Genomic DNA, 288,358 nt, shown 5'->3' with positions numbered 1-288,358 from the left:
CAGTGGTAGTGGTGGCAGTTGTCGTGGTAGTTGGTTCAGCTGAAGTGGTGGCAGCTGTGGTGGTGGTACTTTCAGTAGACATGGGAGCGGCAGTGGTGGTGATTGTGGTTGTAGCCTCAGTGGTAGTGGTGGCAGTTGTTGTGGTAGTTGGTTCAGCTGAAGTTGTCACAACTGTGGTGGTGGTACTTTCAGTAGATGTGGGAGCGGCAGTGGTGGTTGCTGTGGTTGTAGCCTCAGTGGTAGTGGTGTCAGTTGCTGTGGTAGTTGGTTCATCTGAAGGGGTGGCAACTGTGGTGGTGGTACTTTCAGGAGAAGTGGGAGCGGCAGTGGTGGTTGCTGTAGTTGTAGCCTCAGTGGTAGGGGTGTCAGTTGCTGTGGTAGTTGGTTCATCTGAAGGGGTGGCAACTGTGGTGGTGGTACTTTCAGTAGATGTGGGAGCGGCAGTGGTGGTTGCTGTGGTTGTAGCCTCAGTGGTAGGGGTGTCAGTTACTGTGGTAGTTGGTTCATCTGAAGGGGTGGCAACTGTGGTGGTGGTACTTTCAGTAGATGTGGGAGCGGCAGTGGTGGTGATTGTGGTTGTAGCCTCAGTGGTAGTGGTGGCAGTTGTTGTGGTAGTTGGTTCAGCTGAAGTTGTCACAACTGTGGTGGTGGTACTTTCAGTAGATGTGGGAGCGGCAGTGGTGGTGATTGTGGTTGTAGCCTCAGTGGTAGGGGTGTCAGTTGCTGTGGTAGTTGGTTCATCTGAAGGGGTGGCAACTGTGGTGGTGGTACTTTCAGGAGAAGTGGGAGCGGCAGTGGTGGTTGCTGTGGTTGTAGCCTCAGTGGTAGGGGTGTCAGTTGCTGTGGTAGTTGGTTCATCTGAAGGGGTGGCAACTGTGGTGGTGGTACTTTCAGGAGAAGTGGGAGCGGCAGTGTTGGTTGCTGATGTTGTAGCCTCAGTGGTAGTGGTGGCAGTTGTTGTGGTAGTTGGTTCAGCTGAAGTGGTGGCAACTGTGGTGGTGGTACTTTCAGTAGATGTGGGAGCAGCAGTGGTAGTGGTTGTGGTTGTAGCCTCAGTGGTAGTGGTGGCAGTTGTTGTGGTAGTTGGTTCAGTTGAAGTGGTGGCAACTGTGGTGGTGGTACTTTCAGGAGAAGTGGGAGCGGCAGTGGTGGTTGCTGTGGTTGTAGCCTCAGTGGTAGGGGTGTCAGTTGCTGTGGTAGTTGGTTCATCTGAGGTGGTGGCAACTGTGGTGGTGGTACTTTCAGTAGATGTGGGAGCAGCAGTGGTGGTTGCTGTGGTTGTAGCCTCAGTGGTAATCGTGGCAGTTGTGGTAGTTGGTTCAGCTGAAGTGGTGGCAACTGTGGTGGTGGTACTTTCAGTAGATGTGGGAGCAACAGTGGTGGTGATTGTGGTTGTATCCTCAGTGGTAGTGGTGGCAGTTATTGTGGTAGTTGGTTCAGCTGAAGTTGTCGCAACTGTGGTGGTGGTACTTTCAGTAGACGTGGGAGTGGCAGTGGTGGTGATTGTGGTTGTAGCCTCAGTGGTAGTGGTGGCAGTTGTTGTGGTAGTTGGTTCAGCTGAAGTGGTGGCAACTGTGGTGGTGGTAGTTTGAGTAGATGTGGGAGCAGTAGTAGTGGTGGTTGTGGTTGTAGCCTCAGTGGTAGTGGTGGCAGTTGTTGTGGTAGTTGGTTCAGCTGAAGTTGTCACAACTGTGGTGGTGGTACTTTCAGTAGATGTGGGAGCGGCAGTGGTGGTTGCTGTGGTTGTAGCCTCAGTGGTAGTGGTGTCAGTTGCTGTGGTAGTTGGTTCATCTGAAGTGGTGGCAACTGTTGTGGTTGTACCTTCTGTAGATGTGGGAGGAACAGTGGTGGTGGTTGTGGTTGTAGCCTCGGTGGTAGTGGTTTCAGTTGTTGTAGATGGTTCAGATGAAGTGGTGGCAACTGTGGTGGTCGTACTTTCAGTAGATGTGGGAGCAACAGTGGTAGTGGTTGTGGTTGTAGCCTCAGTGGTAGTGGTGGCAGTTGTTGTGGTAGTTGGTTCAGCTGAAGTGGTGGCAACTGTGGTGGTTGTAGTTTCAGTAGATGTGGGAGCAGCAGTGGTGGTGGTTGTGGTTGTAGCCTCAGTGGTAATCCTGGCAGTTGTGGTAGTTGGTTCAGCTGAAGTGGTGGCAACTGTGGTGGTTGTACCTTGTGTAGATGTGGGAGGAACAGTGGTGGTGGTTGTGGTTGTAGCCTCGGTGGTAGTGGTTTCAGTTGTTGTAGTTGGTTCAGCTGAAGTGGTGGCAACTGTGGTGGTCGTACTTTCAGTAGATGTGGGATCAGCAGTGGTGGTGGTTGTGGTTGTAGCAGCAGTAGTCGTGGTGGTGGTTGTTGCGGTAGTTGGTTCCGCTGAAGTGGTGGCAACTGTGCTTGTTGTAGCTTCAGTTGATGTGGGAGCAGCAGTGGAGGTTGTTGTGGTTGTAGTCTCAGTGGTTGTGGTGGGACTAGTTGTGGTAGTTGGTTCAGCTGTTGTAGTTACAACTGTTACGGTTGTTGTTTCAGTAGATGCGGCCGATGCAGTGGTGGTTGTGGTTGGAGCCTCAGTGGTAATACTAGCAGTCACTGTTGTGACTGGTTCAGAGGAAGTGGTGGCTGTCGCTATTGTGCTGTCTGTTGAGTCAGTGGCTGTCATACTGGTAGTTTCTGTTGATGTGGGCACAGTGGTTGTTGTCACAGTAGTGGAAGTGGATGTTGTGGCAGAATCTACTGTACTAGTGCCAACAGTAGTGTCAGAACTCGTAGATGAGGTTGAGTCAGTTGTCGTTGACACTGTCCCCTGGTTTTGAGGTAGTTGTATAATAATTTGGGGATTATTATTTTTCCCATTATATACCAGACTCACTATCAATACTCCAATTGCTGTTGTTATCACAGAAGCTAAGAGAGAAGCCAGGAATATTTTCCACAGAGACCAATCACTGAAGAAATTCCTTGTCATCTGGAAAGAATTTAAATAACATTACTGAAGTTGAAACCAAATGTTGCAAGATAAATTTATGCCATTGATAATCTTTTCATATATAGATTACTTCAGTGGAAGAATGTATAAACAAAAAAAATACCTTTGTAGCCTGTAATATTATAAATATTGGCTCAAGCTTAAGGTTTCACTTAGGAAAGGCTTGGTCTTTGTAATAGGAATAAAGGAATATCCACTGATCTCTCTGCTTCCTTTTCATCATCTATACTTAAAACTAAAAGAAATAATGAATGTCATCTTAGAAACACTTTATTCCTCCCTCTAGCAAGAGAAGTATCTACAGTTATGTAGCTGACTGCTCAGTAATCTGAAGGACCCAAAAGAGCACCTGATAAAAATTTCTCCCATCTTTGGCCAATCAGATGTCAGAAACAGGTCTGCTTTGCAGCCTTCCATTTTAAAGGAATTAATTAATTGCTTTTCAAATATTCTAGCTAACTTCATACAGGTTAGTAATAGCAACATGAAATTCAGAGTTGAAAACATTTCTTGAAATCCAGCTTGTGCTGACATCAGCTATTTTCATTGGGTAAGACGCTTACCTCTTTGACATTCTTTCATCCATAAAAATCTATGTAATAACATTAGAATTGGGATTAATGTCTGTAAAATACTTTGTAATCACTCTCTCTCTTTGTTATTGTAGAGAAAATACTGCATAGAATACAATATGTAAGCCTTGAGATAAGGAGGTCTTAATTTTGAATTCCATGCTATTAATATTCTGAGCAAATTTCTTAACTTGCCTAATTTTCAATTTGCCTTATATCAAAAGTGGGGATAACAATATCTACCTCCAAATGTTATTGAGAAAATTAAAATAAGAAACATCCTCCAAATAAGATTTTTGCACAAGGCAGTGTATTATAATAATTAAGGGCATAGCCATTGGTCTCTAACAGATTTAGTTGTATATTATATTAATAAATCTTTTACTGGATAGATGGTGGTATTTGGAAATTTCCCTTTACATGTAAAGCCTCATTCCCTTTAATAGGGTTGTTGTAAATAGTAAATAAAAAACAGTATGAGTAACATTTTCCTAACACTCTCTTAAGTACTTAAATACTTCTGGTTTCACTAATGAACTCATTCTGATCCATTTCCTTTTGACTGAAAACGATCACTAAAGGAAACAGAGTGCATACGTCTTTGGCGCATGTAGGGTAGCCCTTCAGTGTCCCAAAATATGAGACACTGTGTCAAGCAATAAACCACAATTTGAGTGTTGAGAGTGACACCCACTAGGCAGTCAGAAACAGCTCAAGGGCACTGGGTACCAAGGCTAAGGAAATCTGGGGCACCAACTAAGAGAGTCCAATGACTAAAAGAACCTCCTGCCCCATGTCATCTAGGCCTTAGAAGGAAATCAAAAGGGAAAGAGAGGAAGGACAATATTTATATTTCAGAGGCAAAATTATCCTCATTTTTTGCTCGAATTTTTAAAAAGAGGAGCAAGATTAATCGAAACTCAATCCCAGACCTATGTTCAAGTGCTCTTACTGCTACTGTCTGGCTGGGTGAATTCTTACAAACAATCTCAACTGCCTAGACTACAGTGTTTTTCCATCTGTGGTTAAGAAAAGGCATCTAAAATAATTTTCAGCTCTCTGATTGGACTGCTTTGTTTGAGGTCATCAGAGATATATTCTCTAAATGAGTGTTTAGTCGTTCAGTCATAGCCACCTCTTTGCAGCCCCATGGACTGTAGCCTGCCAGGCTCCTCTGTCCATGGGACTTCCAGGCAAGAATACTGGAGTATGTTGCCATTTCCTCCAGGGAATCTTCTAGCCCAGGGATTGAACCCCTATCTCCTGTGTTGCCTGCATTGCAGGCTGATTCTTTACCCTTGAGCCATCAGGGAAGCCCATTCTCTAAATAATTCCTATCAGAAACTTTCTTCCACAATGTCTCTTGTCATCAAGAGTTTACCCTCTTATTTTATCAAAGTCTTTCTAAACTGTTTCTAAAGCGGGGTTAATTAGAGGAGTGGTATAATCCAGAGTCAGAAGAATTGAGCCAAACTGCCAGGCGGCGTTATCAATCAGTCAAAAATCAAGTTTTCACCTGGAGTCAGGGGTAGAATCAAGGAAGACTTGGGCCATCAGATTTTAGGTGAAGAAAATAGAATCATGAGAAACAGTGTGAAGAATACAGGAAATCCACCTCTGGGCACCAAACCAAGGTGGTACTAAATAGTTTCTAAGTCAAAGTTGGTAATACATGAGGTCAGAGTCAGGAGGCTGACAGAAGGACCACAGTTAGGCCCAGAAGCAGGACGGGAAGGAGAGTAAGGCAGATCACCCACAGACTAGGCCCCCAGGGCCTCAGCACATGCCTTCACTTTCTGCCGAGCAAGGGTTGCGACATCATTCACTGTCAGTGCCCTGCTGTCATCACCCAGTCAGTCCTCCAAACAAAGGAACCCGAAACTTCGCTTTTTTTTTTTTTTTGACACATATGTTTTCCCTAAAGGTGAAATGAACGTGTTAGTCACTCAGTTAGTGTCCAACTCTTTGTGACCCCGTGGACTGTACAGCCTACCAGGCTCCTCTGTCCATGAGATTCTCCAGGCAAGAATACTGGAGTGGGTAGTCATTGCCTGCTCCAGGGGGTCTCCCCCACCCAGGGATCAAACCGAGTCTCCTGCACTGCAGGCAGATTCTTTACTGTCAGAATCACCATGGAAGCCCCATATATTTTCCCTAAATTCTATATATGTTTTTTCTTTCCATTAAGATCATTAGCTCTTTAAATTAAGAGCCCCATAAATCTACCTCTATTTCATTTCTTCTCAGTGAAGACACGTTCAGAGGACGTTGTAGATTTGCAAAAGAACAATGTTAATTGACTGAATTTTTTTCTCTAATATTTAATCAAGAGCACTTCTATGTGGATTATATCATAACCCAGAGAAACAGTGTCACCCCAAACATTACCTGACAATATGGAGATACTCTGTTTGGAAATTCTGAATATCCAAGGGTCGCTGTGTTGGTGCAGACATCAGTTAAACCGGGACCAGCATCACCAGTTACATCAATTGATGTTGTAAGCCCACATGCTGAACTGTGAGCTTCGTAGTTTGTAAGGTTCGGTAATGGCTGTATACAGAAAAGAATGGGGAGAAATAAGATGCTACTATATCTTATGTCCAAAGTAATACAATTCTGACAAACGTAAGTTAGGTTGTGACATATTATGACATATGTGGTCAAAGAAGATCATTTGAAAGCTGACTGAGGAATAAATAAATATATTATACCTCTCAAAACAAGATTTCATTCAATTATTTTATACAATCTTTGACATTAATTACAAAATATCTGAGCAAACTAGTAATAGAAGAGACTTTTCCATAATTAACAAAGGGTAGCTCCATAAAACCCAAGTTAACATCATAATTAATTGTGAAATATTTCAAGCTTTCCCCCTGAGTTTGGGAATAACACAAGATATTCACTTTCACCACTTCCATTCAATGTAACATTGGCGGTCTTAGCCAGTGGATTGTTGGCAAAACAAAAATAAAGTTATAAATTTGAAAAAATAATAATGATATGATTGTGTTTATAGAAAATCCAAAAGAATCTACAGGCAGAGTGTTAGAATAAGTGAATTAATGAGGTCAGTAAATACAAGATAAGTATACAAAAATAAAAAAAGTTGGAGCTATCAGTATAAACTCATGTTCATAAAATACAAATATAGATGATTACATAGAGAAGTATTTATAGATATGTCTGTATACACAGGTTACTATATACGCATACATTTCCTTCCTTTGTCAGCTGAGGGGACCTAGAAGCAACAACACACTTGCAGGAACAAGCGCCCAGATCTTGGTTTCGATCCCATACTCTTACCTAGTAAAAGAAATGAGGAATCTCTGGAGAAATGGCTAATGATAGGGCTGGGGTGGAAATTTACAAGATGAGCCTGGAGCATCTTTTAATACCAGAGATTAAGGAAATCCTCCCATGCTTCACCAAAAAATAATAATGATGGTGATGACAGGTGTATGTCAGTATGTCAAAGTAACACAGGAATCAACAGAAAGAGCTCTCAATGGCCAAAGCTATTTGGAGCAAAAAAATGTACAGTAGTACTGGATTATAACCCAAAGTAGAAAATAAACCTCTGAGAGTCCATACTGATATAAATGATTGAACAAATAAATAATGCAGAAGAACAGAAAGGGGGCAGTAAATAAAAACTAAAAAGTCTGAATAAAATATGGACTTTAAAAAATAACAGTGTATCAACATTGGTTCACTAATTGTAACCAATGTATCATATTAATGTAAGATATTAATAATAGGAGACACTGTTGAAGGCAACAGGGGAGGGGGATGACGAGGTACAAACTTCCAGGTGCAAAATAAATGAGTCACAGGTATGAAAAGTGCAGTATAGGGAATAGAGTCATTAAATACACAGTATATAGAGTAACATCGTCAGGGGTGGTCACTTTGAAATGTATAGAAATACCAAATCACTATGTTGTATAACAGGAAATAATATAGTAATGTAGGTCAATTATACTTCAAAAACAAACAGAAAAACTCATAATAAAAAGAGGTCAGATTTATGGTTATCAGAGGTGGGGTCCATGGAGAGAAGGGAGAATTGGATGAAGGCAGTAAAAAGGAACAAACTTCTAGTTGTAAGATAAATAAGTACTAGGGATGCAACATACAATATGATTAATATAGTTAACTCTGCTCTATGTTATATATGAAAGTTAAAAAGCAAATCCTAAGAGATCTCATCACAAAAAAATATAATTGTCTATATGAGATGATGGATAATCACTAAACAAATTGTAATAATCATTTAATCACGCATGTAGGTCAAATCATTATGCCATACAACTTAAACTTCTGTGGTGCTGTATGTCAATTGTATCTGAATAAAGCTGGAAGAAAAAACAGAGGAAATTGGGTCCTAGGTATGTGGGAATTCTCTCTGCGGTTTTCTGTGTTTAGAAAACTGCTCTATTCATTTGCTTTAAAACTGTGCTATGCTTGCAGTTTTCTGTAAAGCTATAACTATTTTCTAAAATGAAATTTTCATTTTAATAATAATGTAACAATATCACAGCTACATTATTCAGTTTCTAGCACCCAAGATTTCTAAGTCTAGTAAGACCAGTACCCATCTATCCACAACCTACTAACTAAAATTCCTCATACCAGAATGGGTCCTATAGCCTTAACATTACTAATGCCATCCTCTTTTTTGAACAGAACTAGGCAGTCCATGAAAGACAAATCATTTAGGAATCTCTCAATATGCATTTTTTAGTTTCTATATGATTGTTTTACTCTTACCAGATCTTATGCTTCTTTGATGAAGCACAATAGACTTGAATTTGAGAAATATATATGCAGATAAATATGATAAGGATTAGAAGCTGGAAAATGCTTGGTACAAGCATATTCACCTGAGTCTTCATGGGGCAGGTAGTACAAAGGAGGAAGGGAAGGGTGTTGGGAAGACATAAACAGAAGATTTCACAAGCCTTCAACAAGTAGTGATCTAAAACCCACAATAATGCGTACGAACAATATGCTTGTACTATAATTACGTAATGTGATAAATATTACTTTAGTGATAACTATAGTTGATCATATACAGCATAGTATCAAAGTAGCACACTGCTCAGCTTAAACTTACAATGCTATGTGTCAAATACATTCAAAGACTATAAAAACAAAAGACTTCAACTGTATCTGTAATGGCTTATTTCTTAAATTTGGTGTTTGGTACATGCATGCTTATTATATCATTCTTTAAGTCTTTTAAATACATGTTGAATTATTTTAAATAAATGAATTAAAAGGATGGGTTCAAATAAGAAAGGTTTTGGTGGTTAGGTTTTTCTTGAAGTGAGTTTAAGAGAAAAATAACTCCAGATACGGTTTTAAGAAAAAGAAGGAGAGCAATCTGTGTTACATTCTTATAGGAGTATAAATTGTTTGTATAAATTTGTAATAGCTAGAAAATATTATAGAATTATTTAATTTTTTCTCACAGGATAACAAGAGTATTATTTAAATGTGCTCTCTAATTATATTGATTACCTAATCAATCCTAAATTGTTATTTAAAATGTTACTGATGTTGCTAGTTCAATCAATCTCTAATTTCCATTAAAACAATCAAGATATGTATGTGTGCAGACACTGGCCATTGAGCAGCTATAAGAATAAAATGGGGTATTATTATGATTAGCTAGAGTCAAGAAGGAATACACTTGAACATAAAAAAAATTAGTCAAGTTCTGTTTTTCTAAAGGTACAACATTGTGCCAAAGAAATAAAGAGAATAGCAATGCAGTGACACAGAGTAAGAGAAGATATGATATACACAAGCACCTTAACAAATTCCTATCTGCTTTTAAATATGCAATTTTGAGAAAATCACAAGATTTATATTATGTAAAAGTTTGTGTTTCTCTATACTATTACTATCACTATTCTGCAGATATTCAGTTTGTGACTGATGAATTTGAATATTTTTGGAACTATTATAATTAAATAAAAATTCATTGGCCAGACCAGTTTATCAGAATTGAAAATATTTAAGAGAAGGAAATTGAGGGGTAAGTGCACTGACAGCAGAGTAAAGTGAAAATTTTGAGCAGTTGGGAAGCTATAAATTAGCTCCTGGTAGAAGTCAATAATCTCCAGTACACATACCTAAAATGCATTAGCTATGTTCATGGAAAAAAATTTTAAATTCTATGCTCAAAACTTAAAAGAGGTCACCATTTCATGTTCCCTAAGAGGGAAAAACAAACTCCTAAATTTCTCTTTTTTTATGTAGATATCAGTTGCTCCTTTGATCCACTGGTGAAAATGGACCTCAATTGAAAAAAATTTCTCTACCATTATGTACAAATATCCAGATGTAATGTGAGATACTCAGTGGTGAAAATGTGTTCTCTTTATTCAAAAATTTCATCACTGTCTAGAGAAATCTTCAAGATGATTAATTCCTTAGGAAAGGGAAATTTTTATCTGAGTATCTTGACACTGGTAAGACCTAATAACATAGTTGCAAGGCTCAAAAAGCCATGAAGAACATCTTTAGGGGAAAAGAGTGCTGATCTAGAATCAAGAGAACAATTTCCCTGCCTTGTAACTTCCTTGTTAGTGCAGGTGGACAAAGATATTTTTCCTCAAAGAATAAAATTGTCCATTCAAACTTATATTGATTTCATTCAACACATTGCCATATGTCTCCAGTATCAAGGGCTCTCTGCTGCTGCTGCTGCTAAGTCGCTTCAGTCATGTCCGACTCTGTGCATCCCCATAGATGGCAGCCCACCAGGCTCCCCCATCCCTGGGATTCTCCAGGCAAGAACACTGGAGTCTAGTCAGAGGCAAAGTTTCATAAAAGGCAATCCCAAAACATACAGTCCTAAGTTATTTCTCTAAAAACATAAGCAATAGTCAAATAATATTGTATATAATTGAATTCTACTATTTCCCTCGAATATAATTCTCTACTAAAAAATAAATTCACAAGTCTTTAACTAAAGGACTTGCTAGATGATTTGCTTCCTGCACCAAGACTTCACTTAAAGAATCATGTTCTAACTTTCAAAGGATCATGTTCTAATATATGAAATTTTTGAGCTCTGACAAATCTACATATTACACTAAAAGTCCAGGCAATTAATACAAAAATAATCTATATATCACATTTTAAAAACATAATTTGTTAATGCAATCAACCACAGATTCATCATCTTATATTTGAGTTACAATAACTATAGAGAATTATTTGAACAGTTTAATAAATTGTTACCCCCCAAGTTGCTAATACCTTAGATTAGTGAGAATTAAAATAAATTTCTTAATAATTCATATATTGATATACAGAAAAAATTCAGGTTTCCTAATTAACAAGTAGTAATAGAATAGCTAAAAACTGTTTTTCATGTAGGATTTTGATTAAGAATTCCTTTGGGGGAAGAACTAGGTTGTAATAAAAAAAATTAGAGTTGTATTATTGTTGGCAACAAGACTGTGAACTATCAGAACACACAGTGGTGCCACCGATACTCACTGGCTGGTTTCCAGAGTCTTCAATATTCACTACGTATTTCCCACGTTTTCTGTCCATTCCTGAAGTGTCAAAATCACAAGCTTATCTCCAGAAACATTTTGCAGCCTGTTCATTGCTCTTTATACCTGGACCTGAAGAGATAATTGAGTTGATTAATATCCACTATGAGACATCGGTGCTAATGTGGATTAAACCAATAATAATTATTCTTTACGTGGAATCCACCTTACAGGAAGAAGTAGGGTGTCAGGCAATTATATGAGGATACAGGAAAATCAATCCCACCTCTGTGATGTCACCTTCAACACTATGCCACCAGAAAGCTCGTCTGGTATAAAGAAACTGCAATTATACAATTCTTCCTTCTTTCTCCTATCACATTATTTCACAGAACTCTTCCATCTGACTTCTGGAACAGCCCAAGATAGAATTCTGAAATAAGTGAATGTCACTGTTGCTTCTTTACCAACCAGACACGAACATCTTTCCACTTTTACTGGCAACAACCTTTAGGTATTCGGAACCTTCTGCTCATCAAGTCTTGACCTTCTCGGGTTTCTTCCCAGCTTTAAAACTTTCCCAATCTATTCTCTTCCTCTGATTCTAGACAAAGTTAATCTAATCTGATTTATACTCCTGGAAAAAAAAATACAATTTGGCTTATATCGGTCTGACATATATGGCTAATTTGATGAACAAATCTCTGTGAGTATATTCACCAGAGTCTCCTTCTCTCCCCTTTTTGTGAAATCTATTCAATATTTGGCATAGTTACCAAAAAGATTAATTCTGATTTTGCTTACAATTCAGTAATAGGGACACTTGGGTAGGGAGGCTTTTCTAACTTCTGCAAATTTACTCAAATGCAATGGACTTTTTCTTATCTGTAGAGGTCTCTATACAATTATCAAGAGTTAAGAAATCATTTTTAACCTCAAATAAAAAGTTATCAATCAGTTTCCAAACCATGTTTTTAGGGAATCCCAAATAAACTAGTAAAGAAGTTTGTTTATGAAGAATGGTGCTTAAATAACCTAAAAGTTTAAAAATATCTCTTCAGTTTGTAATTAGTCCATAGTTAATTTCTTATAAATGAAGCAACAAAGACAAAGTACTTACACTTTTTTGTTGAAAATGTCTCATGGAGCACTTTTTACCTGGCCAGATATCTATCAGGTTTCAAAGACAAGAATTACCTGATAATAGAGCTGAAAGAGGGCTAGGGGATCTTGTCATTCAGCCTTGTCACTCTAAGGTTGAGAAAACTTATATCCAAAGAGAGGAAGTGATAAGACCAGTTATGCGGTGGAACCCAGTTTCTTTTCAGTCTAATACTCTCTATATAATTAGTTTATTAATAGAGACTTTGTAGAAAGATGGACAGCCTAGTAGGAATTCAAGCAAATGTCCTTTTGACAATAAAATGAAACAAAGATCTCAAAGACGTGGACTTGGAAAGGATTCTAGATATGATGCCTGTTGTATACCTGAAGCCACCTGAGACTTACTGAACCAGACTTTCAGGGGCAGAGGCTGGGAGCCTGAGTTTTTGGCCAAAGGTCAAGTAATCTTTATTTGAACAATGTTTGAGAAATATTTTCCTAACCAATGATTCCAAGCAGGTGCATGGAGTGTCTTCATATCTTTATGGAAGAAAATTGTATATATGAAGAAACTTCAGTTTTCTCAAATTAAAAAATGGGTAAGTTTTAAATTGCATATTCCTTCAATAGCACTACTGAATCTCTGTTATAAGCAAGCACTGTGCAAGAGGCTGAATATTCAACGGTGAACAAGAGTCAAGATTCCTGCTCCACTGGAATAGAGTAAAATATATACTGACTATGTCTTAAAATATTTTTGATCATCTCTATAAAGTTCTCTTATAAATGCATTCTTTAGATACAAGCTTCCATTGGAATCCACAGTAACAAAGTAAAATGGCCTTTGGATGTAGAGAATGTAAAAGGTGTGAAAAAAAACTATGAAAGGGATTTATTCTAGGGAGGAGAGAAAGACAATGCTTTACCCCTCCCCAATGAAATTAAGGCAATGAAACTATGGCTTCTATGACAGTATAAGTAGAGTGATCATGTAGTTTATCACTTCAAACCAAAATACTTCTGAAAGCAAAAGGAGGCAGTGTTAATAATTTAATTTTACAAAGACAGTACTATCCCCTATAAGCCAGAATATATGGTCACTTAGCAATATGGAATCCATGCAAGTTGAGAGATTCACTAGTACTAATCATGACCACTGGATAAGTCGATGAATTTAAAAATCGATTTAATACATTTAGTGAATCGATTTAATACATCTAGTGAACAAACAATAAATTGATTAGAATACACAGTTTACTTGAACTTAAAAAAAGTCTAGTATGGCCTTGCAGTACTAACACATACATGCATGTGTGCTCAGTCTTATCTGACTCGTTGCAACACCACAGACTGTAGCCCACCAGCCTCCTCTGTCCACGGGATTTCCCAGGCAAGAATACTGGAGTGGTTGGCCACTCATCCTGGAAGGGATCTTCCCAACCCAGAGATCAAACTCAGGTTTCCTATATTACAAGCAGATTCTTTATCATATGAGCCACTTGGGAAGCCCCCACTAACACATTTACACATATTTAAGTTCTCCAGAATGACCGAGAAGGTAAAATTCCAGAGTGTATGTCACCAATAAAATAATATCAAAATTCCACCCGGATTGTCATTAGCTGATGAACTGTTACATGAGCCCAAAGAAATCGCTATGAACTTAAAGTTTCAGCATAAAATTAGAACTTTATTTTTCCAAAGAATACTTTCTGTGCTTTTTTCACATCACAGACCAACAGCTAAAGTGGAACACACCTGGATTACCACGACATGCAATACAGGTAACTCTCATTGGTATGCCAAATATCTCCTAGAAAATCTCTCTAATATCTGTAGCATTTTAAGCCAAAAAATTTTTTGAAAGTCTATATTAATTGAGAGCAGTTGACAGTCCTCTAGCAACTGGTAATTTTTTTAGCCCAAAGAATGCAGAGCCTATTAAAATGTCATCTGTTATAAAATGAACCACACTGTAGTCTTAAAGATTACAACAAAATTAATTTATTGATCAGGTCACTCATGTCAAATACTTCCATGACTGAAATTTCACCATGATCAGATACTAATCAAAACGCCTTTGTATTTCTGCTTTGGTCTTTCAGTATGATGACAACTAATTTAACAGATCCAACTCTGTCATCTTTAGCAATTTTTTTTTTAGACCAGGACATTGGTATAGTTCATTTTGCTGTGTTGAGTGACTAAAATAATAACAGAGAACAGATTTCAAATGCTTCAGTAGAATATTTTATTTAGATTTGTATTTCCTATTAATTTAAACTTGATAAGGAAATCATTCAAACACACACAAAAAAAGTTGTAAAAGGAGTTTTTGGGTATTAAGTCAAAATCAAACCAATGCAATTATTAGGGAAAATGCTGACTGAAACCACCCAACCTGGCCAGGCACCACAGTAACCATTTGCATGAGTTATCTTACAATAGAAGGTCCTGGTAAGGAACATGGAACTAACAAGCCACCAGCAACTGGAAGAATCTGGGAAAGGTCAAAAGGAGAAACCATGTGTCCTACCACCTCCCAGAATCCTTCTCACTGGAATCCATCTTGGCTGAGGACTGTGTGTGCCACAAGGATTAACTGTGACTCAGAATGATTGGCCAGAAACAACCGAGAAACTAACCCCATCATCATAAAAAAGCAGTGCAACAAAGCAGTTCTCCTGGGTTCCCTTATCCTGCTGCTCTCCACCTGGGTTCCTCTTCCCAATAAAGCCTCTTGCTTTGTCAGCACATGCGTCTCCTTGGACAATTCATTTCTGAGCCTTAGACAAGAGACCACTCTAGGGCCCTGGAAAGGGTTCCCCTTCCCGCCATACAATGACTATGTGAAAAAAGTGATCAAAGTGGGAAAGTGAAAAAATTAAAACTATCTGCACATTTGTTCGAGAAGCTACCTCTCTTGCCCCTCCCAACAAAAAACAAAAGCTTAAATAAATTAAGAGATTATTTTTCCTTCCATAAATAGAAAACTACAGGAGGGCAGTTCAAGTGTAGATGAGAGATAAGCAAACAAAAGTTTCATCCCTTGTTGAAGAATGTCACTAGGGCACACTAAATGAGTGCTGCTCTACACCTAGGTGGTTTCTGACTCAACCACATCTTGTTATTAATATTATTGACATTTCTTGTGAAGGGGTGCCTCTTCCAGTACATACCTCACTGATCATATCTAATCCTCCTAATACCTTCCTGAATTAAATATCATTACCCCATTTTCATGATGAAATACCAAAGCATTTAGTGATATTTAATAAGGTTCAAGATAGGTCTGTGGCTCTGCATTCATTCAACCCAAGAAGTAGTTATTAAATACTTACCGCACTCACTGAGTCACTTTAGATGCTGAGAAAATCTGGGAGATGGAGGAAAGGGAAAAGTATTTATAAGCTTAATCGCTTATGGATAGAAAGAAAAATTTAAAAACAATGAGAGAGTCTTGTGACAGGCCTCAGATATATGGAGGCAGCACGGTTGTTTACTAGCAGAAGGAAGGGAGTGTCATTAATGCTTGGAGCATACTTGCCTTCTAGGGAGAGGATGCTGGAATTTAGACCTCGTTTATAGTACAGGCTTAGAAATTCCTGAGCAGAAGGTAAGACTTACAAGTTTTGCAGACTGGATCTCTGTCTGGGGTTCAAGAAAATGATCAGCATGAGAGAAATCAAAGAAAAATATTAAGATTTTTCAACATGTTCAATTCAATTGGAGAATGATCCTGAGTTTGAGTATTCATTGCCATCTATGTCATGATTTGCCTACAGGTATCAGTGCAGTAGCACCTACATAGATGAGACTCCAGTCCTAAGGGATGGAGATGAGGCTTCCAGTCCTGTTGGTGAAATCCTGGAAAATAAGCTGATTGCTAGAACAGGACTTCAGAAAGGAGATCCAGGAGAATCTGAGGCCTACAGAATGAGTCATAGAGATAGGACTCGGACTTGTAAATTCCAATAGCATACTTAGTTCTCAGGAGGGCCTAAAGGAGCTATCCCACGTTGACGGTCAGGAAGGGCGGCAGTGAGGAGATACCCCTCGTCCAAGGTAAGGAGCAATGGCTGCGCTTTGCTGGAACAGCCATGAAGAGATACCCCATGCCCAAGGTAAGAGAAACCCGAGTAAGATGGTAGGTGTTGCAACAGGGCATCAGAGGGCAGACACACTGAAACCATACTCACAGAAAACTAGTCAATCTAATCACACTAGGACCACAGCCTTGTCTAACTCAATGAAACTAAGCCATGCCCGTGGGGCAACCCAAGATGGGCGGGTCATGGTGGAGAGATTTGACAGAATGTGGTCCACTGGAGAAGGGAATGGCAAACCACTTCAGTATTCTTGCCTTGAGAACCCCATGAACAGTATGAAAAGGCAAAATGATAGGATACTGAAAGAGGAACTCCCCAGGTCAGTAGGTGCCCAATATGCTACTGGAGATCAGTGGAGAAATAACTCCAGAAAGAATGAAGGGATGGAGCAAAAACAATACCCAGCTGTGGATGTGACTGGTGATAAAAGCAAGGTCCGATGCTGTAAAGAGCAATATTGCATAGGAACCTGGAATGTCAGGTCCATGAATCAAGGCAAATTGGAAGTGGTCAAACAAGAGATGGCAAGAGTGAACGTCGACATTCTAGGAATCAGTGAACTGAAATGGACTGGAATGGGTGAATTTAACTCAGATGACCATTATATCTACTACTGCGGGCAGGAATCCCTCAGAAGAAATGGAGTAGCCATGATGGTCAACAAAAGAGTCCAAAATGCAGTACTTGGATGCAATCTCAAAAACGACAGAATGATCTCTGTTCGTTTCCAAGGCAAACCATTCAATATTACAGTAATCCAAGTCTATGCCCCAACCAGTAACACTGAAGAAGCTGAAGTTGAACGGTTCTATGAAGACCTACAAGACCTTTTTAGAACTAACACCCAAAAAAGATGTCCTTTTCATTATAGTGGACTGGAATGCAAAAATCGGAAGTCAAGAAACACCTGGAGTAACAGGCAAATTTGGCCTTGGAATACAGAATGAAGGAGGGTAAAGACTAATAGAGTTTTGCCAAGAAAATGCACTGGTCATAACAAATACCCTCTTACAACAACACAAGAGAAGACTCTATACATGGACATCACCAGATGGTCAACACTGAAATCAGATTGATTATATTCTTTGCAAATATAGGTCATAACAAACACCCTCTTCCAACAACACAAGAGAAGACTTTACACATGGACATCACCAGATGGTCAACATCGAAATCACATTAATTATATTCTTTGCAGCCAAAGATGGAGAAACTCTATACAGTCAGCAAAAACAAGACCAGGAGCTGACTGTGGCTCAGACCATGAACTCCTTATTGCCAAATTCAGACTTAAATTGAAGAAAGTAGGGAAAACCACTAGACCATTCAGGTATGACCTAAATCAAATCCCTTATGATTATACAGTGGAAGTGAGAAATAGATTTAAGGGCCTAGATCTGATAGATAGAGTTCCTGATGAACTCTGGAATGAGGTTCGTGACATTGTGCAGGAGACAGGGATCAAGACCATCCCCATGGAAAAGAAATGCAAAAAAGCAAAATGGCTGTCTTAAGAGGCCTTACAAATAGCTGTGAAAAGAAGAGAAGCGAAAAGCAAAGGAGAAAAGGAAAGATATAAACATCTGAATGTAGAGTTCCAAAGAATAGCAAGGAGAGATAAGAAAGCCTTCTTCAGCGATCAATGCAAAGAAATAGAGGAAAACAACAGAATGGGAAAGACTAGGGATCTCTTCAAGAAAATCAGAGATACCAAAGGAACATTTCATGCAAAGATGGGCTCGATAAAGGACAGAAATGGTATGGACCTAACAGAAGCAGAAGATATTAAGAAGAGATGGCAAGAATACACAGAAGAACTGTACAAAAAAGATCTTCACGACCCAGATAATCACAATGGTGTGATCACTGACCTAGAGCCAGACATCCTGGAATGTGAAGTCAAGTGGGCCTTAGAAACCATCACTATGAACAAAGCTAGTGGAGGTGATGGAATTCCAGTTGAGCTATTCCAAATCCTGAAAGATGATGCTGTGAAAGTGCTGCACTCAATATGCCAGCAAATTTGGAAAACTCAGCAGTGGCCACAGGACTGGAAAAGGTCAGTTTTCATTCCAATCCCAAAGAAAGGCAATGCCAAAGAATGCTCAAACTACCACACAATTGCACTCATCTCACATGCTAGTAAAGTAATGCTCAAAATTCTCCAAGCCAGGCTTCAGCAATACATGAACCGTGAACTTCCTGATGTTCAAGCTGGTTTTAGAAAAGGCAGAGGAACCAGAGATCAAATTGCCAACATCTGCTGGATCATCAAAAAAGCAAGAGAGTTCCAGAAAAGCATCTATTTCTGCTTTATTGACTATGCCAAAGCCTTTGACTGTGTGGATCACAATAAACTGCGGAAAATTCTGAAAGAGATGGGAATACCAGACCACCTGATCTGCCTCTTGAGAAATTTGTATGCAGGTCAGGAAGCAACGGTTAGAACTGGACATGGAACAACAGACTGGTTCCAAATAGGAAAAGGAGTTCATCAAGACTGTATATTGTCACCCTGTTTATTTAACTGATATGCAGAGTACATTATGAGAAACGCTGGACTGGAAGAAACACAAGCTGGAATCAAGATTGCTGGTAGAAATATCAATAACCTCAGATATGCAGATGACACCACCCTTATGGCAGAAAGTGAAGAGGAACTAAAAAGCCTCTTGATGAAAGTGAAAGTGGACAGTGAAAAAGTTGGCTTAAAGCTCAACATTCAGAAAACGAAGATCATGGCATCTGGTCCCATCACTTCATGGGAAATAGATGGGGAAACAGTGGAAACAGTGTCAGACTTTATTTTTCTGGGCTCCAAAATCACTACAGATGGTGACTGCAGCCATGAAATTAAAAGACGCTTACTCCTTAGAAAGAAAGTTATGACCAACCTAGATAGCATATTCAAAAGCAGAGACATTACTTTGCCAACAAAGGTTCCTCTAATCAAGGCTATGGTTTTTCCTGTGTTCATGTATGGATGTGAGAGCTGGACTGTGAAGAAGGCTGAGCACCGAAGAATTGATGCTTTTGAACTGTGGTGTTAGAGAAGACTCTTGAGAGTCCCTTGACTGCAAGGAGATCCAACCAGTCCATTCTGAAGGAGATCAGCCCTGGCATTTCTTTGGAAGGAATGATGCTAAAGCTGAAACTCCAGTACTTTGGCCACCTCATGCGAAGAGTTGACTCATTGGAAAAGACTCTGATGCTGGGAGGGACTGGGGGCAAGAGGAGAAGGGGTTGACAGAGGATGAGATGGCTGGATGGCATCACTGACTCAATGGACATGGGTTTGGGTGGACTCCGGGAGTTGGTGATGGACAGGGAGGCCTGGCGTGCTGCGATTCATGGGGTCGCAAAGAGTCGGACACAACTGAGTGACTGATCTGATCTGATCTAAATACTGGAATGAGCACTGATCCCCAATCACAATGGAAGTTGTACTAGTCATTCAAGTCTTTCCAATATACGATAGAATTGTACTTTTTACCCTCCTCGATTTCTCCTCAGACTCCTTGAGGTCAGGCTTATTCTGGCCAGAGTTGTCAGTAGTAGAGAGGTGTATTACTCTGAGGCTAGAGCATTTAATGTTGAGACAAGTCAAAAGTTATGGTCAATGGCAATGTTCCACAAAGAGCCAGGTTCCATTAGTTTGAGTTTCAGAAAATGACATTGGAGCAAAGCCCATAGATGACCAGTAATAGGTAAGTAGTGTGACCAATAAATAAACTTTTGTTGTCAGAAGCCACTACAATATATGTGCTGTTTGTTACTGCAGCAAAACCTAATCTATCCTGACTAAAACATGGCTCCAAGTGCTCAGCAATGGGCTGTTATACCTCATCTCTAAACTAAACATTATATATCAGGGCATTGTTGTTGTTGTTCAATCGCTAAGTCATATCCAACTCTTTGCGACCCCATGGACTGCAACACACCAGGCTTCCCTGTCTTTTGCTATCTCCCAGAGCTTGCTCAAACTCATGTCCATTGAGTCAGTGATGCCATCCAACCATCTCATCCTCTGTCTCTGGGGCACAGCAGATGATTTGAACCCTAATGAGATGGGGAAACAGTGGCTGACTTTATTTTTTTGTGCTCCAAAATCACTGAGGATGGTGATCACAGCCATGAAATTAAAAGACGTTTATTCCTTGGAAGGAAAGTTATGACCAACCTAGACAGCATATTAAAAAGCAGAGACATTACTTTGCCCACAAAGGTCTGTCTAGTCAAGGCTATGGTTTTTCCAGTGGTCACGTATGGATATGAGAGTTGGACTATAAAGAAAGCTGAGCACTGAAGAATTGATGCTTTTGAACTGTGGTGTTGGAGAAGACTCTTGAGAGTCCCTTGGACTGCAAGGAGATCCAACCAGTCCATCTTAAAGGAGACCAGTCCTGGGTGTTCACTGGAAGGACTGATGTTGAAGCTGAAACTCCAATACTTTGGCCACCTGATGCGAAGAGCTGACTCGTTTGAAAAGTCCTTGATGCTGGGAAAGATTGAAGGCAGGAGGAGACAGGGATGACAGAGGATGAGATGGCTGGATGGCATCACTGACTCAATGGACATGGGTTTGGGTGGACTCCGAGAGTTGGTGATGGACAGGGAGGCCTGGCGTGCTGCAGTTCATGGGGTCACAAAGAGTCGGACATGACTGAGTAACTGAACTGAATGTTTAAAATTGGGCTTTAACAATCTGGTCTGTCTCAGTCTTAGTGGCACTGGAATTCGGGCAGGACAAAAGCTACTGTGAGATGCTGGAAGAAACATGTATAATATCATATAAGAAACGAATCACCAGTCCGGTTTGATACAGGATCCTTGGGGCTGGTGCACTGGGATGACCCAGAGGGATGGTACGGGGAGGGAGGTGGGAAGGGGGTTCAGGATGGGGAACACGTGTACGCCTGTGGTGGATTCATATTGATGTGTGGTGGAACCAATACAATATTGTAAAGTAATTAGCCTCCAATTAAAATAAGTAAATTTAAATTTAAAAAAATAGATGCTTGAGCAGATGCAACAAAAGCAATGTGGTGAAACTTAACAGTAAATACACAGAGAGTAATGTTGTTCAAAATACAACATAAAGCAAACGTGGTGAGTAATACAGAACAAAGCAGTCACTGAAGGCTTCTTGGAGAATCTTGAGCCAGATCTTAAAGGATACTGGAGGTTGGCCAAAAGAAGTGAATGTGGGCACCATGAATAAAGAGAAGAAGTAGAGTAGGGGAAAGGAATATGTGCTGTCAGGAAGATGCCAGAGAGCAGCCTGGGACGTGAGACTCCTTACTGATTGGTAGGCTCGGTTTTAAAGACTCTCATAAATCTCTTCTTCTGGTAAATACAGTAGCCTCATCACTAGCCTCCCCAGTCTACTCTCCTCCAAGGACAGAATGATCTTTAAACGCCAATCACATCAAACATACCCCACCCAGTACTTTTAAGGATTTCCATTGCATGCAGGAAAAAAAATCACAAATCTTGACCAAAGTAAAAATGGCCCTGCAAAGTCTAGCTCCATATACTCCAGAACATCACCTTCACCACTATTTCCTACTTTCTCCACCGTTCAAACATGTTCTTCTTTTCCACTAATTTAATAGAAGCCTGTCTCAAAGTCTTTGTCCACCTGTGTTCTTCTCCTTGGAAAGGCATCCCCCGACTCCAGAACCCCTTCCCCAGGCTCATTTCTACCCATTTGTGGCAGATGAAATAAAGACCCACCAGAGAGGTCCACACCCTCATCTCCATGAATATGTTAGTTTACACGAGCAAAGGGGAAATAAGGTCATAGATGCAACTGAGACAGCTAGTCGGCTAAACTTAAAATCGAGAGATTATCCAAGTGGGTCCAGTGTAATCACAGGGTCTCTAAAAGCAGAAGAAAAATACAGAAGTGAGTCAGAGAAAGGGACGTGACAATGGAAATAATGGTCAGAGAAAGTAAATTTTGGTGGCTTTGAGGAGGAGGGGGAGCAGCCACAAGCCAAGGAATGTAGGTGGACTCCAGAAGCTGGATAAAGAAAGAAAGTAGTCTTTTTAATGGCTGAGTAATACTCCATTGTGTATATGTACCATAGCTTTCTTATCCATTCATCTGCTGATGGACATCTAGACTGCTTCCATGTCCTGGCTATTATAAACAGTGCTGCGATGAACATTGGGGTACACGTGTCTCTTTCCCTTCTGGTTTCCTCAGTGTGTATGCCCAGCAATGGGATTGCTGGATCATAAGGCAGTTCTATTTCCAGTTTTTAAAGGAATCTCCACACTGTTCTCCATAGTGGCTGTACTAGTTTGCATTCCCACCAACAGTGTAAGAGGGTTCCATTTTCTCCACACCCTCTCCAGCATTTATTGCTTGTAGACTTCTGGATTGCAGCCATTCTGACTGGCGTGAAATGGTACCTCATAGTGGTTTTGATTTGCATTTCTCTGATGAGTGATGTTGAGCATCTTTTCATGTGTTTGTTAGCCATCTGTATGTCTTCTTTGGAGAAATGTCTGTTTAGTTCTTTGGCCCAATTTTTGATTGGGTCATTTATTTTTCTGGAGTTGAGCTGTAGGAGTTGCTTCTATATTTTTGAGATTAGTTGTTTGTCAGTTGCTTAATTTGCTATTATTTTCTCCCATTCTGAAGGCTGCCTTTTCACCTTGTTAATAGTTTCCTTTGTTGTGCAGAAGCTTTTAAGTTTAATTAGGTCCCATTTGTTTATTTTTGCTTTTATTTCCAATATTCTGGGAGGTGGGTCATAGAGGATCCTGTTGTGATGTATGTCGGAGAGTGTTTTGCCTATGTTCTCCTCTAGGAGTTTTACAGTTTCTGGTCTTAGGTTGAGATCTTTAATCCATTTTGAGTTTATTTTTGTGTATGGTGTTAGAAAGTGTTCTAGTTGCTTTCTTTTACAAGTGGTTGACCAGTTTTCCCAGCACCACTTGTTAAAGAGATTGTCTTTAATCCATTGTATATTCTTGCCCCCTTTGTCAAAGATAAGGTGTCCATATGTGCGTGGATTTATCTCTGGGCTTTCTATTTTGTTCCATTGATCAACATTTCTGTCTTTGTGCCAGTACCATACTGTCTTGATAACTGTGGCTTTGTAGTAGAGCCTGAAGTCAGGTAGGCTGATTCCTCCAGTTCCATTCTTCTTTCTTAAGATAGCTTTGGCTATTCGAGGTTTTTTGTATTTCCATACAAATTGTGAAATTACTTGTTCTAGCTCTGTGAAGAATACCGTTGGTAGCTTGATAGGGATTGTATTGAATCTATAAATTGCTTTGGGTAGTATACTCATTTTCACTATATTGATTCTTCCAATCCATGAACATGGTATATTTCTCCATTTATTAGTGTCCTCTTTGATTTCTTTCACCAGTGTTTTATAGTTTTCTATATATAGGTCTTTAGTTTCTTTAGGTAGATATATTCCTAAGTATTTTATTCTTTCCATTGCAATGGTGAATGGAATTGTTTCCTTAATTTCTCTTTCTGTTTTCACATTATTAGTGTATAGGAATGCAAGGGATTTCTGTGTGTTGATTTTATATCCTGCAACTTTACTATAATCATTGATTAGTTCTAGTAATTTTCTGGTGGAGTCTTTAGGGTTTTCTATGTAGAGGATCATGTCATCTGCAAACAGTAAGAGTTTTACTTCTTCTTTTCCAATTTGGATTCCTTTGATTTCTTTTTCTGCTCTGATTGCTGTGGCCAAAACTTCCAAAACTATGTTGAATAGTAATGGTGAAAGTGGGCACCCTTGTGTGCCCACTTTAGAGGAAATGCTTTCAATTTTTCACCATTGAGGATAATGTTTGCTGTGGGTTTGTCATATATAGCTTTTATTATGTTGAGGTATGTTCCTTCTATTCCTGCTTTCTGGAGAGTTTTTATCATAAATGGATGTTGAATTTTGTCAAAGGCTTTCTCTGCATCTATTGAGAGAATCATACGGTTTTTATTTTTCAATTTGTTAATGTGGTGTATTACATTGATTGATTTGCGGATATTGAAGAATTCTTGCATCCCTGGGATAAAGCCCACTTGGTCATGGTGTATGATCTTTTTAATGTGTTGTTGGATTCAGATTGCTAGAATTTTGTTAGGGATTTTTGCATCTATGTTCATCAGTGATATTGGCCTGTAGTTTTCTTTTTTTGTGGGATCTTTGTCAGGTTTTGGTATTAGGGTGATGGTGGCCTCATAGAATGAGTTTGGAAGTTTACCTTCTTCTGCAATTTTCTGGAAGAGTTTGAGCAGGATAGGTGTTAGCTCTTCTCTAAATTTTTGGTAGAATTCGGCTGTGAAGCCGTCTGGACCTGGGCTTTTGTTTGCTGGAAGATTTTTGATTACAGTTTCAATTTCCGTGCTTGTGATGGGTCTGTTAAGATTTTCTATTTCTTCCTGGTCGAGTTTTGGAAAGTTGTACTTTTCTAAGAATTTGTCCATTTCTTCCACGTTGTCCATTTTATTGGCATATAATTGTTGATAGTAGTCTCTTATGATCCTTTGTATTTCTGTGTTGTCTGTTGTGATCTCTCCATTTTCATTTCTAATTTTATTGATTTGATTTTTCTCCCTTTGTTTCTTGATGAGTCTGGCTAATGGTTTGTCAATTTTATTTATCCTTTCAAAGAACCAGCTTTTGGCTTTGTTGATTTTTGCTATGGTCTCTTTTGTTTCTTTTGCATTTATTTCTGCCCTAATTTTTAAGATTTCTTTCCTTCTACTAACCCTGGGGTTCTTCATTTCTTCCTTTTCTAGTTGCTTTAGGTGTAGAGTTAGGTTATTTATTTGACTTTTTTCTTGTTTCTTGAGGTATGCCTGTACTGCTATGAACTTTCCCCTTAGGACTGCTTTTACAGTGTCCCATAGGTTTTGGGTTGTTGTGTTTTCATTTTCATTAGTTTCTATGCAAATTTTGATTTCTTTTTTGATTGCTTCTGTGATTTGTTGATTATTCAGCAGCATGTTGTTCAGCCTCCATATGTTGGAATTTTTAATAGTTTTTCTCCTGTAATTGAGATCTAATCTTACTGCTTTGTGGTCAGAAAAGATGCTTGGAATGATTTCTATTTTTTTGAATTTACCAAGGCTAGATTTATGGCCCAGGATGTGATCTATCCTGGAGAAGGTTCCATGTGCGCTTGAGAAAAAGGTGAAATTCATTGTTTTGGGATGAAATGTCCTATAGATATCAATTAGGTCTAACTGGTGTATTGTATAGTTTAGAGTTTGTGTTTCCTTGTTAATTTTCTGTTTAGTTGATCTATCCATAGGTGTGAGTAGGGTATTAAAGTCTCCCACTATTACTGTGTTATTGTTAATTTCTCCTTTCATACTTGTTAGCAGTTGTCTTACATATTGCGGCGCTCCCATGTTGGGTGCATATATATTTATAATTGTTATATCTTCTTCTTGGATTGATCCTTTGATCATTATGTAGTGACCATCTTTGTCTCTTTTCACAGCCTTTGTTTTAAAGTCTATTTTATCTGATATAAGTATTGCTACTCCTGCTTTCTTTTGGTCCCTATTTGCATGGAAAATCTTTTTCCAGCCCTTCAATGAATAATGCAATAAATGAAATTAAAAACACTCTGGAGGCAACAAATAGTAGAATAACAGAGGCAGAAGATAGGATTAGTGAATTAGAAGATAGAATGGTAGAAATAAATGAATCAGAGAGGATAAAAGAAAAACGAATTAAAAGAAATGAGGACAATCTCAGAGACCTCCAGGACAATATTAAACGCTACAACATTCGAATCATAGGGGTTCCAGAAGAAGAAGACAAAAAGAAAGACCATGAGAAAATACTTGAGGATATAATAGTTGAAAACTTCCCTAACATGGGGAAGGAAATAATCACCCAAGTCCAAGAAACCCAGAGAGTCCCAAACAGGATAAACCCAAGGCGAAACACCCCAAGACACATATTAACCAAACTAACAAAGATCAAACACAAAGAACAAATATTAAAAGCAGCAAGGGAAAAACAACAAATAACACACAAGGAAATTCCCATAAGGATAACAGCTGATCTTTCAATAGAAACTCTTCAAGCCAGGAGGGAATGGCAAGACATACTTAAAACGATGAAAGAAAATAACCTACAGCCCAGATTATTGTACCCAGCAAGGATCTCATTCAAATATGAAGGAGAAATCAAAAGCTTTTCAGACAAGCAAAAGCTGAGAGAATTCAGCATCACCAGACCAGCTCTCCAACAAATACTAAAGGATATTCTCTAGACAGGAAACACAAAAACGGTGTATTCACTTTATAACTTAAAGTTTTTTCCCTTTGAGCAACTACTCCCCATTTTTCCATCCTCAGGCCCTGACAACCATCATTCTATTTTCTGTTTCTATGAGCCTGAAATTTTTAGATTCTACATATAAGTGAAATCAGACAGTATTTGTCTCTGACTTATTTTACTTAGCGTAACGTCCTCAAGGTCTGCCCATGCTGTTACAAACAGCAGGATTTACCCGGGTTCGATACCTAGGTCAGGAAGATCCTCTGGAGAAGGGAATGGCAACCCACTCCAGTATTCTTGCCTGGAGAATTCCACAGACAGGAGCCTGGAGGGCTACAGTCCATGGAGTAGCAAGAGTAGGACACAACTGAGCAACTAACACTTTCACTTTCCCACCTTTCATACACACCCCCCATTTTCTTTATTGATGAGCTCTTAATTTGCTTTCATATCTGAGCTATAGTGAGCAAGGCTGCAATGCATATAGAACTACAAATATCTCTTCAAGACAGTGATTTCATTTCCTTTGGGCATATACCTAGACGTGGAACTGCTGGATCATGTGGTAGTTCTATTTTTAATTTTATTTTGAGGAACTGTTTTCAATAATGGCTGTACCAATTTACATTCCTATAACAGTGCATCAGGGTTCCCTTTCCTCCACATCCTTCCCAGCACTTTACTATTGCTTTGTCTTTTTGATAGTATTCATTCTAACAGGTACGAGGTGATATTTCACTGTGGTTCATTTGTATTTCCTTGATAATTAGTTTTCATGTACTTGAGCATCTGTATGTCTTCTTCAGAGAAACATCCATTCAAGTCTTTTGCTCATTTTTTTAAATCTGCATTTCTTTGCAAATCAAAATTACAATGAGATATCACCTCACACCAGTGAGAAAGGCCATCATCAAAAAGTCTACAAATAATAAATGCTGGAGAGGGTCTGCAGAAAAGGGAAACTTTCTACACTGTTGGTGGGAATGTAAATTGGTACAACTACTATGGAGAATAGTATAGAGGTTACTTAAAAAGCTGAAAATAGGGCTACCATACAATCCAGCAATTCCACTCCTGGGCATATATCCAGAGAAAACCATCATCTGAACAGACACACGCACTCCAGTGTTCATTGCAGCACCGTTTACAACAGCCGAGACAAGGAAGCATTCTAAATGTACATTGACAGGGGAATGGATAAAGAAGATGCAGCACTTATATACAATGGAGTATTACTCAGCCATCAAAAAGAACGAAATAATGCTAGTGGCAGCAACATAGATGGGCCTAGAGATTATCATATTAAGTGAAGTAATTCAAACAGAGAAAAAACAAATATATGACACCACTTATACGTGGGATCTTAAAAAAAAACAGTACAAATGAATTTACAAGACAGAAACAGACTCACAGACAAATTAATGGTTACCAATGAGAACAGATGGGGGAGGGATAAATTAGGAGTTTGGGATTAACATGTATACACTACTACACGTAAGTAGTGTATACTACAACACAGACCTACTATATAGCACAAGGAACTCTACTCAAATTCTGTAATAACCTAAATTGAAAAAGAATTTGAAAGAGAATCTATATATATATGTACGTATGGATATACACATATATATGTATAAATGAGTCACTTTTCTGTATACCTGAAACTAATACATTGTAAATCAACTATAGTTCAATATAAAATAATCTTTTAAATAGAAAAAAATCTAAAAGAAAATAAAATTTGTATTTTTCTTTTTTCTTCCAGTTTTATTAAGACATAATTGACATACAACACTGTATAAGTTTAAGGTATACAGCATAATGACTTGAGTTACATATGTCCTTAAATCATCATTTCTATTTTTAAATTAAGGGTTTTGGGTAAGAATCAATCAACTAGACAACAATTAGGCAGTGATGTCTTATTACCAGCTTCGCCATGACCTTTCAGGACTGTACCAATGCATGCTAATCCATTCATTCATTCATGCATCCAGTAAGCATTGACTGAGCTTTATTCTGTGCCAAGCCTGTGTTAAGCACTTCATAAACATTCTACATTTAATCCTCATGACTACATTTACTAGCAGGCAGTACTTAGCGACCCCTTTTCACCCACAAGAAAACAGCTTCTGAAGTGCAAGTAACTTGCCCAAAGTCACACAACCAGTAACTGAGCTTTCTGAAAACTATCCTTCTTTCAAAACCCAGGTAGACGGCCACCCCTGAGACGTAGCCTCTTCACATGGCCTCTGCTTGCTCCAGCCCCTCAGTCTCGCCTCTAAGTGACTCTCAAATAAGAGATTTGTAACTGTCTTCCTATTTCTCTTTCTAACATTTGAGCTCCTCAAAGAAAAGATTGATGCAGAAATGTTTTTTTCCCACCATTATCTCTTAGCTAAGAAACTAGGAAGTTAAAGATGAATGTATAAACGCTTGACCTCCACAAGGCCAGAAAGTATAATGGAGGATTTTTTCCTCTCTTTCCTTCTTGATAATAACAATTTAAATGGCATGTGAAAACTAATAGTTAAAATTAGATAGCAAATGTTCCTCACCTGGCTCGTGCTGAATGACCCCAGGTCAGGCCTTCCCTTTGCTGGGAGTCAGCCCCTGTGCAGGTGCTGCCTGGCTCCACGTCCACGCCACCCAAGGGCCAGGCCATCCAGCGCCTCCCAGTCCAGGCCCCACTGGCAAGAGATGCCTTCTGTCTTCACACTATCTTCAGGTAAGTGCACTTGCCATAAAATTCAGGTAAGCCACACAAAAAGGCTTGTTCCAGGGATTAAGGGAGCAGCTGTGGAGAGATGAAAATCCAGGACATAAGAAGCCCCACAGGTTTGGATATTCAGGTTGTCAGTGCCTTCCGGGCCCTAGATCCAAAATGCAGACCACAAAACCATCCCTGTCACAGGATGATTGCAGACTAACATCTTTCCATCAAGGAAGCCCTTCGGTACCATTCCTTAAGCAGGAAGAAAAGGCATCATCAATCTCCCAAACCTAGGAAGAGAGTCATTTATTTGTATTTATTTAACAAACACCTAAATAATACTTAAGGAATCCCACACAAATATTCTATGCACTTTATGAACATTAGCTCATTTCATTCTCAGAATAATTCTAGCAGACATTTTCCTGATTTTACAGACAAGGCACCATTTTTGAGGCATACAGAGGTCACAACAGGTGGTCGAGATCACAACTAGGAATCAGTGAAGCCAAAATATATACCTAAGCAATCTGGTTTTAGAGTTGATTCTTTTAATCACCACAGTATGCTACCTTGTATTTTAAAATCGTATTTGTTTATGTTCTTTTTTGAAATTGTATTGGAATAGGGCTAGTTTACAATGTTGTGCTAGATGCAGGTGTGCAGCAAAGTTACACATACATTGGATTGTCCGAAAAGTTCACTTGGGTTTTTCCATAACATCTTACAAAAAACCTGAACAAACTTTTGGCTGACCCAATACCTATATTCACTCTCTTTTTAGATTCTTTTCCCGATTCAGAGTATTGAGTAGAGTTTCCTGTGCTATACAACACGTTATTTTTAGTTATCTATTTTATATAGATAACAGTTCTGACTCCTCCTGTCCAGCTTTCAAAGCCCAGTGGTCCCATCTCTCATCTGTTCCTCATGACCTTTTAGCCAAGTCAAGCCCATCTCTCAGTGTGTAGAGCCCACCCCATGGGAACTTCCCCAGAAGCCACAGCTCTTCGAGTTTTCCTTGCAGCCAGATTACTCCTCCGAACTGGGTTGGTTTTCAATTAAGCACAAACGAACTCTGACTTGGATGCTCACTCCACTTCTTGTCTCCATACATCTACACGTCCTGAGACAGATTGTCCGGAGGCCCTTCTCCTGTGTGCTCCTTCTCAGTCCCTTTGCTCTCTTTACTCCTCCGTGCTGTCCCCACGTGCGTCCTTTCCTTCTCTTCTAACGCAGCTGCGGAGGATCAGGTCAGCCTTACTCATCAGTTCATATCACGTCATCACTGGTCCTCTCACGGCTCTCATTTTATTCACCTTTATCTCTGCATCTCCATCTCATTCTCCTCCATCTTATACAGTAATGGTTGGGCAAAATGAGTATGGTTGTTTTAGATTCTCCCTGCTTTCACTATGCTTTTAAGACCCAGGGATAGTGCACTCGGTACATCAATTTAACTGCTGTGTGTGCAGCCTCCCCACTGAAACATCCACTCTCCCAGGTGGATACTCAGGTTCTCTCCAGCTTCTGGTCATTACAAATAATGCCACAATCAATACCTTGTACCTTGACGGAGCTGAGGAAAATTTTCTTGGAACACATACACTTAGGAGCAGAACTGCTGAGGCAGAGATGTGCAAGCCCTTAACGCAAACAAACAGTGCCCAGTTCTCTCTAGAATCTCTGCCACCCCTGCCAGCACTTCCCCAGCTTTGTACTTACTGCCAGTGCAATAGGCCTTTAATTCCAAAGAAACACCTCGAGAAACTTTGAAATAATACAAAAACAAAACAAAAATGTCCAAGCCCCACCCAGAACATGTGGATCCAAATCTCTTAGGGTAGGGCCTGGGTGGTGTCTCTGTTTTTGTTTTAGATCTTTCCAGGTGATTCTAAAGTAGTCAGGATTGGGAATCTCTGGTATAAAGGGCTCTTGTATTATTTTAATTTACCTTTTTCTCTGCTTACTCATGATTTTGAGTATCTTTTCATATACTTGTTTACCTTTGCAGGTTCTTCTTTAGGAAATTGCTCTCTGGCACATTTGCATGGTTCAAAGTAGATTTAACTGATGTTCAGGTACAGGCTTGGACAGGTGGTACCCTCCGATGGGGCTTTCTTGGCCAGCAGTCTACCCTCACTGACCGACCAGGGCCAGCTGCTGGGAGATGCACTTCATGGCAGTTATGGTAGAAGCTCTGACTGGTGTCATCACTGACTGGCAGTTGATGTAAAACAGTTACTGTCCACGCCCAGGCATGCTCTGTGAGTAGCTGCTGGGCCAGCTTGGCGGCAAAGGACTCAAGTGAGCTGGTAAAGTTATTATCTTCACCCATGCTGCCAGCAGCTAAGCCAGATAGCCTGGGGCTTTGAATGCACGCAACACCTGAGACTGGGCTGGGGACATGCGCAAAGACTCAGACTCAGGATGCAGAGTCACTGTGCAGCATGGAGGCAGTGCAGGTAGGTGAGATTCAGTGTTCTTCATCTGGACTCTTAGGGAGGAAATATACTAAGGGCTCTGGGTCTGTAACCCCTCAAAGCCAAGAAACTGCAAGGGTCTAAGGTAATGTCTGAGACCTGGCCCCCAAATGACTCTAACATCTTTTAAAGTAACAATTCAAACTACAGTAGGACTCATGTAATTCTGTATCAATTACAATGAATGTGGGGTGTGACTATATTTTAATGTAATATGAGGTTGGGTGGGAACGTCAAGAGCATGAATGCCTCTGGGATATAAAGGTCTGAAAATGGTCCTAGAAACCTAAGAAGGTATCAGAGTGACACTTGCTGCTGCTGCTAAGTCGCTTCAGTCATGTCCAACTCTGTGCGACCTCATAGACAGCAGCCCACCAGGCTCCCCCTTCCCTGGGATTCTCCAAGGAAGAACACTGGAGTGGGTTGCCATTTCCTTCTCCAATGCATAAAAGTTAAAAGTGAAAGTGAAAAGTCGTGTCTGACTCGTAGCGACCCCATGGACTGCAGCCTACCAGGCTCCTCTGTCCATGGGATTTTCCAGGCAAGAGTACTGGAGTAGGGTGCCATTGCCTTCTCCAAGAGTGACACTTAGGCACCAACTTTTCTATGTCTCCGGAACGCAATATGTCAACTAAACAGATGGTGTAAAATGTATTTTAATAGCACCTGTCCTGTAAGCCAGCATGGGTCTCAGCCGGGCTGCACATCTGAAGCACCTGGAGAGCTTCTAAAAGCCCGCTGCTGGTGCTCCCTGCCACCCCAGTTATGTGAGTATCTCTGGAGGTGGCTCAGAGAATCAGTATATGACGAACAGTGAGAAGTGCTAATTTTGAGAACACCTTCCTTGTTCTCTCTTTGCATGTTCTTAACTTCACCTTACCAGTCTCCTGAGAAGCCTGTATGCAGGACAAGAAGCACCAGTTAGAACTGGACATGGAACAACACACTTGTTCAAAATCGGGAAAGGAGTCCATCAAGGCTGTATATTGTCACTCTGCTTATTTAACTTATATGCAGAGTACATCACACAAAATGCCGGGCAGGATGAAGCGCAAGCTGGAATCAAGACTGCCAGGAGAAATATCAACAACCTCAAATATGCAAATGATACCACTTTAATGGCAGAAAGTGAAGAGGAACTAAAGAGTCTCTTGATGAGGGTGAAATAGGAGAGTGAAAAAGCTGGCTTAAAACTTGACGTTCAAAAAGCCAAGATCATGGCATCCAGTCCCATCACTTCATGGCAAACAGATGGAGAAAAAGTGGACACGGTGACAGATTCTATTTTCTTGGGCTCCAAAATTACTGGGGATGATGACTGCAGCCATGATATTAAAAGACACTTGATCCTTGGGAAAAAAGTTATGACAGACCTAGTTGTTGTTGCTGCTGTTGCTGTTTTTCAGTTGCCCAGTTGTGTCTGACTCTTTGCAACCCCAAGGACTGCTGGACACCAGCCTAGACAGTGCATTATAAAACAGAGACATCACTTTGCTGATAAAGGCTCATATAGTCAAAGCTATGGTTTTTCTGGTAGTCATGTACAGATGTGAGAGTTGGACCATAAAGAAGCCTGAGTGCCAAAAAATTGATGCTTTCAAACTGCGGTGCTGGAGAAGACTCGAGAGTCCCTTGGACAGCAAGGAGGTCAAACCAGTCAATCCTAAAGGAAATCAACCCTGAATATTCACTGGAAGGACTGATCCTGAAGCTCAAGCTCCAAAGGGCCACCTTATGTGAAGAGCCAATTCAATGGAAAAGACCCTGATGCTGGGGAAAATTGAGAGCAGGAGAAGGGGATGACAGAGGATGACATGGTTGGATGAAATCACTGCCTCAATGGACATGAGTTGAGCAAACTTTGGGAGATAATGAAGGACAGGGAAGTCTGGCGTGCTGCAGTCCCTCGGGTGGCAGAGACGGATACAACTCAGCGACTGAACAACAATAACAAACCATAAGTTTATATTTTACATCTGCGACTCTATTTCTGTTTTTTAAATGAGTTCATTTATACCATATTTTTATATTTCACATATAAGCAATATCATATGGTATTACTCTTTGACTGACTTATTTTACTCACTATGATAATCTCTAGTAGGTCTGTCCATGTTGCTGCAAATAGCATTATTCATTTTTATGGCTAAGTAGTATTCCATTGTATATCTCTGTACTGCATCTTCTCTATCTGTTCTTCAGCAGATGGACATTTAGGTTGCTTCCCTGTCTCAGCTGCGGTAAACAATGCTGAAACAGTGCTGCAACGAGCACTAGGGTGCGTGTATCCTTTCAGACCTGCCTCTTGAGAAATCTGTATGCAGGTCAGGAAGCAACAGTTAGAACTGGACATGGAACAACACACTGGTTCCAAATAGGAAAAGGAGTTCATCAAGGCTGTATATTGTCACCCTGTTTATTTAACTTCTATGCAGAGTACATCATGAGAAACGCTGGACTGGAAGAAACACAAGCTGGAATTAAGATTGCTGGGAGAAATATCAATCACCTCAGATATGCAGATGACACCACCCTTATGGCAGAAAGTGAAGAGGAACTAAAAAGCCTCTTGATGAAAGTGAAAGAGGAGAGTGAAAAAGTTGGCTTAAAGCTCAACACTCAGAAAGCTAAGATCATGGCATCTGGTCCCATCACTTCATGGGAAATAGATGGGGAAACAGTGGAAACAGTGTCAGACTTGATTTTTCTGGTCTCCAAAATCAGTGCAGATGGTGACTGCAGCCATGAAATTAAAAGACTCTTACTCCTTGGAAGGAAAGTTATGACCAATCTAGATAGCATATTCAAAAGCAGAGACATTACTTTGCCAACAAAGGTTCATCTAGTCAAGGCTATGGTTTTTCCTGTGGTCATGTATGGATGTGAGAGTTGGACTGTGAAGAAGGCTGAGTGCCGAAGAATTGATGCTTTTGAACCGTGGTGTTGGAGAAGACTCTTGAGAGTCCCTCGGACTGCAAGGAGATCCAACCAGTCCATTCTGAAGGAGATCAGCCCTGGGATTTCTATGGAAGGAATGATGCTAAAGCTGAAACTCCAGTACTTTAGCCACCTCATGTGAAGGGCTGACTCATTGGAAAAGACTCTGATGCTGGGAGGGATTGGGGACAAGAGGAGAAGGGGACAACAGAGGATGAGATGGCTGGATGGCATCACCGACTCGATGGATGTGAGTCTCAGTGAACTCCTGGAGTTGGTGATGGACAGGGAGGCCTGGCGTGCTGCGATTCATGGGGTCACAAAGAGTCGGACACGACTGAGCGACTGATCTGATCTGATCTGTGTATTCTTGCCACCTCTTCTTAATATCTTCTGCTTCTTTTAGGTCCATACCATTTCTGTCCTTTATTGACCTCATCTTTGCATGAAATATTCCCTTGGTATCTCTAATTTTCTTGAAGAAATTTCTTGTCTTTCCTAGTCTATTGTTTTCCTCTATTTCTTTGCACTGATCACTGAGGAATGCTTTCTTACCTCTCCTTGCTATTCTTTGGAACTCTGCATTCAAATGGGTATATGTTTCCTTTCCTTCTTTGATTTTCACTTCTCTTCTTGTCACAGCTATTTGTAAGGCCTCCTCAGACAGCCATTTTGCTTTTTTGCATTTCTTTTTCTTGGGGATGCTTTTGATCCGTGTCTCCTATACAATGTAATGAACCTCCGTCCATAGTTCATCAGGAACTCTGTCTATCAGATCTAGTCCCTTAAATCTCTGTTACTTCTACTGTATAATCATAAGGGAAATGATTTAGGTCATACCTGAATGGTCTAGTGGTTTTCCCTACTTTCTTCCATTTAAGTCTGAATTTGGCAATAATGAGTTCATGATCTGAGCCATAGTCAGCTCACAATCTTATTTTTGCTGATTGTATAGAGGTTCTCCATATTTGGCTGCAAAGAATATTATCAATCTGATTTTGGTATTGACCATCTGGTGATGTCCATGTGTAGAGTCTTCTCTTGTGTTGTTGGAAGAAGGTGTTTGTTATGATCAGTGGGTTCTCTTGGCAAAACTCTATTAGCCTTTGCCCTGCTTCATTCTGTACTCCAAGGCCAAATTTGCCTGTTACTTCAGGTGTTTCTTGACTTCCTACTTTTGTATTCCAGTCCCCTATAATGAAAAGGACATCTTTTTTGGGTGTTAGTTCTAGAAGATCTTGTAGGTCTTCATGAAACCATTCAACTTCAGCTTCTTCAGCATTACTGGTCGGGGCATAGATTTGGATTACCGTGATACTGAATGGTTTGCCTTGGGAACGAACAGAGATCATTCTGTCGTTTTCAAGATTGCTTCCAAGTACTGCATTTCAGACTCTTTTGTTGACTATGATGGCTACTCCATTTCTTCTAAGGGATTCTTGCCCACAGTAGTAGATATAATGGTCATCTGAGTTAAATTCATCCATTCCAGTCCATTTTAGTTCGCTGATTCCTAAAATGTCAACGTTCACTCTTGCCATCTTCTGTTTGACCACTTCCAATTTGCCTTGATTCATGGACCTGACATTCCAGGTTCCTATGCAATATTGCTCTTTACAGCATTCGGACCTTGCTTCTATCACAAGTCACATCCACAACTGGGCGTTGTTTTTGCTTTGGCTCTGTCTCTTCATTGTTTCTGGAGTTATTTCTCCACTGATCTCCAATAGCATATTGGTCACCTACTGACCTGGGGAGTTCATCTTTCAGTGTCCTTTCTTTTTGCCTTTTCATACTGTTCATGGGGTTCTCAAGGCAAGAATACTGGAGTGGTTTGCCATTCCCTTCTCCAGTGGACCACATTTTGTCAGAAGTCTCCATCGTGACCCATCTGTCTTGGGTGGCCCTACACAGCATGGCTTAGTTTCACTGAGTTAGACAAGGCTATGGTTCATGTGATAAGACTGGTTAGCCTTCTGTGATCATGGTTTCAGTCTGTCTGCCCTCTGATGCCCTCTCTCAGCGCCTACCGTCTTACTGGGATTTCTCTTATGTTGGACGTAGAGTACCTCCTCTCGGCCACTCGCCACTCACCGCTCCAGTGGTGAGGTGTATACACTGTTGGGACTTCCCAGGTGGCTCAGTGATAAAGAATCTGCCTGTCAATGCAGGAGATGCAGACTCGAGCCCTGGGTTGGGAAGATCCCCTGCAGAAGGAAATGGCAACCCATTCCAGCACTCTGGCCTGTAAAAGCCCATGAACAGGGGAACCTGGCAGGTATAGTTCATGGGGTCAGAGTCAGATGCAACTGAGTACACACTATGCACTAATCAGTTTGTGAATAGTGAATAATTTTGGCATCCCTGGGAATAATCCCACTCGATCCTAGTGTATGATCCTTTTAATGTATTGTTGGATTTTGTTTGCTAGTGTTTTGCTGAATCTTCTTGCAACTATGTTCCTCAGTGATCAGTTCTGTTCAGTTCAGTCGCTCAGTCACATCTGACTCTGCAACCCCATGGACTGCAGCACACTAGGCTTCCCTGTCCATCACCAACTCCTGGAGCTTACTCAAACTCATGTCCATCAAGTTGGTGATGCCATCCAACCACCTCATCCTCTGTTGTCCCCTTCTCCTCCTGCCTTCAAACTTTCCCAGCATCAGGGTCTTCTCCAATGACTCAGTTCTTCACATCAGGTGGCCAAAGGATTGGAGTTTCAGCTTCATCATCAGTCCTTCCAATGAATATTCAGGACTGATTTCCTTTAGGATTGACTTTTAGGATTGACTGATGATTGACAGTATCATCAGTGATATTGGCCTGTAATTCTCTTTTTTGATATCTTTGTCTGGTTTTAGTATCAGCGTGATGGTCCCGCATTCTCATTTTTATAGTAACCATTTCCCTGCTTTTCTTTGTAGCTTTATACATGCATGCTGCTGCTGCTGCTAAATAACTTGTCATGTCTGACTCTGTGTGACCCCATAGACGGCACCCCACCAGTCTCCTCTGTCCCTAGGATTCTCCAGGCAAGAACACTGGAGAGGGTTGCCATTTCCTTCTCCAATGCATGAAAGTGAAAAGTGAAAGTGAAGTCGCTCAGTCGTGTCTGACTCTTCGCAACCCCATGGACTGTAGCCTACCAGGCCCCTCTGTCCATGGGATTTTCCAGGCAAGAGTACTGGAGTGGGGTGACATTGCCTTCTCCGTATACATGCATATGCAAGTCTAAACAACTTTATCCCTCCAATTTTTCTTTCCACAAGTTTGAAATTTTAATATTTATCCTGGAATTTACAACTTTTCAAAACCTAAGCTTATTCAAACACTTACCATTCTCTAAGAAAAGGCAAGAATGTTGAACCCATTAATTCCATTTCACCTCCTCTTGGCATGTGTTCTATTGTTTCCCAGTATTTTCATTCTTTTCTGTTGAGGTGTTTCTTAATCTCACTGTATATTACTGTCACTGGTTTTACACAATTAATATTTATTTACATTTGCTTCTCTGTTTACCACTTTCTTTCTTATTCATTCTTGTACCTCAAACTTTCCCTGTAGAATCACATTCCTTCTGCCTGAAGAATATCCTTCAGAGTTTGCTTTTATGAGGTTCTGTGAGTGATCGATTCTTTTAGTTTTAGTCTCTCTTCAGTGTTGTTATTTTGCCATATTTTTCCCTCTGACTGCTTTTAAGATTCTCACCTCACCTTTGAATTTTGATAGTTTCACTATAATGTGTGTAGGTATGGATTTGTCTTTATTTAAATGGCCTACACACTTCTGGGTGTCCTAAAGCTCTGGATTTATCAGTAAAATTTGTTGTTGTTCAGTCGCTAAGTCATGTCCAGCTCTTTGCAACACCATTGACTGCAGCACACGAGGCTCCTCTGTCCTCCACTATGTACCAGAGTTTGCTCAGATTCATGTCCATTGAGTTGGTGATGCCATCCAACCATCTCATCCTCTGCCACCCCCTTCTCCTCCTGCCTTCAATCTATCCCAGCATCAGGGTCTTTTCCAATGAATCAGCTCTTCACATTAAATGGCCAAAGTATTGGAGCCTCAGGTTTAGTGAATAGGGAGTATTCTGTTTATTTTTATCTGTGTCATAGTTTTCAAGTATCGAATAAGGCAACACATGAAAAGTATTCAGTAAATGCTTGATGATAGAAAGTAATTAATAGGAACTTCCCTGGCAGTCTAGAGGTAAGGATTCCACATTTCAATGCAGGGGGCAGGGGTTCGATCCCTGGTTGGGGAACTAGGATTCCTCATGCAACATGGTGCAAACAAAGAAATTTTTTAAAAAGAAAGAAATGAATAAATGTTCAGCCATTATATTATTATTATTTTCCTACTATTACTCCTTGTCAATTCACTTGTCCTGCTTCATCTAATTCTAGGACTTTGGGGGTAATTCTGTTTAATTTCCTAGCAATTAATATATTCCTTTATTATTTCCTCTCCCAAATCTTCTTTAACTTTTTTCTTTTTTATTTGTTCTTCAGTTATAAAAGAAAAATGTGCTGGGTGTGAAGATGTCACACAGAAGGTGAAAATCTTGCTCTGATCCCAACTGTGGCAATAGCATATTTCAGTTCAGTTCAGTTCAGTTCAGTCGCTCAGTCGTGTGCGACTCTTTGCAACCCCATGAATCACAGCACACCAGGCCTCCCTGTCCATCACCAACTCCCAGAGTTCACTCAGACTCACATCCATCGAGTCAGTGATGCCATCCAGCCATCTCATCCTCTCTCGTCCCCTTCTCCTCCTGCCCCCAATCCCTCCCAGCATCAGAGTCTTTTCCAATGAGTCAACACTTCGCATCAGGTGGCCAAAGTACTGGAGTTTCAGCTTTAGCATCATTCCTTCCAAAGAAATCCCAGGGCTGATCTCCTTCACAATGGACTGGTTGGATCTCCTTGCAGTCCAAGGGACTCTCAAGAGTCTTCTCCAACACCACAGTTCAAAAGCATCGATTCTTCAGCACTCAGCTTTCTTCACAGTCCAACTCTCACATCCATACATGACCACAGGAAAAACCATAGCCTTGACTAGACGAACCTTTGTTGGCAAAGTAATGTCTCTGCTTTTGGATATGCTATCTAGGTTGGTCATAACTTTCCTTCCAAGGAGTAAGAGTCTTTTAATTTCATGGCTGCAGTCACCATCTGCAGTGATTTTGGAGTCCCAAAAAATAAAGTCTGACACTGTTTCCACTGTTTCCCCATCTATTTCCCATGAAGTGATGGGACCAGATGCCATGATCTTCGTCTTCTGAATGTTGAGCTTTAAGACAACTCTCCTCTTTCACCTTCATCAAGAGGCTTTGTAGTTCCTCTTCACTTTCTGCCATAAGGGTGGTGTCATCTGCATATCTGAGGTGATTGATATTTCTCCCGGCAATCTTGATTCCAGCTTGTGTTTCTTCCAGACCAGTGTTTCTCATGATGTACTCTGCATATAAGTTAAATAAGCAGGGTGACAATATACAGCCTTGACGTACTCCTTTTCCTATTGGAACCAGTCTGTTATTCCATGTCCAGTTCTAATTGTTGCTTCCTGATCTGCTTATCAAATATGCCATTGGAGATTTTTGCACAATTATAATAATACAACCTCAGTATCAGGAATCCCTCAGAAGAAATGGAATAGCCATCATGGTCAACAAAAGAGTCTGAAATGCAGTACTTGGATGCAATCTCAAAAACGACAGAATGATCTCTGTTCGTTTCCAAGGCAAACCATTCAATATCACAGTAATCCAAGTCTATGCCCCAACCAGTAACACTGAAGAAGCTGAAGTTGAAGGTTCTATGAAGACCTACAAGACCTTTTAGAACTAACACCCAAAAAGATGTCCTTTTCATTATAGGGGACTGGAATGCAAAAGTAGGAAGTCAAGAAACACCTGGAGTAACAGGCAAATTTGGCCTTGGAGTACGGAATGAAGCAGAGCAAAGACTAATAGAGCTTTGCCAAGAAAACACACTGGTCATAACAAACACCCTCTTCCAACAACACAAGAGAAGACTCTACACTTGGACATCACCAGATGGTCAACACCGAAATCTGATTATATTCTTTGCAACCAAAGATGGAGAAGCTCCATACAGTCAACAAAAACAAGACCAGGAGCTCACTGTGGCTCAGATCATGAACTCCTTATTGCCAAATTCAGACTTAAATTGAAGAAAGTAGGGAAAACCACTAGACCATTCAGGTATGACCTAAATCAAATCTCTTATGATTATACAGTGGAAGTGAGAAATAGATTTAAGGGCCTACATCTGATAGATAGAGTACCTGATGAACTACAGAATGAGGTTTGTGACACTGTACAGGAGACAGGGATCGAGACCATCCCCATGGAAAAGAAATGCAAAAAAGCAAAATGGCTGTCTGGGGAGGCCTTACAAATAGCTGTGAAAAGGAGAGAAGCAAAAAGCAAAGGAGAAAAGGAAAGATATAAGCATGTGAATGCAGAGTTCCAAAGAATGGCAAGGAGAGATATGAAAGCCTTCCTCAGCGATCAATGCAAAGAAATAGAGGAAAACAACAGAATGGGAAAGACTAGAGATCTCTTCAAGAAATTAGAGATATCAAGGGAACATTTCATGCAAAGATGGGCTCGATAAAGGACAGAAATGGTATGGACCTAACAGAAACAGAAGATATTAAGAAGAGGTGGCAAGAATACACAGAAGAACTGTACAAAAAAGACCTTCACAACCCAGATAATCATGATGGTGTGATCACTGACCTAGAGCCAGACATCCTAGAATGTGAAGTCAAGTGGGCCTTAGAAAGCATCACTACAAACAAAGCTAGTGGAGGTGATGGAATTCCAGGTGAGCTATTTCAAGTCCTGAAAGATGATGCTGTGAAAGTGCTGCACTTAATATGCCAGCAAATCTGGAAAACTCAGCAATGGCCACAGGACTGGAAAAGGTCAGTTTTCATTCCAATCCCAAAGAAAGACAATGCCAAGGAATGCTCAAACTACCGCACAATTGCACTCATCTCACATGCTAGTAAAGTAATGCTCAAAATTCTCCAAGCCAGGCTTCAGCAATATGTGAACTGTGAACTTCCTGATGTTCAAGCTGGTTTTAGAAAAAGTAGAGGAACCAGAGATCAAATTGCCAACATCTGCTGGATCATGGAAACAGCAAGAGAGTTCCAGAAAAAACATCTACTTCTGCTTTATTGACTATGCCAAAGCCTTTTACTGTGTGGATCACAATAAATTGTGGAAAATTTTGAAAGAGATGGGAATACCAGACCACCTGACCTGCCTCTTGAGAAATTTGTATGCAGGTCAGGAAGCAACAGTTAGAACTGGACATGGAACAACACACTGGTTCCAAATAGGAAAAGGAGTTCGTCAAGGCTGTATATTGTCACCCTGCTTATTTAACTTCTATGCAGTGTACATCATGAGAAATGCTGGACTGGAAGAAACACAAGCTGGAATCAAGATTGCTGGGAGAAATATCAATCACCTCAGATATGCAGATGACACCATCCTTATGGCAGAAAGTGAAGAGGAACTCAAAAGCCTCTTGATGAAAGTGAAAGTGGAGAGTGAAAAAGTTGGCTTAAAGCTCAACATTCAGAAAACTAAGATCATGGCATCTGGTCCCATCACTTCATGGGAATTAGGTGGGGAAACAGTGGAAACAGTGTCAGACTTTATTTTTTCGGACTCCAAAATCACTAGAGATGGTGACTGCAGCCATGAAATTAAAAGACTCTTACTCCTTGGAAGGAAAGTTATGACCAACCTAGATAGCATATTCAAAAGCAGAGACATTACTTTGCCAACAAAGGTTCATCTAGTCAAGGCTATAGTTTTTCCTGTGGTCATGTATGGATGTGAGAGTTGGACTGTGAAGAAGGCTGAGCGCTGAAGAATTGATGCTTTTGAACTGTGGTGTTGGAGAGAAGACTCTTGAGAGTCCCTTGGACTGCAAGGAGATCCAACCAGTCCATTCTGAAGGAGATCAGCCCTGGGATTTCTATGGAAGGAATGATGCTAAAGCTGAAATTCCAGTACTTTAGCCACCTCATGTGAAGGGTTGACTCATTGGAAAAGACCCTGATGCTGGGAGGGATTGGGGGCAGGAGGAGAAGGGGACGAGAGAGGATGAGATGGCTGGATGGCATCACCGACTCGATGGACGTAAGCCTGAGTGAACTCTGGGAGTTGGTGATGGACAGGGAGGCCTGGTGTGCTGTGATTCATGGGGTCGCAAAGAGTCGGACACGACTGAGCGACTGAACTGAACTGAATCTCAGTATGCTACTGCTGCTAAGTCGCTTCAGTCGTGTCTGACTCTGCGGGACCCCATAGACAGCAGCCCACCAGGCTCCCCCGTCCTTGGGATTCTCCAGGCAAGAACACTGGAGTGGGTTGCCATTTCCTTCTCTGAATCTCAGTATACTGATGCTATTTACCCAGAAGCATCTTACCTCAAAAGGCCATTACCTCAATTATGTCTCTTAATAGAGCTAGAACAATTCCCTGTAATAGAATATATGTCTACTTCATTCTCTCTAGTAGTTCATGCTGCTAAGTCACTTTAGTCGTGTCCAACTCTGTGCGACCCCATAGACGGCAGCCCACCAGGCTTCCCCATCCCTGGGATTCTCCAGGCAAGAGTACTGGAATGGGTTGCCATTTCCTTCTCCAATGCATGAAAGTGGAAAGTGAAAGTGAAGTCACTCAGTCATGTCCGACCCTCAGCGACCCCATGGACTGCAGCCTTCCAGGCTCCTCCGTCCATGGGATTTTCCAGGCAAGAGTACTGGAGTGGGGTGCCATTGCCTTCTCAACATATCAAAACTGCTAAGGACAACCAACCAACAGCCGTCAGCTAGGCTTCCAGCTGTAGCCAATCAAATGATTTCTTCTTTTGTTTCTGCACTTTTTCTACCACAGTCTACCCTGCCTCCTGTCTGCAGAGGGCTCCTAACTACTTCTGCTTTGGTGCTGCCCAGTTGGAATTGGTTTTTGTTTTTTGTTTTTGTTTAATGTGTTTTGTTCTTTTTTTTTTTTAATTTTATTTTATTTTTAAACTTTATGTAATTGTACTAGTTTTGCCAAATATCAAAATGAATCCGCCACAGATAACTTTTAAAAATTATAATATGCTTCAGTTTATCACCTAACTGTTCTGATGTGTGGGTTGTTATTTCAATAAATGGTCATAGTACGTCAGATCATAGTGCTTTAAATTAAGAATCTGGCTGGAACTGACATAAACTGTGATTTATAAGTCGGAGAACCAGCCTAAGTTTTTCTTTGCCCCACAGGCTGGTTTGTGGGGTTTTAGCTCAAACTGACTCCAGTATTCTTGCTTGGAAAATCCCACGGACAGAGGAACCTGGAGATCTACAGTCCATGGGGTTGCAGGAGTCGCACACAACTTAGTGACTAAACCACAACCCCAAGTTCCCTAAGTAGGGATTGAAACCGGACCACTGCAGGAAAAAAAGTGGATCCTAACCTCTAGATCGCCAGGGAGCTCTCACAGCATAAATCTTGTATTTGTTGGAGCAAAAGAGAAGCATGGGCAAGCCTTGAATCCTAGTAGTTCATAGGATTTCATTATTGGAATAGTATATAGTTGAGTCTTTCTAGATTTTTGCTGTTATAAGAAAGCAGTAGTATAATGAAAATTAGTTAAGCATGTATCTTTGGAAGCACGCATGAGATATTAGGTTAACTGTCTATAAAATGGATTTTCTGGGTTCAAAGGTGACATACTATTTTCATTTCAAAAGCAATGCCAAACTGCCCTCAAGAAGGTATCACATATTATACGTATCCTAAGTGCACTTAAAATACAAAAGCATTGATCTCAGTAGTGATATTAGCTCTGTTTCTTTTTATCCTTTATTATGAAAAGAATATGTTTGTTATATAAAATTGGGAAATGAGAAAAAAGACAACAACCAAAATGATTCTTCTAAATCTGCTTTATTTTCTTTTCATTTGTTTACTGAAGAATATAGAAATTGAAAGTCACTCTTTTTTTTACTTATTTTTTTCCTCCTTTTAATAACCACTGATAATAGTTTCAGAGATATCTTTCCAAACATCTCTGTATGCTCATGAGGTCACAGAGAGAAAGGTAAGGAGACTTCGCAAATAGCTTATTTGCTGCTGCTGCTGCTGCTAAGTCACTTCAGTTGTGTCCGACTCTGTGCGACCCCATAGACGGCAGCCCACCAGGCTTCCACATCCCTGGGATTCTCCAGGCAAGGACACTGGAATGGGTTGCCATTTCCTTCTCCAATGCATGAAAGTGAAAAGTGAAAGTGAAGTCGCTCAGTCTTGTCTGACTCTAGCAACCCCATGGACTGCAGCCCACCAGGCTCCTCCGTCCATGGGATTTTCCAGGCAAAAGTACTGGAGTGGGGTGCCATTGCCTTCTCCGAGCTTATTTATTTCACCTTAAATAATATAACAGACAACTTTCTAATACTGTCCATAAAAATACTTACTAAACTATTTCTATGCTGATGAATATTTAGATTGACCTGCATACAAATTTACAAAACATTGATGACGCTTTAATTTTCTCAAGGAGATATTCCAGAAGGGTGTTAGGACTGGCTCTAGGCATTGTTGACAAGATGTTAAATCCTGAGTCATTCGAGAATGTCCTCGCATCCAACATCTTGTCTCGTAGCCTGCTCTCCCTGGTCCAGCACCCTCAGGTTCCGTTCCCAAACATGTTCTCCCAGTTCTGCTGACACCTGTTAGCCAGGCCCTGCAGCTCGTTGAGTGAATAATCCCTTCTATCCAATACAGGGACACGAGTTACTCAACTGGGCCATGCTGAGACTTGACCGTGGTTATTGACCCATAAGTAGTGACAGATGGTTAGAACTGACCTTGCGGAGGAAAAGTATCGCTTTACGAGGCCATTACCTCAACAAGGCCTTTGCACAGTCTTTGGGAAATGGAAGGCTGCTTCCTCTAGCAAGCCAGCCCTTGAAATTCAGTGAAATCTGGAGTTTGATGTTTCTAAGTACATCCTCAGATTGCTGCTGCTGCTACTGCTGCTAAGTCGCTTCAGTCGTGTCCGACTCTGTGCAACCCCATAGACGGCAGCCCACCAGGCTCCCCCGTCCCTGGGATTCTCCAGGCAAAAATACTGGAGTGGGTCCCTTCCAAATCTAAGAGTCCTTGTGTCTCAGATCCCTGACTTTCAATAGGAGATTGTTTCAGCCTCCTTTATAACTCTACCCCTCTCATAATGAAATCTGACTGACATCAGATCACTAACTGAAGGCTACTGTTGGAACCAAATATTCAGCAAAATCTATTGTGTTCAGGAGATGAATGTCTGTTAAAACAGAGCCATGGAGGCCTTCTGGTTTTCACAGAGTATCCCAAATTGATATGTGGCTTTCCCAACTCTGTCATTTTCTTTCTTTAAGGCTACTGTGGCTTTTCATAACAACTAACCATCTTCATATGCTTTAGAGTTATCATTGTCTTAATATATTTCAAGCATAAGAGCTTATATAAATGAGCGCATCCCATTCCACCTACATCCCATTACAATTCACTGGAGGTGAGACTCCTAGTACTTATGACGCTACAGAGTGCTGGGGGTGTCACTGCCAGCACATCCCATCCCACCTACATCCCATTACAATTCACTGGAGGTGAGACTCCTAGTACTTATGACGCTACAGAGTGCTGGGGGATGTCACTGCCAGCACATCCCATCCCACCTACATCCCATTACAATTCACTGGAGGTGAGACTCCTAGTACTTATGACGCTACAGAGTGCTGGGGGTGTCACTGCCAGCACATCCCATCCCACCTACATCCCATTACAATTCACTGGAGGTGAGACTCCTAGTACTTATGACGCTACAGAGTGCTGGGGGATGTCACTGCCAGCACATCCCATCCCACCTACATCCCATTACAATTCACTGGAGGTGAGACTCCTAGTACTTATGACGCTACAGAGTGCTGGGGGTGTCACTGCCAGCACATCCCATCCCACCTACATCCCATTACAATTCACTGGAGGTGAGACTCCTAGTACTTATGACGCTACAGAGTGCTGGGGGATGTCACTGCCAGCACATCCCATCCCACCTACATCCCATTACAATTCACTGGAGGTGAGACTCCTAGTACTTATGACGCCACAGAGTGCTGGGGGTGTCACTGCCAGCACATCCCATCCCACCTACATCCCATTACAATTCACTGGAGGTGAGACTCCTAGTACTTATGACGCTACAGAGTGCTGGGGGATGTCACTGCCAGCACATCCCATCCCACCTACATCCCATTACAATTCACTGGAGGTGAGACTCCTAGTACTTATGACGCTACAGAGTGCTGGGGGTGTCACTGCCAGCACATCCCATCCCACCTACATCCCATTACAATTCACTGGAGGTGAGACTCCTAGTACTTATGACGCTACAGAGTGCTGGGGGTGTCACTGCCAGCACATCCCATCCCACCTACATCCCATTACAATTCACTGGAGGTGAGACTCCTAGTACTTATGACGCTACAGAGTGCTGGGGGATGTCACTGCCAGCACATCCCATCCCACCTACATCCCATTACAATTCACTGGAGGTGAGACTCCTAGTACTTCTGACGCTACAGAGTGCTGGGGGTGTCACTGCCAGCACATCCCATCCCACCTACATCCATTACAATTCACTGGAGGTGAGACTCCTAGTACTTCTGACGCTACAGAGTGCTGGGGGTGTCACCGCCAGCACATCCCATCCCACCTACATCCCATTACAATTCACTGGAGGTGAGACTCCTAGTACTTCTGACGCTACAGAGTGCTGGGGGTGTCACTGCCAGCACATCCCATCCCACCTACATCCCATTACAATTCACTGGAGGTGAGACTCCTAGTACTTCTGACGCTACAGAGTGCTGGGGGTGTCACTGCCAGCACATCCCATCCCACCTACATCCCATTACAATTCACTGGAGGTGAGACTCCTAGTACTTCTGACGCTACAGAGTGCTGGGGGTGTCACTGCCAGCACATCCCATCCCACCTACATCCCATTACAATTCACTGGAGGTGAGACTCCTAGTACTTATGACGCTACAGAGTGCTGGGGGTGTCACTGCCAGCACATCCCATCCCACCTACATCCCATTACAATTCACTGGAGGTGAGACTCCTAGTACTTATGACGCTACAGAGTGCTGGGGGTGTCACTGCCAGCACATCCCATCCCACCTACATCCCATTACAATTCACTGGAGGTGAGACTCCTAGTACTTATGACGCTACAGAGTGCTGGGGGTGTCACTGCCAGCACATCCCATCCCACCTACATCCCATTACAACTCACTGGAGGTGAGACTCCTAGTACTTATGACGCTACAGAGTGCTGGGGGATGTCACCGCCAGCACATCCCATCCCACCTACATCCCATTACAATTCACTGGAGGTGAGACTCCTAGTACTTCTGACGCTACAGAGTGCTGGGGGTGTCACTGCCAGCACATCCCATCCCACCTACATCCCATTACAATTCACTGGAGGTGAGACTCCTAGTACTTCTGACGCTACAGAGTGCTGGGGGTGTCACTGCCAGCACATCCCATCCCACCTACATCCCATTACAATTCACTGGAGGTGAGACTCCTAGTACTTATGACGCTACAGAGTGCTGGGGATGTCACTGCCAGCACATCCCATCCCACCTACATCCCATTACAACTCACTGGAGGTGAGACTCCTAGTACTTCTGACGCTACAGAGTGCTGGGGGATGTCACTGCCAGCACATCCCATCCCACCTACATCCCATTACAATTCACTGGAGGTGAGACTCCTAGTACTTCTGACGCTACAGAGTGCTGGGGGTGTCACTGCCAGCACATCCCATCCCACCTACATCCCATTACAATTCACTGGAGGTGAGACTCCTAGTACTTCTGACGCTACAGAGTGCTGGGGGTGTCACTGCCAGCACATCCCATCCCACCTACATCCCATTACAATTCACTGGAGGTGAGACTCCTAGTACTTATGACGCTACAGAGTGCTGGGGGTGTCACTGCCAGCACATCCCATCCCACCTACATCCCATTACAATTCACTGGAGGTGAGACTCCTAGTACTTATGACGCTACAGAGTGCTGGGGTGTCACTGCCAGCACATCCCATCCCACCTACATCCCATTACAATTCACTGGAGGTGAGACTCCTAGTACTTATGACGCTACAGAGTGCTGGGGTGTCACTGCCAGCACATCCCATCCCACCTACATCCCATTACAATTCACTGGAGGTGAGACTCCTAGTACTTATGACGCTACAGAGTGCTGGGGGATGTCACTGCCAGCACATCCCATCCCACCTACATCCCATTACAATTCACTGGAGGTGAGACTCCTAGTACTTATGACGCCACAGAGTGCTGGGGGTGTCACTGCCAGCACATCCCATCCCACCTACATCCCATTACAATTCACTGGAGGTGAGACTCCTAGTACTTCTGACGCCACAGAGTGCTGGGGGTGTCACCGCCACACGGACAGCGATGAGGTCCTCGTGGCCTTCTAGGTCCTTGCTGTTGGCCTTCTTTTCAGAATCCCATCCTGAGGTTCCGCTTGATAGAATCACTTCTGATATCAACTATCCTAGCTTGGGTTTCCGCAGAAGTAGACACTGAGATAAGAATTTCACAAGCAGCCTGTGTAGGAAGCTATTGCAAGTAGCACCAATAGAGTGTGAGAGAGTGAAGTTAGAAAGGGGAAAAAAAATATATGATGCATAAAGTGAGCAAGTTACCGTATATTGTGGGCTTCTTCTTGTTCGGTGGCTAAGTTGTGTCCAACACTTTTGCGATATCATGGGCTATAGCCAAGCTCCTCTGTCCGGGAGATTTCCCAGGCAAGAATACTGGAGTGGGTTGCCATTTTCTTCTCCAGGGGATCTTCACGACCCAAGCATTAAACCCACGTATCCTGCATTGTAGGCAGATTCTGTACCGCTGAGTCACCAGGACAGCCTATATTGTGGGCACCTGGGTCCTAATACTGTCAAAAATTTCTGGGGAACTATGTAGAAAGAGCTCTACAAACTACAGCTAAGGGCCAAAATCAACCACAGTTTATTTTTATAAATAAGTTTTATTGGAATACGGATGCACTTATCTTTTAGGTGCCATCTATGGCTATATTTGCACTGCAACAGCAGAGTTGAGTAGTTGCAACAGAGACCACATTGAACATAAAACCTAAGCTATTTACTATCGCCCTCTTACCAAAAAAGTTTACCTACCTCTTGTATAAGACTGCCCTCTGCCAAAACAAGGACTGAGGAAGCTGGGATATTACTCATCAAAGCTTGTCCATCCTTTACTGGGAGCTATTATTGAAACCATACTCTCCCCAGCACTTCCAGTCTGCCCCACACATATTCCAGGAACCAGAGGTAGCCCTCAGGTAGAGCCTCGTTGCATATACTAAGAAACTATTGAAATGTAGGGGAACAGTTAATACTGTAGAGGTTTAGATAGGACACAAAAGCGCCTCCCTACACCTTATATTTCTGATTTTATGAGAGCTACTTTTCAATCAAAATAGATGGTGAATTCCATCCAGTGCTTTGTGTACATCTATTGTTACAACTATAGGTTATTTTTCCCTTTAGCCCAATAATATAAATTAATATAATGTTGGATGCTAAAGCATCATTGGAAAAAGCAAGAGTTCCAGAAAAACATCTATTTCTGCTTTATTGACTATGCCAAAGCCTTTGACTGTGTGGATCACAATAAACTGCGGAAAATTCTGAAAGAGATGGGAATACCAGACCACCTGACCTGCCTCTTGAGAAATTTGTATTCAGGTCAGGAAGCAAAAGTTAGAACTGGACATGGAACAACAGACTAGTTCCAAATAGGAAAAGGAGTACGTCAAGGCTGTGTATTGTCACCCTGCTTATTTAACTTATATGCAGAGTACATCATGAGAAACGCTGGACTGGAAGAAACACAAGCTGGAATCAAGATTGCTGGGAGAAATATCAATCACCTCAGATATGCAGATGACACCACCCTTATGGCAGAAAGTGAAGAGGAACTAAAAAGCCTCTTGATGAAAGTGAAAGTGGACAGTGAAAAAGTTGGCTTAAAGCTCAACATTCAGAAAACGAAGATCATGGCATCTGGTCCCATCACTTCATGGGAAATAGATGGGAAACAGTGGAAACAGTGTCAGACTTGATTTTTCTGGTCTCCAAAATCAGTGCAGATGGTGACTGCAGCCATGAAATTAAAAGACACTTACTCCTTGGAAGGAAAGTTATGACCAACCTAGATAGCATATTCAAAAGCAGAGACATTACTTTGCCAACAAAGGTTCGTCTAGTCAAGGCTATGGTTTTTCCTGTGGTCATGTATGGACGTGAGAGCTGGACTGTGAAGAAGGCTGAGCACCGAAGAATTGATGCTTTTGAACTGTGGTGTTGGAGAAGACTCTTGAGAGTCCCTTGGACTGCAAGGAGATCCAACCAGTCCATTCTGAAGGAGATCAGCCCTGGCATTTCTTTGGAAGGAATGATGCTAAAGCTGAAACTCCAGTACTTTGGCCACCTCATGTGAAGAGTTGACTCATTGGAAAAGACCCTGATGCTGGGAGGGATTGGGGGCAGGAGGAGAAGGGGACAACAGAGGATGAGATGGCTGGATGGCATCACCGACTCGATGGACATGAGTCTTAGTGAACTCCGGGAGTTGGTGATGGACAGGGAGGCCTGGTGTGCTGTGATTCATGGGGTTGCAAAGAGTCGGACACGACTGAGCGACTGATCTGATCTATCTAATTGTGTTGGTTTCTAACAAACATCAAGGTTTTAGCATCTATGTTTGTAAGTGAGATTGTCAAATAATTTATCTTGCAGATATCATCTTTACTTGGTTTCAAATTTAAGGTTCCAATAAAATTAGTTGGGCAGGTTTCTTCATTTACTATTTATTGGAATAAACTTACAATAAAGTTTATTTTATTGTCTCTTCTCCTTCCTGACAAGTTGTAACATATAACTCTCTAGGAAACCTAATTATATGTAATTATACGCAGTATATGGAAAAACAGGACCCATGTTCAATAATGCTGTTATCCTAGAGGGTGAAGTAGTGGAGAAGACAACTCTGGAGTCAAACAGAGCTTGAACTAAATTATACTTCTGCCATTTATGAGCTCTGTAACTTTGGCATAGTTCTTACTTTCCATTTTAGTTTTACATTATACTTTTACTTTATTATGTACATTATTATGGGATGTGATCATTATTTTATATAAGTGATGTGAAAGTTGGACCATAAAGAAGGCTGAGTGCCAAAGAACTGAGGCTTTCCAATTCTGGCACTGGAGAAGACTCTTTAGAGTCCCTTGGGCAGCAAGGAGAACAAACCATTCACTCCTAAAGGAAATCAACCCTGAATATTCATTGGAAGGACTGTTGCTAAAGCTGAAGCTCCAATACTTTGGCCACCTGATGCGAAGAACTGACTCACTGGAAAAGACCCTGATGCTGGGAAAGACTAAAGGCAAAAGGAGAAGGGTACGGCAGAGGATAAGATGGTTAGATAGCATCACTGACTCAATGGACATGAATTTGAGCAAACTCCAGGAGACAACTGAGGACAGAGGAGCCTGGTGTGCTGCAGTCCACGGGGTCACAAAGAGTTGGACATGACTTAGCAACTGAACAACATAAATATTATATCATTCTATATTAAATAATATCAAGGTGTTATTAAGTAGAATCAAAATTTTTCTCGTTATAAATTTCTATCCATGAATACTCCTAAAAATAACTGTTAATAATTTATGTATTTCTTTCCTGTCTTTTTTCTATAAATACACAAATACAAAAGGTAAATAAATGTATTTTTACCAAAAAAATTCTACCAAATACATAATATAATGCAACTTGATTTTCACCATGAACAGACTTCTCTATATAACGTGTTATAAAGATCTACTTCATTCCTGTATTTCAAGTGTTACAAAATATTCAACAGCATTAAAAATCTATAATTTATCAAAAACATTCCTCTTTTTTGGTTGTTTTCAATTTTTCACTTTTGTACAAATAATGATACAATGAACATCTCTGCACAAATATATATGTATACATATATATTTGTGTGAATAATTCTGTAAAATATATTTCTATAAGCTCAATTGCTAGACCAAAGGGTATGTGCATTTCTCATCTTTAATAGGTACCACTGAATTGACTTCTATAGAGGTTATATCAACAGCAGTATCAATCTTTTCATATTTTTCAAATCTGATAGGTAAAAAATTATACATCATTGTAATGTTAATTTGTGTATCTTTTTTAGGAAACTGGCAACAGGAATATCATATGGATATATTGGCCATTTGTTATTTCTTCCACTGTAAATTCTCTGTTTATATATTTCGCCTACATGTCTGTCACTTATTTCTTTCATTACTTATTATAAGTAACCTTTTTACATGGCTGTGAATCCCTTGTTTTCTTTCAGCATAGTACTTGAGAACAAGGATCCTGGAATTAAACTGATGGAATAAACCCTGACTTCTGACACTTTTTAATGACGCACTCTTATACAAGTTACTTAATCTTCGTGTACCTATGTTCCTTCCTATGCAAATACTGATAGGAAGACTACCCACCTCCTAGAATGTTGTGAGAACTGAGAGACTACAGTTTACAATGATTGAACAGTGGGCACACAACCATCAATAAGCACTAGTTATCATTTTGTTTTAAAGGGCATGATTGTGAGTCTCAATTAAATCTGTTTCCTCATCTATAAAATGAGATGATGAAATCTACATTCCTGCTTTACTGTAGAAATTACATAAAATAATGGGTTTAGGACAGTAATAGACCCTCATAATATAAAACAGTTCTTTTAATCATCTTGCCTAAAATTGTTAAATAACAAGAGAATGTCACAACACAGTGTCTGGCTGGATGTATTTGCAGCTGCTGCTTAAATAATGGTGGCAGAAAGTGAAGAGGAACCAAAGAGAATCTTGATGAAAGTGAAAGAGGAGAATGAAAAAGCTGACTTAAAACTCAACATTCAAAAAACTAAGATCATGCCATCCAGTCCCATCATTTCATGGTAAATAGATGGGGAAAATGTGGAAATAGTGACAGATTTTATTTTGGGAGGCTCCAAAATCACTGCATCAGTGACTGCAGCCACAAAATTAAAATATGCTTGCTCCTTGGAAGAAAAGCTATGATGAACGCAGACAGAATATTAAAAAGAAGAGACATCACTTTGCCAACAAAAGTCTGTCTAGTCAAAGCTATGGTTTTTCCACTAGTCATTTATGGACGTGAGAGTTGGACTACAAAAAAGTTGAGTGCCAAAGAACTGATGCTTTTGAACTGTGGTGTTGGAGAAGACTCCTGAGAGTCCCTTGGACTACAAGGAGATCAAACCAGTCAATCCTAAAGGAGATCAAACGTGAATATTCATTGGAAGGACTGACACTGAAGTTGAAGCTCCAATACTTTGGCCACCTGATGCGAAGAGCCGACTCATCAGAAAAGACCCTGATGCTGGGAAAGACTGAGGGCAGGAGGAGAAAGGGACAACAGAGGATGAGGCAGTTGGATGGCATCACCAACTCAATGAACTTGAGTTTGAGCAAACTTTGGGAGATGGTGAAGGACAGGGAAGCCTGGCATGCTGGGTTCATCAAGTCAAAAGAGTCAGACATGACTTAGAGACTGAACAACAACTTAAATAATGGTGTGGACTTATACTTCTTGAACATTTCATATGTCCCAGAGATCAAATTAACTGCTTCAGGCATATGGTCTCATGTAATTCTCAACACATATTAGGCAAGTACTGATATTATGTCTATTTTATAGAGGAAGATACTGAGACATGTATAAATGTAAAACTTGCCTAAGGTCACATGTTGGTAAGTGGCAGAAAAGAAATACTGGATAATCTGATTCCAGAGTTCATGACCTTTACCACTATACTGTGTTGACTACTTGGCAGTGATAGAACCCAGGACAGTTTTTTACCTTTGCTTTTAGAATAATTGGGAAATAATTGTGTTGGGAAGATCCCCTGGAGAAGGGAAAGGTTATCAACTCTACTATTCTGGCCTGGAGAATTCCAAGGACTGTATAGTCCAAGGGGTCGCAAAGAGTCTACAACTGAGCGACTTTCACTTAGAATAATAGATGAGGTCTCCAATTTTATATGTAATTTAAAAAGAGGAGTAAAACATGTGACATATTACTAGGTTTAAGTTTTCTGTGGTGATTGGTTTCCAATACAGAAATATAACAACCGTATTTTCTATTTCTATTTCCATTAATTTGAGGCCCATTATAAAATCTTACATGGCTATCAATTATCTTTCCCATGATGACTAGTCTACCAAAAAACAAAAATGGAAAATAGGAAATCAAAAAATTTCATATAATTCGTATTTATTTATAAATCAATTTTTACAAGTAAATTCTGCATTTGAAATGAATTATCAAAATAATCCGCCTGTGTGTAGGATCTGAGGAGTCTTATGTTGTGTTAAAGTGCCATCTGCAGCAAACATTGAAATATCTACACAAAACGTGTCTGCGGAACGTTCCTCTCCATGTTGATTTCAATAGCAGCTAAGACCTTAACGTTAAGTCTCCCTCCATCAGTCATAGTGCATTTGTACTCTGCAGTTGTTTCCATTCATTATTAACAGCTTTTGGGATGCAGGGACTATTTTTGAAAGGAAATGAGCCAGTCAGACATATCTGGAGGCTTCACAGATGGCATTTTTTAGAATAGTTTTGTTTTCATTTTGCTATTGAAAAGTCCTTTTAGACCCCTTTGCAACATGCAATAATGCACTCACATTAACTGATACATGATGTGTGCTTCTGCTGTTTTTCCTGTGCTTCACTTGGCAATTAAACACATGATTTCCCTGCAAATGACTATAATTTTTTGCTTCCATAATATTTATGTCAACTCCAGAGGAGCTGGGAGTTGGCATCCTGAAAACCTGACCATCTGAGGCAATGGCAGCAGCTTGTAATTTCAACTGTATCCACTAATTACTGGATGATCAGAACACCAGAAATAAAAAAATCATATGCTGAAAAACCGTAATACATGCCCTCAGCTGGCTAACTCAGTAATTTGAAGCATGTGCAAATGAGCACATAACTTTCTGAGTGATTTATTGCTGTTTGGGGAATACATATTGAGCCTTGAAAATACTTCATTTGACCTGAACTCCAAGCTTCAAGTTGAATATGACTGAAAGCAGCACGCAGATCTTGTCAAGAGGTCTGAAGAAGCGATTCTTCCTGTGTCAGAAGGTGCGATCGGAACTCATGTTCTACAGAACTTGTCAACCGGATTGTCAGAACAAGTGCATTTGGTTGAAGGCAGAATTCAGACGCTGAAACATCTGTGATTATCTGTATTTCTGCATTTGGGCATTATGGAAAGACCATGAGGTGGGGTTTAAGCTTTCATTGCATTCCAGTGCCATCTCCCTCTCTTCATATTCCAAATCCACTGGACATGAAACAGTAACCTAGCCCAACGACCTCACTTTACTTTTAAGAAAACTGAGATAGAATGATAACTTATTCTGAGTTACACACTTCAAGCAGTACAACCCAGCCAAGAGCCCCACCTCTTCATTCCTGACCCATTTCCACCTGAGTACCCAGAGTACCTTCCCTGAGTAGCCAGGCAAGGCTTGGCTCCTTGCCTCACCAGGGAGGAGTCACCCGGCTAGTGGCACAGGGCCACCCTGACATGCAGTGATTGCTCCAACTAACAAATGGATCCCCAGGCTGTGGCCAAACAGGGCTCTTCCCTGTTCTGTGCCTTGTCCCATATCCCTAGATTTCAGTGACTTGGCAAATATTTGGAAACTACTGACTATTCCAATAATCTCAGATAGGTAGATGACATCACCTTTATGGCAGAAAGCAAAGAGGAATTAAAGAGCCTCTTGATGAAAGTGAAAGAGGAGAGTGAAAAAGCTGGCTTAAAACTGAACATTCAAAAAACAAAGATCATGGCATCTGGTCCCATCACTTTATGGTAAATAGATGGGGAAACAGTGGAAACAGTGACAGACTTTATTTTCTTGGGCTCCAAAATCACTGTGGACGGTGACTGCAGCCATAAAATTAAAATGCACTTGCTCCTCGGAAGAAAAGCTATGACAAACCTAGACAGCATATTAAAAAGCAGAGACATCACTTTGCCAACAAAGGTCCAACTCGTCAAAGCTATGGTTTTTCCAGTAGTCATGTACAGATGTGAAAGTTGGGCCATATAGAAAGCTAAGCACTGAAGAAATGATGCTCTGAACTGTGGTGTTAGAGAAGACTCTTGAGAGTCCCTTGGACAGCAAGGAGATCAAAGCAGTCCATCCTAAAGAAAATCAGTCCTCAATATTCATTGGAAGGACTGATGCTAAAGCTGAAGCTCCAATACTTTTGGCCACCTGATGCGAAGAACTGAAACTCATTGGAACTCATTGGAAAAGACCCTGACACTGGGAAAGATTGAAGGCAGGAGGAGAGGGAGACAACAGAGGATGAGATGGTTGGATGTCATCACCCATTCAATGGACGTGAGTCTGAGCAAGCTCCAGGAGTTGGAGATGAACAGGGAAGCCTGGCATGCTGCAGTCCATGAGGTCACAAAGAGTCAGACACAACTGAGCGACTGAACTGACTGATTGACTATTCCACTAAATAAGCATACATTGAGATTTACATTCTTCAGGTCCCGGAAAAACAATAATATACAGTTAATTATTGTTATTCACAGTAATAATGGCCTATAAAGTCACTGCGGAAAAGGCAATGGCACCCCACTCCAGTACTCTTGCCTGGAAAATCCCATGGACAGAGGAGACTGGTGGGCTGCAGTCCTTGGGGTCGCTAAGAGTCAGGCACAACTGAGCAACTTCACTTTCACTTTTCACTTTCATGCATTGGAGAAGGAAATGGCAACCTGCTCCAGTGTTCTTTCCTGGAGAATCCCAGGGACGGGGGAGCCTGGTGGGCTGCCGTCTATGGGGTCACACAGAGTCGGACACAACTGAAGCGACTTAGCAGCAGTAGCAGCATAAAGTCACTGCAATCACGGAATTAGAAAATACTGAACCACTGCTCCTAGAAGAAATAAAGGGTTAGGTTTCTACAAGTCTCTGGCCACAACATTTTCATCAACCTATCAATACGTAACTTTGTTTTATGTGTATTTCTGTTTAAAGATATCTTCAGTTCAGTTCAGTTCAGTCACTCAGTCGTGTCCGACTCTTTGCAACCCCATGAATCGCAGCACGCCAGGCCTCCCTGTCCATCACCAACTCCCGGAGTTCACCCAGACTCACGTCCATCGAGTCAGTGATGCCACCCAGCCATCTCATCCTCTGTCGTCCCCTTCTCCTCCTGCCCTCAATCCCTCCCAGCATCGGAGTCTTTTCCAGTGAGTCAGCTCTTCACATGAGGTGGCCAAAGTATTGGAGTTTCAGCTTCAGCATCAGTCCCTCCAAAGAACACCCAGGACTGATCTCCTTTAGGATGGACTAGTTGGATCTCCTTGCAGTCCAAGGGACTCTCAAGAGTCTTCTCCAACACCACAGTTCAAAAGCATCAATTCTTCGGCACTCAGCCTTCTTCACAGTCCAACTCTCACATCCATACATGACCACTGGAAAAACCATAGCCTTAACTAGATGGACCTTTGTTGGCAAAGTAATGTCTCTGCTTTTGAATATGCTATCTAGATTGGTCATAACTTTCCTTCCAAGGAGTAAGCGTCTTTTAATTTCATGGCTGCAGTCACCATCTGCAGTGATTTTGGAGACCAGAAAAATAAAGTCTGACACTGTTTCCACTGTTTCCCCATCTATTTCCCATGAAGTGATGGGACCGGATGCCATGATCTTCGTTTTCTGAATGTTGAGCTTTAAACCAACTTTTTCACTCTCCACTTTCACTTTCATCAAGAGGCTTTTTAGTTCCTCTTCACTTTCTGCCATAAGGGCGGTGTCATCTGCATATCTTACATAATATATATTGTAGATTCATTAACATTGAATTTGCAGCCAATGGCACCCATGCCTAAACAAAGCATATCTAACACATGTATTTTCTCCATAAAGCACATCACAGCCTTCTTGAGCTTAAGAACACTAGATAGCACTTCAGCACTGTACTGGGGGTTATTTTAAACACTGTAAACCAAAGTGCGAAAAAAGCACAAAAGTGCAAAAAAAGAGCATGGCACTAAATAGACTATGAAAAGCACAGAAAGTATGAGAGATGAAACAGGAAGGAGAGGTGTCTCTTTGTCCAATCTCAGCTACAAATATGCATGATGACAGACTCAACTAGCTCAGTCGGTAAAGAATCTGCCTGCAATGCAGGAGACCCAGGTTCAATCCCTGGGTCAGGAAGATCCCCTGGAGAAGGAAAAGGCAACCCACTCCAGTATCCTTGCCTAGAAAATCTCATGGACAGAGGAGCCTGGTGGGCTGTAGTCCATGGGGTCACAAAGAGTCGGGCACCACTGAGTGACTAACACTTACTTACCATTCTGCTCATGTTCACAGATGACTGCAAGAAATGCTGCCGGTACTGACACTGCTGAGTAGGTAAGTTTGAAAATATAGAGCCCAGGAAAAATGAGGATCTACTGTGGCCCCTATGCCTGATGAATCCCTGGAACTGAATGCTGTGAGTGTCAGAGGAGAGGAGACACACCTGAGTGGGGAAGCCAAGGAAAACGCCAGCGGGGTGGGGGAGACGACGGCAAACAGGTTCTAAAGAACTGACGAGATCTAAAAGAGCAAAGAAAGGATCTTCAACTTGATCCTTCCACTTTCCTTCATTCTCCAGTACAGTAAGAGGATAATGTTTTTTTTCTCCCGAAAATCTTTCTGTTTTAAGCGTCTTGCCACCTTCTTATGAATAAGTAAGAGTAACTAAGGTGGGGTCAGTGGAGGATGAAGTTTAAACACTTTGCATTTCTCTTATACAAGGGACAGAACAATAATATTCCCTTTAATGTCAAACACAATGTAGGACCATAGAATAACCTTCAACGGAACAACAGACACGTTCCCCATCAGCAGCTGCACTTCTGGGATGGAGTGAAGGAGCATAGCCTCGTGGTTATTGTCTGAGAGTAAAACAACAAAAGGGTGAGTATTTGGTACTTCAGAACACTCCTGGACAGCCTGGGGCATGTCATAAGCTGCCGCAGAGGGGCCCTACAAGCCTCATTCATGAGTTAAAAATCAGTCACACACACAATCATTTCCAAAAAAACAACTTCTATCATATTAACTACCAGAAGGCCTCCATTGGTTATCAACATCAAATCTATAATTGAATCATTTGACCAAAAGCCTATTCTCTTATGAAGATGGCTGTCACTGGTGCACTACTAAAGAACAGTCACAAGCTCATCACCCTAGATACTAAAACCCTGGCAATAGTGAATTCTTTATAATTCCGGGGTCAGCTGCCCAGACTGATGACTGCTCAGACACTTCCACAGTTCCCCTTCTCCCCCACGAAAAAGAGAGGGAAAAGAAGAGACTGCAATATTAGTATCAGTCACATATATTATTTAAAAGCTGCTTTGGTGGGCTGCAGTCCATGCGGTCACTAAGAGTCAGACACGACTGAGCGACTTCACTTTTACTTTTCGCTTTCCTGCACTGGAGAAGGAAATGGCAACCCACTCCAGCGTTCTTGCCTGGAGAATCCCAGGGACGGGGCAGCCTGGTGGGCTGCCGTCTATGGGGTCACACAGAGTCAGACACGACTGAAGTGACTTGGCAGCAGCAGCAGCAGGACTAAAATTAGATAGTGAAAGTTGGATTTAGAAGCCACATCAACCAAAGGTGATATTTCCTTCCCTGCCATGCCCTTCCCTCCTCCTCTATTCCTTCTAATCTTTACACTAAACAAAACCAACACTTTACAATTAAACAGAAGGTGCAGAAAACCCATTTTACATCCTTGCAAAACTTCTCTACTACCTGGTGACTCTGGGTTAAGCTAACTAAAAAGTATTATCTGTAAAATAATCACTTAGCTTATATGTTCCAGTGGGTGTGGGCACGCTCAGTCACCCAATTGTGTCTGACTCTTTGCAGCCCCATGGACTGTATAGCCAGCCAGGCTCCTTTGACCAGGGAATTTTCCAGGCGAGAATACTGGAGTGGGTTGCCATTTCCTCCTGCCGGGGATCTTTCCTTCATCTCTTGACTCTCCTGTTTTGGCAGGTGGATTCTTTACTACTGAGCCACCTGGGAATCCTGGCTCAGAGAGTAAAGAATCTGCCTGCAATGCAGGAGACACAGGAGACATGGGTTCGATCCCTGGGTTAGAAGATCCCCTAGAGCAGGAAATAGCAACCCACTCCAGTATTCTTGCCTGGAAAATCTCACAGACAGAGAAGCCTGGCAGGCTACAGTCCACAGGGTTGCAAAGAATCAGACATGACTAAGTGACGAACACACCTGGGAAACCCAGACTAGTCATTTACATCCCTCCTTTTGTGATCCAGTGATAGAGCCAAGGATGTTATTATCTTTATAAGGATAGGTGAAGAGACAGAATTAAAATTTATCAAAAGGCCACCAGAGTTAACAAGGAGCACTGACTTTCTTTTCTTCCTCTTCTTTTCTTTCATTTAGATTCCCACAAAGAATAAGGCCTTAGGCCAGACCTTTAATCAAAAATGCAGCCCTGAAGCAGTTTCCTCCTGAGAGCCTTCTGTTCATTTCATTCTTGAAGGCAATTTTTAAAATGATTTGGAAGCATATGAAGAGTTAGATCTTAATATCATGTACTATGCTTTGATTTATGCTTCTTTATTTAAAGTAAGCATAAAGAAACTTCTTTATGGTTTCTTCTACTCCTGTTAGAATCTATATAAGCTAAAAATTATTTTGTGGGTCCCCAAATTGCTCTATTCTCAGCACTTTCATTTTAACCTAAATGGTCATAATTGTTTCTAATGATAACTATAATTATCCTTCATACTTATATTTCACATATATTCACATATATTCTCTTGCTTGATCCTCAGAGCAATCTCATAAAGTAAATCCAGTTTATGGGGGAGGAGATTGTGACACCCATAAGGTTCAGGGGCTTAACAAGGTCGCACAGCACGTAAGTGGGAAAAAAATCAGAACTGAAATGTGACACTAAGATCTTCTTAAGGCGAATTTTCAGATATTTTTGGTGCTGGTTTTACTTTTTGTAGAGACGTGATTCATTATTAATACATCTCTGAGACTTAGGCCGCAAGAGGATTTTCCCATGAAATTTTCTCAGGTTTAAGTAGTTTTGTATGCTTACCAAACAAACCACCTTTTAAGTCTGTCTGTCTATAAGTTGGCAAAGGCAAGGATTGGGGATTATTCAGGAGTGTCTAGTTTAATTTCTGGGACACAGTAAATATATGGCATACTTTGATGAATGAATAAATGAATGCAAATTTGTTTCCAGCCTTTTATAATACCTTTATGTGGAGGCAATATAAAAGGGACATGCTATAGAAATTATTTGTCTTATTTTATTGAAGAGGAAATTTATGCACTAAAGGAGTCACCTTGGGTCAGCACCGTTCAACAGAGATATAACCCAAGCCCAATAAACAATCTTAGATGTTTTAGTAACCACATTTTAAAAAAGATAATTAAAAACCATGAAATTAAACAATATATTTATCTGACCAGAGATCAAACTGCCAACATCCATTGGATTATAGAAAAAGGAAGGGAATTCCAAAAAACATCTATTTCTGCTTCATTGACTACGCTAAAGCCTTTGGCTATGTGTATCACAACAATCTATGGAAAACTCTTAAAGAGATGGGAATACCAGACCACCTTACCTGAGAAACCTGTATGCAAGTCAAGAAGTAACAGTTAGAACCAGACATGGAAAAACAGAATAGTTCCAAATTGGGAAAGGAGTCCATCAAGGCTGTATATTATCACCCTGCTTATTTAACTTATATGCTGGGCTGGATGAATCACAAGCTGGAATCAAGATTACCAGGAGAAATATCAACAACCTCAGATATACAGATGATACCACTGTATAATGACAAAAAGTAAAGAGTAACTAAACAGCCACTTGATGAGTGTGAAAAAGGAGAGTAAAAAAAGCTAGCTTAAAACTCAATAGTCAAAAAACAAAGATCATGGCATCTGATCCCATCACTTCATGGCAAATACATGGGGGAACAATGGAAACAGTGACAGACTTTATTTTCTTGGGCTCCAAAATCACTGCAGATGATTATTAATACATCTGTATTAATGACTGTAGCCATGAAACTAAAATGCACTTGCTCCGTGGAAGAAAAGCAATGACAAACCTAGACAGTGTATTAAAAAACAGAGATAATTCTTTGCCTACAAAGGTCCATATAGTCAAAGCTATGGTTTTTCCGACAGTCATGTACAGATGTTAAAGCTGGACAATAAAAAAGGCTGAGTGCTGAAAAACTGATGCCTTCAAACTGTGGTGCTGGAGAAGACTCTTGAGAATCCCTGGACTGCAAAGAGATGAAAACAGTCAACCCTAAAGGAAATCAGTCCTGAATATTCATTGGAAGGACTGAAGCTGAAGCTGAAGCTCCAAAATTTCGGCCACCTGATGCAAAGAGCCATCTCACTGGAAAAACACAGATGCTGGGAAAGACTGAGGGCAGGAGAAGTAGGGAGCAACAGAGGATGAGAGGGTTGGATGGCATCATGGACTCAATGAACATGTGTTTGAGCAAAGTCCAAGAGATGGTGAAGAACAGGGAAGCCTGGCGTACTATAGCCCATGGGATCACAAAGAGTTGGACACAACTGAGCGACTGAACAACAACATTTTATTTCAAATAAACACTCCCAAATGGTTTCCAGCACTCTTTCAGCAAAGAGATAAAAGAAAGGAAACAAAAACGTCTTCTATGAAATAAAATAACTGTGGCTCAATCAAGGGTAGTTTAAATAACTGTTCTCCAATTTTATGTTTATTAATAACCATTTCATCCAGGCAAACAACTTTACCAAGTTTTCATTGAATTAAATCTGAATTAACTTGCATTCACTGCTGAATTTAAGATAGTTCAAAAGCCGGAATCCAGAGTGTTTTCTTCTCTCTACTTGGGTACCTACTAAAATTTCACTAAGATCATTTTGTAAATCTTGGAAAACTACATCAACTTACATTTTACACTTATTTGAGTGCTGTGTGTTTTTAAACTGTTCTCTCATTAAAGTACTTCAATTTGTATGGATTTTCTTCAGCTAAGAAAAATAGGTAATTAGCTGGACTATTTGGTAAAATAATATATGAAGTATTCTGAGATCTGGATCCTATAACTAGATGTATCCAACTTAATTCACCTTCATAACAGGTTAAGCAATTTACTTGAGAAATTACTTCAAACATTTCTCAATTATTAATGACATATATGCTCTTATTATCTTTTTGTTGCTTGCATCCTTGGAATTCTGATATCTTACTCACCTAACATCATAAAATCCAGGATCATCCAGCCAATTTGAAGTGATGGTATAACAGCATGTCTACTGATTTCACTTAATGATACAAAGTCAAGTTGACCTTTGAAGACCCTTATTTAAATAGTGCAGATATTTTAATTGCATATTTTATAAAATTCTAATGTGCATTATCAAATAAAATAAATATTCTAAAACTGTATATTTATCAAAATAAAGCTGAAAAATAAAAGTCTTTGAATTCTTTAAACTGAAGTAACATCGAACACCAAGATGTTATTATTTTTCTGAATTTCTGGATAACTGCAATAGAAGTTACACTCTAAGCAATAGCTATCTGAAGAGTCAGTATTCTTTTATATTATACGATGCAAAAAGTAAATTTTCATTCAGAGTTTGGCTACAAATCAGATACTTCTTTGTCCCTGTGGGTTCAGATAATTTTATAGTCCTTGAAAATCATTCCATTTTTCTAAAGTAACATAACCCATCACCGATGAACAGGAAACAATAATCCTTTCTTAGTTTACTGGTTCAGAGAACAATTCACACCACACCTGTGTAAATCACCGTTCTAAGTGCAAGGGCTTACCAGAATAAAAAGAACATCTTTCCTGATTGTCTGGCTGACTGGGTCTCGCACAATCTAAAAAGGCTTTCCTCAACTGGGCCTGAAGAGCAAATTCCTGGAGATCTGGGATAAGAGAGCACAGAGGACAGACACCAAGTATAGCTGTTCATCCAGGGAACAGCTACGGAAGGAACCCGAGCGCTCTCAAAGGGCTGCCCACAGGGTCTGCACACAGCGGCCCACACAGCCCTGTCCAGGCTCCCTGTTTTCTTGCTCTTCTCATGAAGTTTTCTCAAGGATGCCTCTTCCTGGAGTTTGGATCATAAATTCAGGAGACACTCATCCTCTCCATCAGTATGGAGTTCAGTTATTCCTTCCTCCCACTCATTTACTAGTCCTCAGTCAGGCTCTTACCGAGACCTTCAATCTGTAAGTCTCTTTGCTCTTCTCCCCTCTCAGTGTCTATCATCACACATGTATCTTACCTTTTTTTGCACTTTTTTCTGTGTTTTGTCTCCCATGTTGGCCCAGGAACAGGGACAACCGCTGTACATTTAGCTGTTACACACAAGAAACCAAAAATACTTGAGGTGGTAAAAGTCATCCAAAAGAATGTCTCCTAAAGCCAGGAAGGGGGAATATTTTGCATGGGTTTACAATGTAGAATTTAAACTATTAATTCTACTATGCGTGAGTGCATGCTAAGTCGCTTCAGTTGTGTCCAACTCTTTGTGACACTATGAACTGTAGCCCACCAGGCTCCTCTGTCCAAGGGATTTCCCAGGCAAGAACACTGGAGTGGGTTGCCATTTCCTTCTCCAGGGAATCTTCCCAACCCAGGGATCAAACCCACATCTCTTAAGTCTCCTGAATTGGCAGGTGGGTTCTTTACCACTAGCGCCACTTGTGAAGCCCAAATTCTACTATATAAATTAACTAAATTATAAAAAAACTTTATCATAAAGATGTGTAATGGATTAATTAGCCACAAAGCTCTAATCCTCTAAACAGCACCTTGTTCATGAAAAAAATGTATTACCTGGAGTTCTAATACATGTATTAGTTGATAGTTCTATTCTAAATCATATAAAAAACTCGGTCATTTGGACTATTTGAAACTTTCAAGAGGCAATGCAACAAGTTCAAGATCTTATATCAATATTTGCCTCTTAAATATGTTGAGCTCTTCTTAACTAGGAGTTGTAGCTCTCTACTAATGTTTGATCAAAGTGAGAGGAACAGTCTTTAATCTCTTTTCAAACTGTGAAGTACACTATGAAGTCTCAGCAAACATCAAGGATTTACACAGTCCAATCAGAGAAAAAGACAGTTTAAAACACTCGAAAATACTTCCAAATATATAAGGTAGACCAAGAGTTAATATCCTAAAGTATAAAAAGGAAGACTAAGGTTTCCTTGAGGGTAGACACATAGATGGTATTAGTGTGAATACAAATTGATACAAATTTTCTGGAAAGTCACTTGAAATAATAGATCAAAAGTCTCTTTTAAAGGTGTGTAATCTTTGACCCAGCAATTCAACTTCTAGGTATTTCTCCTATGGAAATATCTGACAAGTAACCAAAGATATATGTATGAGACAACATTTATGTTAGCAAACATCTGAAAAACATTCCAATCACTCACAAATGGTTAAGTAAGTTACAACATATCCATTAATATAAGTATTAGTAGTCAGCCATTAAATATAAAGTTATGAGTCTGTATTTATTAAGCTGAAAAGCTATCACAGCTGTATTTACTGAAAAACAAATGAGTTTTTTTAATCCCAATCTTACTTTTTTATTTTTTAATACCTATATATTTATGTGTATGTGTGTGTGTGCATGAGTGCTCAGTCATGTCTGACTCTTCGTGACACCATGGGCTGTAGCCCACAAGGGTCCTCTGTCCATGGAATTTTCCAGGCAAGAATACTGGAGTGGGTTGCCATTTCCTTCTCCAGGGGATCTTCCTGACTCAGGGATCAAACCCATGTCTCCTGCACTGGCAGGTGGATTCTTTACCCCTGGAAACCCCATTTATGTGTATAGTTATATATGTATATGTCTACATATATGTGTGTGTATGAGTAGTATACTCACATACAAACCTATATGCTCAATTTTCTGATATTCATCTTCCCGTCTTGCTTCCGGATGACACACAGCTGACCACCCTGTGGTCCCACTCCAGTCTGCATCCCAGAGTCTGCTTCCATCCCACCTTCAGAGGAAGACAAACACAGATATTCTCCTCGGAGTCTGGGGCTGACCTGACATGTTTCACAAACCCCCGAGAAGGCAATGAAAGCAGCAACGATAACCCAAACATCTCCCAAAGAAACATAACTGGTTCACCCAACACATGCTGCACGGGAGGATGAGCAAGCCAGATAGAGAAGACAAGGCTTCCGCTGTTATCCTGTAATTGACTTTACCTAAATGTATACTTCTTCCAAAATTATTGCAAATCAATGAGAAATTTTGGTAACATATTATAATTTATTGATAGTTGGGGGAAAACAGGTTGAATTTACTCTGCACTGTCATACACATACAGGCATTTGAGCCTCACAAGCCAGTGAGGTAGGGAGGAAAAGGATACCCTTTTTTCATTTGAGGAAACTGAGGTTCCTAGAAGTTATGCTGCTCACACAGTACCTCTCAATGAGTGAGCACTGAAGCCCTGATTCAGACTGAGACTTTCTCATTTCCAGCTGTGAGCCCTTCGAGGCACAACAGGGCATCCTAAGCTGGACTGATTTTAAGAATCCCCAGAGAAGCTTAGAAAAAAAATTCTAAACTTCAGATCAGCCTTTTCCCTGATGATTCTGATCCTGCAGGCCTGTCTGAGATGTAGCCTGGAAATTTGGATCTTTATAGAAACCTCCCCTGGTCAGGTTGAGGAATGCTACACTATTGCACACATCCCTTACAGAGAGAAATATTTATTCTCAGTCACTACTCAGATACTAAGATGAACCAAGGGCAGGGCTTCTGCCTGGGGAGTGGTCTATTCTACTCCAAACGTGGGTTTCCTTGGACATTTTTTTGGTGTACATTTGACTACCTCTATTCGACTGTCCTCACCAAAAGCAGCAGAAATCACATCTTTGTCCTGACAGCGTCCCTTTCTCAGCGGATCTCCCCTCCCCTGTGGTTGAGTCTGCTTTATGCACTGGCCTCATTTTCTGGTCTCTTCCGTCTCTCCTGGGACTCTAGTGTATGAATGACTCCCTCACCACCTTTTCCTCAGAGGCTAATCCACAAGCTGACTCAGCTTCCTGTCCAGATCGCAACAGTTTAGCCACTGAGCAGTGTCTCCTTGCCAGGAGAGCAGCTTTCTTACAACTGAGGTTTCATGACCTGAGCCCCACCTCACCACACACTGAGTTACTACTTCCTTTCTTCTAAAGAAATGAGGCTGCACCAGGACATGGAAGCACCCTAAATGTCCATCAACAGAGGAATGGATAAAGAAGATGTGGTACGCATGTACAGTGGAATATTACTCAGCCAGAAAAAGGAAAGAAACTGTGCCATTTGCAAAAACATGGAAGAACCTAGAGACTGTCACACAGAGTGAAGTCAGAAAGAGAAAAACAAATATCATATATTAATACATATATGTGGAATCTAGAAAAATGGTAGAGATGAACTTATCTGCAAAGCAGAAATAGAGACGCAGAAAGTTAAAGTGAAATCACTCAGTCGTGCCGGACTCATTGCGACCCCACTGTAGCCCACCAGGCTTCTCTGTCCACGGGGTTTTCCAGGCAAGAATACTGGAGTGGGTTGCCATTTCCTTCTCCAGGAGATCTTCCTGACCCGGGGATTGAACCTGGGTCTCCCGCATAGAGACACAGATGTAGAGAACAAATGTATGGACACCAGCGGGTGGGGGATGGCTTGGGAGACTGGGATTGACATGTATACTCTGCTGCTGCTGCTGCTGCTGCTAAGTCTACGTACAAAATAACTAATGAGAACCAAGTGTACAGCACAGGGAACTCTACTCAGTGCTCTGTGGTGAGCTAAACGGGAAGGAAATCCAAAAAGAGGGAGTATGTGTATACAAAGGCTTCCCAGGTGGCGCTAGTAGTGAAGAACCTGCCTGCCAAGGCAGGAAACGTAAGAGACCCTGGTTCAATCCCTGGGTCGGGAAGATCCCCAGGAGAAGGAAATGGCAACCCACTCCAATATTCTTGCCTGGAGAATCCCATGGACAGAGGAGCCTGGTGGGTTACGGTCCATGGGGCCACAAAGAGTCGGACACGACTGAAGTGACTTAGCACTCACTCATGCACACATATAACTCATTCACTATGCTGTTCAGCAGAAACTAACACAACATGATAAAGCAAAACTATATTCCAGTTTGAAAAAAAAATACCAATGAAGCTGTTGACAGGATTGCGCACTGTGCGTGACTGGCTGAAAGGGCTAATGGGAGGCCAGTAATCCGCGGAAGGAAAGACCCCCTCAGGGCTCTGATGCAGCCTACTCACTGGAGTGTCAAGGGGCCTCGCCGTGACTGCCTGGCGGGGCAGGTCGTCTGAAGTCGTTTCCCAGCAGTCCTTGACCAGCTGTGTTGTGGGAAAGCTGTCCGGGCCCATCCTCAAGGCTCCACCATGGTGTCAGTCATACCCAGCTGCTTCACAAATCTGAGGAGCTCGCGAGAGGCACAGACTAAGTGCCTTGGACGTTACAAGAGGGAGCGATTCACTCTACTCAAGACTTTACAAAAGCTACCTTGGTTGCATTTGATCTGGACCTTACATTCTTTTTTTTTTTTTTTTTAAACTTTACATAATTGTATTAGTTTTGCCAAATATCAAAATGAATCCACCACAGGTATACATGTGTTCCCCATCCTGAACCCTCCTCCCTCCTCCCTCCCCATACCATCCCTCTGGGTCGTCCCAGTGCACTAGCCCCAAGCATCCAGTATCGTGCATCAAACCTGGACTGGCAACTCGTTTCATATATGATATTTTACATGTTTCAATTCCATTCTCCCAAATCTTCCCACCCTCTCCCTCTCCCACAGAGTCCATAAGACTGTTCTATACATCAGTGTCTCTTTTGCTGTCTCGTACACAGGGTTATAGTTACCATCTTTCTAAATTCCATATATATGCATTAGTATACTGTATTGGTGTTTTTCTTTCTGGCTTACTTCACTCTGTATAATAGGCTCCAGTTTCATCCACCTCATTAGAACTGATTCAAATGTTTTCTTTTTAACGGCTGTGTAATACTCCATTGTGTATATGTACCACAGCTTTCTTATCCATTCCTCTGCTGATGGGCATCTAGGTTGCTTCCATGTCCTGGCTATTATAAACAGTGCTGCGATGAACATTGGGGTACACGTGTCTCTTTCCCTTCTGGTTTCCTCAGTGTGTATGCCCAGCAATGGGATTGCTGGATCATAAGGCAGTTCTATTTCCAGTTTTTTAAGGAATCTCCACACTGTTCTCCATAGTGGCTGTACTAGTTTGCATTCCCACCAACAGTGTAAGAGGGTTCCCTTTTCTCCACACCCTCTCCAGCATTTATTATTTGTAGACTTTTGGATCGCAGCCATTCTGACTGGTGTGAAATGGTACCTCATAGTGGTTTTGATTTGCATTTCTCTGATAATGAGTGATGTTGAGCATCTTTTCATGTGTTTGTTAGCCATCTGTATGTCTTCTTTGGAGAAATGTCTATTTAGTTCTTTGGCCCATTTTTTGATTGGGTCATTTATTTTTCTGGAGTTGAGCTGTAGGAGTTGCTTCTATATTTTTGAGATTAGTTGTTTGTCAGTTGCTTCATTTGCTATTATTTTCTCCCGTTCTGAAGGCTGTCTTTTCACCTTGCTAATAGTTTCCTTTGATGTGCAGAAGCTTTTAAGGTTAATTAGGTCCCATTTGATTATTTTTGCTTTTATTTCCAATATTCTGGGAGGTGGGTCATAGAGGATCCTGCTGTGATGTATGTCAGAGAGTGTTTTGCCTATGTTCTTCTCTAGGAGTTTTATAGTTTCTGGTCTTACGTTGAGATCTTTAATCCATTTTGAGTTTATTTTTGTGTATGGTGTTAGAAAGTGTTCTAGTTTCATTCTTTTACAAGTGGTTGGCCAGATTTCCCAGCACCACTTGTTAAAGAGATTGTCTTTAATCCATTGTATATTCTTGCCCCCTTTGTCAAAGATAAGGTGTCCATATGTGCGTGGATTTATCTCTGGGCTTTCTATTTTGTTCCATTGATCAATATTTCTGTCTTTGTGCCAGTACCATACTGTCTTGATAACTGTGGCTTTGTAGTAGAGCCTGAAGTCAGGTAGGTTGATTCCTCCAGTTCCATTCTTCTTTCTCAAGATTGCTTTGGCTATTCGAGGTTTTTTGTATTTCCATACAAATTGTGAAATTATTTGTTCTAGCTCTGTGAAGAATACTGTTGGTAGCTTGATAGGGATTGCATTGAATCTATAAATTGCTTTGGGTAGTATACTCATTTTCACTATATTGATTCTTCCAATCCATGAACATGGTATATTTCTCCATCTATTAGTGTCCTCTTTTATTTCTTTCACTAGTGTTATCTTCCAGCAAACAAAAGCCCAGGTCCAGACGGCTTCACAGCTGAATTCTACCAAAAATTTAGAGAAGAGCTAACACCTATCCTGCTCAAACTCTTCCAGAAAATTGCAGAGGAAGGTAAACTTCCAAACTCATTCTATGAGGCCACCATCACCCTAATACCAAAACCTGACAAAGATCCCACAAAAAAAGAAAACTACAGGCCAATATCACTGATGAACATAGATGCAAAAATCCTTAACAAAATTCTAGCAATCCGAATCCAACAACACATTAAAAAGATCATACACCATGACCAAGTGGGCTTTATCCCAGGGATACAAGGATTCTTCAATATCCACAAATCAATCAATGTAATACACCACATTAACAAATTGAAAAATAAAAACCATATGATTATCTCAATAGATGCAGAGAAGGCCTTTGACAAAATTCAACATCCATTTATGATAAAAACTCTCCAGAAAGCAGGAATAGAAGGAACATACCTCAACATAATAAAAGCTATATATGACAAACCCACAGCAAACATTATCCTCAATGGTGAAAAATTGAAAGCATTTCCTCTAAAGACAGGAACAAGACAAGGGTGCCCACTTTCACCATTACTATTCAACATGGTTTTGGAAGTTTTGGCCACAGCAATCAGAGCAGAAAAAGAAATCAAAGGAATCCAAATTGGAAAAGAAGAAGTAAAACTCTCACTGTTTGCAGATGACATGATCCTCTACATAGAAAACCCTAAAGACTCCACCAGAAAATTACTAGAACTAATCAATGACTATAGTAAAGTTGCAGGATATAAAATCAACACACAGAAATCCCTTGCATTCCTGGACCTTACATTCTGAGTTCAATTTGGACATGTGATAATGTCTAGAACATATGGATGGAGGAAGAAAGCATAAGGAACCACAGTGGGAAAAAAAAGTAGGGGGTGGTGATGAGCTTTTATTATTCTGTGACTCCAAATTAAGTCTGAGCTAGTTGGTTTTTAGTATAGTCTGATAGCTGCAGTTCTTTTTGGAAATCCAAGATTGTGAGTAACTTTACCAAAAAAACTAGGTTAATGAGGGAGAGGGAAGGAACTAATAGTTATAGAATACCTTCTATGTGCCAGGTATCCTAAATGATCTCACTAATCCTCAAAACATCTGGGAGGGTGGTATTACCCACCTACCCATTTTACAGATGAGAAAAATAAGGCTTAAAAAATTAACTTGTCTAAGGTCACAGTGCTTACAGGGCAAAAAAAAAAATCAGAGCAGGTATTTAGACTGAGGTTTGATTGCCCCTAAATCCCACATGGTATCCACTAGACCACACTCCTCCTTAGGATGACATACAGAGGGTCACAGCATTATTGTAGAGCATTCCTCAGCCAAGATCTATGCACCCGGGGTTGAAAGTTCCTGTTGCAAGAGGCAATTTAATTTCAGTAATACATTATCCACTACATGAAATCAATCATGCTAATTTGGATTTTGTTGGTTTTAAAGTACTGGTTTTATTTAATTTGTAAATCTCTTTTGGTTTTATACTTGTTTTAATAGCTAAGAGTATAAAGAGAATATAATAGTGTCATACTTATACATTTTTATAAAGTTTTTAAAGGATACACTTCCCTTTTCACTTTTCACTTTCATGCATTGGAGAAGGAAATGGCACCCCACTCCAGTACTCTTGCCTGGAAAATCCCATGGATGGAGGAGCCTGGTGGGCTACAGTCCATGGGGTCACTAAGAGTCGGACATGACTGAGCGACTTCACTTTCACTTTTCACTTTCATGCACTGGAGAAGGAAACGGCAACCCACTCCAGTATTCTTGCCTGAAGAATCTCAGGGATGGGGGGGAGCCTTGTGGGCTGCAGTTTATGGGGTCCCACAGAGTCGGACATGACTGAAGTGACTTAGCAGCAGCAGCAGCATTTAGAGTTATTACAAAATACTGGCTATATTCCCCATATTGTATAATAATCCTTACATATCTATACATTTCAAGTAACATTATAATAAAAATATTTTTTCAACATTCAAAGGATTGGGATTTTTTTCCACTAAAAAGACTCCATGTATGTCTCAGTTCTGAGAAAAGACTGTATTAATACATGGCTCAAACATAACCATCAGCCATAACATAGACTCTTCATGTTGACAAGTCTGTGGAGGAACAATATGATGGTGTGGTACAAGAGCTGAGGCTTTCCTATAGCTTCACCTTAGTCTTTGCAGAAAACAAAGCCCAGGATGGTGTGTCATGTGAAACTGTGAGTATTCCACTCATGTCCTGATGAACTGAAATCAAAACTAATTGGGGAAGAAATTCCTTTTTTATATTTATCACCTATACATTTCAAAATTTTACAGATGCTGAAAGACACTGAATTTTTTCTAGTTCTTCATCCCGATTAAAGTAGTAGAAATTTAATTCCTGTCTTTTAAGTACCACAAACACTATAAATGTAAGATACTTAAGTCACTTTAGTTATCTGGGGGATATTCTCCCAATACATGTTTTATATTTTTGTGACACATTTTATAATGCACATATTTTAATATTTGTCATTTATATCCCCCCTTTTCTTCTTATACTCTTTCTCATTTCCAGTCTGTTTCATCTATTATGATAAATGGAACTGAATATTTAAGAGAAGATTCCTTTTTTAAAAAAGAAGTCATATCCTGACTGGCAAATTTTCAAAAGTAGAAGACACAGAAGGAACTGACTTCATCACTAGATTAGGATGAATAGCTTTAATTACTCAGCAGGTATAAAATTTGACACATACTTTAAATCCCTTGTGTGCAGGTGCTAAGTTGCTTCAGTGGTGACCGACTCTTTGCAACCCTATGGACTATAGCCCATCAGGCTCCTCTGCACATGGGATTCTCCAGGCAAGAATACTGGAGTGGGTTGCCATGCCCTCCTCCAGGGGATCTTCCTGACCAGGGATCAAAACCAAGGTTCTTATGCCTCCTGCACTGGCAGATGTTTTCTTACCACTAGTGCCACCTGGGAAGCCCCTTAAATCCCTTATTCAGGTCCTTAAACAATGCACCTCCTTTTTATTATTTTTTACTCATTTTTTATTCAACTATAGTTAATTTACAACGTTGTATTAGTTTCAGGTGTACAGCAAAGTGATTCAGTTACATGTGTGTGTGAGTGTGTGTGTGTGTGTGTGTGTGTGTGTGTGTGTTCAGTAGCTAAGTCATGTCCGACTCTGCAATCCACGGACTGCAGCATGCCAGATTTCCCTGTTCTTCACGATCTCCAGAGTTTGCTCAAATTCACGTCCATTGAGTCAGAGATAACTACCTCATCCTCTGCTGCCCCTTGTCTCCTGTTGCCTTCAATCTTTCCCAGCATCAGGGTCTCTTCCAATGAGTTGGCTCTTTGCATCAGTGGCCAAAGTGTACATATGTATATATATATATATTAGGCTTCCCTGGTGGCTCAGTGGTAAAGGATATGCGAGGAAATGGCAACCCACTCAAGTATTCTTGCTTGGAAAATTCCATGGACAGAGGAGTCAGGAGGGCAACAGTTCATGGGGTAGCATGAGTCAGACACAACTAAACAACTAAACCATCACCACCGTGTGTGTGGGGGTGTGTGTGTGTGTGTGCACGCGTATGTGTGTATACTCTTTCAGATTCTTTTCCATTAAAGGTTATTACAAGATATTAAATAGTTTCCTGCGTTCTACAGTAGGTCCTGTTTACCCATTTCATATACAGTAGTGTGTACATGTTAATACCAAACTAACCCTGTGCCTTCTGACCCAAATGACACACACATACATCACGCGGTCAACACCCAACTCTACTTATGATCCATGTCTTGACCTGTCATCTCATTTCTGTTTTATGTTTTTCTTCTAGTTACAGAACTCTAGAAAGTTCCCCACATTTGTCCCCCTCTCCACCATCCCACTCCTCTGACAACCAAATTGGCAAATCTAGTTTCGATACTAGATGTCTTCTTCAAATATGGTTTTGTCTTTTGGCTCCATCTTTCTGGCTGTTGGGGATGACTTGTAGCCAAAGTGCTGCCCACGTCCCTGTGTGACCCCAACAAGAGCAGCAGCCTAGCTTCCTTTGACGAGAGATCACAAACATTCATGCTTGAAATCTGAAGTAAAAAAAAAAAAAGTGTTTAAACATGAGCCAGCATAAAATACCACCTTAACATTTGATAGGGCAGAAATAACAGGATGTGTGTAGAACAGACACTGCCAGACAGGCCTTTATGTTATTAAGTCTGAACATAAAAGAATGACGGGCAGAGGGGGCATCTGCTGCCACTTGCACGGGCCCCACAAAAAATACCCCAGCCCAAAACCAGAGCAGTGACGTGACTGCCTCACTTACCGCTGTTTTCCTAGTGCCTAGAAGCCTTCTCTGAACAATCAAAAAGGAAGTTATGGAAATTTCCGTCTTGACCAATTCCACTGTATTTAAACATTCTGGAGGACGTTATTATGACCTAAATCAAATCCCTTATGATTATACAGTGGAAGGGACAAATAGATTCAACAGATTAGATCTGATAGATAGAGTGCCTGAAAAACTATGGATGGAGGTTCACAACATTGTACAGAATGCAGTGATCAAAACCATCCCCAAGAAGAAGAAATGCGAAAAGGCAAAATGGTTGTCCGAGGAGGCCTCACAAATAGCTGAGAAAAGAAGAGAGGTTAAAGGCAAAGGAGAAAAGGAAAGATATACTCATCTGAATGCAGAGTTCCAAAGAATAGCAAGGAGCAATAAGAAAGTCTTCCTCAGTGATCAATGCAAAGAAATAAAGGAAAACAATAGAATGGGAAAGACTAGAGATCTCTTCAAGAAAATTAGAGATACCAAGGGACCATTTCATCCCTTGGTATGAACATTTCATCTTGTGCCCCAAAATGGGTACAATAAGGGCAGAAATGACATGGATCAAACAGAAGTAGAAGATATTAAGAAGAGGTGGCAAGAATACACAGAAGAATTATACAAAAAAGATCTTAATGACCCAGATAACCACAATGGTGTGATCACTCACCTAGAGCCAGACATCCTGGAGTGTAAAGTCAAGTGGGCCTTAGGAAGCATCACTATGAACACAGCTAGTGGAGGTGATGGAATTCCAGTTGAGCTATTTCAAATTCTCAAAGATGATCCTGTGAAAGTGCTGCCCTCAATATGCCAGCAAATTTGGAAAACTCATCAGTGGCCACAGACTGGAAAAGGTCAGTTTTCATTCCAATCCCAAAGAAAGGCAATACCAAAGAATGTTCAAACTACCACACAATTGCACTCATCTTACACGCTAGCAAAGTAATGCTCAAAATTCTCCAAGCTAGGCTTTAACAGTACGTGAACCGAGAACTTCCAGATGTTCAAGTTAGATTTAGAAAAGGCAGAGGAATCAGAGATCAAATTGCCAACATCTGTTGGATCAAAGAAAAAGCAAGAGAGTTCCACAAAAACATCTACTTCTGCTTCATTGGCTACAGTAAAGCCTTTGACTGTATGGATCACAACAAACTGTGGAAAATTCTTAAAGAGATAGGAATACCAGACCACCTGATCTGCCTCCTGAGAAATTTATATGCAGGTCAAGAAGCAACAATTAGAACCGGACATGGAACAATGGACTAGTTCCAAATTGGGAAAGGAGTACATCAAGGCTGTGTATTTTCACCCTACTTATTTAACTTATATCCAGAGTACATCATGCGAAATGCCAGGCTGGATGAAGCACAAGCTGGAATCAAGATTGCAGGAAGAAATATCAATAAGCTCAGATACGCAGATGACACTACCCTTATGTCAGAAAGCAAAAAGAAACTAAAGAGTCTCTTGATGAAAGTGAAAGAGGAGTGTGAAAAACCTGGCTTAAAACTCAACATTTATAAAATGAAGATCATGGCATCTGGTCCCATCACTTCATGGCAAATAGATTGGGAAACAATGGAAACAGTGATAGACTTTATTTTCTTGGGCTCCAAAATCACTGCAGATGGTGACTGCAGCCATGAAATTAAAAGATGCTTGCTCTTTGGAAGGAAAGCTGTGACAAACCTAGACAGCATATTAAAAGGCAGAGACATTACTTTACTGACAAAGGTCCATATAGTCAAAGCTATGGTTTTTCCAGTAGTCATGTATGGGTGTGAGAGTTGGACCATGAAGAGAGCTGAGCGCCCAAGAATTGATGCTTTTGAACAGTTCAGTTCAGTTCAGTTCAGTCACTCGGTTGTGTCCGACTCTTCGCGACCCCATGAATCGCAGCATGCCAGGCCTCCCTATCCATCACCAACTCCCGGAGTTCACCCAGACTCACGTCCATTGAGTCAGTGATGCCATCCAGCCATCTTGTCCTCTGTCGTCCCCTTCTCCTCCCGCCCCCAATCCCTCCCAGCATCAGAGTCTTTTCCAATGAGTCAACTCTTCTCATGAGGTGGCCAAAGTACTGGAGTTTCAGCTTTAGCGTCATTCCTTCCAAAGACACTTGCGAGTCCCTTGAACTGCAAAAAAATCAAACCAGTCAACCCTAAAGGAAATCAGTCCTGGATATTCATTGGAAGGACTGATGTTGAAGCTGAAGCTCTAATACTTTGGCTACCTGATGCAAAGAACTGACTCACTGGAAAAGACCCTGATGATGAGAAAGATTGAAGGTGGGAGGAGAAGGGGACAACAGAGGATGAGATGGTTGGATGGCTCACCGACTCTATGGACATGAGCTTGAGTAAACTCCAGGAGATGGTGATGGACAAGGAAGCCTGGCGTGCTGCAGTCTATGTGGTCACAAAGAGTCAGACACAACTGAGCGACGGAACTGAACTGAGAGGATGTTATTCTCCAAGAACTTTTACTTGCGTTCCGCCTCCTATAGAATTAATATGTTTCTTCTCATGGAGAAGACAGAAAATAAGGAATCATTATTCTTCATACAGTGTCTACTGCTTTTTGTGAAGGAAGTTATTTCCTTCTTCAGATTTCAATCTGAATCTATGTAACAAACTTTGCTAACTAGTTCTTGTCTTCCATTAGTTTCTCATGTATTTGCTGTTCCACAATATGCTGTCCCTAGAAACTCAAGGCCCTTTTCCTTTGTCTTGTCACTTCTCTAAAAATGTTTAGTTCCTCTGCTAAAATACTACCAAAACCTGCAAGTTCTTCATCTCTAGTACTCCATGTGATACATGCATGGCACCCATGTTAATAAACATAGTGTGTCTTTCCCTGGCTAATCTGCCTTTGGTCAGTGTAATTGTAAGTCTTAGCTGGAGAACCCGAGATGGGTAGAAGAAGAGATTTTTCCTTCTCTATTTACATCAACTATGTAGAAATTAAAATGGAATTTGTGGCAAACCCCCAGTGTTTTTGTGTCAGTTACAACTGATATTTTGCATTCTTATTAGGTTTATGCATAAAATAATTATTCACAAGTTTTTTTTTGTTTGGTTTGTATGTTTTCAATTTAATCCTCACTTTCAATCATTAAGACAGTATGGCTGGGGACTTCCCTGGTGGTCCAGTGGTAAAGAATCTGCCTGTCAATGCAGGAGACATGGGTTGGATCCCTGGTCCCAGAAGATTTCATGTGCTGCAGAGCAACTGGCCCATGAGCCACAACTACTGCAGCCCGCTCATCTTAGAACCCATTCTCTGTAAGAAAATCCATTGCAATGAGAGGCCAGTGCGCTGCAACTAGAGAGCAGCCCCTCGCACAGCAACGAAGACCCAGCACAGTCAATAAATAAATATTGTTTTAAATAAAGAAAGTACAGCTAAGAGTAATATGCTCGGGAAGAACAGAGTATGTGGGAAGGTAAGAAAATAACAATAAGAAGACTACTCTGGACAAAAACAGTGACAGTCCACCATCCACTGTTAGATTTTTCCACCATCCACTGTTGATTTTTGGGATCAAGTCATGGAACAGCCATTAAAATGCTTGAATTGTTATAGCTAGATAACTCTTCAAAAACACACACAAAATTGAAGGACTCCTTGAAAGGGTATTGGAATTTTATAGTAAAATAAGTTTGCTATAAAAACAGGATACAACTGAATTTTTTCTATCCACTCCATATCAACGTATTGGTGAGCTGAACAGTGTTCCCTGTACAAATAAATAGTATGGCCTGTCTTATACGAATTGCTTTAGAAGGAGTAATTCCAAGGATTATCCTTCTCATAAGGCCCTGTGCTGTAGAGATAGGCATGCCACTTAAATTCTGTCATTTTCTTTGTCAGTTCTAATGATGTGTCTAGACATGCAGAAGGAAGTAAAAAAAAAATGGAAGCAATCAACTACATAATTTGGATGGAAAATCACATACAGCTGAAATATTGAGTTGACTGGGTAAAATAAAATAAACTTCCTGCCAGTCCTCACTTTTTACTGCCTGCTCAGACACAATTCTTATCTGGAATGCAATAACTGGGCTCAAAATTGGCATAAACAGATATTTGAAAATGTATGCAATCCATCTAAATTGTTGGTAATCAGTTCATCCTCACTATAGAAGTAGTACCACTAGTCATAACAAAATAAACCAGCAGTTCTCTGTAGTCACAATACTTAGCCATAACCTAAATTTGCAAGTACATGACCCCCAAATAATTGGAGAGGAATCAATGTTTTGACTAAATATGCAGATTTGATGAACGTGAAGATACACTATCTGATCTTCGGATTTTCAGTTTCTCTATACATTTACAACATATCTACTAACTAAATCTTTTTCTACAAATACAGAAGCAAGACTGTAACTACAACTTTTCCAGTGTGTTTGATGGGGGAGACAGGAAGTAAAGAAGGTTCCTAGAATCCAACATGTAAGTTGTTTCACATAATCCTCACAAAAATCCTTCACTCTTCCATTCAACAGAAAATGACTGAATGCCCACTATGGCAATGCAGTTAAAATAAAAAGAGAGATGGCCCCTCCTCTCGTAGAGCTCACAGGGAGATTGGCACAGCAGATAATCACCATTAAGCTCCGTGCTCTCATGAAGAGAAATTTAATTCACTGAGAGTGTATGACAAAGGAAAATGATTTCGACTAAACATCTCTCATTTCAGAGGTGAGACCATAGAGATTAAGCAACTTGATCGAGGTTACACAGCCAAGGATTCCTTCCCAGTCCTGTCTGACTCCAGAATCCTGACTCTTTGCCCTGTTTCTCTCGCACTCATTAAGACAACTGCACAAGAAACAAGAGGCAGTCACAAAACCAGGAAGATGCTTTGCAGTAGATTATACTTCCTTTTCTTCCAGCCTTTTCTAGTTTAATATTTCCTTAAAACGTCCCTCTAAGTTTGAGGAAAAGGTTTACAAATCCTTGCAGTATTAATTAACTGCTTTTGCTTAGATGTTGCACCTTTCTGGCTCCATGCTGGAATCTGATGTGGCAGCAGAGGTGGCCCACAAAGTCTTGCTTAGCACTCACTGTTGTATGTTATAAATACCAGGCAGACTTGCTTAGCACTCACTGTTGTATGTTATAAATACCAGGCAGACTTGGTTAGCACTCACTGTTGTATGTTATAAATACCAGGCAGACTTGGTTAGCACTCACTGTTGTATGTTATAAACACCAGGCAGACTTGGTTAGCACTCACTGTTGTATGTTATAAACACCAGGCAGACTTGGTTAGCACTCACTGTTGTATGTTATTAATACCAGGCAGACTTGGTTAGCACTCACTGTTGTATGTTATAAATACCAGGCAGAGGATAATAATGAAAATAGTCCTGAGACCTAGGGCAACCACAGGTTATGGTAGAGAGCATAGCTACTGTTCTTTTGTTTAAATTAACATTAGTATTTAACATTCAGTTGATTTCACACTTCCCATACTAGTATTGAAGGTGGAACATACTCACCAACTTTTTCACATCTCGTTATGTCACCAGTAAGATGGCCGACTCGTCGAGCTTTTCTGGAACTTTCTTGATCTTAAGACTTGAAGTCCAGGGTGGGATGATTCGGGAGAATGGCATTGAAACATGTATAATATCATATAAAAAAATACAAACAAATATTTAATCATTATACTATTAAAACAAACAAAAAAAAGACTGGAAGTCCTGATCTTGGGAAACTACTTAGGCTCGGGCAAACAAGGATGGTTGGTCACCCAAGTCACTGTGCTGTTCAGGGATCAGAGAGCTATACAGGGTGACCATTTATTTTGAAAACACAGCCAAATATATATTTATTTGATGATACGGCATAGAAGCACATGAGGTGCTTAATGCATACATGAAAGTTTAATGCATATTTCACTACAGTAGGGAAAACAGCAGCAAAAGTAGTACATTAAATTCAGCATTTCCATCGATCCCTGCAGACAAAAACACACATCTGTAATGCACTGCCTCAGGTGATCTGTACCTCTAGTGTTCTCTATATAAAGCTGTGCTTTTAGCCTACCTGGGAAGAAATAAGCATGGGCTTCCTGTCTGAGAAGCATTTATCACACTCCACAGTCACACAGTCCAGTACAGTTTGATAGACTTCGTCTCACCAGTCCCTTAAACACTCCAGGGAACTTCCCCCAGCAGGTCAATGCAGTCATTACTGGGTGTCTTGCCAGAGTCCATGAAGTGTTTCTAAACTTCATAGCTACACTAAAAAGTTTACGATTGGCAGGTAAAGTTTTTGTTTGTTTTTATATTAAGAGCCAACTCATTGGAAAAGAACCTGATGCTGGGAAAGATTGAAGGCAGGAGGAGAAGGGGATGACAGAGGATAAGATGGTTGGATGGCATCACTGACTTGATAGACAGGAGTCTGAGCAAGTTCCAGGAGTTGGTGATGGAGGCCTGGCGTGCTGCAGTCCACGGGGTCATGAACAGTGGGACACAACTGAGTGACCGAACAACAACAAGAGAGAACAAAGTTAAAGGTTCAAACCTGATATACATTTAATTCATGATTCTCTGCTTAGTTCAATTTTGCCAATAGAAAAAGCTGCAAAAATGTTAAATACCAAAGCCAAATTGTTATATTAGTGGACCTCTACAGCTTTGACAAATTGATAATCATATAATCAGTTTCTTCCAGAGCAAAAAAATGTGTTTAATTATGGGATCAGGAGCTCTAGATGACAAAATGACTGCCTGTAGTTGTGTTATAGTTCACCATCTGAGTCAGCATCTATTTTCCAACAGGTACAATTTCCAGATTCAGCTGGGATATTATGTTATGGGGAAAATTCAGCCTTTTGGAATCTAAGCACACCTCTAACGTAATCAACAGAAATTGTATGCAATTAACCAAAAACAGATTTGGGGCAAAAGTAAGTAATTAATTCAGGGTGTTACAGGAAACAAGCCTATGGCCTGAAAAACATGTTCATCACGATTATTATAAGTGATTAAGATATTTTTTTCTCTTCCTTATACAATGTTATTTTCTTAATGTTAACTTACTTTTGATGCTTGATATAAGCAAAAAACAATAGTTAATAACTCTTGCTATTAAAAATAGAGTTCAGTTCAGTTCAGTTGCTCAGTCGTGTCCAACTCTTTGCGACCCCATGAATCGCAGCATGCCAGGCCTCCCTTTCTATCACCAGCTCCCAGAGTTCACTGAGACTCACGTCCATCAAGTCAGTGATGCCATCCAGCCATCTCATCCTCTGTCGTCCCCTTCTACTCCTGCCCCCAAACCCTCCCAGCATCAGAGTCTTTTCCAATGAGTCAACTCATCGCATGAGGTGGCCAAAGTACCGGAGTTTCAGCTTTAGCATCACACCTTCCAAAGAAATCCCAGGGCTGATCTCCTTCAGAATGGATAAATACATCCAACTTCATCAAGAAGAGAAAAAGTCAGTCAACCAAGAATCACCTTAGAAGAAAGAGCCAGCCTGGTTTGCTGTCAGTATTACTCTGCTTGCTCAGTGCAGTTTACCAAAGGTCCTTTGAGGATTCATGTTCTGCACACTTTTAGGCTAGCAGAGGCATATATTATTGGTTTTGCTATTAATACAACAGCCACCATTTACAGAATATTTAATGGGTCCCAGATTTTGTCTCAGGCTAGCTGCATACTGTCATAAATCTTACAACTATGTATGGTAGGTTTTTTTTTTTTTAATTTTACAGACAGGAAAGAGGCACAGAGGGTTGATTAACTCTGCAAAGATCACCCAGCAGGAAGCAGCAGCAACTGGATGAGAGCACAAATGTGTGGAATCCTATCCATATATCCATGATGCTTTAAAGCGTTATAACACAGAATAAATTAATATTTTGCTTCTCTCAGAATTCTCTTTAGAAAATAGACAAGTTCTAAATTTTATAAAACACCAGTTTAAGTGGGGCATGAATTAGTCATCTAGGCTATTTTTCCTGTGATATTTTAAATACTCAACACTACAATAAAAAACAGAAAGTATACCTATTATTGGCATCTCGTCTGATTTTATTTTTATGACATAAAAATAAAGTCACTTTGTTTGGAAGCATTCTAATCTCAGGAGTTGAAGGCTTACAGCATTCTTTCTTGTTTTGTTTTCATTATCCTCATCTCCTTCTAAAAACCACTTGAAGGTGATCAGAATGCTAAAACCCAAATAAAGCAAGACATCTAATTTTTTACCATTGTACAATGACTGGAAATAGGTGTGTTAAGTATCTAGAATAAGATGATTACTGAAGCTAAGCACTAAATTTATCTTTGAGTTTCTATCAGTTATATACAACAAGTAAACAACTGAGAATATGTAATTCTCATCATTCATTTTATTAAAAAGGAACAAGTTTCCTAGAAGAGTCAAATATTTTTTTGACAATAAATCTTAGAAGAGATTGTTTTAATTACTACCATTTAGTTAGTGTTCACTCTATGCTAGGCCCTGAACTTGGCAGAATACGTATATTTCCTTTTAAGAAGAACAAACATTATTTCAACCCTTAATAGGCTTACGGCATAAAATAAAATATCTTTGACTAAAGTTTTGTAATTCTGAGTCATTCTTCAAATGAGTATTTTTTATCTGCCTTCCTTTTAAAAAAAATAAAAGAGAGAGAGACAATATTGCATTAACTATTTATTAATGCAGGAACAGCGTTTCTGGAAATTGAGACAAAAGGTTCTGATTTTTTATTTGAGAGGAGCTGGCCTAGTGCAGGAATAGAGGGAAGGAAATGAAAGAAAGGAAGAAAGCTCATCCTTTCTCCAGCTCTGTGAAATATCAAACACCTTAAGTTAGTGTTTGACATTTGCAAGACTACAGTCAGTTTATAAATGAATTCCTTAATATGTTCCTATCTCATGGTGCTCTTTGTTGCCAAAAAAATCTTTGATATGCAAAAAGTAGTGTTAGAATTCTGTGGTATTGCTAAAAATTCTCATGAGTAGAATCTGTCATCCTGCTTTTGTTTTAAATAAGTTGATGCATATTTTATAACTTCAAATAGGTAACATTCGCTTTAGAAATTGAAAATATATACTGACTGACCTAAAATGGGAGATCGCATTACTTAGGATGCAATTTACATCATTGCTATAGATAAACTTGAAATTTGCTTTTATATTTTATACTCCCCTTCAGTTTTCTGCTTTCAGTATTTAAAAAGCCTACTTTAGGCGATAACTTTTCCTCTGTGCTTTTAAAAATAAAGTGAAGTAATTATTAATAAGGCATTTTTACTTTTGTATTTTTTGTATCGGAGAAGGCGATGGCACCCCACTCCATTTTTATGTTGACTCACTCAATCCTTCAAATACTTGAAGGAACTCAAACTCAAAGCTTCTGAGGACCACAAATGATTATATAGAAATAATTAGAAAATATACTATTCTAGAATACTAAATACACACATTTACAAAGTAGTACACATAATAGACATACGTATATTATTAAAGTGATTCAGAGTGTCAAGTTTCTGGTGAGAACTAAGACATCTTTGCTTCTGGGCCTCTGGCTCCCCCCTTTCCTTGGTTCTGTAAATGTTTTCCTGCTGTGTGGCTCAGTTCTGAACATGGGCATTTTGATCTTGTATTGGAACGCTTCTTACAACAGGCAAAAACCACTTAGCTTTTCATGAATTTGCTCAAGGCTCATTTGGAGGCACTATTTGTAGTTGATCTGGGGGAAAGTTTACATCCTCCAGGAATCACACTCAGATACCTCCCACTGCTTATTCAGAGCCAAGGTGGACCGTTCTCTCTTTAAACAGAAAACAATGAATCCTCCCTGTGTGGGCGTCTTTTGTGGACTGGGGAAAGAGTCCCTCCCAGATCTCCTGCAGGTGAGATCTGAGTTGATACTGGGTTCTCTCTTGGCAGGAACGCGGAATCCTAACATATCTAGGTAACCTAGTTAAGTCTACTTCTCAACTGCTCTTCAGCTCAGGACACTCTTTTATAATCATTTCAAGCCCTCTCTATTGTGAGCTATCCCTTATCTGCCCATTTGAGAAGTGAGTTCTTCACTTGGCAATGAACTCCTCTTGGTGAGGCCCACAACTGATTTCTATACACACATATGTGAGTATACACACTCACATATCCTATTAGTTCTGTATCTCTGGAGAATCCTGACAAGTACAGAGGCCTTAAGTAACAAGCCAGGTCACAGAACTTTTCTTTTGTAGGTGACAGGAAAACTTTGAAGAATTCTGAGCCAGGTGTGGCGTGACCAGGGCCAAACTGAACTGTAGGAATCTGAGAGCAGAAAACAGGATCCTTTAGAAAGAAGAGACCAGAAAAGAATGATCAGTTAGGAAGTTACTATGAGAGTTTGAGTGGTGACATTAAGAGATAGATGGAAATTTTCAAAAATAGAGTCAACAGAATGTTGGTCGCTCAGTTGTGTCTGCCTCTTTGTGACCTCATGGACTGTAGCCTACCAGGCTCCTCTGTCCATAGGATTCTCTAGGCAAGAATACTGGAGTGGGTTGCCATTTCCTTCTCCAGGGGATGTTACCAATCCAGGATCGAACCCAGGTCTCCTGCATTGCAGGCAGACTCTTTATCATCTGAGCCACTAGAGAAGCCTCTCAGAACTTGGTGGCTAATTAGAGGTGACATCTGAGCAAGAGTGAGGGCATAGATTTGACATGGATCTTGAAAAATGGTGACGCCAGACTTCCCTGGTGGTGCTGCGGATAAGAGTCTACCTGTCAACGCAGGGGACACAGGTTCGATCCCTGGTCCAGGAAGAATCCACGTGACAAGAAGCATTTAAGCCTCTATGCCTCAAGTGCTGAACTTGCGCGCTGCAGCTACTGAAGGCCGCCCACCCTAGCGCCCGTGCTCCCCAACAAGAGACGCCACTGCAATGAGAAGCCTGAGCATCGCAACAAAGATTGCCCCTGCTCACAGGAACTAGAGAAAAGCCCACACAACAAGGAAAACCCAGGGCAGCCAAAAATAAATAAAGGGTTACTACTTGGGGAGGGAAATAGATTATCCTCCCACTGGGGTTTTTAAAAAACAGAAAACTGGTGATGTCCTTCACCTGAGTAGGAGTGCCAAGAAAAATAAGTGGTTTGTTGGTAAGCATTTATGAGTTCAGATTGGAAATACCAAATTCAATCTGCCAGGGAGACATGAAGGACATGTGGAGAATTGAGAGTAGTAATAAGAGACAAACAATGTTAAAAAAATTAATGAATTGCTATAGGCTAGGCACAAGGCACAATACAAGCCTTAATCCATTATAATCTCCGCAAGCAATGTGAGACAGAAACTCTCAACTACACAAATATCCCCTTCAAACAATGGAACCAAAGCAGCTCCAGGAGGTTAAGTTGCTTGGGAGACAGTGAGTCAGAGGGGCAGTAAGAAGGCCAGCGTGCTAGAGAGTTGTGAGCAAGAGGTGACAGGGTAGAAAATGAGGCTAAACACACGCCAGGAGCCGGGGCAGGGAGGGGCCCCTGCAAGGTGTTTGCCTTGATTCTAAAGAAGATAGATCACTGGAGAAGCCAAGGACTTAGGTTCTTAATGTCACTTAATGTTTCAGAAGAATCACTCTGCTGTGTGGAAATCGACTATAGCAGGCAAGAGAAGCAAAATGTCAGGGAACAAGGCTCCTGGGGGAAACCCCGGCCACAGAAGGTGATGTTCGGACCAGAGATTAGGAGAGATAGGTGTGACAGGAATACGTTTTGAAATGAGAGCCCCTGGGCTTTATTTAGGAACTCAGTATGGGTAACAGCGAAAGAAAGAAGTCAAGGACGATGCCAAGGTCTCTAAACTCCGCTAGCAGGTGCCTGGCAGTGTCATTTACCAGTGGGGGTGAGGGGAGACAATAGGGAGGAGAAATCATAAGTTGTTTTTAGGCAGGTAAAGTTAGCATGCAATTTAGTAAAAAGAACAATATCCTGCGTTGCTGTTTGGTTTCTCCCTGTTAAGTTGTTTGGAACAATATCCTATATTGTTATAAAGGGTGAGCACTGGCTAACAGTAGAATTTGAAATACTCAAAGGTGATCTGGACAAAGATTTTCTTCCTATTGTTACGCCAGTGATCATCACTTTGGGAACTGAATCACTTTTTAGTGTGTGTCACAAAACTAACCTGACCCTCACTATCCCACAAACTGTGAACCAAACAGACCTGCCTAATGTGTTATATGTCAGACTCTAAACAAAATCTTGAAGGCGTGCAATTGATGGATGAGAAACTAACTTTTTCCTCATGGATAGGGAGAAGCCAGTGGAGGCGCTAGAATAACAGCAGGATCCAATATTTAATGGGAACTTAACCAACATTGAACAGGAACTTACTGTGCTAAGTCTTTACCTGCGTTTAACCATATTATCATATTCTGCTCTTCACTCTGTGAAAAAAATTCAAATAAGCAACATACTATTAATACAAAGATTTATTTGTTTGCAATTTGCCAAACAGAATAAGGAAAGAAAGTTGAAACTAGGAAATACATCTGGCTACAATAGCCCGCATTTATTAATGAGGGATGGCAGTGAAAATGAAAAAAATGCGAACAGCATGGAAGAGATACTGTAAGTCCCAGGAGGGCAGGAACCTCATCTCTCCTGATCACATCTGTCTTGCTGCACTCTGAGTGGGAACAACGTCTGGAATATAGTAGCTATTGTTGTTTAATCGCTAAGTCATGTTCAACTTAATTTTGAGATGCTATGCACTGTAGCCTGACAGGCTCCTCTGTCCGTGGGATTTACCAGGCAAGAATACCGGAGTGGGAACAAAGTCTGAAACACTCTGAGCAGGAAAAATGACTGGAATACAGTAGACACCCAATAAATATGTGAGAAAGAATTAAAGAAGAAAAAAAGGGAGGCCTTTGAAGGAAAGGAGGAGAAAGGAAAGGAGATAAAATCTTTTTTACATGTGTGTTTACAAAGTAATATTACAAAGCAATAATTTTGGGAATTCTGGGAATTTTTACTGCCTGATTTCTCAAATTTTCTGAATGTCCGTCTCATTCTTCTTAAGTTCCAGTTTCTCCATTTAATCTTGCCACCTAGTATCATGTGTGTTTTTTTCAGTACTACAATCAAATAGGTGTTGGTGATTTAATGCAATTATCATTAATTGTATTAAATTGTTTCCTGATTTCTTCCTCATTCCTCAGAAGTGCCCTAAGTGTCTGAAGGTATGTAAGGCTTAATGTGGAAATAAAACACCCAAACCAATTTTCCATCACAATTGTAAAGTCTTATTATTGTTTCTCATATAATAGCTTTACTATAGCTGTCCGTATTTTTAAAAGATGATTTATATAATTTTACATGTGCATTTGTTAATAAATATTAAGCATGAACAGACCCCTCTGTCTGGAGACCTAATATTTTTATTCAACAACATTTGCAATACAAATGATTTCTTAAGGACACACGTAACTAATTTGGTCCTAAAGGTAAGCATCTGGACATGCAGATACATAGTTTTAAATTAAAATTAAAGGATGTACCAAAATATTCTCTGGGAATTCAAAAATCCCAATCAAAACTGTTCACAATATGCACTGAATTCAAGTGAGTCGTATTAAAATAAATCTGACATATGTTGTTTTTCCACTCTGTCTTTTCAAGACCTCATTCTGTTTCCCTCTTTGTCTCCGTTTTTTGTTTTTTTTTTTTTTCTTTTTATCTTCTGCCACTTTTGTGTGAGTGTAGGACTCACAGTTCCAGTATCATCACTCTATAGAATCCCTAGCACAAAGGAAAGTATTGATCTTCCTGGGATATTGTCTTCACCGATGGCGCCAACAATGAACAAACTGACCGTCACAGATACTCTCACTTTAAATGAAATAAGACAATGTTTCCCGAAAAACTCTCTTTGAGAACTTTCGGTATTCCACACTCTACTGGATACAAATTTCATTGTTAGCAAAAAAGTTTAGAAATCAGAGATGTTTCTGTTTCAGCAGCAGCATAGAATACTGGTTAATACAGAATACTGGCCCTGGAATCAGGCTGTCCAGGTTCACAGGTTCAGGCTCAACTGTTTCGAATTGCTCTGTGCCTCAGCCTCCTCTCTACAGAGCAGGGATACTGGTGGTCCTGATGGGGCCTAACTCACCGGACTGCTGTGAGGCTTAAATAGGCTGATTTATGCCAAGAATGATGACTTCTAGCGTTTACTATTATTCCTTTCAGAAACACTCACTTTCAAGAAATCAAAAAGCTAAGAATCCTAACTGATCAAGGATTTAACACACGTGGAGATTCTCACTCAGAGAAGTTATATGCGTTTTCTGACTAGGATGGGAACTGTTTCCTGCTATGATGATATATAAAGTTCCAGGGGAAAAAAAAAATAAAATTTTTAAAAATGGAAGATCATCTGGGTTTATTGTGGCAGATTTTAGAAGGCTTGGCAAATAATTTATTTAATGTCATAATTTTTTAATACTACGCCCCAGCTCTTTTTTTTTCTGTCCTGCCCCAGTAAGACTTGTTGTTTGAAAGTTCTCTTTTGCTCAGTGTTTGCTGATCGCTTTTTGTCCTCAACTGAACAAAAAGTCCACTGAGACCCAGAATCATCTTTGGCTCCTCTCATCTCTCTTCTAGATCCAAGCACCATATTTCAGGCCTCAAAAATCTATATTGATTGATTGCTAACAAGGCAATTTGCACAATACTTTACAATTTACAAAGCACTCCAGCATACACTATTTCATTTCATCCTCTCTCTCCGTATCTCTCTCTCTCTCTCCGTATCTCTCTCTCTCTCTCTCTCTCTCACACACACACACACACTGAGAAAAATCAAATAATTTGCCAAAAGTCATAGAAACTAGTAAGTATTAAAAGTCAAACTTTGAGTTTTGGTCCTCAGAGAAAGTCTGTTGTTCCTCACTCCACACATTTCCCCACAAGCAACTCCCCGTCCTCGACCATCGCAACTGGGGACTCTTGTGTACGCCAAGCCCCTTGGTTTCACTATTTAGGAGTAAAATGGCTCACCCAAGGTCAAGCTTTGGAATTCAGGGTCCTGGTTCCCAGTCCAGCGTTCTTTTCACAGATGAGAAAGTGCATTAGTTGGACAGGAAAAGGAAAGGACAACCACCTGAGAAATAAGTCAATGACTCCCTCTCCAGTCACACCTAAAACTTGCCCCAAATGACTGCAAAGTCCTAGAATTTAAAATGTATATATTCTGTAAAAGAAACTCTGACTAGGGTTTTTGAACCTGAGTTTTTATAGAAAAACAAACCCTATACACTTATGCATTTTCCTTCTCCCTTAATACGTGAAATTAACGCAGTTCCTACTTTTGTGGGGCTTACTCAAATGTTTGCCTTTGGTGTGAAAGATCAATATTTTCCCCTCGAATCAATTAGCCATGTACTAATTCTAGTGTAGCAGATATGAATCTCAGTCCACAAGCTCAGGTGTTCAAGAAATATTGCAGTTTTATTGCCTTTTAATCAACTTAATATGGCACTAAGCCCACATTTCATCCCAGTCATGATGAGCATCCCCTTCGTTCCCAGGTGGCACAGATCAGTGGGGTCACTGGGAATGCAGCAAAGGCAGGAGGCGCTCTGGGTGAACACCCTCCCAGCCCAGAGAGGTTCTGTAAGGGCAGGAGACTTGGCCCCTTGTTATGCACGGGCTGCAGGGATCTCCCCCTGAACTGGCAACCCTCACGTTCAGTCTCTTCTCCCCTAAGTGCCACTTTCCTGGGGTCTTCTCAACTCCTCAGCTATTGCCCCTAAGCAATGTGTTTATTCTCCCCATGATACCTCAAACCTCTTACTTACGAATTTGGGGAGAATCTTCAGCCTCAATTTCCCCAAGCCATTAAAGGCTTTTATTTATCTCCCTTTTCCTCAGAGGACATTACCATTAGCTCTTTCTTTTTTAACTGAAATATAGTTGATTTATAATATTATATTAGTTTCAGGTATACAACATAACGATTCAGTATTTTTATAGATTATACTCCATTTGGCACTACTACAAAATAATGGCCATACTTCCCTGTTCTGGCAATTAGCTAAAAAGAAAAGAAGGAAGGGGAAAGGAAAGAAGGAAGGATTGCTTCTCCTTTCCATCCAACAAAAATCTCTGAACCAATTAAAAAGAAAAAAAACTAGACCAGGCTATATTCCTCAAGTAGAGAAAAATGGAAAATAACCAGAGAAAATCATCAACTCATATTTCACTAATCTATCCCATCACACTTTTTTGCTCCTGGGTCTTTGACATAAAGAAGGGATGGATGCTAAACTATTTCTCATGAAACAAGATTTAACAAGACTGGTTCCTCAAAAGTATGAAGGTGAGCTCTGTTGAAAGCACTCATTAAGAAGCATTATGCAAATACAAACTTCCAACAGGCCCTGCAGACATGGTGCAAAGCTGCTAGGTCTCTGTTGGGAAGGAGGCAGGTTGCAGGTGGTGCTGGCTGAAGCCTTGCTTAACAAAATCCCTGACACACCTACCGCCTTCTTCTCCCAGATCCTCTCCTGATCCCTTTCACGCCTTCAAATACACTCATCTCTTCTAGGGCTGTCCGAAAGGGAAACAGACACAAACTCTGGAGAATAGGTAACACATACTTTTCATTTTTCCAAAAAGATTTTCTTTAGCTACAGGAAGAGTTGATGAATAGCCATAAAATAATATTCTGGCTGGGCAGGAGAGGGTGGGGGATGGAGAGAAAGGGGAGGGATGACGTTGTCAAAGTCTACTCTCTTTGACATCAGAAAACAGAACTACTCCAGCCTCATTTTTCTAAATGAAAAGGAAAAATAAAGACTCTAAAGGATTAGCCAACACTGTATTACAGGAATGCAAATTTAAAAGTCACTTAAACGTGAAAAATTTCGGGTTTTGTAAGAAATCACTCTAACGTGGAAAAAACTTTGGGTCTTGCAAAACATAAAATTATCGACATTGTTTTTATAGTATTTGAAGAGAGAATGTTTCCCCTCCAACATTCCTGACTTTTCCGTGTTTAACTTGTTTTCATTAGGTGTTAAGATTTCTGGAGGCCATTCCAAGGTTTGTTTGTCTTTCAAATGAATGTTTGTTTTGTTTACCATCAGACACTTCAGACCTGGGGCTGAAAAATGCATTGGCCTTGGGAATTATTTGCAATTCTTCTGCACAGATTTGCTTAGTCTCCCTCCATTTATTAACAAATCATGTATCAATATTTATGTCAGTATTGATATTTTACTTATTTTATACTTTGAGTTTTAGTGCAGTATTATTTTATATGTTGTTGCCCAAATTGTTCCAGCATTGTAAAACAGGTTTTTGTAAAAACCAAATAATATTAGTAATTTTTAAAGCAGCAATAAAGAAGGCAACCCTATAAAATAAAGACTATTATTATCCCCACTTCACAAAACAGAAACTGAGGCTCAGAAATCTTAACTAATTTATCAAAGAGTTAACCCCTAACTCTTTGATAAATTTGACAGTTAACCCCTAACTCTTTGATAAACTCTTTGATGATTTGAACCCCTAATTACAGGGATCCAAGACAAGAATAAATTTTACACACTGTTTCCTCTAGTGTCCACCAGAAAAAACTGGAGAAAAGCCAAACTCAATGCTTGTACTGCACTTAAATGAAAAATCTAATGTCCTAGGAAAGCAGACTATTATAACACAGAAATATGATATGAGGCAAAACATAGTCACTTAATATTATCCTCCTATCTGGCCATAATCAGATCTTACCCTCTATTGAAGAGCAACTAGATGCAGAAAAACACCAAGCAAATGTCTACAAAGAGCAAAAATGACGTTGGGGAGTAAAGTGAAGCCAGGCTATTACTGTTCATCCAGGCATTACCAGCTAGCTCCAGGTCTTCAAACGTTAACATGTGAAAAGTGACCAATTTGAATTTTCTCTCCTATTCCTCAACTTCTTCTACCTGTCCCATTTTTAAAAGCTCCCTTTAAAACTCCTGGATTGCAGAGATGAATGACTGGGCAAAACAGTAAATAGGGATTTAGGAGATTTTCCAATTCCAAGTCAAAGCTTGTCTGAGTAGGAACTGTCCGTTACCTCCTGCTCTCAGTAGGAATTGCCCACGGTCCCCTGGCGGAAAAGCCTGGAGAGAAGGGACGGGAGAGGTGGGTGTGTCCAACCTTCATTTTCTCAGCCCCTCAGTGCACACAGGACCAGCCCAGCAGCTCTGAAAGAGGGGTGCTTGACAGAGGGGAACTCTAATTCCACTCTCGCCCCTGGGATTCCTGCTTGCCTCTGCACTGTTCCCAAGTCCAGAGTCAATCTAAATCCTCCAGTTTAGAATTCATCTCCGAAGGCTGGAGAAGCGGAACCCAGCCCTTCACCCTTTCCCTCCTGTGTCTGCCTCCCTGACGTGTGTCCTCGCTCTTATCTTGCCAGGGTCAGCCACCTTGCCTCCCACCCAGAGCACACCTGTGTCACACTTCACTCTGGATCCAGAGGACTCGGCATCTCAACTTTATTTCTAATTCTACCCAATCCTCAATGCTGCTCACCAGTTTGTTCTCTCTACCAGCCAAGTCTAAGTGCTCTTAGAACCATTTTAAAATAAGTCACTAACTCCGAATTGCATCCTCTGGGAAATATCCCTGTGAAAAGATGGAGAGCAGATTTCCAACAGCAGCTCTGCACTAAAACCACCTATTAAATCCTGGGGCCCAGGCCATGATCAGGACCAATTAACTTAGAAGCCTTGGAAGAGACACTCAGGCACTGACATCGCTAAACATCCCCCTGGGGTTCCCAATCAATGACTTCTGTGTGGAGACTCAGAACCTGCCGGCAGAAGTTGAGCAAGGTAGACATTCACTTCTACTTTGTTTCTGGGGAAAAAACAAACAAAACAAAACACCAATGATGTGAAGCAAAAAGCTACACGTGGCTGCATTTGCAACACTCTTCTAGAACATCTGGGGTGTTCTGCTTATGCGGCATATGGGTAACTCTAGATAGAAAAACCCAGAATTTGGCAAAGGTATGGCTGCAGGTTGTCGTGTCTAAGGATGATGGTGGCGGAGGTGCAAGGGTGAGATCTACTTCTTGGAAGGAGGAGCACCCAGAATCCTTAAAGGAACGAAGGTGCGTTAGGACCTCTCTCTCTCTGTCTCTATCTAAATAAGGCACAGCTGAGAGCCAAGAGTGTCCCTAGACAACATCTATTAGAGGACTGCCTCCCTTTCCAAGCCAAGGATTTTAACAGTTTGGTCTTCTCACACTTTGTCTCCTTTTTTAATCATTCCCTCTGTGGCAGAGATTGCTAACTCTTCCTCAATATTCATTCTCCTCTTCTCATAGGAATAGAACCTTTGAGTTTCAGCTGGCCATATGATAGATTAAATTAAATGATGTCTCTTAAAAAAAAAAAACACTCCAGGAAAAAAAAAAATCATTACATTACCTCAAAAAACAGATATCATTAGTTCCTGCTTTGGGTCACAAAATATCTCCACTCCTGAAGGAATCTCTTCTTCCCCTCCCTGCAGTTCAAGCCCAAACAGAATCCCATCTTCCTCATCAGGCCTTAGTTGATCATCCTCTCCTTTCTCTGAACTCTGTAGACGTACCATCTCGTCTATATCACTCCCTGCCACTTAGTCCCACACTATTTTTCATTATAACACAAGACTTCCAAGTTTATCAGGCCTGCCTTCCATTAGAGTCTAAATACCAGAGTTCTTTTCTTTTAGTTCACACATCCTATTTGGCCCAACATGGTGTGCTCCTAAAATACTCATTAAAGGGATAAATGATACCCTTCAAATAAGTGTGCATGTGCAGCTTACAGAAAGCCAAGCAGAATAAATGTCATTCTATTCATACACTGAGTAACCAAATGGCAGAATACCTTAAACTTTAAAAATCAAATTAATGGAATTTTGACATTTGCAATCATGCACGAAGCCAACATCATGTACTTTAAATTTTGCCTTGACAGCAATAGATGTTTCTCTTGACTCACCTCGCTAACAATAAGTAAGTTCTAGCTGCAAACTCAGGTCCCCGCACAGCTGTTTCCCCTGCCATTTCAAAGCCCATCATAATCCTGTATTTTATTGGGCTTCATTGAAATAATATTCATTATTTTTCAAACATTTGTATGCTAAATGATAACCTGGAGTATCACAAATAAATAATTCTAGGAATTTCCAGTCTAGTTTAGTTAGATGGTTCACCTACTAGGTGAACTTTAATATTTGTGCCCTACATCCCAAGAACAAATCCAAGAGAGGACAAAAGACATCTGATTCTGTTATGCGTCTAACTTCATGAGAAGGTATGAAGTGTCACTCAGCACAAGAATTGACCATAGAATGAATGTTTTGAGTGCCTGAGTCAATCTGTGTAAATCACTTAGAAAAATCCCCAGCAACACAGTAAGTATTTGAAAAGTGTTAGCTACTATTAGTAGTATTATTCATATTATTTACATATAAAATCATAATATTCAAGGTAATGTCAAAAAAAATTCAATCCCAGCTGTAAGTATTGACAACATTTGAAACCTAGATGAGTGTGGAGGTAAAAAGCAGAGTGTGATGAACTTGGTGAGTTGTTCATAACTGGGAATTTATCAATTAAACTTTCAGGAGCATTAATGAGGAATGCAAAAATTAAAGTGTAATGAATTTATTATGTAAATATATTCCTTATCCGTATTTTCACTGTTATCACAAAAGAGCAAAAAGGAAACAACAGTGTTCCAACAGGACACATTTAATGAAAAATCTATGGAACTTATACATTTATGAAATAGTACAAATGTAAAAGGAAATAAATGTACTCAGTTTATTTATCTCAAAGTCTTGGAGATTTTTTTAAATAGACAAATGGTTAGGATGGTAAATTATATGTTATACATATTTCATGAGAAAAAAATTTTAAGTGTACATAAAACAATGCAATATTCTTAAAAGTAGCAACAACCATGCTGATACTTTGAAATTTTGTAACTTCTAGATAAACTACATTTATGAAAAAGTGTTAGGAGTCCATCAGAAGAGGAACTAATTTTTAAGCAAAATGGCATTAGGAAGAATGACTTGCTGACAAGTTTGAAAGGAGAGAGATTTACAGGTGCACGATCAAGATTTCCTTGGCTTTAAAAGGAAGCCCTACCCTAAATGTATAGTTAACTAGACTCTTCTGTTCGAGAAAAGGGGTACTGAGTTGAATTTGAAGAGATATAAAATATGATGTCATAATATGAAACCATCAGCTATTCAAAAAGCAACGTCTGCTCACTAGTGAAATGAGCGGTGCAGATCTTAAGCACTACAGGAGTCTGACATGAAGGCGGCGGGGCTAGTGGCAGGGGAGGCTTTTTAGAGGCAGGCTGTGAGCCACGTCCTGAAGGACGACAGAGGGGCAGGAAAGGAGGTGGAAGACGCAAGACTTTGAGGGACAGTGAGCAGGCAGAGAATTAACAGATGAAAGCTCACAGGGGTGGCTGAATTTATCCACCCCTTTCCAATTCCTTTTCCAATTCTAGTGGCTGTAATCAGGTCCATGCGGTCCTGGGAGACGTACTAGTGTCTGGAGATTTCCACCCTGCCTCAACCCCTGCCATCGACCCAGAGAACAACAGAGGCTGAGAGAGAAAAGCAAGAGCATAAAGTGAGACTGTACACGTGGGATCCTGCCAAGTTTTACAAATGCAAACGGTGCTCATTGCTTCAATCAGTGCTTTATTATTAAATTACTTTTAAAAGAATTAAAAACTGTATTACCAAAGTAGCCTCAGTGGCACGACATACCTTAACAGCAAAGAAAGTCGTTGAGTAAGAAAAGAGGTGTTTTTTCATGTTCTGATTGTTGGTGACTAAGCTATGGTTCCAGAGTTCCTGCCTCACGCCTGGTGATGGGTTCCCAGCTCCTCCAGGCAGTCGGCTCCAGGAGCCCTCTCCGTATTTCCCCTTCCATCGCAGGCCTATTGGACTCTAGTTCATCTTTTTACATTTGTGTTCCCCCCTCCGCCCCCACCCCTCCTACTAGGTGAGGAGCTTAGGTCAGGGCCCCTGTTAAGACCCAGGTTCCGGAGTCAGAATGCCCAAATTTGAATCCTGTCACTGCTATTCTCTAGCAGTGTGACCTCAGGTTAAATCACCCAACTTCTCTGAACCTCACTTTTCTGATTTATCAACAGAGATTGTGAGTCTATAAGTTAACTCATTAAAAGCACTTTAGATAGTTAGTGCATGCTTATAGTGAACATTCAAAATGTTAACTGTTTGATTGACCCAGAGCCTAACACAGGGTCTGGCATATAACGTGTGCTCAGGAAATACTACTGGAAGGAAGGAAGGAAAGAAGAAAGAAAAGGAAGGAAGGAGGAAGACAGGAAGGAAAAAATTTTTTTACTGAGTAGAAAAAACTTGTATTTCTCTTTGCATCTCTCCCAAAACCTAGCACAGCGATGAGTAGATCTGTGTTCAAAGAAAGGCTTCAAGGCAAAGATTCTACATAAAATGAAGAAACAAAGCCATTGATGGGGTGGAATTCCAGGTCCCCCTGAGAGATTTTTTTTGACCAGAGATCTTATCTTCAAGAAGTCCTGTTCAGGCACCAACACAGGAGATACCCTTGAGAGCTCCCTGAACTTCACTTCCTGCAGGGGAGGGGTGAATATGAACGGGAACAGGAAGAGCTGCACTCCGATTCCCGAAATGTGGACCTCCTATAATGTGCACAATGCTGCTGCCACACCCTTCCTGAAATTCTGGACTCGTCCTTTCATAACAATTCACAGAAGCATTAGAATTTTGGAGCTAATCACTGGCTTGTGAAACACACCCAAGAACCAGCAACTGGCAGGTGTAGACCTGTCCAAGATTTTATGGGTGGAAAATAGGTGGTATGGGTAACTTCACTTGGATTAACGCCAGAGTTATCGAAAAACAGCTTATTCCCCACAAGACTGCACTGGTTTTCCATCAGACATATGGACTGTATCTCACCTAAACTCTCCAACATATTGAAGAGAACTTTTATAAACATAAAGATGAGACTTTAATTTTATTTTATTTTTATTTTATTTTATTTTTATTCTTTTTTTTTTTTACTTTTAAATTTTATTTTATTTTTAAACTTTACATAATTGTATTAGTTTTGCCAAATATCAAAATGAATCCGCCAAAGGCATACATGTGTTCCCCATCCTGAACCCTCCTCCCTCCTCCCTCCCCACACCATCCCTCTGGGTCGTCCCAGTGCACCAGCCCCAAGCATCCAGTATCGCACATCGAACCTGGACTGGCAACTCGTTTCTTACATGATATTCTACATGTTTCAATGTCACTCTCCCAAATCTTCCCACCCTCTCCCTCTCCCACAGAGTCCATAAGACTGTTCTATACATCAGTGTCTCTTTTGCTGTCTCGTACACCAGGTTATTGTTACCATCTTTCTAAATTCCATATATATGCATTAGTATACTGTATTTATGTTTTTCCTTCTGGCTTACTTCACTCTGTATAATAGGCTCCAGTTTCATCCACCTCATTAGAACTGATTCAAATGTACATATACACAATGGAGTAAAGACTTTAATTTTAAAGACTGAAATATTTTAAAAATTTTGGGGGCAAAAGTCAGGATTCTAGTTCTAGTTCCATTACTTTCTGAACCCTAAGGCCAAGGACATGTCATTCAACATCTCTGAAATGGAGCAGGAAGCCCTGCTGTGCCTACGCTGGGTGGGGGACTGTTGCAACCATTTATTCATGCAACAAACATTTATTGGGTACCTACTATGGGCTTCCCTTGTGGCTCAGACGGTAAAGAATCTGTCTGCAATGCAGGAAACCCGGGTTTGATCCCTGGGTCAGGAAGATCCCCTGGAGGAGGAAATGGCAACCCACTCCAGGATTCTTGCCTGGAGAATTCCCTGGACAGAGGAGCCTGGCAGGCCACAGCCCATGGGGTCACAAAGAGTGGGACACAACCGAGATCTGAAAGCACTGAGGCTATGTTCTCTCCCTCTAAAAAGAAACCCAGGTTTGCTCAGGGCAAGTGATCTGTCCAAAGTACTTGCACTCTGGGTTTCCCTATAGGTCAGCACTGATTCTCGTGCCCAGATAATACCCTCTTTCTCTAGCTCTCTTTCTCTGCTTTTCTGCTGGTCTTTTCCTTCTCTGTAATAAAGCTGTTTAAAAGGCACAAAGACCAAGCAAGAAGAGACAGTGTCACTACGTTGACAGAAACAGGATTTGACCTTCAACACAGCCTGAGCTGGGTGCTTTACCATCAGGTTTGTGTGTGTGTGTGTGTGTGTGTATTAAGCCTGCCTTTGGAGAACCTGAGCTCTGGCCCAGACGTCTGAAGGAAATCAGTTTGCCGTAGAATTGTGCAGACAACCACAGCTCTCCGCTTTGGTAAAAGAAACCAGACTGAGGCAGTTTGTAAAAACTTCTCTAATGGTGTGTGAGCGCCATCTGATGCCCAGAGGCAGGGGTGGCTTCAGTCTCTAGTTTCAGGCTCAACATACTAACCACAGAATGTGGTTATCAAAATAAGGAGCCACGCTCTAAGATCCATGAATTTTCTTGTCAATTTTCTTGTCAATAATGCATAGCTAGTAGCAGCCATTATGACTGCTAGAAACCTCGGTTGTAAGTGGGGTGTTCATATTTTTCTTTTTAAGTCTTTATTGAATTTATTATAATATTGCTTCTGCTCTATGTTTTGATTTTTTGGCCACGAAGCATGTGAGATCTCAGTTCCCTGACTAAGGATGAAACCTGCTCCCTTGCATTGGAAGGTGAAGTCTTAACTACTAGACAGCCAGGGAGGTTCCCCCGTATTTTTCTTTATATCAATTTTATGCTATACTTGTGGCCTGAGTCTTATTAAGATATAGATCATATACGTCTATGTATATTATATCACCTCCAATTTCACTGATTGAACTAACTTGCTAAGTACCTACTATGTGAGACACCCTTTCTTGGTACTTCGAGGAAACACAAATGAATAAGGAGGAAAAAACCTTGCCCCTAGGAGTTTCCCTGCTTGCAAAGGAGATAAAACATCTTGACAACTTAGGAGGAAAAAGCAATATTACCAGTGTTATGAGAGGGAATTGAAGGAAGCTCGGGGAACACTCAGACAATGATCCACTCTCTTGTAGCTGAGAGGCTGAGAGGGTCTGGGGAGGTTTTTTGAAAGGTGGGTATGAGATCGTTTGGGGTGAGTGCTGCCCTGTGGTAGGGGGCATTCCTCTCCTTGAGACCCTGGTGGGCTCGGCCAGGGGAGAACTGTGGCAGGTATAGATCAGCCCACTACACTGAACCCTGGGGCTGAGGGGTGGAGGGACTCCTGATAACAGACGCAAGGGTAAAGCAGGAGAGTGTGCCTTGGGCACAGGAAGAAAGCTCAGGTGCTACTGACAACCCGTTCCCTGCCAATCCAAATGCCTATGGCCCTCAGCTCTGGACTCAACATCCAGCAGATTGATTCCCACCCCCCAGGTTGGCTGAGACCACTGAACGTGGGCTTTGAATTCAGGAGTGCCTCCCGAGAAAGAACAAAGGTCAGGAGCCACTGCGTGGAGCCTGAACTTAATCAAATGCGCCTTCTTTTCACTACCCTCTGGTGAGCTCACCAGTGGGGTTTTAACTGCATACAAGTACGCTAGGACCTAGAAAGGCTTTCAGGGGACACGCGGGCATGGACACTAGACCCTCAATTTCCGTGTGCTTCCCTAAGAGTGACTGCCCTGCACAGGCTCCGGGCTGGAGCAGGGTCACCCCGACCTCCCCTCCCACAGTCCTACCCCCTCACAAAGGAGAGATGCGGCCTTCAGCCCGGCGGACTGGAGCACTGCCCCAGGTTACCAGACTGGTGGACAACGTGAGAAAGCACCTCCCCTGAGGGCAAAGCAGAGCGAGTGAGGCAGGAAATCCTGAAGGATTTTGTCTTCTATGGCTGCGTGCATGTTCCCTCCACTCTATGACAAGAATTTAGACGTGGAATGCTGTCAAAGGAATGCACTTGAATGGGACTGAGAAAGAAAACCACTGTGTGTTACAAAGATTTGGCTGCGTGGGGTGAAAATGAGGAAGAGTTTTGTCCATTGATTACATGGTGGGCATATTTTATGACCAGATAACTCAAAGCAGTAGCTTCAGAAAGACATTTGAAGCACACACGCAATAATCTGGTAACTGCATATTTATAACTACCGAGCTTATGTTTAAATATCAAGTATGTATGTCAGAGGGGAGATACAGATTTTCACATAATTTGGAGGCAATGAAATCAGAAAGAAAGGAAGGGGAAAGGAAGAAGAGAGAAAGACAAGGGCTCTGGAGGGTAGGAGCAATTCAGAATCTCTTTCCGCTCACCTCACCCCTATTTGGGATTTTTTTTTTTTTTTTTTATTGGCTGCTCTGGGTCTTCATTGCATCGCAAGGGCTCTATAGTGGGCGGGCTCAGTAGCTGTAGCAGGCAGGTTCTCCAGTTGCATTCAAGGGCTTAGTTACCCCAAGGAACGTGGGACATTAGTTTCCCGACCAGGGATTGAACCCACGTCCCCTGGGTTCAAAGGTGGGTTCTTAACCACAGACCACCATGCAAGTCCCTATTTGGGCTTTATTGCTCAATTAGGAACCTTTTCTATGATGTGTATTGTTTCTTTGTTTCAACTTGTTTAATGTCCTTTAGTCAGAGACCAAATAGCCATACCTCACCCTCCCCAGCTGTCCTTCCACTTCTTTTCCTTTGATATTTCAGTATCCCAAGCATGAAAGGTGTTAAAGGTATTCCTCCAGAAAGGATTCATGGCATGAGTCTGGGGAACGCTGAACACTCCCCTCTCTCCTAGAGAGTCATAATGCACAGCAGCTCTGTCTCCCCGTCTAGGCTGCAGGGGCCATGTCTATGGTGCTCACCACTGTGCCTACTTCACGGAGACCAAGTAGGCACCCAGTGAATATGATGCGAATGGATCAGGGTACCAGAGGCCCTTAATAAAAGGGTATATATACGAAAACCTCGGCAATGTTCTTTAACCCAATGTTTTCCTGAGTATTTCACCCTAGAACTCGTGTGTGTGTGTCCTGCTAAGACACTTTTCCTGCAGAGACAATCCCAGCAACAGTGGCAAATGGTTGTCTTATTAGACCTATCTAGAGACAGTTTCTTCACCTGGTAACACATGTTGCCACAGGTACAGCCTAGCTCTTGGGTGCACAAGGGAACATAGGAATACTCACCACCCACATTTTGCTGGCTCTTACATTTAACTGCCACGCAAGACCTTAAACCCCTCGAGGCCCCTTTGTGTATTTCTGAGAATCCCCCAAGCCCCGTCTTAAACATAATCACAGGAAAGCCTGGTCAGGTATCAGGTGGAGCCCCCCGGCCATCTCCTCTGGTGACATAAGATACCACCGCACCCTGCAGAACCTGCCTTCTCTGGAAGGCACCGGTGTCATCCCCTCCAGGCTGTCCCTGAGCATCATAACCACGCCTGTTTCTTCTGCCAGCTACTGCCCCATTTGCCAAGCACTGCAGCCTGATAAACACCTTGTCCACTGTGCTGATGTTCTGGAACGACTGAGAAGCCAAAACTACTCTGCATTCTTTGGAATCTTCAGTGTGCCGATGCCACCTTGCATTCCATGTCCAACTGGGGAGATCCTTGCTGGGGGTTATACTCTGCCTGCCAGGAAGTGCCTCATCCCCCAACAGAAGTAGGCTAAGATGTGGTCACCCGGAGGAGAGTTTCCCAGAGATATATCTGAACATGGATACTGTGTGGGTTTGAGCTATGAACCACCCACCAAGTCAACAGAGAGAACGGTGTTCAGCTCTATCCTCCCTGCAGAGCTGCTCTCTGCCTTCTCACCTACCACTGGCCCAGCAATCAGCCCTCCTCTCTCGCCCTCCAGTGGTGGAGCCTCTCCTCAGAGAGCACCCAAGACCTTCTAATTGCTGACATCAGGGCAAAAGAGTCAGACACCACGTAGTGACTAAAACATGAACAACAATAACAAAGCTTATTATTGTTATTAATAATAACAGTAATTAACGTTCCCCTTAATTAAGATAAGGGGAACCTTATCTTAATCTTTGCACCACAGTTCCCTTTACAGTGTCCAACACAAAGAAGGTCTACAATAAGTATCTGGCCCTTAAATTACTAAATATTTCTTTATTGCCAAATATAAGTGAGCATTGTGCTAAGAATCAAGGGAGAAAGAATAAAAGAACAAGACATGGAACCTGCTCTCAAAGAGTTATTTTCTTGTTTAAACAAAACAATACAGGCAAGATTCAGAAAAGGGTGACCCATCACCACTATTCTTTAACATTACTCTGAAAGTGCTAACCAAAATAATAAGATGCAACAGTAAAATAAAGAGGAAAACACTGGAAAGGAGAAAAAGTCACCAGTACTTGCAATGATATGATGTGAATAGCTGAAAAATCCAGTTTAAAAAAAAAAAAAACAATTTTAAACAATTTTCTAGAAACAGAGAGTTCAGTAAGGTGGTCAGTTACAAAATTAATATATTGAGATGGATAGTTTTCTTAAAAATCTAAAGTAATCATATAAAATATAATGAAAAAAAATCTTCCTTTTACTGTAAAATACAAATACCCAAGCATCAATTTAACAAGAACTATGAGAAATCTACATAAGGAAAACTATAAAGTTCTTCTGAAATATATAAAATATGACAAGTATTCAAAATATATTTCTAGATAGCTCAATATTTTTAAGTCAATACTTTTCAAAGTTTATGTTTCATAACACTCCATTCAAAAGCCCAACATATGTATTTTTGCAATATGAAACAATAAAACCAAATTCATCTGGAAGAATAAAAATATAAGAGTAGTTAAGAATTGTAGGAGATAAGAGAGACCTATCCTTCCAGATACTGAAGCGTATCATTGAGTGAATCTATCACACAAAGGACAGACAAATCAATAGAATTTAATGGATAACTTAGAGGCAGAATCAAGACAATATATTTGGGAGAAGATGAACTATTAAGTAATGCTATTAGGCCACAGGCTAATTCTTGGATAAATAAAATAGAATTCCCTACTTCATACATCAGCTACCTTTTGCTATACAACCAGGAAAACTCCAAAGCTTAGGGGCTTAAAAACAGCTTCCAATTATTTAGTTCACTTTTCTGTGGGACAGCAATTTGGGCTAGACCCAGCAGAGCAGCTCTTCTTCAAGTCTTGATGCTTCTGCTGTCAGCTACTGCTCAGCTGATACCTTGGCTAGGAACCAACTGGTCTAAGAGAACCTCACTGACATTCTGGAAGTTGACTTGCTGTCACCTGGAGTGATGGAGAGCAATAAGGCCACATGCTCACCCAGCAGGCTTGATCACCTGGTGGCCCTGGAGAGTTCCCCGAGAGCTAGGAGAAGCACCAAGGGTCTCATAAGTTATAGCATTGGAACCACAAGCTGTCATTGCCACTGATTCTATTGGTCAAAGCAAGTCACAAGGCCAGACTTAAGCGGTGGGTAAACAGATTCCACCTCTTCATGGGTAGAGCTGCACCCTGACACTGCAGAAAGGAGTGGTCCTGAGAAGGATGAATTGAAGATTGTAGCCATTTTTGCAACCTGTCACAACTATTAAACCTAATAAACATAGAACATATAATGATTTTGGTGAAACAATAAAATCACAGAAAACTTAGATGAAAATACGGAGAAATATTGATGGGAAGAGAAGTGAGAGACAGTTTTTAAGCAAAACAACAAAACTAGATCCCATAAAAGAAAAGATGGATGGTTAATTCTCTAAGCATTTAACATTTTGAGAAAAACACCATAAAAATATAAAAAGTAAATGAGGAGAGAAAAATTAAAATGCTAGGAAAGGGTTAATGCATAAAGAGTTTTCATAATTTTCCAATGTTAAAAAACATACATAAAAGTAAAAACTGTAAATTATCAATAATGATTTAAAAAATGTCCACCCTCAATAGTAACCAAAGGTATGTAAACTAAACCGGTAATAACATACAATTGTTGGCCTGTATCGCAGTAAAGAATCCGCCTGCCAATGCAGGAGAAGCAGGTTCGATCCTTCCCTGGATCAGAAAGATCCCCTGGAGAAGGAAATAGCAACCCACTCCAGTATTCTTGCCTGGAAATTCAATGAACAGAGGAGTCTGGAGGGCCATGGGGTCCCAAAGAGTCAGACACGACTTAGTGACTTAAACAATAAGAATCAGCAAAGATGTTTCTTTCTAATAAGACGGTGTTATCAAAGGTTTGGAGCAAGGAATGAACACACAGTTGATGAAAATGTGAAGTAGAAGAATCTGGATAGTGGTTTGGCAATAGCTGGCAAAAAATTAAGGACATATATTTGATATTAAGAAGAGGTGGCAAGAATACACAGAACTGTACAAAAAAAATCTTCACGACCCAGATAATCACGATGGTGTGATCACTCACCTAGAGCCAGATATCCTGGAATGTGAAGTCAATTGGGCCTTAGAAAGCATCTCTACGAACAAAGCTAGTGGAGGTGATGGAATTCCAGTTGAGCTATTTCAAATCCTGGAAGCTGATGCTGTGAAAGTGCTCCACTCGATATGTCAGCTAATTTGGAAAACTCAGCAGTGGCCATAGGACTGGAAAAGGTCAGTTTTCATTCCAATCCCAAAGAAAGGCAATGCCAAAGAATGCTCAAACTACCACACAATTGCACTCATCTCACACGCTAGTAAAGTAATGCTCAAAATTCTCCAAGCCAGGCTTCAGCAATACGTGAACCGTGAACTTCCAGCTGTTCAAGCTGGTTTTAGAAAAGGCAGAGGAACCAGAGACCAAATTGCCAACATCTGCTGGATCATCAAAAAAGCAAGAGAGTTTCAGAAAAACATCTATTTCTGCTTTATTGACTATGCCAAAGCCTTTGACTGTGTGGATCACAATAAACTGTGGACAATTCTGAGGTAGATGGGAATACCAGACTACCTGACCTGCCTCTTAAGAAACCTATACGCAGGTCAGGAAGCAATAGTTATAACTGGACATGGAACAGACTGGTTCCAAATAGGAAAAGGAGTATGTAACGGCTGTATGTTGTCACCCTGCTTATTTAACTTCTATGCAGAGTACATCATGAGAAACACTGGGCTGGAAGAAACACAAGCTGGAATCAAGATTGCCGGGAGAAATATCAATCACCTCAGATATGCAGATGACACCACCCTTATGGCAGAAAGTGAAGAGGAACTACAAAGCCTCTTGATTAAAGTGAAAGAAGAGAGTGAAAAAGTTGGCTTAAAGCTCAACATTCAGAAAACTAAGATCATGGCATCCGGTCCCATCACTTCATGGGAAATAGATGGGGAAACAGTGGAAACAGTGTCAGACTTTATTTTTTTGGGCTCCAAAATCACTGCAGATGGTGAATGCAGCCATGAAATTAAAAGACGCTTATTCCTTGGAAGGAAAGTTATGACCAACCTAGATAGCATATTCAAAAGCAGAGGCATTACTTTGCCAACAAAGGTCCATCTAGTCAAGGCTATGGTTTTTCCAGTGGTCATGCATGGATGTGAGAGTTGGACTGTGAAGAAAGCTGAGTGCTGAAGAACAGATGCTTTTGAACTGTGGTGTTGGAGAAGACTCTTGAGAGTCCCTTGGACTGCAAGGAGATCCAACCAGTCCATTCTAAAGGAGATCAGTCCTGGGTGTTCTTTGGAAGGACTGGTGCTAAAGCTGAAACTCCAGTACTTTGGCCACTTCATGCGAAGAGTTGACTCATTGGAAAAGACTCTGATGCTGGGAGGGATTGGGGGCAGGAGGAGAAGGGGACGACAGAGGATGAGATGGCTGGAGGGCATCACCGACTCAATGGACATGAGTTTGAGTGAACTCTGGGACTTGGTGATGGATAGGGAGGCCTGGCATGCTGCAATTCATGGGGTTGCAGAGTCGGACACGACTGAGCAACTGAACTGAACTGAACTGATTTGAACCCAGTTGTTCCTTTTTTCCTTTTTTAAAAAAATAAATTCTTTTTTTTTTTAAATTTAACAAGTGAGGCAATTTACTAACCCAGCATCACTTGCTCAAACGCTCCTTGCTGTCAACCATCACCTGTCTGGAGATGCTGTCTGGACCCTCCCTCTGTGAGGTGTCAGCCTGTGGGCCCCTCTCAGAGCTTTCCCGCCATTTTCAGAGGACCCCACGCTCCCGCCTGCACTGAGGAGGCAGGATGCCGGGTCCCTGTGCGCCGCTCCATCTCAGTCACTAAGCCTCTCCAGCGCCAGCCCAGGGACAGGTGTAAAACTGGTTCTCATGGTTCAGAGCAAGTGCTTGAAGCCAGCCGGCTAACAGTGCCTACCCGTTCAGTGATTTCGGCCTCTCAGATCCTCTAAGCAAGGCTGCCGGGCGCTGACAGACTCCCAGGGGCCTCTCTCCATCACTTGGCTTCTAGCTGCCTTCGCCCCCTGCCAGGGCACCGGGAGCGACAGCGTTTCCCATGCAGCTTCCGGGCATCGGGGGTCTCAAGAGAGTTCCCCGTGTTCTACCGCTGGTCTCTCTCTGGACACACCGCTGTGCTTATCCACAGACAGGAATGGGTAGGGAGAGACATTTGTGGGTGGCAGGATTTTTCCTGTTTAGCTAGAATTATTTATTTTCTTTTTAAACTTTTAAAATTATTTTTTAATTGAAGTATGGCAAAAGAGTCGGACTGGACTGAGCAAATGAACTGAACTGAACTGATAACTGCTGTTGAATATATATATCACAGGGGTATAATGTAATGTGGTATTGGAGAAAACTCCTGATAGTGCCTTGAACAGCAAGGAGATCAAAGCAGTCAATCTTAAAGGAAATCAACCTTGAACATTCATTGGAAGGACTGATGCTGAAACTGAAGCTCCAATACTTTGGCCACCTGATGCAAAGAGCCGACTCCTTAGAAAAGACCTTGATGCTGTGAAAGATGGAGGGCAGGAGGAGAAGGAGGCAACAGAGGATGAGATGGTTGGATGGCATCACTGACTCAATGGACATGAGTTTGAGCAACCCTGGGAGATCGTGATGGACAGGGAAGCCTGGCAAGCTGCAGTCCATGGGTTCTCAAAGAGTCGGACATGACTGAGCAACTGAACAACAACAAATAATATGAGTCACAATTTTTTTTAATTTTAAATATGGAACGCTTCACGAATTTGCATGTCATGCTTGCGCAGGGGCCATGCTAATCTTCTCTGTATCGTTCCAATTGGTTATATCCCATTTTTAGTTATATGAATGTTGGCTGTATTCCCTGCAATGTACAATATATCCTCATAGATTATTTTATACCTAATAGCTTTTCTCTCTTACTCTCCTTTCTTCTCCCCACTAGTAATCACTAGTTGTCTATATCTGTGTCTGCTTCTTTGTTAATATTCATTAGTTAGCTGTATTTTTTTGATTCTCTATAAAAGTGATAGTGTACAGTATTGGGTCTCCTCTGTATGACCTACTTCACTTGGCATAGTGCCCTCTGAGTCCATTTATGTTGCTGCAAACCGCATATTTTTGTTCCTTTTTATGGTTGAGTAGTATTCCTTTGAATATATACCATATCTTCTTTGTACACTCATCTGTTGATGGACTCTTAGTTTGCTTCCAAATCTTGGCAGTTGTAAATCAGGCTGCTATGAACATTTGGCCACCTGATGCAAAGGGCTGACTCATTGGAAAAGACTCTGATGCTGGGAAAGATTGAAGACGAGAGGAGAAGGGGACGACAGAGGATGAGATGGTTGGATGGATCACCAACTCCATGGACATGAGTTTGAGTAAACTCCGGGAGCTGGTGATGGACAGGGAGGCCTGGTGTGCCGAGGTTCATGGAGTCACAAAGAGTCAGACACGACTGAGCGACTGAACTGACCTGAACTGATGAACACATTGGGGTAGTATCTTTTCAAGTTAGTGTTTTGTTTTGGCGGGGGGGGGGGGGGGACATTTCCAAGTGATACGGTAGTTTCATTTTTAGTTTTTTGGGAAATCTCCATACTGTTTTTCACAGTGGCTGCACCAATTTACACTCACCAACAGTGTAGAGGGTTCCCTTTTCTCCACATCTTCACCAACATTTGTTGTGTCCTTTTTGGCGATAGCCATTCTGACAGGTATGAGGTGATATCTCATTGTGGTTTTTATTTGCAGTTCCCTGATGATTTAGCAAGGATGATTATTGAGAAAGGGACATTGGAACAAAGCCCTGAAATTGTGAGGGAGTTAGAAATCTGACTGGAGCGACCCATGCAGAGGGGACCACCAGTAAATGGTCTAATTCTGAAGCATGCCAAGAGTGTTTGAGGCTCAGCCCAGAGGCTGGTGTGGCTAGAGTGGAGTGACCAGGAGGAACAAGAGTAGTGGAGCCTTAAGGCCAGAGAAGTTACGGGGATGAGGCACAGAAGCAGTGACCATGGAAAAGGAAGGGTATGGAGGGACTTGGGGGCAGCTTGGACAGGTGTGGCTTGGAGAAGTGGGATATGGAAGAGGGTAGGGGTTGGAGGAGGAAGATCTTTTAACTTCTGAGTGAGATGGGGAGTGTCTTGAAGAAAGGATGACATGACCTGCCTTACTTATAAAAAGGACCTCTCTGACCACTCCAAGAATAGACTGAAAGCAAGAGTTATAGGCAGAAAGAAAGCCAAGTTAAGAAACTCAAACTAAACAGGACAGGAAATGATAGTGGCTTAGTCCGAGGTGATAGCAGTGGAGGGAGTGAGAACTCGTCAGATATAGAGTGGACAGAGGATGTGAGACAGGAGCAAGATGACTCTGAGCATCTTGGCCTGAGTAAGCAGAAGGACAGAGTTGCCACTGTGGCATGATGTATGACATGTGCTCAGTCGCTCAGTTGTGTTGGACTCTTTGCAGCCCCATGGACCACAGCCTGCCAGGCTCCTCTGCCCATGGACTTTTCCAGGCAAGAATACTGGAGTGGGGTGCCATTTCCTACTTTAGGGGATCTTCCTGACCAAGGGATCAAACCTGGGTCTCTTGAGTCTCCTGCATTGGCAAGCATGTTCTTTACCATGAGCGCTACTTGGGAAGCCTGGAAAAGTTGCCATTAACCAAGATGAAAAATGTTCAAATGGAATTGACTTGGGAGAGAAGACCAGAAATTCACCTTTTGTCATGTGAATTTGAGATGTTTCCTAGACAAGCAAATGCAAATGTCAGGCAGACTGTTGATAAGTCTAGGGTTGGAGAGGGAGGGTCTAAAGGAGAGATGAGTTTAGGCAGGGGGAGGGGTGACAGCAGATTTCCAGCACCATCACAAGTCAAGCTGCCATCTGGGAACTAGGGATGTGGATTAGGCATGCTTATCATTTCATCGGACTTCCCTGGTGGCTCAGACGGTAAAGCGTCTGCCTAAAATGTGGGAGACCCGGGTTTGATCCCTGGGTTGGGAAGATCTTCTGTTGAAGGAAACGGCAACCCACTCCAGTACTCTTGCCTGGAAAATTCCATGGATGAAAGGGCCTTGTAGGCTACAGTCCATGGGGTCGCAAAGAGTTGGACAAGACTGAGCAACTTCACTGTCAAAAAAAAATGTCAATATCATTTCATCACAGCCTTCTCTAAAGTGTGAAAAAGGAGCTTTACACTAAAGATAGGCCTAAAGTCACAGTCTTTGCCATAGTAGCCCATGTTTAGCCTCACATTGCCAGGAGAAGCACTAGTTTAAAGTTGCTATTGAATTTTTTCCTGAAAGAGCATGTACAATTCTCTAAGGTTGTGTTCCCAAAACAGAGAATCCAAAGAAGGTGGCAAGCATATCCTTCAGTTCAGTTCAGTTCAGTCACTCAGTCGTGTCTGACTCTTTGCGACCCCAAGAATTGCAGCACGCCAGGCCTCCCTGTCCATCACCAACTCCCGGAGTTCACCCAGACTCACGTCCATCGAGTCAGTGATGCCATTCAGCCATCTCATCCTCTGTCATCCCCTTTTCCTCCTGCCCCCAATCCCTCCCAGCATCAGAGTCTTTTCAGGTGAGTCAGCTCTTCACATCAGGTTGCCAAAGTATTGGAGTTTCAGTTTCAGCATCAGTCCTTCCAATGAACACCCAGGACTGATTTCCTTTAGAATGGACTGGTTGGATCTCCTTGCAGTTCAAGGGACTCTCAAGAGTCTTCTCCAACACCACAGTTCAAAAGCATCTGTTCTTCGGCGCTCAGCTTTCTTCACAGTCCAACTCTCACATCCATGCATGACCACTGGAAAAACCATAGCCTTGACTAGATGGACCTTTGCTGGCAAAGTAATGTCTCTGCTTTTGAATATGCTATCTAGGTTGGTCATAACTTTCCTTCCAAGGAGTAAGCGTCTTTTAATTTCATGGCTGCAGTCACCATCTGCAGTGATTTTGGAGCCCAAAAAAATAAAGTCTGACACTGTTTCCACTGTTTCCCCATCTATTTCCCATGAAGTGATGGGACCAGATGCCATGATCTTCGTTTTCTGAATGTTGAGCTTTAAGCCAACTTTTTCACTCTCCTCTTTCACGTTCATCAAGAGGCTTTGTAGTTCCTCTTCACTTTCTGCCATAAGGGTGGTGTCATCTGCATATCTGAAGTGATTGATATTTCTCCCGGCAATCTTGATTCCAGCTTGTGTTTCTTCCAGTCCAGCGTTTCTCATGATATACTCTGCATAGAAGTTAAATAAGCAGGGTGACAATATACAGCCTTGACGTAGTCCTTTTCCTATTTGGAACCAGTTTGTTGTTCCATGCCCAGTTCTAACTGTTGCTTCCTGACCTGCATATAGGTTTCTCAAGAGGCAGATCAGGTGGTCTGGTATTCCCATCTCCCTCAGAATTTTCCACAGTTTATTGTGATCCACAAGGTCAAAGGCTTTGGCATAGTCAATAAAGCAGAAATAGATGTTTTTCTGGAACCCTCTTACTTTTTCGATGATCCAGTGGATGTTTGGCAATTTGGTCTCTGGTTCCTCTGCCTTTTCTAAAACCAGCTTGAATATCTGGAAGTTCACGGTTCACGTATTGCTGAAGCCTGGCTTGGAGAATTTTGAGCATTACTTTGCTAGCGTGTAAGATGAGTGCAATTGTGTGGTAGTTTGAGCATTCTTTGGCATTGCCTTTCTTTAGGATTGGAATGAAAACTGACCTTTTCCAGTCCTGTGGCCACTGCAGAGTTTTCCAAATTTGCTGGCATATTGAGTGCAGCACTTTCACAGCATCATCTTTCAGGATTTGAAATAGCTCAACTGGAATTCCATCACCTCCACTAGCTTTGTTCATAGTGATGGTTTCTAAGGCCCACTTGACTTCACATTCCAGAATATCTGGCTCTAGGTCAGTGATCACACCATCGTGATTATCTGGGTCGTGAAGATCTTTTTTGTACAGTTCTTCTGTGTATTCTTGTCACCTCTTCTTAATATCTTCTGATTCTGTTAGGTCCACACCAAAGGTTAAAATCTCCAGAGGAAACCAAAACTTTACAAAGTTACCTTTTAACTCACTCCTTCATTAGCGAGGGTTGAACTTCTGGTTCCTAGAAATTACCCATTTCTAAAACAGTTCTGTCACTACCACACTCAAGCACTTTATATCTAGGAAGTCAGCTCTTCAAGCTCTAATTTCCTTACTTGGAAAGGAAAGCAACTGGCCTAGGTCACTGAGTTTCAAACCTTTTACTGATTTGTTTGAAGCAGGGCAGGTGAAAGCTGGTAAGGGCTTTGAGCAGACCCCAGTTTGGTTCACCTCTGCTCTGAGTCCCAACTCTGTGCAGATGCTTAGGCACCACAGGAGCACAGCTTGGAATTACTGGACTAGCTGGTCCCTTCCCAGCTCTGAAGGTCTCTTTCTCTCTTACAACCTTCCTGAATATGGCTGTAGGGTGAAGTCAAGCAATAGTGAGAATCAGGAAGGCAGAGAGTATAGCAGTGTTTGGGATTTTCTCCCCGGGACTTGGAAGCGACGAACCTGAAAGAATGACACTCGGACAGTCTCTTGCAAGGACTGACAAGTTTATTTCTGCAGTCAAGCCTTTTTATAGAAGCAGGAACAAACAGCTTAGGGTATAGAGCCAGCAGAGCACGTACGGGGTTAACATCTAATCAGTAAAACTATTTCAAGGACAGCGCGCTCTAAGTGACCCATGTGCTTATCCCATAACCCATTTTCTCAAGCAACATCCTTAATATTTATTATTAAATCTTGGCGCCAGACATAACCAGAGGCAGGAGATGTTTTTCTGCCCGCAGCACCAAGCCGGGGTACTTCTGGCCCTTTGCCATTTTCCCAAGGACTTCCTCCAACCGCGCTTTTGTACTGGGCTTCCCAACATATCCTCCTTTTGTTTTTAATTTAAGCATGGCAGCTGCTAGTTAGACTCCGTTGTGAGAGGCATGGAGTCTTGAGTAGAGACATCTATATCCTATAAGCAATGACAAAAAAAGCAGGGTGATTAATACATATATAAAAATGTTGCTTCCTGAAAACCAAGTTTTAGGGTCTAGAGACGATTGGGTTTTGGTTAAAGTATCATAAAATTGAGTGCTGTACAATTCCTTAGGTACCTTAACTTGAAAATTAGCAACTTGTTGTTTCAACAAATTGATGTCTAAACTTGAGTTATCTGTGAGATCCTGCAAATGCGCTTTAACTTTATCCCAAGGATATTCAGTGCTATTATAGGGCATGTTAGTCAGACAAAAAGAAGTAAAATTCCAGTGACAACGTATACGTGTTTGGAAGGTCAGTTGCTGCATTTGATCTCCTAAGTGGATAATCACAGTTCGTAACTCATTAATTCATGTTTGTAATTGCTGATCTATTTGAGCTTGTCAAGTCCAAAGATCATGAGAGTCTTTGTGCCAAGCAGTGATAAAATCATGATTTTGTATAGAATTATGTAAAGCCATACCGGACAAAGTTCCTACAGTCACAATGGAGATAAGGCTTAAGATGCCTGCAACAATCCACCCAATGATGCGTTTAGATCGCCTAAGTCCAGTTTTCAACAATACAGAAAGAAATACAGGATCAGTCCAAGGCTCAGTTAAGTTTACGGGAAGCCATAACTCAGATTTTTGTTTAACTAGCGCAATGCTAGCATTGTGATATGAAATGGTGTGATTAAGGCAGGTATACAATACACATGCAGTACAATTGACAATCTTGGTCGATAAGTCAATATCAAAATGCCCTACAATAAACAAATATGGAAGGTGAACACATGATTGAATATAGCCAGTACTATTGTATAGGAAGGTATAATTAGAAGGACGAAACACACCCACAGTCCCATAAACACTAGTGAAGTGCTCTAAGGCTGCTGGAATTTTCCAAATGTGCCATCGCTCTGGCCCCACAATGGGGATGACAATCCTGGGTCATGGGGATGATAAGCCCCCATTATACCAATTCAGCAATATGTCCTTATTAGTCCAGAAATTTGTCTTAGATTTATGAAAACCTCCAATGCTTGATCTATTAAACCAGGAGCAGTTATGATGTTCCTCCTGTTCTTCAGGATAGTTTACAAACAACCCATGAGGTCCCCAGTCAACAAATTTGAATGTATGATTAGTATGATTTTGCTGAATTATAGAAACTTTCCCAAACTGGCCTCAACAATCAGACCAATGTAACAGTTGTATCTCCTGTTTTCTTCTCCAAGATACAGTATGACATGAAGGTTCCTCTGGTTGAAAAAGCGAGTTCGAATAGTTGGCTATCTGGCCTGGACAATGTTGCTCGGAGCCATTAAGTAAGAAAGATGCCGTAGCAAACATTCCCAGACGCAAAGCAGTCCCACTGTTGGCAGAGTATGCCCACCATTGTGTGAAAATAATCATGCAAAGGGGGTGAGATCCGAAACAGATAGGCAAGGTTTTGAATTCCACGGAAATGTTGATTGGTTTTCCCTCATCTTCTTCATGAATTGGTTGCTTTATGGACCAGGGACTTGGAAAATGCATGCTATCATTAGTAAAGATCATAGGGGCTTTATCTACCCAATCCACTATGGAGAGAAGTGGTGGGTTGGGTATGTATGCCCAATAAACATATTCTGCACTTACCCAGAGGAAGAGGAAAGAATAGCTAACATTGGCAGAAACAGCTTATCTGGAGTCATAGAAGTTCCAGTACTCTTCAGTGTCTGCTCAGCCTGACGAGTCATGTTTTTCCCTTGAGCCCATGTCAGGTAAGGATTCAGACGATGGCGTTTCCTCATTGGCTCCTCCAGGGTCATCGACGAGACCCTTCGCGTCAACTTCGTCACTTCCCAAGGGAGTCCGGTCTTGGGGTCCCTCTCCGTAATGGACATGGCGAAGGGGAACCCAGATTTCTTCTCCATCTGCAATGACAAGACCATAACCCTTGCCTAGGAGTCATAAGATTCCTGGCAGCCACTGATTAAATTGCTTATACCATATTGGTGTATTGATTTCTAATTTGCTGTTTTTGTCTTCTGCAAAATGTCTATCTGCACGAGTGTCAGAATTATTTTTTGTTAAGTTTAACAAATTTAGGGAATAAAGAGTTAAAGATAATAATAATTGAGGGTTCATAGGATAAGAAGTGTATCTCCTCTTCCATATTCCCCCTTTCTGTTTTAATAAATGAGTTTTTAGGGTGCGGTAGGCTCTTTCAATAATGGCTTGACCCTGAGGATTATAGGGTATTCCTGTAATGTGTGTTATGTTCCATTCTGATAAAAATGAACGAAACGAGTGCGAGGTAAATGCAGGCCCATTGTCTGTTTTCAGGACTGAAGGAATCCCCATAACGGGGAAGGTGAGTAAGAGTGCAGCAATGGCGTGTTTGCTGGATTCTGAAGAGATAGGTATTGTCCAGATAAAGTCGGAAAATGTATCAACTGAGACAAAAAGCAAAGAAAACTTTCCTAAGGAGCAGTGATGAAGTCAGATTGCTGAAGGAAATCAGTTGCCCCCTAGTTGCCCCCGGGGATTAATTCTTGAAATCGTAGTCCATAAATGCAGAGGGGCACAGACATCACAGGTTTTAATAATATGCCATGCTTCAGCGAGAGGAATATGGTATTTAGAGTGCAATCTGTTAGCATTGGTATGAAGATTAGCATGTTCGTCACTGGCAGATGTAAAAATGGGAGCTATAAGCCTGTCAATAGCATCATTTCCTGTAACCAGAGGGCCAGGTAAACCTGAATGAGCACGTATATGTGCAATAAAGAAAGGTTCCGTACGTGAGCGAATTAAAGCTTGAGTCTGTGAAAAGAGAGTTGTAGTTCATCTAGGTTGTATAAAAAGGCAGTAACAAAATCAGGAAAAAGGGAAGCAAGGTATTTGGAATCAGTATATACGTTGAAGGATAACTGTTGAAGCGACAAAAGAGCATATAAAGCATACAACTCAACTCTTTGTACTGAAGAATAGGTAGTGGGTAATTTCTCTTTGATATCAGGGCCGACAGTCCCTGCTATGCCTTTCTTGTTGCCATCAATGAAATAGGTGGGTGCATTGGAAATAGGCTGGGATGCAATGATATTAGTTACAATGAATTCAGTACATTGTAGAAAGTCCCATAATTTTCCTTTTGGCAAATGAAATGAGATAACATTTTGAAAATCATTTAATGCCATTTGCATGGTCAAGTTATATTGTAAGGCAATTTGCAATTCCTTTTTTGTCAAGGGAATGTGTATTGCATATGGATCAAATCCAGTCAAAGTTTGTACATGGCGTCTTCCTGACACAATTAAGTGCCCTATTTTCTCAATATATGATACAATTTTTTTAGACTGTTTAGTGTGTAAATATACCCATTCTATTGGGCTATGTTGAGCTATAATTGCAGTGGGCGAATGTTCAGTGGGGAATATATATAAAGAAACTGGTTGATCATAATCTAGCCGAGTTGAAAAAGATTGTTGAATGCGTTTCTTCACTAAGGCCAGTTCTTCTTTGGCCTCTTTTGTTAGTTGCCTAGGACTATTAGGGTCAGGGGATCCCTCTAAAATTTTAAATAGATTTTGTAAGGCATAGGTGGGGATGCCAATAGATGGCCGCAGCCAATTAATATCTCCTAGCAATTTTTGAAAATCATTCAGCATGTGTAGAGATTGCACAGAAACTTGAATTTTTTGAGGTTTGATTTTAGATTCTTCCATAACATGTCCTAAATAATTAAAGGATGCTTTCCATTGAATTTTATCTGGCACAACAAGCAGGCCATGATTTTGAAGAGTAGTAGTAACTTCATTGTATAACTGTTGCAAACAGAGTTCAGATTCCATAGAAAGAAGTATATCATCCATGTAATGAATTATAAATGCAATAGGACATTTATGTCTAATAGGTTGTAATAAAACAGATATGAGATATTGGCAAACAGTAGGAGAGTTCATCATTCCCTGAGGTAGCACCTTCTATTGAAATCTTTTAACAGGAGCCATGTGATTTATAGAAGGAACTGAAAAGGCAAAACGTTTTCTATCTTTAGGGTGCAGAGGTATAGTAAAAAAGCAGTCTTGTAAGTCAATGATAACTACAGACCATCCTTTTGGTACCATAGAAGGGGAGGGCAATCCGGGTTGTAAGGGCCCCATAGGTAACATGGTATTATTAACATTTCTTAAATCTATGAACATTTGCCATTTTCCTGATTTCTTTTTTATTACAAAAACAGGGGAATTCCACGGGGAAAATGAAGGTTCTATATGAGCTTTTTGTAATTGTTCACTTACTAATTGCGTAAGAGCTGCCAATTTTTCTTTAGTTAGGGGCCATTGAGGTGTCCATACTGGGGTATCAGATTCCCAATCGAGAGGCAGTGGTGTTAACTCAATGGCCCCCATTAAAAAGGTTCATTTAAAGAAATTGTGGCTTTCGTTTGTTCAAGAAAATCCTGTCCCCATAAATTGATAGGGATATTAGTAATATATGGTTCAAGATAAACTACAATTTGATCAGGGCCATACACTTGTAAATAGGATGCATTGACAAAAGTTTGTGTGGCATCAGCTTCACCCACTCCTAATAGTCTAGAAGGAGCCACAACCTTACCCCAATCAAGGGGCCACTCTGCAGCTCTAATGATTGAAATGTTAGCTCCGGTATCTAACATGCCTGTGAAATTTTTTCCCCATATGCATAAAGTAAGCATGGGTTTCTGATGTTCCTTTAATAAGGTGGATAGTGCAGCTGTAAGGTTGGTACTGCCAAAGCCTCCCTGCCGAACTTTATCAGATGCCTTCATTGGTTTGACATATGGCAAAAGTAATAATTGTGCAAAACGTTCCCCTTTTTGTAAGTATACATTTCCCATTTTCACAACATTTACCATAACATGTATTTCCCCTTCATAATCTTCATCCACAACACCAGTCAATACCACTAAACCTCTCATTGTGCAGCTACTACGTCCCAAAATCAGTCCCACTGTCCCGGGTGGAATCGGGCCATAATATCCAGTGGGAACTTTGTGGGGGTTGTATAATTCTATTAGTTCCATATCATAAGGACTAGGTATATCACTCTTAGATGTAGCTGCTTGTGGCGTCATAACGTTAGGTCCTCCTTTTGTAGTGGGGCTAGAGGATGACCCTTTATCAGTTTCCCTGTTGTTTTTGTTGTGCACCGGGGTTCAAAGTGTTTCCATCCTTATCAAATTTAGGATGACATTCATTCAGCCAATGGAACCCCTTTTTACATCCTGGACATACTCCTGGGGGCCTCTTCTTATTAGAAGTAGTAGTATTTTTTCCGGCCTGTGTTGGCATGCGACATTGTTTTTTCATATGGCCGGGCTTCCCACAGTTAAAACATTTGGCATTAGCAGCTTTCTGTACATTAAAGGTTTCCAATGCTGCCAATTTTGCTCTATGGGACATAGATCCAATATCCCTACATGCTTTCAAATATTCCATGAGAGAGCCAGTCTCTCGAATTGGTCTGAGCATGGATCGACATTCCTCATTAGTATTTTCAAAAGCAAGTTGTTTTAAAATAATATTTTGTAAAGTCACATCCTTAATAGATTTCTCAACTGCATCCTTTAATTTTCCTATAAATTGAGAATATTCCTCCTCATGTCCTTGAATAATCTTAACAAATGAACCATCAAAGTTAGCGCTATTAACTTTTGCCCATGCCCTGCAGGCAGTTTCTTTAATAAAATGTAACATCTGAGAGGTAATATTAGCTAATTGTGCAATCAGATTGGCCATGGCTCTTGTTCCGGTGAGTCTATCATAGGTTAAATTGGCAGGGTTACCATGAGATTGCTGGTCAATCAGCATTTGTTGGGCCTCATCATTAACCCATATTTGCCACTGAAATAATTGCTGAGGATTTTGAATTATCTTTGCTATTTGAAAAAAATCATATGACATCCAATGGTCAGCCCATCCTCCGAGAAATTCCATACAGTAAGGAGAAGTAGGTCCATACAGAGTGCATGCTTTCTTAAAGCTAGACAACATGCCAAAATCTAGATTAGCCCAAGTATTTTGGCCTTGGGCAGGTTGATTAAATTGCATTGGGAAAGCGAAAGCGCAAGCAGGCATCTCCCGAGGAGGAGTGAAATGATTAGTACGAGGAAAGTTAGCAATTGCTGTTACAGGCGGAGCAGAAGGAAAAACCTCAGATTTGGGCTGTCCATTGAATGAAATGACCTCTGTTCTAAGTGGCTTCAGTTTTGACACATCCTATATATATGTCTCTAAGTTGTTTTTCTAAGGATTGTGTCTGATTGAGCATAACATTCGTATATTTCAAAGCACCTTGTATATCTTGTTCCTTATGCTCATATTCATGTAAAGATTGAATAGTTTTTTACTTCCAAATCAACGTTATGCCCTTCAATTTGTTCTATGATAGCCCGTATGAGTGACCATGTAACCCTTGCCGATATGCTCGCAAAACATTATTTTTAACCCTTTTCTATATGTCTAGATTGAGTGTCCCCTCTTCTGGGAACCATGAATTGTTCCAGTAAAATATGATAGCAGTCGTTCAACTGATCTCTTGAAACATTAACACCATTTTGTTTCAAAAAATGATGCATTATAGAAATGAAAGGAATTTTACTGCTATGTTGTCCCATCCTGCCTACCTCTTTCTGCAGGGGCTCGTCGCTTTGTTCAGCCTTCCTTTCAAGTCCCTGTTTGTGGCGCCACTTGTTGGGGATTTTCTCCCCGGAACTTAGAAGCGACGAACCTGAAAGAATGACACTGGGACAGTCTCTTGCAAGGACTGACAAGTTTATTTCTGCAGTCAAACCTTTTTATAGAAGCAGGAACAAAGAGCTTAGGGTATACAGCCAGCAGAGCGCATACGGGGTTAACACCTAATCAGTAAAACTATTTCAAGGACAGCGCGCTCTAAGTGATCCATGTGCTTATCCCATAACCCGTTTTCTCAAGCAACATCCTTAATATTTATTATTAAATCTTGGCACCGGGCATAACCAAAGGCAGGAGATGTTTTTCTGCCCACAGCACCAAGCTGGGGTACTTCTGGCCCTTCGCCATTTTCCCAAGGACTTCCTCCAACCGGCTATTTTGTACTGGGCTTCCCAACAAGCAGCACATGGGAAGGGGCTTTGATGAAGGAAGTGGGGTCACCACAAGCAAGAATTTTCCAAAACACAGTATAAGCCATGTGGCATTCCAGACAGTTGTGGTGATGTCATTGCAGGTGACAGAGTAATCTGACCCATGACACTTAATGGATGGGGATTTTCACTCCGTTAAACAAAGGTACTTTGGGGAAAGGCTTCAGATACTAATTTGAGTTCATATTGATTTCTTAGATGCCTATTGTGGATGTGTGACTGGTGTTTGGACCTCAGCCCTACATCTAATCCATCGTTCAGATCATAATATTCTTACTAGCAACTGTCCCTAAACCCGTCGTACAAAATAAATTCAAATTTTCTACACATATTTTATAGCAAGGCCTCAAAAGGTAACTCTCTATTCTATTTGACCTTCACATCTTGGGTTTGGGGAATTTTTAGTGCCCACAGATGCAGGATTCTCAACATTTCATTTTACAAATGGAAATGGTTCTCATGCCCCAAGCAGAGGCACGTGGAGAGACCTCTCCAGATGAGCTCTGCCTCTGCAGTCTACTTTTCCAATCAGGCAGCCAGGGTCAAGGACTGTGAGGAGGGACTTGCCAGAAGGCTTCAGCAGCCCCTGCACCATAATCCACCTCCCGGACAGTCCTTCTCGCAGTCACTGCAGAGTTACAGGAGGGTCTGTATCTCCCTTAGCGTCTAAAACCACAGCAACCATTACACTCTTCCTCCCACTTCCTCCTCCATTTCTCCCTGTCCTGCAAACACTGATAATAAATATAAAAAGAAATATCAGATGACAAATGCACAATTCTTTTGTCTTTGTTATATAACCACTTTGACTGCAACCTAAGAATCTAAGTTGATTTCATTCCAGTGAATCAGTTCAGTTCAGTCGTTTAGTCATGTCTGACTCTTTTCGACCCCATGGACTGCAGCACACCAGGCCTCCCTGTCCATCACCAACTCTCAGAGCTTGCTCAAACTCATGTCCATCGAGTCAGTGACGCCATCCAACCATCTCATCCTCTGTCGTCCCCTTCTTCTCCTGCCTTCAATCTTTCCCAGCATCAGGGTCTTTTCAAATGAGTTAGTTCTTCCCATCAGGTGGCCAAAGTACTGGGGCTTCAGCTTCAGCATCATCCTCTGCCTTTTAGGTCAGAAGAATAAGTTGGAGTAGTGTTCAAATATCTATTGATTTTCTTGATACTGCATTAGTAATTGAAGTAGACACATTCAGACAGCTATTGGCTTTACTTCTGCACTGTGCATTAAAATGAATGAACTGACACATACTTAGTAAAAAGAGGACCTTCAAAACTACAGAGCTACTATTATAAATTTCATTCTGCAAAGAGCCCAGGGGAAAAACTCTTGATAAAATCAATTGCTCAAACTTGAAAGGGTTATTTCATCTAAGCTATATGTTTGTGAAGTTTAAATCTCTCTCTCTTAAAAATAGCTGCTGTTAAATTTATTTTTATGAAGTACTAGCTCATTTCTCATGGACAAGGAAACCAGGAGAGGGAAAACAGTTATGAACAACTTGCCAACCAAACAAGAATGATGTTTTTTTATTTTTTTTTTTTTATGAAAGCTGGTAATAGGTCACCTTCCTTTACTTCTAGGTCACCTTCCTTTACTTCTGCCTCCCTAATTAAAGAAAAAGGACTTCTGTTTGGGGGAAAGTGTTGCCATGGAATTGAACCTGGCTGGAGTAGTCAGCATTGATCACATTCCTCCCACCTGATGGACTGGGGTGGAAAGAGTTGGAGTAAGGAGAGTGTTAAAGGAAAAGAAACTTCAGACAGAAAGTGCTAAGTTTTTAGCACTTCTCTCTTCTTAGATCTCAGTTCTGCCCAGATAACAACCATGTAGAAGAAAAAAAAAGCAGGGACAGCCCTAGCGATGAAGGCCACCAAGAGGACCTGACTTCGAGTCACTCCACTTATACACATGTCATGGCTCCCTACACTGAATCAAGGAGGTGACACATGAAAGCAACATGTCTATCTGAAGAAAAAGGAAAAAAAAAAAAAAAAAACTAAGTGAAGAGGAGGAGCAACAACATGAATGAGTTTTGAAAACATAATGTTATGGAAAATAAATCAAGTCCCAAAAAGCACACAGACTATGATCCCATGCATACAAAGTTCAAAAACTGCTTATCATATTGGGGGTGGTGACTGAAGCTGGCCCCACAAGAGGACTTGCAGGTAATATAATATTTCTTGATCAAAGTGCTAGATGAATGCACATGTTCTGTTTGCAGAAATCACCAAGCTGTACATTTGCAATTGGACATTTTGCTCCTGTATGCTTTATCTAAAGGAGGAACTGAAAGTTAAAAGACCTAAGGGGTAGTAGCTAAACATATAGGCCAAAGTAGATTATATCTGGCTAGAAAAGTTTTCCAGTCAAAAGCAAATATTTTAAAAGAAAACTGAACATGTCTCATGGAAAGGAAATTCAAGATTTCTACTCCAGCCCTTAAAACCACAGCTTTCCCTTTTCTTGTACGTGTTCCTGCTTCTCTCTGTTCTGGAGCTATCTGTGTATTTAAGAAAGCCTTCCCATACCCAGGCGAGGTGGGAACTCAGAACTATATAAACTTGTAAACTCATCTCCAATGGTTTATTTTACATTAGAGAAAGTACATTTGAAAGGACAATCCATCCTGGTTGACAGAAATTTCTTCTTCTTGGCTTTTACTATCTAAAACGCCTTACAAAGAGAGACAAAATTATCTCCCACGACAGCAATCCTCTGAGCAGTGCTGATTCTGGAGGAAAAGTTATCTAGGTACTGGAGACATTTAAAGGCTTTACATGAATCACTTGAGACCAACCTTAGGAGTAACTGTTCTATTTTTATTTAATTTATTCTCAACACGTACTAACAGCTGCAGCGTACTGCATGCTTAACACCAAAACAAAAACAAATTAAAAAACACTGCCTCTTAATTGTCCAATTTCCTGAAAAGACCAAAAAAAAAAAAAAACACAGATACTCTTTCCTTTGCAAATTTTTCCTAGGTGATGATTTAAATATCTTAAAATCTTCATTGACCCTACATCCAAAGTGGTCTTTTGGGATGTGGGCTAATGCCTTCACTGAAGTTCATGAGTCCAGGCTCCCCCTCACTACAGCTGGCCCTTCTGGTACAACATCCATTTAGCCTGCACATCAAAGCCTGCTCCCTTTCATTGAGAGCTACTCCACATTCTGAACAAAGGAAGATGGAATTCAACAGGCTAACATAATAAAACAATAGGTATACTGCCAGTAGGATGAAGTTGGGCATTCCTCAATCAAGGTAAGAGATGTAAGGGACACCTGCTGAGGCTACATGGGGTTTCTTGTTAATGTTTAAAGAACAGAAGTCAAACACTCTGGATGACTAAACTTCAGGGACTAGAATGAGGTGCCTTCAAAAAAAAAGTAGAGGAAAAGCAATTTTATGAGAGTTATGAAAAATTTGAGGACCAAGAACTGTTATGACAGTCTCTGGAATGGGAACCACCAAAAAGACTGAGTGTTGCCTTCTCTGGAAATACAAATGCTTAATATAGACTCACGTCTTTAATTTTTTTCAATTCTGCTACTATGTACTCCTTGTGTGTGTGTGTGTGTTCAGTCATGTCTCTGTGACCCCATGGACTGTAGCCCGCCAGGTTTCTCTGTCCATGAGATTTCCCAGGCAAGAATACTGGAGTGGTTGCCATTTCCTCCTCCAGGGGATCTTCCTAATCCAGGGATCAAACCCTTGCATCTCCTGCATCGGCAGGTGGATTCTTTACCACTGTGCCACCTGGGTAGCCCCTTAACGTGATCTAAATGAATAAACATTCTTTTGAATACTCATGATAAGGGCTGGGTTCATACAGGGGTGGGGAGGGAAGAGAAATATAGAACTAAATAAGAAATATTTAAATTATAAATTTGTAGAGACCACATCTTCATGTCTCTTGTGTATCCCAGCACAATGATAAGAATATAGTAAAGGCATAATTATTGAAAATGAGTAAAAAAATTCATAAAAATAAGGCCTGAGTAACATTGTATGACTCCACTTATATGAGGGACCTAAAATAGACAAATTTATAAAGACAGAAAATAAAGGTTACCAGGAGCTGGGGAGGAGAAGGGAATGGGGAGCTAGTGTTTAATGGGTATTATATTCCTGCTTGGGATGCTGGAGAGTTCTGGGAATGGACAGTGCTGGTGACTACGCAACAAGGCGAATATACTTAATGCCACTGAACTGTACACCTTAAAATGGTGACTTTTATGTTATGTTCATTTTATCAGTGTAAGTGTGTTAGTCTCTCAGTCACGTCTGACTCTGCGACTCCATGGACTGTAGTCCGCCAGGCTCCTCTGTCCATGGAATTCTCCAGGCTAGAACACTGCAGTGCGTCGCCATGCCCTTCTCCAGGGCATCTTCCTGACCCAGGGGTCGAACCCGGGCCTCCTGCATTGCAGGCAGATTCTTTACCATCTGAGCCACAATATAAAAATTGTTTAATAAAACTTTAAAATGAAAACTCAAGCAGGGAATACTTGGCTACATAGGGACAGTGATCTCAGGGGGCTCTGGTCACCTCTTTACCAGGGGGTTGGACACCGGGCACGTTCCAGGCTCAGAAAAGGAGAAGCGGTGTTGGCACTGGGGCTGCTGAAGTGCAGGTGGCAGAAGCCACCTCTCCCACTTGAAGACGGTCCATTTCCTAGTGTAGAGTTCTGCTTCAGGTGGAGGAATCTTGTATATACTTGAAAACAGTCATCAAAAAACTCTACAAGGATACCACGGAGCAACTAACCCCGTGAGCCGTAACGACTGCAGCCTGAGCTCCACAACAGGAGAAACTACCACGATGACGAGCCTGAGCTCGGCGACTAGACAGCAGCCATGCTCCCTGCAACTGGAGAGAGCCCACATGCAGCAACCAAGACCCAGTGCAACCAAACATACAATAAATAAAAGTAAATAAATAAAACATTTACTAGCGGACCCTTTAAAAAAATAAACTCCCCAGGGGAGGTGCAAAGCACCTCAAAAGATCCAGACTTTGTCTCAAATATCTTACTTACAATCTGGGCACCCTACCCTTGTCAGGTATCACTTTGTCTCTCTGCAAACTGAAGCACTGAGATCACATGATACATGGCCTCTACCAGCTGTACAACTTCATTGTTTCTACGTCATCCCTTAACTTTTTTCCCGACAGTTCCAACTTAAGTACACTGAAGAAAACATAGGTTTTCATCTCTTTAGCATCAATTTTCTTTTCTGGACTCTCCAGTGTCCTACTGTTCTGTATAAAGGAACAGTGCTCCAAAGTGAACATACGAGTTTCATGAAGCTATGGTGAGTGCAGAGAGTGGAAGAAATACCACTTATCACTTCTGATTATAGCACAAAGTCACTGTGGCTTTTTTTTTTCCACTTTCTTTTCTTAGTTTTTTTTTACAGTAGTAATGCTATATAACTGAAAATCACTTGCAACCGTTGGTAAATTACGGTCATTAAGAATCAAGTTATATAGTAAAAGTAACTATTTTCCTTTTTCTAAATTGGTTTGGTGGTAAAAAGCAGCCTGATTACTCTTTAATAGGAAAGCATAAGAATATGAACAAAGAAACTTTTTATAACCACCTTGCACTATTTATAAGCAGTAAGGAACACTCAGTGGTGTTTACCTAACCTTGTAGCTCCTCTAGGCAAATCAATTCGCTCCATTCAGTTATTCAAAGCTGCTGTTAAAAAGTTCTAAAGATTTAAGAACTTTTTATGTACAATTCAAACCATTTCAAATGAATCAAATGTAGCTGTATTATAGACTGGCTATGTAAAGTGAGTAAGGTAGGTTCAGTTTTAAAGGAGCTTTTCAGTCAAATGCCTGGGTTTTGCCTAAATGATGACAAATAATCAGTCTGACTGAGCAATTCACTCTTCAATCTATTGATTTGATAATAAATAAAGTAGGTATACCAAAAAGCTTAAAAGCACTTGAGTAGTAATGGATGAAATTACCCTAAGGAATAAAATGGTATTAAAGTTAGACATCAGCTTTCCAAACAGGGAAAAAGGACTGAAATTAGAACCACCAAGTGAAAACTAAGAATATATCCTCCCCAGGGAATTTCCTCGCGGCCCAGTGGTTAGGACTTTGCACTTTCACTGCCATGACCCCAAGTCCAGTTCCTGGTCAGGGAACCAAGATCCCTGAAGCTGAGCAGTGTGGTCAAAAAGAAAAAATCCCCCCATAAAATAATATACCAACAACATCCAATTAATATGTCTTCATTAGATCATTCAATTTTATTTTTACTATTTTTCTTTTTTAAATACATAATAGGCTGGAAACCTAAGTCAGGAAACCCAGAGAGTTCCAACACCATAGTATTTTGTCTTTAGATGATGATATAGCATATTTCAAGGATGCATAGAAGGAATCCAGTAATGTGCCAAATTCATAAAACTGCAAGAACAGGTTTCATTTAAAATTAAATGACAAAACAGTGGGAATTTGCTGTATGACTCACAGAACTCAAACCGGTGCTGTGTGACAACCTAGAGCTGTGGGATGGGGTGGGAGGTGGGAGGGAGGCTTAGGAGGAAGGGGATATACGTACACCTATGACTGATCCATGCTGATGTATGGCAAAAACCAACACAATATTGTAATTATCCTTCAATTAAAAATAAATTAAGAAAAGAAGAAAAAATTAAATGACAAAATAATATGCAGATACACAAAATCTTTATTAAATGATCACATAGTAATCAGATACACTTCCTGATTCAAGAAAAGGGATTATCACCTGGTTTATAATATATTTTTAAAAAGTCCCAAAGTAAAACAAGATTTGCAGGTAAGCTCTGTCCACACACACCGCCGTCTCCTTTTATGAATACTCCCCCTCTCTTTGGACATCCACCTTCCACACACCTACTGTCCTATGCTCCTCCCTGCATCTTCTCAACCATGCGCCTCCTCCTGGATGGTGACGAACTCCCTACAAAGTCTCTTCAAAGCAAGACTACCACCACAAAATCCCCTGTGCTACCAAGCTCTAATCTCAGCTGGCTCTCCTGGAAAATGGCAATAAGGTAAATACACCTTGGTAGCAAGGGATGACAGGCCTTTCATGACCTGATCATATATAATATGCAAACGACTACTCCTCCATCAAAGGGGGTCATTCCTGATTCTCTGTCTTCTATAAGGTCAACAGAGCTAGTTATCTAAAGAGAGAAACACAGAGAGAGAGAGAGAAAGGAACATATAAACAGATTCCTTCTTCGGCTAAGAACAAACATCCTTAAAATATCTAAAAATTTCATTATGAGTCAGGGAAATATAACTGAAAGAGGGTGCTGGCTGAAAGCATTAACAAGTGTCTATACTGACTAGAGCTGTATATAGTATAGCCCAGAATTGACAGTGGTACCCAAGCAAAACGCAGAGGTACCAGATACCTATTAAGATAAACTATAAAGAAAACTCAGGGCTTCCCTGGCGGCTCAGTGGTAAGGAATCTGCCTGCCAATGCAGGGAGCACAGGTTCGATCCCTGGGTTGAGAAGATCCCCTGCAGGAGGAAATGGCAAACCACTCCAGTATTCTTTCCAGGAAAACTGGACAGATGAACCTGGTAGACTACAGTCCACGGGGTCGCAAAGAGTTAGAACGACTTAGTGACAAAACAACAAAGAAAAATCAAGCACTGATTAGATTTGAACAAACTCTTTTCTACTTAAGACAATGACCCCCAACTTAGAGACCACCAGCTCCTACCAGTTTCCAAGTGATGAAAAGTAGTCTTCAAATCCACATACACACCCACCCAATAGACTAAAGAAACACTTGCTTCTCAAATATACAGATGACTGTTCCTCAAAAGTAAATAGTCTGTGATGTGATTAATAAAATTCAAATACATTCAAAGAAAATACTGAATTTATAATTAGTTTGCCATTAAGTATTTTCTCAGCTAATATACAATATGTAAACTACTCGTGTGAGTCCTTGAAATTTGGAGCCTTATAAAAAGTATCTTCATGTCGACAAAAGCATTGAGAGTGGCTAACCTAAGATTCTACCCTAAACTCTCCAGACAAGGTTAGATGCACCTGGCTTCTTCTGGCTGCGTCTGTATGTACATACATAAGTAGGCTGATCTCCATACTTCTTCCACAGTGATGAATAGCAAAAATACAAGGATGACACTAAGTTTCACTCATGTGCAAAAAAAAGAATGGATTTTCATTTGGAGTAATAAATCTGATGCAACAAAAGCAAAATAAATATATACATGCATACTAAAATCCATTAAAAAAATAGTAATTTAATTGAGCAGAGCCCCTCTGTAGATAAGCTGCAGAGTATACGGAAATGTTCGCTTAGCACGAGTTGCCTATGAGCTTAGCTAAATGAGCCCGTGGGGCTGCTTTCATACCTGCTTGACCAATGTCTCTCTGTAAGGAGCTCCAAGTTCATGAGCCAAGTGGACCTTCTTTAAAAACAGTAATAACATATGAAGAAAAAAAAAATAGGTATGAACACGTCAGCAAATCTAAGGCAGGTTGACTGCCTGGTCTTCCTTAAATTGGGGGATCTTCTTAAACTCACTTTGCTTCTTGAAGAAAAGCTGAGCCAGGATGTGGTCTGCGGTGGCCTGGAGATAATCGTCCATGTCAAGGGTTTGCAACTGATAGTGGAAACCAAGAGAAGAGGTGTCAGCGCCAAAGTACGGCCACATATATCCTACAGCCAGCAGGGCATTTTCAGGACATTAGCTGCATGGCTATGTAACACCAGGAGCTGTGAAATCCTGCAAATGGTCCCCTTGTGCTTATCTTCTCTTGCCAGGGGGAGCTCACCTTTTCAACTCCAGGAATAAGGAAAGTGACTGATGGCTAGAGATGCCAAGGCATCTCTTTAGAAGGGACCTCCATCCCACTGAGCTGGTTCTCTTTAAAGAGGGAGCACGAGCTTCTGCCCACCTAGAAGCAGGGATTATTGCCCAAAGGGCCTCCCCAGGCTCCACGCCCAGAGGCACATGATGGAGGCTCACCGGGAGGCCCTGTAAGCGGCCCTCCTTCTCCGTAGCCAGAGACAGTCGTTTGTCTCTGCCTCTGGGGCAGGGTGTCCAGCTGGTTTGACTCTGTCCGCCCTCTCTCCATCACTATCTTCCCGTCCTTCTCTCTGCTCCCCTCCCGCTCTGACACCACCTCCTTTCTCAGCCAGCCTCTCAATTTCTGCATGTATGTGGGTCTCTCTGTGTCGCTCACTGTGCTTCTCTGTCTGCGTGTGTCTCTGAGCTTGTATGTCTTTGAATCTCTCCGTGTGTGTTTCTCTCTAGGTCTGTCTGCCTTTCCCTCTCCTGTGTGTACAGGTCTGTTTGTGTGTGGGTATGTATGTGTCCGTGTGTCTCTCCTCCTGTGCCTCTCCCTATGGGTCTCTGTCTGTGTTTGTGTGTTTCCTTCTGTCCATATGTCTCTGCGTTGCTTCTCTGTCTGTGTCACTCTCCTTGTGGTTCTCCATCTCTATGTCTGTGCATGTCTCTGTCTGTGTGTGTGTGTGTTTCTGGGCACGTATGTCTCCTCTGTGCTCCCATCTCTCATCCTCTGTTTCCTTCTGGGTGTGTGTTTCCATCTCTCAGACTGTCTCTCATCCTCTCTCCCTCCTCTCTTTTGATGTTTTTCCCTTCTTTTCCTATTTATATTGGATTTGATTTTGCTTCGTGATTTGTTCTTATAATAACTGTAGAGAATAAAGACCAAGGCGGGGGGCAGTAGCAGTGCAAGTACCAGCTGAGCTACCAGGGAAGCCAGTGTATACCTTGTTTTGCATCATGTCCCCATGACTTGTTTATTTTATAACTGGAAATTTGTATCTTGTGAAAAGTGAAAATGAAAGTCACTCAGTCATGACCGACTCCAAAAGTATGGGACACCAGAATCCTATCCCTCACCTTCCCCCGAGCAAGTCTACAGCTGTTAATAGTTTTCTAGTACGTATCTTTCTCAAAGAGCTCTCCATAAACCTCACCCCAGGTACCACCAGAAAGGTTTGGAGACTCAGAGAAGCAGACTCTGGAGTTTTCCAGTCTCCCTTAAAGAGGGGAAGTGTCATCATAGAAATGAGCATCACCCAGCAGGACAGGCTCGCCTCTTGGTGTAGGTCTTGTTGATGAAACTGCTGAATCCACACTGTGCTCCCCACTGGAGATCTTGCTGGGTCTCCACGTGGGAAGAACCATGGCCTGTCTGTTTCTGGACCTGCCCCAGGGGTCCCCAGACTCATAATTCTCACCCTGTCTCGGCAGGGAATCTAGTCCTAAGATCTTTTTCTAAAATCTAAGTTCTACTATTTATTCTTATTCTTCAAACACATTATTCCAGCTAATTAAGGAACACTGGGGTGAATTTTTGAAAGCAAACAACTATTTAATATAATAAATAATTTCTCTTAATATGGGTTTTATAATACAGATCATGGTATATCAGATTTGCTTCAAACAATGATGGGAGGGAATGCTACTCCTCCTCAGGAGCACTGCTGAGTCATACTTCATGCTACTTCGTGTCTCCTATAGTTTCTTTTCATATACAAGAGACTTTCTTTTCCTTCCTCCCTCTTCCTCTTTCTCTTTCTCCCTTATCTCTCTACCAAAATTTCAGAAGAATAATTTGGCCATGCTTACTTCACCTCCTCCCTCTCTGTTTGGGAGCTGGCAAAGCTTCAAAATTCAGGCTGTGTTTCTGTTTCTCTATGCCATAAAGTATGTAAGAGCTCACCTCAACACCAATCCTGGCCAACCCAGTAGATATTAGGAAACCCACCTACCCACAGATGCTAATCATATTCCCAAATATCTTCATGATTAGTAATAGAAAGGATTTTCTAAGTCTCTGTATGCTGCTCTTTGGGCTTCCCAGGTGGCACTACTGGTGAAGAATCCACCTGCCAATGCAGGAGACTTAAGAGACACAGGTTCGATCCCTGGGTTGGGAAGATCCCCTGAAGAAGGCCATGGCAACTCACTCCAGTATTCTTCCCTGGAAAATTCCAGGGACAGAGGAGCCTGAAGGGCTACAGTCCATGGGGTTGCAAGGAGTCAAACGAGACTGAAGCAACTGAGTACGCACATGCTACTCTTTCATCTTTTTTCTCAGTTGGTTGAGAATTCGGGGAATTGAGAGAGAAATGTGATGTATTGGATCCCTTTATAACCAAATGAAAAGATTATTTGACCTCCAATTCTCCTCTTCACACATCGGTTCAGCCAGTTCATTAAACCAGTCATCGACTCAATATTCATGTGCTGAGTCCCCTCTATGACCCAGATACACTGCTTAGCAGAGGACTCTGCACATCACTGGCACTCACCAACATCTCTGCCACTGGCTTATTCTCACCTGGTCTCCAGTGCTGAAGGCAAGAATGAGAAGCAAATCCTCATCGCATGTGCTCTTAATGTAATGCTGGGTTCCAGTGGGGAAAAATATCACATCTCCAATGTGAATGTTAAACTCTGTGAAACTCTGAGCATTGATAATGCCCACCTAAGGAGGGGGGAAAAAACTATGCTGAACTGAAGCACATAAAATCATATATTCAATAAGGATAAGTATTCATAGTGAACAGATCAATAAAAGCACGTAGTTATAAAGGGACTTCTTAGAGAAGGTAAACAGTAAAAAAGAGGCAATCCTTCACGTTCACACTCCTGTTTCTGAGACAGAGTTCCACAAAACTCAGAAGATACTCTATTGAAGTAAATGTCCCTCAAAATGCATTAGTGAAATCAATACTGCAGAACTTCATACAAAAAAAGCATTAACTGCCATGTTCTAATTAAGGGTGTCAATGACATTCATTCACTAATTAGGCAGAGGATTTAAATTCCAGTGTTTTACTGCCCCTACACCCTCCTTTCCACTCATTTGGGAAAATTCAGCCTTCTGGGAGAGCAGCATCCTAAGGGTCTTCCTTTAAGAGGGCTGGAGACTGAATGCACATAAACGCACACACATGTGCACAAAGCACCTCACAAAGAACATCCGATCCTTGAAAGGAAATCTGTGGAGGATTAATGACAATGCCCTCTTCCAGTTTGGTAAAGCTGTTGCCTCTAAAAACTTAAAACTTTTGCTCCAGATGACATAAAAGGTGAATTTCAGTCTGGTCTGATTCTGTCACGACTGAGGCAGATATATGCTAGAGAAGCCCATTTTTACCTGCAGATCTTCCCAGGATCCCTATGAAAGCCCAGAGGAGCTTCTGTCAAATCACTGTAGTAAGATGATACTCTGTGTGGCTTTTCTTATGGTAATCATATAATTAATTGATGACCCAAACCAGGACTCTCTGTAGAGTCAAAAGGGGTGCTATTAATAATTTCACCAATGGGACATATGGCCACCCTACTGGGGCTCCACACCTCCCCACCACCCCCATTCATATTACACTGAGAGGCAAACAGCCAATTTCATGGTCCCCAAAGCAGAGCACATTAAATGCTTACGTTACCAGAGAATGCAAAACTCAGAAAATGTAAGCAGGTATTCCAGCCCTTCACCATTAGTGATAAGCCTCTCTATCAGTTCTGAAATGTTCTTAGAACCCTTCTCATGCTAAGAGCAAATTTGGAAGTTACCTCATAGGACATGCATGGTATCCTCTAAGGAAACCATGCCCAGAAAGCCATGTGCACAAAGTCCTATTCTATTACCAACAAATGAACCAAAACAAAGAAATACCTCCTTGTTCGCTTCCTTCTGCACTGAAAAGGAAAAAAAATTGTTCACAGAGAAATTACCTTTGCACATCCACTTATTACGTATCCCATTTCATTTGCATTAAAATGAAAGTGTGGCTGTCGTAATCCATTGTTATAAATCCTGAGTGTACTCAAAGTGAGGGCTTTTTGATGCTTAAGAAAAAGAAAAATGAATTCCAACATTTAGCCAACATTCAACTCAGCAATTTAGCAATTCATATTATCATCGTAGTAACTAATATTTATAAAGCCCTCACTGAGAACAGGCAATTTTTTATATCCTTTACAGTTATCATGTCACTTATCCCTTATAACACTCTTGTAAGATTGCCACTAACCATATGAGATGAAAATAAAGTCTAGGTTGCCTGAGTAAACTAGGGACACACCGTGGCAGAACTGGGGTTTGAATCACGGGATTTGATGCCAGAGCGGTGCTCTTAGTCATTAAACAATACCGCCAGGTGAGCATTTAAAACACATGAAAAGAGAAATCTCACAAGCCTCCAGTCTCTTTATTAATGTAACCATCCATGCCAAGAAGTTAAGCTTCCAAATTCACAATGAGGCCTCAATCCATAGTTTGCGCTGATCAAGTCAACGAGTGTTTGACTAGCTCTTTCCTTTTGCTTTGTCCAAAAAAACTGACCCAACCTAAAGCTCATATTTCATCCATTTTGATAATCATCAAAACATTTTTCTCAATTACCTGATTCAGGAACTCACTAAAAATTTTTTCATTGTGGCTCAGTTCACTTCTATTTTTCCAATATTGTGCCAACTGTATTATTCCTCCAGGAAATCGATGTTCTTTTGAGCCTGAATCAGATGAAATTTAAAAAACAAAATAAGACAAAACTACTTCAAAATGGTACCACAAACGGAGAGCCAAATGCAGTCCCAGGAACAGCCCTTCTATAGTCACAGAAGTTTCTGTGGTAGGAAGTGCTATAGCACATTCTGTGTGCTGCCAAGATATTGACCTGATCCCGCCAGATAGTTCTCCTGAAATTTCTAACATACAGTGACCTCTTTTAGGACGTTCAACTCAGGGGACCTCGTTGTACAACTAGCCATTCAGTTGTGTCCAACTCTTTGCAACCCTATGGATTGTAGCCTGCCAGGCACCTGTGTCCATGGGGATTCTCCAGGCAAGAATACTGGAGTGGGTTGCCATTCCCTTCTCCAGACGATCTTCCTGACCCAGGGATCTAACCCTGTCTCCTGCATTGTAGGTCGATTCTTTACTGTCTGAGCCACCAGGGAAGCCATGGAAAATGTGAGACTCATCCTAAATACCAATCTCTACCTCTCTCCTCGATCAGTCAATGAAGTCCTGTCAGTTAGGCAACTCTAAATCCCCTGCTTCTCAACAATTCTTTCTGTCTCACAGAGTGAGGCCACCATCATCTCCTACCTGAAAGACTGCAAGAGTCCCTGACTCATCTCCCTGCTTCTCAGCTGGCCACTTTCAATCATTCTCCACAATTCTGCTGGTCATCACTTCAAAAACAAAAACTAACACCAGCTCAGAGAGACAGCTGTGCCCTCGTTCACTGCAGCATTATTTACAATAGCCAAGATACGGAAACAATCTATGTGCCCAAGCTCACAGGTACAGGGAACAGAGTGGTAGCTGCCAGAGGCAGGCAATGGGGGTGGTTGAAGTGGGTGAAGAAAGTCAAAAGACACAAATTTCCAGTTATAAAATAAACAGGTCATGGGGACATGATGCAGAACAAGGTACCATAGTTAATAACACTGTAAAGCATACACTGGCTTCCCTGTGGGTCAGCTGGTAAAGAATCCACCTGCAGTGCAGGAGACCTGGACTCGATCCCTGGGTTGGGAAGATCCCCTGGAGAAGCAAAAGGCTACCCACTCCAGTATTCAGGCCTGGAGAATTCCATGGACCCTATAGTCCATTGGGGTCGCAAAAAGTCGGACACGACTGAGTGACTTTCACTTCACAATGCATACATTAGAGTTACTAAGATCTTGTAAGTTCTCCTAAGAAAAAAAATTGCAACTACTGATATGTACAGTGGTGATGTTACTAATAACTGGACTTATTGTGGTGATCATTTCATAATATATACAAATATTGAATCACTGTTTTATACCTGAGACTAGCGTAATGTTGTATGTCAATTACACCTCAATAAGATAATATAAAATAAATAATAAAAATAGGTAAATTAAAAACCTCACTGTATCACTCTCCTATTTAAAACCCCTTAATTGGGACTTCCCTGGTCGTCCAACAGTTAAGAACCCAACTTGCATTGCAGGTTCAATCTCTGATGGAGGAACTAAGATCCCACACACTGCAAAGCAACTAAGCCTGAGCACCTTCACTACTAAGCCTGTGCATCACAACTGGAGAGACCATGTGCCTCAACAAAAATCCTGCGTGCAGACCTTCACAGGACCTTCACTGCACAAAGATCCCATGTAGCCAAATTAATCAATTATTAATTTTAAAATAAATAAAAATAAACGCCTTAATTGCTACATGGTTGGACCCCTCCTCTCTCATCAGGCTCTTCTGCTACAGCATTGCCCAGCCCCAACACACACCCCCTCATGCTCTGAATTTTTTCCTACATTCTCATTTGCTTCCAGGCCTTTTCTCTCATTTCCTACTCTGTTGAGAAATGTGTTTTTTCAAAGTTCTCTTGACTATGCCTTACTGTAAAAAAAATAAGTAAAACAAAAACACATTACATCTTAATTCAATACACCCATGTAATCATACATATATAAATACTTAACCAAAAAGTAAAAAGCCTTCACAAAATAACATACTATACCTTTCAAGTCATAGAAGTACCTCCACACAAAGTTATCTGGAGACTGTGAGTAATTAGCATTGACAACCAGTTCTGCCAAGTTGGGAGGAAGATTGACCCCCTGATCCTCCTCTTGCTTATGGAATGTTCTAATGAAATTAATTCCACCTTCAGGCTGAAACACATAAGAGACCAAATGAGTGAAAGTGAGTGAAATTCGCTCAGTCGTGTCCAGCTCTTTGCGATCCCATGGACTGTATAGTCCATGGAATTCTTCAGGCCAGAATACTGGAGTGGGTAGCCTTTTCCTTCTCCAGGGGATCTTCCCAACACAGGGATTGAACCCAGGTCTCCCACATTATAGGCAAATTCTTTACCAGCTGAGCCACAAGGGAAGCCTAAGAGACCATATAAGATATCTGTAAACTAAGACTCAGCACAGCTGAATAAATATTTTAAATTTTAAAAAGGAACAAAGTACTGATACATGCTACAACATGACTAAACACTGAAAACTTTATGCTAAGCAAAAGAAGCCAGACACAAAAGGCCACATATCATATGTTTTCATTTATATGAAATAGACAGAACAGGCAAATCCACAGAGAAGGCCAACTAGTAGTTGCCAGGGCCTGGGGGTAGGAGAGAATGGGGAACGAGGGAATGATATTTCATTTCTTTTTGAGGGAATGAAAGTACTCTAAAACCAGACAGTGGAGACTGTTGCACAGATCTGAAAACACACTAAAAGCTTTGAAACTATATACTTTAAAAAGGATGGATTTTACAGTACATGGATTACATCTCAACAAAGTTGTTATATTTTAAAGTGAATGTATATAAATTTCATTGTATAATGTTTTGATCCCATTAAAGTTGGTTAACCTGCAAAAAAAAAAAAAAATGTCCAAAAAAAAAGGTATTTGTGAAACATTCTACAAATTTTAGCAACAGAAGAGGACAGCTGAGGATAGGGTAGCACTGACACCAGTGTGGTTTTCAATGGCCCAGTCAAAACAGCTGACCTCAACCACCCCAAGATTTGTGATCTTTATGAAAATGTTCCAAGTGTTCAATGGATTGGCACTGGTATTTTGTGTTCAATATAAACTCCTGTAAAAATATACACTGGTTCCCATGCTTAACAATACTCTCACTCTAACGACTCATTTCTTCTACTTCTCCCTAAAACGTTAGAGCAGATCTAATGCAAGATAAATCTCAGAATCCCACTATTGAAGTCCCGAAATTTACCACAGAACCCCTCCAGATTGCCATGCCTGGACCATCTCCAGTTCTGATCACCGATCTGCACTTTCAGCATCTACATGTGACCCTCTAAACCCAGCACTATCAGCAGTTTCTCCAGTGATACTGAGTGAGATCAAAAGCAGCTATTCCTCAGGAAAAACTGTGGGCTCCTCTGCATTAGATTAAGAAAACACAATCACATCATCTGTAGCAAAGTTCTCCCTAGATGAGTTTATGGTTTTCCAGAGATGAAAAATTATAGTAATTTTTACTATCATAACCTTTATACCAATTCATTATATCAGTAGTTTCCGGGACTTCCCTAGTGGTCCAGGGGTTAAGAATTTGCCTTCCAATGGGATTGGAAGAGACTCAATTTGATCCCTGGTAGAGATACCACCCTTATGGCAGAAAGTGAAGAGGAACTCAAAAGCCTCTTGATGAAAGTGAAAGAGGAGAGTGAAAAAGTTGGCTTAAAGCTCAACATTCAGAAAACGAAGATCATGGCATCTGGTCCCATCACTTCATGGGAAATAGATGGGGAAACAGTGGAAACAGTGTCAGACTTCATTTTTCTGGGCTCCAAAATCACTGCAGATGGTGACTGCAGCCATGAAATTAAAAGACACTTACTCCTTGGAAGGAAAAGTTATGACCAACCTAGATAGCATCTTCAAAAGCAGAGACATTACTTTGCCAACAAAGGTCCATCTAGTCAAGGCTATGGTTTTTCCAGTGGTCATGTATGGATGTGAGAATTGGACTGTGAAGAAAGCCGAGTGCAGAAGAATTAATGCTTTTGAACTGTGGTGTTGGAGAAGACTTTTGAGAGTCCCTTGAACTGCAAGGAGATCAAACCAGTCCATTCTGAAGGAGATCAGCCCTGGGATTTCTTTGGAAGGAATGATGCTAAAGCTGAAACTCCAGTACTCTGGCCACCTCATGCGAAGAGTTGACTCATTGGAAAAGACTCTGATGTTGGGAGGGATTGGGAGCAGGAGGAGAAGGGGACGACAGAGGATGAGATGGCTGAATGGCATCACCAACTCAATGGACATGAGTTTGAGTATCCAGGAGTTGGTGATGGACAGGGAGGCCTGGCATGCTGCAATTCATGGGGTCCCAAAGAGTCGGACACGACTGAGTGACTGAACTGAACTGAACTGAGAGGCACTAAGATCCCACACACCACAGAGTAACTACTGAGTAACTACATGCCACGGAGTAACTACTGAGCCCATATGCTCTGGAGCACACGCACAACTAGAGAAGCCTGTGTAATGCAACGTCTTTGCATGCCACAACTAAGACCCGATGCAGCCAAAGAAATAAATATTAAAACAAAGTATTTTTAAAAAATACTTTCCTATAGAAGCCCTTCACAGGGGAAAATAAAGAGCAATTCAACCTCAAGGAGGTTTATGTGTTAAATAGGAAGCAAGTCATGTTCTTGAGCCCGTTACCCAACTGTTACTTTGTTGACTGCCACCTTAGAAACTCAAATAGCCATGCCCTCTTGGTGCCCATGGAATGCACACGCTCTCAGGATCTGTTCTCAGCAGTGGTTCACACCTTTAAGTGACCTGGAAGTATTCTCAGCAGTGATACAGACCTTAAGTGACCTGGAAGCAATATCCTCAGGTGTAGAAAAAAATACATCATCAACATCCAGGGTCTGAAGTTCCTCATGTGTAGAAAAGAAGAGCAAGAAAAAACAGTCTTCACTCCCCACATTCTTTATCCAGTGCACTGTGTTTTTCGGGAAGAAGATCACTTGGCCAGCTGTAACATTGTACGTGGTAATGACAGCACCATCATCAACCACCCCTACCCATGCCGTCCCCTGAAATGGAAATGGAAGAGCATATCCCAACATCAATTTAGAGCAGTGCTCTTCAACCTTTCTTCATTACCTGCCTTCTAAGGTACCATGCTAGACTGTTTTTCTAATCCCCACCCTATGAAATGTTACCATTACAGAGGTACTGGCGTATGAGACCTGTATACGGCATACACGTACTGCTCATGTACTACACACACATCTATGCTGTGGACATGAAAAGAGTGATACTTTCACCCTGCTAACAACCAGTTTTTGCCCTCTTTGGGGCAATACCACCCCACTGAACATTTAGAGCTCTAAGATCATGCTAGTTTGCAAAGACTGCAAGCACATGTGTGTGTTCATAGATGGTTGCACAGACATGCATGTGTATGCTTGTGTATGTTTGTGTGTTTGCAAACAGATGTGTATGTATTTACCAGGTAAGAAAAAGCCTACATATAATTTTAATAATAATAATAGTAATAACATAGTGCATTTACTGTTATGTCCAAGTATTCTTCTAAGGAGGGTTTAACCTCATAGATGAAGCTCTAATCTCTCTTCTTGTAAATTCTAAAATCAAGTGAATTGTCCAAGTATAAAAAAGGAATTTTATTAGCAATCAGAAATATGTCACACATAAAAACTGGCTGATCTATTAACAAGATTACCAGGGTAAGACCAAACTCTGAAAGTTCTATGAAAGCTTAATCACTCCAATTTCCCCAGTGTCTGGAACACAGAAGCCATAAATACATTTCAGAATTAATGAATTATTTGCAATTCAGGGAAGTACACTCATTTCACTTCCAGCTCTATTTCACTTTACTTCCAAAGAATTCTGAAAAATAAAAGCCACAAAAGGGCATATCATTGGCTGATCTCAGGGACTCCAGGTTGAACATCAGCAAACTAGTTCGTTATTCCAGTCCCTGCTTTTTTCCCTAAAGGGAAACTGTAGTCTCTTTGATCATTAGATCAGAGCTACCAGGTTTAGCTTTGGCTCAAAGGATGGAACAGTGATCTGAGCTTAACAATGTATGAAAAATGATTTCATACTGAAGAATGAAGTTCAAAGTGATGCCATGAATAATTAAAACAAACAGTCTAATGTTCCAAGGCACTGCTAACTGGTCTAATTGGGTACTCAGCCAAAGCCTAGATGTTGTCTATCATCCTATTATTTAAGTAGGTCTAAATAATAGCCTGAGGACACACAGCACAAATGCTCAAGCACAGAATGTGGGCAAACCAGTTACACCTGTACAAGATAGCCATGTTCGTTGGCATTGAAGTGCCAGTGAGGAGCCCGGAGGCCACTGCTTTTTATTCTCAGGGTCCCGAAGCTCATCTGTGATCTCTGGCTGTTCAAGCTGCTTCCAAAGGCCTCCTCTTCAATGCTGAGGTAGTCGTTGGCATTGTTCCTGTACCGGGCCCACTGGATTGCGCCACCAGGGAACTCAAACACCTGAAAAGTCATAGGTGAACCATCAGCATGGAGGTCATTTCCTGAGGAATGTGAGGCCACCATGGCCCCCAGAGTGAGAGGGCAGCACAGGGGAAAAAGAAACAGGGGTGAGTGGATACGGGGGTGAGTGGATATGGGAGGTCCCCCCAGAAAAGAAGAGAAAGAACAGGTCTGCAAGCTCCAGGAGACAACAGTGCCATCAGTCCCTGTTAGACAGAAAAACGAACACCTATCTTGACAAGAGAACACAGGGCTTTCCATCTGTCCGCCTGCACCTCCCCCCTCCAGCCAGAGAACCAGCTACTAAAGCAAAGTTCAGCCCAGAGCCAACATCCACCCACCTTTCCCCTTTTCCATCCCTCACTTCCCTTCATCCAAACAGCCCATGGCTACTTCTTTCCAATGAAGAGAGAACACAGCTTAGAAACAAGCAATGGGTGCACTGGGACGACCCAGAGGGATGGTATGGGGAAGGAGGAGGGAGGAGGGTTCAGGATGGGGAACACATGTATACCTGTGGCGGATTCATTTTGATATTTGGCAAAACTAATACAATTATGTAAAGTTTAAAAATAAAATAAAATTAGAAAAAAAAAAAAAAGAAACTTTGAAATCATCATTTATAATAGATGATTCTTTTTCTTAATACATGTGATCCATACCACAGAGAAGGCAATGGCACCCCACTCCAGTACTCTTGCCTGGAAAATCCCATGGACAGAGGAGCCTGGTAGGCTGCAGTCCATGGGGTCGCTAAGAGGCAGACACAACTGAGCGACTTCACTTTTACTTTTCATTTTCATGCACTGGAGAAGGAAATGGCAACCCACTCCAGTCTTCTTGCCTAGAGAATCCCAGGAACGGGGGAGCCTTGTGGGCTGCCGTCTATGGGGTCGCACAGAGTCAGACACGACTGAAGTGACTTAGCAGCATACCTTGGATTTAGATAAATGATTAAGAAACTGAAATTTTGGATCAACAGCCTTTGGCACCATGGGAATTGCTGTTTGCAGAGATTGGGCTCCGGGTTCTGAATGAGGCTGAGGGTTGTTGACATAAACCAAGGAGACAATCAGGACTCCGATCACCGTGGTAATGGTGCAAGCCAAAAGACACACCAGGAAAATGCTCATCAGTGACCACTGCTTCGTCTTTTCCTGGAAGAAATTAGAAATTATTCTCCACTCTTGAGGCATCAGAAACATTGCCAACTGTCTGAGTTTGGTTTATTTCCTTTTATGAAAAAAAAAAAAAGCACATTTATGGGATAAACATACCGAGTAAAATGAGAGATGTGTAAATCAGTACACACACACACACACACACATACACACACACACACACTCACAGTATGGTCAGGCCCCATAAGATGGCTGCTCTCCTGCTTTCCGTACAGCCCTTGCCCCACTCTGCCTCACCCTTCCCTGATGCGCACGACTTCCTCCCCTCCTAAAGGGAAACTAATCAGTAACCACATGCATGATCGGCCTGACCCCCACTAATGATCGTTCCAGCCCTTGGACCACATCAGCTCCGGTATGTTCAGTCACCACGGAGGAACAGTGGCCCTTGCAATGGTTGCTAACCCAGAGCTGTGGGGAGATGCATTCCAACAGTCTCCCTGCAACCCAGGAGCCCTTCTGACATCATGCCCCTTATAATTGACAGCCCCTCCTCCCCTGTGCAGGGAAAATCGAGGCTGTGTCCGCCTGCCCTCGGCAGCACCCAGCTGGTGTCCTTCCAGGCCCTCAGCCTCTGACCTGTAAGACGCCCTGTCCAGTGCACCACTGATGTGTCTGCTGCTGACTCGGGTTCTCTCTTCAGTCTAGCAGCTGGGCAAGTGCAAGGACTGTAGGACATTCACACATAGCCCATATATCAGATGACACCCAAATAAACAAGAATAAAAATAAACATTTGAGGACTGGGGCACAGAATAAATTAAGGAAATTAAGTACTAGGAAATTAAGTACCCAGCTAAGTACTTCCAAGTCAGTCAATTAGCCCCTATTTACCAGTTTCTTCACCTGAAAATCAATGAGGTTTTAAGGGGCTATTTTCTAAGAATGTTTTGGTTCCAGAATGTACAAATGCATTTATGTGTACAGGTACATGCATCGGAATAAGTAACATATCAGTAACCAATCAATGGGCCTGACCTGACAAGTCTCTGTCTCTCCCTCCCTCCTTCATTTAAATAGCTTCAGTAAATTCCCTTCAATAATAATACATATTATCATGTGTATTACCTATATGAGGTCCTAAGTCATCACTCAACTCTAAGTCACAGTATTTCCATGTATATCTATGTTACTACTTCCTGGTTTCATGTCACAAATATATGCTATAAACAACAGTATTATTTCTGAGTTACAATCCACATTACTGAAAGCTGCCAAGAAAATACTCACCCCAACCTTTGAACCAACTTGCCCTTACTCCTCTGACCACTAAAATGACGATTATCATCAATGACGGCAAGGAGTCCTTTTCCACTGCTCTCTGAGTTCCTGGTCTTGCTCTCTGAGCAAGTACATTTTTGATCACTAATAATTCTAACATAGATAGTCTTACTTTGAAAGTGAAAGTGAAGTCGCTCAGTCATGTCCAACTCTTTGGGACCCTGCGGACTGTAGCCTACCAGACTCCTCCATCCATGGGATTCTCCAGGCAAGAATACTGGAGTGGGTTGCCATTTCCTTCTCCAGGGGATCTTCCCGACCCAGGGATCGAACCCAGGTCTCCTGCATTGGAGGCAGATGTTTTAACCTCTGAGCCACCAGGGAAGCCTTACTTTAACACTCATAAATATCCAAAAGAACACAAATAACAAAGGTTGGCAAGGATGTGGGGAAAAGGGAACCCTGTACACTGTTGGTAGTCACTGTGGAGAACAATACGGAGGTTTCTCAAAAAACTAATGATGGAACTACTACATGACCTGGAGATTTCACTCCCAAGTATATATTTAAAACAAAAACACTAAATCAAAGGGATACATGCACCTCAATGTTCATAGCAACATTATTTACAATCTCCAAGGTATGGAAGCAACCTAAGTGTCCATTAACAGATGGCTGGATAAAGAAGATGTGGTATATATACAATGGAATACTACTCAGTCATAAGAAAGGAACAAGATTCCCGCCATTTGTAGCAACATGGATGGACGGGGAGGGCACTGTGCTAAGTGAAATAAGCCAGACAAAGAAAGACAAATACTGAATGATATCACTTATATGTGGAATCTAAAAAATACAACAAACTAGTGAATGTAACAAAAAAAGAAGCATACTCACCACATAAAGAGCAAATTAATGATTACCAGTGGGTAGGCAGGGGAAGAGCAATGGACTGGGGAATAAGAGTACAAACTGCTGGTGTAAGACAGGCAACAAGGACGTATTATTATACAACAGAGAGAATATTGCCAATATTTTGTAATACTTGAATGTAGTTTTGTTAATGTGCAAAAAAATTTTTAATGTTTTAAATTAGTTAATGATATGTTTGGTATAGCATAATCATTTACCAACATATTCAGTTTAACATTGTGTGAGGGTATTATATTGAACAATAAATAACTCATTAATGCCAGGAACAACAATTCATGGAAAGCTGGGCCCCTAAACAGCTACAGGAGTTAACAGTTTAGGAGAGAAAAGGCAGGTCAGGAGATTTTCAGAATAGGACATGCTACCTTTCTTTAGAAGGTCACTTGAAGAAAACTGGCCTAAGGAGGGGCTCTTTCCTGAGATCTGCATAAAGGTTTTGAGGCAAGTAATCTCAAGATGTAAATCCCCATGTACATTCTTACCATTCTGGAGGTGTTCACCTTCCCCTCAGACACAACCTTCTGCTTTGCATCTTCATGCGTTTCAAATGCTAAGTTGTCCATTGGCTAAGAGGGTAAGCAATCCACTGAAAAAGAACAACAGGGGAGGGACGCAGCTTCAGCAAATGCAGAAACCCCTGAGAAGGATGATCATTCTTAAGTAAGGAAGTGCTTATATAAAGCTGAAAGTCAAGGAAATGAAATAAGGAAGCTGTTTCTCAAACAATAATCTTGGTTAGGAAAAAAAAAAAAAAAACCCATAGAAAGAATTGCCAAATTAGAGACCAATAAACACTTCTGGTCCACTACTCTTTGCTCACTGATGACACATACAACAGATAATAACAGTAGCTACTAACGTTTATTTCCTCCCTTCCACTAAGTACCGAGCACAGTACTAAGTGCTTTCCATACACCATGGGATTTAATTCTTACAGCAATCCTGTCAGGTATTCCGGTGATTTATTCCCATTTTGTAAATTAGGAACCTAGGCACCAAGAGGTGTGACACCTGCCCCAAATCACACACCTAGTTTTAGAGTAGGAGCAAAGATACCCTTTATCAAAAGATGCTCTCATAACATTGGGTTCTCTGAAGAGTTTGATGTGAGTACAAATGTTTTTTCACCCGTATCAGTCCTGCCAGACAAGAATACTGGATTGTGTTGCCATTTCCTCCTCCAGGGGAGCTTCCAAACCCAGGGACTGAACCCATGTCTCTTGTGTCTGCTGCACTGGCAGGTGGATTCTTAACCCCCGGTGCCATCTAGGAATCCCTGTCTCTTGACAGTGTGATTGATTGTTCTATGTGGTTTGTTTATTGGATAATGCTGTTAAAGTTAAATCTTTAAAATTCGTTTTACGTCATCTTTCCTGGTGATGAGTTGTGGCCTGAGTAAGCTAAAAATCTACTACTATAACCCACAAAACAATCAACCATCTGCATCCAGTAGGTGGTGTTTTGAGGGTTCTAAGGAGCTCTGGTCTTTCATGTCTCAGCACAAAAAGAATTCAGCGAAGGGCAAAGTGACTAGAGAAAGTCTGTGAGCAGCAACCAAGACCCAGAACAGCCAAAAATAAATATTTTTAAAGGATAAATTATTTATTAGAATAGGACATTTGTGAGGCTTACACACAGCTGGGTGAGAAGGTGCCACCCCGGGAACTTGGTGGGCTACCTTCTTTTCATCAAAGGGAAAGTGGGCAGGGGGAATAGGCCGCCTCCTCCCTCATTCTTGAGTGGACATGCTTCCATCATCAGCTCCTTCTCCAGGCTGGGCACAGGAGTTTTCTTGTCCCTACGTGGTCAAGCCAGGACTATCAGGGCTCCATAGAAAAATTATTTCAGGTCTCAGTAAAATGAGCGTCTTTCAACTGTCACCTTTCCATAAATTATTGAATTTTAAGTGTGCAGAGAGCGTGTCATAGGGGTCATCTCCTTACTGAGCTCACTGAGCAGAATGTGGGTCTCAGGCCACCATTATTTTATTGTTTTGAGGCATATCTTGTGCTTCTGTGGCATGGTTTGTTGCTAAGCAAGCCTGCTTAGTTTTGTGGTTAAGCAAACCTACTTTCTTGAGTAACCATTAACTTACAGGTGTCTCCTATACTATATTCTTTATCTACCATTCTCTAGAGGAATTAACTATTTAATTATCTACTTTGTCCCTTTATACCTTCAATAAACAGGACTGAATGCCTACTCTATTTCAGGCTGTATACCACTCTACACATTAAGAAGGCTTTTATTACCGTGTAATCTAGTAGGAAAAACAAAAAGGAAAGCAAATAGTTTCCCCCAACAATGTGCTGAGTTATGATAGAAGTATGCACGAGATCTTGGGAGGACAGAGTTAGAGTAACTCTGTCTAAGAGAGAAAGAAAAGACAGGGCCAATCTGAAAACATAATTTTGAGCTAAGATTTCGAGTCCTGACACAATTTCACTTGTTAGGCATTCTTACTTCCATTCTATTTTATATGTCTGGCTGCCGAGAAGTAGCTTATTAAGAGAGGATGTAGTAAAAATATAGATCCTATCTGGGTCAGGCAGCTCTGACTCTGACGAGGCTGAAGGTTAACCTGTGCTCAAATGATGGGGAGTGACTTTGTGACTTTCCTACCATATCTTGTCAAATCTAAAACTTGTCAGTGACTCATATCAAATTAGCCTTTTCCCATAAAGACCTGGAATTTAAATGTATGGCATTTGAATTTTGAGATAATAAAATGTTCAAAATAATTTATCTGTGGCGCTAGCAAGGTGATTTTCTCATTGTGCTATTACAGTACCATAAAACATATTTTCCTGTTCAATTTTCCTGGTGCATTTGTCAAACAGAAAATTCTACATTTTTAGAATTCTACATTTTAACATCTCTAAAAAGGGGATGTGCTTTACAATGAGTGATCAATAAGATTCAAAGGAAATACAGTTGGTGTGGCCTCACCAGTATATACTAGATGAGTATCAGTCCTGCCAGTGGCTAAAACCAGGGCACAATCTTATAGTGTATGATTCAGAGTGAAAATTCTGGAGCCAGACCATCAAGGTTTGAATCCTAATTCTGCTACTTAGTTGTGTGACCCAGGGCGAGTTATTTAACCTACTGTGCCTCAAGCTCTTCATTTTTTTGTTGTTTGTTATTTAGTCACTAAGTTGTATCTGACTCTTCTGTGACCCCATGGACTGTATAACCCATCAGGCTCCTCTAGTCAAAGGATTCTGCAGGCAACAATACTGGAGTGGGTTGCCATTTCCTTTTCCAGGGGATCTTCCCAACCCAGGGATCAAACCCATGTTTCCTGCATTGGCAGGCATATTCTTTACCACTGAGCCACTTGGGAAATCCTCTTCATCTTTACAATGGAGATAATAATGTTGCCCTCATAAAGGTTTGAAAAGATTGAGCCAGTTAACATAAATGTTTCATACAGAGCCTGCACATAATAAATGCCCAATGAATCCTTTTTAATAAGCCAAGTAGACTCACTACTTTAATAATTTGCTTATTTTAAAATGGCAGAAGTACATCTGAATTCATAAATCACCTATTGCCCCTCCTAGTAAGTCAAAGTGCTACATCTTCATCCATTACCTTGAATGATTTATAGAACTGTCCTTATTCTACAAATTAGAAAATCATAGTAAAAAACCTGCTTACATTAAGATAACAGAATTATAACTAAAACCCAGGTTTTCTTATTGCCAATACAATGAGCCTTCTATCTAGACCAGCTGGATACAGTTATGCACTGGGGTGGGGGGCAGGGGGAGGGGGCAGAGCCACTAGAAGGGGAAGAGCCTACTTCTCTGATTCACTATGTAGAAGAAACCCACCTGCCAACCAAGAACACTCATCTCAAACTCTTGCATAAACAAATAATAAATTTCTGACATATTGAAATATTCTACATTTGGGCAATCTATTTTTTTTTTACCACATACTCAAACAAACTTGTATCCCTATAAAGTTATATCTCTAGTCCTAGTTCCACTAAAGTATGCCGCTAGGTTTATTCTTTGAATGTTTATCTCTATCACAAGGGCTGCTGCTGCTAGGGGCATGCTAAAAATACACTTGGGAAGTGCAAAGAACTGACTCATTAGGAGACCCTGATGCTGCAAAAGACTGAAGGCAGAAGGAGAAGGGGATGACAGAGGATGAAATGGTTGGATGGCATCACCAACTTGATGGACATGAGTTAGAGTAAGCTCTGTGAATTGGTGATGGACAGGGAGGTCTGGCATGCTGCAGTCCATGGGGTCTCAAAGAGTCAGACACGACTGAGCAACTGAACTGAATTAACTGCTGATTGCAATATCTATCAAATGAATACATATTAAGATATAACTCTTCATTAGATGACTGGAGTTTATTTTCCTAGAACACATTCAATCAAAAAATGCTGTTTGTCTGAGTCAAGTAGGTTCTTCCTTTATGCCATGTTGGTGGATAAGAAAAGGAGGTGCTTCTATGTTCCAGTAAGAACATTTCCCCAGCTTCACCACCTCCAAGTTATCTGAATTATATAATGATTCAGGTGGAGAAAGCTGATAAGACGAAGTTGGGCAATCAGTTTTGATTACTTCCTTTGAAATGTCTACCAGTAACAAGATGGATCAATGCTCTTACTATGCAAATGTTTCTTATCTATTTCTCAGCTTTCAGATATCCAGACACTGGAGACAGTTACCAGCGTCATAGAAGATATAGACCCTCGCCTCAAAGACAACAGAGTAATGATTCACACCAGCTAACAAATGCACCAGGAAAATTAAACAACAAGAAAATGATGTTGTATAGTATCCTGATAACAAGATGAGCTTCCCAGGTAGCACAGTGGTAAAGAATCCACCTGCCAGTGTGGGAGATGCAAGAGACACAGGTTCCCCGAATCAGAAAGATCCCCTGGGGGAGGACATGGCTACCTGCTCCAATATCCTTGCCTGGGAAATACCATGGACAGAGGAGCCTAGAGGGTCACAAAGAGTTGGACACAACTTAGTGACTGAGCACGCACACACGCACACACAATAACAAGACAGGGACATCACCTCACTAGCCCCACAGATAAAACATTTTAAATATTTTGTCACCTCAAAATCAATACCATACATGTAAATTTCAGATATTTGTGGGGAAAGGCTCAATACATGTTCCCATTGCTCCCACTGCTACCTATTCCAGAATATTCTCAAGAACTCAAACACTACAGGTGTTTGGTGGGTACGGGCCCCTAAAATAAGTGTCAGCAAAGGGAAGGAGCAGGGCAGGAGCTCTGAACTTGTACAGAAAACGAAAACATTCTATTCATGCAGCTCTACATGATGATCTGATCTTGGCCTAGCTCCTTAGCCTTGCTAAGTCAGTTTTCCTCATATGCATAAAATTAAGGCTGGATTAAATAACCCTTAATACCGTCTAGCTCTACCTACTTGAATTGGAGGTAAAATTATCTTGAGAAATAATATTCCTAGATTCCCAACACTCCCATTTTTTCAAGATTCTATTGACATAATTCAAGATATTCTACAGTTCAGCTTTTGTTTGTTTGTTCCCCCCAAATAAGTGCTTTATCTGTAATTTTTAGTGTCAATCCAACATTAAAAGAGAAGGCCACTGGGTGTTGATATGAACAACAAAATCAGCTGAGTCCAACTCTAGAACCTATTACAGCTCACATGAATTCATGCAACGAATACTGACTGAATGCTCACAATGCCCAGGCAGTGTTTTAAGTGCCTGAGATAGATCAGCACACCAGACAGTAATTCCCTGCCCGATGTGCAGCTTACATTTTATTAGAGGAGTCAGGACAAATAAACCAATAAACAAAAAGAGGTGACATACATACTGTATTAGAAAGTGATAAGGACTACGAGAACAGACTAAACAGGAGTAGGCAGGAGGGTGTGGGGTAAGAGGGAGCAAGTTTAACAGAGTGATGAGAACAGGTTTTGTCTGGAGTTGGGTAAAATTTCCTAGAAAACAGAGTTTTATGCTAGTCTCAGCTTCATCGGTGACTAGCCACGTGCCCATGGATAAGAAATACAAATTCTTTGTGTCTTACTCTTCAGGTAAATGGGTAAGATCATAAGACCTTTCCAACAATACACTTCAGAAGTTTATGACAAAAATTCAACGACCTGTAGAAGAAAATGTTTTGGAAACTTTTACACTCACCATAAAACTAAAGGGATTCGCAGTTACCTGTCCTCCCCCTTCAGAGAGAAATAAACATACATCTAGGTTTCTCACTTCCCTTACAGTGCTTCCACATCACTTTTCCTTCAAATTTCACCTGTCCTATCTGCTTTCTGTCTACTCCAGAGAGATGTGTTATGATCAATCCTTCAAATAAATTGGAGAGAGGTTTTAGGTGATCCTTCTGACAGATGATCTCTAAGCCAGGTTAATTTGCAGACATGTCATACTTTACATTTCATTTGGTACCACACACCTGGAATGGTCTCTGCCTCTGACACTGTTTCCTGAACTTGTGTACCACAGACTGCATTTTTTTTATTAGACAAAAGCCAAAGACCCGCAGTGTTAAGAATGAAGCAAATTACTGTGTACAAGGATCAGTCCATGGACACCCTCAGCCAGAAACCATTACAGCCAACTAACAGATCAACTGATAATGCATCAAGCACTTGTCTTATACAAACAGTGTGCTGAGGGGCTGAGAAGAGTACCGGAAAACATGCACCATGATTCCTGATAGCCATACACCTGAAACTAACACAAGACTGTACATCAACTATATGCCAATAAAAGTTAAATAAATAAAGAAGAAAGAAACTGAAATTTTTCATTTTCATAACAGCTGACCTGGGGAAAAAAGAAACATACCCCAAAAAATGTGTGCTTCATTCTAAAGACCTGCCGACTAGTGATTCAAGTACCTACCATGAGACCACGGGTAAGGAAGGCAACATCTCTGAGGCAACCCTACACTCACTTGGGGAGCTTGTTTTAAACAACGGCAGACCGTGTTTGCTGACAAACACTGACACTATGATTGCCAGTCACTACAGTGGCGCATCCTCAACTCTTTTGCATCCTTAGTCTAACACAGTCTGTAAACTTTGATCCTTTTTTATTTTAATTCACAAAGATTTGGAACAAAATGTAATAAACTATTTCTTTAAAAACTGAGAGGGGATCTCCCTAGTGGTCCAGGGCTATAGCATCTGCCTGCCAATGCAGGAGACATGGGTTTGACCCCTGATCTGGAAGATCCACATGCCACAGAGCAACTAAGCCTGTTCGCCGCAACTACTGTGCCTGTGCTCTAGAGCCCAGGAGCCACAACTGCTGAAGCCCCCACACCCTGGAGCCCATGCTCCACAAGGGAAGTCACCGCCGTGAGCAGCTCGCACACTGCACCTGGAGTAGCCACTGCTCGCCCCAACTACAGAAAAGTCCACGCAGCTATGAGGACCCAGCACAGTCAAAAACAAACAAATAAAAAAGTTTTTAAAAACCAAGACATTATGAGTCTTCAGTAGCTACAATTTTATTTCCTGTCTGTGTGGGCCTTATAATGTCTCCAAATACAGCAAGTTCTTTGGACCTTACATCCACCTGCCGAGCGCCTTTTCCTTTCTCCCATCTATCTAAACTCTACTACCCCAACTGGGTTAAGCACTCCTATATGCTCTCAGAACACCTATGTGTTGACAGTCTCATTTCAGTTATATGTAAAATTATTTGTAGCATGAATAGCTCCACTGCCAGATTATAAAGAGCAGAGGCATCATCATTAAAGTTGACCACTAGATCTGACACTTAGTAGGCTTCAACGAATAAATGCTTAACTCTTACATGATCTTTACATTCAACATAATCACATCTCTTTCCCCCAAACCATCAGCAACTAGTGACTAGGCTTTATCTGTCATCCTTTATCTTTACCCTCTACAATGTTGTTAAATAGGATAACATCTAAAGGATCAGTGAAATCATATTATAGAACTGTTTTTTAAAAAACAGAGTACAGGAATGCACGTGTTCCAAGTTGCTTCAGCCATGTCCAACTCTTTGGAATTCTATGTACCATTGCCTACCAGGCTCCTCTGTCCATGGGATTCTCCAGGCAAGAATCCTGGAATGGGTTGCCATCTCTCCTCCAGGGGATCTTCCTGACCCAGGGACTGAATCCACGTCTCTTATTATGCCTCCTGCACTGGCAGGCAGGTTCTTTACCACTTAGCGCCACCTGGGAAGCCCACAGTATAGAAATACGAGGAGCTAAACAAGAAGTACAAACGTGAATTCCTGTCAGCGGTTCCGGCTCTTCATCACCAAAGCAGCCCAGCAGCACCGTCAGTCGCTGTGCTTTTGCCCTCCACCCACTCTCTTCTGCTTCTCAAGTGTCCAGACTCTGATCTCTAATGTAATTCCCTGCTATGAGGAGCAAGAACTCCTGGTTCCTTGGGAGGAGGTTATAAATACGTCCTATGGCAGGAAAAAATCAGGAAGGTCTTGAATATCCAGCTGTTTCCAGAAAGCAGTGATGATGTCAAGAATGTCAACACGAAGGAGGCTTTCAAGGGACCTCACAGGCCAGACTGTGATAACTGGAACTTCAATAATAGTCTATTGGGGTTAATTAGACTATATTACACCTATAGAAGGTTCTAAGGTCATAACGATGCTTAAAAGATAAAAGGTAATATAAACTGTTGATAATAATAATAGAATATATTTCTATATTGTAATAAGAGTGCTAAGTTGCTTCAGTCATGTCTGACTTTTTGCGACCCGGTGGACTGTAGCCCACCAGGCTCCTCTGTCCATGGAATTCTCCAGGCAAAAATATCGGAGGGGGTTGCCATTCCCTTCTCTGGGGGAATCTTCCCAACTGAGGGATCAAACTCACATCTCTCATGTCTCCTGCACTGGCAGGTAGGTTCTTTACCACTAGTGCCACCTGGAAAGCCCACTGTAATAAGAAGAAGAAGATTAATATATTAATATTATATATTAGGAAACAAGGAACCTTGTTTCTTCTATTAATGATATATCTGTTTAGAAGGGCATGGTAAACATCTCCAAGAAGCAGACAACAGAAAACTCATGAGGAATAACAATGATCTTAGTTAAGTATGATCAACACTCTATTGCTCCAATGCAAAAGAGACATAGAAACACTATACCTAGCTACTAATAACAATAGTAGTATTGAATAATAATGTACTAGTTAACATTTATTGAGGCTTCCTTTATGATCTATTTTACTGTTCCATGAGATATTTATGAACAATCCTAGGCGGTAGCTACAACCACTAGTCCCACTGTACAGATGTGAAAGGCAAAGTGTACAGAAGTTAACTAAACAAGGTCATATAGCTAGCATGTGGTAGAGCCTCAAACAAAGACAGGTCTGACTCCAGAGTCCCCACCTAGCCCTTAGAAACAAAGAAATCCCCAACATTTCTTGTTACACACAACCCTGGTTTTCTGAAACATATGTAACTATGAAGATCTCATTGGTCAGCATTAAAGGATGAAAATTTACAGCATAAAAGGCGGTGTCAACTTCTTTTTGTCTCCAGAGACTGACACGTGCCACATATGATCCTTCCTCACAACCCAGTGATGGAGTTGACGAAGGAAGACCACCCACCAATCCTGATACACCTATCTTGAGAATTCCACAGTATACACGCCCGTCTCTTTATTTGTGAGCAATACTACTTATGAAAGTGAAAGTGTCAGTCGCTCAGTCGTGTCCAACTCTTTGCCATCCCATTGACTGCAGCCCACCAGGCTCCTTTCCCAGGCAAGAATACTGGAGTGGTGCCATTCCCTTCTCCAGGGGATGTTCCCAACCCAGGAATCAAACCTGGGTCTCCCACCACTGCAGGCAGATTCTTTGCCATCTGAGCCATGGAAGCTCAAATACTACTTATGGCTCTACCCAAATCTTGCTTGTGGCTCTAAAAGACTTTTAAACAAGATGTATATTCAAAGATTTTTGCCACATTTCTCTCATGCAAGACTCATGTTAAAAAATTTCACCATGTTCTTCAGTATCAACTTATATGAAAGAAAACTGAATTAATACAACATAATCTTAAAATGATATATCAGTTTATAAGTTACAGGTATATTACTTCTAGGAAGATACTGAAATAAACATAAAGAAAAGAACAATGAATGAGAGGAGGAATCCTGAGACAAACAGATACTGTATCCAAGTCAGGAAGGGCTGAGAGGCATCAATGGTTACATAATAAGTAGAAGGAGGAGGGTTCAACAGATAATCAGCACCTATCATTACACACTTGTCAAAAGAAGGGTTCCAATTGTGTGTTCCAAAAGTATTTGTTAGCTAAATTTCTGAAGAGAATAGATAATTACAGGGCCAATCCTCACCTACTAGGAGAAGAAAAATCCCTAGATGGCCCTACTAATCACAATCAAATTATTTGAGAAATGTATGTTTTCAAAATGTCAACACACTAGGTCAACAAAATATAACAGGACAATGGTTCAGGTACTGCTCGCCAAGGGAAATTTAAAGACTGAATTATTTCTGGGATAAATACCAAGTTTCACAAGTTAAATCTGTATGGAAAAACAAATACTTTAAGGTCTCATAATATAACAGGCAAAACTCATGAAAAGTGAAGTTACTCAGTCATGTCCAACTCTTTGGGACCCCATGGACTCTACCGTCCATGGAATTTTCTAGGCCAGAATACTGGAGTGGGTAGCCTATCCCTTCTCCAGGGGATCTTCCTTACCCAGGACTCAAACCAGGGTCTCCTGCATTGCAGGCAGATTCTTGATCAACTGAGCTACCAGGGAAGCCCTATGTAACCATTTTAAAAAAAAAAAAAAAACAAGAGGACTCCTTCTAACGCTCCTATAAGCAGGCCCATTATCACAACCAATAACTGACTGCTGATACTCAGTTCCTACAACATTTTGCTTCATTAGGATCCAAAGTCATTGCTCCTTATCAGCAAAATCAATTACAAACGTTCATTTGTTAATGCTGACCTATTTGAGATTTTACATCTTTCATCTTTAAACATGTCTTTTCACATAGATAGTTACTGACAAACACTGATACCAAGCACACTATTTTAATTGAGAATATTCACCATTTGGAAAGCAAGTAGAGAATTCTATTAGGTTCTTTTCCTGCTAGTTGCCTTTTTAAAATACATTCAGTTCAGTCACTCAGTTGTGTCTGACTCTTCGTGACCCCATGAATCACAGCACGCCAGGCCTCTCTGTCCATCACCAACTCCTGGAGTTCACTCAAACTCATGTCCATCAAGTCGGTGATGTCATCCAGCTATCTCATCCTCTGTCATCCCCTTCTCCTCCTGCCCCCAATCCCTCCCAGCATCAGGGTCTTTTCCAATGAGTCAACTCTTTACATGAGGTGGCCAAGTACTGGAGTTTCAGCTTTAGCATCAGTCCTTCCAATGAACACCCAAGACTGATCTCCTTTAGAATGGACTGGTTGGATCTCTTTGCAGTCCAAGGGACTCTCAAGAGTCTGCTCCAACACCACAGTTCAAAAGCATCAATTCTTCAGCACTCAGCTTTCTTTACAGTCCAACTCTCACATCCATACATGACCATTGGAAAAACCATAGTCTTAACTAGACGGACCTTTGTTGGCAAAGTAATGTCTCTGCTTTTGAAGATGCTGTCTAGGTTGGTCATACCTTTCCTTCCAAGGAGTAAGTGTCTTAATTTCATGGCTGCAATCACCATCTGCAGTGATTTTGGAGCCCCAAAAAATAAAGTCTGACACTGTTTCCACTGTTTCCCCATCTATTTCCCATGAAGTGACGGGACCAGATGCCATGATCTTCGTTTTCTGAATGTTGAGCTTTAAGCCAACTTTTTCACTCTCCTCTTTCACTTTCATCAAGAGGCTTTTTAGTTCCTCTTCACTTTCTGCCATAATGATGGTGTCATCTGCATATCTGAGGTTATTGATTTCTCCCGGAAATCTTGATTCCAGCTTGTGCTTCCTCCAGCCCGGCGTTTTTCATAATGTACTCTGCATATAAGTTAAATAAGCAGGGTGACAATATACAGCCTTGACGTACTCCTTTTCCTATTTGGAACCAGTCTGTTGTTCCATGTCCAGTTCTAACTGTTGCTTCCTGACCTGCATATAGGTTTCTCAAGAGGCAGGTCAGGTGGTCTGGTATGCCCACCTCTTTCAGAATTTTCCAGTTTATTGTGATCCACACAGTCAAAGGCTTTGGCATAGTCAATAAAGCAGAAATAGATGTCTTTCTGGAACTCTCTTGCTTTTTCGATGATCCAGCGGATGTTGGCAATTTGATCTCTGGTTCCTCTGCCTTTTCTAAAACCAACTTGAACATCTGGAAGTTCACAGTTCACATATTGCTGAAGCCTGGCTTGGAGAATTTTGAGCATTACTTTACTAGCGTGTGAGATCACCTTCAATTGAAGACCAGGTGAAAGCTCTTCAGCTGTACAATTAAATAGGTTTTTAAATTTCCAAGTCCTCTTAAGTCAAACAGAGAAGGAGAAATACTGTATGACATCCCTTATATGTGGAATCTAAGAAGAAATGATACAAATGAACTCACAAAACAGACTCAGAGAATGAACCTATGGTTGGAGGGGTTGGAGTAGGGAAGGACTAGGGGAAAGGGATAGTTAGGGAGTTTGGGATGGACATGTGCACACTGCTATATTTTAATGGATAACCAACAAGGACCTGTTTATAGCACATGGAACTTTACTCAACGTTATGTGGCAGCCTGGATAGGAAAGGACTTTGGGGGAGAACAGATACATGTATACATATGGCTGAATCCCTTTGATGTTCACCTGAAACTATCACAATACTGTTAATTGGCTATACCCCAATACAAAATGGAAAGCTTTAAAAAATGAAAATAAAATACATTTTAAGAACGTACCAAAAAAAATTTTGGAAATCTTTGTACTTGCAGAGAGGTCCAAAAAATGCTACTGCCTTAAAATCTGTCTATTAAATTTGTGGAGTAGAACTCTTTCTTGTGTTAACATTTGAAAGCACGAGCAGTATTTGATATTAAAATGCAAACCACATTAGTTGCCATCAAAATGATGATATCACATATAAGATAAGCATATAGCTGATGTTTTACCTTGCAACTTTAGGTTGAACTCATTAAGAAGCTTAACTGTCTCAAAAGCTAATTTCCAAAGCCGTTCAGTACTTACAGTAGAGGAACACAGGCTCTTCTCAATTAACAAATTTCGATTTGGGCCCTAAGATTTAAAAAAAAATTCACAGTAAAACTTTACCACTGCTGAGTCATCAAATTGAAGTGTGATAGGTCAAGAAAGAACAATCCGCTTCTATTCCTGATAAAAGTTCACAGAACTGATAAAGGTTAAGTCCACAAGGGCAAATGAAGTTCACCACTGACGCTACTGGTTCAGTTACACGTGGTAGACTCAAATATTTTCTGCAAAGTACCTGCTAACGAATATTACCACAGGCAAGCTATGAACATTTTACATTTCACAACGCTTGTCAATTTGTACAACTAAGCTTTTTTCCTCTGCTTGATGCATGTTTTTGTCACTGTAAGTTGTAATATGTCTCAGCAGATTCCACTTCATGTTTACTGATTAGTTTTTCTAAAATTCTTTGAACTATTCCCTTTTTACTTGTAACATGCAGACTATTCATAGAGGCTAATTCTTTGACACTTTAAACTCATCTTTGACCCCTGGAATAAAAAAGAAAGCAACTTAATAGTATCAATAATACCTTTTGGACTCATCAAGAGATAAGAAAAACCAAAGAATCTCTATCAATATCACTAGACCAATTTTTAACTATCAATGTTGCTCCCCCAAATCATCAACTCTTTGGTCAATTGTTCTCCCTAAGAAGTTAATAGTATTAAACAAGTTTATCTCCTCTGGACAATTTCTTCAGGTGTTTCAATTAAGCAGAATTTAATAAACCCACTGTCCGTAAGCAGTTTTCCTTATTTGGCTAACAAACAAGCCATTCTAAACTTACTGTGACTTCAGCCTCGTTTTTATTTTTTATATTTTTGAAGAAATTATGCTGTGATTTAAAAAAATTGTTTCTAATTTGCTTTTCTGTGTAAGTTGGAAATATTGAGTGCTTGGTCTAGTAATGTTGACAGAGACTGTATTCTTTATGTGTCATAAAATATTCATCTTTTAAATTTTATTCAATCATTTAAAAACATACATTCTTAATCGTGGACTGTACAGAAAACCAGCGGCAGGCTAAATTCCAAAAATGAGCCATAATTTGCCCATCCCTACTCTAGACAACAGGCTTCCCTGGTGGTTCAGTGGTAACCAGAAGCCACCTGCCAATGCAGGAGACACGGGTTCGATCCCTGGGTCAGGAAGATGCCCTGGAGAAGGAGATGGCAAACCAGTGTTAGTGAATCTGAGACTCTGGGTCATGGAGAATGCTATAAAAATTTCATGCTATAAAATCTAGACATTTTTAGAATCTAGAACTAGGATACAGAGACTCCAGTTTTACAATTCAGAACTCTACAAACGTGACTCAAAGGGGAGCTCCCCATCTATCCCTACTGGACAACAGAAACCCCCACCTTTTGAACATCCTGGAAGATCCTCCCCTCTTCTCCTCACCCCTCACCTGTATACCTTACTCACTCTTTCATGTTTGGGGGTTCCTCTTTGTGGCCATGGCCAAGTAGAGCCCTGACATAGAAATCGGGACCCTCAAATTTGACATTCCATTGTATACAGAAAACAAATCCTAAGTCACAAGCAAACTAGGTTATAACCTCCCGTGTGTAAGGTTACATTGTAGGCATGGTCACTAGTTAGCAAACTGAAATTTCTACTAATCCATGAAAAGATTAACCTAAGCAAGGTCTGTGAGTTCAAAATAGTGGTGTTATCAACGTTTGTTCATATTTTAATTTTATTTTTAAACTTTACAATATTGTATTGGTTTTGCCAAATATCAAAATGAATCCACCACAGGTATACATGTGTTCCCCATCCTGAACCCTCCTCCCTCCCCATACCATCCCTCTGGGTCGTCCCAGTGCACCAGCCCCAAGCATCCAGTATTGTGCATCAAACCTGGACTGGCGACTCGTTTCATATATGATATTGTACGTATTTCAATGCCATTCTCCCAAATCATCCCACCCTCTCCGTCTCCCACAGAGTCCAAAAGACTGTTCTATACATCAGTGTCTCTTTTGCTGTCTCGTATACAGGGTTATTGTTACGATCTTTCTAAATTCCATATTATGTGTTAGTATACTGTATTGGTGTTTTTCTTTCTGGCTTACTTCACTCTGTATAATAGGCTCCAGTTTCATCCACCTCATTAGAACTGATTCAAATGTATTCTTTTAAATGGCTGAGTAATACTCCATTGTGTATATGTACCATAGCTTTCTTATCCATTCATCTGCTGATGGACATCTAGGTTGCTTCCATGTCCTAGCTATTATAAAACAGTGCTGCGATGAACATTGGGGTACACGTGTCTCTTTCAATTCTGGTTTCCTCAGTGTATATTTCACCTTTCTGCGTTTTTTTGCTTTCTGTCCTTCCCCAGGGCTTCCCAAGTGGCTGAATGGGTAAAGAATCAGCCTGCAATGCAGGAGACAGAGGAAACGTGGGTTTGATCCCTGCGTCAGGAAAATTACCTGGAAGTGGGCACGGCAACCCACTCCAGTATTCTTCCCTGAAAAATCCCGTGGACAGAAGAGCATTGTGGGCCACAGTCCATAGGGTCGCAGAGTCAGACATGACTGAAGCAACTGAGCACACACACACTCCTTCCCCATCTCACACCTTTTCTCTGACTTGAAATTAAGACTGTTGGGGAGGCTCTGGCCACTGGCTTTGTCTACCAACTAAACTTGCTTTACGTATGGGAAAGAGGACTGAAGGGTAAGTGACAAGGGTACTTCCCCTGAACCTCCACTCCCAACTCAAGATGTCAAGCCTGTATCTTGTTGAAAACCCAAAGCCAGGTGTTCCTTTTAATGGCCACCACTTTACAAAGGCAAACACATGTGCCTAAGCTAAAACACCTTTCCATTATGTGAGTGTTGGGACAGTAACTAAGGAGAGAGAGAACACAAAGGACATTAGTGGTCTAACAGGAACCACTTCTGGACTGAAGCCTCCTGAAGAGGGAGAAGAGAATAGGGCTCCTAATCATAATGACTACAGTCTAAAGAATACATCTGGTTTACAGAATGGGGAGAGATGCTTCTTTCTAAAAGGTTGTAACTTGATGTGAGAAGGAAGAGGGAGATAAGATCATCTCCTAACACACCCCATCAGCTTTCAAGAGCTGTAACGGAGAATGAATGCCAGGCGCTAAGCTCAAAACCCTGGAGACAGGAAAGGCCACCCACTCCAGTATTCTGACCTGGAGAATTCCATGGACTGTGTATAGTCCATGGTGTTTCAGAGAGTCAGACACAACTGAGTGACTTTCACAAGCTCAAAACCAGATTAAGGAGTAGTAGGACTCATCGGAAAAGACCCTGATGCTGGCAAAGATTGAGGGCAGAAGGGGATGACAGAGGATGAGATGTTTGGATGGCATCATTGACTCAACAGACAGGAGTTTGAGCAATCTCTGGGAAATAGTGAACGACAGGGAAGCCTGGTGTGCTGCAGTCCATGGGGTCACAAAGAGCTGGACACGACTCAGCGACTGAACAAGGCCAATGACAAAATTTCTTAATGTTGTTACTGCCAAAGCAGGCAGTGCCCTCTAGTGGGGAAAAAAAAAATTAAACAGTCCTTACTAAGACTTGGATTGGCTTCTACAAAATAACCATACACAGACAGCTAAATGGCAACAATTATGACTAGCTGAAATTCTGAAAACAAGCACTGACATAACTGTATTTAGCAATAATAGTTTACACTGGGCACTTCCCTACGGTGAGGCACTGTGTTAAGGAACTGTTTTACAGGCATTCTCTCAATCCCTTCAACTGTGTTCTGAAGCAGCCCCACTAGCTCTGCTTTATAAATTCAATCTTACAGCTCTAACTTGCTCAAGGCACCCCAACTAAGAAGGGGCAGGAGGGAATAAGATATTTAAAGTTTAAACCCTCGTAAGAAATCTCAGAAACACACACACAATGAATGAGAACTACAGCAGAAAGTAGGAAAATGTTTGCTAAACTTTGGCCATTTTTAATAGAAAATTGATACCTCTTTAACCGAAGATGATGAAATAAATCTAAATAAAATTTTTCATATGTCCCTCAGGTCTAAAAAAAAATGAAGACTGAAATGATTTGAAGGAGTGCTGAGTGGTTCATTTGTCGGGGGCATTATCAAGGTCCTTCCAGGGCTCCTGTCATGAGGACTTCTGAATCCCACTCCAAGAGACTTCTTTGTGCTTCTATTGTCTTCTTATACTCGTATCCAAAATCCCACATAAATCATTCAGTAAATCAAATAGCATCTAGTACTTCAACCTGAGACAAATAAATAGTCCTCTAAACATTATTAAAAAAAAAAAAAAACACCTATATTCTAGGGACTTATTTTACAATAAAACATCATAGGAACATCAGTAAAACTAATTCTGAGCAAAAAAACTAAATACGGCCTGCTTTATAGTTTTACTTCCTAAGAAAAATTACTAACATAATGCATTTATGCTGTGGTATCAGATTTTAAAGACTTAACTATCAGAAGGAAGAAAAACTGTTGGTTTTAGTATTTGGAAAACAGTTCAGTCTGACTGCAGCCATAAATCAATGTAGGGACTAACAAAAATTAATATTCACTCAAGGCTGCATCAAAAACATAGGTCCCTTTTGCCTAGGGAATAAAATCCAATTCTCAGCTGAGCACACCACCTGCCTCAGAAGGGTCCCCAAGCCACTCTCTGGTCCTCATTCAGAGAACTACTTACGTAGCTCTTTAAATTACTACTAGGCACTATCCTAGTTGTTGAGGAGTAAATAGTGAACTCCGGGAGTTGGTGATGGACAGGGAGCCCTGGCGTGCTGCGATTCATGGGGTCGCAAAGAGACACGACTGAGCGACTGAACTGAACTGAAATAGTGAATAATACAAAGTTCCCGCCCTCACGTTTCAGTGAAGAAAAATTAGGTCTGAGTTTCCCTGGTGGCTCAGTTGATAAGGAATCCACCTGCCAAAGCAGGATACACAAGAGATGTGGGTTCAATCCCTGGATCAGGAAGATCCCCAGAAGGAAGTGGCAACCCATCCCAGTATTCTTGCCTGGGAAATCCCATGGACAGAGGAGCCTCGCAGGCTAGTCCATGGGGTTGCAAAGACATGACTTAAGTGACTAAACCACCACCACCACCAAAGAGTAAAGTAGAATAGCGGGGCAGGGAGGAGGGTAGGCTTGTCTGATAAAGTGGCATTTGAGCAGACACCTGAAGTAAGGGAGGGAATTAAGAGGCGTTTGTGTAAAGACTGACAAGATGGAGGACACTGCAAAGGCCTGGACACAGAGGCATATTTGTGGTTATTTGGTTAACAGCCAAACCAACGTGGCTGAATCAGAGCAGAGTGGTAGCAAAGGTTTCGGCCTTGAGGAGTGACGGGAGGGGTGTTGGCACATCATCTAGGGCTTTTCAGGGTACGGTGGGAACTTCACAACTACTTTTCCAGCAGGTAGCCACTGGAAAGCTTAAGAGGTACATCATCAGACACGTTTTTCAATAATAATTCTTCCTGTAATGTAGAGCATATAGCTCCACCATAAAGGAGGCAGAGCTCTGAAAAACTGCCTTCCAACTGTGCTGCTGAAGACTCTTGAGAGTCCCTGGGACAGCAAGGAGATCAAACCAGTCAATCCTAAAGGAAATCAACCCTGAATATTCACTGGGAAGACTGATGCTGAAGCTGAAGCTCCAATACTTTGGCACTTGCTGCGAAGACCCAACTCATTGGAAAAGACCCTGATGCTGGAAAAAGATTAAAGGCAGAAGGGGACGACAGCAAGGATGAAATGGCTGGATGGCATCACCGACTCCAACTCTGGGAGATGGCTAATGACAGGGAAGCCTCGAGTGCTGCAGTCCATGCGGTCGCAGAGTTGGACACAACTGTGCAACTTAACAATAATGTAGAGTAGAAGGGGGAACCACAAGGGTAGAATCAGCCTATGCCTTATTCCTGGCACCTCCCTTACCTAGGTGTACTAGCATTATTAGCAGCTAGTGTTTACTAAGATCACAGATGCCAGGCATTATCATTCAATCCTTGAAACAAAACTTCGAAGCAGCTGTTACAAATGAAAAGGAAATTTTAAATGAAGCCTCAGGCAGGATCAAGGAGCTTGTTCACAAGAGTTAATAAATGGTAGAATCATAAAACACATCTGCCTGATGTTAAAGCACAGGTTTCCTCCACTATGACACACAGTATACCCAACTCTATAAAAAATTTTGTATCCGGCCTTTTTTAACAACTCAAGTCTTTGCACGTCTTGTTGCTGTTGCCTTTTAGTCGTTATGTCCGGCTCTTTTCCAACCCCATGGACTGTAGCCTGCCAGGTTCCTCTGTCCACAGAATTTCCCAGGCACGAATACTGGAGTGGGCTGCCATTTACAGGGGATCTCCTGACCCAGGGATTGAACTCACATCCCCTGCATTAGCGGGCAGATTCTTTACCACTGAGCCACCAAGGAAGACCCTTTGAATGTCTTACTCTGTCTAAACATCCTTCAGTCCAATTTCTTTGATGAAAAACTTGTTCATTTTGGAGATCAATTCAAGCATCCCCTCCTAAGTGAATTTGTTCCTGATCCTTCCGGCCACTTAGCTGCTCCATCGTCTGTGCCTTAATAGCTATTACTCCAGCTTCATTTCTCTGAAACAATACTTACTTGGTGGTATATAACTGTATCCGTTTATATATTTCCATCGAGTTCCTCGTGATAAGTCATACCTTATTTGCCATCATCTCTCCTACCCCTACCCTCTCCTCTCCTCCTTCCCACCTCCACAAAGCCAAATGCATGCTGAAAAGTGAAAGTGAAGTCGCTCAGTCGTGCCCAACTCTATGTGACCCCATCAACTGAAGCCTACCACGCTCCTCCGTCCATGGGATTTTCCAGGCAAGGGTACTGGAGTGGGTTGCCATTTACTTCTCCAGAGGATATTCCCAACCCAGGGACTGAACCTGAGTCTCCCGCATTGTAGGCACTTTACCGTCTGAGCCACCAGGGAAGTCAAATGCATGCTAGCTGAATGGAATAATAAATCATCGAAGAATCATAGACTTTTCATGCACCTATTCTACACATCTTGGACATTCGATGCCATATTTTTTAAAAATTAACTGTCCAAAAAAAGATAGTAATTGGTGATGAACATATTAACAAGATGGGAGAATCTTTTCACAATGTGTATACATAACATACACTTTAAATATCTTTACAATTTGTCAATTATACCTCAACAAAGCTGAGGTATAAAAATTAGCTATGGATGGCAATAAGAAAAAATAAAATGGGTGGATATTAACTAGACTTACACATAAACGTTCAATCATGTCATACACCTGAAACTAATATATGCTAATCTTATCAATGTGCAAAATAAATGCATACTCTAGCACCTTGTTAAGTAGGGCTCTGGATCACCTGTACAATTTAGACATTTAAACAATAAAAGGAAAGCCAGATGGCACTATTACAAGTGAGGCAATTATGAACATAAAATTGTGTCCTAAGTATTTGGAAATTAAAAACAGCCTGAAAGATGGAAGTAGCATTATTTTTGCTGGTTTCAGTATTTTAAGACCAAAATGTGTATATGAGATTGCCTTGAATGGCAAAATTAAATAAGGGTAATATGTGGGAGACAAAAACAAATCGTGGCTTAATTGAAGCAATATACTACAATGCAAAGCATTCCAGTTGCAAGAAATGCTCCATTTCCAGAAACACTCATATAAAACCTATGTGGCTATCACGATGAAAAATTGAATGCAATCTACTCCTCTGAAATTCTGATCTTCATTTGTATTCCAGAATGTTTATAATAGTCCCAGATTTCTAGTTCAGTTTTTTTTCTATAAAATTATCAAATTTATTAATTTTGAAAATATTGACCCAAGATTTCTTATTGGGCCTGTTTCCTAAATGAGCTGACATTTTTGTTATTTTACCTTTATGCCAGGTTATTGGTTTGGACAGGCTATATTGCAAAACAGGGTATCAGAGGTGGACAGGTGAAGCAATTTTTGATTTCCCCTTGTGATGTTTTTTCCCACCAAAACCTTTCAAGTACCTGACAAGTTTCCGAGCCAGTCATCAATTCAGTCTCTCAGCTCCAAATTCACCCCAAAGGGGCTCACTCGCAGCTTTCCAGCAGCTCCAGCATCAGTTAACTCGAAGGATATGAAGAAACCCAGTGGTTCTCTGTCCCAGTCACAGTCCCAGAATGCATGGTTCTCCCTGGCACCACACAGACCTGGCCCAGGCCGGTGATCACCTTCTTTCAACTTTCCCAATACAAACCCCTTTTGCTCCTGGCATCCAGCCAGCACCGTCCAGCATGCGGAAGGTTCCCTCACTCTCTCTCCAGGCCCACACTTGGTCACTAGCTGCAGCTTCCCTAAATCTTGGAGGGTGGCTTCCTTCTTGCCCAGTGACTGCAAACAGACTCCGGTCTGGGCAAGCCTGTAAACTCTGCCATTCAGTGGGCTGCCCCTTCAACAAGATCAGACTCCCATCTGAGATCCCTTGTCCTTGAGTACTTGCAAGCTTGTCCCTACTTGAGTCCTCTCTCTTAGCTCTGGGGTACCAGATAAGACTTATTTTGTCATAATTTAGAACTTTTCCCCCCACTCTGCGGAACCTGGGAGGCAGGCAGGCAGCCTGGTCCAGGGAAACATCGCTTCATCAGCTGCTGCAAACACTGAACTCCAGTGGGTCTGACCAGTTTAAAACTTTTGTATATTGAGTTGCTCCTGTTTAAAACCACTGTGTGGTTTGTTTCTAGACTGGACCCAGACTAACAGGTTCCCGTCTAGCCAGGCTCACAGAAGCAACACAGTGAAAACCAGCCACTGAAAGTTTCCCTAGACTTAGTCTGGGGAACGGATTTGTAACATAGGTCATGTACGTGATGAAATGCAGAATATAGAAAAACCCCAAAACCATAAAAGTCTTGAAGGCTCAAGACGTTAGAAAGCTTACAGCCAAGTCATCCAAAATACATAAATGTTAATCTTGCTTGATAAACTGCAATATCAAAAAAGAAAAGTCTTCCAAAATAGGTTTAATTTACCTCATTTTAAAAAGGATTTGTAGGACATCACATAAAGGATGTGGTTTCCATCATGAATTTACAATCTTATACAGGAAACCTGCCTTAAACTAATCGATTAACATGTCTCTGGTTATTACATCACTATGTAAGGGACACTATCAAGGAGACAAAACAAAATCAATCTTCTAATATTTTTTAAGACATTTTATCCCCTAGGGATACAAATCTTGCTACAAGAGGTACATCCAATACTTAAAATAAGAAATCTAACAGTTAAACACATGATGGGGAAAGAAAAAGGAGAGCCAATCTACCAGAGTTTGGAAGGTTAAAGTGTTTGGGCAATAAAGGATAAGCTCTGTCAGAGCTTTAAAGAAATGGCACAGTATTTCAAGTATGGAAACAATATGTACAAAGGTGAAAATGAAAACATACATATGAAGTTTGGCAGAATCTGAGTAAAGCAATTTAGCTACAGCAAACTTGCTGAAATAAATCAGTAAGATTACAGTAGTGGTATGTGTAACAGTGTCTTGCAAAGACTAGTCAGGATATCTTTGAACCAAAAATGAGGGGAAGAATGGATAAGGTTGAAACAGGTATTAGGAGGCAAGTGGACTAGTCTCAGTAAAGAGGCTGCGACACTGAATTGGTCAGGTCTGGTCTACAGTAAGGACAATGTAGAATAAACTGGGAAGATAAAAAACTAGTTGTTCAAAAAAGATCTTAGCCATAGATCAGTTTTGCTCCCTTTCATGCTACTTGCCTTTTAGCCATTTTAGTATTGGAAAAGTTGCTTTACAATGTTGTATAAGATTCTGCAGAACAGCAAAGTGAATCAACTGTACGTATCCCCTCTTCTTGGATTTCCTTCCCATTAGGTCACCACAGAGCACTGAGTAGTTTGTTTCCCTGTGCTGTACAGTAGGTTCTCATTAGTTACCTATTTTATACATCGTAGTGTATTATATGGGTTTCCCTGGTAGCTCAGCTGGTAAGGAATCTGCCTGCAATGCAGAAGACTCTCATTCCATTCCTGGGTCAGAAGATCCCTTGAAGACGAGACAGACTACCCACTCCACTATTCCTGGGCTTCCCTGGTAGCTCTGAAGGTACTGAATCCACCTGCAGTACACAAGACCTGGGTTTGATCCCTGGGTTGGGAAGATCCCGTGGAGGAGGGCATGACAATCCATCCAATATTCTTGTCAGGAGAATCCCCATGGACAGAGAAGCCTGGCAGGCTACAGTCCATGGAGCCACAAAGAGTCAGACATGACTGAGCGACTGAGCAGAGCACAGCACAGCACAATGTATTACACAGGTCAATCCCAATCCCCCAGTTCAGCCCACCCCCTTGGCAAGTTTACTTCCGAGAGCACTTCTACCAAAGAGATTTTTAAACATTGTGAAAAGTGGGACAGAAAAAGAGGAAACATAAAATCAAAACTATGAGTGATTCCACATATTCAAAACATCGGGGTAAGAAAATCTTGCCATGACTTAACTTCGGGCAATATTTTGGTATAATTACATATGATTTAACATTATCCCAAATATTAAATATACAAAATACCCCCCAAAACCCACATTTATAAACTTCAACAAGAAATAACAAAACTAGAGAGAGAAACACATAACACAAATGAACCCAACACAGAGTTCCTCAATGTGGTCAGAAATCTCTATGAATCTGAACTAAATTATCCCAGAAAAAACTGAAGAGTTCCTACTGATAATAAGGAAAATGTAGTTAAGTTCAAGTCTTCACATATTCATCACAGTTTTATCCCTGGATCTCAGATAATTTTTGTACTTAGGTTTGTTCAATTTTTTCATACTCAACTAAAAACCTGAAATGTCATTAAAGTTTTATCACTTTTTCTATTCAGTATTTTTCAATACACCTAAAAGAGAAAAAGGTTGATAAAGCCTTATGTTCACAATGCTATTTTTAAAATCTAATTGCCTTAAATTCCTAACTCAGTTGTCTCAATACTGTTGTCTTTTTTCCTTTGGAAATCTCAAAATAATAAATGCTAAAATATTTAATTAAATTCCTTAAATAATTTATTGAACACTTATCATTTACATTTTTCTTATTGAATCACTGATATATTTTTTAAAGGTTACAATTAATCATGTAAAGTTTTCTCTTTTTTGCTAAAAACTTCCATATTTAATACAAAAAAAACTTTGGGATAAGTATCATCAAGTTTCTTAAAATATTAGTTAAAATTCTAGAACAAGTTTATGTTATTTAGTATTGGAGCTATGTTTTTGCAAATGAAGCACTAACCAAATCAGTGTTACAGAGTCATTAAGCACAGTCCCTTTGCAGATTCCTTCTATGTACACTAAATATATCATGTCTGATCAACATGTAATACATAATTATCCGGTATGTGCTGTGCCTTTAGAATTCGTCAAATCCTGGATTTCCCTGAAACATGCTCAGCTCAGATCCATTCATTCATCCACTTAAAAAGCTCAATTCATCCAACTTAAAATCAACCCATCCACACTTAACAGCCAACCACATTGCAATCATCAAAGTAATGTCTTGTTTCATTGTATGCAAACTATTCGCTGTGAAGCAGAAGACCATAATCAGAAAATTGAATGTAGGTGGCAAAAACACATCCAGAGTAAACAAACTTACTAGCAAGTGACTCTCAAACTGGGCAAAAAGAACAGTAGTGACTCTGATTCACTAGGCAAGGGAAAAAAGACAAGATTCACTCTACAGTCTTTGACATGTAATTTCTGCAACAAAGGTCTTATGTGGTGTTTTAAATTGAGGTGGTGGGGGCGGGGGGCAGGAATTCTTTCACCCAATGTGCTTAGAAATTCTTATTTGACAGTAAAGGTACTAGCAAAAAATGCTCCAAAATTTGAGTAGTGTTAATTTGTATACATACAAACATACTCTTTAATTTCATCAGGCTTTTTAAATATACTTTGCCACGTATTATGACTTATTTCTTCATTTTGTTAGTAAACATGCTTCCTGCTTATCAGAAGTTCACTTGATAGAAGTTCCAAAATTAGAGAACTCTGTTTAGTTCTAGCTAGTGACAAATCTTCTACAGACTGCTTTAAATAAAGTTCAGCATTTACAAAATAGCTTTAATATAGTTACTGATTTTCCATAGTCATTTCAGTTACCAAATTTCATAAAGCAATCGGTCAAATATGGTTTTTAACTAGTTTGAGCTAACCTCAAAATTTAAATCTAAGAAATATCAAAATGTTAAATTCTTCCCCGCAAAATGTTTTAAAAACTGTGAAATACTGTCAAATATTCTCACATAAAATAAAAGCATTAATTAAATGAGGTTTTTCTGGAATTCACAATATAAAACAATATTCCTTTTAGCACTGCATCAATTAATGTTATTTGCAAATACAACATATTCTTAAATGTTTGCTTTATGCAACTTGAAAGTAACATACTTCCATATAGATAAGATACATCAACAATTTTGATATTCCTTAAGCTCCTTACATTGGATGCTACCTTTATAAGTCTATTTAACTTAAGAGATTTTGGATAGAAACCAAGAAAAGCTTCTAAATGATCCAGAATCAGATAAAATCATGAGGATGCTGAAGAAGGTGTAAGTCCATGTAAGCTTCAAGAACAGAAATCATCCATCTTTGACTATTCGACTTATGATAGCCTGAAGACCAAAGTCAGACTAGGACTATGGGTCCTCCCAATTCACCTCTCGTGTTTTGGCACAAAATGAGGAGAGGCCACAAAAAAATATACGGACGTTTTCAAGTCTGATTTTTAAAAAATATGTAATACTTGAACCAATCACAGAATAACGTATGGCTTATAGTTAACTGTCAGTTTAAGCGATGTGAAAAAAATACATTTTGTTCTGTGGTGACTATTTATTGGTTAAACTTTTATTTTCCTCTTCATATTTTCGGTGACTGTTTCCCACTGGTATCATCAACCAGGTCTCTCAGGCGAGATAAATGGTGCAAAGCCCTTCATTAAAAAGTATAAAACACATTATCAACCAACATCAAGGACTGAATAGGTAATGCAGACAGTAAGAAAGGGTCATTACATTGTTTATTAACTTCAAAATCAGTATGAGAGATAAACTTACGGAATATGTTTAGCATCAAAACTATGAAAATTTTTCTTTACAAAACCTTGCAATCTGAGTAACTCAAGGCTAAAATAATTCACCTAAAATTCTATAAACACATAAAAACTTATGTTTGACATCTAAAGATATTCTTTTTAAGTGTACCAAGTAGCCTAATAAAAAACAATAACAGGTACTATTTGTATCACACTTAAAACATCTTTTCCATGTGATTTTCAGAGTGAGATGATGCCTTTTGATATACTATGTATATCATTTAAGAATAAAGGACATAATTCATTTTTAACATATACATTCAAGGCAGCTAAAATTTTAAAAATAGCACTAAAGAATCAGTTACAATTGAGGAAAACTCATTTTTATTGAGCATGGGGAAAACAAATGACAATTACATTGAATAATGTTAGTATACCAGCAACCTAGTCTTCCCAATCATTCCTCAGACAAACCAAGAAGACAGGGACCCTTTCCAGTCTTCCTCTGAAAGTATTCTTCCAGTTTTCCCTCTCCCCTACCCTTTAGATCCTTGAGGATCACTCAGAAAATATAAGTTAATCAACCATACAAAAATATGTCTCTGATAAACAAGAGACTAAGAAAAACAGAAATAATGTTAACAATTATGATGTGCAGTAATCTTTAAGGTGAGAAATTAGTGAAAAGTTGTAATGATGTATAATAAATAAAATACATCCTCCACTTTACCAAGAGTAAGATGGAGAAAACTAGTAGTGTTAATTACTATATTATATCACATCTATTTCCCCATGCTCTACTTCTCAGACACTCAAATGTAATAATCTGAATTCTGGCACCCATTCAACAGCTTCTGTTAATTTTTGAGATTGTCATCTTCATTAACTAAATGACAATAATTCACCCAGGGTTACTAAGCAATTACAGGTAAAACTAGACTTTATTATTTCTACATCCTATAGTAATCTCTCTCTACTTAAAGAATTTTCTTCTTCCTAGACACACATTTATGAGGAAGAATATAATCTGTAAATATAATACTTGGGGCTTATCTTCCTTTTTCTTTTCAGGCTGTGATTCAAGAGACAGAAAGACAAGCGGCTAGAATCCAATCTCATTGTTTACAAAATTGGAGGACCACAGATTCTTTAGATTTTAAGGATCTATACAATGGGATGGGGGGGAATTATCTTTATTTTCACTAAATGCTATCTCTAAATTAGCATTTCCTTCCATTATGAATGTAAGCAACAGACTAAAGTGATCTCATATGCTACAGAAGTCAGAGATATTTTCATATCACATAGTCATTGCAAGTATGTTCTATACTCATGACTATTCCAAAATTACAAGTTATATAATAGTTACAAACTTACAAGTTATTAAATCCACTGCTATAACACAGGTACTCTCATTCTTTCTGTCTCAGTCCAAAAGTTCATATGACATAACTAGATAACTATTAGAAAATTTTAAGTCTAGTTGTTCATCCACCAAACAGTGAAGTCTCAGTGGTGACCCAGACATCAGTCTTCCAACATTCTCTTTAACCGTTTGCTGATCAACATGTGAAAGGTTAAGTAAAAGACCACACAATTGTTTAATGCTTTTATTCAAGTTTTGCAAAAGACCTTCACAATAATACGTTTTTACAAAATGAATTTTAACTTACCTGTATTTTAAATGTATTGTCTTATTTTAAATGCAATAGAGAAGCATATATTACTAATCAGAAATGTATTTAAATATTTTCATAATTAATTCAGTATAACTGGTTTCCTTTCTAATCCCATGTCGTATATTTTATGCCTTTAAAAAACTATGTCAGGTGGAAAGGGGGGGTGGGTGGGTAATAATGGAAAGGAATAAAAAAGCTAAGTAGAAATATGAAACGTTTAGTCGCTCTACCTCAGTTATACAATCAGTTGGCAGTTCCTTTCATCTAACTCTTTTGAGAATAAAGCCATCTACTTAGACTATCAAAAGTGATTGGTATTTCAAAGGTAAGTAAGGGAGAAGGGAAGGATAAAATTGCAGAAGGAAATTTTTCTTGATTTTCTTCTGTCAAAAAGTGAAAAAGCAGGTTAATGGGGAAAATATCAACTTAAGGATTATATTACAACACTTAGTAATCATTCACCTTAAAAACTGAAATTTAAAAACTCATTTCTCATTGTGACAATGCATCTACCAATGACCATTCAAATACATACAAATCAACTCCCAGAAACTCAGCAACACTGATTATATGATGACAATTCAGCTATACTTTAATTTACTTATTGATATCTCGCATTTGCTTTTCTATTAGTACAACTACATTGGCTGTTCTCTTAAATACTATGTTTACTGACCAATATTCAGCTTAGTATTCAGCAGGAACTGAACAAAAAGCTTTTCAAGACAAACTGCCTACTATTTTCTAGATCTAAGTAACATACGAGCACATTAGAATAAAGAAAAATCTTTGCTTTAGGGTCATGTTTTACAAGTCTGAGAGCTAATTCTGTCTATCCCTAGTATAGAACGAACACCAGAAAACTGAGCAGGAAAGGAGATCTGAGAAACAAGACAATTTTCCAGCTATCATTAAGCATGGTCTTCACAGCATGACCTTTATTATTGAGAATTCTTACACATTCATCTCCAATTTATATACAAAACTACATGTCCTGAGGCCAAAACCAAATTATTTTTGGAGGACTGATAATTTTGCAATCATCCACCATTGCTGACCTTTATAGCGTGAGAACAATATGCAACTGCTCATTTTTTACAACCAACCTAAGCTTATACGACATAATAAAAGATCCTAGAAAAGGTACTGGCTCAAAAACCAATTCTTTCATTTGCTTAAAGATGATAATTTTAATATGCAAATGTATAAGACAAAACTAAGTATTATAGGGATACAAAACAAATATAACTCTGATTCCTACTAAAAGCAAAATCTTTCTGGAAAAAATAATATCTTAAGCTGTATCAGCCATTTATACTTCAGGTCCAATGAACCTTTATCTCTGTTATTTCTAATAGGAGAACCTAAGAAAACTGTGTCCAGGGGAGTAAACAGAACCCATACTAAGATCTTGGAATTTCCTAAAGCTAAAAAAGATATTTTAATGAACTGATTAGCAATCCAAACTGTTAGAAAGAAAATCCAGTTATTTGAGGATTGGGGAGAAACACCCTAGAAAAGTAATTAAAGCACCTAAAATACAACCTATAACTTAGGCAAAAGTTGGGTCCTTTTAAGTATGAAAAGATGACCATAATCCTAAACAGAATATTTTGCAGTCTAGTAAGAGGAATTCTGAGACTGAATTAATTTTAACTTGTCCCTAAATCAGTCTTATCTAAAGACTGAAAATAAGGGGGAGAGGGGAAATGACATGCTTTCTTCATAAATCTAAACTTACTTCATAATACTACAAATGCCTTACTGATAATTCTTTCAAAATGTAAAATAAAAGCCAAATTGAGGTTGCTTCAGCTAATCCAAAACAATCAACAGCTAAGACCCATCTAACAAAACTGGACTCTTACTCTCTAAAATTGGCCTTCTGTAGACAAGATTACTAGATAAGGCAATGGCACCCCACTCCAGTACTCTTGCCTGGAAAATCCCATGGACGGAGGAGCCTGGTAGGCTGCAGTCCATGGGGTCGCTAAGAGTCAGACATGACTGAGCGACTTCACTTTCACTTTCATGCATTGGAGAAGGAAATGGCAACTCACTCCAGTGTTCTTGCCTGGAGAATCCCAGGGACGGGGGAGCCTGGTGGGCTGCCGTCTCTGGGGTCGCACAGAGTCGGACACGACTGAAGTGTCTTAGCAGCAGCAGCAGCAGACAAGATTACTAATGGTCTAAGCTAGAAAAAAGTTATTACTATAAAAAAAAAATTATAGAAAATGGTAAAAGCACCTGTACAATCAGTATCAATTTTTGTGGTTAATTACATATGGTTCAGAGTTCATTTCCACCAAGAAAAACATCTTCTGGGCTATGTACTTTAACTCAGAAAATACACTTAAGTCTTGTGACACAAGTTCAATATCAATGTTTTTAAGAACTGTGGAAAGCTTGAGGTCATCTACTTTAAATTTTAAAGCAGAACGAGGTCTTTATCCAAGATAATCAATTGAGGCACTGCACGGAGACTAAAAGGATAATGCACCACTATCATTAATGAGAGTAGTATTAGGAACACAGACTGTAGAATCTGTCTGGTTTGAATTCCAGTGCTGTTTACTAGCCAGGCAGCTTTGGGCAAGTTACTTTATTACTTGATCTGTATTATGAAACAAATAATAGTACTTACCTCACGGGGTTGTAAAAATCACATGAATTACATACAAAAGCACTAAGAACACTGATATTTGGTAAATGTTCAATAAAGGTTAGTTATTAGTATCATTACTCACTGAATCCTATTAGATATGAAACATTACAGCCAAGACTATGGCAAGCAACAAAGAAAGAGGGATTATTTCTTCCCAGAATAGAGGCAGAAATTCATACATATTTTTTAAAGTATGCAAACAAAAATGATATACATATCTTTCTCATGACAATTACAAATTTACATGTCTAGGGTTTCACTTTTTCACTGCTTCCTTACATAAGAGAATCCTAAGCAATTCTGAAAGGACAAAAGGTAGTCAGTATTTGTCTAGCCCACTTATAGTCAAGCAAAATAATGTTACAAAGTAAAAAATTTTAATCTTAGTGTTTACTAAGCTGCATATTCCATCTTTTGAGGGCACTTCATATTCATACTCTAGTATTCTTGCCTGGAGAATCCCAGGGACAGAGGAGCCTAGTGGGCTGCCGTCTATGGGGTCGCACAGAGTCGGACACGACTGAAGTGACTTAGCAGCAGCAGCAGCATATTCACACAACCAAATCCATAAAATATAACCTTCTCATCTATCAATACCATGACTATAGGAAAGAACTGCATTCTTTCCAGCTTTTAAGATAATGTAACTAAGAAAATAAGTAGATTAACACCTTAGGGCATCTGGACCTATCTTTACATCCAGAGCATTATATTCCCTTTAGATTTCTGCAGAAACATATCAAACAACGATACGATTACTTATCTCTTCTAGAGAGAACACAGGACAACACGTTTCAAGCACAAGCTGTTCGTCCAGAATGCCAACACCAACGCTCTCTCAAACTGTTGATGTTACTCAGAAGGGAAAAAGAAAACTTCTCCAAGCCATTCACATCTATTGTATTTTAAGTGTCCACAGTTATCTCATTAAGCCATAAGAATATTTTAAATAGAAAATAGCACACATTTAAGAGAAAAGTCTCAGGATTAAACAACATGCTCCAGGAAGCTTAAATATACCTAGTACATGTCTTCCTTCTTAGAGCTACTTAATTCCATCCTGTAACCTTCTGATTTAAATCAAAGCAATGACTAAAACAGATTTGTATTCATAACATACTCAGAAATTAACAGAGAACACTTACTTTTGAAGTGACCTAGTAATAGGAGCCATACTTTCCTTCAACTGTACTTTAGAGAGATCATCCTCTGAGATCTATTATTGAAAACACCAAATATAATGAAATAGTAAAAATATTATATAATTACAAACAAATGCTATTTAATATGTGATTAATAAGAACACATTAAAAATATCATCTGTATTCCCAAGGAAATAAATCTAGTAAATAATTTTCAGTAAAGCTTAAATATATATACTTTTAATTCTAAAAATATAACTTTATTTTGCAACGGTCCTAAAGTATGCCTCTAAATGTTTGTTCACTATATACCATGCTTATTAACATAAAACTAGAGGGAAAAACTACAAAAAGATCTAGGAGGAAATCGTATCCTTCACAGATCTCAATTCACATTCATAAATTTCAATTCATAAATTAAGTTTATGCTTACTTGTTTAATTTCTCCTTTTGGCTCTGCAGTTTTATTCTGATTGAAACTTTCTTGCACTGCCTGAAGATTAAATAACATTTGCTTCAGGGCTTCAACAGGTCCATGATGTTTCCCTCCAGAAAGGGTACAGCTCTAAAGTTAAAACACATGAATGATAAACCACTCAAAGTCTTAAGGGGAAAAGTTATATTCTGCCTTATTTCACCACAATATAAAATTAATGCAAAATCCAAATAATACATGTCAATAAAGTGTTTTACCAAATCAAAACTGTAACTCAACCTCCTCTTACCCAGTACCCAGACGGAGTCACTTAAAGACAATCATTAAAATGCTGGCAAATTCTTTGTAGTCCTTGTTCTTTTACAATGAATGGTGCATGTTTACATTTGCAACACATTCATTTACCACATTTAAAATCATAGATTTTTACAAGTGAAAGGGCCTTAGAAGCAGGTAAGCCAACATGCTACTTTCAACTGTGTAAATGAAGCTCATATCAACTGAACAAGAACTAGCATTTCAAATACACAATGGTGTACTCTTCATTCTAAGAAAGAAAGGAAATTCTGATACAACATGGGTGAACCTTGAGGACATTACACTAAATGAAATAAGTCGATAACAAAAAGAAAAATATGATCATCTTATACTATGCTATGGATTGAATTTGTGTCCTTTCCCACACCCACCACCCCACCCCACCCCCGAAATTCATGATGAAACCTAACTGAATGTGGCTGTATTGAGAGACAGGGCTATAAGGAGGTAATTAAGTTAAGCGAGGTCATAAAGGTGGGATCCTGATAACCATAGGATGAAGAGACCAAGGAAAGGCCATGTGAGGACACAGTGGGAAGGTGGTTTGTCTGCAAGTTAGGGAAAGGGCCTTTACCAGTAAAATAATAAGTTAGCATCTTGATCTGAGATAATTTCGCCTCCAAAACCGTGAGAACTGAGTATCTATTGTTTAAGCCACCTAGCCTATGGCATTTTGTTATGGCAGCCTCAGCAGACTAAAACATACGTGGTTTCCAGAATAATCAACTTTATCAAGAGAAAGTAGAACGGTGCCAGCAGAGGGTAGTAAACAGGCATGGGGGTAAACAGGCATGGGTAGTTAAGTGTTTAATGAGTACAGTTTCAGTGGGTAAAGATGAAAAAGTCCTAGCAACAGATAGAGCTGATGGGTACACAACAATGTAAAGATACTTACTGCACAGAACTATATACTATACCCTTAAAAATGGTCAAAATATTATGAATACTTTAGCAAAATTTTAAAAAAGAAGAAAAAGAAACAGCATAAGGATTCAGTTTGGTTTATACTCCTACAACCCTGGAGACAGCACTTGAGGCGTTATCGCTAAATGATCTGCATCCAGTCACTGGTTTAGAAGAAATTCTAGCTGCCTAATGCTAACCATAAAAGTTACAAAGGCTTGCCTCTGAAATTTGGTGTCTGCCTTGAGTGAACTTTTCAGGCAAAACTGTAGTCAGAGTACCAAAAACAAGAAAACTAAAAAAACAGATTATATGAACTGTTATGTGTCATTCATGAATGAATGTTTAATAAATGCTGTTCAGTACGTTTGACAGAATTTGTTCTGAGACTTGGCATTAAATCCTGGGAGTGAATGCCTCTGAGTACGTCTTTTGGTATAGCTTTGACTCTTAGAACTGTAGTACTGTTTCACATATTCAAGAAACAACCATTTAAACCACACAAAATGTGGGAATAACCCAATTTACACAATTAAAAAATGACCTAACAATATTACAAATGAACAACATGACCACACTGAAAGGAGTTGAGCAGAAAATAATTAACCAAGGTAACTTTGTTAAAGAATACTTTCGATATCATAGGGCTAAAGACAAAAAGTGTGTGTGTGTTAGTCGCTCAGTCGTGTCCAACTCTTTGAGACCCCATGAACTACAGCCCACCAGGCTCCTCTGTCCATGGAATTCTCCAGGCAAGAATACTGGAGTGGGTTGCCATTTCCTTCTCCAGGCGATTTTCCCGACCCAGGAATCAAACCGAGGTCTCCTCCATTGCAGGCAGACGCTTTACTGTCTGAGCTACTAAGGAAGCCCCAAAGACAAAGAGAATCACACATAAACAATATAACTTAGCTGCTGCTGTTGCTAAGTTGCATCAGTCGTGTCCAACTCTGTGCGACCCCATAAACGGCAGCCCACCAGGCTCCCCTGTCCCTGGGATTCTCCAGGCAAGAACACTGGAGTGGGTTGCCATTTCCTTCTCCAACGCATGAAAGTGAAAAGTGAAAGTGAAGTTGCTCAGTCGTGTCCGACTCCTAGTGACCCCATGGACCGCAGCCCACCAGGCTCCTCCATCCATGGGATTTTCCAGGCAAGAGTACTGGAGTGGGGCGCCATTGCCTTCTCCAATATAACTTAGCTAGTAAATCTATTTCTTACAGCAATTCTGAAACTATGCATATGCTAAGACTGAAAAAAACAAGTAAATCTATTATAGATAATAAGAGCAAAGATTCTTACCAGAGGAGAAAGAAGTTATAAATAAAGAACAGAAAGGGCTAAAACTAATACTGTGGTATTGAACTGGAATTAGTATTAGTATAAACTCATGATTTTATACCTAGACATAAAATATATTAATACATATGTAAATAGATATAGAAACATATATACATGAATGTGGGTTAGTAAACATGTTTTCTAAGTCTGCCTGCTGAGAAAATCTAGCATAAAGAACCCAGGAGCAATAAGCACAACTCGTGCCTAGATCTTAGTTTCTAAACACAGTTTCCAAATAAAAAGAAACCATGGCTCCTCAAAGAAGTCCTCAAAAAATGATAGGGACATGTCGAAAGGATACAAGAGCCAACCTGAAGCAACTCTTACGGCCTAAACTGGAACAATTTAAGCAGCAAAATAATATTATTATATTGTAAACCTAGAAAATAATACCAGGCTTCCCTGGTAGCTCAGACAGTAAAGAGTCTGCCTGCAGTGTGGGAGATCCAGGTTTGATCCCTGGGTAGGGAAGATCCCCTGGAGAAGGAAATGGCAACCCATTCCAATTTTCTTGCTTGGAAAATCCCACGGACAAAGGAGCCTGGCAGGTTATAGTCCATGGGATAACAAAGAGTTGGACACGACTGAGCAACTTCACTTTCACTTTTCTTTCTTTCAAACCTAGAATTAAGTATCTGTGAGTCCCCAGATTTAGAGAATGAACTTATGATTGCTAGGGGGGTTGAGGGAGAGGATGTTGGGGGGAAAGGATAGTTAGGGAGTTTGGATGGACATGTACACACTATCTATTTAAAATAGATAACCAACAAGGACCTACTGTACAGCACATAGAACTCTGCTGGGAGGGGAATTTGGGGGAGAATGGATACGTATATATATGGCTGAGTCCCTTTGCCGTTCACCTGAAACTTTCACAAAATTGTTAATCAGCTATACCCCAATATAAAATAAAAAGTTTTAAAAAAATCTGAGTCCCAATAAAAACAGTTTAATAAATGGGGAGGAAGAGCTCATTACACAAGAATTTCAACTAATAATTCAGACAAAAAACAAGATCCACCAATGATGCTAAAAACAGTGGATGGAAGCTTGAGACTATTAATACTTGCACAGTCTCACAGCATCTCCCCTAAGATATTTATTAATTACAAGGGGAAACTCTAATTTTACTAGAGAAAGCCAGTAGGCACCATATGTTCAAGACTAATATCACCAGTACTAACATATTATTATAGTTTTATCTATAATAAATATAAATTATCTATAAATAAATATAAAAAATAAATTTCAACGATAATTACATATTATCATATCAGTATACTGCTCTGGACTGAATGTGTGTGCCCCCTACAATTCAAATGTGCAATTTGAATTAATCCCAACATAACGGCACTTGGAGGGGCTTCTATGAAGTAACTACGTCACGAAGGTGGAATTCTCACGAGCAGGATTAGTGCACTTACAGAAAAGACACAGAAAGCTTGTTCCCTCTCTGCTCTCTCCACATGAGGATACAAGAAGATGGCCACCTGAAAACAAGGAAGCAGGATCTCACCAGACACCTTCATCTGAACTTCTCAGCCTCCACAAACGTGAGAAACAAATGTCTGCTGTTAAGCCATCTGGTCTATGGCATATTTGCTACAGCAGCCTGAATTAAGACACATTATCAATATTATCAATGACATCATGACCCCTCTGATATGATGCACTGAGAAGGGCACAGCATGATTTCTGTTGCATTCTTGCTAAAAATTCATGACCCCATTCTCATCATGAGAAAACGTCAGATAAACCCCACTGAGGAACAATCTACAGGAAAAAACCAACTGACCATTAAGTCTTCAAAAGTATCAAGATCATGACAGACAAGACTGAGGAATTGTCAAGACTGAAGCAGACTGAGGAGATACGGCAACTAAATGCAATGCTACATCTTGCAACAGGACACTGGCAGGAAAAGTGGTGAAATCAGAATATGGTCTGTGGTTTTAGTAACAGTATTATGCCAATGTGAAAATTACACTATGGTCAGTGAGATGTTAACATTAGGGAAGCTGAAAGAAGGGTGACAGGAACTATCTGTATTATTTTTGCAACCTTCTATAAATTTAAAACTATTTAAAAATTAAAAAACACAGTGGTAGTGAGGTGGTGTGTGTGTAAAGGCAGAAGAAAAGGAATTGGCTGGTTAGTATTTAATGGTCACCCATCTCAAACTTTACAAAATTTACGCAGATCTGTTCCTTTACCAGGGTTCACTTCAACTAAGTAAACTGCACCACCCACTGCTTTAGTTGTTTGGCTCAAACATCTGGGACTCACCCTTTGAATCTTCTGTCTCCACCCTACCCAGTCACCTTAAGAACACATCACAAGTCTAACTATTTCTGACCACTTCTAACGCTCCCACCTAACCCAAGCCTTTACAGTCCCTATTATGGAAGATGGCTAAAGCCTCCTAACTGTGTTCCTTGTCCTTCCCCAGCTCCTCTCAAGTCTATGTTCCATACCACTGCCACTTTATATTTTAAAATGTAGATCTGATCATTTCATTCCTCCACAGTACTCCACGCACTTTTCATCACATTTACAATGTAAAATTTTCATTCCATTGCTTACATACCTACACGATCTGACTCCTGGTTACCATCTTATCTCTTAACCATTCTTCCTTGCTCATTCTGACTGAGCTACACTGACTGGACTCTGATTTTCCTTGAACATTTTTCTGCCTTGGGGTTTCTGCACTTAACGATTCCCTCTAAATGAAAAGTTATTTCCCTACAAGTACATGTGTGACTTACTCACTCATTTTAGGTTTTTTTAAATTTTATTTTATTTTTAAACTTTACATAATTGTATTAGTTTTGCCAAATATCAAAATGAATCCACCACAGGTATACATGTGTTCCCCATCCTGAACCCTCCTCCCTCCTCCCTCCCCATACCATCCCTCTGGGTCGTCCCAGTGCACTAGCCCCAAGCATCCAGTATCGTGCATTGAACCTGGACTGGCATCTCGTTTCATACATGATATTTTACATGTTTCAATGCCATTCTCCCAAATCTTCCCACCCTCTCCCTCTCCCACAGAGTCCATAAGACTGTTCTATACATCAGTGTCTCTTTTGCTCTCTCGTACACAGGGTTATTGTTACCATCTTTCTAACTTCCATATATATGCGTTAGTATACTGTATTGGTGTTTTTCCTTCTGGCTTACTTCACTCTCTATAATAGGCTCCAGTTTCATCCACCTCATTAGAACTGATTCAAATGTATTCTTTTTAATGGCTGAGTAATATTCCATTGTGTATATGTACCACAGCTTTCTTATCCATTCATCTGCTGATGGACATCTAGGTTGCTTCCATGTCCTGGCTATTATAAACAGTGCTGTGATGAACATGGGGTACACGTGTCTCTTTCCCTTCTGGTTTCCTCAGTGTGTATGCCCAGCAGTGGGATTGCTGGATCATAAGACAGTTCTATTCCACACATTTTAGGTTTTGATGCAAACATCACCTCACAAGAGAGGCCGTTCCCGCCCACTCCAGCTAAAATTTCTCTGCCCTCGTTTCTCTATCTCAATCAGTTTTTCTTAACAACATGTGTAAGACTCTCCTTTATACACGGGCTTCCCAGGTGGCACAATGGTGTAAAGAATCCATCTGCCAATGCAGGAGACACAGGTTCAATCCCTGGGTTGGGAAGATCCCCTGGAGTAGGAAATGGCAACCCACTCCAGTATTCTTGCCTGAGAAATCCCATGAACAGAGGAGACGGTGGGCTGTAGTTCATGGGGCTGCAAAGAGTCAGACATGACTGAGCACAGCACTTATACATTACTGTTTGTTGTTGTTATTCAGTCACCATTACCTATTTCATTTTGATATAGCTCCTCTGTCCAACTTGGAATAAAAAATCCAAGAGGCAAGGATTCTTCTCTTATTCACCATTAGGAATACAATTCCTAGAAAAGTGTTTGGTACTCAAATTTATCTGGCAAATAAATATTTGATAATTAAGTTTCATTTACCCAGCATTTACTATAGTATCTTATTAGAGCACTAAGGTCAGACATATTCTGACAACCTCTACTTTCTATAGTAAATGTCACTGAAGGAAAAGATATATATTAAAATTTTTAGCTAATTTTTGTCTGGAATGTTCAATCTCTCAAATCTTCCAGATGTCAGTATCTCAAAAGTGTATTTAATATTCAACAGCCATGAATTAAAATTATAAATCATATTATAATCATTCCTTACGTACATATATAAACATTTACACTTTGTTTCAGGATTACTTGCAAGATGTACATGTGCTGATTTTATAAAGCTGAGTGATAAATTTCTCATTTTAAATTAAACAGATGTATAACTGTATCTTAGAAACACAACTCTCAATAAGCAACTGCCCTATGGGAAAATATAATTTACTCTGTAAGGTGCTGTTTTACATGTTTTCCAGGAAAAAAAAAAAAAAGAAATCACTGTAATGACAATTTAGGCTCCCCAGAGAGTTCAATCCCAGGTCCCTCTACTTCAGAATACTAAAATTATCGGTAATTCTAGGAGTGATGGTCTCATGGATATGTGCTGGGGAAGAAAGGATTTGAGCCATTTTTTGTTTTATAATATCCAAGTAACTTAGAAAATAATATCTATAAATTAGTCATAAATATTCCTTTAATAAGATAAAAAGATTTAACGTCACCCACCTGATTATCATCATTTAAAAAATCTTCAAGGAATTCATTAGCATACTTTGTCTTTGGAATTTCTTGAGGACTATCATCAGTGTTAACAGGAACAGGAGATTTGCTAGGATTTAAGGATACAAGACAGTATATAAGTTCCCAATTGATAAAAATTAGACAGTATATAACTGACCGTGATCATTTTAAATGGTCACCATGAAGTAACCATTATAGATAGGATTCCTATGGATGTTGCTTGATAATTCCTTCATCTTCTCCCTAAACTTCTTCCTTCATCACGCCCTATCTCCTTGCTTCTCCTGTAAAGCTTTAAGAAAAAAGATAAAGAAACTGAAGACACTAGTCTTTATTTAAATAAATGAGCCTTCAAATATAGGTATCCTCCAAAAGCGCATTTGTTTGAAACAAGCAGTACATTTTTCCAACTAAACATTTTTGGTCACTCAATATTAATACACAAAGCCCCCACAAATTTATAGGTTTCTATTAAGATGGAACTACATGCTCCTACATCAAAGCAACAGGAAAGACTTCTCTAAAACTGGCACTAAGGACAGATTAAAGTGGGAGAAGGATTAATTCTGAAATTAAAATTCCTGAGTTCAAATCCCAATCCCAATCATTGTATAACTTCACAAAACTTTACCTTCACTTCAGTTTCTACATTTGCAGTCCTTCTTATCTCATACACTACATAAATTTAACTCTCCATACCTGGGACATTTAAAAGAAGTTCAATAAATAAAAGTTTTTTTCTTACTGTTCAAGGGGAAGAAAAGTACATCCCTAGCAAAAGTAAATATTTTCTCAAAACAAAATTCCATTAGCTGCAGAGAATAAACTCATTCTCTCTCTCTCATTTATATATCAGTATGTGTTTCTAACTCAAGTGTCACATATCTAAGACTCTTAAAACACTTAAACATCATAATGCAAATTTTTTTCTCAGTAATTAGCAGTTCTTCATTATTCACTCATCTGATTTGTAATTTACTACGAACTTTTTCTTGTTCCCAAGTAGTTTTTCCTCCCATTCTTTACCAAAGAGTTTGTACATCCACCAACTATCATCAAAAAAGCATTTATCTGATTATAAAAAAATGAGTGCTGGACATATGGATTTATCATACTATTCCTCTACTTTTGTATGTGTTTGACATTTTCTATTACAGAAAGTTAAACCAAAAAAACAAAAACAATTTTCTGGCTGTGGTTATTCTTTTAGCACACTATTACCTAGTCAATTTTGTTTTTAATGACAGATTAATAATTTATCAATATCACAATGAAGTCAGATCTATATCTTATCACACCATCAATAATTTTATGTAAAACATATCCATCATAATATGATGGTACTGCTGCTGCTGCTAAGTCGCTTCAGTCGTATCCGACTCTGTGCGACCCCATAGACAGCAGCCCACCAGGCTCCCCCGCGTCTGGGATTCTCCAGGCAAGAACACTGGAGTGGGTTGCCATTTCCTTCTCCAATGCATGAAAGTGAACTAGGGCAAACCATTAATGATAATTATACAAGTCAGAAGTCATAGTATCTAATTACAAAATACATTTAGTATATTCAAAAATTTTACTCAATTTAAACACCTCTGATATTTGCTCACCCTATAGGATTTTACAAATACAGACACAATACAACCAACTGATAAGAAAATAAGAAATTAGTAAATATGAAAAATAAGAGAACTGTAAGAATTAAGTGAACTAATTATTAATCCTAGTTTTTTTGTGTGTTTTTTTTTAAACACATTAATGAACCAACAGTTGAGAAATGAAGCTGAACAAACAAAAAATATTCTGGATGATCACCACCACTATTACAATTTACAAGGGAGCGTCATAAATCAGAAACTGTCCTAAGTACCTTATATTTATTTTCTAGTCAACTGAATCCTCAGAACCCCAAAGTAGAAGCAACCTGTACAAAATCTCAGCAAGGAAATGACAGAATCAAGATTCTAAACTGCAATTACAGTCAACGTCCACATTTAAGAAAATAAGATGCTCAACTGAGAAGTAATTAAAGGAGTCAGAAAATAAACTCTGAACAGAATGAAGGTTTAGACAATTGAAGATATTAAATTATCAGAGCCTAGGACAGGATTTAGGATTACAAAGAATGCATTTCTGACATGGAATTAATATCACTGAGAAAAGAAGCTTTCCTAGATTCTTCCTCTACGCTCACATTCATGGGTAAACACTTTTTAAATTATTCTGAGCAACTATATCACAGAGAGGTTTAGCACACAAATGAAAACACTCTTAGAAACTTCAAACATTTACTATACAAAAATTCTACCATCATTTATGGAAAATAATGATTGAAAAATATTAAAATGTAAATGAAGAGAAATGAATATTCTAAAATATAGAGAATATAGAGGGAGATAAAACTTAAAAGTGAAAAAAGAAAGTAGTAAAATTTTAATAGCCTTCTCCATTTGCAAAAGAGTTGCTTTTGGTTCTAATCCCTATTAAACATATATCAATATTTGATAGTGCAACGAAAGGATCATGTAACAAAAACAAAAGTTATATAAGGTACCTAAAGTTACCACCTTCTTGTGGTAACTAATGAAAAATGCGATCTAAAGCAAACAACACTGAAAGTTATGCTCTATAAAAATACCATGATACTACCATTGTTAATTATCATTAAGTTACTTAAAGATGAAACCAGATGTGCACATGGCATTCTTCATTTGGAAAACTGAATGCTGCATTTTAACTTACAAAGTAACAGGAATATTTTCCCATGATCTTTCCGCTTCAAGTTTATCTAATGAACAAGGACTGTCATCCTTTTTCATAGTCTTTGGTAACTCTTCAGTACAATGCTCTAGATTTCTCTTGGCCTTCAGGATAAGCAATTCAATTTTGTCACCTAATTTAAAAGATTACATTAATTATTCAAGAAAAGAAATAAATGCAAAGCATAGTAAAATCTTATAAAGGCAACAAGAATTTACATTATTTGGAATATAAACATATCCACAATAGCAAGCTATGTTAAAATGTAACATTTGTTGTGACACAAAGAAAAAAATAAGACATTTTTCTAGTCACAGAATACTACATAAATAAAGGTGATAAGAGTTCAAAACAAAAATATCACTTGAGCATTCCATCAAGAATATAACAGATCCTAGATACTACATCAAATTTACAGCACTTTCTTTGGTTCTTAAAAACAGTAAAAACACAAAAAACAAAACAATTACCACTGAATGGCTTTTTGGATCCTGGAAGAAGCAGATTCTCACACAGACAACGGCTAGGTTCAGGACCACATTTATATTCATTCAGTAATCCTTTATCCTCACTCAAGGAATGTGAAATGCATGAAGGTTCAAAAGAATATTCAAAACAATCTAATTTATTCATTAGCCGAGAAGTTCTTTGTGCCTGGTAACTATGCCTCGGAGAACATTGATCTTCTTTAGACATTTGATGTATTCTTTGACTATCTGTATCAGGTAACAAGTCTTGATTGTAGAGCCAGACTGGGTACTTGAAGTCCGGTATACTAGTTATCCCTGAAATATTAAGGTCAGACTTCTGGCTAGTGAGCCATCTTGGGTAATTCTTTTCAAGATTGTGTTCTGAACTCTCCCTAAAAGATAATTTTTTGGAAAAAGATAAAGATGGTACAGAAACGCTTTTATTAGCCTTATTCATGAGTTTTGGGTTTTTTAGCCTACCACATTGCCTTCCTTTTATATTTGTGTATACAAGTGGGGTAACTAAGTTATCCTTGCCCTGGAGAGCAGCTGGTTCTTGAAAATTCTGCTTCTTTTCTCTGTCAGATGAACTCAGTCTTCCAATATGTTTCCTGTTTTTCTTGCTACTTCCGTGACCTGATCCAAAATAAGTGAAAGAAAATGATCCATCTGCTGGAAGCTTTAATAGATCATCAGTTGTTAGACTAATGGAGTCTATGTCATTAAGAGTTTGTCCTCTATAGGATAAGGATAAATGTCTTTTGTCATCAAGATTTTCAAAAGCTGAAAAACAAAGAAGAATTCTGTTTATCTTCCTGTATCACATATAAAAATACTTCATAACATTCAACAGTAAATGAGAATTAAGAATTAAGAATCATGTTTGCTGTTTTTCCTTAATCTTTACTCAAGCTTTGATTAAAAGCCTGAAAGGTATAGGTTGATGTAACTGGATATGATTTTTTTCCTTCATATGTCTTCAATTTAACTACTTGCTACACTTTTTGCTTTCCAGCCTCCTAAATATTTTCATATTCTTTAATTTACAGTTTCTTCATCTAGACACACCCAATGCACTAATACACTCACATGAATACTGGTCACTCAACTGGCTTCAACACAGGAAAAAAAACAAGTCATTCAACTAGGTGAAAAAATAATTTGCTTTCTTGCTTGCTAACCCTGAAATAGCATTCACACGCACAGAACAGCTGTTCTAATTCTCCTCTTCTGGAATATACTGCCCACTTTTTTCTAACAGTTGATGTAAACTTTTTTCACCCTAGGGGTCAGTCAAGTGTTAACTGGGTTATCAACAGATGCATTTTCCAAACTTGTCTTCACGGACCTCGATACCGTGCTGTGCTGTGCTTAGTCACTCAGTTGTGTCCGACTCTTAGCAACCCCATGGACTGCAGCCTGCCAGGCTCCTCTGTCCACGGGGATTCTCTAGGCAAGAACAGTGGAGTGGGTTGCCATGTCCTCTTCCAGGGGATCTTCTCAAGCAAGGGATGGAACCCAAGTCTCGCGCATTGCAGGTGGAATCTTTACCAACTGATCCACCAGGGAAGCCCCAATGGACCTCTGACCAAGGAAAAATCCTTAACATCCTGTGAATGTTACTGCCCCACAGAATACAGATAAGAAGACTAATACAGCCCTATCCTCTCAACTGAACTGATCAAGTATAAATTCTGAAAGGCTGAGATTTGCTTAAAGTCATTAAGCTAGGTAATGAAAGCTAGAACCACCAAGTCAATGCTCTGTCCATTACACTGTAACAGAATGGCTTAAGGGTTTAGAATCAGCCATCTGCTATTACTAGTTGCATTTTATGAGCTTCTACTCCAAAGTTAAAAGAGGATCTTTACCCCAAAACTCCAGAGAACCAAAAATCACAGAATCATTTAAGAAATATATACAGATCTCAACATTACAAGTCATTTTTTATTCCAAAAGAACAAAATAAAGCATCTAATTTTCTAAGACTACTATACATCTCTCAAAATTCTTTAAATTAATAGGTAAAAAGAAAACAAAGGATAAAAGCATACCATTGTTTGGTTTACAAATGTAGTTGGAGAATTCCGGCATATTAGCAGAACATTTATCAATGTTAATCTTTCCAGTGCTTGCACCAAGACACATTTGGCTTAGATCAAAATCATCAATATAGGCCTGTAGAGCCTGAGATGCAGAACTGTACAGTTTATCCTTATACTGAAAAGAGCCAGAGTTAGAGGAATTACTGCCACTCAGGTTGCAGCTTAACAGAGAAGATACTGAAGATTGCCGAGAACAAACTCTGTGTTTTGTATCTGATTTTGCCATGGCTTCCTCAAAATTGGTGATTTCTATTCATTTCTCCTAAAAGCAACTATAATACAAAAAGAAAAGATTAAAGTTCCAATTAAAATAATAGGCCACACACAGAGAAACTACTAAATTTGTATAAACTTTTTACAACATTACAAAACAAAACTCATTATCTATACATTATTTTTAGGCAATGCACATTATATATTTTCCATTTTAATTACTGTAAATTCTTTCATCGTCGATTTAGAAAACATGTGAAGTGAAGTCGCTCAGTCGTGTCCGACTCTTTGGGACCCATGCACTGTAGCCCACCAAACTCCTCCGTCTATGGGATTCTCCAGTCAAGAATACTGGAGTGGGCTGCCATTTCCTTCTCCATGTATTGAGCACCTAATATATGCTAGGAATTATATATACAAAAATTATCTGATGAATGATGCAGGGAGCTCAGATCTGCTGCTCTGTGATAACCTAGAGGTATGGGATGGGGTGGGGTGGAAGGTGGGAGGGGATTTAAGAAGGAGGGGACATATGTATGGCTGATTCATGTTGATATGGCAGAAACCAACACAATATTGTAATTATCCTCCAACTAAAAACAAATACATTTTTTAAAAAATCATCTAAGACTATATAGAAAGTGTCAAGGGAAGAATACTCACTTTTTTTAAAGTCCTGTAAACTACTGACGTAGTCTTTTCTTATGCTCATACACTCTATGACATCATAATACATAACATTCCCCTATACAAAATACTGTTGAACTCATAAGCCCACCATACACTACACACAGTAGGAGCCTGATAAATTTTTAAAAGGCATCAAATGACATAGTTGAAACAAGAAGGAAAAATGGAGACTAATTATCCACTTTCAACATTTTAAATGCCAATATGTAACTTTAGGCAACCTTTTCCCCAAAGATTTGAGCAAACAATTTACAATATTCATCAATAAATAAACTGCAAGTCTTACCATGAAATAAGCTGGCAAAATGTTCTTTTCCTAAAATAATGCAGTTTTAACAATCCTTTTCTGACATTCGTTTTTTGATACTACCCTATTTTCAATTCTCATGTAAAACAGATTCAGCCCTCCTCTCGAAGGAGACTTAACAGTATGGAAAAATTGCCTCAATGCACTCATCTTTTTTTCCATTATTAAAATTGAGAGAATTTCAGTCTACATTAATATAGCAACAACAGTATATTTGAAAACCTAAGAAGTAACAGAATGAACCGGAGAAGGCAATTGGCACCCCACTCCAGTACTCTTGCCTGGAAAATCCCATGGACGGAGGAGCCTGGTGGGCTGCAGTCCATGGGGTCCCTAGGGCTAAAAGTCGGACACAACTGAGCGACTTCACTTTCACTTTTCACTTTCATGCATTGGAGAAGGAAATGGCAACCCACTCCAGTGTTCTTGCCTGGAGAATCCCAGGGACGGGGAAGTCTGGTGGGCTGCCGTCTATGCGGTCACACAGAGTCGGACACGACTGACGCGACTTAGCAGCAGCAACAGCAACAAATGAACAGGGACAACTTCAGTAAATAATATGACATTCTTTTTAAGAATCAAATCATGGATTTTCTGAAGTAAAAATGAAAGCTTAATGTCTAGGACTTATCATATGCTATGGTATTATAACATGTTTCAGTTCAGTTCACTCACTCAGTCATGTCCGACTCTTTGCTATCCCACGGACTGCAGCAGGCCAGGCTTCACCTTCCATCATCAACTCCTTGAGTTTACTCAAATTCATCCAACCATCATCCTCTGTCGTCCCCTTCTCCTCCCGCCCTCAATCGGGGGTTATAATTTTGGGAATGTTTAAGTTATAACAATATTTAATGTAATTTCAATAGCTGTCAAATTTGATTTTAGAACAGTGAGAAAGTCTTCAGTTTAAGAAGAGAAAAAGGTCAGAGCTGACAGTAGTCAACCGAAGCATCAGTAGAATGTAAGATAATTGTTATTTCCCTGAATGTTCTGATATGGCTAGACCAAGTCAGCTTTGCCCTTTCTTCACCTTTCTAATGATTTTAAATCTTCTCAAGTAAATATTGCTTGGATGACAAACCTGACCAAACACTTCTTCCCTTACTCCAACACAGCACAGGTTACCAATTTTATATTTTATTTTACAAAATCTTAAAAACAAAAACAAAACCCTAAAAGGGAAAGCTGTTAAGTTACAGTTCTCAGTAAGTGGGTAATAACATTTATCTTAATTCACAAGAAGCAAAAAGAAAACCCACGACTGAATTATTACTGGGCAGTTTCCAAAAGTACACAGAAGAAGAAAATTTAAGTCAACTCCTGGGCACCCTCATTCTGCATCAATAACCAACACAACCACACTCTTTATCCACCCACTTCTCCTCACGTTCGCCACAGAATTATTTTGAAGCAAATTCGCTGTCTCTTACCGTTTCTTCCGTAAACACTTCAGCATGCCGCTCCAAAAGGAAATCCATCATTCCGACGAATATAATGCTGAAACGAGTGGCCAGTGGTTTCAACTACCTTTGATTCAAACGCAGAACGTACAGCGTTAACCAACCAATATGGTAATAGCTCACAGGAAATAATAAACAAACGACTCAACGGCTCTGTGATTTATGTTAGGAAAATGAACGTGTTTGTGGTTGCCGCAAAAACAAGACTTAATGACCCTGGAAAGCGAAGATCGCTGGCGCCCCTGCTGAGGGGCATCTTCGGGTTCAAAGCCTGCCCCCTGAATGAACTAGGACCCACCTCCCTCGGGGATTCCAGCATCCCCCGCCAGCCCACCCAACGCCGCGGTCACAGACACAGCTTCTCTAAACCGTTATCAGACAACAGGACTGGGCGGGCTGAGTCTTTGCGAGGCGGCGGCCCCCGAAGCCCGAGAGCCTCCCTCCCCGCCCGCTTCAGCCTCCGGAAGCGCCCGAGGGCCAGGTCAGGCCCCCTCCATCCCATTCCGAGCCCCTCCTCTTGAAGCTGCCCGCTTCCCACCCGGCCTGTCAGCCCGCGCCTTGCCTCGGGAAACGCCGTCCCTCTCCCACCCCGCCATCTTTCCCTTAGCCCTCCCCTCCCTCAGGCTGTCAAGGAATGGGACGCCCCTCGGAAATACACCCACCGTTCGGGCCGAACTCACCGACGAAGGCCCAAAAAACTTTAAAAAAACGAGAAAAGCGCACACGTCCACAACTCTCCACTGAAAGCCTTGGGCTGTCACCGGATGGGAGACGCGACAAAGCATCCCGACCGGGTAGCCGCCCCGCCTCCGCCTCAGCTCGCTCGCATCTCCCTGCGCCGTCACATCCCAGGGCTACGCCCGCGCTAGCTTTCAAACTGACCCAACATGGCGCTGACTTGCGGTGCGCATGCGTGGTGCTCGGAAGAGGGCGGGGCGAGGGGCGGGACGGAGAGAACGGGGCTGGGTCGCGGTCGCCGCTGGGAAGTGTAGTTTTTCCTTCCGGGTCTTCCGGGGTGCGGAGATCCCAGGCTACCTCGGCGTTGTTGACCGGCACGCGCTACGTCCTCCCGGTCTTGGTTACGGCTCCGTGCGGCCGGTCTCCACGGATGACAGGCTGAGCTTCCTTCGGCCAGTTTCCCGAGGCTTCAAGAGGGGACTGGGAAGAAAGGGGGACCTGGAACCCTGGCGGCTTCCGTTTCAGTCTTTTGAGAGCTAGCCCCTCCATTCCAGTCCTCCCCACACGCTCGGCCTCCCTGCTTTCAGAAACCCGCTCCCAGGATAAAACAGCCACTGGGCCCGGGGGGCCGCTCCCCAGACCACGTTCTTCCCTCCCTCCCTCTGCGCCTTCCCCTTCCCTTCCGTGAACCCGGCTTCCCTGGTCTCCCCACCAGCCCCCTCGAGTTCAAAGCAGACGCGGAATTGGAGGAGGGAGTTGGGCCCGCGATGACACTTAACAAAGTCCTTGGGGACCTTGATTCCCAGGGAAGAATGGCAGTGACCCAGCACGGATTGGGGACCCACTCAGGCAGCCCAGAAAGAGGGAGATTATACAAACAGATGTAAAGAGCCACTTAACAACATATGGGAACCTGTTTACAAGGCTGGGACAGGATGTGAGGTGCGAAGAAACCAGTTTCAACCGAGTGGTGTTATCAGAAAAAGATGCCATCTCAATATTGGTTTGTGTTTATTTTCCACTGACCCTGTGGGTGAAGATATCCTTGATCATTATCCCATCTGAACATGTTCCTGCACAACCAGTGTTACATCACCAGGTAATACTGTCCAACTGGAGTCTTGCCGTTGGCTCTTTTCATCTCGTCACCCTCTCTAGCCCACTAGGCTTAACCATACCTTTTTTTTTTTTCTTGGCAAACGAAAAGGTCCAGAAGCTATAAAATTTAGTTGAGTGGTTCAGTTAAGCACATGTTTGTTGTGGCAGTAAGCAGTGCTAGCGATTTGAAAATGAATAAGACAAAGTCCTTGCAGAAAGTTTATATTCTAGTGATATGTTGCAAAAAATCTGCAATTTCCTGATCCTTCAGTATCAAGTATGTTGTTGGTAGGAAATAAAGGACTGTGTTATATATGCTGGGAGAAGCCCAGGTTAGGGACCAACCAAGGATTGTTAGTGGCATGAGCTTAAAAACTTAGACATTTTAATCCACATTTCACACTTAAGTGTCTTTTAAACCTGTCCTTTTAAAAGGTAATTTCTCAAAGATTCTTTTCATAAACATTATCTTTATGTTCTTACTACCTTTTTCGTACATTGAGGAAACATACAGTACATGTTTCCGAATGAGTACATAAAGTACAAATCAAAGACACTGAAAAAATATTAAGGAAATTATCAAATATATTTTCTAATTCATGGATCAAAATAATTCTGCTTCCACTTTTGTTCCTTCACAGGTTAAAAGATATGGAGATATCCATCAGGATTTGGAGAAGAGTCCCAGTAGTTATTAAAATTCTGGCTTAGATCTACTAGGAAAGGTAAAGAAACCAAGAGTCTCCTAAGAAGAAGGAATTATAACAGTTTACCAAACGTTTTTCAAATATATATGTCAATTAGGTGCTACACCTTGCCGAAGAACTAAAACAAGAGAAAAGTAGATTTATGATCCAACCTAAAGGCATTTAGGTGAGAGCAGGAAGACATATGCTGATAATTAAACTCTGAGAAGGTTTATTCAGGCAGCTTTTAGGAGAGTTTTTGGTTGTTTGTTTGTTTTTAGCTAGATTTAAATATGTCCATTTAAAGAAAAAGCAAAAACTAACCTTTGATCACCAAGAAGGGCCTGACACTGTTTCAGTCACTTCTACATATATTAAATCACTTAATCCTCATAATAACCCCATGAGACAGGTATTACTATCCCCTGTCTATAGAAATGAAAATCGAAGTCCAAAGGCTAAGCAGTTTACCCTAAATTATAAAGCTGGTGGTAAATGGCAAAGCCAAGATTTGAATCCAGTTCTGTGTTGTCATTCTTTCCACCACACCAGCCAGCTTCCCTTATGGGTGATGGGCCAAAGGACCAATGAGACACCACCTTCCTGAGCTCATTCAAAGCAGGAACAGGATCATACTCAACTGCTTTTGCCACAGATACCACAATATTTAGCCCTTAGCAAGAGTTTAATACGTCTGTTTGATCTGAATTGATATGAACTTGATCCTCTCTGAAGAGAATATTTAAGCAAAGACACCAATGAGGAGGAGTCAGTTGTGGGCACACTGAGGAAGAATGTTACAAGCACAGGGAACAGCAAGTACAAAGACCCTGAGGTAGGAAGTTGCTGATTGTATCTGAGGAACAACCAGGAAGCTCAATGTGATTGGCGCTAAGAGGGAGAGAAGGAAACAGGAAGACGTTGACTTTACAGAGGAAGCCGGGCTCAGGTCCTCAGCGCCACTGCCACTCACTGTGAAAGAGACGAAGCCCCAGTAACCCCTGATCAGCAGATTACGTTGCTTCACAGGAGAAAGGAAGCAAGACTGAGCTGTTAGAAATAATATGTGCCAGGGAAAGGGGTAAGATGTTTAGTGTACTGTTTCAGTTAATCCTCACATCAGTTATACTGACTTAGGTATTATCCCAGTTTTACAGTTTGATAAAATGGGGAAAGAGAAATATTAAATAATGTGGTTTACAATTTGTCAGTGGCAGAGACAGGATTTGACTCCAGTCTCTGACTCCAAAGCTAAAGCCTGCTCTTTGTGATGTATCACATTTTCTCATTTGAAATACTGAATAAAAAAGAAGAGATCCATGCATGCATGCATTGAAAACAGAATTATTGTTCATTGCTATGTGACAGACATTTAGAAATAGTATTAAAATGAAATAGAGCATTTAAAAAAATCTTTGTATGATTTCTTTCTCACCAGTCATTTGCTTTTAATACTTTGCATATTTGCAGGTAGATGGACTATAAGGCACTTGCCCAACAAACTGCTCAAGAAATTTTAGGTTACTATCAAGATACATCAGGCTGGAAAGTGGTTAAGAATTCAGTAAGAAAACAAGTTAAATATATTTCAAGAGTTTGTTTTTTAATGGAAAATAAATCATTGCAAAGACTTTTTTTTTAATATTTTCTTTTACAAACCAAAAAAGGTTTTTACTTTCATTTTTTTGTTTGTTTTTTATATTTCATTTCTTTCTGTATCTGACAGCTAATTTATTTGTGGATTTTTTATTCCTCTTTGAGAAAAAAATAACTGTTTCCAGCAAGGCTTCTAAAAAATTCCATGGAAATCTGTGAGTACAATTTCCTATTTATAATCATGGTTTTGAATTCAATGACATTGATCTATCTAGAATTCAGTGCTGCTGCTACTGCTGCTAAGTTGCTTCAGTCGTGTCCGACTCTGCAACCCCATAGATGGCAGCCCACCAGGCTCCCCCATCCCTGGGATTCTCCAGGCAAGAACACTGGAGTGGGTTGCCATTTCCTTCTCCAGTGCATGAAAGTGAAAAGTGAAAGTGAAGTTGCTTAGTCGTGCCCAACTCTTAGCGACCCCATGGACTGCAGCCTACCAGGCTCCTCCATCCATGGGATTTTCCAGGCAAGAGTACTGGAGTGAGTTGCCAGTGCCTTCTCCAAGAATTCAGTGCTACTTCATTAGCTATAAGACATTATTTGATAGTGAACAGGAAATAGAAATTACTTATAAAGTCACTTGGTTGAAACGTGGATTAATAAAAATAGAGTAATATGTACCATCGAATTTTCAAACTTGAAGACAGAAAAAAAATCACTTCTAGTGAATACTTCACAAAACTAGGCATTTCCACTTCAAGAACTAATAACTGTAAAAATAGATTGGTTTTTTCTTAGAGTATTTTGTGGTCTTTTCAACATTTCACCTTTCCATTAAGTGAACCACTTAAAGATAAAGTTTATTTCCCCAATATATTTCTCTTGCAAATATATATAATTTTTTCTGTAAGTGCTTTTAAGGATATTGTGTATGTGTGTGTGTACACATGTGTGCGTGTTTAGTTGCACAGTTGTATCCGACTCTTTGCAACCCATGAACTGTAACCCTCTGGGCTACCCTGTCCATGGAATTTTCCTGGCAAGAATACTGAAGTGGGTTGCCATTTCCTCCTCCAGGGGATCTTCCCAACCCAGGGATCGAACTTATGTCTTCTGAGTTCTCTTGCATTGGCAGGCAGATTCTCTTATAATTTTTTCTGTAAGCTGCTTTTTAAGGATATTTTTTAGGAACCTGTTGTTTCAAATTCAAATACACTAAGGGAAATTGTGCAGACTTTTTTAAACCATATTTTTAAGAGTTGTTTATGTGTTATTTAGAAAACCAAATTTGACTGAGTTTCTTTTGGTGGCGGGGGCAGGGGGGAGGGTTGTTGTTCAGTGGCTCAGCGGTGTCCGACTCTTTCCGACCCCATGGACTGCAGCACGAGAAGCTTCCCAGTCCTTCACCATCTCCCTGAGCTTGCTCAAACTCATGTCCATTGAGTCACTGAGTGCATTCAACCATCTCATCCTCTGTCACCCCCTTCTCCTGCTTTCAATCTTTCCCAGCATCAGGGTCTTTTCTAGTGAGTCAGTTCTTCCCATCAGGTTGCCCAAGTATTGGAGCTTCAGCTTCAGCATCAATCCTTCCAATGAATAATCAGGGTTGATTTCCTCTAGAGTGGTATCATCTGCATATCTGAGGTTGTTGATATTTCTCCCAGCAATCTTGATTAGAGCTTATGAGTCATCCAGCCCAGCAATTCACATGATGTACTCTGCATAGAAGTTAAATAAGCAGGGTGACAATATACATACAGCCTTGCCTATTCCTTTCCCAACTTTAAAGCGGTCCATTGTTTCATGTCCAGTTCTAACTGTTGCTTCTTGTCCTGAATACAGATTTCTCAGGAGACAGGTAAGGTAGTCTGGTATCCCCATCACTTTAAGAATTTTCCACAGTTTGCTGTGATCCACACAGTCAAAGCCTTTAGCAGAAGTCAGTGAAGCAGAAAATTGGAGAAGGAAATGGCAACCCACTCCAGTGTTCTTGCCTGGAGAATCCCAGGGACGGGGGAGCCTGGTGGGCTGCTGTCTATAGGGTCGCACAGAGTCAGACACGACTGCAGCGACTTAGCAGCAACAGCAGTGAAGCAGAAATAAATGTTTTTCTGGAATTCCCTTGCTTTTTCTTTGATGCAACAGATGTTGGCAATTTGATCTCTGGTTTTCGAAACCCTGCATTTTCTAAATCCAGCTTGTAAATCTGAAGTTCTCAGTTCATGTACTGTTGAAGCCTAGTTTGAGGGGTTTTGAGCATTACCTTGTTAGCACATGAAATGAGTGCAGTTGTATGGTTTGAACATTCGTTGGCACTGCCTTTCTTTGGGATTGGAGTGAAAACTGACAGTTTAATTATAATACAGACAGACCCATTTATTATATATTGTCTATGGCTGTTTCACTGCTGCACTAATAAAGTTGAATAATTGCAACATGGAACATGAAGTCTATGTTCTATGTCATGAAGCAAAGCCAGATTATTTACCATCTGGCTCTTTACTGAAAAGTTTTCTGACCTCTGCTTATATCATATTACATTCTTAAGAATTAAGGCCACAAGATGCTGCACAACCACATAAGCATCTCATCAGTTACTTAAGGCTTATGATAAATAGAGCATATAAAAGTTTTTGAGAAAGAATTTAGAAAAATTGTAAATGAAAGTAGTCCTTTTAAAAAGACAACAATAGGGACTTCCCTGATGGTCCAGTGGTTAAGCATCCACCGCCCTATACAGGGGACATGATTCAATCCCTGCTTGGGGAACTGAGATCCCACAAGCCATAGGGCAACTACACCCACTCCCCTTGACTACTGAGCATGTGCAGTCTGGAGACAAGCCAGACCCAGAGGGGAGCCCGCACACAGCAACAAAGGCCCACCTGGGTTCTGCGCCTAAGACACGGTGCAGCCAAATAATTAAAAAAAAAAAAAAAAAAAAAGACAACTATAGAAACAGTACAAACAAAATTTGTTGAAAAATGAATTTTTAAATAATTTATATTAACTATTGCAATGCATATTTAAATAAAACTGTTACTGGCTTCCCTGGTGGCTCAGTGGTAAAGAATCTGCCTCCCAATGCAGGAGACACAGGCTTGATCTCTGGGTCAGGAAGATCCCCTGGAGAAGGGAATGGCAACCTGCTCCAGTATTCTTGCCTGGAGAATTCCATGGACAGAGGAGTTTGACCGGCTACAGTCCATGGGGTCACAAAAGAGTCAGACATGACTTAGCAACTAAGCAACAACTTACAATTGAATATTAGTATTTTAAATCGCTAATATTACCTTCAAATTTTCTTTATATTATTTGTTAAATTAGTGTGCTTTATACTGTGATACCATATTTTCAACTTAGGCTAAATTCAATTAAATTTTGAATTTTCTTTATTTTGTTAACCATAGATATCGTGTTGAAGCAATGATTCCAGAATCGACATCTAAACTATCTGATTTCCTCTTCAAACCTGAAAACAGAGTCACATGGGACAAATCATTGAAAATGTACAACATGGTACTAAAGATTGATTTGGTAATTTATTGTTTAATGTTGGACTTTTACTGTATTAATGCAGTTTTAGCTTTTATATCTTAGTGATTTCAGTTTATTACATCTGTATTTTATATATTCAAATCAAGTTGAAATCTTTATAAAAAGCTTAAAACTTTTTTCTTTATTAATTGAGAGTTCAATTCCAGTTAGCTTTATTCTATTTTTAGCGCATACCACATTCTGAAACTGGTCAGCTCTCCTGCAGATGTGTGCCTTTGGTTATTGATAGGACTGAACTCATGGATTTTCCTCCTCCATCAAGGGGAAAAAAAATTAAGCATGCCTTGTTGATGGAAGTCAGTAGATTTATCGTAGTCATAACACACTAGATAACATTGTAGATACTGTTAAGGACTTAAGAACAAATAGCATGTAACTTTTTAAACGCATGTGTGAAATTACGTTATGATGGTTGTGGTTTTAGAAACACTTTCAAATACATTATCTCAGAGATGAAGGGGAAGAATAAAAACAGAGAAAAGAAAAATAGAGGTGATGGAGTAGGAAGTTATAGTCCTAGAGGTGAGAGAAAGGAAGACAGAATGCAAGAGGCAAATGGGGCTTAGAAGGGCAGAGGAGCAGGGTGAGGCGAGGCCACACTGAGAGCTCAGGAGGAGAGGAAATGGGTGAAACGAGAGAGACTGAGATGCAGCAGAAAGGGGGAGAAACAGAAGACGGGAGTCGGCTGAGGGACTCCGAACTCTGCTGCAGTACCGTGTCACTCTGGTACTTACGAAGACTGTTAGACGTCACGATACGTAAATTACACCTTAGCAGGCTGTTTTTCAGAGAAGGCAATGGCAACCCACTCCAGTACTCTTGCCTGGAAAATCCCTTGGATGGAGGAGCCTGGTAGGCTGCAGTCCATGGGGTTGCGAAGAGTCAGACATGACTGAGCGACTTCACTTTCACTTTTCACTTTCATGCATTAGAGAAGGAAATGGCAACCTACTCCAGTGTTCTTGCCTGGAGAATCCCAGGGATGGGGGAGCCTGGTGGGCTGCCATCTATGAGGTCACACAGAGTCAGATACTACTGAAGTGACTTAGCAGCAGCAGGCTGTTTTTAAAAAATGACTTCTATATTTTGGCTAATAATAATTTTAATAGAAGGAAATGGTAAAGGTGAAGAATGTTGGCGGAATGCAAACTTTTATGATTTTTACAAACAGTTGCATTTGTAAAATTCCAGATTACTGAGTCTGGTTCTTTAAGTCCCCAAGCCCATTTCACTCATCAAACAAATGTCCCACATACCTGCCATCACTTTACCAGTTATTTAGAACTCTGTAGGTTACCTGCACCTCCTTCTGTTAAACTGATTTTAAAATCTGGGATGAGGATGAGGTTGCAGAAAAGCCCGGGAAGGTAAAGTAGTTTCATCTTGAAGAAAAGCTCTGGAGTTCTTGTCCACAGAGAACACAGTTCTGTGACCCTCTTGGGATTTGAACTTGGTCTATCACAAATGAAAATGCAAACATTGTATTGTTTCATTCATAATTGTATGATACTAATTATACAGTTTCGTTAGCATTTCAGATATTTCTGTTTTTGCTGCAAGTCAGCTACAATAATGGAAAGTATAGTAGATTTGGCATCAAAAGACTTGAAAACATATTCAGAGAAATTTCAGTTCAGTTCAGTCACTCAGTCGTGTCTGACTCTTTGCGACCCCATGGACTGCAGCACACCAGGCCTCCCTGTCCATCACCAACTCCCGGAGTTTACTCAAACTCATGTCCATTGAGTCAGTGATGACACCCAACCATCTCATCCTCTGTCATCCCCTTCTCCTGCCTTCAATCTTTCCCAGCATCAGGGTCTTTTCAAATGAGTCAGTTCTTTGCATCAGGTGGCCAGAGAAATTTAGATTTGCCCAAGGTCAACACAGACAGTGTATGGTAGAACCAGGACTTATACTGATCTCCTGATTCAGATTTGATGTCTTTTTCAGTATACCATAATATCTCTGAATCACATTACACAATGAGAAGACTTTTTCTGCCTTCTTATGAATGTTTGTAGCATTCATTTTGCAAGGGTGCATTTTGATTGACTCATTCACTCCATTGGTGAGGAAGGGATTCCTGCTCTAGGGTTATGGCGTTGGTCAAACAAACACTTTGACACCAGCACTTAGACAAATAAGATCTACAGCAGTTTATTAAGACTAATCACAGCCCAGGAAAGGAAGACTGTTAAGACTTTGTTAAATTAACATTTGTTGGTGGGGCACAGGATGCCAGTGGTGAGCCAGGTTCAACAAATGACCACAAAAGAAATTGAAATAGAGAAGTTTATTACAGTCCTGGAGGAAGTGCGTAGCACACGTTAAGGGCCCTGTGTGGGGAGGTCAAGGTAGGGTGCAGACAGGTGGACGTGCGCCTTTATTAGGGTCTGTGGGTAGAGTGCTTTGGGGTTCCTAGTCTAAGGCCAGATTGATCATTTGGAACCAAACATGGCAGGATTTTAGTAAACTACACAGGTGGTCTGATTTAAGGGGCTCACAAGGGGAAGGCCCTGGGAAGTGTGGGAGACTGCTGATCAGAAGGGCTGTTGGGGAAGTCATATCAGGAACTTAAATTTGCTTGTGACTCTTCAGGCTATTATCTAAGCTATGCTTACGTGAGAGAGCTGGTGTTAGTTTAAGCCCCTGCAGGCTGCTTGGCCAAACAAAATGGATGCTGAGGCAGCAGTACGTGGAGTAGCTCAGCTAGGCTCTCCAGGACACACCATGCCCCGCAGTGTGACAGGGGGGTTGCACTCAGTAACAGAGTTAATAACCAGGAGTTGTGCACAGCAGGTTTTGTAGTATCAAGAAGCTGAGGTAACCCCTGATTCTTGCAGGAGGATCTGATTGGTTGTTGGACTAACTCTACAGGGTAGCAGGGAACTGAAACCCACTACTCAGGTGTAAGTAGGAACTGTGTCTTATCCTGCTGATAAGGAGAATTGTTGGACTAAGGGCTCTTACCTATGGGAACAGAATGAAGAGAGGATCTTGCAGTTTGGCCATTCAAGACTCAATTTTAACAGATGTCAAAGCAGCACATATACTGGTCTTTAATTCTAGGCTTTACACCACAGGCTGCTACGTCAATATATTATTCTGAATATATTACCTAGTCAGTGTGGAGTAGCAGACACACTATTGTACTGGAAATCTGGAAACCCAGGTTCTAGTTCTGTACATCTCTCTAGTTCTACATGTAACTTAATCGCTAAGTCGCTTCAGTCATGTCCGACTCTGTACGACCCCAATGTTAGGCTTCAATTTCTTCATCTAAAAATTCAAATATTAGATAATATCAAGATTCTTTTCTAAATTTATTGTATTTGTAATTTATATTAACCCCTTGTTAGATATATGATATGCAAATATTTTCTCCCACTCTGTGGGTCGCCTTTTTCATTTTGTTAATGGTTTCCTTTGCTGTGCAGAGGCATTTTAGTTTAATGTAGTCCCACTCTTTTATTTTTGCTTTTGTTGCCTTGCACTTATAATTACACATCTAATATTTCTTTAACACTGAAAATGCAAGCTGACTTGGTGATAAATTCTTAAAACCTCAAAGCCATGCTTTTTCCAAAAACAGGCCAAACTTAGTGAAATTCTTTGGGGAACAGTACAAAGAACAGATATTAAATAATTGTTGCAATTTTTATGATTTGATTTGTTTCAGGATACATTCCTGTGTCATACCATTACAGAAAGTTTTGCCATGGGCTCAATTTCCCCCCGAGACTTTATCAACTTAGTCTCTGTGAAGCACTATGAAGGGAATATGGATGTTATCAGCTGTAAGTTGAAATATTTTGCCCACACTTGGGAATTACTATGAGTCATTAATAATTTTTTTTCTTTTAACTCACAGTTTGAAAGAATATTTTCAATTAATTACTCATATTTATTTGGTGAGTCCAATAAATACATGTGTACTGTAGGTAAGCCTGAAGTTTTTAACCTAATTCTGGAGGTGCCATTTATATCATAGTCAATGACTCTGGCATCTCCTGGCCTTTTTGAAGCATATACCCTGCAGCACTGAATATAGATAGATACTTGCAGGCTAAACCTTCACAGCGTACATCACAAAACTACCAAGAAACAAAATGGATCTTTGGATATATACTTCTATATTTGAATATGTAGAATGGGTATATCTAAAAACTGATAAAAATCCTGAAGAAAATTCCACTAGATAGCTCTTTTCATAAATGTGCTTACATTTCTTTTAAAAACTGAAAGTTTTAACATACTCTTATCCATTGCTTGTTGCTCAGTCACTAAGTTGTGTCCAACTCTTCATGATCCCATGGACTGTAGCCAACCAGGCTCCTCTGTCCGTGGGATTTCCCAGGCAAGAATACTGAAGTGGGTTGCCATTTATTTCTCCAGTCCTTATCCTATCCCCCACCCCCAGCCAAAAATGTGTCACTCTGTAAAATGCAAATGTGTAGCCACTTCCTATTTGCATTATTCACTTAAAACATGCCAGTTTACACTCCAGAGATCTTTGGACTCCTAGAACTCAAGATAATTTACAGAGAAGGGACTTTGGTAGGACAGTAGTAGCCTAGAGCCTGTTTTTTTCCTCTGCAATTCAATTTAATCTCGCTATTCCTATGTGAATAGTTGCCCCTACTGTAACTACTTGGGGACAGGGACAGTTAACTGTTGCTAATTACTCTTTTCCGCTTGTAGGACTCTAATTTTCAGAGTACAAGTCTGAGTAATAGCTCTGCTAATAGCACTCACGCGCACAATTAGCTCTGTTGACCGTATATACCACTGGGGACTGATGTTCATCACTTTCACATATTTGTCTCATATATTTTCATACAACTGTCATTAGTCATCTCATTTTCAAATGAGGGCACATAAACACTTATTCACTGCCTATAACACAAAATACTGTCCATTTGAATCAGAGATCTCTTATTGATCTCTTATTGTCTATCTTGAAACCATTCTATTTGTGTCTCATTTTTGATGGTCAGAAGGAAGGTCAAAAAGAAGTATAGAAGATAAAATCCATGAATAGTTATAATCAGTCATTCAGTGATCACTACTGAATTTGCTTTTAAGTGATTTTCTTTGAATGAGTTTTTGATGAACACTGATAGTTTTCTTCTTAATGTTTCCACTGTTGTTTAGCTTACTGTGTACTTTGCTTTTAGCTAAATGTTTTGCATGCATTTTCTCACCAGTAAGGAAACTGAAGTTCACAGAAATCAAGTTACATAGCTAAGCAGCAGCTCAAGTCTTTCTGATTTTCCAGAATCTGTGCTAACTACCATACTGTGTGCCTCACAAAAGACCCATACTTGTTTGTGGAATGTAACAAAATTAAAAAAAATAAAGACAAATATAATCTCCATATTTTAAACAGAGAAAAAAGATGTTAATATCAATTTTGGCAGTACCATTTTGCCAACGCAACTGGCTCTATTAATATGATGGAACAGATAGTGAAAATGGGAAATGCATACACATTTCCCACATTTTGTCTCCTAACTAGAGCTTAATGTTGTATTTCCTACTGAAGTGATTATGTATATTAAAATCATATAGGAAAATTCTCTGATGAGCAGGATTCAGTTGCACAGACTAAAGAAATACATATTTTAAAATGCTTTTAGGAAGAGTATCTATAATTATCATAAACGTGAAGATAATCAGATCTCCTCCCTTCTACCTTCACATGCAGTTTTGCAGTTACACTGCATAATTCCTAAAACAAAATCTACTGATTTTTAATCATACATTGAAGTTAGCTACAGGGAATTGGCAGAAAAGAGCATTTAAACTGCCTCCATTGACAGGCTAAATAACACATCAAATATTTTATTTTAAAAATGATAAACCAAAAAAATTTATCCTAGTAGATTAGTCTGTTTCTTTGTAATTTCTGCTTCAGACCTCAGAAAGTAAATAAATTATACTTGTAACAGTTCTTCTTGTATGTAAAAGGTAGCAGCGTCTTTAGAAGTACTAGCCTGAAAAAGTGTGAGAGGAGAGTAGTGATACTTTTTCATGCTAGTACTTGTAGTATGATACTTTTTCATTTTTGGCCTGTGTACACACTCAAGTGTGAAAACATATATACCTATGTTAATTAATGTCAGTGTTAAATCAAATGCTATGTCATGCATTTTTGAAAATATGCTACTGGAAACAGAATTGTTTATCTTTGTGGCATAGGTTTCATTTTAATTTTTCTTTTGATCACTTAGCTACTAGTGTGGATTTTCCAGCATATCCTCCATCCTCAAGTTACATCCGAGGTTATAACCATGCATGTGGCTATATATGTTTACCTGTGCAAGAGTAAGTGTTATTTCCATATATTTATTGTTTAACCATTTTTTAGTTCAGTTTGTAACTTGCTAACTAACTCACCAGAAATATTTTCTGGTATATCCTGTTGGGGGGAAAAATGCCCCTAAATACATTTTTTAAAATAGTTTTTCAAGTATTTTTCATCTTAAGTAGAATCAGAATAGATAATTCCCTTAAAGTATAATTTACAGTTTTCTGGCACTAGTCATGTGTTCACAGACATCATCAGCCCTCCAGTGAACCTTGACCTGATGTTTTATGTTTCTCCATTCGTCACTTCTGTGAATTATTAAAGGACTTTTGCAAATGAAAAATAAATTTCTCTAGAATTATAATAGTTACATTTATCAGCAATGAATCATGCTTTACTTTGAATATATTCTTTCCAATGGACTACTTACTATGAACAGATACCTGCAGAATAAGCCACCCAGTAGGTAAATTCAGAGAGGGAAGAGCTGGAGAAATTAGAGATGAGCCTCTGCCCACAGGTGGCCAGCCACTGGATAAGATGGTGACATCCAATACACATATTCTGTAAATGCATATATATATTAATTCACTATATAGCATTCTACAACTTCCTTACATATTTGCTAAATGACTTTATATTAAATAAGATACTGACACATAAAACGACATGTAAAACTTTATATTGGTCAGATGTAAACCACTCAGTAGGAGAAAAATACGTATGTGAAGGAAGTCAAAATAAAATGACACTTAGGCCCATATTCCTTAATGTTTAGACCCATATTCCTTAATGTTTTCTACTGAATTAGAGAACTAAAAGAAATCCACAAATATTTACATTGATGGACAGGATCATTGGTTCAGATGATGATGATGATGACAGTGTAGTCTTTCTCCCCATCTATCAATTTTGATTATATAGCCAAGACTGTATTCTCCACAGCAGGAAAGGATAAAACAAGGGAAAGATTATTACTCCATATCAGGTAGGTGAATCAGCTGCTAGTCGGGATCCTGGTTGGGAAGTTACACAACCTAAAGTGTGCTTCACAGGCAAAGTCCCCTTCTTGCACCTTGTCACCATTCCCTTTCCACTGCAAAAAAAAAAAAAAAAAAGAGAGACAGAAAAACACTAATTTAGATATTCTACCCAGAGTGGGAACTCTGCCTAGCAACCTGCTGGAGAAGGATGCTGACAAAAAAGTGATTCTTCTGTACCTTTTCCTTTTGTGCAGCTCAAGTCCTGTAGTAAATTTATAAAGCATATTATCTACAGTAAACATACTCTCCAGTAAATCTTGGAAAAGCTTTGTTAAGTGTGTAAAGCCCTAGTAAATTCACATAGAGATTTAAGGCCATACAAATTGCTAATGAGTCCAGCCATTTGAGACAATGTAAAAATAGTCTAAACTCTGCATAGAAAAAGGTTTAAGAAAATAGATGCTCATATGGTTGGTTGGAGCAGTGGTCTTCAAACCCCTCTAAGAGAATTTTGTAAAATCGTATATTGCCTTGCACATTTTTAAGTTGATATTAAAATTTTGTATAGCATTATATCAAGAGGGTGAAATTTCCAGCATACTATAAATCTTGACACTTTAAAAAAATGTTTGTATCACACTTCTAAGTGCATTCATCAGAACCTAAATACTGTAACAACTTGAAACCTACCACTACATTATCAGTTTCAAAATACATATAACCTTTAACAGTCAGAAATATTATATCATTTCTTTTCTCCTTGATCTGATATTTTTACTCTTTTTCCCTTTCAAATAAAATATCCAAATAAAATATATTTTATGCTTCAGGTTCTTTTATCAATCAGTGTTTATGCTGTGGGTTCTTTTATCAATCACTGTTTACTTTCTATCATACCTCTATAAGAATAAGTACCTAATTTTTAAAATTTCTTTTAATTTCTGTGACCCTAAGTATCTAACGCTGAAGAAGCTGAAGTTGAACAGTTCTATGAAGACCTATAAGACCTTTTAGAACTAAAGCCCAAAAACAATGTCCTTTTCATTATAGGGGCTGCTGCTGCTAAGTCGCTTCAGTCATGTCCGACTCTGTGCGACCCCAGAGACAGCAGCCCACCAGGCTTCTCCATCCATGGGATTCGCCAGGCAAGAACACTGGAGTGGGTTGCCATTTCCTTCTCCAATGCATGAAAGTGGAAAGTGAAAGTGAAGTCGCTCAGTCATGTCCGACTCTTCCCAACCCCATGGACTGCAGCCTACCAGGCTCCTCCATCCATGGGATTTTCCAGGCAACAGTACTGGAGTGGGGTGCCATTGCCTTCTCCCTCATTATAGGGGACTGGAATGCAAAAGTAGGAAGTCAAATTTGGCCTTGGAGTACAGAATGAAGCAGGGCAAAGGCTAATAGAGTTTTGCCAAGAGGATGCACTGGTCAAAGCAAACACCCTCTTCCAACAACACAAGAGAAGACTCTACACATGGACATCACCAGATGGTCAACACTGAAATCAGATTGATTGTATTCTTTGCAGCCAAAGATGGAGAAGCTCTATACAGTCAGCAAAAACATGACCGGGAGCTGACTGTGGCTCGGATCATGAACTCCTTATTCCCAAATTCAGACTTAAATTGAAGGAAGTAGGGAAAACCACTAGACCATTTAGGTATGACCTAAATCAAATCCCTTATGATTATACAGTGGAAGTGAGAAATAGATTTAAGGGACTAGATCTGATAGACAGAGTGCCTGATGAACTATGGACTGAGGTTCGTGACATTGTACAGGAGACAGGGATCAAGACCGTCCTCAAGAAAAAGAAATGCAAAAAAGCAAAATGGCTGTCTGAGGAGGCCTTACAAATAGCTGTGAGAAGAAGACAAGTGAAAAGCAAAGGAGAAAAGTAAAGATATACCCATTTGAATGTAGAGTTCCAAAGAATAGCAAGGAGAGATAAGAAAGCCTTCCTCAGCGATCAATGCAAAGAAAGAGGGAAACAATAGAATGGGAAAGACTAGAGACCTCTTCGAGAAAATTAGAGATACCATGGGAACGTTTCATGCAAATATGGGCACAATAAGGACAGAAACAGCAAAGACCTAAAAGAAGCAGAAGATATTAAGAAGAGGTGGCAAGAATACACAGAAGAACTGTACAAAAAAGATCTTCACGACCCAGATAATCACGATGGTGTGATCACTGACCTAGAGCCAGATATTCTGGAATGTGAAGTCAAGTGGGCCTTAGAAACCATCACTATGAACAAAGCTAGTGGAGGTGATGGAATTCCAGTTGAGCTATTTCAAATCCTAAAAGATGATGCTGTGAAAGTGCTGCACTCAATATGCCAGCAAATTTGGAAAACTCCGCAGTTGCCACAGGACTAGAAAAGGTCAGTTTTCATTCCAATCCCAAAGAAAGACAATGCCAAAGAATGCTCAAACTACCGCACAATTGCACTCATCTCACAGGCTAGTAAAGAAATGCTCAAAATTCTCCAAGCCAGGCTTCAGCAATATGTGAACCGTGAACTTCCAGATGTTCAAGCTGGTTTTAGAAAAGGCAGAGGAACCTGAGATCAAATTGCCAACATCTGTTGGATGATTGAAAAAGCAAGAGAATTCCAGAAAAACATCTACTTCTGCTTTATTGACTATGCCAAAGCCTTTGACTGTGTGGATCACAATAAACTGTGGAAAATTCTGAGGGAGATGGGAATACCAGACCACCTGATCTGCCTCTTGAGAAACCTGTATGCAGGTGAGGAGGCAACAGTTAGAACTGGACATGGAACAACAGACTGGTTCCAAATTGGAAAAGGAGTACGTCAAGGCTGTATATTGTCACCCTGCTTATTTAACTTGTATGCAGAGTACATCATGAGAAACGCTAGGCTGGAGGAAGCACAAGCTGGAATCAAGATTGCCGGGTGAAATATCAATAATCTCAGATATGCAGATGACACCACCCTTATGGCAGAAAGTGAAGAGGAACTCAAAAGCCTCTTGGTGAAGGTGAAAGAGGAGAGTGAAAAAGTTGGCTTAAAGCTCAACATTCAGAAAACGAAGATCATGGCATCTGGTCCCATCACTTCATGGGAAATAGATAGGGAAACAGTGGAAACAGTCAGACTTTATTTTGGGGGGCTCCAAAATCACTGCAGATGGTGATTGCAGCCATGAAATTAAAAGACACTTACTCCTTGGAAGGAAAGTTATGACTAACCTAGACAGCATATTGAAAAGCAGAGACATTACTTTGCCAACAAAGGTCCGTCTATTCAAGGCTATGGTTTTTCCAGTAGTCATGTATGGACATGAGAGCTGGACTATAAAGAAAGCTGAGTGCTGAAGAATTGATGCTTTTGAACTGTGGTGTTGGAGAAGACTCTTGAGAGTCCCATGAACTTCAAGGAGATCCAACCAGTCCATCCTAAAGGAGATCAGTCTTGGGTGTTCACTGGAAGGAATGATGTTGAAGCTGAAACTCCAATACTTTGGCCACCTGATGCCAAGACCTGACTCATTTGAAAAGACCCTGATGCTGGGAAAGATTGAGGGCAGGAGGAGAATGGACAACAGAGGATGAGATGGTTGGATGTCATCACCGACTCAATGGACATAAGTTAGGGTAAACTCCAGGAGTTGGTGATGGACAGGGAAGCCTGGCATGCCACAGTTCATGGGGTCACAAAGAGTCAGACATGACTGAGTAACTGAACTGACCTGAAGTATCTAAATGTTAAAATAAGTTTATTTGTACTGGTTTAAATTGTTATTATTACCCATTGATCAAAATAAAAATGTATTACATAATTGTTAAATGTAAAAGCAGATTGTTACTGGAAACACTTCTTAGTAGCAAAACTTAGCATTTACTGTGTGTCAGACACTGTTAAAATTTACAGATACCAAATGTCAACTATTTGATCCTCACAAGAACCCCATAAAGTAGTCGTCTTACTATCCCCATTTTGCAGAAAAGAAAATGAAACCCAGAGAAATAAGTAACTTTCTCAAGGTTTCACCTAGGTAACAGCAAAGCTCAGCTTCAAACTATGCATTCTGGTTCGAGAGTAAATGCTTCTATCACTTACACTCACTTACCTGTAAAAAACGTGGGACAAAAGGCCTACTCTAGATATCCCATCAGATAGAACGACATCAGGTCTACTTCTACTTTGCATTTTTATGAATGTAACTGTAGGAAACTTTGTTCACATGAACGGGTGGGTTAAAATGGAGAGTAGAACTCTAGGGCCATCACGCAATCCCTTGACATTCTTCTGAGTTATATTCCATGTTACATAGTGACCTATAATCAAAAATCGTTTTTAATGACTTATCAGCTGACAATTCAATTAGATCCTTAAATTTTATTGAAAGCAAAGAATTGACATGGTAAAGTTTTATTACTGTCATCCGTCATTCCTTTCTTAACTCACTTCCAATTGATTGAATTTTTCCTTTAGCAACTCATGTTTATATGCCAGGGTAAAGCACCTTAGTACTATTCAGTCTTATTTGGGGGAGATAACAGACATCCCTTGGTTCTATAAAGCAGAAGGTTCTATAAAGAAGGCTGGTGTGATCAGGCTGGTGGAACAAAAGCTGGAATGTCCGTCAGAGATATATTCTCAGATCAGTTTAAGGAAAAGGTACATGGGAGTCAGAGATTTGAAAATTTATTCCCTTAAATGTTATTCAGCCTCTCATACCCCTTGGCAAGTCTTCATATCCTCTAGTTTGAAGTTCACTGGGTTAAAATATAAACTACTATGGTCTTCTTGGAAGGTAGTTTGGAGATAACATTTCAAAATGTTAAATACACAAAAACATTGACCTAGAAACTCAATATTTCTAGAGGTGCAAATGGATATATTACAAGGTGTTTTATTGCAGCTTTATTTATTGTGGCAAAAAGTAAGAAATAACTCCATGATAGTCAATAGAGGACTGGTTAATAGAATATGAAATATCATATGCAATCATTAAAAACAATAAGCTGATCTGTATAGACACAGAGGTGCATGGTACCGTACTAAGAGGAAAATGAAACTAGTTCCAGAAAAATAAATATGTCTCATTTTTGCAAAAGTAAGAATGTACATGTGCATGTATATAGGGTACATAAACATATATGTACACACGTGTTATCTTCATATATCCATAGGTGATAATCTGAAAAGATACAGTCAACACTATAAATAGTGACTGTCTCTGGGGAACAGAATGAAGAGGAATTATGAAAATGCTCTACTGTTTAAATTTTCATAAGCATACATTAGTTTTATAATTTTAAAAAGTTGATAAAATGACAAGAAGAAATGATAACTAAAACTGAAGACTTTAAGATATAGTCTGACTACTTAATATTTTTATGTAAAATAATTTTGAGTGTGTAAATCATTCCACATGCTTTTTCCTTCTTCAGTCACTATTTCCCCTGTCATAAGCAGTGTTGGCAATCAGTGGTAACTAAGAATCCTGCTTCTTATAAACTTGTAAATTCAATAGATAAAAATTCTTTATATTTTTTAACTCTTCCTTTGTTTACAGGAATCCAGCATATTCCAAATTAGTGATGTTTGTTCAGACAGAAATGAGAGGAAAATTGGCCCCATCAATAATTGAAGCAACCATGCCTTCCAATTTAGTAAGCTTCATGATCAATGTAAAAGATGGAATAAAGACACAAAAAAATTCCATCAAGACGTGGATATCATCATAATGGGCATTCATCATTCCTAAAGAAGAAATGAGGCCATTTAAAATCACGTGTGGCAGTTACAGCCTTTTGCTTCTAAGTCAATATGCATAAATACCGTGACACTCTTCTAAACAGTATTCTTGAACAAATTACTGAAGGTACTTCGTGAAAATAAGACCACACAGTTGTACAAGACAACAGCATTAAATATAGTTTTTAATCTCATATAAGAATAATGTTAAATAACAAGGGTTCTTAATGCACTTTTATCTTTTTCTTTTTCCCCTGGAAAATTCTCTGCAAAAAGCATCAAAAAGAAAGCATATACAATCAGAAGTCAGCACTAATTAAAGATTAAAATATATTTTAAATTGTTTTACCTACTGCTTAAATCGTCAACTGTAGGAAACATGAACATAAAAATTGACAAGAAGTCCGCTAGAATGTCTGACAGTTGATGTCTGGAATGTGCAGGCTTCCCTAATGAATCAGTGGTAAAGAATCCGCCTACCAATACAGGAGATGCAGGTTTGATCCCTGGGTCAGGTAGATCCCCTGGAGGATTGCACAGCAACCCACTCCAGTTTTCTTGCCTGGGAAATCCTATGGACAGAAAAGCCTGGCAGGATGCTATTCATGGGGTCACAAAAGTCTCGGACACCTCTTAGTGACCTGTTGGGGAATGTTAACAGGAGGATTCCTACGTGCTGTTTCTCACAAGTCCTTTGTTTCTTTTTAAGCGGAACAGCACACTGCTCCCGGGAACTGGGGTCATTGTGTGAGACAGGCTTGAATCTCCTTTGGTAAACATTCTCTTTACGACAAAACTGCTTAGTCTTGATCCCCTTTCTTGAGATATGGATTGTCTCCTGACCTTGTGATCATCATCATCCCTTGTTCCCTTGGTAACGGTTACTGTACATTTGGTTTTCTGATCTTTATCATTGACGAAAGAAACTTCTTGTACTACAGACTATATATACTCACAGAAAAATCATTAAAGCACCTTTGCTCCATCAGAGCTTGGGTCCCTGTGTCTTTCTCTCTCTCTCGCTCACTCGCTCTCTTCGGCTGATTCCTTGGAGCGCAGAGACCCGTCTTGCTCACTCTCCTGCCCGGGCTTCTAAGACTCTCTCGAGAAAGTGCCCTGTGCCTTCACCCCACCTCGAGAGGGCACCCGGTGCCTTCGTGAGAGACTTAAGTGCTGTGTCAAGGACTTTGTTGGTTTTCTGCGTAAACCAGGGAGTATCAGCCTCTTTGTCTCTTTCACTTTGTTATCGTTGCCTCCGGACTGCCAGGTCCCGGTTCATTAAAGGACCCCAACAGTGACCAAACAATAACAACAATCTGGCATCAGGAGCTGAATCATGAATCAATTTCTGGTCTAGCCAGAATGTAGTAGCCCATTCCTCCCAAGTCTTCCCTCCTAAAACTAGAAGACCGTGCACTCACCAGACAAGCATAGGAAGACTCCAGCTTAGATGGAAAGAAGGTGGCAAACTGGACAAGAACCTGGACACCTGAGGAATGTCCTAGCAGAGAGTTCTCTGGGTTCCCTTATTACCATCTGTATATTCAAGACGGGGCGCTGCAGAGGACTCCAACCTGGCACTGCTGAATGGCAGGTAGAAATCAGAAGAGGTGGGGGAGGCTTTAGGAAAGAGCCTGTTCCCCTGCTCCTCACGTAGGAGTGTCCACACACAGAAGGCTGGTCCATAGAACTGTAGCCAAACAGCAACCTAAAAACCTCAGCTGCCCCGCCTCCTGGTGTCTGCAAGGTTAGGCAGGAGCTCCCTGTCCACCTTCACCGCCAGAGGCAGGTTCGGAGCCTTGGTATCCCGGCTGGGGTGGTGGCAGTGAGAGCCAGTGGCAAAATGAGCTTCCAGCCCCGCCTGGCAGCACCATGAATTAACCAGCTAGTTCAAGGAAGGACTGCTCACCAGTCAGCCTCCCTGATCCCCAGTGTCATCGCCGCCCCGCAAATGCCAAGCCGCCCACCCCACCCAGCTGCGATGGCCTCCCCTCTGTGGTGAGTGGACTGGTGACCCCAAAAAGTATGTCCTTGTCAAATCCCTGGAGCCCTGTGGCCATATTTGGAAAAACGATCGCGGCAGATGTAATTAAGAACCTCAGAATGAGGTCACCCTAGATCATCTGGGTGGGCTCTCAATTCAACCCCAAGTGCAGGAAGAGTTGCACATGGGAGAGCCGTGTGAAGAAGAGGAGGCTGTGTGGAGACAGAGGCGGGGATGACATGCTGCGACCACAAGCCGAGGGACACCCGGAACTGCAGAGGCTGAGAGGAAACAAGGATTCTCCCCTAGAGCCTTCAGACTGAGCTCGACCCTGCAGACGCCTGGATTTCAGACTTCCAGCCGCCTCAACGGAGAATATCTGTTCCTCCAAACCACCAAATTTGTGGTCATCTGCACCACTTAAGGAAACCGGTGCACCCTGGCTGCAGTCAGCAGGGCTCAGTGGGAATCTGGGCCTCTGCTCCTAGGTGGCGAAACCAGGTGTGGGTCGTAGGGCCGGTCAGCACTGCACGTCCCCGTCCTGCCCCGGTGTCCTCGGGACCAAGTGCAGAGCTGAGCTTGTATTTGTAATTGGAAGCAACATAATGCATATCAGGGCCCATTCCTGCCAGGAAGGGGGCTGTTCTGCCCTCTTATGGCTCGGTCAGTGTCTCCGTTCAGCAGGGTGGTGAGAGCTGGGCCTGGTGGGAAGCTGAGTGCACACTTCCACCAGCCCTCCGTGACACAACTAGGAGACTGCCTGCCAATACAGATCATTCTAAAGGATCCATGGTCCTTCAGAAAGCAAGACCAGAATGGGTAAAAAGAGGTGAAAACGGCAAACGTCATTAGTGTATCCTCGGGAGTACTTTAAAGCACATTTGATGGCTGTGCATGCATGCTCAGTCGTGTCCAACTCTTTGTGACCCCATGGACTGGAGCCCGCCAGGTTCCTCTGTCCATGAGATTTTTCAGGCGAAAATACCATAGCGGGTTGTCTTTTCCTCCTCCAAGGGATCTTCCCGAGCCAGGGATCGAATCTGTGTCTCCTGCATCTCCTGCATTGGCTGCTGCTGCTGCTGCGTCACTTCAGTCGTGTCCAACTCTGTGCGACCCCACAGATGGCAGCCCAGCAGGCTCCCCCGTCCCTGGGATTCTCCAGGCAAGAACACTGGAGTGGGTTGCCATTTCCTTCTCCAATGCATGAAGTGAAAAGTGAAAGTGAAGTCACTCAGTCGTGTCCAACTCTAGCAACCCCATGGACTGCAGCCCACCAGGCTCCTCCATCCATGGGATTTTCCAGGCAAGAGTACTGGAGTGGGGTGCCATTGCATTGGCAGGTGGATTCTTTACCACTGAGCCACCTGGGAAGCCCCCATCTGATAGTTGGCAAAGGTGCGAAAGCAATTCAGTGGAGGAAGGACAACCTTTCAGCAAATGGTGTTGAAGTAACTGACATCCAAAGACCTAACCTTGCACTTTATACAAAAATTAACATGGAACAAGGGCTTAAATGTAAAACATTCAATTATAAAACTTTTAGGAGAAAAATCTTCATAACCTACAGCTAGGCAGAGTTCTTACACTGGATACCAAAAGTATGATTCATGTAAGGAAAAGTAATAAATTAATCTTCATCAAAATTAAAAGTTTTGCTCTAAGAAAGGCCTTATGAAGTAGTATTAGGAAAGGTGTCATCTGTAGTAACAAAAATCCCATATAACACAAGTTTGAAGGTAATACTGTCATCCAAATAATATGAAAAATAAAAATAATTCTAAACTGATTTTTAAATCTTTTAAATAATCTAATCATGCAACTCTCCTAATAATCTCAGATACTCAGACATTACTGGAATTACCAAAATAAAATGTTTATATTGAATCGAATAAATGCTTATTCCCTATGCACCTTCATAGCTTGGATCTTATCTAACCATGATGCTGGACATATGTTAATGAACCAGAACATGATAATATCAATTAAGAAAATATTTGGCTGCAAAAAGAAAAAAAGGACTTTCAGAGAACATACTGTTGAGAAGTTTACTGCTCGCATACAAGAAGTCTGGGAATGCACAGTACAAAACTAATGGTAATTGAGACCGGAGAGGCTCTTTACATCAATTCTGCTTTGCTTGCAGCTCCTTTCTGCCCCAGTGTTACGGGCAGGACAAAGAAGGGTAAAAGCTAAGACATTTTACTTGATTTCACCCTGTTACGGTAGCTTTTTTGGAAACCCCCTCATTCAAAGATGCTCACATCTCATTAGCCAAGAGTGGAACACATGGCCCTGTTTGGTATTTAAAGATATTCCAGCACCTGAGGTAGAAAAAGCAAAAGGGGTGGGGGTGGGGGTTCCACTGGAGTGCAGAAATAAAACAGTACCACTTCTATTTACATTTTTCAAAAAAGCAAATCGCTAATTACTAATATATACTGTGTACTTTGACTCCAGTGTCACACCTAGCCATTTATGAAAGAGTCCTGAGACACATACATCATACATGACAGTCTGAGGAGTAAGAATAAGTTCCACAATGTGGAATTTCTGAAAGTGACTGTTGGCTTTCAGTATATTTTGAAAATTGGGTTTTCTATGGGTACGTTTAAATTGATAGTTTTAATGAAAAAAAAAATCCTTGGAAAATGGAGAAATGAGTTTAAAAGATTTCTACAAAGAAACTAAGGACTGAAAATGCAAATAATGAAAGCAAAAACAATATAGCAGAGCTGACGTTTCACTAACGTGAGCTCTCTGCAACATCAGAAAGCAAACAATACCAGTGTATGCAGTTAATCTCACAAGCCAGAAAAAGTACCAAGACTCTGTGAAATATAAAATTGCATCCACTATCAACGAAAATGAGTTTCATCCTAGATGTCTTTCATGTCTTGAGATACTTAACAGAATAAATTTACAATTTTAAATTCTATAAAAATAAGTACATTGAAATAAATTTACATTTTGATCAAATAGATGAGTATTAAAATCAGTATCTGTCCAAATCAAGGTCCCTCCTATTATCACCATCATAGGAAGAACTGGGATAGATAAACCTGAAGTTTTATCAAAAGATATTTATTATAATTTTGCTTAAATTTTTATGAAGTCCATATTTTAAAGTTTGACAGGGTGCAAGAAAAAATAATTTCTCAGTTTTGTCAGCTTCTAGATGATACCTGCAGACACTATATTGTACACCTTCACTACACAGGTTCAAGTGGCACATATAATGATACGTCAAGGCTGTATATTGTCACCCTGCTTATTTAACTTCTATGCAGAGTACATCATGAGAAACGCTGGGCTGGAAGGAGCACAAGCTGGAATCAAGATTGCCAGGAGAAATATCAATAACCTCAGATATGCAGATGACACCACCCTTACAGCAGAAAGTGAAGAGGAACTAAAAAGCCTTTTGATGAAAGAGGAGAGTGAAAAAGTTGGCTTAAAGCTCAACATTCAGAAAACTAAGATCATGGCATCTGGTCCCATCACTTCATGGCAAACAGATGGGGAAACAGTGGAAACAGTGTCAGACTTTTATTTTGGGGGGCTCCAAAATCATTGCAGATGGTGATTGCAGCCATGAAATTAAAAGATGCTTGCTTCTTGGAAGGAAAATTATGACCAACCTAGATAGCATATTAAAAAGCAGAGATATTACTTTACCAACAAAGATCTGTCTAGTCAAGGCTATGGTTTTTCCAGTGGTCATGTATGGATGTGAGAGTTGGACTGTGAAGAAAGCTAATCGCAGAAGAATTGATGCTTTTGAACTGTGGTGCTGGAGAAGACTCTTGCGAGTCCCTTGGACTGCAAGGAGATCCAACCAGTCCATCCTAAAGGAGACCAGTCCTGGGTGTTCATTGGAAGGAATGATGCTGAAACTCCAGTACTCTGTCCACCTCATGCGGAGTCGACTCATTGGAAAAGACCCTGATGCTGGGAGGGATAGGGGACAGGAGGAGAAGGGGATGACAGAGGATGAGATGGCTGGATGGTATCACCGACTCGATGGACATGAGTTTGAGTAAACTCCGGGAGTTAGTGATAGACAGGGAGGCCTGGCGTGCTGCGATTCATGGGGTCGCAAAGAGTTGGACACGACTGAGTGACTGAACTGAACTTCTTTGGACATAAAATCTGGGAGTTTTTTCAGTTATATGAGTTTCTTCAGAATGAACTTTGATTTAGGGTTTATAGCTTTGACAAATATCAAAAATCCTTTTTAAAAAATGGCAGTCTATAATAATTGTTTTAATAAGTTGCTTTCAACTTTGTTGAACAAACTTTGTCCTTTGAGCAACTTTGTCCTCCACTTGAAGGTTGTTTTGGGATTTAACTGAATAAAATGTTTTCCACTGCCATTTTTTTTCACTAACGCTTTCTTCACATACTTTTTCTTCTTCATAAATTAAGGTGACTTCTGTACTACTTCTGACTACTGTAAATTATCATATATCAATTGCCACAATAATGATGTATAACAGACAATCACAACACCTCAGAGGCATACAATTAACTTTATTTATCCCAAGTCTGGCACTGGCTGTGGGTCATCTGAGAAAGGATGGCCTGGGCTGGAACAACTGGAGTGGCGTCGCTCTGCTTCCTGAGTCTCCATCCTCCAGTGGGGGATGAAGCTGTTCTCACAACGAAGGCAAAGGAGCAAGGAAAGAAGTGGAAAAAACCTCACGTGCTTTTTCAATCCTAACATCCCACTGGCAAAGCATGTCACCTGGCTAAACTCATAATCTATAAGGAAATAAAACCTGCCTTTTTAGTGAAACTGCAAAGTCACGTGGTAAAGGAGCATGAATACAAGAGGTGCAGAAGTGAGACCGTTAATCTTGACGTTTGACATATGCTCACCGCTCACTTTGCCACCTTGTTAACCAGGGTGGCTGGAGAGTAAGATGGCAAGTTTTCCACTTTAGTAGTTCTGGTTCTCTGTGTTTCCTTTAATTTCTGCTTGCAGCCTACCCATCTCTCCTGTCTCTAAAGCGCCACTCTTTTCCTGCATGTAGTATTTTAACCCATATAGCTGAAAGCCACCAGGTGGCGCTTCAGAGATTCTGCCTGGAGATGACCTTTCATTAGGTATGCTTTGTTTTCCAAGATTCCATAGGTAGCTGTTTTATCAAATGTTTCATAAAAGCTTTTTAATAAAGCAACTTCCTCATCATTCTTCCAGCCTCAGCTAACAGTTTTCTCAACTCCCTACTGAAGCCAAAAGCACATTTTCAGGCATTTGTTGGTTGGTGACAACTCCCCACCTCTTGAATTTTGTAGTAGTTAGCTATTAACAAAATAAAGCCAAAAAACAAATAACCACACATTTTTTGTTGACGCAGAAAGAATGTTTACCATAAAGTTATCGAGTATTTGCACCACCTCAACATTCGTATTAACTGTCAATACCTTTCCCTACTCAATAACTGAAAATTGTTGTCTCCAATACATAGCTTTCATAATTAACAATTAGTGCAACACTTTACTTTGCAATAATTACAAATGCATACTTTGACTAATGGAACTTGGTGACATCTAGAAAGAATGCTTACCTATATTTGAAAATGAATAATAGATGCCCATAACAAATCTAAATGTGATAATAAATGCTCATAATAAATCTCAATCAGTGGATTAACACTGATATGATGTTAACCTACATAATCACAGAACTGCTCCAAACCAGTGCTGAGCCATACTTTGGTGTCCTCTATGCCTTGCAAATTATAAAAGGCCCACAATCTTATATCCAGTTTTTAATCTGGAAGGTAAAAAGGGACAATGGGGAACAGCGGACACCATCAGTGTAGTCACCGTGTGTATCTTATCTCATCTCTCAATCTTCATCTACAAAATTGTAGAGAAGATTCAAACACATCCAATCCCTTGCTTTTTTTAAACCTTACAGATGGGCCAGAGGAAGTGGACTTATATTATCTGACAGTCCTAAAGACAGATCACTTTGAAGTTCTGGTGTCATCCTTCCCTTAATCAACCCGTATGGAGAGTTCCTTCTAGTTCTTTACAACATATATATTCCACCACCCAATTCCTCATAGGGCCTGTGCCATACAACTTTCTTTCAATATTTACTGAGCATCCTCCATGTGCCAGGCATTGTGGTAGGTTCTAGGTATACTAAGGAGCATTAATTGAATATACACTGCTTTGGTATTTTTTTAAAAATCAACTTATCAAATGGTACATAGTACCAAGACCTATACATTTTTAGCAGCTTAGCTGGCAATAGAATTTTTTATGGCTATTTCCTAAAGAGGTAAATTTCTTGAGCAACTCTGTACTTCATAGGAAAAAGCCCTGTTCTTTGCTCTAGCATAGCAATGATTTAGCTACTCTTATTTTTTATACACAGTCATATATATCTTCCTCCCAGTGTTTCCATGATGTATGGAAAATAAACTAATGCTGATCATGATATTCTTTTTATTGAAAAGCAATATAAAACATGTTATGAATGAGAGGAAGGTAATATTTTACATTATTTCTGTTATATTTTTATGCTTTATGCCAGAATTTCTTCCCATAACTATGTTTGCTTTATCTGGAACATTTCATATTACATTTCTACATTATTGAAAGTATTAGTGTTTAATTTAGGAGAGCTTAATAAACTGTTAATCTGGGAACAACGGTCTTTCCCTTTTTTGGAGCGCGCTCATTTATGTAGTGTGGAAATCTGATCCCGTTCTCTTCCAATCAGCCAACAGTTCTTTTTGTACCTCTTCAGGCAGTTCATAGAAAACTTCAGGATCAATGTCAGAAGGAAAAGTAATTTTCTCATCGGGAGACTCTTGCTCTCTATTTTCTTTAAGTCCTTCATGACGAGAGACTGTTGCCACTGGTTGCTTATGGCTGTCTGTAGTGCGGTTTTTGGACAAAAGTTGTTCACTCTGCAAATTTGGAAATGAATGGAAAACAGATACAGCAGGGTTTGTATTTGAAAAGTGGAATCTTTGAGATTCTTTAGGTCCTTGACTCATTCGTTCATCTTTTAAGCTACTGTCTAAATAATGTGAATACTCTTTTTGGCTAGACACATACGAGGAACTGCTCCCGCCTGATGTTCCTGGTTCACAGGGAGATACAGAGGAGACCTGTTTGCTTTTGGGTACATGATCTTTAGGATTTAAGGAACTATCCTGCTTTTGTTTCGTAGAAAAGAAAGACAACACTCCTCTAGAAGCACGTAATGGACAACTCAAACTTCCTTTTCCTTGAACTTTTTCTCGGGATTTTCCAGAAAGGATTTCTTCTTGAATATCTACAGGAAGCTGCTTGAAGACTTCTTGGTCAATATCCTCGGGAAGTAAGGAGACGGGAAATTCATTACTGTCTTTTTCTTTAGAAGAATTTATGGGATCTGGTGGAGACTCCCCAGTTCTTGTACTTTCAATCCTTCCAGTTGGTAGAAAATCCCGATTTGTTTCCTTGTCTTTAGAAAAATCCTCCATATGACAGTCTTTCATTTTCTAGAACATAAGGATAACAGAGTAATTTAGGTGTCTGGTATCTTTTAAATATTCATGCTGCTGAAGTCTAACTGTAGCTATTATGGGACCAACATGCTTCTATCCTGCTCCATAACTTCAGTCCTTCCGGCCAGTTCCAAATAACTAGAAATGATTAATCCACCACGATTAGTCACACTGCTCTGTGGACCTTTGCTCACTATTCCAGGAAGAGGGCTTCCTTCCTAGACAGCACTGAGCCAGAAGGTAGGTATGTATCTGGAGACCTGGAAAGGACCTTAACAATCATGTATTCAAACTTCCAATTGTGAGGATAACAGAATGGTGGCCTATGCAAATGATGACTCACCAATGACTCAATCTAAAACACGTATGTGCACAGATAGGATCAAGGACTGGTTTTCTAAAATTCTCTACTTTGAAGTGTAACATTTAACAGAAAGAAAAAAAATACTTCTACAGTAAAAATCCGATATCATTTATAAAATGTAACATTCTTTTATATGTACCTGAAATAAAAATTTTAAAACATCCTCCATTTTAATGTGTATAATTCTCCCTCTAGTTTTAAGCACCATAAAAAGTGTATAGATAGTCAAATATAATTCAAGAAACATTAACACAACAGTAATTTCAAAAAAGTAAGAGCAGAAGAGATTTGGGCCAGAGCACTGACTGAGCGCCTATTGTGTGCCAGACGTGAACAAGGTACTTGCACTTACGTTTACCCCTCTAACACTACCGTGAATTAAAGACCTTTAATCCTCATTCTACGGACTAATTTTAAAAAGTAAACATCTTTCAAAATTTCTGTTAATAAAAAGCGTCACTGAAAAAAAGTACTTTGAAGAGGGCACTAATTCAGTATTTCCGTAACACTATTCTGTTCTCACTATAGGCTTAAATGTAATAAGAAATACTACTAAAATTATATTAACAATAAAAGAAAATAACAAAAACATTTAAATTAAGAGTTAATGGTAGGCATAAATAATTTAGTAAAAGATTATTTTATAAAGCATCCCACATTTGGTAAACAAAAGTTATAGAATGGCCATCTATATAGCATTTTCTTTAATCATTTGAAATTATGACTGACCTCTGCCTCTCTATTACCATACTCTTAATTCCTACAATTATAAAGTGAGCATTCATACTCTATCAATATTGCTACCAGAATTCAATATAATTTCAAAACCAAGAAAATTTAAATACTTGAACAAAAACATTGGTGTGGGGGAACTGCTGGTAGCTTGTGTATAAATTGACAACAAGATTCGATTTCTAGTTATTTGAAAACATTTTCATATGCGCTCACCGTCATATTCCTATATACTGTTAAAAAATGTTTTAACAGTTCCAAAACAGAGTACCTCTATCAAGGTTTTCTCTTTTATCCAGTGATGCTTATGTTTTATTTTTAGACTACACTACAATATACTTAAGGCTAGTAACCATAATATGACAGATACTACTAATATATATAAGTCATTCAAATCTCATCCCCCAAAAAATCTCTAAATTATATCAGTTAAACACAAATTTATATTTGTAATTTAACTAGACAAATCCAGTAACAGTGTACTTACAAAACTGCGCTTTCCAGCGTGTGAAGTTGTTGATAATGAAGGTGTTAAGTAATAATCCATAGTCCCTTTCTTCGCAGTATTTAGGGATTTAAGGTTGCAGAAGCACACACTTAGTAGGGTAAGATGAAATGGCACCTTCACATTCACCATATTTCGAAAAAGTTTCATAAGGATATCAACCATTGGGGTCATCACATCATAATTTCCTAAATAAAATGTGTAAGAAGACAATAAACATACTATGTCATAAATTAATGTTAAGAGCTTAATCTAATTGATATTGCCTAGATTCAGAAATTAAAATCCTAGATAGATATCATTGGGACACCGTGACATTACATACCGAACTGGGACATCTCAACATTAACACCAAATGCCAAATAAAACTTTCCAGAGGATTTGAAATGTTGAACTTTTAGTTGTGGGAGAATGTAGAGGTTGGAAAATCTCCGCATAAAATTAAAACTGAACAAAATGGTCAAAAATAATCATTTTGAAATTCTGGAATGAACCAAAGGTGAAAAAATTGAGAAGCACTGACTTATGAAAAACTGCCAGAACTCAGGTACGAAAGCGGGGACAGCGGGCTTCTCAGCTGGAGTCGTCTGTATCCCCCACTCACAGGGCAGCTGGGTAGCAGTCTCACCAGGAGGCGGCTGGCCATCAAAGCCAGCAGCTTTGCTGCCAGCAAAGACTGACCTGATTGGAGGAAGAGGGCAAGAGCCCGCAACCGGCAATGATGCCAGAAAAATGAGCAAACTGGCCAGGAAACCAATGAGATCACGTGGCTCTTGAGCTGGGACAGCAACTGTGGCTAGGGTGAGTGATGACCAGTGGCCCAGACATAACATTCAACCAGGAGATCGGAAACGAGAGAACCACAGCTGACTGAGAGCAGAGAAGGCCTAAGCACGCCACGTGTCTCTGCCTAGAATAGACAAGCATACCAGGGAGATGCAAGAGGGAGGAGTGGAAGACAAAAGCCGAGGCAGTCCTGAAAAGAGCCTACGTCTCAAAAGTGCCCTCCAACCCAAGCACATCTCCCTGTACAGATGAAAGCCTTCCAGCCTGTGGTATTTGAGCAAACTTTTGACCAACTATTTCCTAACCAAACTATGCAGACAACAGGGTAACCTCCTAGGAAGCCAAAATAAATGTTTTTAATTTCAAAAAGAACCTAAGCAGAGAAATCAGGGCAACCCATCACAGGAGAGGTAGATTATGCAGCTTAAGTCCAGACAAGTTACAAACAAAGAAAAGGAAAAAAAAACACCCACAGGGGAAAAAATCCAAATTGAGAGTTTTACATTATCTAAAATGTCCAATCGTCAACAAGATATTACAATACATACAAAAAAACAGCAGTGTAATTCATACTCAGGTGGGGAGACCGGTCAATAGAAACTGACTTTAAGTATGATTTAGCAAAGACTTCAAAGTTGCTATTATTTTTCTCATGAGTTTTTTAAATTTCATTTTCAAATTTTCGGGTGCACTAGGTCTTCAGTGCTGTGCTTGGGCTTCCTCTGGTTGTGGGAAGCTACTCTCGAGTGGTGGTGTCCGGGCTTCTCACTGCTGTGGCTTCTCTTGTTGCAGAGCGCCAGCTCTAGGGCATGCAGGAGTTGGGGCGCACGGGCTTAGTGGCCTCATGACATGTGGGATCCGCTCAGACTAGGGATCGAGCCCATGTCCCCTGCAATGGCAGGTGGATTCTTAACTACTGGACTATCAGTGTGCCTGCATGCATACTAAGTCACTTTAGTCTTGTCCCACTCATTACCCCACGGACTGTAGCCCACCAGGCTCTTCTGTCCAAGGAATTTGCCAGGCAAGAATGCTAAAGTGGGTTTCCACACCCTCTTTCAGGTATCTTCCCAACCCAAGGATTGAATCCCTGTTTCCTGCGGCTAACACGCCTATAGGACAATATCAAGCACATGTGCAATGAGAGTCTCAGAAGGAAGAGAAAGAAAAAGGAAAGAATATTTGAAGAAACAAGAGCCCCAAACTTCCCAAATTTCATTTAAAAATTTAGTCTACAGAATCAAGAACCTCAATAAATTCCAAGTAAGATAAACACAAAAACCACTGGAGAAGCGAATGGCTACCCACTCCAGCATTCTTGCCTGGAGAATTTCATGGACAGAGAAGTCTGGCAGACTCAGTCCATGGAGTCACAAAGAGTCAGGCATGACTGAGGGACTAACACACATATAGTCAAACTGCTAAAAGAGGTAAGTGACTCGTCATATAAAGGAGAACAAGGCTACGACAATGCCTGGTAACAATTTACTGCCTCTCAACTCCAAATTACACTTACTGCCTGCTGTGATAATGGGGTAGACTCTGAAACTCTTTTTACATTAAACATAATCCTTAAGCTTTGTCAGTGGAGAGAACTGGAGGATCACTACATTAGAAAGGGGGCTTCTCTTCCTGTTCCAGTATACTGTTTTTTACTTTTTCTTGCTTCTGTAACCTGGTCTGTGCACAGTACATACGTGTGGAAATATCTACTAGTGCTCTGCCACACCACATGTGAGTGGAAGGCCCAGTCCCTCAGCAACCCCAGCCCCAGTCAAGCCTGGTGACCGTGTTCCCATGGCACTACCAACGCAAACACTGCACACAGCAGGCCTGTGGCTCACCTGGAGTCCTTCCACACACCCACCTAACAGGCTTGTCCTGCCTACGCGGGTTGCTTCCTCCAGCTCTTCCTATGCAGGCACCATGCCCTCCACCTTTGTACTAGCAGAAAAATGAAGATCTCTTCAGTATGAACACCTACTGATCTCAGCTTGCCCACATCCTGGAGGACTATCAACAGAAGCCCTCCCAACACAGACGCCTGTGTACCCCAGCTCATGCGCTGCCCTGCCAGGGAGAAAACTCCCATCATCCCAAGGCTGCCCATGTGCCTACCAACCAGCTGCAGCTCCTCTGGGGGTCAGGGGGTGGTTTCTCTTGGCCCAGTAACTACGGAGCAGCTCTGGGCCAGGTAACTCAAAGGATTTCTTCACCATCCAGTGTTCCGCAACCACATCTTCTCCTGGAGGGAAGGAAGACTCTCTTTCCAAGTCTGCTCTTCCTTGGCTACTTTTCCTTAGCCCCAGGGTACCTCTTAAGGGTATCTTTGTATCTTGATAGTTATTCCCTATCATAGTTTAGTAATTTTTGAAACCTTCAGTGTTCAAATTTCTGTGTGGTTATGCTTTCTTGATTGAAACTAGTAACAGGAATCTCTCCTGATTAAACTATTTAACAGCTGCCTCTTCATCAAAAATAATGGAACACAAAGCAATGGAATACCATACTCAAAGTATGCAAAGAAACCAATCAAAAATTACATACCCAGACGAACTGTCATTCAAAAAATGCTATTTTAGAGGAAGAGGCCACAAATTTTAGTTCAGTAGAATGGTATGACAGTGTTGCTCAACTCTTCTTTTCAAATGCAAATCCTGGAACACGCTCCAGGACAGACCATAAGCAAGGCAACAAAAGAAGGCTCAATAAACATAAGAGGACTGAAATTACTCAAAGTATCTTCTCTGGTCAACATAAAGACAAATTGGAAATCAACAATAAAAGGTTATATGAAACATAATCAAATATTTGTAAATTAAACAGCAAATTTCTAAATAAGTTTAGGGGTCAAAGAGGAAATCACAACAGATATTAGAAACTATTCTGAGCTTAATGAATAAGAAACACAACACAACTTATGGAATACAGCTAAAGAAAGCACTGCTTAAAAGGAAATGTGTAACTTTAAACCTGAATTATTAGAAAACAGGTAAATATAAAATAAATAAAGTAAGCTGCCCATCTTAAGAACCCAGGAGGAAAAGGCATATTAAACCTAAAGCAAGCAGAAAGAAGGAAATAACAAAGATCAGAGTAGAAATAAATGAAATACAAAGTAGAAAGAAAACTGAGAAATTAATGACACCAAAAGTTGAATCTTTGAAAAGATGAACAAAACTGATAAACCTTACTAGAATAACAAAGGAAAAAAAAATCATCAAAATCAAGAATGAAAGAGAGGATATCACTGTAGACCCTATAAAAATGAGAAGAATTACAAGGGAATATTAACAATTCATGATAACAATTTAGACAACCTGGATGAAATGCATACATTCTGAGAAGATACAAATTACCAAAACTGACTCAAAATGAATAGAAAATCAGAATAAACTCATAACAAGCAAAGAAATAAAATTCCTTTAAAAAAAAAATATTTCCACAAAGCCAAGGACCATGAATAGCCAAAACAACTTCACAAAAGAACAAAGCTGAAGAACTTACACCACCTAATTTCAAAACGTACAAGTATCAAGACAGGGTGGAACTGGAATAAGGATAAACATACAGATCAATGGGATAAGAAAGGCAAAAAAGAAACCCTTACATTTATTATGGTCAGTTAGTTTTTGACAAAGATGCCACGGCAATTTAATAGGGAAAGAACAGTCTGTTAACAAATCCTATGGAACAAGTGGATACTCACATGCAAAAGAATAAACTAAAACTCTAATTTTACACAACACATAAAAATTGATTCAAAGTGGATTTAAATATAAATCTTAAAAGTATAAAATTTCTGAAAAAAAAAAGCATAGGAAACATTTATAATCTTTTCATTAGGCAAAGAATTTTTAGATATGATATCAAAAGTAATATCCATAAAAGAAGAAAAAACAATGAAAGACTACTACATAGTCATGAGAATGAGTCAAGAAAATGGTAGTATAAAACATAAATGAGAATATGAAAAAAACTGAAAGCCTCTATACTGTTGCTGAATATCTACCTTGTTATACTTACTGGAAAAAAATCTGGCAGTTTCTTAAGAGTTCAACTACCATACAACCCAGAAATTCCATGCTTTGTAATCTACCTAAGATGAACAAAAGCATATATCTGCCTGATGACTTGCACCCAAATGTCCACAGCCCAGTTTTTTAGAACAGCCAAAAAATGGAAACAATCTAAATGCTCATAAAGAAATTATCTCATGCCATATAGTTAATTATCATAGTTTGGTGTTTTCTTTGGAGTTGGGAAGCATTCTCAACAGGGCATTTACTTTTATTATCTATTGAAACAAGAAAAGTTTTCTAATGAAAATTTCGTGTAGAAAAAAGGTACTTAATAGCTCACTAACTCCATGTGAGGATTACCCATTTTTGGGTCATTTTTCTAACTCAAAGTTTGTTTTTTTAAGAGTTCAACCTGCCAATTAAATGATCAGAATGCCAATTAAATTATCCATTACCTGCTCCTAACTTCTGAATTATGTGGGATGGAATTGGGCACTGACGACTCTCACGGTTGTAGTGCTTCTCAGATGAATACCGACGGATTATTAACCTTATTGTATGTGGCTTCCTTCCATCTTGGCAGACTCTAAAAATAAAGAGAAACCGGAAACAAGGAATTAGAAAAAGTTGGGGTTTTTTTTTTGGATTATCGACTATACCTCATTTATTTAAAGGTGCCAGACTGAGTAACTGTAACAATTATAAATATAGTTGATAATCAGGCAGTAGGCAATAAAGGTCCCTGAATAGCTCAAGTAAATTTCATAAAGTCTTCATAATAAAATTCTTGAAATTTTAAATGTAAGGCTCTCAGGCCTCACACAGAATTGAGTGCTATCAGGAAAAAAGCAGAAATAAGATACAACTGTAACAAGCCATTTTATTATCCAAATCCAAATCATAACTAAAAGTAACATGTTAAAATCAGCAGGAAATTTAAGAAACTGAGAATCATTTACTGACAGAAGCAAATATATGAAAAATGACAAAATTTTTACACATTAAAAAGACTACAAAGAGAAAACAAATATTTAATGAAATTATTTGTCAAAAAGCACTTCTCAAATATATCCAAGGGAGTCAGTAATATCATCATTATATGGCATATTAGAACAATAACGTGAGGGGTCAATTACATATTTAGGAAAGGAAACACTCGTCCACGAATCTTAAAAAGTGATCCACCAAATGATCTTGGTTTTGTTGTTGAAAACAAAAGTTTTAATGCCATGGAAAATTTGCTTAAAAAGTAGAAAATCTAATCACTAACAGAAAATAAATGTCATCAAAGAATAACATTTACCTTTCTATATGTATGCCAATGCACTAAAAGATCACAAACATGAAATACAAATAGTATTAAGCATAATCAAATTGATTCTGAATTAGAATATTTAGATTTTTGTAGTAAGCATTTTTTTCCTTATTGCTTAATCACAAAACTTCTTGACTGCTGTTTTATTAAGATAATAAAATATCTCAACTGGTTCCTATAAACATGTTACTAGTTTAAACATCTTCCAGTTAAACTTGTTCTGTTAAGTTAATATGCAATTCAAAGAGTATAATTTGGCTCCTGTAACTAATTAAGACATACAAAAAAGGGGTTATACTCTAAGGAATCTTAAGGCCAGTGCCTGGAGAAAGGATTAAACAACGTATGATTTTATACCTCTTACATATCTGTCGTATTAATAATCATATGCTCAAGAACAGTCACGCATACTCAGATACTTTTTTTTGCCAGCTAGATGGCATTATATACCTCAGTCACTGAAATAAGAAGCCACTGTATAGAAGAGGGCATGCTAAGCAAAGATAAGGAGATACGGTTAATAGTGTTTCATAGGTTTAGGGCATCTAGACTCATTTCTGGGTTGATTCTTCAAATAAGGGAACCTATAAAATGTATAATTCTTGTGGTTTCCCTTTGTCTAGAACTGTTTCCAGTGGCTTGGCATTTCATAATAGTCTTGTTTAGCTGAAGCAAAGCAGATGACCCAGTTTCACCAGCATTCTCAAAGGCTCGGCCTGAGTCATATCCCTGAAGCTGCGTCATACAGTCAGCCAGCTGCGTGCAGCAAATGATGAGTTGCATGGCCTTGCTCAAGACACAAGAACTGCAATGCATGTGGCAGCAAAGTTGAAGGACATTTCACTTTATCCGTTTTCTGAGAGTTAGTCATCCAAAAACGATTTTTTTTAGTCACAGAGGCCATCCTAATATCATTACGGAAGCACACTTACCCAAAGCTGTTAGACCCCTAACATCCCATTTTGAGAAATCAAAGAAATGGGAGGAAAGGAAGTAACACTCTCCTATGGAGTATTGAGAAATAGATATATGACGGCAAAGGAGAATCAGAAAACGAAATGTCTTTTAGTTTATGCTATGCTATTTGTATACTCATAATTCCAATTAACACTCTTCATGTATTTAAAGGCCAGTAACCCTGAGCATACACACAGTCACCCTCACTGCTCACACAGAGTCCCATTAAGTTATTCCTTCGTCTGACTCTATAGTCTGAGGCACAGGAGATAAAAGGGTTCTTCTGCTTTCTCCATCAATTTGCTATCCTCAATCATCACAAATTTGTAAGTGTAGCGATTCCAGAGATACCCACAAAACTCCCTTAGGTATGATCAGCAGCTTAAGAGCCACAGTAAACCACAATGTTACTAATATTAAGACCAGTGGAAGTAGATGAATTACATTTAGTTAAGGACATGTGTCACTATCTTTGTAATACTTTATAATGTGGAGAGGTTCAGAGAGATGATCTTTACATGTTTAGTCTCCAGTTAATCTGCAAATTCCAAGAAAGAACATCAAGTATACACTATACATAGTATATATAGTAAATATATAGTATTTCCATGTACTATACACAGAATCTGTAAGATGATATGGTAAAACGGAAAAATCACCTGTTCAAAAGACTAGCAAGTAGTTCTTCAATCTTAGTTTTAGCTTCAACTTCTGATGAACATTTTTTAAATGAATCTTCCTCACTAAAGGACTACCAAAGAAGCACAAATAAGTATTAATATAAACCCAAGTAAGCATATCCAATTATCAGTGTATATGTCAAATAAATAATCAACACTTTCTTTACCTCTTATGCTTGATTTGAGCCATTTAGCTCACTTTTATACTAAATCTTTTATCTGCAAGTTGTACTCCACTAGAAAGTGCATTGGAAATCAAGAAAATTACAAAGCTCTAGTACCAATGCCAAGCTTTAATGTGTAATTACAGTGAGGCTCTTAATTTCCTAGGACTTGAATCTCAGTTTAATCTTGGGCAAGTTACTTACCCTTTCTAAAATACAGTATCTTCATCTTAAAAAAAATTATGGGAGGAAAAGGGAGTAAGGGAGGGAGGAAAAAGTATGAACAAACGTTAATACTACCTACATGAAAGGTTTATGATGACTATGGGATAATATATATATATTATTATCTCACAGGAAAAAAAAATCACTGTTACCTGGGTGATTATAAACTTTCTCCACTTCCTAAATCATTAGACTACTCTGAAAACAATATTTTTACAAATTATTTTGCCTCCTATACACAATACAGGCTATTAAAATTAAGCAATAGTCAAAGTGGCTAACTTGAGATTTAAATACTAATTCTTAGATTCAATTTAAGAATATTTATTAATTTAATATAATAGCCTTCTCACAGGAAAACAATCACGTACTAACCTAATAAGCAAATTGGAACGGTAAGAATACAGTAGTAAAACTGGAAATCTTTATCTCAAATAATGTGACCACCAGTACTCCATTAAAATAAGTAACATCGTCACATACCTGAGGTGGTCCTGAGGGAGTCACAGGAGAGTCATCCTCTCCAAAACTGAGCTTCTGGATACGCTGAGCAACTGAAATTCCTAATTCCTTTTCTAATATCTTGGATGGAAAGGTCTGAAGATCACGCACACTACTGATGCCCAGTGCTTCCAGACGTTTGGTCGTTTTATAGCCAATACCTAAAGCGAAAAGAGGCGCATGTAGTGTTACAGTAGCTTTGCTCTTTAAAATTAGCTAGTTAAAATACTGTAAACATATCAACCACATCTTTTGATATCATAATTTTGGATACCATTGGTATTTTTGTTGAGATCAAACTTAAAATTTAATGCCACAGAAATGAATTTTAATACACATATTACTGATAGTCTATAAAAATGTAAGCATTTGATCTTCAGAAATACAAATTTGCCCAATGATATGAATAGGTCATTGAACCCCTCAAGAAAATCAGTTTCCTCACCTTTAAAATAAAAACTGGACCTAGCTGCTTTCGAAGGTCCTTTGTGGCCCTAATATTTTATATACAATCCCAAAATAGAGTTAGTGAAAGACCAATTCCATTCTCTAGATGGAGGTACAGTATTAAAGTATGAACCAGGTACTAAAAATAAAGGACCATATGTTTCCAGGTTATAACTTTCATGATCATATTCAAACAATATAAAAGCAGGGAAAATTAGAAAAGTACTTTCATATATATAAATTCCTAATAAAGATCCTCTCCAGAAAACGTCAGGTTTTTGGGGGGGCTTTTGGTTTTCACCAAGAGCCAAGTACACTTCCCTGATGGCTCCCGCAGTGCAGGAGTGACGGGTTCAATCCCTGGGTTGGGAAGATCTCTTGGAAAAGGGCATAGCAATCCACTCCAGTGTCCTTGCCTGGAGAATCCCAGGGACAGAGGAGCCTGGTGGGACTCCACGGGGTTGCAAAGAGTTGGACCTGACTGAGCAACTAACACACACAAGAGCCAAGAACACAGACTCTACAAGAATTAATTATGCATAACTGTAATATTTAAACTTAAAAGAAATATAGTAAAACCAATATATGTTTTTCAAATATATTTGTCTTACCAGGCATTTCCTTTATGTGGTTCAAACTATGAATGAGCTCTTGAGAACTTTCAGGTAGTAAGACTGTTTGTTGATTTGGTTTAAAGATGCCAGAAACTAATTTTGCCAGTAATTTATTAGATGCCACTCCAGCACAGCCAGTGAGACCCAGCTGTTGGTACATGGCTTCCCGCATCTCGGCCACAATCTGAGATCCAACAAGGAGTCTGATGTGCAACGTGTCACGTGGGTTTACAGCTATAGAAAACAGCCGATGTTGTTAAAAGTCATCATCAAAACGTTGTTTTTTAACAAATGAGTTTTTAAAAGATAAAGGGCTTAATCTATATCCAATCCTACCCCTCAACACCACCACACTGCTGCACAGTTAACTAATCTCTTTTGGCTCTTCACAGCAATTCTGTAAAATAACTATCACAAGTGAATTCCAAGAGCCTGTGATAGCAAATACATACTGAGAGTGCTGAATGATTAACAGATTACAAAAATTGATCTCTCATAAAAAATTCCTACTGGCACTACCAGAACTTTTACTCATGTTTACCGGGAAGTAAGCATAAAAGTAAAAATGTTACATTAATGATATAGCTAACATTTCAGATTCAAAGATTTGAATTTAAAGTTTTCACACTAGTGGTATGTGCTACTAAAAACAATTTTGGATTTGTATACAGTTTAAGACATCTTTTATTAAAAGTAGAGGGAAACTGCCATATAGAAACAAACTTCCTTAGACGTGAAAATGACACTAGTTATATCCTGATCCTCAGGAGTATTTATGTCTGAAGTGCCATGATGTCTACAACTTGCTTTCAAATGCTCAATGATCTATCAGCAGATCAATAAACAGTAAGATAAAGCAAATGTGTAAAATGATACAAAAGGAGTATCTACAAGGAAGGGCATAATGACTGTTCTCACTGCACTGTTCCATCAACTTCTCTGTAGGTTAAAAAAAAAGTAACAAAATCTTATGCGAAAGAGAAAAGAATCATGAAGAATTAGACTTTGTAGGCCATAAAACCTAGGTCTCTATAATATGTTCTAACTAGTAGACTCCAAGTTTGCTGTAAAAATTATACAGAAACACACCTGGAACCTTCTTGTTACCCAAGACCTTGTAAGTGACAAAAGAGCACAAGTACAAAGGACACGTGAAAGCTTCGTATTTGCTTATAAAAGAGAACTGAAGCTCCACCTCTTTTCTTCTTTAATATCAGACAGGTGGAGAATGACTGGAGATTGATCACATCAGCTCTCGAAAAGGGGAGTAAGAGGAAGCACAGGCGGGCTGAGACCCAGGAGCAAGTAGGTCAGGACAAATCTTATACAGGAACACAGGAGCTTGCCTTCTACGTGGTAGGGTCTAGAAGTCACCAGCAGTCACTAGATGTTTGACAGCCCAAGGAGATATTCAGTGGAGCTGACTACAGCTTATTTTCAAACACAATACTGCCCTGGGAATATCATCAGTCATTGGCACTTTAATTGTGAAGGAGATGAATTTGAACTGATTAAATATGAGCATGCAAAGGACGGTAGGTAGGCCAGGATAAACTCCCACAAGGGCTAACGTGGGAGGCTCCTGGTGCCCTGGGAGAATAGAAGCGAACAAGCAAAGAGGCAACAATGGCAAATTTAGTCTACCTAGAATTTTGCTTAAGATGGTTTTAGGAAAACCAAAAATTACTCCAAGAAGCCAACTCCTGTAACTTAAGGATGGCCTAAAAGAGGTATGACACTTAAAAATGGTTTACACAGGACTGTGTCAGAGAAATGAAAAGCGCACAAAGCACTGAGCTGTAGGCCATCAAAATACCTTTTTCTGCCTGTTTAATATGGAATAACAATATCTAATTTTAATCACCTTAGATGGCTGAACTATGGCAACAAAAGCCATAAAACTTTCGAAAGACACAGTCAACTCACGGAACTGACTGAACATTGAGAAATGCAGGTACTTTAATTTACTAAATAGAGTGCATAAGAACCCACTTACGTTGATTATTGTATACATGACCCGACACAGTCAGTGCTGAGAGCTCATCACTTTGAAGCTGCTCGAGTCTCTTCTCAACCATTTCTGTTAGATCCACAAAATTTTCATCAAACCCAAGTCTCTCAACAACTGGACTAAATTCTTCCAACAACTCTAAATTAAAATAATATTGGAGCACAGATGTAACTGAAGTTATAACTAGAATAGATTTAACTCTTTTATGCTTAAAAAATAACAAAATAAAGGTTGTACGTATATTCACAATTACACAATATCTTGAATAAAGTCAGTTAACTGGGATTTTTTTTTCTGTGCCATATTCTGCACAAAAGCAGTATTTTCCAATAAAATAAGTCCAAAAATAACATTCCCTGGGCAGATACTCATAGCAATATATTTAGCACAATCTCCTATACCAATAATTTATCTGTAGTACATTAAATGTCAATGAAAATAGTTAATTATGATCTTGAAGCAGTAGGTCATAAAGTCTGCTTAGAAAAGTAAAGTAATAATATACTCAAGCTATATTTTTCACTAGAATTTTAAAAAGGCAAAACAAAATAAAACTTAAATTTCCAATGAATACTAAGTCAAAAAGAAAAGTTACTTAATACAAAATATACCACAATGCAATATTTTGACTAGTCACCCTCCAACTCATCCCATAAGGACAGAGATGGATCGTGACTCACATGTATGTCCAGCCTCTAGCGCAATGCCAGTCCTTATGTCAAATGTTTCCTAAATTGAACTGAACCAAGATTTGAAATAAGTTCAAAAAGACTATCAGGTCTCATTTTTAGGATTAAAACTTAACTTTGAAACCATTAAGAAGAATTTTCACTTCCCTCTGAATCATCTACTGATACCAGCTGGGTGGCAGAAAACAACTTATTAGTCACTTATTATACAAAAAGGCTTATGTTCTTAAAGTCCTATAATATGAAAGCTCTGTTTTATTAGTGCTAACACTGATAACAGCAGGGTAAAACAGTTAATAAAGAAACAGTATGATCTAGTGACCATCAAAAATCACTTCCAACCTACTGAGAGAAAACCGAGGGAAAAACTGACAATGTGTCTGCCCATATAAAAGAATTCTTTTGAATTTCCCTCACCAATTTCTGCCTTTTTTCTCCCAAAAGTATATATCTGATGCCTAGCAGTAACAAGTAAAAAATAAAAGCTTATCAAAACAATACTACAATAAGAAAAATAAAGGACAAATTTTAACTACCAAGCAGAAAAGCAAGTTAAATACAGAATCATGTACAAAGCTGGTAACTGCTGAACATGGATTGATTATATTATTTCTATTACCAGGTCACAGGAATAAATCACTTATCCATTTGTGAAGTTAATCTTTTTTGCTGTCAATATGTCAATTTCATAAACAAGATGCATTTATTAAACCTTATGATTACACAAGGCCAAAGAAAGGAGTTTGTAATTAGAGAAAAAAATGGAATACTGTAGAATAAAGGTATGAAGTAAATAAGGTTATATGTCATACATAGGTCTGAGATAAATTCAGTATAGGACTATTAGGCTACATTCCTATTTCAACTCTAAAAATATCATGAAAAAAATCAACAAAATAACTTTTTATCAATGTATAAATCATGCTTAGAATATTTCTTGTTATTATATTAGTGCATTTTTAATTCTTTCAAGATACTAATTTATAAATTAAGAATCAGTGTAAAAACTGAGATTTATGCATTGATTTTCTAGTATACTTTTCACTGTGAAGAGCTGCAGTGGTACAGAAATCATTTAGACCAATGAGTCTGACATTATAAAGCAAAAAAGACAAAACATGTATATAAATGATCAAAAGTACACCAAAAAAAATGCTCAAACTTCTCATAGAGAAATGCAAATCAAAACAATGATTTACTATTTTTTTCGACTATCAGGCAAAATCTTTATGAATATCTAATACTCTCATACATACTAGCAACGTGCTAGGAAAACCTGAAGTACACCACATAGCAGTATTCAAACTTCCTAACGCAAATTATCTTCGATCAAGCAGTTACCCTTTAGGAACTTAGGTTATCTTCACGAAACCTAAGGATATCTTCACCAAAGTATATGAAAATTTCTATATGAAAATGTCTACTGAAGCACATATTGATATTTTTTAGGAGCAAAAAGTTGGTAAGAGCCTAATAACCCCTCACTATAAGAGTAACTTGGAGAAGGAAATGGCAACCCACTCCAGTGTTCTTGCCTGGACAATCCCAGGGACGGGGGAGCCTGGTGGGCTGCCATCTCTGGGGTTGCACAGAGTTGGACACGACTGAAGCGACTTAGCAGCAGCAGCAGCATAAGAGAAACTACATAATTTATCATCCAAAATGAGATATCTTTTGAATTAAAGGAGATGCAATTAATGATTACATACGGACAACAGGTGTAAAATGAGACATACTGTCTTCAAATCAGTAAAGGAATGGTTAAATAAGTTTGGGACAAAATAGAATATTGTGCAGGCATTAAAAAGAATGACAAAGAGCTATATGGATGATGTGAAAGATCACCAAAAACAAAGATGTACAACTGTATGTATTACATCATCTCTTCTATGTACATAAAAAATTATTTTCTGAATATTCAGATATATACATACAATTGTGCACAGATACACAAGTGGTATTTTGGGAGCACAGTCTTGTCTTTTTTGCTTGGCTATCCCTTCTTCCCTCATCCCCCTGTTTCAGCACCACCCTGCCCCTCCAGGGAGAAGGAAATGGCAACCCACTCCAGTGTTCTTGCCTGGAGAATCCCAGGGATGGGGGAGCCTGGTGGGCTGCCATCTATGGGGTCGCACAGTCGGACACGACTGAAGTGACTTAGCTTAGCTGCCCCTCCAGAAGTTACCCAGTAATACCTAGTACAAACCCTCTCTTCTTTCTCTTCCTAAGCGTACATAGACACATACACATATGTGGGGGAAGGTGTTTGGGTCACTGTTTTACACATATGGAAAAACCTGATACAGGTTTTTGCATCTTGCTTTTTACCCACTCAACAAGGCATACCTCTATGAATCAAATGAAATGATACCAATGAGCTATTTTTAATGGCCATGTAATATTCCATTATAGAGAAGTCTTAAATTCATTTAGCCATTTTCATCCTGATGAACATGTTTTCATTCCATATTTTTAGCATTTATGAATCATGCTATGAGACATTTTTGTACATATGTGTTATCATTTTATTTCTATTTGATAAATCCCTAGCAGTTATATTTTTGGGTTAAAGAACACAGTATGTATCTTTAATTTCAAAAGATGCTTCTAGATTGCTTTTTTTAAGACTGTAATTCTTTGTTTCTACTTTTTCTCACATTCTTATTTTTAGGAATGAATTTAAGCATTCCATTTTCACATTGTCAAGTTTGCTTTTTGTCAACTGCCTATTCATATCCTTTGTCCATTTTGCTTAAGCTTGTTTCCTCTTATTAATTTGTAAGAGCTCTGGGATAGTATATTTAACCCTTTCAGCTGAAAACTGCTACAAATAACAAAAGAACAAATAAAAAATACTAGCAAACAAGTAAAAAGCTGATTCTTACACACTTTAAAATGATATCTATTTGCCATATTCCAGTACACGTATGGTTTCATTCTTCCTATAATTTACTAAAACAGCAAGATTCAAATCCAAACCTTAGTAAGGGGGAGTTTATCCACACTGAAATATCTAAATATTTCATATTAGAAATATTTAGAAATATTTCAAATACATAAAAATCTAAAAAAAAAATCTAATATACTCATTGTCTTTGCTAACAGTTCCTAACAAATTGTTTTTTAATTATGTTAAACATTACAGAGGTCTCTCTCAACTACCATTAGTACATTAGAGTACAGCATATTTCTTCATAGTTCATTCAAGCTTGCATTTAAATTTAAGTATCTGGTTTTCTTTGGTTTATCTTCTTCCATTTTCTCACTTTAAAATTTTTTTACATTTTCTCATATTTATATAAACATCACCCATGACTGAGTTCAATTCCTTCCAACTATACGTTTCTTTCACCATTTACTCATGACATATTAAGTCATTCTCATATAATTTTTTTTAAATGAGAAAGCCCCCAAATAAGAAAACTGACTTATGCACTTTACACTTACTGAACAATCATGTAGCTAACAGGCATCCTATATAAAATTTAATGCTGAAAGTATATTGCCCAAAATCTGTACCTGTAACCTTGTATGACATCTCTCTGTAGCGAGTCAGGTCTTCTCCATTAACTAATACTAGCTGTGGACACTTTTCTTTTGCATCTCTGACACTCATAAGTTTCTTAACTCCAAGTTTCCTAGCTTCATAGTTGCAGGTAACCACCAAATACTTCTGCTGAACCCCTATAAAAAACAAACATTTTATGAGAAAATTGAAAATTAAAATTTACTTATTCCATATTATAATTGTAAGTTATAATACAATGTTTTGATAAGAATAAAAAGCTCTATCTCAGTTAAAAAATATAGCCTCCATCCATCAAAGGTCTATGAAGTACATTTTAACAATCAGGGGCTTCCCTGGTGGCTCAGATAGCATAGAATCTGCCTGCAATGTGGGAGACCCAGGTTCAAACTCTGGGTTGGGAAGATGATCTGGAGAAAAGAATGGCTACCCACTCCAGTATTCTTGCCTGGAGAATTCCATGGACAGAGAAGCCTAGCGGGCTAAAGTCCATGCAGTTACAAAGAGACAGATATGACTGAGCAAATAATACTTTCACTTTTACCACAAATCAACAATTCTATGAAGTCTTCAGCAAAAAGATACAAATAAAGTCCTTCCAGGATTTTTTTCAAACAATAAAAAAACAAATTATATTGAATTAACTCTATGTAACTTTATATATAACTCTAGGTCATGTTTGGATGTGAGAGTTGGACTGTGAAGAAAGCTGAGCGTTGAAGAATTGATGCTTTTGAACTGTGGTATTGGAGAAGACTCTTGAGAGTCCCTTGGACTGCAAGGAGATCCAACCAGTCCATTCTAAAGGAGATCGGCCCTGGGATTTCTTTGGAAGGAATGATGCTAAAGCTGAAACTCCAGTACTTTGGCCACCTCATGAGAAGAGTTGACTCGTTGGAAAAGACTCTGATGCTGGGAGGGATTGGGGGCAAGAGGAGAAGGGGATGACGGAGGATGAGATGGCTGGATGGCATCACTGACTCGATGGATGTGAGTCTGAGTGAACTCCAGGAGTTGGTGATGGACAGGGAGGCCTGGCGTGCTGTGATTCATGGGGTCGCAAAGAGTTGTACACGACTGAGCGACTGAACTGAACTGAGGCCATGTTTTACCAAAAGTAAGGTGGATGAAAGTAACTGACTATAATTAACTACTAGAAAATCTAACTTGTCTTCTGAATAACTTCCCAATTAATATAAAGCTATGTTCTATTACAAGTGCCAACCTCCTGCTGCTGCTGCTATGTCGCTTCAGTTGTGTCCGACTCTGTGCGACCCCATAGACAGCAGCCCACGACGCTTCCCCATCCCTGGGATTCTCCAGGCAAGAACACTGGAGTGGGTTGCCATTTCCTTCTCCAATGCATGAAAGTGAAAAGTGAAAGTGAAGTCGCTCAGTCGTGTCCGACTCTTAGCAACCCCATGGACTGCAGCCTACCAGGCTCCTCCATCCATGGGATTTTCCAGGCAAGAGTACTGGAGTACTTGCCATTGCCTTCTCCGAGTGCCAACCTACAAACTTATTAGTAATCTCCCCTAGTAAATGTTCTAATGACTGAACTTTTCTTCACAGTAACCTACAGAAAAGATTAGACAGTGAAGTGGCATTATGAACCCCCTCCTTATCAAAAAGATTAAATTATGATCATCTACACACTGCTTAAAATTTCTAATTTACCAGTGACTTATAATTGCTAAAACTGTTTGCTTTTTTCCTAAAATTCTCATATTATAAACAGGCAAAGAAACATTTCACTTATTTTTGATATGTCAGATGATGCCCCAAAACAGAATCACGGGGTCAAAAGTAATAAATCATGATTCATCAGTAAACTATATTAAAAAATCAGATTAGTCACTTCCTTAACTAAAAAATCAGTCTTTTAAGGCAGGATTATACGGACTCACCACTGTGTCACCAGCCCAAGTTAAGTAGTCATATATTTGCTAATGGTGGCTCAGCAGTGAAGAATCCACCTCCAATGCAGGAGACTGGCGCTCGATCCCTGGGCTGGGAAGATCTCCTGAAAAAGGCAACCTACTCCAGTCTTCTTGCCTGTTGAATCCCATGGACAGAGGAGCCTGGCAGGCTACAGTCCATGAGGTCACAAAAGAGTCGGATATGACTTATCGACTAAACAAATTAAAATGCAGTAATGAATAATTACCAGGAAATAAGGAATATTATGCTGACGGTTTCTAGGAGAAAACAACATAGGCTTTCATTTGTATTAGCAAATATTGTCGTTGTTGTTGTTTAGTCATTAAGTCCTGTCCACCTCTTTTAGGACCCTGTGGCCTATAGCCCACCAGATTTCTCTGTCCGTGGGATTTCCCAGGCAAGAATATTGGGAGTGGTAGCCATTTCCTTCTCCAGGGATCTTCCAGACCCAGGGATCAAACCCACTTCTCCCACATTGGCAGGCAGTGGATTCTTTACCACTGAGCCAACAGGGAAGCTGGCATCTTACTTACTTACACAACATCTTACAATGCTACTAATTAGAAATGCCTAATGAAGAAAATTCAGGTTCCCTAATCCTAACTCCTTGACATCTTTAGGAAATTTTAAAGACCCTAGACCTTAGAAAGCCAAAATGTACTCATCAGTCATCCTGTTCCTTAGTAAACTAAGCTGAGCTGAATTGGGCTTTATCAAAACCAAAGTAGACACCAGGGGGTAGCAGCAAGTGACCAAAACTGCTGTTTATGCTTTTCAGTTTAGTTCAGTTCAGTTGCTCAGTCGTGTCCGACTCTTTTCGACCCCACGAATCGCAGCACGCCAGGCCTCCCTGTCCATCACCAACTCCCGGAGTTCACCCAAACTCATGTGCATTGAGTCAGTGATGCCATCCAGCCATCTCATCCTCTGTCGTCCCCTCTCCTCCTGCCCCCAATCCCTCCCAGCATGCTTTTACTCAAAGATAAATCCTTACTACATGCATAAAATTTTAGAAATTTACTTTTCTAATGTAAAAATAAAATATTAAAATAAGCCAACACAATACTAACTCCCCAATGTAAAATGTCTTTGCCTTTTATTTTAAAACATACTTATGTTTTCATGAAAAGCTTGTACTATGCATGCCTTAATATTTTGGGTTGTTCAAAATCCAATTATTTTGTCACACAAAATCCAAATATTTTGTTACACAATTCAATAGTTAATTTCAAAAGTGGGAGAATAGTTGAAAATGCCTATTAAAATTTTTTAAAGGTTATTCTTGAGATAAAATGGCTGTAAAATTTCAAACATTGAGAAAAAGACTAGAAGTTTATTGTGGTCTTCCTATTTGATTAATTATACTACTTCTCTCACATTTGCCATTTAGAAAATGAGGCTCATAAAGTTTACATCCAGTAGTGAAATAAAGATTACTGTCTATGAAGCATCACAGAACTGCTTCCAACATTAATATGATTAATAAATCAGAATAAATAATAACAAATCATATCATACAATGAAAATAGTATCAAAGTCCAGAATTACCTAAAGGTTTGTCCTTTAGTTCTGGATTGGAGATCATTTCTACTTGTGCGTAAAAGCAATCCAGATCCACGTGTACTATGACTCTACATGAAGAACTTCCTGCTGGTTCCAGCTCATCATGTACTGTGGCACAATAAGCAACCAAATGAAAAAAACACATTCAGCTTGTTTATCGTCTCTGAGCAACTGCCACTCCCTTAAAACATGGCAACCAAGAAAGAATATAGAGTGATTTTTAAGTTTTTTTTCCTGGATTTATTACATGTGTCAAAGAATCTAAAACTTACAAGGATATGAGAGAAACTCCACCCACAAGAGAGTCCTCAGTCCTGTTTACTAGTTCTTTGTGTATTGCATTTTTCTCAGGATAGTAATAAATTTTAAGGGAAAAAAACCTTTTATCAATAACGGAAGATGCAAGAGTTAATCCTAGGACTTTCAAGTTTATAGGAAAATTTACAGTAAGTTGGAAAGGGCTGAAAAGTTTATAAACACAAATCTTCCAACCAACTTAAAAATTATCCTTCCCTGGTGGCTCCTTGTAAGATTTAACCTGCCAATGCAGGAGACTGAAGTGACTTAGCAGCAGCAGCAGGAGACATGGATCAAACCCCGGGTGGGAAAGATCCCCTGGAGGAGTAAATGGCAACCCACTCCAGTATTCTTGACTGGAGAATTCCATGGACAGAGGAGCCCGGTGGGCTACAGTCCATTCCATGCAGTCATAAAAGAGTCAGACGTGACTTAGCGACTAAACAACAAAAAATTATTCTAAGTGGCGTGTCCTTAAAAAAATAACCTGAAACACAAAACAGAAAACAGAATCTCTGGGTCCCAGTGGACTATATTTAGCTCCCATGAGATCAGGATTATTTGGTTCAATGCTGAATAGCCGATACCTAGACTACCAACAAATACTTGCTAAATTTAAATATTTGCTATTTAAATATTTAAATACTTGCTAAATGAGTAAATATTTCCTGAATTTTAAAAAGTAGTTCACATCTTGGTGGAGGGGGCAGAGGGATAAGACAGATTTCAGCTATTAACAGCAGTTAAAAACGTGGCAGGCTAAAATGCCATGTGGTATCCTGGTTTGGAGTTTGGAACAGAAACAAATTAAATGGAAAAAAAAATCAACCCTCGTAAAATCTGAATAAAGCTTGTCCTTCCGTTAAGAGTATTAATTACTATGCCAACCTTACTTTAACAAATGTATCACGGTGACGTAAGACATTAAAGTCGGTAAAAGTTATTTGTGCATCTCTCTGTAAACCTAAAAGTATTTAAAAATTTTAAACCTTTTTAAAAACGAAGGGCGGGGAGGCTGGGAAGGAGAGAGCCTTGGCCCCAAACCACGGGGGCTGGGCCCCGAGGCTGGAAGCGGGTCAGCAGAGGCGGCCACTTGCAGACCCGGCCGGGTTCGGTTCCGAGCCGGGCGGTCCCTTCCGCTGAGGCCGGGCCGCAACCTCTGCCAAGTGGGCGACAAGGTTCCCGCTTCCGCAACCCTGAGACACCCGAGGCCCCTTCCGCTTTCGCGGGGCTGTTTGAAGGGAGACGAGCGCAGCCTCCATTACCCCACTGGACGCGCCTGACCTTCCCCTTCTGGGCCAAGCCGCCCCTCTCGGGGACCTTGGCCTCAGAACACCAGGCGGCGATGGGCCGCTCTCTCGGCGGAGCCGGGAAGACGGCGGGACGCGGGCGGGAAGGGGACGGTCGCTCTCCAACGGCGGCAGCCGCCGCCGCCGCCCGGGGCGCCCGCCCTCGTCGCCCCGCCCCGCCTGCTCATTTACACCAAGGGAGGTCGTCGAGCTCGTCAGGCTCCAGCGCCCCGGGCCAGCCGCCGGGCGCCCCCGCCTCCGCCCGCTCCATGGCCCGAGTCTCGTCCGCTTCCTCGTCGCCGCCGCCTGCCTCCTCAGGCTCCACCCCCCGCTTCTCCATTCCCCCCCGGCGACCGCCCACCGAAAGACAGCTTCCGGCCGCGGCTGCCCGCGCTCCGCGGGAACAGCGGGGCTCGCACCTGCGCAGTGTGCGCTTAGCCGCGGGCTACCGGGACGGCAATGGCACCCCACTCCAGTACTCTTGCCTGGAAAATCCCATGGATGGAGGGTCCTAGTAGGCTGCAGTTCATGGGGTCGCTAAGAGTCAGACACGACTGAGCGACTTCACTTCCACTTTTCACTTTCATGCATTGGAGAAGGAAATGGCAACCTACTCCAGGGTTCTTGCCTGGAGAATCCCAGGGACGGGGGAGCCTGGTGGGCTGCCGTCTATGAGGTCGCACAGAGTCGGACACGACTAAAGTGACTTAGCAGCAGCAGCCCGGACGGCCACCGGGGCTGCAAATCCTCCTGACCGGCGTCTGGGACTTCTCTCCTGCGTAGCCTTGAAGGAGGATTTACCATCCCGAACAGCTCTTTTTTTTTTTTTCCCCCTTTTGGTCTTCGGAGTTACTTTCTTATCACAAGTTTTAAATGTTTATTTTTATGTCGAAGGCAGCTTGTTCTCCCGGTCAACTGTTAGAAATGCTAACCTGGAGATGCTGAAATTTTATGGTGATGGGGGTGGGGGAATAGATGGAAATTTTGGTGAGAGCCAGGCGACCTTGTAAACTAATATGATTGTGTTAGTTGCTCAATCGTGTACGGCTCTGCGCAATCCCATGGACTGTAGCCCACCAGGCTCCTCTGTCCATGGGATTCTCCGGGCAAGAATACTGGAGTGGGTTGCCATTTCCTTCTCCAACTAACATGATTAGCTAGTATGTTAATATTTGCGTTTTGTTGTTTGACTCAAAGATACTGTGACACTGCTGTATTTAAAGTGGAAAACTTAACAAGGACCTACAGTATAACACAGGGAACTCTGCTCACTGTTAAGTGGCAGCCTGGATGGGAGGCGAGTTTGGGGGAGAATTCGTGTATAGGTGTGGCTGAGTTGCTTCACTGTTCACCTGAAACTGTTGCAACATTGGTAATTGTCTATGTGCCTGTGTGCTAAGTCCCTTCAGCCAGCTGACTCTTTGCCGCCCTATGAACTGTAGCTGGCCAGGCTCCTCTGTCCATGTGATCCTCCAGGCAAGAATACTGGAGTCGGTTTGCCAGTTCCTTCTCCAGGGGATCTTCCCAACCCAGGGATCAAACCCACATCTCTTAGGTCTTGTGCATGGGCAGGCAGGTTCTGTACCACTCAGTTCAGTTCAGTTTGGTCAGTCGAGTCCCACTCTTTTTGCCACCCCATGGACTGCAGCACGCCAGGCTTCCCTGTCCTTCACCACTCCCAGAGCTTGCTCAAACTCATGTCCATAGAGTCAGTGATGCCATCCAACCATCTCATCTTCTGTCGTCCCCGTCTCCTCCTACCTTCCGTGTTTCCCAGCATCAGGGTCTTTTCCAGTGAGTCAGCTCTTCCCATCAGGTGGCCATAGTATTGGAGTGTTAGCTTCAGCATCAGTCCTTCCAATGAATATTCAGGATTGATATCCCTTAGGATTGACTGGTTTGATCTCCTTGAAGTCAAAGGAACTCTCAAGAGTCTTCTCCAACACCATGGTTAAAAAACATCAATTAATCAGCGCTCAGCTTTTATTAAAAAAACTAAGATCATGGCATCTGGTCCTATCACTTCATGGCAGATAGATGCAGAAACAGTGGAAACAGTGACAGACTTTATTTTGGGGGGCTCCAAAATTACTGCAGATGGTGACTGCAGGTATGACATTAAAAGACGCTTGCTCCTTGGAAGAAAAATTATGACCCACCTAGACAGCATATTCAAAAGCAGAGACATTACTTTGCCAACAAACGTCCATCTAGTCAAAGCTATGGTTTTTCCAGTAGTCATGTATGGATGTGAGAGTTGGACTATAAAGAAAGCTGAGCACCGAAGAACTGATGCTTTTAAACTGTGGTGTTGGAGAAGACTCTTGAGAGTCCCTTGGACTGCAAGGAGATCCAACCAGTCCACCCTAAAGGAAATCAGTCCTGAATATTCATTGGAAGGACTGATGCTGAAGCTGAAACTCCAATACTTTGGCCACCTGACTAGAAGAACTGACTCATTTGAAAAGACCCTGATGCTGGGAAAGATGGAAGGCAGGAGGAAAAGTGGATGACAGAGGATGAGATGGTTGGATGGCATCACCGACTCAATGGACATGAGTTTGAGTGAACTCCAGGAGTTGGTGATGGACAGGGAGGCCTGGCGTGCTGCAACCTGTGGGGTCACAAAGATTCAGACACAACTGAGCAACTCAACTGACTGAATTGCCAGCTTTTTGTAGTCCATCTCTCACATCCATACATGACTAGTGGAAAAACCATAGGTTTGACTAGAAAAACCATAGCTTTTGACCACTATCACCACGTTGGAAGCCCTAAATGGCTATACTGTGGTACAAAATAAAATGTTTAAAAAAATACCGTTAGTTTGTATACCTGAATTTTTAATCATGTGGAATAGGAATTTAATACACGAGCTTTGGCATCTGGTAAAATCTTAAATGCGTCCCTGGTGTCTGAGACAGTAAAGAATCTGCCTACAATGCAGGAGACCTGTGTTCAATCCCTGGGTCGGGAAGATCCCCTGGAGAAAGGAATGGTAAACCACTCTAGTATTCTTACTTGGAGAATCCCATGTACAGAGGAGCCTGGCGGGCTGAAGGCCATGGAGTCACAAAGAGTGGAATACGACTGAGCGACTCACACACACGCACACAATCTTAAATACAGACCCTCCAGCTTGCTAACTGTGACATTGGGCAGGTTAAATAACTGTTCTGAGCCTGCTTCTTCATCATTAAAAAAAAAGTCTTGAGTGTATTGAGATTAAACGAATAAGTGAAAACTAACATATGCTTTAATATTCCAATGAATGTAAAATAGCTGGGTCATGGAACAATAGCAGGTGCTCAACAAATGTGCATTCTCTGTGCGTTTTGTTGAGATGCCTCGTGTTCCTGTGTGTGTTTCTTCCAGTAGAGAAAATTTCTATGTATGTGTGTGTGTGTGTACATATGTATGTATATTCACACAATTACTTTGATTTTTTTTACAGGAGTCTCTCTTATAAATAGGAGGTGAAAACTTTGAGAAACCCATTAAAGGACATGCTGATGCATCTGTAAAGAAGAAGGAATAAAGGGCAGAGCTGGGGCTCAGTGGTTTTAGTATTAAGACCCAGTCTTCCTTTTGGGGGTTTTACTCTTAGACATCTGGACCAGTTTCCTATAAGTCTCCAGGATAGGATCAAATATACCAATTTAAGACTATGCTGCCTTCTTTGTGGTTACCGTTTCTTAAGTCTAGATATCGTGCTTTTGAGTCGAGTGGCTCTTGGCCGCTTAGTGCCTCTTTGGCTATCATCAAGGCTCCAGTTACTTACTTGTAGGCAACTAATGCACACGTGTGCTCAGTAGCTCAGTCGTTTCTGACTCTTTGAGACCCTATTAAAAGGAGCCCACCAGGCTCCTCTGTCCGTAGGATTCTCCAGGCAAGAATTCTGGAGTAGGTTGCCATTTCCTTCTCCAAGGGATCTTCCTGACCCAGGGATCAAACCTGTGTCCTCTATGTCTTCCTGCATTGGCAGGCAGATTCTTTACCACTGAGCCACCTAGGAAGCCTGAACATCTAAAGTATTTTGTTTTAATTTCTCCATGTTGAGAACGATGCAAACCAGAGAAATACTATGCCAGATTAAAATAGTTCCTTTATAAGAGCTCTAGGCTCACTTAACACTCAACAGCTTGACCAACTGTGAACCAGCATTGAAAAACAACACCCGTAATCAAGCCCTCTTTGGTTAGTTGAATATATATCCCTCTCAATTGTGAAACTGGAAGAGTGACTTTTAATTTAGTAGAAGAAAAGACAAACGGAAACTTAAAAGCCTAGGGGAGCGAGCTGGGCTCACTTTGTGAGTGTACAACCTTTATAATAACACAGAGCCCCACTCTTAGAAGGGCCCATCACTTGGTTTAATGTTCTGCTGTTGCTGTCTTGAAATTCTTAATTTTTGAACAAGGGAGCCCTCATTTCCATGTTGCACTGGACCTCAATTATTTAGGCAGTGCTGGGAACAAAGGAGGGAAGCAGCATAGAAAACGATGCTTATAAAACACTTGTGTGTCAGGTACAAGCCTAACAGCATAATAGCATAAAATTCACTACGCCTTGGAGGGAGGGTATCATCATTTTCATTTTACCAAAGATGAAACAGGCCAGCAGAGACTAAGATGCTTACTCAAGATTATGCTTCTAGTAATGGTAAATCCACTTTCCAGAGTTTTCCATAGAGAAGAATTCAATGAGAATGTTTCTTCCACCAAAGAAACATTTTCTTCTGCCCATTTTTCTTGGTGCTTCCTTGGACAGTTTGTATTCTTTTTTCCATCCCTTCCCAACTTGCCATCTGCTGGTCAACATTGTACTTTGCATCCTCTAGAATTTCATATAAAATGAAATTCTCCAGTTACTTTTATATGGCTGTTTTCACTAAGTGCATAGATATATTTAGTGCTATTCATGTATGTGCAAAAGCATGGCATTAAATAAGAATAAACAAGGCCCTGTTATGTATTAAAGCTGCATTGTTTATAAGCAAATGTCCTTTTATGTACTGACAATCACTGAGAAAAAGAGTTGTTTAAAGTGAGAAGTGAAATTGCAACTAAGTAAATTGCAATTGTTTCATATCAATTCAACATCAATAAGAGAAGTTTGAATCATCTGCCTCATTAAAAAGAAAAACCCAAAATAAAATTTACTTAAGCTAATATGTGTTACTTTGTTGTGGGATGAATTAGGGAAAGCTGTTTTTTTAATCAATAAATCCCTTCCCCCAGTTTTAATTCATTGGCTCTAAGATAATTTCCAGAAATAAACATTTTGAGCATGAATCATAACTGTGTATTTTGGAGAAGGCAATGGCAACCCACTCCAGTGCTCTTGCCTGGAAAATCCCATGGACAGAGGAGTGTGATAGGCTGCAGTCCATGGGGTCACTAGGAGTTGGACACAACCGAGCAATTTCCCTTTCGCTTTTCACTTTCATGCATGGGAGAAGGAAATAGCAACCCACTCCAGTGTTCTTGCCTGGAGAACCCCAGGGACGGGGGAGCCTGGTGGGCTGCCGTCTATGGGGTCGCACAGAGTCGGACACGACTGAGGCGACTTAGCAGCAGCTGCAGCATAACTGTGTATTCAAGTGCCAAATAAAAAAAACAATTGCAAAGCAGAATAAACATTTAATTAAAATTATGTTTGAAACAGTATTCACGGGGGACCATGGGTTTTCCAGAGTGTGGATAATGGATAAAGAAACTGGGGTCATTCACGAGCTTCTGGAGTCAAGACATTATGAATTTACAGACATTAAAAGTGATGAGCACGTGGACTTCCCTGGTGGTCCAGTGGTTAAGAATCTGTCTGCCAATGCAGGGGACACAGGTTCGACCCCTGGTCCAGGAAGATTCCACGTGCCACAGGACAATGAGGCCTGAGCACCACAGCTACTGAGCCCTCAGGCCACAACTACTCAAGCCCACGTGCCTAGAGTTTGTGCTCCACAGTAAGAGACACCACCGTGCAGAGAAGCTTGTGCACAGCAACTAGAGACTAAGCAAAGATCCAGCACAGTCCAAAAAAAAGTGACAGGCATGAAAGTCCACATTGGGGAAGCCTGGGAAAATTACCAGCGCCTGCTTCTCGCCTCCTAACCAAACCGGCCACGTATGAATCAGAGGAAGAACTCCAGACAACGTTCAAAGGCTTTGCCGTGAAGCGTGTGAGGGCGTTTATGAGTGTCTGTATTTTATGCCGGTGGTGACTAGGTAAGTAGAGGTTAACGATAGGGCCAAGAAACAATTTGACTTGGCGAGAGCCAAAGGCCTTGATTTTGTAGTCTTTGACCTAGTGCAGTGCAGTGGCTCTCAAGTGGGGACAATGGTTTTGTCCCCTAGAAACTATTTGGCAGTATGTTGGAGAAAGTTTTGGTGGTCACATCTGGGAAGTTCCAACTCTGCATTACTGGCATCTAGTGGATAGAGACCAGAGATATGGTTGAATATCCTACAATACACAGGACAGCCCTTTATGATAAAGAATTATCAGCCTCAAGTGTCAGCTGGGCCAGGCTTAGGGAACTCTGGCCTAGTAGTGTTTACATGATCCTGCTCCCAACCCCTTCCTCATCTTAAGATCCCCAGTTGTAAACAAATAATGTAGAATTGGTCTTTGGTTATGTGCTTTTAATTATAAATGGGATAGTTTTAGAGAAAGGAAGATATAAGAGAGGGAAGCAAGTATTATTTAGTTGATTTTCATTGTCGAGATTTATGTTCAGAGGCTAAAAAACAAATGAATGCATTGGCTAGAAAAGAGATTTAAGAAAAATATTCACACTTTTATGAAGCTTGTGAGTTGCCCCCAGGGTGAAAGGTTAATGAGTCAGAAATAATTTACAGGGCTTAGTTCAGTTCAGTTCAGTCGCTCAGTTGTGTCCGTCTCTTTGCGACTCCGTGAATCACAGCACGCCAGGCCTCCCGAATGGACTGGTTGGATCTTCTTGCAGTCCAAGGGACTCTCAAGAGTCTTCTCCAACACCAAAAAGCATAGAAAGGCTTCAGATGGTTGGAAGCAAACTAGAATTATGGTATGCAGTTGTACAATGTGCCTGTGGACAGTGTTTACTAAATAACATTCATCCAAGGACTCACACCCTTTGCGTAAGTTTTTCAATTGTCATGAGAAAACTGTCTTCTCTCTCTCTTTTTTTTGCACATCACATTACACACCAAGGCTGCAGTTTCAAGCTTTCTCAGTGTTACCTAAAAATATTTGCCGCATGCCATGTGATTGTGGCTAAGAGAAGGTGTAAGAGGCTGGAGTTTTTCTAACAGTCAGCTTCTCTTTGCTTTGACCTTTCTTTGTGGTTGTGTAGAAATTCGATGAAAGGCCTGCGTAGTCATTTTAATAATGGCATTTTAAAAGTTGCTTGTCAGGGTGTGCTCAATCAACGTTTCCTTGTCATTTTGGATAGAGAGAGGTAGGGACCGGGGTGATCGTGTTCCAAGTCCCAGTTTGTAAATAAAGTCTTCAGACTTGGTCATTGGGAACCAGAGCATTACCTGATGCTGTAGAGAGAGTGCAAGCGGATTGACATTGATCATGTACACTGTGTTAAATTTATAGACACCTAACTTCAATGAAACATTTTTTTAATTGCAAAAGTGATTTGTGATTTTTATGGCAATTTGAAAAATATAGAAAGGAGTTAAGAAGAAAATGGTAGTCATCCATAATAATCCATAATCTGGTGCTCAGAGATGATCAAGCTTTAGTAGTCTTTTCATAAAGCACAACTTAAAAAGAAAGCTTTTGTTTTATTTCACAAATAAATTTCTGTATCTCTTCCTTTACTAAACCACAAAACCATTGCCTTAATAAATGATGTAAAAAAACTTTGTATACTTATTTGTTTTTGATGTTACTTGAATGAAGTGAATGTGTTTTCAATGTCATTTTGTGAAATGTTAATAATTTCGATTTAATAAATAATATTCTCCATTTCCCTGGTTTGAATGTAATCTGCACTCTATATAAAGGAAAATAATATTTATATTTATAGGACTTATTTCATAGAGTTGATTCAAAGATTTCATTAAAGTACCTGTTAATCCTAAACGTACTGTTCTGGTTTTTTTTTTTTTAATTTTTCTCATCCGTTGTTCGAGATATTGTAGTAAGACAGAAAGGCATAAGGTATAATGTGAAAATCCTTCACAATCTCCACTGCACTGACATACCCACTGTCAACAGTTAAACACCGTTACCATATATTGATACACTTCATCAGACTTTCTCTTATAATATTTAATGTAAGGTAGACATAAGTGAGGGCTTCCCTGGTAGCTCAGCTGGCAAAGAATGCACCTGCAATGCAGGAGACCTGAGTTCAATCCCTGGGTTGGGAAGATCCTCTGGAGGAGGGCATGGCAATCCACTCCAGTATTCTTGACTGGAGACTCCCCATGGACAGAGGAGCCTGGCAGGGTACAGTCCATGGGGTCGAAAAGAGACAGACACAACTGTGAGACCAAGCACAGCACAGCACAGACATAAATAATAATCATTTCTAATTCAGCTTAGTGGAATTGTACTATGGAGACTCTTCTGCACCATGTTTTTTTTCTTTCCACTTAGTGTCTCTTGAACACTTTTTCTTTGCATGAAAATATATTGCATTCTTTTTAACGGATATTCTGTTTTACCAATTCCATACTTATGGATACTTATTTCTGATTTTTCGCTGCAGTGAACATCCTTGTACATACGTCTTTGTGCCCTTCCTCTAGAGTTTGATTCTGCCCTTCCCCAGGACAAATCTAACGTCCTAAAATTCTATAAGAATGTTATCTTTAACTTTTGTCTCTATTTTTAAATTTATTATTACATTTTAATTTATTTTTTGGTCTCATAGAGTCTTAGTTACGCCCATGGGATCTTCGTTGGGGTATTCAAACTCTTAGTTGTCGCATGTGGGATCTAGTTCCCCGACCAGGGATCAAACCCAGGCCTGCTGCATTGGGAGCACAGAGTTTTAGCCACTGGACATCCAGGGAAGTCCCTACAATTTATTTATTTTTAATTGAAGGATAATTACAATCTTGTGTTGGTTTCTGCCATACGTCAACATGAATCAGTCATCGGTACCCCCCGTGGTACAGGGGGCCTGTTGGTTCTGGAATCCCTCCGGCTCTCTGCATTCATATCGACACAGTGCTGACCACACACAGACATCTCCAGCTCAGCCTACATCAGGGGCCTCGGAGCATCTGCCCTTTACCACCCGTGAGTCCTCGAATGATCTTTTAATAACGTCATATGCAATTTCAGTTTCCTGCTGAGAATCTTTTAAAGGCTTCCCATAACCTTTTAGAGTAAAGTTCAAACCCCATTCTCGTCATGGTCCTCAAGACTCCCCTGGGGCAGGGCTTCTCAGCAGTTTATCATTTTTCCTTTCTACTTCTTCTAATGGTAGTTTACCTTTTCTCCTTGTATTTGGGCCACCCCACCCCTCTTTCTGTCCTGGAGATGTATTTTACTGCAGTCGGCAAGCTGGAGATATAGGAGAGCCTTCAAGTCCAAGAGAAGATGGATGTCCCAGCTCTAACACAGTGAGTCAGAGAGAGTCGATTCTCCCCCATTCAGCCTTCAGTTTCTGTTCAGGCTGTCCACAGATTGGATGAAACCCACTCGCACCTGCGTTACTCAGTCTCCCCATTGGAATGTAAATGTCATCCAGACACATCTTCATAGACACACTCAGTGAAAAGTGAAACTGAAAGTCACTCAGTCTTGTCCGACTCTTTGTGACCCCATGGACTATACAGTCCCTGGAATTCTCCAGGCCAGAATACTGGAGTGGGTAGCCTTTCCCTTCTCCAGGGGATCTTCCCAACCCAGGGATCGAACCCAGGTCTTCCTTATTGCAGGCAGATTCATTACCAGCTGAGCCACAAGGGAAGCCCAAGAATATTGGAGTGGGTAGCCTATTCTTCTTAGGGGATCTTCCCAACCCAAGAATCGAACCAGGGCCTCCTGCATTCCTGGAGGATTCTTTACCAACTGAGCTATCAGGGAAGCCCAGACATACTCAAAATAGTATTTAACCAAATCCCTGGGCACCCTATGGCCCAATCAAGCTGGCACTTGACATGGAACATCATAGACAATTTCCTGTCCCCAGACCACTCTATAGTTGGAAAGGTTTTTCATGGAAGCCAAATGTCAACACCTTTGACCATTCCAGAATGCACTCTCTTAGGTTGCCTCCCTCAGAAATACTCCATTCTCTCAGGACATACTGAGTATCATTTATAACACTTATGTCAATATGTAATGTTTTCATTTGCTGTTTGCTTGTTTTTTAATGAATTAAAAAGTTTAGTTAGCCAGAGAAAAAATTGATTCCTTAAAAATCAATTCTCATAAGTTCCTTGTAAAACAGCAAGCTTACAGAAAATTTCATGAACAGAAAATCACTATGCTTTCAGTTCAAGATATGCTGGGTTTTTCCCTTTTCTTCTTAAGATGACAGACAGATGGATGTAGCCAAAACTATGAATGTGTGTACTTGCCCCAGATGTGCAATGTAAATACAGAAGACTCGTAACCAGTGCTGGAACAGGGCCAACTTCTAGCCCCGGTGAGTCTTCTGGGTAGAATTGCCGAAGCCCCCTGAGTGCCTCCTGAAGTCGTGAGGCCTGTGCCCCTCACACCCCAGCTGGCACTTTTTGTCTGCTGGTCTGTGGATCCAGCTGCCCAGGTGGCCCCTGCTTTGTGAGAGAATGCCCTGAGGAGCCCCGTTAGTACCACTGAAGACAGGCATGCTGAAGACAGGAGGCAGCAGGGAGCGGAAGAGAACCGCAGGTGCTGTTTACTTATTTTTTAACAGATTTTTAAATGTTTGATTTGTTTTTGGCTCTGCTGGGTCTTCGTTATTGCTCAGGCTTTTCTCTAGTTGGGGCTACTCTCTAGCTGCAGTCTGCAGTTGTGGAGGCTTCTCCTGCCAGACCACGGGCCCTGGAGTACGCAGGCTCCGGTAGTTGCGGCATGCTGGCTTAGTTGCTCCGTGGCATGTGGGATCTTCCCGGACCAGGGATTGATCCCATGTCCCCTGTGTTGGATTATTTAACCACCGAGCCACCAGGGAAAACTTGCTTACTTATTTTTAACCTCTCTCTCCTACTAAGATATATTAGGGTAGAGTGAGTGAAGTTGCTCAGTCGTGCCTGACTCTTTGCGACCCCATGTAGCCTACCACGCTCCTCTGTCCATGGAATTTTCCAGGCAAGAGTACTGGAGTGGGTTGCCATTTCCTTCTCCAGAGGATCTTCCTGACCCAGGGATTGAACCTGGGTCCTCCCGAATTGTAAGCAGATGCTTTACCATCTGAGCCACCAGGGAAGACTTCCTACTAGGGTAGGGATCTATTAAATAGGTATCTATCCAAAACAAGTGTGCAATAATGAATAGTATTATTTCATCATCAGTTAGATAATTTAGTAACATTAGATATTGAAAGTCCTGTATAGACAAACCTTCCTGGTAGAAGAAGTCCGAATAATATATGGAGACAACCACCCCTACAGGAGATGGAGGTTAATCTCCCCACTCTTGCAGGTGGACTGCACAGGTGACTTGCTTCCAAAGAACAGAAGATGGAAAGGGAGGGACACTAACCTGACAGTGGAGAGGCCTGACGGTTGTTACCTTGACCGAATGACCATGTGAATGTTACACGTCCTGAGAGGATGCCTTCAGAAAGGCACAGCAACACTTCTCTGGAATTCTTGCCCCCAAATGGGTCATCTCAACGTAATGGCAAGAAAGCCTCAGACAAACCCAAACTGAGGCTTGTTTTACAAACAAGATAGAAACAGTAACCAGTTTCTATCAAAAGTGACAAGATCAGAAAAGACAAGATGAAAGAAGTGTCACAGGTTGGAAGAGACTAAAAAACCATGGCAGTTAAATGCCATGTGGCTCCCTAAATTGTATTCCATAACAGAAAGAGGATATTAATGGGAAAACTGGGGAAATCTAAATAAAATCTCAAATTTATAGAAATGTATCCCTGCCAGTTTCTTAGTTTTAACCAAAGTACAGTGGTAATGTAACATGCCAACAACAGCAGAAACTGGTGAGGGTTATGCGAGAAATCTGTTGATTATCTTTGCAACTTTTCTGTAAACATAAATGTATCCCAAAATAAAAAGTTTAAAAAAATATGTAATCACAAACAGACTCTAAATAAAGCAATGTTTTTTTTTCAAATCTTAATAATAGAAATAAAAAAAAAAACTGAAAACAGGAAGTCCTCCAGACTCACCATACACACACACACACACACACACACATACACACACGTAACTATGTGAGACAATAGATGTGTTAATTAACTTGATTGTGGTAATCATTTTAAATATGTATATTTATTAAATTATCACATTTTACAACCTAGATATATACAATTTTTTTTTGCAGTATAACTCACTAAGGGCTTCCCACATAACGCAAGCAGTAAATAAACTGCCTACCAATGGAGAAGATGTGAGAAACATGGGTTTGATCTCTGGATGGGGAAGATCCCCTGGAGGAGGGCATGGTGACACAGTCCAGTATTCTCACCTGGAGAATCCTATGGAAAGAGGAGCCTGGGGGGTTACAGTCCATGGGGTCACAAAGGGTCGGCCACAACCAAGTGCCTTAGCATGCATACATGCCTACCTTACAAAAGTTGAGGGAAAAAAATCTTATATTTTGCTAATGATATTCAAAAATGCAATAAAAAAATTTCTCTTTTTATTAGTTAACATATACATATATAGATTGATGACTACTGTCCTTTGACTTCTGTTTATAAATTTTTTAAACCTCTTGGGCTCCAAAATCATGGCAGATGGTGATTGTAGCCATGAAATTAAAAGATGCTTACTCCTTGGAAGGAGGGTTATGACCAACCTAGATAGCATATTAAAAAGCAAAGACATTACTTTGCCAACAAAGATCCGTCTAGTCAAGGCTATGGTTTTTCCAGTAGTCATGTATGGATGTGAGAGTTGGACTGTGAAGAAAGCTGAGTGCCAAAGAATTGATGCTTTTGAACTGTGGTGTTGGAGAAGACTCTTGAGAGTCCCTTGGACTGCAAGGAGATCCAACCAATCCATTCTAAAGGAGATCAGTCCTGGGTGTTCTTTGGAAGCTGCTGCTGCTGCTGCTGAGTCACTTCAGTCGTGTCTGACCCTGTGCGACCCCATAGACAGTAGCCCACCAGGCTCCCCCGTCCCTGGGATTCTCCAGGCAAGAACACTGGAGTGGGTTGCCATTTCCTTCTCCAATGCATGAAAGTGACAAGTGAAAGTGAAATTGCTCAGTGGTGTCTGACTCTTAGCGACCCCATGGACTGCAGCCCACCAGGCTCCTCCATCCATGGGATTTTCCAGGCAAGAGTACTGGAGTAGGGTGCCATTGCCTTCTTCGGTTCTTTGGAAGGGCTGATACTAAAGCTGAAACTCCAGTACTTTGGCCACCTCATGCGAAAAGTTGACTCATTGGAAAAGACTCTGATGCTGGGAGGGATTGGGGGCAGGAGGAGAAGGGGACGACAGAGGATGAGATGGCTGGATGGCATCACCGACTCTATGGACGTGAGTTTGAGTGAACTCTGGGAGTTGGTGATGGACAGGGAGGCCTGGCGTGCTGCAATTAATGGGGTCACAAAGAGTCGGACATGATTGAGCGACTGAACTGACTGAAGGTCTCAACTATTATTTTCCATTTCTGTTACCATATTTTAAACTCCCTAAAGGAATTGATCTTTGCAGTTTATGCCCACTTAATGTTTATAATTGAAGGATATTTTTGCATAGACTGGCACCAAACAGTGAATTACTACTGTTAAAATGATCACTGCTTAGAAAAGTTTCTGTATGAGATGATTCTTACTTGACTAAACATTTTACCTCATTTTTCTTTTGAATAAAGCAGGAAAGATTATTTAGAAATCAAGGGTAATGAGTACCCAAAGTCAGAATTGCTGAATCTCCAATTCATTTGAGGTGTTAGAAATGTAGAACCATCAACAAATTCTTCCACCAGTATCTGAAAGGATTCCAACTCTAAAATAGTCACTATCCAAAAGCAAGCACAGTTTGTTACTTCATTATCACTTGGGTAGTTATATTCATTCCAGTAAATAGCATCTATTACATGCACTTGTGTAATGACAAATTGATAAATAATCCGCTGTATAAAATATCCTGGTTTGGAATTTACACAGAATTAGCTAAGACATCAATACCTACTTAAGACATTTTTCAAAATGACTTGATTCATTTACTTTACTTTCATGGAGTCACAGACCAAAGTCATAAAAGATAAGAGAAATGAGGAATCATCCTAGTTTGGAGGAGAGCAAGAAAACGGAAAAAATAAAAGAAAGGTAGGAGCCCGGATGAGGTTCTGTGACAGAAAAAGGACAATGGAGAAAATCTGGTGAAATCTGAATAAGCTTTGTCGTTTAGTGAAGAGTCTTACACCCACTTGTGTCTCCTGCTTTTGATAATTAGGCTATGGAAATGAAAATTGTTAACACAGAGAAACTGGGTGAAGAGCAGAGACCATCTTTCTGAAGCATTATTTCAACTTTTTGCAACTTCTGTAAGTCTAAAATTATTTCAAAACAAAAGATTTTTTAAACATTACACTGGAAAACGCCTCAGGAAGTTGTTACTTCAAAGACAGACAGTATTTCTCAACAGTTCCGATAAAGTCGGCTTCCCTCCAGCTTTGAAATGGAGAATTGTTTCTTCAGTTGAACACCAGATAAAGTGCAGGCATTGGCTGCACTTTAGGAATATTTTGTACTGAAAGCTATGTGTCAAGTTCCTAGAGTTATACTTTGGACAGTGAAACGTTCATGCTTTGAGAGGCCTGTTGGAAGCAAAACCAATAAAGACTCACATTCTCATTTTACAATGTACACGAGAATATTCATGCTCATTGAGTGGAGTATAGGGCTGAAATTGCCTAGACAATTTTAAATTGGGAGGTTTTTCCCCCATCTTTCCATTTTTTCCTTTATTTGTCAAGTACATCGAGTTGAATTTGAATAAGTAAAATGTAGACATCATGTGGGGATTACCAGGTGGCCCTAGTGGTAAAAAATCCATCTGCCAATGCAGAGGACATCAGATACACAGATATACATAAGATCCCTGGGTTGGGAAGATCGCCTGGAGAAGGAAATGGCAACCCACTCCAATATGATTGCCTGGGAAATCCCATGAACAGAGGAGCCTGGCAGGTTACAGTCCATGGGGTCACAAAGAGTCGATCAACAAGAGTCGGGCTGAAGTGACTTAGAACGCACACACAGACATCACGTGACTCCACTATGCTCCAGTGGAGGAAATACCTATGCAGGAACTTTGCTAGACAGATTATTATCACTTTTTACAAAATAATTTTATTTTCTTTTGTGTGTGCTGTGTCTTTGTTGCTACACAGGCTATTCTTTAGTTGCGGTGAGCTACTCTCTAATTGTGGGCTCTGCTTCCTAGGTACAGTGAACGAGCTTCTCATTGCAGTGGCTTCTCTTGTCGCGGAGCACGGGCCATAGGGCGCGAGGGCTTCAGTAGCTGCAGCACATAGGCTCAGTAGTTGCGGCCCCTGGGCTCCAGAGTACAGGCTCAGTAGTCGTGGCGCACAGGCCCCGCTGCCCTGTGGCGTTTGGGATCCTCCCAGTGAGTGCAGTTCAGTTGAGTTGCTCAGTCCTGTCCGACTCTTTGCGACCCCATGGACTTCAGCACACCAGGCCTGCCTGTCCATCACCAACTCCCAGAGCTTGCTCAAACTCATGTCCATTGAGTTGGTGATGCCATCCAACTATCTTATCCTCTGTTGTCCCCTTCTCCTCCTGCCCTCAATCTTTCCTAGCATCAGGGTCTTTTCCAATGAGTCAGTTCTAGTCAGATGGCAAAAGTATTGGAATTTCAGCCTCAGCATCAGTCCTTCCAATGAACACCCAGGACTGATCTCCTTTAGGATGGACTGGTTGGATCTCCTTGAAGTGCAAGGGACTCCCAAGAGTCTTCTCCAACACCACAGTTCAAAAGCATCAGTTCTTTGGCGCTCAGCTTTCTTTATAATCCAGTTCTCACATCCATACATGAGTACTGGAATAAACCACAGCTTTGACTAGATGGACCTTTGTTGGCAAAGTAATGTCTCTGCTTTTTAATATACTGTCTGCTGCTGCTAAGTCGCTTCAGTTGTGTCCGACTCTGTGCGACTCCAGAGACGGCAGCCCACCAGGCTCCCCCGTCCCTGGGATTGTCCAGGCAAGAACACTGGAGTGGGTTGCCATTTCCTTCTCCAATGCATGAAAGTGAAAAGCGAAAGTGAAGTTGCTAAGTCGTGTCTGACTCTTAGCGACCCCATGGACTGAAGCCTACCAGGTTCCTCCGTCCATGGGATTTTCCAGGCAAGAGTACTGGAGTTGGGTGCCATTGCCTTCTCCAAATATGCTGTCTAGGTTGGTCATAACTTTCCTTCCAGTCCTCTGCACTGGCAGGCAGATTCTTCACCACTGAGCCATCAGGGAAGCCCCTATCACTTTAAAAAAGTTCTTCTGGTAGTTTAGCAATGATGCCTTATTTTATTATTACCATTCATTAATCACCTACCATGTGCTTGCCTCTTCATCTGCCGCTGCTGCTGCTAAGTTACTTCAGTCGTGTCCGATTCTGTGAGACCCCATAGACAGCAGCCCACTAGGCTACTCTGTCCCTGGGATTCTCCAAGCAAGAATACTGGAGTGGGTTGCCATTTCCTTCTCCAATGCATGAAAGTGTAAACTGAATGTGAAGTTGCTCAGTCGTGCCCAGCTCTTAGCGACCCCATGGACTGCAGCCTACCAGGCTCCTCCGCCCATGAGATTTTCCAGGCAAGAGTACTGAGTGGGTTGCCATTGTCTCTTCATGTACCTCTAGTCTAATACAACTCAACAAGGAAATGTCCCTATTTCATAGATGAGGAAATGAAGGCTCAGAAAAGTTATGTAACTGGCACAATCTAGGTTTCAAATCTAAGTGGAGTGTCTCCAAATGACTAATATTTATATTGGTTGCACTTCTCTGAAACAAATTCTATGCTTAGTGAACTGTGTCATAGGAAGATTTCAGTATACAAGTCTTCTGACATATTTGAAATATCCTGTTAATTTTAAAAAGAAAATGTAATATTTCATTTGAAAGTTGGTCATATATAATTAGATTTTCCTGAAAATATAGAAATATGTAAGAAAATCTAAGGTCTTCCAGTTATCAAATTATTAGGTTCCATTAGTAACAGAATGTATCAAGCTAATAAATTATATTTCATAAGTACATTAACTATACCAAGATTCTAAAGTGCCTTTGAATAACATACATTGAATGTGTTTTGTTTTTCTTTAAGTTAGAAATACTATCAGTGATCTAAAAGAAGTAACTCAATGTTTACTTTAAAAAGTCTACTTTGGCCTTTCATTTCCTGCTCAGAGCTATAGTGAAATATTTATGGGTCATCTCCTTGGTGCAAAGTAAACTTTTCAAAGCATAGATAAATAACCAACCTTATTCTGATCGCACTGAGAGTTGCTACTAAAAAAGTTAACCATGTCTTTTGGATATGGGAGATATTATCCCAGTGAGCTTTTATTTTAGAATACTGATCCTCTGTAATTGGATTGGTGGCAAAGATCATTCACCTGATAAAGAGGCAAAGAAAACGTTGTGGCTGTTGTTGCTTTCACCTTACAATTAAGAGTGACATAATTAGATACTGTACTTTAGCACCCTGTTATAAGATACAGGTTCAAACCTATCCCTTTCATCATGAAACCGACAAGTTTCACTCTGTGTGTCCCGGCAGCCCTTCTCTGTGAAGTTGAAATGCATTAAAGGTCCCCAGCGGGTATGGTTCTGCTTAAACTCAGAAATAACCATAGAATACCAGAGTTCCTCACGTAAGCTGCAAAGCTACAGTGTCACCTAGATAATCATTGTTTCCTAAACTTTCCTGATCGTGAGAATCAAGCGAGGTATCCGTTTAAAACACATTTTCCTAGGCACATCATCTAGAAATTTCAGTATGATAGACTGAGGTAGGACCTGAAGATCTGAAATTGAGACAAATATCACAGGTGACCAGGCATTTTTGAGACACTAATTTTAAAAAATTAAAGCATTTGTTACTCTTATTGGGTATTATTAGAGTACTGGAAAGAATAGGAACTTTGCTATAAATCAATTTCAGGTTTCCTCATTTATTAATTTTTAAGTCTCTCAAATTTATTGTAGGTACTAAATATGAAGGATCTAGGCTTTTGCTGCACACACTATGGTCTGGGGACCAGAAAGTAGCAGTCACTGAGAATCTGGTAAAAGTGCAAATCTTAGGCCCTGCCCCAGGCCTGCTGAATCTGAACATGCTTGTTAAGAGAATGCCCTAGCTGGAGCTTGCCTGGCGGTCCAGTAGTTAGGACTCCTGGCTTCCACTGCAGGGGGTGCTGGTTCGATCCCTGGCGAGGGAACTAAGGATCCCACAGACCCCAGTGCAGCTAAATAAATGACTAAATAAAATAATCTTGAAACACATCAGAAACGACTTGAAAAAATAAAAAGATGCCTTGAGTGATTCATACACACTTTAAAGTTGGCCAAGCGCTGACCTTGTCACTAAGCAAGGGTTCAGGAAATACTAGATTCTTTCCTTCTCATTATATTTATTGTACCAATAATTCAACTCAACTAGGATTCAGTGATTGTCACCACCTTACTGTTGCTTATTGTTGGTTTAAGCCCACCGGTACATTTTCAGCTCTTATACAGTGAAAGCGTGTGCTTTACTCGATCAGTCGTGTCCGACTCTCTGTGACCCCCTGGAGTGTAGCCGACCAGGTTCCTCTGTCCATGGGAATTCCCAGGCAAGAATACTACGGTGAGTAGCCATTTCCTTCTCTAGGAGATCTTCCTGACCCAGGAATCGAACCTGAATCTCCTGCATTGCAGGCAGATTCTTTAGCATCTGAGCCATCCTGGAAGCCCTATAGAGTGGAAGGTTCAGCTGGTAAAGAATCTGCCTGCAATGCAGGAGACCTGGATTCAATCCCTGGGTTGGGAAAATCCTCTGGAGAAGGGAAAGGTAACCCACTCCAGTATTCTGGCCTGGATAATTCCATGGACTATACGTGGCTCAGAAGGTAAGGAACCCACTTGCAGTGCAGGAGACCCAGGTTCAATCCCTGGGTCAGGAGGATCCTCTGGAGAAGGAAATGGTAACCCACTCCAGTATTCTTGCCTGGAGAATTCCATGGACAGAGGAGCCTGGTGGGCTACAGTCCATGGGGTCGCAAAGAGTCAGACACGCCTGAGTGGCTAACACACAGTGGAAAGCCCTTCCTAAATAAAGAAGTGCATGGGCTGGCATCAGGCTGCTGCAGAAGGTCGACTCTGAGGATTTGACTTCCATGCCTCTGCTCCCACGCACGGCCACGGGCGTGAAGCTGGCACCACACACTCTCCAGTCCTTTCTGAGGATTATTTCAGAGCCTCTCATGTGTGCTTCACTGAGAAGCGCTGAGTGCTGTCATTATTATTTAGCAATTGTTGGCAGCAGGAGAAGCTTACAACTTATAATTAAACTGGTTGCTATTTGAAAAAAAATGGGAGGAAGATTTCATAAAAAGGATTGGGGGCTTCCCTTCCTCCCACCCCTTTTTACTTCCAGGGTTTATCATGAAACTCTACAGAGTCAGAAGAAGAGAATTAGGTACAACCTGTCTTACTGCCTCAAAGACATTTTCAGTAATTGCCCGCAGTTAAGGCGGAGAGCACATGTTAATACATGACAGATGAAAATGAGGACTATATTTTAAGCTTTGGGGGTGTACTCAGCAAACAATGGAAAAGGCTGGTTGCTGCCATGAATATTTTAGCTGAAACGCTCTTATTAAAACCGAAAAAAGTTTTAGTTTAATGGTGAAAGATAAATGACTAGAATAATTCTCAGATTTCTAGATAATCCAGCCACACACAAAAAAGGTTTCTTCAATGACATGTGTCTCTTAAAGAGTGTGCTCTCCAACAGAACGTATTGATATCTCGTATTTGTAAGTGTTCTGTCGCTGATATGTTCGTTATGAAAATATTTTTTATTTTCTTTTTTATACTGATGGGGACCCAGCCTTGGAGGCTCCTGATTGCACTGTGTTTTGTAGCTCAGCCAGCAGCCTGACTTCAGCCACAACCACACCATTTCCATTTTTTACACTCTTACACAAAGCAGTAAAATGAGTTCTCACCTATTATTACATACCTTTCCAATAGGTATATTGGAATACCTATTGGGTATGCCTGGAAAACCATTTGGTAGGTTTTGAATTCACCGCCAATCCTGTAATATCGTGGTGGTGGTTGTTGTTCAGCTACTAAGTCACGTGCTACTCTTTGAGACACCATAGATTGCAGCATGCCAGACGTCATTGTCCTCCACTATCTCCTGGAGCTTGCTCAAACTCATGTTCATTGAGTAGGTGATGCCATCCAACCACCTCATCCTCTGTCACCCTCTTCTCCTGATACCCTCAATATCAGTGAGTTGCAGTGAGTTGGCTTTTTGTATCAGGAGGCCAAAGTATTGGAGCTTCAGCTTCAGCATCAGTCCTTCCAGTACTCTGGAGGTCAACCTCCTCTCTTTTTCCCCATTTCAGTGAGATAGATCTAGCAGTGGAAATGAGACATGCCTTGAAATTGAAAGAGTGAAAAAGGAAGAATCATCTTTCACTAAAATCAATGGCTCATCAAAGAATTTGTTCTTTAAGAAAAGGACTTTGCACCTATACTCACAAAAGAAACTATTCTTCGTATCCTGGGTTTTGCCCCCAAATTCATGTGTTGAAGTTCTTACCCCCAGTATCCCAGAATATATAGAGAGGGTCTTTACAGAGGTGGACCAGTTAAAATGAGATAACTAGAGTGGACCTTAGTCCAATATGACTGGTGTTCTTATAAGGAGAGGGAATTTGGGCACAGACATCATAGAAAAAGATGACGTGAAGAGACGTAGGGAGAAGACTTTCGTGTGTGCTAAGTCACTTCAGTCATGTCTGACCTTTGGGACCTTATGGACCGTAGCCCACCAGGCTTCTCTCTCCATGGGATTCTCCAGGCAAGAATACTGGAGTGGGTTGCCATGCCCTCCTCCAGGGGATCTTCCCGACCCAGGCATCCGTAAGTCAAGGAGAAAGGCCTGAAATAGATCCTTCCCTCACAGGAGGAACTAACCTTACTGGAACTTTGATCTGGGGCTTGACAAAACTGTGATACAATACATTTCTGTTGTGTCAGCCACCTGGTTTGTGATACTTTGTTACAGCAGCTCTGGCAAGCACACTTCATGAGTCATTGTGAAGAGAAAACAACAGTGGATTTGTATCCATTAGGATTAGGGCAGCTAAATTGCCTATTATGCGCTTATAGTATTAAAAAAACAAATCTGATGATTTATTGATGATTTATTTTCCAATGCTAACTTTGACTTTCTTTTAGCTTAATAGTAATAACTGTGTATACCTGATAGTTAGTTATATCACCACAGTTCAGCAATACTTTCATTTTTTATTGTTCCATTGTCTTTACCAAGTACTTGCTCATTCATTAGCTCAGTTGGTCTTGAGGGAAACCTTGAACCACATAGGAGTTTAGTTCATCACTCTCAGGAGTGGGGCCACGTACCACAACATAAACATTGCTAATACTTTCTCTCTATAACCTTTGCTGATTTTCCGTATCTTTAAGGAACTGGGAAGGGTTTTATTCCCCAATCAAGAATGATTGTGTCAGAGAGCAGCAGAAAGCAGAAAGTATTCTGGTTCAAGCTACACACACACACACACACACACACACACACACACGCATGCATGCACGCACACGTATTTTTTCTGAGCTATTTGGGAGTAGGTTTCATACATCATACCCTTTACCCCTTAATTTTTAAGTATCACATCCTAAATCATATCACTTTTTTTAAAATTTTTTTTTTCATATCACTTTTTTTTTTTTTTGGCTGTGCAGGGTCTTCATTGCAGTGTGTAGGCTTAGTTGCCCTCGGCATGGAGGATCTTAGGTCCCCAACCAGGAACTGAACCCACATGCCCTGCATCGGAAGTGTAGAGTCTTAACCACTGGACCACCAGGGAAGTCCCTACATTTTGGCATGCAGTTGGTAGTTACAAACATTTTTATTGTAATCCAATCACCAAGTTTTTATCTCTCCCTAGTCTTCATTCTTTTCAGCATGGTCATAATTGTGTTTTTCATATGCTATTATTTTTCAAATAGTTTTAGTCTCCAAGTTCTTCTCCTTTACCTAGCTTTAGGGCTTCCCAGGGGGCTCAGTGGTAAAGTATCTGCCTGCCAATGCAAGAGATGCAGTTTGATCCCTGGGTCGGGAAGATCCCCTGGAGAAGGGATAGGCTACCCAACTCCAGCATTCTGGCCTGGAGAATTCCATGGACTATACAGCCCTTGTGGCTTCCCTGGTGGCTTAGAGGTTAAAGCATCCGCCTGGAATGCGGGAGACCCAGGTTCAATCTCTGGGTCGGGAAGATCCCCTGGAGGAGGAAAATGGCAACTCACTCCAGTACTCTTGCCTGGAGAATCCCATGGAGGGAGGAGCCTGGTAGGCTACAGTCCATGGGGTCACATGGACACGACTGAGCGACTTCATGTTCACTTTCACCAAGCCTTAGGGCTTCCCAGGGGGCACAGCAGTAAAGAATCTGCCTGCCAATGCAAGAGATGCGGTTTGATCCCTGGGTTGGGAAGATCCCTCAGAGAAGGAAATGGCAACCCACTCCAGTATGCTTGCCTGGGAAATCCCATGAACAGAGGAGCCTGGCCGGTTACAGTCCATGGGGTCACAAAAGAGTAGGACACGACTTAATGACTCAACAACAAGAAGTAGTCAGAGTTTCCTACTTCTTGGCATTTCCTCATGGCTTTGTCCCCTACCGCTTATACCTTATCACTACATTTCTGGTAAGGAGTGGCCATAACTGAATCATAACTTTCCTCCACACTGCAGCCTCAAACTCACCCACCCGGAACTCAGCTGTTTTCTTTCAATCCCTTGTAATTACCCCATACTCATACTACAATAAAGCACTGGCCATTTTATTACTTTTATTTCTGGTATTTACTTTTACTTTGAGTTAGTGTGGTTTGAGTAAAGGGCATTATCACCAGCAGAAGAATTACTTGCAGATAATTAGTGATTCCAAATAGTTACGCTTTCTCTTGCATCTTTTTGTGGCCTACACAGGTATTTGCTGTAGTCAGAAGACCCGAGTTCTTGTTCCAGTTCTGCCATTTATCACACAGGTAATCACTGCCAATCACCTAATTTCCCACAATCCTAGTTACCACTTAGTTATCATCTTAGTTAAAAGGATACCCAACTTCTTTATCTATTCTCCAAAGACCAGCCTTATCTACTTTAATGATTCTCTTGAAGACAAAATGATATGTGTATGTGAAAGGGCTTCATAAGAAACACCAGAGTATTTTAAAACAGCATCTATTCAAATATTCTGAGTTGGAAAGGATCATAGAGACTGAAATGACTGGGTCATTTTTTTTTTTTTTTTCCAGTCGCTCAGTCGTGTCCGACTCTTTGCAACCCCATGAATCGCAGCACGCCAGGCCTCCCTGTCCATCACCAACTCCTGGAGTTCACTCAGACTCACGTCCATCAAGTCATTGATGCCATCCAGCCATCTTATCCTCTGTCATCCCCTTCTCCTCCTGCCCCCAATCCCTTCCAGCATCAGAGTGTTTTCCAATGAGTCAACTCTTCGCATGAGGTGGCCAAAGTACTGGAGTTTCAGCTTTAGCATCATTCCTTCCAAAGAAATCCCAGGGCTGATCTCCTTCAGAATGGACTGGTTGGATCTCCTTGCAGTCCAAGGGACTCTCAAGAGTCTTCTAGTAAATGAATGACTACAGAGATTAAATAAATTATTCACAATTGTCAAGCTGTTTGGCAGAATCAGGTTTCCTAGTTTTTTTTTTAATTTATTTTTATTGAAGGATAATTGCTTTACAGAATTTTGTTGTTTTCTGTCAAACCTCCACATGAATCAGCCATAGGTATACATATATCTCCTCCCCTTTGAAGCTCCCTCCCATCTCCCTCCTCATCCCACCCCTCTAGGTTGATACAAAGCCTCTGCTTGAGTTTCCAGAGCCGTACAGCAAATGCCCATTGGCTATCTATTTTCCATATGGTAATGTAAGTTACCTTGTTAACTCTTTCCTTACATCTCACCCTCTCCTGCCCCTCCCTATGTCCATAAATCTATTCTCTATAGTTCTTTAATCATTGTTTTTTAATCTCAGCAAGCTGTCTTCCTAGACAGAGTCTGCCTCGAAGGTTGCTCAAGCTCATGCTTTGAAGTTGTGAACAGCTTAACCCCAAGTGTCAAATATTTTTAAAGTACTCATTGCACAGAGTATTGAAAAAATACAAGTATAGAAAGAAAGACAACTTAAAGAAAATGCACAAGGATTATAGGTGACTTAGAATTTCATTTGACATTATTTGAAATAACTTAAGAAATCATTCTTGCTCACTGAGGTTCAGGCTTTGTATAAGCATCAACAACTAGGATCTATGTTAAGCTTGAACAGATTAGTCCTCAGTTCAAGATCAGTAAGTCCCTGATGCTGGGAAAGACAGAAGGCCAAAGGAGAAGAGGGCAGCAGAAGACGAGATGGTTAGAAAGCATCACTGATTCAATGGATATGAATTTGAGTAAACTCCAGGAGCTAGTAGAGGACAGAAGAGCCTGGCATGCTACAGTCTAGGAGGCTGCAAAGAGTTGAACACAGCTTAGCAGCTAAACAACAACAACATTCCTGAAAAGGACTGTGGTTGGCAGAACCACTGTGGTTACGATCCTAAACAGGAAGAAAATACAGCGTGAGGCCAAAAATGCATGCCATAAAAATATGATATGTGTTTTTAACTCAGTAAATAAAAGCAGAAGGCATCTGCTTTAGGAAAAAAAAAAAAAAAAAAAACAGATTTATTGAGTTTAAAGATCTGCTCCCTTTTCTTGAGTCACCTTTATCCATTCTTTAGGAAAAATTGCTGAGGTAGATACTCAAGTTAACAGCATGTTATCAAACCATAACTCATAACTCTAACGCTTTCGAATCAGCCTTCTCTACCTTAAAATCTACTTTCTTTCTTTCCTTTTTACTTATGCTTTCCTTTGTTTTTCTGCAAGTCTCAGCAAATGCTTGCGTAACACCTAGACTTTTTACAAGATATCTCACTATTCAAGCGTCAGGGGAGAGAGGAGGGAGTCTGGTTTTGACCGCCTATCAGAGAGGGTGGAGCAAAAGCACAGAGCGGGCCCTGGACACGTGACCTGGGCCACGCCTCCCCGGGGGAGCAGAATGGAGCCGCACTTTCACAGACGTCACCCCAAGCTTTCTTTTCTTTTTTTTGAATCTCAAAGGCCATGGCTCAAATCCCCTGTAGACGGAAGACATGTGGATCCTAAACTATATTAGTACTAACGCTAGGTTTAAAGTGAAAAGCATTTTCCTGAGACCTACCCCGCCTACCTCCGGCAGAGCCCCACCCACTGTGAATTGAAGATAAGTAGCCACATGTGAACAGCCGAGCTGACTTTTCCACCCGGGAACAGGGAACAGGGTAAGAAGCTGGTTTTGAGAGAACAGAGGCCTGTCAGGGCCTGTGGAAGGGCAGACACGCCTGCCAGCTCACCGATGAGAACCTGGACTCACAGTGAACCCGCAGCGCCCTGGGGGAGGCCGTCTAAAAAGGATTCTCAGGGCTGAGCCCACCTGGCTTTAGGACTGTCAGGCTCTCCTCCCTAATTAAGTAAATAACTGTTCTTGCCTTGGGGAAGAGAAAGGGAGGATGAAGAAAGAAAATGAGAGAGAAAAGAAGTAAATACACGGCCTCTGGGAGAGCAGAAATCCTCTCCACTATTCAGGGCAAATCTTTAACAACCCACCCCCCACCCAACACACACATGCGCACACAGACATCTGCAATAGTTGGAAAAATAGATAATCACTATTATTTTGGATGCGACTCCCATCTTTTTCCTCTGGATTTTATCAGGTAGTATTGATTTCAAACCTGGAGGAGGGAAGGGCAGCCTACTCCAGTGTTCTTGCCTGGGAAATCCCATGGACAGAGGAGCCTGGAGGGCTACGGTCCATGGGGTCAGGAAGAGTTGGACATGACTGAGCAGACACTCACGCATTAATTTCAAAGTCCAATTATGTGTACAACTCAGAGGCAGCTATTCAAGATTGAGAGGAAGGAGATATCGGTCACTGTCTGTAGGGTCCAAAGACTCTCCCCTAGGACTTGCCTGGTGGTCCAGTGATTAAGACCCCATGGTTCCAATGCAAGGGTGCAGGTGATTCCATCCCTTGTTGGTCCACATAACATGCAGCACAGTAAAAAAAAAAAAAAGAATCTACCCTGAGGATGAGAATGAGAAAAGAGAGCTTAATTGTTTTTCAAGTTACCTTTCTTGTTTTAAATAGATAATTCTAAAAACTAAGTGTAAATATAAAGTATTTTAAACATGTTATTCACTCAGTCTTGTCCGACTCTCTATGACCCCATGGACTGTAGCTGCCAGGCTCCTCTGTCCATGGAATTCTTCAGGCAACAATACTGGAGTGGGTAGCCATTCCCTTCTCCAGGGGATCTTCCCCATGGAGGATCAAACCCAGGTCCCCCACATTGCAGGCAGATTCTTCACCATCTGAGCTACCAGGGAAGCCACTTTTAAAAGTACCCCCTAAAAAAAGTACCCTCTAGATTTATGCTGGCAATATCTCATTTACTAATAGTTGCAGTTGGAGAAAATTTTCTAAGTTGACATTCTGTCCTTCAGTTCAGTTCAGTTCAGTCACTCAGTCGTGTCCGACTCTTTGCGACCCCATGAATCGCAGCACACCAGGCCTCCCTGTTCATCACCAACTCCCCGAGTTCACTCAGACTCATGTCCATCGAGTCAGTGATGCCATCCAGCCATCTCATCCTCTGTCGTCCCCTTCTCCTCCTGCCCCCAATCGCTCCCAGCATCAGGGTCTTGTCCAATGAGTCAACTCTTCGCATGAGGAGTTTCAGCTTTAGCATCATTCCTTCCAAAGAACACCCAGGACTGATCTCCTAATAAAATTTCCATAAAAACAAAACACACAAAAAACCTTTCTTCCATTCTACATTGGTTGCAAGGGGACTTTCTGTTGAAAGCCCCTGCACTAATTCTAGTGTTCATGTCTCCAATAACATTAATAGTATCTACTACAACATATGTGATATAAAGATGGTACCAGGTGGCTCTATGGTAAAGAATCCACCTGCCAATGCAAGAGACGTAGGTTCAATCTTTGGATCATGAAGATTCCCTGGAGGAAGAAATGGCAGCCCACTCCAGTATTCTTGCCTGAGAAATCCCAGGGACAGAGGAGCCTGTCAGGTACAGTCCAGAGGGTCAAAAAATAGTCAGACACAGCTTAGTGACTAAACAACAACGACCAAATTGTCATAAAATTTTAACGAACAGCACGTGTCCTAGCAGAAAAGATACACATATAGAGATAGAGGACCTCTAACATACTAGATGATCGGATCGAGTAGTCCAGAACACATTCTTATTATACAGAAAGTATGAGTCTCCTCAAGTTTGGCAGAGATCAAAGAGGTTAGCTTATCATTTTCTGAGCCAAAGTATTCAACATAAGGAAATGGGTAACTCGAATGCCAAATCTTTCCTAGACATCCTCATTAAAAAAAAAAACACTGGATAACGTAGGGGGGAAATGGGCAAAAGATTTGAGGACCTCACATATACACACAGACACACAGAGATCCTTAACGTTATTTGTCACTGAGGAAATGTAAGTTAACACAGCTACATACCCATTAGAAAGACTAATCTTATAAAAACTGTCCCACATGTGGATGAGGGTATATAGCAACTATGACTCTCATACATTTTTCATTAGTTCAGTTCAGTTCCGCCGCTCAGTTGTGTCCGACTCTTTGCAACCCCCATGGACTGCAGCACGCCAGGCCTCCCTATCCATCACCAACTCCTGGAGCTTGCTCAAACTCATGTCCATTAAGTCGGTGATGCCATCCAACCATCTCATCCTCTGTCGTCACCTTCTCCTGCCTTCATACATTTTTCATGGGAATGCAAAATGGTACAATACCTCTGGAAAGCAATGTGGCAGTTTCTTAAAAAATTAAATGTAACACCTGCTGCTGCTGCTGCTGCTAAGTCACTTCAGTCGTGTCTGACTCTGTGTGATCCCATAGACGGCAGCCCACCAGGCTGCCCCGTCCCTGGGATTCTCCAGGCAAAAACACTGGAATGGGTTGCCATTTCCTTCTCCAGTGCATGAAAGTGAAAAGTGAAAGTGAAGTCGCTCAGTCCTGTCCAACTCCTAGTGACCCCATGGACTGCAGCCTACCAGGCTCCTCTGTCCATGGATTCTCCAGGCAAGAGTACTGAGTGGGTTGCCATTGCCTTCTCCGAATGTAACACCTACTATATGCCAATTCCATTCCTAGCTGTACACCCTAAAGAAATGAAAACATATGCCCACATAAAGACCTGTAAATGAAAGCTCATTCAGATTTATTTGTAAGAGTGAACAATTGGAAACAATCCTAATGTCCATCAATAATGAATGGATAAACAAATGTGACATGTCTATTCAATGGAATACTATTCTGCAACAAAAAGGAATGGAAAATTGATGTTCACCACAGGATGAATCTTTTCTTTCTAACTTTTGTTGGAGTATAGTTGCTTCACAATGTTGTGTTAGCTTTTGTTTAATGTTTATGCATACTCCCTCTGTATTGGATTTCCTTCCCATTTAGATCACCACGGAGCATTGAGTACAGTTTCCTGTGCTATCCAGTACGTTTGAGTTAGTCATCTACTTTATATATAATATCAGTAGTGTAGATACGTCAGCTGGAATCTCCCAATTCACCCCCTCCCCTTTCCCCGTTGGTATCCATATGTTCTATGTCCGTGTCTCTATTTCTGCTTTGCAAATAAGATCATCTATACCATTTGTCTAGGTTCCATGTATATGTATTAATTATATGATACTTGTTTCTCTGACTTATTTCAAAGGATGACTTTTAAAATGAGTAGCTGAGTGATAGGAGCCAGGCACAGGGAGAGGACAGAGTGGATGATACCATTTAATTTCAGAAGATATTAATCTGTGATAACAGGAAGCAGAGTAGTGGTTCTGGGGGAGGGGGTGGAGGTAGGGAGGGATTACAAAGAAGCAAAGGAAACCTTTGAGATGGATGGAAATGTTCATTATCATGATTGTGGTGTGCATGTCTGTTGAGATGGATCAAATTATACTCTCCAGATGTGTGTGGTTTGGTACATTTCAATTATATCTCAATAAGATTAGGGGTCAGGGAAACCCTTGAGAAAGCTAACACTTTAGGACATTTAGATTTAGGTCTCTCCTGACCCCATCCCAGGAGAGGAAATCTTAGGAGGCATAGACCAAGGAATACAGTGCTTAAAAATTGTGTCCTAGACTTTAGGCAGCGTACAGCCTATAACTAAAGCTATAGCTGACAGTTGAAAAAAATAACCTTGGCTGATAAAATGTGTCTGGATAGATCTTATATATCAGATTTAAGGCTTATCCAGAGACACAAGAAAGGCTATTGTATATTTCTGTAGTAGAGCGTCACTGGGGTCTTGGTCAGGTTCAAAAAACCTTAATGGAGGAGGTAATATCAGTAGTCCTTTATTCAGATTGGGTGGATTTACAAATGCTCAAAGTATACAGAAGCTTTATAAGTCCTATTTAAGAAAGAATTGAATTAAATTATTACCTTGATTAGGTTCTTGAATTTCCTAGATTCATTTACTAACTGAAGATCCAGCCTTTCCAGTACTATCCTGTTCAAACTCTTCTATGGTGTTCAAACTATTTTTTAAAGCAAAAGACTTTTCAGTGAAGCAAAATTTCACTTAAAACACCCACCTCAATCACTACCCATGCTATAAATAAAAGCAGAAACTTGTGACCATATGTTTATTTTTTATGGTTACTTTTTAAAATCCATATCAACAAGTATAATGTAAGCAGAGATCAACCCCAGCAGTCATTTTTATATCTTGTTGGGATTGCAGAGTTTTCAGAAATTCTAGATTCATGCAGACAAGGAATTTCAACTGGTATTTTTTAATCAGTGCCCATGGAAAACTCTTCAGTTATTAAGCGGATGTTAATAAAGGTTTGCCTCTTAGTGGTATCCCTAGTAATATCTAACAACTGATTTCATTCCTTACTGAAAAAAGGCAGGGAAAAAGCACCGCAGACTTACAAAAGTTAAAATCACCTAATGTAAAAGTACCACAAGTCCAGGGGCTGTGTATTTCCTCCAGTTGCACGGCTCCATGGTACATACACATAAAGCAGACACACCTGAGACTCGCCTGCTGTTTCACAACAGTGCACACAGGTTGTAACAGTGTCTTTACTTGTACAGTTTTATGTGTTCTGACATGCACAAACTTAAATTATTATCGAGAAAAGAAAAAGCTGAGTCAGAACCGAGTGACAAACCCAACAGCCAATTGAAGCAGTACAAGAGGTTCAAGTATTTAATCCAGACGGCAAAGCTGAAGGGGTTTTGCAGGTGTAATTAACATGCCTGATTAGTTTACACTGAGCTGATCAAAAAGGGAGATTATCCGTGGTGGCCTAACTTAACCAGGTGAACACTTTCAAAGAGGGTCCTAAGATCAGAAGCAGAAGCCAGAGACTCTTTGTGGATCTTGAAGAAATAGACGTCCCTGAGAATTATGGCTTCACAATGAATATTGCCTACCATTATATGGACTGGAGAAGACAGAGCTTCACGTGGATACTCTGGGCCCAGTCAATGTCTGGAATATTCTAAAGATCAGAGGACCCAGAAAACCATGCCCAGACTCCTGATCCATGGAAAATGTGTGATAATAAGTGTGTATTGTTTAAGAATATATTTGTGGTGATTTATTATCCAGCAGTAGAAGAATGAATACAGATGCTTTATTTCCAGGCAAATAATTCTATGAGAATTTCGGAGCTGTCACTCAATGTTAAAAATTCTTTAAGCTCAGAAATATAGCTGAGAGTGATCTCAGATTAGCTCAGAAAGCTCAGCTAAAAAAAAAAAATTATAAAGAATCATTTAACATTATGTTGTAAGAACCTGAGAAAAATAGTAAGCAACTGGCTAGGCTCTATGCAAACATGAGTTAAGCCAAAAACTGGAAGTGGCCTCCAATTCTTAAAAGCTGATTTATAACATATATATTCGGGTATGTTTTATCATCATTAAATTTTTTTAGCCTATATATTAATACTAAAATACATACAAGCTACAAAAGTAAAAAATGTAACCTTACAGGGAAGGAGCTTGTCAGACACCAGCATCAAGTGATCAAAGTTTACATGACCAGGTATGGGACAAATTGAAATCCTGGGCCTGCTGATACGGTATAATGAGAATACAACACCGCTTCTACCATATTACTGCCCAAGTTACACAGCTCCCTGCATTTCATCACAAGGCAACATCAAACAAACGGAAAGTGAAAGACATTCTACAAAATAATCAGCCTGTAATCTCCAGAAACTTCAAGGTCCTGAAAATCAATGAGAGACTGAAGAATTGTTCCACAATTGAAGAAAACAAAAAGACACAACAACCGAATGCTCTGTTATTCTAGACTGGATTCATTGGCTCTAAAGACCATTGCTGGGACAATCAGCAGAACTTGAATGGGGTCTGGGGATCATGGTTCTATACAAATTTTAATTTCTTGTTTGAAAGGTTTTACTTGCAATTGTTTTAGAGAAGAACATCCTTGCTTGTAAGAATTACACATAAAAGTATTGGGGGTTATAAGACATCATGTTAGCAATTTACTTTCAAATAGTCAAGACAAAGATGTTCTTTAAATTTTTTTTGTACATCTGAGATTGTTTTAAGATTAAAGATACACAGAAAACTACACACTTGGACTTTCAAGAAATTATGCACTTGGGCAACCCCCTGAAGTACTTCTCATGGAGCACTGTTTTTTAAAACAGTGATTTGTTTTCTCCAAATATAACACAATGTGAAATAAAACTACCTCTCATCTGTAAGGCAACCATATACTTTCCTACTTATTTAAAAAACTGTAAAACGTATCATTTTTCTTTTTTGTGGTTTCACTAATTGTTTTTTCCTTTGTGATAGGTCATGATTTATATAATTATAGACTTTGAAAAATCTGCAGGAGGTATTTGCTAAAATAAGTACAAATTTCTTATATTTTCATGCATCCTTTAATTCTCCATTTCTCTCAGAAATGTAATTTTGTTTGGAGTCTTTTTTCCTTATACATCCTCTAGTGCTATTTATTATTTAGAATCAGTTAATTATAGTATTCTACAACTTGTAGGGTGTAACAACAAATCCGCCATACATGTTCAAATGTTATTTTAGGGTAAACAATAAAGAGTGTACAACTGGAAAGTCATTTCTTTCTGAGTTAATTTTAAAGGCTAAAAAAAGTCAATTTATAATCCTATCTTTTTATAGTGAACTACGATTCCAAAAATAGCTTTCTTGTGTATAATTACTGGAGACAAGTCACATATTTAGAAAAGTCTGTAAACATTTCTTTGTTTCATGTCTTTTAAAGAAAAATACTTCCCACTAAATTTTTTGACGTTTAGTATTTTCATATATTTTCACTGTCATGAAACTCCTGCTGCAGCTGCTGCTAAGTCGCTTCAGTCGTGTCCGACTCTGTGCGACTCCAGAGACGGCAGCCCATCAGGCTGCCCCGTCCCTGGGATTCTCCAGGCAAGAACACTGGAGTGGGTTGCCATTTCCTTCTCCAATGCATGAAAGTGACAAGTGAAAGTGAAGTCGCTCAGTCGTGTCTGACTCTTAGCGACCCACGGACTGCAGCCCACCAGGCCCCTCCGTCCATGGGATTTTCCAGGCAAGAGTACTGGAGTGGGGTGCCATTGCCTTCTCTGGTCCTGATTACTAGACGGAGGTAAATAAGGCAAGGGAATGAGGTTATGATCCGCATCGAGAGAGCAAGCTTTGCTCTCTTTTGCTCCCAAGGCTGCTGCTGTATAATACTTGGCTGTGTAGTCAGTGAGCCTACAGAATCCCTTCCCTTTCTAGATGTACCTCATCTTCTTCAACTAGTACTTTTCTTCACCCGACACCAAGGAATCCAACTTACAGATGGACACTGTCCACAGCTCAGGCCTACCATTCAGTGCTAAAAATTTCTTTAAGCTCAGAGTTAGGGCAGAGAGCAATCTCTGAAACCCAAATCAGCTAAAAAAAGAAAGAATATGGAGTTACCCAAAAGGATACACCAGGAAACTGAGAAAGATAAGTATGCAGCTTGCTGAAAATGTCAACTTAAGAAGACCTTTGGAGTGGACTTCCCTACTGGTCCAGTGATTAAGAATCCACCTTCCAATACAGGGGATGAAGGTTTGATCCCTGCTGGGGAACTAAGATTGTACCTGCCGAGGGGCACCTGAGCCTGCCAAAGACCCAGTGCTGCCAAAATAATTGAATAAAAAGAGGGGTGATGCATAAAACCCAGGTAGGGCTTTATGTAAACATGTGCAAGACATACAAAGATTAAAATTATATATAATCAAAGGTAAAGCTGTATTTCACCACAATATGTAATTCAAAGAGCCTAGGTTTTGAAACCACATGGCTACTCTCTAGCTTTCTTTTTTACCAGTTGGGGAAACTCTGATGGGTAATGTAACCTCTCAGTGCCTCAGTTTCCTCATGTGTAAACTGGAGATAATACTATTTACTCTGCATGGTGTTGCGAAGATTAGATAGGATGCACAGGAAGTATCCAACATGAAGACTGGTGTGTAATAAACACCTGGGGGGAAAATGGTAATTATTCTTCATATTTGTGAGGTGGTGAGTGATGGTACTAAAAGAAAGGCACATGACAATTTAAAACCTTGTTATATTTTTACCAAAATACACAGGCACATGGTTCAAACAGTTACATGATACTAAGAAGTATATACAGAAAATATGCAGTGCTCAGCCCCATCTCTCATCCTCTGTTTCACCCTCCATATTTAACACATGTCTGCTTTAGTAGCTGCTTCCTTTAGTGTAGACTTACCTTCTCAATATTTAGTTAAATTTTCAAATATTACTACCTATTACATAATATCACAATAGTATCATCATGATTATATTTCATTTGTTTTTTTCTCTTGATGTAAATGATTACCACTTTTTAAAAATGTTCTTAGTCGTCTATGTAATTATCATTGATTTTCCCCCCACAGTTTCTAAAAGCTTTTTAACGTAATTTTCTGCATTTTTGTTGTTGTTCAGTTGCTAAGTCGTTTCCAACTCATTTTGACCCCATGGACTGCAGCATGCCAGGCTCCTCCGTCCTCCACTATCTCCTAGAGTTTGCTCACATTCATATCTGTTGAGTCAGTGATGCCATCTAAACAGCTCGTCCTTTTCTGCCCGCTTCTCCTTTGTCTTCAATCTTCCCCAGCATCAGGGTCCATTCCAGTGAGTTGGCTCTTTGCATCCGGTGGCCAAGGTATTTTCTGCATAGGCATTAGCATGGATAAATGGTCCTCTTTTTTTTTTTTTTCTAGAAATGTACCTCCTACAACCTTTGTCTCTTTCGCTCAACCTGGAATATTGCTCCCTGGGCCTCTTGCACATCTCTTAGGAGCTCTTTTCCTGATCACCCAGAGCATTCCTTTGCCTTGCACCAGTGTTACTGGAATCCTCTTTCCTGGATTCCCTAGCTTTCTCAATCTTGTTTCACTCTCCTGTTCTGGTAGAGCACCTCCTTCAGCAGCCTCCTGGTTAAGACCCTCCTTAGCAGACTCATCTTTAAGACCTACCTTGCATGTAGAATCAGAAGACAAGCCACTTACAGAGGGAACCTTGAAGAACACCATCATTTAAGAAACTGTTCAAGAAAGAAGCTATACCGTAGCACAGGGACCCCTGCCCAATGTTATGTGGCAGCCTGGAAGGGAGGGGAGTCTGGGGGAGATTGGATACAAGTATATGTATGTCCCTTTGCTGCCCACTTGACACTATCATAACATTATTAAGCAGCTATATTTCAATACAAAATTAAAAGTTTTTAAAAATTAAAAAAACAAATGTAATGTCCATGTTTATTGACAAAGAAAAAGATATTAAAAAAAAGAAAGATGCTATACCAAAGACAAGTGGAAAGCAGTAGATAGAATGAGAATCTGAAGAGTATGATGTCTCATAGGCCAAGGAAGGAAAGAATTTTAAGAAGGAGGGGGTCACCAAAGATGAATTATCAATCTCTCAGAAATCTCTTTGCTAAGGGAAAGAATATGACAAGGAGAGTGCGAGCTTTTCTTAACCTTGAGGGCATTTTTTCTTAACCCTGAGAAATGCACATATTCCTTTTATGGGGAAAAAATTATTGGGGGCCTCCATCCCCCATGATGAGTTAAATTATTGTTCTGATGTTACTTAAATATGTAAAACTATGAAGCTTGTTTTAACCTCATTACGCTTATTGTTCTTATGTAAATAGAAATGAACAAATCTATAAGTTAAATGTAAGTAAAATTATCAAATTAAATCAATTTCATATTGTAGATGATTCCCAAACCCTCCAATCCCCATGCCCCCCTCCTCGAAGCCAAATTACTGATTTCATGTGAATGTGGTACAAATGACCATAGTCAGACAATTTGGATTTGGGCCTATGAACACCACTACATTCTCCAGGTAAGAAGTTTTCCCACCACTTTTCTCTGATTGAAGGACAGAAAAACTTATTCGCTGTGCTCTGAAGTTATTTGGTTTTCATGTTGCACAACCTTACGGCTCACATATTAAGTTGGCGTCTGTCCCTTTGTCATCAGTCAATGTCATTCAAAACAGCATTGTTTGTTACCAACTAGATCAGCCTTGCACAGAAGGCAATGGCACCCCATTCCAGCATTCTTGCCTGGAAAATCCCATGGATGGAGGAGCCTGGTGGGCTACAGTCCATGGGGTCGCTAGGAGTTGGACACGACTAAGTGACTTCACTTTCACTTTTCACTTTCATGCATTGGAGAAGGAAATGGCAACCCACTCCAGTGTTCTTGCCTGGAGAATCCCAGGGATGGGGGAACCTGGTGGGCTGCCGTCTATGGGGTCACACAGACACAACTGAAGTGACTTAGCAGCAGCAGCAGCAGATCAGCCTTGGGCAGTGAAATAAGACGGCATGACTCAGATACCAGTTGTTTATTCTTATGTTCGGATTTTTTTTTTTTAATAAAAGATTTTCTTGAAATGGAATTTTCAACTATAGCAACATTGATTAGGCTCTTTCTCCCCATGCTTATTCCTCTACTTGAGGCTCAGATGATATATCAGTGAAGTGATCAAGTTCAAAGACAGTTTACTGGACCATATTCTCTGGAGCTGGACCTGTCATTGTGTGAAGAGAAAGTCACTCAGTCGTGTCCGACTCTTTGTGACCCCAAGGAATTTTCCAGGCCGGAATACTGGAGTGGGTAGCCTTTCCCTTCTCCAGGGTCATTGTGAGAAGCAACGGGATAAAAATAGAGCCGAAGTAGGAGGAATCTCTTGGAATGCTTTTCCTTCCATCGGAGTATGGAAGGGAGGACTTTCCCGGTCTGCTACTACCAGGGGGAGTGCCTCCCGGCCATTCTCCTTCCCTTTCTCTCTCCCCTTTTCCTTCCCTCTCTTCCTTACCCTGTGCAATATCCCATTCCAGGGTCTTAAGCTCGAGAGCTGCCAAATTTCCAGCGAGATACACACATTTCACTGAGGGTAGGAATCATATCTCAGTAAAGAATGCTTTTTGCTTTGGTTATCCAAAAACCCAACAGCAGTTTAATCCAAGAACGGTCTAGCGACTTCCCTGGTGGTCCAGTGGCTAGGACGCCACACTCCCAACGCAGGGGTCTCGGGTTTGATCCCTGATTAGGGAACTAGATCCCACATGCCACAGCTGAGAATTCACACGCTGCAGCTAAAGATCCTGCAAGCCACAGCTAAGACCCGGTGCAGACAGACTAAAAGAGAGAGAGAGCCGTCTTTAAAAAAAAAAAAGTCTAATTTCTCAACTAGCACACAAGTATGGAGATAAAGAGTTGCAAGACTTGGTTCAGCTGCTGAATAATGCCTTTCAGGCTTCATCATCTGGCCCCACTGTTCTTAGGATGTGTGCCTTTATCTTTCTGCTCTTTGCTTCATAGTTGCAATTAGCTGTCAAGGCTTCAGAAATCATGTCCATGGCAGGAACAAAGGGACAAGGGTAGTGCTAATCAAGTTTTTGTTTTGCTTTAATAGAGAAGTAAAAACTTTCTCAGAACCACTGCTAGCTCTTTCCTGTTCTTGTCTAAACTATTCTGGGTTCATTTTGATATTTGGCAAAACTAATACAATTATGTAAAGTTTAAAAATAAAATAAAATTGGAAGAATTAAAAAAAAAAAAAAATAAACTATTCTGGGATAGCTAATATTTACTTTTTTTTTTTTAGTCTCTTTAGTTCCCTGGTGGCTCAGTGGTAAAGAATCCATCCGCCTGCAATGCAGAAGATGTAGGGATGGGAGTTCTATCCCTAAGTCAGGAAGATCCCTGGAGTAGGAAATGGCAACCCACTCCAGTATTCTTGCCTGGAAGATCCCATGGACATGCAAGGGATGGGAGTTCAATCCCTGGGTCAGGAAGATCCCCAGGAGTAGGAAATAGCAACCCACTCTGGTATTCCTGCCTGGAAGATCCCATGGACAGAGAAGCCCGGTGGGCTACAGTCCATGGGCTCACAGAGTTGTACAGGACTGTGTGACTGAGCACGCACGCACACACTGCAGGCAGGCAAGGGAGACTGGTGATAGGTATTGTTAGACCAACAATGTGTCAGCCACAGATGGTGACAGTTGCTGGATCATGCTGTTCCCACCTTCCACCTCAGAGGACAGACTTCCAAGCTGTGCAGGAAATTATGTGACATTAATCATAGATGCTGGGAGATATGCAAAATGAGTGCTAAAATTTAACTGTATGATTGTGATTAACACGGAGAGTTGGGGTAGCTGAAATGTTGGAATATGAAGTCTGAATATTTCAGAATGGAATCATGAGCTATGCTAAACAAAAAAAATACCACAGATTAGGGGAAAATCAGAAATTAAGAACGCAAAAAAAAAAAAAAAACCAACAAACACAATTCTGAGAACCTTGTAAAAGATTCCAAAATAAAAAGACATTAAAATATATGTGTACATATAATTTCAGAGAATATTAGGAGGAGTCAAGTTATTTGAAGTCAAAGAGGAGAAACATAAGTGTAGATAAGTATACAAATTCAGGAACCATTGTTTAGAAGTGGAGTCTTATTTTGTGATGAGGGTCTTTTTAAAATTTTTTAAATTTTATTGGAATATAATTGTGCTATAATGTTGTGTTAGTCTCTGCTGCACAACAACGGAATCAGCTATATGTATACATATATCCCCTCCTTCTTGGGGGGGCTGCTGTCACCCAACCTCCATCCCACCCCCCATCCCATCCACCTAGGTCATCACACAGCACCAAGCTGAGTTCCCTGTGCTATACAGCAGGTTCCATAATATATATGACACAAAATTTTTGAGAAACTGATGAATAACTGCTTTCAATTCATGTAGGAGTGATTACCCAAAGAAAACATTATAACTGTCTTATAATTAAACATGTTTGTAAAATGAATTTAAACCTCATTTTTGAGTCAGTCAAATTTATTGTTAAATAACTCTTCGGACACAGAAGCCTATTCAAATTATCTAAGATCAGAACAGTTGTTGGTATTCTGATTTTACATAAGTCTGTGATTATATGCATCCATTGAGAATATGCCACTCGTTATTTTGAGAGTACACAATTTTTGCCAAGTGTGTTAATTTGATTTATTCATCAAGTATCTAATAACCTCTCCCCATGTTCCAGGTAAGCCGGGTAAGAGGCATTTCAGATGCAATGGTAAACATGCAGAATGGCCTTTTAGGCTGGTAGTGGAAGAAAGACAATTAAATAACCACCTATAATAAAGGTTGGACGGGGGAAATACCTAATGGCAGTGTGGCATCCAGCACACACCCAGGGGAGTGCAGGAGAGGAGGGTTAGGGGAAGTCGGAGAAGGCTCTAGGGGTAAGTGATGTCTAAGGTGAGACCCAAGGATAAACAGGAATGAGCCAGAGAAAGGTGCTGGGCTGGGGAGAGGGTGGAAGCAAAGGTTCCCACTGTGAAGCAGGACATGTTCCGGGGTGAGAAAATCAGAGACAATGGGGCAGTCTGAAAGCAGTTAAGGAGACAAAGCTCTAAACCTGGACTCCGGAGGCCCGGATTCCAGTCCTAGCTCTGCTATATCTGAGACACACGTTGGGACATGGGGAAAACCACTTATAGCAGGATCTCCTGGCGAGATGCATATTCCGAGGTTTTCAGTTTCCACTCCTCGGCCTTCTGGATCACCTGTGCTGGCATTCTGGTGTTTTGTGTTTGTTTTGGACAGATTCTGCCTCAGGTTTATTTGCACAAATAGTGCAGGAGGACCCCAGCGCCTTGCACACGGCAGCCCAGCGGTCATACCAGCCCTCCCGTCCTCATGTTGGCAGACAAAGGCCTCAACTCTGGAGGCTTTGTGGGGACGTGGACACCTGTGGAAGCCTGAACTGGAGCCTGAGCTGAAGTTTGCTTGGGTTTGAGCCTTGGCCTGGGGCTTTGGCTGGCAGGGCCCGAGATGTTTGGCAACGCGGGCATGAGCAGTTTTCTGGAGCTTGGGGTGCATAACGCAGGCAAGGCTATGAGCTTGCAGCTGCTGCCATTTGGGAGCTCAGGCTTGAGCGTGATTCGCAGCCAGGATTAAGTTAAAAAACCTCATTGTGGAGCGTGTTATATGGCATCTTAGGAGTCTGAAACCTAAGTGAGGTTTTCTTTCTATTCTTAGTACTGCGTTTTCTATTTTTAGGAAGTTAAATCAAATAAGCACCTCTCCAACCCCTTAATCCTAAACGCTTGGTACCAGCTACTTACCTATGGCTAATGTTAACAACCCACGAAAAATTTAAAAAAAATACAAGACACTGTCTTCTGAAATAATTTCCCTTGGTACAAAACTTACTTCTTGTTTTCTCTTGTTGTGGCTACTGCTGCTAAGTCTCTTGCCTTTCAAGTAATTAACCCTTCTCTTTTGAGTCTGAACTATGCAGTGTAAGATTCTTCTGTAGTCATTCCAAGCGGCAGGTAATAATAATAAAAACCCCTTTATTTATACTGCATGGACTTGAAAGTGTCATTTGGCAACCTGATGTGCCATGCCAGCAGCATTTCGTTTTAGTTGGGAATTAGGTGAACAGTAGTTGGGCCAACTCAGTGAATCATAAAAGCTGCTAATTGGAGCCGGAAAATGGTTTTTGGCTATGCCCTCACTGGTATTTAACGTCTTGATAAATTCTGACCTTATTGTTTGGACTCTGTTAAGAGAGGGAAAGCAATGCCCCCGTTATCACCTGATGCAAATATGCTCATTAGAAATAGAAAGACTTCCAATATTTAAATCCTTCTTTCACTGAGTATCTTAGCACACTCAAAAATTCAAATGCAAGTTATTTGTGTGTGTGCTCAGTTACTTCAGTCGTGGCCAACTCTTTGCAACCCTATGGATTGTAGCCTGCCATGCTCCTTCGTCCATGGGATTCTCCAGCAAGAAAGCTGGAGAGGATTGTCGTGCTCTCCTCCAGGGGATCTTCCTGGTCCAGGGATCAAACTCAAGTCTCCTGCATCTCCTGCACTGAGAGTGAATTTTTTACCCTCTGAGCCACCTGGGAAGCCCGCAGGTTATATACCTTTAATAAATATACAGATCTTAAAACTAGCCTGTTGACTCCCCTGGTGGCTCAGATGGTAAAGCGTCTGCCTGTAATGTGGGAGACCTGGCTTTGATCCCTGGGTTGGAAAGATCCCCTGGAGAAGGAAACGGCACCCCACTCCAGTACTCTTGACTGGAAAAATCCCATGGATGGAGGAGCCTGGTAGGCTCCAGTCCACGGGGTTGCAAAGAGTTGGACACAACTGAGCGGCTTCACTTTCTTTCTTTCTTTAAAACTAGCCACTACTTCACATTCTTTGAAGTTTCATTCCCTGAATTTGTTCCATTTTTCTCAATAAAAATGCAAACTAACACCTATTTTCTTGAAAACTACATTACTGTAGTGGCTTAATCTCAGCTCTCCCTGGAAATAATGCAAGGAGAATATTTTAAAGACTAGTCTTTCAGGGGTGACAGCTGGTGTTTCAGCACCTGCTTCTACACCTGAGAGTAAGAGAGCCAAGGTGATTAAATCTCAGTTGTTTGTTTAATTGGCCAGATTTCATACATAATCCGCTCTGGTGTTGTCTTTCACTTTTTCCATAAGGTGAAGTTAGCAAGAACTTTTCCACTGTTAAAGAGATTAAAATTGAAAAACTTGGTCACAGCTTTCTTGCCTCAGAAAGACAATGTTGCTATTCTTCAAAGGGTGATAGAAAATGCATTCTCCCAGGGTTATAAAAGGGTTATTATTTGTCCAGTATTTTAAGGGAAACAAAAGGATCTATCTCTTAGGTGTTTAGCATTTATCCTCAATACTTTTAGGTGTCAATCTAGTCCCTGCAAGAATTTAATGTTTTCTTAATTAGATAATTTTCTTCCTTTAGTGGTAGAATAATTACATGCTTTTGTTTGTTTTTATCCTTTGGTTTATGGTATCACAGCAGAAAAATTCAAGTTTGACCAGAAAAGCTTTTGAAATGCCCTAAATGAGTTTTTTCTTAACTAAGGGAGCACCCTACTTTATCTAGTGGGATTTAGCAAATACAATCTGGTAGTAGAAGTCAGAGCAATTATCTTAAATTGATAGTAATTTACTCTTTTAGACATGTTTTTACATCCATTGCATCATTTGATCCACAGCCTTGTTAGACACAGCATGGAAAGGTAAAAATTTTCAACAGTATATCTTTTCCCATCTATTATCTCAATAATTAAGTGTGAAAGTCAACCCCTTCCTCCTACAGGGTGTTTGTTATCCAAACTTTTTTTTTTTTGGTCGCACCACATGGCTTGGGGATCTTAGGTTCATGATTGGGAATCGAATCCTGTCCCCTAGCAGTGGAAGTAGAGTCCTAACCACCAGGCTGCCAGGGGATTCCCTGTTATCCAAACTTTGATCTCATAAATCTCTGACTTTAACTCCTTCACCTGAGCCATAAATGTATCTGTTCCTTATGATTCAGTTCTTGATTCCTCTTTCTTTTCTTTAAATTATCTTTAAATTAATTATTAATTTACCATGCATGCTCTTCCTTGGAGATCTTATTTACTTGCAGGGTTCCCTTCAATTATCACTTTCACGAGTTGACTTCTAAATGCGGATCTTCAGAACTGACCTCTCTCCTGAGAACTTGACTTTTCAACTCTTTGCTAGACACAGTTCTAGACAGATTTCTTAGAAGAAGCTATAGCTTAATGTATCTCAACTCAAAGACATTAAAAGCAGTCTAAGGTCAGGCTCAGGGGCAAGTTTGTGTGTTTGAGTTGGTGTTTGTCTTAATAAATTGCAAAAGCAAATCAAATAAATATATTTTCCACTACTTTATGTTCATCAGTTTTTTTCTATCCATTAAACTTGGCCCTCAACTTTTAGGTCCTGTATTTTCAAAATCTGAAGATAGCGTAACACTATTTTCAGTAACCCAACATTTCATAATGCATTCAAAAGGTTAAACAAACAGAGGTTGTGCTCCTCTGAAATGGAAATCAGTTTTCTTAATCAATTTGGTTTTACTCTTTAAAAATCACTCCTGAATAGTTGGCAGGTCCAAGTGAATTCCATGCAGATTCCTTAAAGCTAGTGATTAGGTTA

At 40.4% G+C, this 288,358-nt stretch overlaps 4 protein-coding genes and 1 non-coding gene across 12 annotated transcripts; 1 reads left to right on the top strand and 4 right to left on the bottom strand.

Annotated features, from left to right (window-relative positions):
• Window positions 1-109,053: 109,053 nt before the first annotated feature.
• LOC113883065 lies at window positions 109,054-109,160 on the bottom strand. Its single transcript, XR_003508551.1, has one exon. It is a non-coding gene; the product is annotated as a U6 spliceosomal RNA (small nuclear RNA).
• Window positions 109,161-129,110: 19,950 nt separating this feature from the next.
• Window positions 129,111-144,607, bottom strand: LOC113882724. The gene is made up of 8 exons (XM_027525808.1): window positions 142,517-144,607; window positions 141,375-141,581; window positions 139,901-140,131; window positions 137,059-137,212; window positions 134,955-135,064; window positions 134,285-134,398; window positions 132,882-133,028; window positions 129,111-130,168 (listed from the first exon to the last, which is right to left on the bottom strand). Exons 1-8 carry the CDS (start codon window positions 142,784-142,786, stop codon window positions 130,034-130,036), a joined length of 1,368 nt encoding a protein of 455 aa, XP_027381609.1. The 5' UTR covers window positions 142,787-144,607; the 3' UTR covers window positions 129,111-130,033.
• Window positions 144,608-144,820: 213 nt separating this feature from the next.
• On the bottom strand, window positions 144,821-193,398 carry C24H18orf54 (chromosome 24 C18orf54 homolog). 4 transcript variants are annotated; one of them, XM_027525806.1, is made up of 9 exons: window positions 193,173-193,353; window positions 192,463-192,559; window positions 189,769-190,091; window positions 187,715-188,497; window positions 187,227-187,377; window positions 184,473-184,575; window positions 177,225-177,356; window positions 176,795-176,865; window positions 144,821-145,502 (listed from the first exon to the last, which is right to left on the bottom strand). In XM_027525806.1, the coding sequence occupies exons 3-9, from the start codon at window positions 190,043-190,045 to the stop codon at window positions 145,460-145,462; spliced, it is 1,560 nt and encodes a 519-aa protein (XP_027381607.1). In that variant the 5' UTR covers window positions 190,046-190,091; window positions 192,463-192,559; window positions 193,173-193,353; the 3' UTR covers window positions 144,821-145,459. The 4 variants fall into 4 exon arrangements, with proteins under 4 accessions (XP_027381607.1, XP_027381608.1, XP_027381606.1 ...); XM_027525807.1 differs by lacking the exon at window positions 144,821-145,502 and adding an exon at window positions 158,152-158,188 and having other exon boundaries at window positions 193,173-193,352; XM_027525805.1 differs by lacking the exon at window positions 144,821-145,502 and adding an exon at window positions 168,644-171,203 and having other exon boundaries at window positions 193,155-193,398.
• A 49-nt stretch (window positions 193,399-193,447) lies between these two features.
• On the top strand, window positions 193,448-213,159 carry STARD6 (StAR related lipid transfer domain containing 6). Its single transcript, XM_027525962.1, is given in 9 exon segments — window positions 193,448-194,269; window positions 194,910-196,035; window positions 196,425-196,518; window positions 196,716-196,765; window positions 199,958-200,084; window positions 203,788-203,905; window positions 206,342-206,435; window positions 212,957-213,101; window positions 213,103-213,159. Coding segments are annotated over 7 exon segments (681 nt in total). The 5' UTR covers window positions 193,448-194,269; window positions 194,910-196,035; window positions 196,425-196,428.
• Window positions 213,160-219,632: 6,473 nt separating this feature from the next.
• POLI (DNA polymerase iota) lies at window positions 219,633-245,619 on the bottom strand. Of its 5 annotated transcripts, none has more exons than XM_027525773.1 (10): window positions 245,457-245,619; window positions 243,664-243,786; window positions 240,168-240,332; window positions 235,945-236,097; window positions 233,946-234,182; window positions 232,870-233,048; window positions 231,977-232,068; window positions 229,501-229,631; window positions 224,220-224,425; window positions 219,633-222,630 (listed from the first exon to the last, which is right to left on the bottom strand). In XM_027525773.1, exons 1-10 carry the CDS (start codon window positions 245,602-245,604, stop codon window positions 221,821-221,823), a joined length of 2,244 nt encoding a protein of 747 aa, XP_027381574.1. In that variant the 5' UTR covers window positions 245,605-245,619; the 3' UTR covers window positions 219,633-221,820. The 5 variants fall into 5 exon arrangements, with proteins under 5 accessions (XP_027381574.1, XP_027381576.1, XP_027381575.1 ...); XM_027525775.1 differs by having other exon boundaries at window positions 245,241-245,572; XM_027525774.1 differs by having other exon boundaries at window positions 244,965-245,565.
• Between the last annotated feature and the right edge of the window lie 42,739 nt (window positions 245,620-288,358).

Source organism: Bos indicus x Bos taurus, chromosome 24, assembly GCF_003369695.1.
Source record: "Bos indicus x Bos taurus breed Angus x Brahman F1 hybrid chromosome 24, Bos_hybrid_MaternalHap_v2.0, whole genome shotgun sequence".
Taxonomy (NCBI): Eukaryota; Metazoa; Chordata; class Mammalia; order Artiodactyla; family Bovidae; genus Bos; species Bos indicus x Bos taurus.
This window is presented reverse-complemented; position numbering and strand designations above follow the sequence as displayed.

Coding starts and splice junctions, on each gene's coding strand:
- LOC113882724 (XM_027525808.1), bottom strand. CDS start 142,786: ATGTTTCTGATGCCTCAAGAGTGGAGAATAATTTCTAATTTCTTCCAG. Junction 140,132..141,374: donor AACATGGCTATCTTGTACAG/GTGTAACTGGTT, acceptor TTTCCATTTCAG/GGGACGGCATGGGTAGGGGT. Junction 137,213..139,900: donor TTGCTTCCAGGTCACTTAAG/GTCTGTATCACT, acceptor TATGTGTTTCAG/CCTGAAGGTGGAATTAATTT.
- POLI (XM_027525773.1), bottom strand. CDS start 245,604: ATGGAGAAGCGGGGGGTGGAGCCTGAGGAGGCAGGCGGCGGCGACGAG. Junction 236,098..240,167: donor GATGTCATACAAGGTTACAG/GTACAGATTTTG, acceptor ATTTTAATTTAG/AGTTGTTGGAAGAATTTAGT. Junction 229,632..231,976: donor CTTGCTAGTCTTTTGAACAG/GTGATTTTTCCG, acceptor CTTTATTTTTAG/AGTCTGCCAAGATGGAAGGA.
- C24H18orf54 (XM_027525805.1), bottom strand. CDS start 190,045: ATGGCAAAATCAGATACAAAACACAGAGTTTGTTCTCGGCAATCTTCA. Junction 188,498..189,768: donor CATTTGTAAACCAAACAATG/GTATGCTTTTAT, acceptor TTTGTTTTTCAG/CTTTTGAAAATCTTGATGAC. Junction 184,576..187,226: donor GAAAATATTCCTGTTACTTT/GTAAGTTAAAAT, acceptor CTTAAATCCTAG/CAAATCTCCTGTTCCTGTTA.